General features: G+C 43.8%; 2 protein-coding genes across 5 annotated transcripts; both read left to right on the top strand.

Moving 5' to 3' along the window:
• Positions 1-29,073: 29,073 nt before the first annotated feature.
• Positions 29,074-44,501, top strand: CCDC82 (coiled-coil domain containing 82). Of its 4 annotated transcripts, none has more exons than XM_086475991.1 (8): positions 29,074-29,147; positions 29,767-30,319; positions 30,969-31,182; positions 32,295-32,387; positions 34,799-34,923; positions 35,755-35,925; positions 42,361-42,546; positions 43,111-44,501. In XM_086475991.1, exons 2-8 carry the CDS (start codon positions 29,774-29,776, stop codon positions 43,174-43,176), a joined length of 1,401 nt encoding a protein of 466 aa, XP_086332117.1. In that variant the 5' UTR covers positions 29,074-29,147; positions 29,767-29,773; the 3' UTR covers positions 43,177-44,501. The 4 variants fall into 4 exon arrangements, with proteins under 4 accessions (XP_086332117.1, XP_086332133.1, XP_086332141.1 ...); XM_086475999.1 differs by lacking the exon at positions 29,074-29,147 and adding an exon at positions 29,522-29,567; XM_086476007.1 differs by lacking the exon at positions 32,295-32,387.
• A 7,412-nt stretch (positions 44,502-51,913) lies between these two features.
• On the top strand, positions 51,914-267,903 carry MAML2 (mastermind like transcriptional coactivator 2). Its single transcript, XM_086481747.1, has 5 exons — positions 51,914-52,321; positions 198,421-199,878; positions 257,937-258,140; positions 261,267-261,378; positions 266,924-267,903. Exons 1-5 carry the CDS (start codon positions 51,914-51,916, stop codon positions 267,901-267,903), a joined length of 3,162 nt encoding a protein of 1,053 aa, XP_086337873.1.
• The last annotated feature ends 20,455 nt before the right edge of the window (positions 267,904-288,358 follow it).

Here is a 288,358-nt window from a genome sequence, read left to right as displayed (position 1 = left end):
GTAAGTTTCATACATTGATGCAACATAGGCAAGATTAATATGGCTTTCCTCTTTAATATAAATCTTTTGATTTGTTGCTGAATGGACTGTTCTCAAGTATTGCTATCTAACTGCAAGGGACAATGCTGTTTATCATCTCCCCCTGAAAGCAGCCATCCAGATCTAGATATTACAGTATTTTGAATTTAGAAACCATGAATATAAATGTGCTGCTGCCAAGACTGAGTAGGAATTAAATGAATGTTTATTTTACATCCGAAGTACCTTTTACATTTACGTGCCATCTATGACATCTAGATAAAATTCCCCACTAAAATAGACAGCTAATGCTGAAGATTTCTTCTGAATAAGAAACACGGAAGTTCAAAATCAATGAAATGCAGATCACATTAAATAAAAATATAAGTAATTACACTTAAAAAAAACTAATGGAGCATTTATTCCTTGGAAAATGTTGGGTTTTAAGCTAACACATCTTGGGAGAACCCCCTGACAAAGTCTAATTCTTGTTTTGGAAAAAAATTTAAAATGGAAAATTCTTTACAGTATTTCAATCTATTATTTGAAATTATTGCTTGAAAATGTTTTTACATCATATAAAATATAGTCTATACATTAAAACTGAAACAAAACAATGTGATAGCTTTATCCACATTAAATTTCAACTTTCACCAATTGTCTTTCTAACTTGGAAATGAGAGGACATTTCATAGTTGTTGAATTTCCTATCAGATAAGAAGGTTCCAGTTTTCACAGAAGACTTACTTTTTACCAGATGAATGATTCCTTCCACTAACCATCTCCTGCTGCAGGCACAAGTTCCTACAGTTAGCAAAGTTGAATATTAGAACACACAATATACTTAAACACAGCAGAAGTAAATGAAGATATGTCCTTTGCTGCTGATAGTGCGCCGGGAGCATGAAGAACATTAAGTCTCTTTCCCATGCTACAGAATAGTAGTAGTAGTTTTTGACACAGACTGGTATCAACCTGATGACTAAACATGGCAATGCCTGTTTACAACAGCTCAGGTATTGATGGTGCACACATACCTACTTTAGCTTGAACCAACAAGCTACGCTGTGATGATGCATTCAGATGTACTTTTCTGTGCCTTTTCCTTAATGAGAGAAGATCTATAGGGCTTGTGAATGTCCTAACCAGATTCTGTTAAAGCATACAGCAGGGCACTGAAATTACTAAAATGGAGGAGGAAATCCAGATCCACTGGGCAACAGGACAAAAATAAAAAAGGGATGCAAGGCTTCCTTCCCTCTTGTCCCCTCCTTCCACGGCAATCGCTTTTCTCCAGGCTTAGTATCAATCCAGCAAGCTGGCTGGATTGCAGCAAATGTTGTGGCATCTTTTCAGCTCCTAATAAAAGCCCTTCTATCCCTTCTATGCCTGCTCCTTGCTTTCTTCAGCAATCTTTGCCTCTGCCTGGCTGTACATGTTGAATTACTTTGAAAGCCTGGAATTTCTTCCTCCCTCTGGAGGATTCCACCTGAAACAGGGTCTACTGGTGAGGCTAGGCTGAGAGACAGACCTCCTTCTTGCTGTCCAGCCAGGTCCTTTATCCAGGAGACATCCTTAAGCTCTACCACAGGTTCCCAAATGTCCATCAAGGAAGTATTACCTCTGCAATATGACAAAACAAATAAAAAACTTTATCTTTACTCTAGAAAACCATCTTCACTCTAGATGAAGGGAAACTCTTAAACCAAAGGAAACTAGTTGGATGGCCAAGTCCAGAGAGTTGTGGTCAATGGAGTTAAATCCAGTTGGCGACCTGTCACGAGTGGTCTCCCCCAGGGCTCAGCACTGGGGCCAGTCCTGTTTAACATCTTTATCAATGATTTGGATGAAGGGATGGAGTGCACCCGTAGTAAGTTTGCAGATGACACCAAGCTGTGTGAAAGTGTCGACCTGCTTGAGGGTAGGGAAGCTCTACAGAGGGATCTAGATAGGCTGGATCCACCGGCCAAGGCCAATTCCATGAGTTTCAAAAAGACCAAGTGCCGGGTCCTGCACTTTTGCCACAACAAACCCCCAGCAGCGCTACAGGCCTGGGGAGGAGCAGCTGGAGAGCGGCCAGGCACAGAGGGACCTGGGGGTGTTGATTGACAGCCGGCTGAACATGAGCCAGTAGTGTGCTCAGGTGGCCAAGAAGGCCAATGGCATCCTGGCCTGTATCAGGAACAGTGTTGTCAGCAGGAGCAGGGAGGTGATCATTCCCCTGTACTTGGTACTGGTGAGGCCGCACCTCGAGTACTGTGTCCAGTTTTGGGCCCCTCTCTACAAGAAGGACATTGAGGTGCTGGAGGGGGTACAGAGGCGGGCTACCAAGCTAGTAAAGGATTTGGAGCATGTCTCATATGAGGAGCGGCTGAGGGATCTGGGGCTGTTTAGCCTGGGGAAGAGAAGGCTGAGGGGAGACCTTATTGCTCTCTACAACTACCTGAAAGGAGGCTGTAGCAAGGTTGGTGTTGGTCTCTTCTCCCTAGTAACAAGAGATGGAACAAGGGGAAATGGCCTTAAGCTGTACCAGGGGAGGTTCAGGCTGGATATTAGGAAGAATTTCTTTACTGAAAGGGTTGTCAGGCATTGGAACAGCCTGCCCAGGGAGGTGGTGGAGTCACTATCCCTGGAGGTGTTTAAGAGACAGGTAGATGTTGTACTTAAGGACATGGTTTAGTGGTATTGATAGAGCTAGGACAAAAGTTGGACTCAATGATCTTGAAGATCTCTTCCAACCAAAACTGTTCTGTGATTCTATGAGTCTATGAAACAAACAGCTTTAAATTAGTGAAGGAAGGAAGAACCATTTAAAGGACAAAAGGAAGGATCAAAGTGGATGAATGACTAGCTAAGTATGGAGGAACTCAGGAGCTAAGGAAGTTGTTGTTCATTATTGATGGATGCTCCCAAAACACTAAGAAAAGACTTAATCTTAGTACCTGACTTCTGGGAAGGCTTATGGTGATACTGCTGATGACAACAGTTTATTAAGCTCAGAGAGACAAATAGTAAGTGGTATTTTTTATCTGACCCTTAATCAATATTTCTGGGGAATTACACTGACAAAATGCTTTGTTGCACAGAAGAGGCTCCCTTTTTTGGGAGAAAGGTTAGGAAAATGGAAAAGTAACAACTTGGCTACCTGAGAGAAAAAAAGTGCAATAGTTTACACTGAGGAGGTGTAAAACTGAGTATAGGTTTTGAATTTCTGAGGGAAGAACCTGGTACCTGTTCCCCACCGCACTGTGCAACTAAAGGACAAGGCGTAGGAGAAAAAAGTCAATCAGACTTTTTGATCTGGAGCAGCTCACACCTGTCAGGAATGTGAAGTGTAAAAAAAAGTTCAGAGGACAGATAAAATTTTTGCAGAGCATGAAGAGCAAGACCCAAGGAAAGAGACAAGGAGTTGCATTTGGTGCCTGAAGGAAAGACAGAAGTGCTGAAACTGGACAAGTTGCTTATGACTGATTCAAGAGCAACGTTTAATACTATGCCATTACTGGAGCGGATGTCTCCTGTGTTTCTACTGGAGCGGAGATGTGTAACGGATAGTATATGTTGTGGCACCTTGTTCGTGTGCTTTCTCTGAGGTCCTTGAAACAGAAGCAATGTCTTTTTTTCTCATCAAGCCTCCACCGCAATTTGAGAAGTTCAAATGTTTAGGGGGTCTCATTCACTGAAGACTCAGTTACTTCATCATTGTATATAAGAAGTACAATACCATTCTTTTACCTCCCTTTCAACTGAAGTCCATAGCAATACAGTCCCTTCAAAAAAAAGCAAGATTTGCTTGGAGAGCTTGACCATGCAAGGTGCTAGCCCCTTCTAAAGAAGCACCTACAAACAAGATTAATCTGAAGCACGTAACTAATGCTATTGATTTCAGCGGGGTTATTCACATGCAGGAATTAGAACAAAGCATCTGTGCCAGTGGAAAAAGGTGTATAAAGCACGATTTGCTGTGTATGCGTGCTATTTAATGTGTACCCTTGCTGTTCCAAGATTGCAAGACCTGACTATAACCAGTTGTGGTTATAATACAGGACTCTGCCATGATGCTTGTACTGGTGGGAAAGAGTCTTTTTTTGTTACCCTGATAAAGGCTGTTATTTTAAGGACAAAACAAGTTAATTCTGTTCCCTATGTCACAAGCTGGATATTTAGCTGGAAATAGTATGTCTGGAGGTAAGCAAATGGAGAATCATTACAGGTTCATTTCACAATTTACCTTTGCTGGATCTGAAAAAGAAATGAACATAGGTTAATCCCCTTCTGCTTAGAGGAGAAGCACGCAGAAACACTGCCTAGAGCAAAATTAAGAAACAATTTTCTCACTGTTCCCACTTTATCTCATCTTTCCATTTCCTCCTGAAGCTGCTGCCAATAGTGTTCATTGTGAAATTAATGTCTTGCCAAAACAGTGAGAAAAACTCTTAAACAGTGAGATCTATTAAATTACACAGTACTTTCCACAAGAGAAAGAATGGGAGCCCTATTACTTAATTAGTTTGAAAGAGGCATGGATAGTTCAACAAAGGGAAGTGCAAAGTCTTGCACCTGGGGAGGAACAACCCCAGGCCCAGCATATTCTGGGGGCCATCCAGATGGAAAGCAGCTTGGCAGAAAAGGACCTGGGGGTCCTGGTGGATGTCAAGTTGAACATGAGCAAGCAATGGGCCCTTGCGGCAAAGAAGGGCAACAGTATCCTGTGGTGCATTAGGCAAAGTATTGCAAGCAGGTAGAGGGAGGTGATCCTTCCTCTCTGCTCAGCACTGGTGAGGCCACACCTGGAGTGCTGTGTCCAGTTCTGGGCACCCCAGTTCAAGAGAGACATGGACAGACTGGAGAGAATCCAACCAAGGGCCATGAAGATGATGGAGGAATTGCAGCACTTCTCCTATGAGGAAAGCTTGAGAGCTGGGACTATTTGGCCTGAAGAAGAGAAGGCTGAGGGGGACCTTATCAATGGCTACAGATGCAAAGAGAGCAGACCCAGGCTCTTCTCAGTCATGCCCAGTGCCAGGACCAGAGGCAGCAGGCACAAACTGAAACACAGGGGGTTCCCTCTGAACATCAGGAAACACTTTACTGTGAGGGTGACCGAGCACTGGCACAGATGGCCCAGGGAGGTAGTGGAGTCTCCATACTTGGAGACATTCAAAAGCCATCTGGACATGGTCCTGTACAACTGGCTCTAAATGCCCCTCCTTGAGCAAGAGGGTTGGACTAGACAACCTCCAGAGGCCACTTCCAACCTCAACTCTTCTGTGATTATGTGAAAGCAAGTGCTCAAAATCCTATTATTCTAAATTACAGAACCAAGCCTATATTAATATGCAAAAAAAAGGATGATAAGGCACCAAAACTGCCCTTTCACCATATCTAATATTTGTAATTAAAGCTCTTATTTATACATACCATTCATTGATATCAGTTATCTGTATTACATGAATCAGCTTAGGTGACTTGACTGATTTCAGGGAAGAAGTACAGAGCAGTGATTGTTACTGGCAGTTTTTCTAAAAAGTATCACCAAATAACAGGTAACCAAATGCAAGAACATTTCATAGAACTCATCTGTAATGCTAGAAGTTCCAAAAATAATGGACAATAGGCTTAGTTAAGTTTTCTTAACTAAGAAAAAAATGCCAATGAGTTATTTGCTTGACTGCCTTGTCTGTTCTTCTCATCCCTGAGCAGACTGAATTTCTAAAACAGAGTGGAAAGATACAGATAAAAACATTTGGTGAATTAATGTTGAATATCTTATCACTGTATATTGCAATATTTGAAACATCTTCCATATAGCATTAATAACAGCAAAAGTGATCTCTATAGAACTTGTATATGTTCTTGCTTGAGACGCAAGTATCTTGGTTGATCGGTTACTTTGCTGATTTTTTTCAAGGTTTAGGATTAGTATTTGGAAGGCTGATGGCCCTTGGAAAAGCTGGTAGACAGGTGGACAGTCGAGAGTTAAAAGTGACATTTTAGCTGTGGCAGAAGGTCTTTATTAAAAAGGGCAAGATTTTGCAGCACTTCCAAAAAAAGGTCAGTCTTGGCAACCGTCTAATCTTCCCAAGAAATTTGACACCCCCTGACTAAATCAGTTTAGCAAGTTTTTCATATTTAAAATGTGAAGTGTTCTGAGCAGACTCACTAGTCACATGGAAAGCCCCTTCTCTCAGACAGGAAGAATGGACTATCCAAATTGCTTCCTGTTGTGCAAACATAAAATTATGAATGAGAATTGTACTTTGCAAAAGTTCTTTGCTATTTGATTTAAATACCTCACACTACTTACTGTATATTCACTCTTTTGTTAGAGTACTGGAAGAATGGTGCAACCACAATCTTGCTAAGAATTTCTACTCTGACTATTGACTGAAAATATTTCTGCTGTCCTCACACAATGAGCTCTGTTTGACATCTCCCCTTCTGTCAAAACAAATTATGTCTGACAGCAAACAACACTGGGTTCTCCTGGCCCAATTATATATACTCCTTTATTTCATTTTTAAGTACGCTGTCTTATTATTCTGTCTGAATACAAATCTCCCAGTTGATTTAAAAATACATATAACTCTGGGAAATCTGTCCCAGCATTAATGAGAAATGGCACCATCCACTTATTGGGAGCTCCCTCAGCTTCACTGTTGACACAGATACCTTCGTGAGTGCAAGGGAAAATGAGGAAGGGAGAATGTTTTCTGATGGTGTGTCTTCTCTGCATCAGTTGTCTCAAGATTTTATACAGAAGTAGTTCTCTTTTGGTTAGTGCATATATCAAGCAAGAAATTCATGCTGCAAAGCCACCACCAGCTAACGCAGGCCTGGTTTGATCAACAAAAGAATTATGGTTTTCGTCCCAGATGCTGTAGCTCATGCACATTACTGGCTCAAGTGTCAGCAGCATTTGACCTCAAAGCTGTATCCAGCAAGCCATCTGGATCAAGCTCACAGCCCATTTAACATGAGCTAGAAACATTTATCAGGACAATAAAGCTTTCAAACTAGCAGCCATCTCAGAGTATGAAGCTTGTTATGGAACCAGCATCAGCGCTGGAAGATGCCAGCACATGTTAGCCCCATTCTTCTCGTATCATCTGAAATGAGCTCTCCTTGGGGTGAAAGACATGTCAGACAGCACAAATGAGAGAGTAAAGCAGGTAACTACAATCAATGAACAGAAATATGTCTGTGCCTGATAAGGTTTATTCACTTTTCAAAATGGGGTCTGCCAGCACAGATCAGTCAGGAGACGAGCCAGATGGCAGTATGTCATTGCTCGGGAATAAAAGCCCTTACAGCACGCCCTTGGTTCCACCTTCATTGATACCTGATATGTCCATTACCGAACAGTAAAAATTTGATCTGGGTCAGACCAGAGCACATGATTGAATTTCTGTCATGTTAGAAAAAAATGATATGGAACTTATACCAGCTCCTTGCCACTTGGAAAGGATAGTCAATACCCAGTCCACTATAAGAGGAGAATGACATGAGACTGTTTCTGCTCTGGAATAGCATCCACTGGCACAAAGTCATCCCTTCAGAAGGAAAAGGCATTACATTTGAATTGGCAGGATGAGCTTGCATCCATTCTGTGTTTGCACCATGTGTCTGTGGTGATTTTACCTAATTTAATCTTTTAAAGTGAAGCTGTACACCACAGCTTCAAGTGTCATACCTGTTCAGCACTTTGTAAGAGTCCATATTCATCACCAGAAACTCTAGTTATGAGACAGTGCCTTCAATATGTATATAGGATTTATCTAGTCTAACTTGAGATGTCAATAAAATGGACATCTACATCTAAGCTAGCCATCAGAGCCTCCCGTGATAGTGAAGAGAAAAAAGGGAACATGTGGAGCACAACTTGCCTGGTTTGTTTTTGAAGAAGCCCTTTTCACAGCATGATGACTCTAACCCTAGAAGCCACCATTTGTTTACATTAACCTGAAAGAGAACCTAGGTGACCAGCTGAAATGTAGTCATCTATATGATATGTATGTAGTCAACTGAATCCCGCAAATGCAAATCGGAGTGAAACTACCACTCCCTTTAGTGCAGGTGTCTCTCTCTGTATACTGCCAGGTGGCTGCTACTTCTCCATGGTTGTTGAATTTGGCTATATTTTGTCCTTTAAAGGAAAGTCAACCCTTCTTCCCAGAAGCTTATAATTCACCTTAAAGGATTACCAGAAATATTTTATCACCTGCTCTAGTGTTAAAGCATTTCTTAAAACAATCTTCTAGACAGGAAAAAATGTGAGGGGGAGATCATTCAGGGAACTCTATCAGATGACTAAGTGGACTGTGAAATACTCAAACATATCGTAATTGAGTACTTAATAGAGTATGTATTCTGTTCTGATTGGTGGTGGGGAGTCATTTAAACAATTAGAAAGATTTCAATTTGTCATTACAGCAATCCTAAAATTGCATTTTAAAAATATCATTCCAGGACATTGGGAATTATAATTAGCAAAGAACATGCCATGCACCTAATTTTTTTTAATGGTTCCTTGATTTTTGCTAATGAATAACTGGAAGCACAAATATATTTGAGTTGAGTCCATTTTTTTAATGGACTAGTGATCTGTGGTTCCTCAGTTACCAGATGGCTGAAACCACTTTCAAGGTGGCCAGTGCTCCTGACATTGGATGTTCAGCTGTTTCCAAATACCCAGGCATTTAGAATTACTCAGATGGCTTTTCTAAACATTAAGCCATCACTGTAAGAAACACTTCAAGAATCTTTGTCTGCTTACTTGCTTGCATTTTCACAAGACAGATAGGCTGTGGACCTGCCTGTAAAGACGGACGAAGACAGATGGAAGCTCGCTCTGTCTGTGTGCTGAGTTGGACATACGCAAGCTAAACGCTGCTCAGCAGTTGTACAGCTGTATTAGCACAGCAGTGTCAACACAGCTACACAACTTCTGGAGCAGAACAGATGAGGCACAGCACTGTGCAAACACAGCCAAATAGTTTCTGGATGGTGTTTGGTGTAACCCAGTAAATATGATTTTTTTGCCATTCCTAGTAAAAGACCACATGCTTTTTATTGACCTGACAGCAAAAGGTGTCAGGATTTGTTTGGGCTTGTCCTGGCCTAAGCTGATAATTAACTTGTTTTATTTAACTGGGGTAGGAAATGTCCAGGAGTCAGGTTCGCTTTGGGTTAGCTCTTGTTTGTAGTGATTTTCTGCGTAGACTAAATTACCTGTGATCCTAGAATAAAATATGGTTTGCAAGAATGCAAACACAGGATGGTGCTGGAGGTCCCAGACTGTAAACACAAATCCCAATGGTCAGTCAGTGGTCACTGCAGGCGTGCAATTGTCTAAACCAGTTTAGATACAACAAAGATACCAGAAAAGTGAATAACTGAGAACTAAAGAAAGCCCATGTAATGCAGGCTGTATTAAGAAAATAGACAAACATAAACCCAAACTGACCCTACCACAGAGGAGGAAGAGACCTCCAGCCATCAGACCCCTCCTAAGGAAGAAAACTGAGCACACTGGTGGCTGCTGACATGCCCTTCCAGCCTCTCTGCTGTCAGCCCCAGGACTCCAGGACACCAGAGAAATGGGGGGAATACTTTAAGTTTGCACTTAATAGGATCTGGGGCTTAACTGGACTTCCTTGTAGCTGCCCTGTAACCTGGGAAGAAATATGCTGGCTTTTTGCCCCAAAATATATTCACCATAAGATTCATTTCACTTCATTTTAGATATTTACAGTGTAGACATCTACATTTGATCTAGTCATCCTGGGCTCCCATTATAGTCACTGGACTGAAATAGGTACTTTTAGGGCACGAATTACCCAATCTGTTTTAGATGTCTGCTTTAGGCTGAGAGGAATTGCACCCTAGAATAGTTCATTTCCCACCATTGACTATAAAAGGGCTCAAGGCAACTAATTCACAGAGGGACGGTTACAAGGACATTTACCTGTGAGAATACAATTCCTACCTTCTGTGTTCATGCAGTATCCTTTGTCGTCTTTATTTACAGCTTATCTTAATGAATAATCACTCATTGGATTGAAATCCCTTAGAAAGCATGGCCCCAGGATTTAATTATAAAACAGCATTGTTAGAAATACGGATCACTCGTTTGGAAGGAATTTGCATTGTACCAATAATAGTAACAGCAGAACTAATAAACAAAGGCCATAATTTCAAAGGTATTGCCAGTTTCAGAAGGCATAGATGGGAATGATAGAAAATCAACACTTTTCCAGGAGGTAATTCAGCATCTTTATGAATTAAGTTCTTATAAATTAGGAAGCTCAGCTGCAAGGATCATAACTCAAAAAGCAAAGGCATAGCTACAAGAGCAGAGGGAGAGCTCTGGCAGCCAGTCCCATAGGAAGCAAGGAGGATTTGACTGATTTCACACCTATTTTACACTAACCAGCACATTATTAGGGCATCATAGAGGACAGGACTACCCCCAGCTTGGGGTTTCAGCGCAGGGAGCTCTTTCCTGATCCCCCATGCAGCCGCCTCCACCTCATCGCTGAGCTCAGCCTAAGAAAGGAACCAGCCATGTGAGGCACCGGTTACCACCCTGGTCTCTGGATGAGACAACTCGGCTCTGTGCACATTTATAGCTCCATAAACGACAACAATACTAACAATTTACTAACTTCTGATAAAGACCGGCTTCTCGGGAATTGCTGATACCTCTATTTTTATGGGAAATAAATCTCTCTGGAAGCTTTGCTCCACTGCTTTCTGAGCACATGAAAGTGCTGTTGAAATTCCTAATTGCAAATTAGACTTTTGACAGGGGAAGGCAGAGCAGACGGATTGAAATAGCCTTAAAGTGCTTTTCTCTTCCTGATGGCAGAAGAGTTCATAATCCAGACAAATTAACTGATTGTAACAAACAGCATTAAGCAGCACTGTGCAATGTTGTGTCTGGCAGCTGGTGGCCAGACACTAGAACATACTTAACCAATTAGCACAGTCCCCTGTGCTGGCCAAAATGCACATTAAGAACAACTAAGATGTGATCTGGGACATTTTGTGGTCCACATACAGCAGCTTTACCAGGTGGGCCAGAAAAATGAGATTCTCAGTGGATGAGTTATCTGGGGCTGTAATAAACCTGAATCTGATGGAAGTCAGACTTTGCATATCTTATTGGCTGAACCACTCCAAGTTTAGCTGACCTGTCTTTTTGTGGTTTTATAACACTTCAAGGAGATTTTAGAGGCATTTTGTGATTACTGATGCCTTTCTATACTTCCAAAAAAAATAACAAATATGTCTCAGACCTTTCAGAATATTCTTTTTTTCTCACACCATAATAATTATTCATGGTACTTGTAAGGTACCTTCCTTCAGTTTTCATAACAAGTTCCAAACATTCATGAGTTACAGGCTTAATTTTCAAACTCGGCTTCAGTGACTCAGCAGTCCTAAATAAATACAGTGATTTGTCTGTGTTCTCTGACTACAGCTTTAGGTACTTAAGTCTAGTCACTCCTATCTGAAAACGTAAGCTGTGGAGACTGGAGGGAGAGGTGGGAAGGGATCACAGATCTCATGACACTTAGTCATGTATCTTCCCCAAAAGACTATATTTTATATCTTATGCCTCAATGATGTGAGGGAAACACGGGTTGGGTTTTTTTTCTAATAAACCATGGGAATGCTGTCTTGCTAAACCCTGGCAGCACAGTGTGCTCAATGGAAAATCTGGGGATCTCAGAGCAGCATTTTTTCTCCCTGGTTACCCATGGCTTAGGAAGATGGGCTGTCTTGGTTTCCTACCTGTCCTGAAGGAAAGAACACAGAGTGGCAATGACATTGTTAAAATCAGACTGTATATTCACTGAGCACATTATTTTAATTTCAGTTCCAAGATTAATGAACCTTATTTTTGATGTACAGACTCATGATTCATTCTGAATGTTTTTGCCACCTACATATATCCCTGTACTTACCCATCCAGTGTGATCCCACTATCCAAACACCTCACAGTTATTAATAAATTATATTTCACAACAACTGTAAGGAAGAACTAGTCAAATGCATGTCCTTTGCAGAAAGAAAGGAATCTAGAATACTGAAAACCTATTTTTCCTGATTCTCCATGCCTTTAACCTGGAACACTTTACGTTTCCTGTTAAATCAAAACCATTCTACCTGATTTTAGTTGTGTATATTACAATAAGGTGACTCATGCCCTAGAAATGCCTTTTTCTTGTCTCCATCGACTAGAAAGGGAGCCTGTACAGATCAGCTCAGAAAAAAAGGACCTCTGCAGGGTAGATGCTTGGACTTAAATTGAAAAAATCACCAGTCAGAGTGGGAGAGAGAGAGGCTGTAGCACTGTGCTGCACATGCAGTTGAAGACAGAAGGGAAACAGAAGTGTGAGACATCACAGGTTTTGGGAGAACTCCCAGAAGAATCTCTCCAGAGTATTCTGGCCAATTTACATATCGTACTACCCTGAAATTAAGGAAAAAAAAAAAAAAAAACAAACTCTAGTCACTTCACACATCACTGAAATGAACTCCCTTAGGAGTTTGGCTTGGCTTTTCAGCTGTGTGAAAGAGAAAATAACCTGATCACGCTTTCTAAACAGAATATTAGGTCAAAAACAGAAGCAGAAGGTGATGTTTGCAAGTTCCAAGCTACCAATTTGAATCAGAAGACTGTACTCAATAACTTTGCTAAATATATAATCATTAATGCTATTCAGCCTTTTTGTCATTTTGAGTGTTTATCTACAATGTAAAATATTTCAGGTGTGTTTCTAATTTACATTATGAACTAACTTTAATACAGTAGAAAACAATATGCAATAAATTGCTTTCCAATAACAAAACAAATTTACTGTTCCTTACCAGATGCCTGCCTCTGACTAAATTCAAGAGCATCCAATATAATCACAGAATCATAGAATCATTTAGATTGCAAAATACCTTTAAGATCATCAAGTCCAAGCATTAACCTAGCACTGCCAAGTCCAGCACTAAACCATGTACCTAAGTGCCACGTCTACATGTCTTTTAAATACCTCATGGGATGGTGACTCCACCACTACTCCCTGCGCAGCCTGTTCCAATGTTTGATAACACTTTCAGTGAAGAAATTTTTCCTAATGTCCCATCTAAACCCCCGCTAGTGCAACTTGAGGCCATTTCCCCTCATCCTATCACTTGTTACTTGGGAGAAGAGACCAACCCCCACCTCACTACAACCTCCTTTCAGGTAGTTGCAGAGAGCAATCAGGTCTCCCCTCAGCTTCCTCTTCTCCAGGCTAAAGAACCCCAGTTCCCTCAGCCGCTCCTCATCAGACCTGTTCTCCAGACCCTTCACCAGCTTCGTTGCCCTTCTCTGGACACACTCCAGCACCTCAATGTCTTTCTTGTAGTGAGGGGCCCAAAACTGCACACAGGATTCGAGGTGCAGCCTCACCAGTGCCAAGTACAGGGACATGATCACCTCCCACCTCCTGCTGGCCACTCTATTGCTGATACAGGCCAGGATGCTGTTGGCCTTCTTGGCCACCTGGGCACACTGCCAGCTCATGTTCAGCCGGCTGTCGACCAGCACCCCCAGGTCCTTTTCTGCCGGGCAGCTTTCCAGCCACTCATCCCCAAGCCTGTAACACTGTGTGGGGTTCTTGTGACCCAAGTGCGGGACCTGGCACTTGGCCTTGTTGAACGTCATACAATTGGCCTCAGCCCATCGATCCAGCGTGTCCAGATCCCTCTGCAGAACCTTCCTACCCTCGAGCAGATCAACAACCCCACCTCATTTAGTGTCATCTGCAAACTTACTGAGGGAGCATTCAATCCCTTCATCCAGATCATCGATAAAGATATTAAACAGAACTGGCCCCAATACTGAGCCAAATAATGGGTTAAGTCTGTTTGATTGAGATTCCATTTCACAGAACAGCCATCTAACTGGATTGAGCTAGATTGAAACGGACATTATCTTACATACATAACAAAAACATTTTCTGTTATTACTGAAACTGCTAAGGTCCAAATAACACCTTCAAGTGACCAAGGAGGGACTTCAGCCTACAATGACTCACTTCTCCAACTACTTAGTTGAGGACCTTCATGTTCTTTCCACCTCTAAATCAGGGGGAAGCAGATTCTTCCTGCTCTTTTCCAGACGTCTGCCTCCATAGAATATTCATTACTATTCTGCTTAAAACCATATGTAAATCTCATTGTTATTCCCTGCATATTGTGTTGCCTTATCAATACTTTAACTTTTTTCCTTTCCACCTTCCCTCGAGTTTGGTTAATACTGACATCTCAAGATTTGAGCGTATGAATGCCAAAATTCAGGCTACTGCTTTGCAGAACGGATGATACAACAGTCATGTAGGTGGTGGCCATTTATCCGGAGTGGGCTCAGTGCACAGCAGGGGTTAGGTTTAGACAATACAAAGCCTGTGAATGCCTCAGGAGCTGGTTTCACACAGTGAGTTACCTGCTGTTCTTCTTAGCTCCTTCATATGCAAAGGTCAATACTTCTGTAGAGATTATCCTTTTAAATCAATGTCAGCTGACTTATACTCAGATCAGCTTACACAAAGTCTGATGGTATTTGAAGCTGTGGAAGGAATGTGTGTAAGCAGGGAATCCCATGCTGAAAGTTGGACATTAGTGTACATCTAGGCTCTGTTAAAGCATTTTGCAGCTTCTTTAGTATCTATATACGACATGACAGCAGATTTACAACATGCTGTGACAGCCCCTTCAGCAGGACAGTGCCATTAATCTCCAGACAGACTACTGAGATCAGCATTGATCTCATGTTCAGATCCCCTAATCCAGGATCCTGGGCCCAGCAGGACCCCTCACTGTGTTAGCTTGTTCCAGACGCACAGGACTTGATCTCAGCCTGGACTCTCTTAACTCGTATTTAATCATAGTACTTTTCACAGCTCCTCTGCAAGCACTGTAATGTAGTGACTGAAGATACAGTCAAGCATTTAAGTACGTGATTAACCTAAAGTGCTTGAATGGAATTGTTGACTTCAGCAGGGCTGCTCGTATACATGGAGTTAAAAATGCATTCAAGTGCTTCACAGATCTGTTAATTATCATTAAATATATGCAACAAACAGAAACATAGAGAAGACACAACCACAGAAGTACTGCAGAATACATATCCTGGAGCAGTAATAGAAAATCTTGTTTTTAGGTGCACCGTTAAAGTACATATTTCAACATTAAGCCACGAGGATATTTGATTTTTATAGAAGAACACAACAGACTCAACATGCAAAACAACAATACAGTTAACCTCTTTCCAAGATGTGGCTGTTTCCTACAGGATAATTGAAATTCTGTATTAAACGCATGCCCATAGTAAATTAAACCATATTGAAAACTTTATAAGGAAAAGAGGATTGCTGCCCCCTCACACAATATAGAAATCACATTTTGTATAATAACAAAAAAAAAAAAAAAGGAAAATTATAAAAAAAGTCTGCTGGTTTACAAAGCAGTCTGCTGGTTTGTTAGTTTTGTTTTTTTTTTTTCCCTGGGAAGTATTGGAACAGACTTTTGCTGGGCTCCTCTTCAAGGTTCTAAGGACTAGGGGCCCCCAGCTCTGGGGCCCCCAGCACAAGAAAGACATGGGCCTGCTCCAGTGGGTCCAGAGGAGCACCTGCCCTATGAGGACAGTCTGAGAGAGCTGGGGTTGTTCAGCCTGGAGAAGAGAAGGCTCCGGGGAGACCTTATAGCGGCCTTCCAGTGCTTAAAGGGGGCCTGCAGGAAAGGTGGGGAGGGACTCTTCATCGGGGAGGGTAGTGATAGGATGAGGAGTAACGGTTTCAAACTGAAAGAGAAGAGATTTAGATTAGATATTACGAAGAAATTCTTTACTGTGAGGGTGGTGAGGCACTGGCACAGGTTGCCCAGAGCAGCTGTGGCTGCCCCCTCCCTGGCAGTGCTCAAGGCCAGGCTGGATGGGGCTTGGAGCAACCTGGTCTGGTGGAAGGTGTCCCTGCCCATGGCAGGGGGGTTGGAACTAGATGGTCTTTGAGGTCCCTTCCAACCCAAACCGTTCCGTGGTTCTGTGACACACTGTCTCAGGCCTGCCTTGCCATTTGCGGTGCGCTGGGGCACAGCAGTGCCCCGGCCCCGGTGCAATGAGGCAGGCCGGCTGCCGGCCGGGGCTCCGGGGCTGCGGCGCTCCAGGCCAGAGGGGATGGGGGGCTGCGAGGGCTCCGGGGCTGGGGGGCCTGGGAGGTCCGGGGCGGGGGGACACGAGGGACTGGGAAGTCCGGGGCGGGGGGTCATGAGGGATTGGGAGGTCCGGAGCTGGAGGGACTGGGGGACTGGGAGGTCCGGGGCTGCGGGGGGGGCTGGGGCACTGGGCGGTCCAGGTCTGGGGGTCCGGGGGGCGGCGGGCGGCCGGTCGCCGCGGCGCTGTACAGGCAGCGCGGGGCAACAGCACCCCCTGCAGGCAGCGCGCGGCGCCATCCCGCCCCGCCCCCGCCTCGGCACCGGTTCACAAGTGGTTTTAAACGCGGTGGGTAAAAGTCTGCGGTTGGGCTGGGGCCGCGGCGGAGCAGAGGCGCTGCTCCCGGTGGGCTTTTGATTAACGCCGCGTGGGGCGGCAGCAGCGACTTTCTGTACATTTGCATTACTTATTCTCCTTGAAAATTAAAAAGAACGGGCAAGTTTGGCTTTTGTTTCCTCATCCCTGCACTGACAACTGCAAATCATTTCCAGGATGGATTAAATTATACGGGGGGGGGGGGGGGGGGGAAGGTAGGAAGGGAGGCTAAGAGGGAGATGTGCAATGCAAGAGGCTTTGTGTGATTTGCAATTTAGATGCTGTTGTATTGATTACTGCGCAATCCGGGAGAGGGGGGAAAAAAGGCAGTTGGCAGGTCTCTGGCTCCAAATATTTCCAAAATTATTATACATTTTATTAATCAAGGTCAAAGTAACCTCATTTGACCAGTATTAATGAAAACATAGGGTATGTGTTAACTAAAAATCACTTGAGCAGGGAAAATTGAGATACATTAAAATTCAGTGGAGTTTACAGTGTGTGGGGTTCAGATGCCATCTACTGGGCAAACTTTGTGCTATAAAATGACAAGCACACCTTTACTCCAGGGCTTGCAGTTTCTCCTCTCTTCCTCCCTCAGCAGTTTTCCCACAGTGCTTCAAGTTCAGGAAACCTTTTAAACAAGTTTCTTTCCGGCTTGAGAAGTCAGCAGGATTTGTGCAGTACTTAAGTGCTTTGCTTCTCTGCAGCTGGGACAGAGCTGCCCATGACAGTGTATTAAAGGTTTAATGTAAAAATACATGCACAAAGTTCTCTGTAAACGCTAAAGAGAGAAAGGCATTTTGCAACGTAAGTACAACTCAGAGTGCAAACAGAATTCAGTCAAGGAACACACTCCCAAGGACCTAAAAAAAAAAAAAAAAAAAAAAAAAAAAAAAGTCATCTTGAAATAGGATGTGTTGTACAGTAGAGTCAAATAATTACTAGAAGTCGTGGCACTCAGGAGTAGCAAAAAAAAAAAAAAAAAAAAACAAACCAAACAAAGAGAAGAAGCCTAAAGGAAACACAAATGTATCACAATTTTGGCTCATAGCATGAGCCACGCACTGCAAATGCACTGCGGTCTGTGGGAGCCTTTCTATCCACTTCAGGCTTTGGACAGGAGTCAGACTGATGGCCCTATCTGGCTTTTCTGAGTAAGTGTCTTTCACACTTGATGACTCTGAGTCTGTTTTCCAATTACTTTGTTTCAGCACTGCACCAGAACCAGAAAGGGTCAATCCATTAAATAAAGCAAGAGTCCCTACCTGGGGAGCTTGCTAATTCAAGCAAGCGGATCCCTTCAGGGCAAAGCATAAGCACAACCGGCTTTTTGGATCCTGGGCTAATAAAAACCCAGGTTATTCTGCAAATTCAGCAGTCTTTTGTGAGCTACAGTTCTGGGTTTTGGGCCCATTCTCTGTTTCTTTGATCTGCTACAAAGCAAAGCTACCATACAGTTTAAATTAATTTATCTTATATTGCATCAGATTACGAGTACACATATGGTCATTTTTTCTCTCCTTCCCCTTCTCCATCTCTCTCTCTCTAACTCATACCTAGCAAGGTTGTAAGTTTACAGACAAACAATCAGACGTTTTTATTCGTTTCTTTTCAGTGTTGTTTCATTTTAATAGGACCAGTGGGAATTGTTCCACTTAATGAGAGAAGCTTTGAAACTTTTTGTAAATAAATCTTATTCCAAATTCTGAGGAACAGGCAAAACCTAAAAAATATTACAAACCCCCTTGAATCTGAACAAAAAGGTTAATCAAAATGGCATGGGCTGATGCAAAGTACAAACCATTTTATCTGGGTAGTTTGAATGTGTGATTTCTAATGAATTTTGTAATATGTTGTCAATAACCTATAGTTTCAATCAAAATTATTTTGAAACAAGACAGAGATTTCTCAATTTTGAAAACTTTAATATCTTGGTGATTTTGAAAAATGCTTTGAGCAAGTTCAATCAGATTTTTTTAAGTTTTAAGTTCAGGAGGTAATTTCAACTAACCCGTTTCTATGAAAAGTTTTGGAGAAAAAATATCTCTTTATTGATAAACCCATTTATTAAATAGTTCCCAAAGCACTACACTTCTTTAGTAACTACTGCCTTTTCATCAAATCAGAGTAGAAGAGCAAACCAAAGAAGACAGCAATTTCCTGAGACGATATTTGGATAAATCCAGAAATCCAGCTCTGTCCCAAAATATAATCAGTGTTACATAATCTACAGAAAGGACAACAAAGATAAACCAGCACCTGTCAACTAATGAGGAAGAGTTATCATTACATTATCCCATAGTAACAGTTCTTTCTCCTTTCCTCAAAAATCACTTTTAAAAACCTGCTTTAAATGCCTATTTTAAAAGACTTCTGTTATAAAATGTAACTTCCCATGCTAAAAACTCTCTTCAAGTTATTTCTCTAGAACCACATTCTAACAAGAAAGCAATAAAACTGCATACATTGTGAAAGATAAAAATACTTTATGTTAGCTGTTAGGAAAAGGGCTTGTTCCGGGTCAGCTGTTCTCTGTCTGTTGACACAGCAGAAGCAGCCTAAGAGAAGACCTGCCAGGTGCCTCTGAACCACTGTCAGAGGGGAGGAGGACACAGTCCTAAACTTTGATGATCACGGGAGCTTCTGGCCCCAGACAACGGGCCAGGTGTTTACCAGCAATGGGACCCATCTATTTTGCAACTTTGCTTTTGAGCCAAGCCGTACTGTCCCCCACCCTCAATCGTGCACCCCTAGTCATAGAGAAATGTGCAGGGGAACCAACTGTGTTTTCTTTCCTTATCATTCTCCAGGACATTTCCTCTCTTTCCCCCTCAATGGCTTCTTTTTGCACCCTGGTTTAGGGACCAGAGCCTGCAACCTCTGCTGTGCAATACCCAGAGCATGCTAGAAACCCTGCACCCCACAACAATCTTGCTATGCTGTATCGCTATGAAATATCCGTCATTCCTGCTTCTACCACCACCACCATTGGTCAATGTGATCCTACTGCTCTCCTGGTTTCCTCACCTTGCAAAGACTCCCCAAATTACCACTCGCTTAGTCTGGGGTGGGTTACCATGCCACGATTTCTGCTGTTCAGTTCCATTTGCACTCACACTGGAAGAGAGGCTTCTTTCCACCCCAAAATATGTAGAAAAACCAATAGGAATCTACGCTCAGAATCTCAAAAGCATTAAAGCATATAATTTTTACTGAAATTAATGACAGCAAAATACCTACAGAGGACTCAGGGGCAGATACACAAGGATTTCAGTGGGAAATCAAGTCCCTAAATGTGTCTTTAATGCTGGTTAATGACCTTAACCCCTCATTTTTCAGAAGTTAAAAACAGTGAATGTACAGTTTTTTGAAACACTGTTTAGTTGTTTCAAAATGGATTCCTGGGTTTCACATCTCTGGAATTAATAGCATGTTAAGAAAAAAATTATGTGAGAGTTCATGTGGAACAATGTTTGCAGTATGTTTAATTCATCTCCACAGAAAGAAAAAAAGGAAATTGTTATTCTTCCTACACTACTGATTTACAGATCTTGAGGTGGAAGCATTTGCAATGTGAGCTATTCTGTAATGAAGCATGAGCAGAAAACAATCCTCTCAGCATATCTGAACAGACTCATGACCATCTTTGTTGTTATTACCTAGGTACCAAGTATGTCCATTACATCTGCTCCCAAACTTGGAGCCATAAGACCCGAAATGCCACAAAGTATTTTGTGGGAGATGAGAAACAAAGAAGAGTAACAGGCTTGGAAATCACTAGCTCTGGGGTTATACAGTATCAGGGATGGGAGAGATGGGTGGTCATAGGCAGAACTCATGAACCTACCAAAAAGCTTCTTCCTTCGTTGCCCACTCAGCTGTAAGAAGCAGGAACAAAAGCAGATGCCAGTCCTACCAACGAACACCACCTAAATGAATGCTAACACAATAATCAGGTACAAGATCAACTGCAGATCTAGAGATGGGTGCTATGTGGAATTTTGCTGTTTGCCTAAATATAGCCTTGACTAAAACAGTGCTGTCAATTTTGACTAAGCAAAATAATCTAGGGATCTAAAGCGGGGCAGAAAATATAGCCAGTTTAGAGCGTAAATCACTGCAGCTGCAGGAAATATTATCAGCACTCGTCATTTAATCATGTTCAAGTGGAGTAAGTGGCCACCTATGGCCTGAATGCACATGTGAAGCAAGCTTATTTTCCATGAAATGTTCTTTATAAGCACAGCAGTTTTCTCCTGTATGTATTAAATTTTTAGGAGCTTCTTTCAACTCCTTTTACTTCGTTTAGCTCCCCAGCTAAAATTCTGAGATAACTGCCCATGTTTCCTACTTGTCTGGCACTGTCAGAGGGAGAAGGGAATGATTTAATAACTTAAGGCTACAAAAACGTTGTTTTCAGCCAAAAAACCAATCAAATTCCAAAGTTCTCTGAGATTCGATTCACAGTGTTTACAAAACTGTAGTTCTGTGACCTCTGCTTATCATTGCAATCATAAATAACTGGCTGTGTCCCTCCACTTTTAGTATCCTTTATCCACTCTATCTCTTACTTCATTCTTAAATTGTACGTTCTAAAGAACAGAGACCCTCTTTTCACAATAATCAACTAACGCTGCAGGACTATATGTGAACTGGTAGGTGCTTCTCTAATACAAGTAGTGAATACTCAGGACAGTAACAGCGAGCTGAAACTGAAACACACCTTCTGTGCCTCCCCTGCAAGTAGTTAACATGAAGTCATTGTGGTTTGAGTTATACTAGCACATGGGCAAAACAGAGACCCAGCAATCATACGACTACATTCTAGTGTTCTGTTTTGCCCTGCTCTTCTGTTTACAAACAATATTAAGCACTTTGTAAGTGGGATGCTTGGAATTTAACACATAATTTAACCACCATTTACCAACTTTGAATGTGATGTGCTTAAGTTTAATGGAGCCAAAAATTAATACTGTAAGAAAAGTATCATCTCAAAATATGGTATGCCCTGCTATTGAAGGAGGCACCTTATGTGGTCAAAAATCCATGTCATTGCATGATATCATTATATTCAAATGGAAGAAATTCCTAAGTGTTTACTATGAGCAATCATTGAAATCTTAAGGAAATTTTTCATTTCATGCATTGGTTATATAGCTATTTTTTCAACTTGTGGGACAGAAAGATTTCTCTTCAGACAGAAGAAACTTGTTTAAATCTTTTACAGAGATTTATAAGAAGTAATAATCAGATTTTTTAATAAGTTTTTTTTACTAAGGCAAATTACACCCCAAAAATGGGGGAGGGGATGCAGGAGCCTTTCAACAAATGAAAATTACAGTCAGCACTAGTTTTAAACTCAAGTTACTGGCAAACATCCATATCTAATAAAAGCAACTTTCCCAACACGCTCCACCAAGAACTTTCTTTCCCTCCCACAATATCCTCATGTGCTTAAAAAGTAGCCGTGGCAATTCTTTAAGCATCTTGTGTAGCTAAAATATAAGACACCAGTTAATGAACTATGTACCCTATATCTGAATGGGAAAATATGCCACATATGCTTAGATAACATCAGAAATAGAAAAGTCATGGGAAAGGAACTTAGAAAAACTACATTAGTCTAAGAAATGTAAGATAAAAATCTAGCCCAGACCTCTAAGGGCACAGGTCTTTGAGGCCTTTCACATGACCAAATTATTTCATCATTTGCAGTGTTCAGGGACAATTCAGCCTCTGATTGCTTACTTAGTAAGTGGCATTTGTTTTTCAGGCCTATTCTACCTTCCTGAAAATGCTGGTTTTCTGCACTGAGTACTGTTTGGGAGTGTGGGGAAAGGCGGTAGAGGTTAGGATACTTCTGATCTAGATGATCTACAAGGAAGTAAATTACCTCAGCAGCTGAGATCCTGTACTGGCCTGTACCTGCTGTCGTGTGCTTTTGATAATTTCAAGGTAGAATTTCAAGACAGGAGTGTAACACACTTTCATCTCGGTTTTCCATTTGGCTTACCAGAGCCCACATCCCAACCTCAATATCATGTAGCTGGTCTCGTGTGAACTGAAAGGCTATTTCTGGAGGGAAGGAACAAGCATAGAGTAGAAGGGATGGGAAACTTTAAATACAGAGTTAGGAGAAAAAAAAAAACACTGCTCCATCTGGTCTCTGCAAAGACTGCATCTATACGAAGGACATTGAGTGAACATATTTTGTTAAGAAAATAAGAAGTTATTGTACTTACAAAGAACTTTTGCTTAAGAACGTAAACTTTGATTACTTATCAGGTACCAGTATTTGTGTCTGTCTTGTCTACAATTTGCTTTTGGGTACTTCTGATACGTAATACGTATCATTAATACTATTCTTTTGTCCATATATTCTAAATTATGCTGAAATATTCCCAGATTTTAAAGACTAAAAATATGCCCCCTAAATTCAGCATTGCTGTACAACAGGCCAGTTCTTGAATGGGTCAGCAGATGGGAAAATATTGAACAAGAGCAGGTGTGCAAATTTCACAGTAATGAGAAAAAATTAAGGATTTCAGAGTTGAATACCTGAAGTGAAAAATCCATCTTCTATTTTAATTACTTTAACAATGAAAGAACTCTCCATATGATATTCTTTTTTCATCTAGTCCAAATCTGTAACTGTAGAATTAAAATTACGTTTTAAAGTATTTTATATATAACCAGGCAAACCTGCTTTCTCTTTTTCTCTTACACGTCTTTTCATGCACCTCTTTTTCTCAAGTTGATCTTTCAGGGTATGAGTCTGTGGGGTTGAAGTCAGTTGAACATTTGTTGTTGGCTCCACTGGCAACAGGTTAAGACCCAAAACTCATAATCTGTCTGCAACTGTCCTGATATCTGTATCTCTTCTTTGTGACAAGGACCCTTCAAACAAAGGGTGCTTTACTACTTTTCAAATAGTAAATCTCGGAGAAGATGGGATGAAACAATCCTTTATTCTGACCTTGCTGTTATGCAAATTAATTTAATAGATTTCTAACTTTTACAGCTATAATATGTAAATTGTCACCTCCTTACAAACAGGATTAACCCACCTCCATGTCCTCGATTAAATAAGAAATAAATGGCAGAACAAGAAATCATTTGTAGGGGTGACAGTTTATTTGCGTATACATTGGTATTCTCTTTGTAGTAGATGCAGCTTAGGTTAACCAGTCAGGTACTGTCTTCATTATAGTTTAATTATTTTTTTTTCTGACATAGAACCATAGATTCATTAAGGTTGGAAAAGACCTCTGAGATCATCAAGTCCAACCATCAACCCAATACTACCATGCCCACTAAACCATGTCTACAAGCGCTACATCTACACCGGTTTTGAACACCTCTAGGGATGGTGACACCACCACTACCCTGGGCAGCCTGTTCTAATGTTTGACCACTCTTTCAGCAAAGAAATTTTTCCTAATATCCAATCTAAATAATGCAAGGAAACAAATAAAAGAAGGCTTTTAATAGCTGTTAATCAACTCAGGCCAAAAATGAAGGCTAATCTTACAGCTGAAAGGCTTTGCAAGTATAGAGATTCTGGTATATTACCATGGTAAAAAGTTAGTGTAGATGCAGTTCATACCAGCAGATAAATGCTTTTGCCACTACAGTTTATTCTAAATGTTCCTCATTTCTGCTGTCCCAGGTCAAATATATTAGAGTAGCTAAGCACAGTTTTATGGGTGGAACTCCATCTACTCTTGGCAATTTTAACAGCACAGCTATTCCAGTCACACATCATGACTCACCACATTCTTCCTGGCAAAAGTTTGTACTCCAGCTAGAGAACTGCTGCCAAGCGATTATATGTGCTTTGTGACAACGAGAAAAGAAACCACCCAAAAGCTAAAAGTAAATTCTTAAAGAAGTATCAAAATGAAGGTGAAAAACTCTGAAAGTAGGATAAAATACCACTCATTGCACAAAAATCCTGACCATTACACAGTTCTTGTGGATACTACTAAGTTACCCCTCAAATTGCTCTTGCTCAAAACTTAGCACATCAATATGGTCAAGTTATGGCCAACGCTATCTAAGCCTTAACATCATTCAAACAGGACCCTTCCAGCATTGGGTAGGAATGCCTCGATCTTATACCAACACCAGATAAACATCAAATCCTATTACCTCCTCAGTCTCATACTTCAACAAAGAAGGGTGTAATTTCATAGTCCACATGATTGTGAAAGACCAGGGTATTTCTGAAATATTATGGCAGCAAAAACAGAATAAACTGTGTTTTACTGGTGTGGAACTGGAGCAAAATACACATGATCTTCAAATGGTGATAATGAACCTTAACTATATTCAGCCTTGTACTCTCCTACTATTAGAATGTATATACTTAAGGCACTGAAGATAAAAGATTTTAACTTACACACACAAATGGCAAAGTAAACTACATATTTTATTTATTAGGACTTTTAAATAGCAGGAACAACAAGAACTGACAAAGGCATTGCAGACAACATAAACATGAAAGTCATCTAGTAATTGTCATCCAGTCTACAAGACACAGAAAGAAAACCTTTGTATATGGAACATGATTTCAGAATTTCATGAGACCAGAAAGCTCTCAGGGTTTCAAAAAGAGATTAAATATTAACTCCATTGGTCTCTTTTGTCTGAAATTCACTCCTTCTAAGAAATTCAAGTGTGCACAAAGAGCCAGAATCAGGATTAAGGATCTCATAAACCCCATTTAATTCCTTAAAAAGGCTTCTGCGCAAAAAGGAATTCCAGTCTCTGAGAAAAGTTGTACTATTAACAAAAGTATGCAAAAAAAAAAAAAAACAAAAACCAAACAGACGGTTAGAATTAGTTTGAAAACCCTATGATCTAGAAAACTTTCCAATCTTTGGAAAACGTTTTCTTCTAAATGGAGATGTATATTCTTTAAAATATGCACTGAAATAGAATCTTCAAATATCTTCACCTCAGAAATTATAACTACTAAGGTCAATTTCTCTGTTGCTACCGCCTACAGAGTGATAGCAAAAAAATGACAAGATCATGTCAGAGTTGGTCAGCAGCTAACAGGGCTTCTGGACAGGTTTATCATTGGCAGGGATTCTCCCTAAAATTAGGTAAATGGTCTTCTATTTATGAGGAATAGGAGGCAGAGAAATGCAAGTTAACGAGTCTCCCATAATATTCTCTTTGTGTACCCTGTAGGAGGTTGAGTTCAACAAAGACAGTGAGAAAGAACAAAAGAATGAAAGAAAGGAAGATGACCCTGGATTCAGTTTCTACACTCCGGGCATAGTCTGGCTTGGGGACCTCCCTATGAGTTCTTGGAGCTCTTTCTGGTGATGAAGCCGTTATTATCTGGTTAATTTATGCCTAATACATGACACAAATGGGCTGAGCAGTATGTTAGGTAAAGGGACAGGGAACCCCCACTGACGTAAGCTGATGAACAGTAAAAAGAACAGTCCCTTCTACGAACTGCAACCCTGAAACTCTTTGTGCTGGATGAAAATTTATTTCAAAAGCATTAGAGCTCATTGTCGTGGGTTCCCTTGGCTAAAGCTCTTGTTGTCAAGCTCAGAGGTGTTTTGCCATTCCTGCTGTTGAGCTATTGCTATCTGCCAGAGAGCGAGGGCCACTTTGGTGGCTGTGCCAGTTCCAGACAGGCCTAATCTCCTCGTAAGTCTGGGCACGTTCCTCTTTAAAAAATTTAAAAAAACTTCTTTCTTTCTTTCCTTTTGTTTTTTTTTTTGTTTGTTTGGTTGGGGTTTTTTTACCTTTTTTTCCGCTGGGTTAAATTCCAGCACTATTATTTGGGCATGAGCCAGCCTAATGCTCAGTTTGCCTGGGAGTCAGAGAGGGTTTGCAAATGCTGCACTGCTGCAGGAAACTGTCCCTGGGAAATGTGGGCTCAGAGGTTCCCATCGCTTACCTTAGGGATAGGAGAATACCCCAAGCAGGAAGGGACCGTTTTATGCAAGGGATGTCCATATAATCCTGTACATCACCGAACCCCAGAAGAGCTCAAGCTTCAGAGAAACTGCAATGTGAAGGTGGCAACAGACAGACAACTAACAGATCAGCTGGAAAGCAGCACAGCAAATACTCAGCAATGAACATAGCTGGCAACAGAAGTGTCCAGTGGGGGCTGCCACTTAAAACAAATTCAAGTTTCCAATATATTAGTTCTATTATCGAAAATCATAGGGGACTGGGATACACCAGTAAAATAGAAAACTCAGTACTGAGGAGCTCCTACAGACATCACATGGCATAGTGATTCCACAAGCCCAGAAAAAAGGCTATGGAACACATGAAAATCAACTGCATTTGTTTTTTATGGGCCGGATGAGTTTGCTTGGTGTGTAGGGAACCTTCTAAGGAATTTAGAGAGGAGCTTTGAGGAAAATTGGCCTGTTTGGAAAACTTGTGTCTCTTCATTGGAAGTCTTCTCAAATCTGAGGACACAACATGACCCCACTCTGCAGATCCCCCTGGGACTGCGACTCACCTGAAAAATCATCAGAAAAAGCAAGACAAGATCTTTCAGCATTGTGCATAAGAAAAACTTCTTAGCTGTCCTTCAGAAGCAAGTATTCAGAACTGAAACTCATGTCACTTAAGTACAAAAAATTTCTTCAGTTACATACAATATATTCACTGTAATTACCTTGTTGCTGTCTCCTGTACTACAGTAGCACTACAAGGTTTTCTCCATGCCTTTTATCACTAGGTGGCGACGTTAGAAGCAAGAAACGCGATGAAGAACGGCGACAGAGCAGCACCCCGAAATGTTAACTTCCACCACAGTTTGGAGGACACATTAAATCCTGGACAAACTCCGATTCGTTTATTTATTTGAAAATTCACGCACTGACTTTAAATTTAAAGCAATTAAAAGAAATGTCTGCCCAGGACTATAAATCCTTTAACGCAATATAATCCTTGAATTATAATCATTCTAATACTTGCAATATAAACATTTTGGTGGAAACTCAACCCACCATCTATATAAACACCTGCTCACACCTCTTTGCCATGTGAAATCCATAGCAGTGCTGTGTAAATAAGATGAGAAAGAATTGTCTTTCATTTCCAGGTATTTACTCTCCTTGTGGTTTCGTTACCACCTATTTTTAAGGAAATACATGGAGATGTTTATAAGATCTTGTTAAAACAGTACAAAAAAAATGTCAGCAGGATGAGTTCCAAGGTAGCAGTAGTTTTCTACCACAGATCAAGCAAAGCAGAGTGAATTTAAGACACAAATCTTGTTATTAAAATACATCTGTAAGAGAATTAGTGCTGAACAGAATCCAGCATCTTATTCAACAGATGTTTTAAGCAGAAAAACAACTGCAGCTCATTGTTGCACATGTTAATAGTTTCCTGCATATACCCATCCACAAAATGTCTTGTTCTTTGAGCAGCAAAAGTAGTGCAACTTATTTCCTTATAAATTTATTGCACCTTCCATCTCCCAAACTCCTCGGCTGCAATACTCCCACTTTCCCCTGTGACCAAGACAACATTCAGGCCACCTCCCCATCCCCTAACCTCCATTTTTGGGACTGCCCATATGAGGGCCAGCTCCAGCTGAGACCAGCACAAGTGCTCAGCGATTCAATGCATGCTGCAAAGTTGCTATTACCAAGAAAAAGGGCCCTGTGCTGAGCTGGCAGGTCTCTCCTTGAGCACTGGTACTAGCAGACCTCTCTGTGCCACCCAGCCTTTGATTTTCCACAGGAATATAGCATGAACCGCAGAGAACCAGAGCCCTTGGCGTGCTCCTGCTTCTGGCTGAGAGGCCAAATGAGAAGCTGCAGGCACTGTACCCAACATGTGATTTACAGACATCAAGGGAAGTGTTGTTTTCTCCTAAAAGGCACACGGAGGACGGGTGGGCAGGCAGAGGCTTTCCCAAGCATGGACACCACTGTGATTTCGGCTCCAGCCGGGCCCCAGCCTGGCACCCCCAAAACATCCCCATAATTACAGCTGCCACAACCTGCTTCCACGGCCCCCGTCGTTTGGGGGTTGAAATCAATAAACCCAGCGGGTTTGTTCCCAAGGCTGCAGAGAAGGGTGCTGGCAGCTCCAAAGCAGCAGCTCTGGCGGGGTAAGCCTCAGGCCAGGCCGGTCCTCAGCGACCGGTCACCGGCAGGGGTCACCGGCAGCCCCTTCGGGGAGGTGCCGCACCTCACAGGCCCACACACATTTCCCTCAGGAGTACACGTAGGGCGAGCCAAAACGAGATCACAACTAAACGACCACACTGTAACGCTGCTTGAGACCTGCCGGAGGAGGCGCCGGACGGGAGGAGAGCGCAGCGCGCTGCCCCCCGTGCCGGGGCCAGGACTCGAACCCGTGACCTCACCTCTCCAGCACTGCCCGCCAACCCGCGGAGCACGGCCGACCACGTGACGCACCCGTGGCCTGCCAGCACTTCCGTAAACATCGCGGTCGCTGAGTGACAGGGAGCGGCGGCCAATCGCGGCGCGCGGAGAGCCGGGGGGCGGCAGCCTTTCCTCAATGGCTCCAGCGCTGTGGCGCGGGCTCCTTAACGGTAAAAGTAGCGGCTGGGGCGCGAGCTGCTGAGGGGCGGGGGGGGCTTGGCCCGTCCGGTTCCGGTTCGCTGTGGGGAGCGGGGAGCGGCTCCTCCCGGGCGGCGGCGCCTCCGACGCGGCGGGTCTCGCTGCGGGGCGGGCAGGCGGGGGTGGGGTGGGCCCGGCGGGCGGCCTGCCTGGGCTGGGCCTTCCCCAGCTGAGGGCAGTGGCTCGGGGCGCCGGGCCGCTCCGCGGTGAGGCCTGCGGATGGTGATCCCGAACGAGCGATGCGGCCTGCTCCTCGGGAACAGGGACGGTCGCTGCCCCGGCTGTAGGCTTCTAGCGTTGGAGGGGACGATGGGATCTATAGTTGCCCTTCGGACCTGATTTTTCCGTTCGTGCTGGGTGTGGGCAGTTCTGCTTTACGTTTTTTGAGTAAGGTATGCTCTCTTCAGAAGTTGTTTTGGGTGCTTAGGTTTGTTTGGTGCCGATTTCTGCAGGTGTGTCTCAGTAATGGTACTACTATGTCATGAGTGCATTGTAACAAAATATGGATCCCCTTGTACTTTTTTATTTTTGAATGGCATAATGTAATAAGTGCTTTGTCTTACCGGTTTATATTTTGTTGTGTTGTCACAGCCTTCCAATGGAGATAAAAGCAGTCAGAAGGTACGAAACAAGAAATAAGACAGCAGGAACGGAACTGTCATCATCCAAATCCCGAGTTGACTGGAGACGCACTAAAAGGGAGCTCATACTGCTTGACAGCAATGATGAATCCTCAGGTACCTCTGAGGAGGAAGAGCCTACCACATCAGAAGATGAAGCAGATGAAAAAGATGAAACTGTTGTGAAGAACAGGCTTTCAGATCAGGAAGAGAAAAGCCACGACAGGGAAGTAACAGAAGATGGTGAGGATGAGTGTGTCATGCCTGGGAAGCGTAAAAGGTTGAACACCTGTGTCTTGTATGACAGTGATGAAAGCGAGGACAGTGACATACTTGTTAGAAAAGTTTTTGCTAAACGCCCCTGTATAATGGATGAAGATGGGAGTTCTGAAGAACAGCAACCTGATAAAACCTGCCCTATAGAAAATGTTTCTACTAGTAAGAAACAGAAAGTGTTTGCGAAATTGAAAGAACTTGCAAGACAAAGAGCAACTTGGAGATCTTGCAGCGGTGAAAATTGTGAGGTCTGGATTTTAGCTTTGAAATTCCATTGGAGAGAACACTGGGTGTAGAGGAAGGCAAAGACTAACAGATACAAATCAGTGGGATTTTATTTATTTTGATTGGTTTTTTATTCGTGACAAATCGGTAGTTCTGTCACATTTTAACAGTTGTTACATGAACTAGATAATACTGACTGCTGAAAATCTTTATCTTGAGTTTAATTTTAGTTAGTGAGGGTTTAAGTATTTCCTTTCATTTGCATTTAATTCTTTCAGGCAACCTGATGACTAAGCAGCTTAGAACACAGGTATCTCTTCTCTATGTAGTCAGAAAGGAAAAAGTATCATTCCTTTTCTTCCGTAAAGAGACACGTGAGAGGACTATCAAATGATTTGTATCAAGAAGCAAAATACCTGCTGAAGTAACTTAGAGATCTCATGTTAGTTTAATTCCTACAGATAGACTGACAAGACGTACATGGAGGTGGCTGATTTAAAGCTGGAAGTAATTGTCATGTAGTACAGAATGATGTATTTTTTTTGAAACGTACTATTTCTTGTTAATTGGACAAATGGTGTTATTAGAAGGTCAAAAATCTTATCTGGTATATGTTGTATTTTGCCAGTGCAAACACTGAAAATTCTTGTGTTTGAAATACTTTTTAATTAGGATTCTAACGAAGAAGCAGAAATAGAAGAGGAACCACTCTGTCACTCGCCCCTCACACCAACAGGAAGCAGTGGCACTGACAGTGACAGCATGAAAGATTTTATAGTAGAGGAAGATGATGACAACACAGAGCATGTAAAGAGGAAAACCCAGCCACAGCAGAAGGAGCTAAATACATCAAATAGCAAGTTGCTGTCATACTACGTCCCACACTGTAAGATTAAAATTAGTGACAATTCTATAAGTATTACCTGCTTGTAGTGCTGTAATAAATACTGATGGACTGTAGGTACAAGTACTTTGTAATAGGATATGATAGTTTAAAAACAGATTCCTAAAAGGCTTTTATTTATTGTGGAAGTGCTCTGATTTTGCAGTAAACTCTTGCAGCCTTTCTGTCTCATTAAAGGGAGGGTATAATTTGTCAGGAAGGAAGGGAGACCCTATTGCATAGATTTTTAAGTTGGTCTGATTTAGGATGAAATAGGCTAACTATGATGGAGTCGTTCCTGTAGAGACCTAAAAGCATCATGCTGTCTTGTGATGTATGCTAAGAGCAGCAATGTTAGTTCTGGAGAAATTCTCTTCTGGAGAGTGTTGTAAAAATCTTGCCATGAGTTTGGTTTTTTGGGGGCTTGGGATTTTTTTTTTAAATGTGTTTTTATTCCATGGTGGAGAGACTTGAGAGCACAGGTCTGTAGGAGTTTCTGAATTTGTGGGTCAATTTCAGCCAAACTACAGAGCAAGAAAACTTTGTTGATCTTTTATGAAAACTGGTATCTGGATGGGGCAGAGAGATTTGAAACAGAACTCCGCCTTCTTACGTATTTTGTTGTTCAGAGGTAGGCATGTACCGATGGGATAGTCAGCGCTAGTGTAGGTGGTCATGAGCATTTGTAGTGTTTCTTCCCCAGTAAAGATCTGAGCAGAATTGTGTGTATATGAAAGAATGTTAGAAAAAAGAAGAAACAAACAAACAGAAACCTGTAAGCCTGGCCTTTGCTGGTTTGCGTTATTCCCTGCTATTCATAGAACAGACGATTCTCTTTTAGTTTGTAGCTGTTACTGTGGGCTCTTCTTGTTGGAAGGACGAGAGGCTTTAGGATGCTTCATTAAGGTTATTGGCATGAGAAGCACTATTTAAAGGCAAGGTCTTAAGGGTATGAATGTTGTACGTTGAAATTATTTTTAAACCTGTATTTAAATGACTTTAAAATTCTAAATTTACAATAATGGAAAGAAAGAATTCTTACAGGACTTTTAACATTGCTTAAATTTTTTTTTTTTTTTTTTTTTTTAATTCCGGTTATACTGCTTTCTTCCCAGTATCTTGCTGCGATCATTATGTACACTTCAAAAGAATAGTAAAGGCTTTCCTCATAAATGCGATTGATGACACTTTTCTGAGCTCATTATATGGTAAGTAAATTGCACTAAATAATATAATAGTGCATTCAAAGTTATACAAAGACATTTATTCTAGGGAAAGATGTGTCTCCTGATCAGAGTATAGGACTGTGGGTCCTGAGATCTGTTCTTGGGTTTGCTGCTCTGTGACTCTGGGGGGGAAAAAAACCTAATCTGTCTGAAAAGAATAGAGTAATCTTGGAAAAATGTGTAGACTTAATTGTTTTGAGCCTAGAAGGCATTCTGAGATGTAGGGAAGTGTTTCTGTGTTGATCAGTAGTAACAGTTCCAGGATGAAAGTGAAATCAGTTTCAAAGTAGGTGTCTCAATGAGAACATTGCAAGGTCAGCTGATTTGTCAAAATGTCTCCTGCTTCATAGCTTTTTCTGAGGAATTTGATAGATAACAAGTAATTTTAGTTATGGAGATTACTCCTTATCTGATTTTTTTTTATTATTATTTTAACGTTTGTGCTTTCAGGAAAAAAACAAATAAATTTCAGCTACAGTCAGTACTTCTTGTCCTGTTCTTCCTGAGGAAGTGCTTTTTTGGCATTTGGCTTAGTGGAGCGGAATGGCAGCCTCACCTGTAGTTTCAGAAGCACTGTAAAGATGGGATTAATGAGAGGACTGTCGGCGTCAGGTTGTGGGAGGAGTCAGCAGAGTGCCAAAGGGTGTCTTGGTGTCGTCAGGAGCTCAGAGAGGGTGGAGAAACTGAAGTACACCACAGTCTTCAGGATAAAGGCTCTGTATTCTTGGAGCTAAAAATACCTTTTCATCTACCACTGCTAGTTCTTTCAGGTGTTAGTTTTGCTTTGTTTTGTTTTACCAAGTGAAAACAAGCTTATGAAAAGTAGTGAGTAAACTTTGCCAGATTTACGTTGTAATAGCTTCCTTCTATTTCAAACTGTATCTGCTCTACAAAACTAACAACCTATTGCCAAGGTGCTGGAAGTAGATCGGCTATGCGGGTGACTTGGAGGTTGTATTCTATCTTTCTGAAGAACATATTATAGCGTGAACATAGCCATGAATATATAGCCTTATAATTGTAATTATGGTGGCTATAATGATAATGACAATTAACTGGTTTTATATAGAAAGCTAGGTAGCCAGTGGTCCTTCTTGGTTCTGTTTCTTTGTTAACAGCATTGCTGAAAGACTAGGGAAGGTAGCTGAATCAACTTGTGTGTCTGTGCTCGCTGAAGCACCTGTGAAAGTCCTGTTTAATTCCTGGAGTCCAGGACATATTTGGGAGTGTTGTGGATTTAATGCCAGCCGGCAGCTAAGCACCACTCAGCTGCTTGCTCGCTCCTTCACCACGCCAGTGGGATGGGGAGGAAATTGGGAGAAAAAAGTAAAACTTGTGGGTGGAGATAAGAAGAGTTTAATAATTGAAATAAAATATAATTATAATGAAAAGGAAGACAACAAAAGAGAAGGAAATAAAACCAGAGAAAAACAAATTATGCACAATGCCATTGCTCACTGCCCTCTGACCAATGCCCAGCCAGTCCCTGAGCAGTGATCCAGCCGCCCTGGCCAGCTCTCTCCAGTTTATGTACTGAGCACGACATCCTATGGTTTGGAATATTCTTTTGGCTACTTTGGGTCGGCTGTCCTTGGCAGTGCTCCCTCCCAGCTGCTTGTGCACCTGGCAGAGCATGGGAAACTGAAGAATCCCTGACATAGGGTAAGCACTGCTCAGCAACAACTAAAACATCAGTGTGTTATCAACATTATTCTCATACTAAATCCAAAACAGAGCACTGTACCAGCTATTAGGAAGAAAATTAATTCTATCCCAGGCAAAACTAGTACAGGGAGACAGTTGTGAAATAGTGGAAATTCTACTCATCCTCATACTTGTTGATTTCTTTAGCTTAAGTATTTGAAAGTACTTACGCTGCCTAACTCAGGGCATCTGACTGTGCTGCTGAAGTGTAAAGGCCAGTTTCTATATGTTTTTTGTAAGTGATGAAGAGAGTTGTCAAAATTTCTGCTATGAATCAGCTCAGAGCCGTTTGTTTTCACAGACTGCAACCTTGTCCCTTACGCATTATGGACAGCTTACATAAACTGGACAAAACGCAGGACACTTCCCCTGCCCCCTCTTCCATTCTTTTAAATGGGATCGGATGAATGGGTCTTCATTTGGGATGACAGCTTTTCATTTTAACCTTCATTGTAGAGTTTATTCATGTACCTCTTGTGATACAGACTTCTAAAATAATTAAATATATGTTTATCGAAGATGCATGGATCACTTTTATGGATAACAGTAGCAAATGTAATCAGTAACAATTTATTAAAGTAATTCATAGTTTTTAGTATGCAGAAGCATAATGTCCTTGAAGATTTTATTTGAAGAAACTTGTACAATGTCGGGTGGTCAGCAAATTAGTAATGACTCTCGCTGAACAGATGGAACAAGACAGAAGAAGTATGCGCAAGATATGCTGCTCTCGCTTCATTATTTGGATGACCGCTTCATTCAGCCTCGTCTTGAGAACTTAATCTCTAGAAGTCGCTGGAAAGATCGATACAGGGTATGTAGTGTCTACTTGAAATAATGACGTGAGCTCCAAATCACATTATCACTGATGGGGTTTTTTTAATACTCTAAGTCTCAGTAATTGCTATAATTATATATACTTTTTTAATACAAACTCATTGTTCTTTACCTTATGTAACTTGTTTTGATACTTAACGATCGGAAGTATTTTATGTGTTTATAACCAGCTAAACATTCAGGTAACAGAACAGAATCTGTTCTCAGTTACCTGAATGCTTCTCCTGCATTCAGCAGATGACTTTTTGTGGATTTTTTGTCACTTGCTAAATGTTAAAACAAACTTTCTTCCTCCTCCCACGAAACAACATACGAGTATGTTCCTAATGAACTTTCTACTACTTTAGAAGAAATGAAGTCAATATACAGTAACCTGGTCATTGTATGTGAACTACTAGAATAGTGTTAGTGCAATAGGTGTGGTGATAGTAATGGAGTATGTCCAGCGGAGAGAGACAGTGTATTTATTTGAAGCAGACCAACTGATATAGTTGCACCACCTCCAAAAAAAAAAAAAAAAAAAAAAAATTAAAAAAAAAGAAAAAGAGAGAAAAGTAAGTGCCAGGATGCAGGAGCCATACTTTAGGTCTGAAACTGAAAGAAAGAATTAATGAACTAGAACAGAGTGAAGTGTTGGAAAATGATTGAGAAGGTTTATGTTCACAACTGAATGGTGAAAGATTTCATATTTGAATCTCTTTAGTTTCTCTTGCACTGGTTTTGTGTGACTACGGAGTACTCGGCAGCCTGTTTGAGACATCTTTCAGTCTACGGAGATTCTTAATGTTATTTGAAATCTGTTTTTCAGGAGCGGGTGGATTGTTACCCGGATGTTCGCATAATCTTGAAAAATGGGAGAAATACATCTTGTCAGGCCTGTGAATTGAATCGGCTTTGTAAGTTTAATGTGCTGCTCTCTGGAAAGCTTTACAATAGTAGAACTTTGGAAGCAGATGACTTCATGTCAGATGACAAGCAGGTAACTTCAAACAAGCACCCTATATAATAATTATTATTAAGCTTTGCCTGGTGTTACAGAAAATCAGACAAGGAATAGAAAACCTATCAACACACTATAATGCTAGAGGCAAGAGTTAAGCTACTGTAGTTCCATGCCTAAACCCTATTAATTTTTAAAATGTGAGGACGATTTTGCAGTTTGGCGGAGTATAGTCTTGGATTTAGCTAGGGATTATGAAGGGAGTTCCTATGAAACTTGAAAGGATGAATAGAGGCATTGCACTCTGTGCCCTGCAGCCCCCTGATACCCACCCCCACTCCCCCAATCCTTTCTTATATCACATCATCACAGAATGTTAGGGGTTGGAAGGGACCTCGAAAGTTCATCTAGTCCAACCCCCCCGCCGCCAAAGCAGGACCACCTAGAGTAGATCAAACAGAACGCATCCAGGCAGGTCTTGAATGTCTTCAGAGAAGGAGACTCCACAACCTCTCTGGGTAGCCTGTTCCAGTGCTCTGTCAACCTCACAGCAAAAAAGTTTTTCCTTATGTTAATGTGGAACCTCCTGTGCTCCAGCTTGCACCCGTTGCCCCTTGTCCTGTCATTGGACATCATATGTTGGGAAAGAGGTCATGAAAAGTATCCTCAAATAAATGTAACTTTTATCAAGACAGTAAATCTTGGACTTTTCTATGACCTTTGTTTTTTGCCTCCATCACAAGATCGGTGCGCTGTTTCTTTCTCATTTTTGCCACTTAATATGAGTACCTGATGCAGCACATGTACTTGTGCTGCAGTAAGTGCTAGTAATTATACCCAACCATGAGCTGGACTTAATAATAAAAAAGATGAAGGGCTTTAAGACATATGTTAGGATTTATTGATAGCTCTTGCCCTCAAGTAAAAATTAACATTTGCCTCAATTTTTCCTCTGCTTCAAATCTCTACAGTCTGAATCTCATGCAGAGCAGGAGGGAAACTAGGTACATGGCATCCTACACACCTACTCGGCATGCTTGTCTTCTGTGATGCATGGGGAGGCAGTCTGGCGCTGTGTGTGTCAGAGAGGCTAACAGCACACATGAAGATTTGCATATTAACCAAAGTGCTAATATGAGCTCTCAATCAGTTATTCCTAAAGTAGCTTTTTGTTTTGTCAGAGAACATTTAATAGAAGATTGAAAATCCTAAAGCAGATGTGTGTCTTAAAGAAAGAAAAAAAACTGTTAAAGAAATTACATGACTGAGTGATGTCCTGAACATGCCTGGCATTCCTAGTTTTCACCAAGTACCTGAGAAATACTATGACTTTTTTTTTATCCTATCTCCTTATGCTAGGAGTCTAAGACTTTAAATCAAGAATGACATTTGCCTCAGATTTACATATATGCTAAATACCAGAATGACTTTTCACTGAAATTACATCACTTGAAAGCCCTTTACCTTTGTGTGTGCTGGTAATGCCCTTAAGACGTTCCCAGCAGGAGTCTTGTGTTGATTAGCTTCCAGAAACACTTTAAAAGTAACTTTCTGTATAATTGACAATCATCTCCATTGATCAATTGTTTTCTATTTTGTTGCAATTAAGGCAGGTGCTACATTGGGTCACTAGGTTTGCTAATTCTGTGCCTCTGGCGTTTGGAGCGTCCGGGTGCGCTCGAACAGGTCTTGTTTGCTGTAGGTCAGAACACTAAGTGAAATAGTGCCACTGTCATTCTAATGGTCCAAGTGCAGCCTAGTCAGAATTTACCCCTTCATTCTTCAGATTGTTTCACATCTGCTATTTCCCATGTAGGTGTTCACTCGGGACAAAGTATCTTGACATCCCAGTTGCTTTGACGCTTAAAATTGCTGATCTCCTTTTGAGAAGACTTGTTCCTAACTACTTCAATACATTTTATTAGAGCCTTTTTCTCATTACTGCATTATCAGAACTATGTGTCCAAACTAGAAAACATTTCCATCTAGGTAGTCTTGCATCTTTTTCTCACTCAGTTGTCTCTACTAGGATGTTTTGGATTAAATTGTATTTTTGGAATGAAACACATCTTTCATGTTGTCACATGATGTTGCAGTAGGCAGTCGTTATGGATTACTCGAGCAGTCAATTTTTTTACATTTCACAGCTGAGGCTTTTGAAGACCTGAAGAACCTGAGTGTTCCTAATATTTAGGGATCTTCCTTTCAAATTTACAGCTACCAGTAACTGCTGTGATTAGGTATGCATATGACCTTCTTAAGTAATGTCATTCATGACCTCTTATAATAAACTCAAAGCACGTGATTTGTCAAAGATAAAACATTGCTACAGTTTTGTATGAAGCTGATACTCAAGTTCTGCCTTTCTTCCCTTTCAGGAGGTATAGAAGATATATGCCTTTTCTTTGTGAGTGGAAAAGGAAAAAAAAAAAAGTTCCTCACAGTATTTGATGAAAAAATAGTGTCAGAACAAGTTGTATTTACAATGTATTTTGAAATGCAGTATAATGAGATTTCTTATATAAAAATAAAATTAAGCCCTCATCAGACTGGAAGTACGCCTTACTGCAGCTCAAGCCTATATTGTTTGGATCTTTGCAAATATTCTAACTTGGAGATCTGAGGGGTCTCAGTGTGATTATCATTATGCCATTGTATTGGGCTCTGCGTGTAATGCAGACTCTAGGAAAATCTGTGCCACAGTTTTTCTTAAATAGATTACAGGCCCTTCTGAGCAGCAGTTGTTAGTGCCCTGTTTTGCTAAGTCTGTCTGTGCATGATAGTCAAGAGAGCTAGGCTTTTCCAGCAAGGCTTTTCCCCTTGCTTGTTGCAGGAAGACAGTAAGTTCTTGGCAATCATACTAGCACTGATAGCACAGTCCATTGTACAGTCATTATTCTTCCTTACATACAGGTCTCTAAATGTAGATCACTAATTTTAAAGTGCTCAGTTTTTCATGGGAAGTGTGTGCCTTTCCTAACCAGAAATAAGTGAACTATGACAAAAATTTAATCTTTACTCAACTTCCAACTTAACTGTGGAAATAACAGTAGCAATTCCCTCACTGCTGTCCAAATGTTGTCCTTGATAAAGCATTGGCTATTTTTCACTTTGGAAAAAACTTAAAATACCCTACTAAATATTGGACTAACTTGCTAGTTAATTTTTGTCCTCTTCAGCTTGACAGTAGAAAACGAGAGCTTTTTTTACCCTGTGTACCCCAGCATCTGGTGAGATGTCTGCCATGTGCATGCTCAGTATAGCTCAGGGGCTGTAGAGCAGACCCAGGAGAGAGTGTTACTGAGCACTTTCCAGTAATTTTTCGTAGTAATGCAGCATTCATGTTCTTATGGTGACCTCTAATTTAGACTGCTAAAGGTACTGTTCTCAAGTAGTCTTTGAAGTTCTGCTGGCAATGCATTGATCAACTTGTCCTGCCAATTGAGGAAAAAGAAACCAGGAAAGAAAAGGCACCCAGAGCTACATCAAACTGGCACTTCAAGAGCTTAATTGACTGAAAGAGAAGGCAGTTCAGCACTGGAGGATCAGATTGAATGGAAACATGTAGTTGGACTATTTTCTAAAGTTTTATTTGAAAATACCCGAGAAAAGTGGATGTGGAGAGAACAAAAACAGACCTCCAACTCTCTTCTGCATAAAATTTTCCTTTTCTCTCATCTCTGAAGTATTCTGCTTTGCCAGTAGAAAGAGAAGAGAAACAGCTGTTCCAGTTTTGCTTAGGCTTGCAGTGATTGTTCTGTGGGTAGCTGCCAATCCTCATTCCTCTGTGGTCAGGGAGAATCAAATGGTTTAGAGGTATAGGTGCCCCCATACACACTTCTTTGCTCCTGTGTCACCTGGATTGTAAACTGTTTTCTGCTCCCTGTCTTGGTGTTCTACTTCTATTTATAATAATGCTTAGGGGACGTGGATCCAGCCCCTGCATGTTGTGCTGTTGTCAGGCTATGCTCCTGCATTCCGTACAAAGTGATTTAACACAACTTTGGCTGATATGGCCAGCTTGAGTAGATAAGTTAAGCATTAGGACAGAGTCACTGAGAACTGCGAGAGGAAAAAATTAGAATGAGTACAGTACTAAGATTCTTTCCAAAGCTGCATTCTGAAATAGCATTGTATTTTTAGACAATCTTTCTTGCTTAAAAAACACAATACATAATTACATTACACGATACTTAGCTATTTGCCTCTGGCATTTCTCCAATGAAGAAATACTTTACACCTCGCACATAAATAACCAATGAAACTCATTGCCACAAGATACTTTGGAAGTGAAAAGTGTTAGTGGGTCCCAAAAGGGATTAGACAGGTTCTTGGGGAAGCTGCTTCTACACTATGGGACACGATAGTTGGGATGATACAGTCTTAAATGTTGACTGCTGTATGGTGATGTTACGATCATTCTGGTGTTCGTCCTGCATCTTACACTAACTTCCTAAATATCTCCTGCTAGCTGGTGTCACAGGGGAAGAACTGGGCCATCAGTTTGATGCAAGATGGTATCTCCTGTTTTACATCACCTACAGTTCCAGATGCTGCACCTCACTGCTTGGGATACTTGAAAAGCTCTGAAATCCTCTGTGAAACACCACAGCTCAGTTCTTGATTGTTTCAGTGTTTGAAACGGTACTTCTGGAAATTTGAATGAATCAAGGTTGTGCATTGGTTGGTAGTCTTGCACTTCAGAAGTGCCTCTAGCACGAAACACAAGCCGTAGCTTTTCAGTTTTGGGGAGAGTAGAAAATGGAGCTGTGTATAGGTACGTGTGCATGATCAGTAGAGAACTGCAATATAGGAATGGGAATTTTTTATCTCAAGATGGTTAAAATTTCAGACTGTAGGTCTGTAGGTCAGATCAAAAGCTCTTTTGAGTGAGCGTGTCTTTTTTTACTTCAGTGATGTTATGCCTGCTTATATCAGTTGAGCTGCTGGTTAATATGTTTAAGAAATTAAGTATATTTATATATTTAAGAAAATAAAAAAAGAGATGTGTGTAATTTGAAATAGTAATGCCATTGCAGCTTGCATTACTGATGCAAAGAGCCTTTGACCTTTAGGCATTTACCTGTTTGATACTTGCAAAGGTGTGGCAAGACATCAGTCCAAAACAATGTTGCCCTTGAAGGATATCTTGATGTTTTGGGGGATTTTTTAGTAAAACTAAACCAGTTTCTCCTGTATGTATCATGAGTTGAATTTCTTTACACATGTATTGTTTATGTTGCTTTTGAGTGTAGAAAACCTGCCCTCCAAAAACCAGGCAGATGTAGATTTCTTATCTCGTAGGCTTTATCTCCATGGGTTGGAGTAGTAATTGGTCTACTACTCGTCTACTACTCGTCCGATTAGCCATTGTGGGTGCTGGAACTACTCTTGTAGAAATGGAACAAAACTTACTCTTGTGAAATGCAGAATGTCCTTAAATGTAGATGAACTTTGGCTCTTTCTCCTTCCCCATGCCTCCAATTCCGTATAGTCCTAGTGAAGCTTTAGGATTGCCAAAGACTCTTGTAACCAATATATTACTCAGCATTTTCAGGTAAACGCATTCACTGCTTAACATCTTTGTATAAAATCTGTGTTCAAGACACGTGCAAATACTTGCCTGTATGTAATGTTAGTGCAGACAGATGATGATGAATCTACTCTAATCTGTGCTCTGGTTATGTATTTACATGCATGTTTACCGTTTGTTTCTCTATTAATATTGCTGTAAAGAAGACTATTCAATAAGACAGTTTATTATTAAATGAGACAGTTCTGTCTTTTCTACATGGAAGTTGTAGAAGTAAAACCGGTAGTAGCTGCGAGATGCAGAGGCTTTGATTTCTACAGCATTATGGCCTGGCTATACCTCCAGCTGCAGATTAACATTTGCATTGTATAAAACTTCAGTTTTCAGGTTTTGTTTTTATGAAATCCAGTATCTTTATATATTTATTAAATACATGTTTTTAGACATATGTCTATTTGTATTCATGTGTATTTCTTGAAGAAATATTGAATATTATTCATTTTACAAAATGATAGAACTGGTATTTCATGTCCCAAGGAAGTACTACATATTAAGCAAAAGTAATCAAATAATTTCTCTTCCTCTGCTTTCACAATATGATGGTTGTCTAAAAGTGATTTTCTAACAAAGTTCCACCAGGAGATGGGAAAGATACTACCAATTATAAACATGGTTGTGTTTGCAAGGAAACAGTACTGATAAGCTACCATTGCATAGACTTGCTGGCTGCCCGCTTGCTCAAAAATTGACCTGCTGTGGCTGTGAAAACTATGTGGTTTTGCACTGATTTTATGCATGTAGTGTTATTCTGTTTATTTAATTATTCAAAAGATCTTCCTAGACTGACTGATAAAGTCTTACCAGACTGACTTAGCCGCTCTTTATCTTGTCAGGATAATCACAGTTCTGTTGGAGAGAATGATTTGTTCACTTTGTCCCAGGTTTTGAAGGTCGGCATGGTGTGTGCAAATCGTACAAGAGTTTATCATAATTTGAAGCACTTCAAATACAAGTTGTATGTGGATTGCAGCTCCATTACCGAGTTGGATGGTGTTCAGGATGAACCAGTCAAAGACACAGTCGAACGGCTTTTCAGCCATTTGGAAGACAGTGGGTGGATTCAGAAGGTACGACTGGGTAATTTGATGTATCCTTTTCCAAGTAGATAAAAGTAAGCTGAGATAAAATGTCTCATTTAATTGATCAGTTCTGAATTACTGGGCTTCAATAATATAACTCAGTTTAATCATTCATCCACTTCTGCTGACCCAGTCTCTCAAACAGTGGTATGCTGCTGTGTTCACACAGAGTTTGTGTCAGCTTTTGACGTGAAGCTTTTTGACAGCTGCATGATCTCTGGGCTGTGGTGGGCAGGCTCCTGTTTCATTTGAAAGCAGCAATGCACCAAACTCAAGTTGTAACTTAGAAAGCTTGAAAACACATATGTGAGGCACAGCAAAATATTTTACGGTTCTGTTTACACTGAAGTACTTTGAATTATTCAGAAACACTTTATGAACTATTTTAAGACAACTTGTAGTACGATTGCCTTTAGCAAGCTTTCAGATATCATTGCTTCTGAATTGCTATTGGCATGCTTGTTAATGTATTGAAGAAAAAGAAAAAGCAGTCTTTATGTAACTCGGTTATTAAACATTGATAAAATAATCCAGGTTGTATTTTATTTGCAGAGATATGATGATCTTGAAGACTACATGAATGATGCAGACAGCTTCCAAGAAGAGAAAATGGATTAAGTGGCCATACAGCTCTTTAAAAGACGTCTTGTAAAAATTGGAATGGCCTGCTTTATCTGCATGCACTTTATCTCTGTTTGGTTTTCAAGATTCTTTTTAGGCTGTTATCCTTAAATCCATATGCCTTTAAACTACTATTTGAGAATGTGCTGTACCTTTTTTTCTCATCTGTGTCAGTAATAACTCAAAGTTTTACCAAATCAGTCCTTCCAGTCTTACTGCACAGGTCACTTGAAGTTTCCTTCTGTTCTTAAAAATAATGTCTCAGTATCTGTTTACTTGTGACATAAAACTTCCACCAATTTATATTGAGCTGCATCGTAGGGAAGGTAGGAGATGCTGAGACCTTTTGAAGTAGGTATATCTGGAAAGTTAAGGCTAGAACATACGACTTCCATTTTACCTTCCTTGTTGCTTGTTACATGCAAGCAAGTCCAACCATTTAGAATGAGAGTTACAATAAACAGAACCCAAGTGTAAGGATGTATTTCCCCTCTGAGAAATCAGTGGTACAGTTGCAAGGCAACAGAGGAACTACTCTGCAGTTCTGACTACATTTGCAGCACAGTAGTCATTCCTCTCTTTAGAGAGTAGGTGATGAGTCACGTTATAGGCTTCATAGAGACAGAGTCTGACTTAGCCATCTAAACGAACACTTGGGCCCACAGTGCTGTCTCTGATAAGCAGCTGGGGCAATTCACTGAGATTTAAACATCAAATTACATTGTGCAAACATAATGGCCACAACTTGCAGTAACTAAAAAATTAAGAGAAAGGATTAATGTGGCCCTGCAAGATAAGCAAGAATTCTTCCAGTGTAACTTAACAGAAAGTAGGAGTTACTTAGAATCGTGATGCATGGCTTACCTGAATTGCATGAAGCCCTAATCAGAGTTCTTTGGGGCCAGGGGAGTAGATTTTTGAGGAGTTAGGAGGGGTTAAGTACTATATTGTCCATTCTGAAAAATTGGACATGTGCCAGCAATGTGCACTCACAGCCCAGAAGGCCAACCGTATCCTGGGCCACATCGAAAGAAGTGTGGCCAGCAGGTTGAGGGAGGTGATTCAACCCCTCTGCTCTGCTCTGGTGAGACCTCACCTGGAGTACTGCGTCCAGCTCTGGAGCCCCCAGCATAAGAAAGACATGGAGCTGTTGGAGAGAGTCCAGGGGAGGGCCATGAAGAAGATCAGGAGGCTGGAACACCTCCCCTGTGAGGACAGGCTGAGAGAGTTGGGGTTGTTCAGCTCAGAGAAGAGAAGAGAAGAAGGCTTTGGGGAGACCTTATAGTGGCCTTCCAGCACTCAAAGGGGGCCTGCAGGAAAGGTGGGGAAAGGCATGTAATGTGACAGGACAAGGGGTAATGGTTGGAAGCTGGGAGAGGGCAGGTTCAGACTAGATACAAGGAAGAAGTTCTTCACCCTGAGGGTGCTGAGACACTGGCACAGGTTGCCCAGAGAAGCTGTGGCTGCCCCCTCCCTGGCAGTGCTCAAGGCCAGATCGGATGGGGCTTGGAGCAACCTGGTCTAGTGGAAGGTGTCCCTGCCCATGATGATCTTTAAAGGTCCCTTCCAACCCAAACCGTTCTATGATTCTGTCCCTGTACTTTGTGCTGTGTATAAAATTAATTAGCTGTAGCCTAAGATAAGATGCAGGGTTTTGAATCCAGTCAGGAACTGTTCCTACATCCTGCTGTATGCACATACATTAGCCTTTTGTGGCTGAGCAACATAATGAAAGGGAAAATACTGTAAATGCTTTAGTTTCTCTTAACAAGTTGCTCTCTCTCAGAAGCAAAATTAATGAAACCTAATTTCTGATGGATTTGTCCATACGAAATCCTTGCATTCATTATGTCACTCTACTAGTGACAGGCTGATTGGCTAGGCAACTGCTGCCAGGTGTATTGCTTACTGGTGAACATCTGTTGGCTTTTTTCCTTAGGAACTGTAACTTAGATTTGTCATTCAATGATTTTCCAGTGTTCATTGTAAAAAATGAACTGCTTTTATATTTTAAGGGCTTGAAATTCAGCAATGGATTATATGCTATTAGAGTGAGCTAATATCATCAGTCCTCACTTGTACTACACACAGACAGAAGATTTACAAACCAAGAAGAAAAATCCCAGTAAACAGATCAAGACTTACTCTCAAGTAAACTGATGTTGAAGATACTATTTCCATACCTTAACTGTGAGTTAGATATGTAAGTATTTTGAGACTTGATATATCTTATCTCCCTGGTTACCAAAGCTGAAGGAAATCTATTTTTTTCCATCTTCATCCCTGTTCTTCTGGGAATATTGGTGGGAACACACCCATCAACCTAAAACTACTCAGGAATCTGTCTCAAATATATCCCATTTAGGAAAAGTAATGCCCCTTGATGCCCCACTTCTTTCTGTTAACAAAATCTCTGTTGGCTTCTCTAGAACAGCGAAAGAACATTTATGTTTGGTGTAACATTCTTACAGAGGAATACCATTCGGAAATAAACGAGTTTTGTACCACATAATGGAGCATGCCCTCTCAGAGCCTTCTTGACTGGTCTTAGTATCTGCTACCTTCTGAACTTTTTGCAAACTCTCGAGACTGTATGATTTTTAATTTAGAAATTTTGCCATCAAAATGAATGGTCGATTTCTCATTTTGCCACATTGAAACTGTTTGCTACCAAGTTAACTTATATTTTAAAAAATAAGTTTGGGAAAGTTTGGCTTGCTGATTACTGATAATATTTCAAGAATACATACATTTTGATTGGAAATTAAAATTGGTAAATTGTTCCATTGATTAGTTTTACTCATTTTTTGTTACCTTCCACATCCCAGATCATGTTTATCACCTCCATTCACCTAAAAAGTGTGAGCTATCTACTTCTTTGTTGTTCCTGCAGGAGTTTTTTTCCAGATTTATGTTTTTCATCTCTAACAGGGATACAAAAGTATCCTGTTAGAGTTTCTTGGAAGAAAGTGCTTCCATAGGTTGACTAATCTCGTCTGTGACATCACCAGTTCGACTAAGAAAATGCCTAGAATTGACATCACTGATTTATATTTCAGTAGGAAGCTGGTATTTGATTTAGGGGGCTGACACAATGTTTGTGTGCGTATAGTGTCTCTTAAACTTTGATATTCCTCTCACTGAGATTGGAGGAAGTGATAATACTTTAGTGGCTGTTGTGTTACCTGAAAAGTTACTACAAGACAGCGAATGGCAAGTATCGTTATGTCATGCTTACATTTGTCTTCATTGCAGGAAATGACAAGATTGTTTAGAAGAGCCTTATATGTAAAAATTTAGATCAAATTTTCCAGGACAGGCTGTAAATGCTAGTACTTATACAGCATGAAATACAAAGAGGACTCTTACCCCCCTCAAACTTTCCATATAGAGAAATACTCAGTAAGAGTTTTCTAGCAGAAAAATTTTGTGCAAATATCTGATGATGGGAGAAGTCAGAAATCTGACCAGCCTTTTGTACTTCCTTTTCCACATTACAGCATTTGAGTGGAGTTCGGGGGTGACAGAATATAACATTTGTTCTATTAGGACATTTTTAATTGTCTTCAGTGTTAATTTTTGAAGCAGTAGCTCTAATTAAGATAAAGTACCTGTCTGGATGGAACAATGAAGAGAGCTCAGTATGTGATTAGACTTGGCGCAGGTGATTAATGATCATACTTGGAAATTACTTCAGTTCCTGTAATGTTTCGATAATCTGCTCTAGTTTAAGTTCTGTAACTGGAGACTGTGATAATGATAAAGTTCATGCCAGGTATTTACACAGAGGATCAGGCTTACTAGTGTGATGTCCTTTTGGGGAGAAGGCCCTTTCTGGTCTATATCCATGTCCAGTTCTGGCAGTGAAGTATGAAAAGAAGTGGTTTTTCTCCCCACGTCCCTCCATTTTTTGAAAGAAAGTCGTTTGTGGATCAAACGGGATGGTAAACTTTGCTAATAGTAGATACCTCTTACTGTTATTTTTTCAACAGTGAAGGCTTCTGTTTCCAAAACCCAGCTATTTCTAGCAGTTCAGCAGGCAATTACAGGCAATTCCCATGCTTGACTCCTCTAGTTTACTTTTATTTGGATAAATAAAGACTTGTAGTTTTATCCTTCTTTAAGTCTGTCTGGATAAACAGAGTGGGTGTGTTAGATAAACACATGTAAATACAATACCACTCCAAGAGAAATATCCAGCACACACAAAATAGACGTTACAGTTTTCTGCTTTGAGAAATGAGAAATGCCAATTTCTAATCTCTATTTAGAGGTGAGACAAAAGAATGTAACCAAGTATGATCTACCAGCCAAGGAATAATATGAGAAATATGTGAAATGGTATTGAAAGAACCTGATAATAACCCCCTCAGTGGCTCCGCTTCCCTGAATAGTTTATGTGAATTTCGGTATTTTTCTAGGTAATAAGTGATGCCATGGGGTTGTTTTGGTTTGGGTTTTCTTTTTTTCCCCTGTTGTTTATTAAATAAGGTGTAGACATAGTTTTTTCAGATTGCTCTGGGGGTTATATTCTTAATTAAAAAACTGGTGTGTGTTCGAGATGGCTTATTTTACAGTTTACACAGAGCAGTAATGGCATGCACCTTGTGCCCAAAGTTTGAGGACAAGAAAACTAACTCAGGTGCAGTCAGACTCCACTCCGAAGTTAAACAATTTACCAAGGGAGCCGCATGGTACGTCAGCCTGCCTGGCTGGGAATACCCCAGGAAATACAGGTGTGTGTAACTGCTGTCATTCAAAATGGCTAAGAACCCTTGCTGAAAAGCAAATCATGGAAATGGCTGAAAATTCAAAACTCCAGTTTGCAAAATCCTCCGCAGGATTGGTATTAAGCCTGTGCTGTTCTGATGGAGTTAATAGAACTTTGAAGTAATTTGAGATGCAATTTCTAAACACAGATGAATGTGGTACGCGCCTAGATTTAAGCACGTACTCAAGTTTTTAAGCGACATAGGTTCAGCACAGTCTTTTTGTTCCATTTTTGGATAGTTATTAGCACAATGGGACATCTATGGTGAGAATTCCTGGCTGTGAACCCAGCACAAATAAGTGCTTTGCTCATCTGAAAGGGGCTGCTGATTTAGGGGACTCGAAGACTCAACAGCAGTAGTGAATTCACACAGAAAAAACACTCAAGTGTGACAGCTCATGAGATTACAATATCGTCTAAAAACGTCAGAAAAAAATGTAGACAGAAGCGGGGGGGGAAGAATTAATTATTCAGGACCTGTTATGTTAGTGTTTTATCGTGTGTGTTTGTTAGAAAGCCTATGACACGAATCACAAGCGATGTTGTTATGATATTAAGAACCATTTGCTTTTAAAAAACTGACAACTAGCCAAACCAAGAAGGACAGCGGTATGCAGGAGCGGGTAAATTTCACCAGCGTCTTCTGGACAAAACTTGAAAAGCTGCGGGATGGATTTAGGGTATTTCCTTCTCTGCAACACCAGGGGCAGCATTTGCTGTGTCTTGAGCGGCCGGGCCTTGTAGCGCAGCCCTGCAACCAGCTGTCCCTCGCCCTGAAAGGGACAGACTGACCCACGAAACGCATGAGATGCTGCTTGGTCAAAAGTGAATCTCAAACGTCTGAAGTTAAAATTAAAAAAAAAAAAAAAAAAATCTGTGTTTTGAAAGCATTGTCGGAGTGCTAAAAAATTTTGTGAGAGAGAGAACTCCTGCAGCTACCCTGGTATCTTCCAGAGCAGCGCCACCAATTTTGTATTCCCACAGCAACTTTGAAAACCCCAGCCAAAACTTCCTTTAAAACACCCTTGCTTATTCTCCATGAGATTCATGTGTTACTGTTACATGTGCATCCTGCAACTGACCCTCTTAAACACAGCAGTGACATCTGAGCTATAAAGAATGAATAAAAGCCCTAGCAAGGCCTGAAGCAAAGGTAACCTTGTCTATTATTTTACAAACATTAAAATTTCATTTTATTTTCCAACTGTGCTAGCCCATTGTTCTTAACAGATGCGTGCTACTGTTATGTATCAAATAATAACCCACTCTTCCTCAGCTGTTCAAGGTTAAACAAAAAAAAAATCCCTTTTTCCTGTTAGCAGTAATGCCTTCCTCTGAAGGTAGCACATCCACAACGCGGTTCCCCCAGAGCTGATCCCTCAGCACTGTCTTTGCTGGGGCAAACGTAGGTCTGAAAGTGCTGGAGACTCTGGCTGGTGCTCACACAGACAGGTCCTGTAACCCTACATGGACGTGGCCACATGGAGGAGATTGGGGTCATGAAAGCAGGGGCTTCTGTATTTCCCCTATGTCCAGTGCTGCATATCTTTTATGTATTTTGGGGGAGTTTCCAGGGATGTGTCATTTCATCATTGGTATTCAAAGTATTTATGTGCATGGAAGGGGATAAAACCACCTGAGAGGGTTTATCATTAGTTCTTCCTCATCCTTAGCTTAATGCTTCTGGTATGTTGTGGTGAAATTTGTGTATTTTTCTGACTGGACCCACTGCAGAACTAAGTGGGATGATGCAGCCTTGTATTAGGGGCTGTACGGTCCCAAAAGACCTTAGAGGTTTTCAATCGAGGATGTGTCCCTGCATGCTTGGGGGCCAGTTTTATTCCCAAAGAGGTATTTGGGAACATGGGTAATACAGCCGCGGCAGCACAAGAGCATATTGCTTTAATAAAGCCGACCAGCTCCCAGCTATTTCTGCATCCTCCTTCACAGCTCACCTACAGCACCACGCAGAACCTGACGGCTGCCAGTTGCAGGGGCCAGATCTCGCAGTCGTCCACCCCTGCTCTAAATAGTCGGGTGAGAGAAGCGCCAAGGCTGTGGCTTTCCCGGGGAGGAACCAAAGTGCCGGCGCTACGTGCCTTGCCCCGGACACCCAAGAAGCTCCTGTCAGAGCCCGGAGCCGCCCCCCGTCCCAAGCCTGGCCTCGTGTCGTGCCCTCGCCCGGTGCATGAGAGCGCCCGAGAAGGCACCGCTTGTTTTTGTACCGTCTGTTCCAGAGAAAGCCAGCTGGTAAAGGAGCGCAGCGCCGTGATTTATTTGAGAACTCCCTCGTACTCGCCTGAAGGGCTCGCCGCCGGGGGAGGAGGGGGAACGGGAGGCTGCGCTCCCCGGCGGCTGCTCAGCGCCCGGCCCGGCACCCAGGTACAGAGCGAGGAGGGGAAAGGGGATTTCCTTGGCTTCCTCCCATGCAAATACCTCCCGGGGAGCGGCGGCGGCCCGACTCCCCTCCGCGGCCGCTGGGAGGCTCCGCGCCTCGCCCCGGCCTCCCCGGCGCCGCGTCCCCGGCCGCGCTATCGCTGACACCCGCCCCCCGCCCCCGCAGCGCCCCGCACCGCCGACCCGCTCCGCACCGCTCCGCACCGCACCGCACCGCACCGAGGGGCAACGGGCAGCTCGGGCACCCGGCGGCGGCAGCAGCAGCGCCCGGCGGAGGAGGCAGCGGCGATAGCCCACCGGCAACCGCCCACCCCGGCGGGTCGGGGATGGAATATACAAAAACACAAAGGAAAAGTGGCTGGACTGTTCTGGGTGCAAAATGCTGGAAGTTTGTAAGTGCAACTCTCCGTTTGTAATTACTGTCTGAAGAGGGGCTGGCTTTTTTTTTTTCTTTTTTTTCTTTTTTTTTTTTTTTTTTTTTCCCCGTGCTTTTCTTAAAACTGTACTTGAAACTATTCGATATCTGGGAGTATAAGGGAAAGTATGCGAGAGGAGTTCTTTGCCTGGGTTCATAGCTTGCTGCTTTATTACTAAGGGGGGAAATAAGCACTGAAAGCAATACGGATTTTATCCAGTGGCTGGATTAACTGAAGGCGAAGCGTGGTCTGGAAGTCCACTGACTGACATTGTTCCGGACCGGGGGATCCGTCTCTTATTTTTAGAGGAACTACAATTTAGCGGCAGACAGTTGGACACAGTGATAAGCCGAAGAGTGGCCAGCAAAGAGCGGGCGATAGAAACGAGAAAGCACAAAGACTAAACTAACCCAAGCCGCCGCCTCCTCCTCCTCCTCCTTTCTCCCCGGCTCTTTATTTGCACATTTACTAAAGACTTTAGAGGAAAAAAAAAAACAAAAACAAAAACAAAACAAAAAAAACCCAACCCCAACAAACCCCACTCTGCCAAATCTACAAGATTTTTAGTCCGCCGGGCTGTTTCTCCGTGCCGCTGAGCACGGCAATGCCTTAAATTTCCACTTCAAGGAATAACCCCCCCGCTCCCCCGAAATAAAATAAAATCAATAAACCTGCCAAGTCTCACTCATTCCCGAGGGAGATCGCCTTCGTCCAGGGAGTCATTTTGGAGGCAGCGGCTCGCTTTATTTTATTTTTTTTTTCCGCCCTCCTCTCCTGGCGGAGCACACACCCCACACCCCCCCCTCCTCCCCGCCCCGGGCGCCCTTTCCGCCCCGCGGAGCCCCTCGGCGGGGGCTGCCCGGCTCCGACCCCCGCCCCTCCCGCCCGGCCGATGCTGGCACAACCCTAGCGGCCGCCGGACAGCCGCCCCCCCCCTCCCGGATCTGTCAACCCCCCGCGGGGCCGTCACCGCCCGGGGGCCGGGTGGGGGTGGGCTGGGGGCGCGGGGCTGACCGCCCTCCGCCCCGCCGCCAGCCCGCGGGCTCGGGCTCCCGCCGCTGCCCCCGCCTCTCCGCTTCCCCCCCCCCCCCCCTCCTCCATGCGGCAGTGAGGACCGACCCATCCGGAGGGCCAGGACCGGCAGCCAGCGATGGGCGACACGGCTCCCCCCCAGGCCGCGGGGCTGGGGGCCGGGCTGCTGGGGGGGGGCCCGGCGGCGCCCCGGGTGCACAGCGCCATCGTGGAGCGGCTGCGGGCCCGCATCGCCGTCTGCCGCCAGCACCACCTCAGCTGCGAGGGGCGCTACGAGCGGGGCCGCGCCGAGAGCTCCGACCGCGAGCGGGAGAGCACCTTGCAGCTCCTCCACCTCGTGCAGCAGGGGCAGGGCGCCCGCAAAGCCGGCAAGCACCCCAAGGCGGCCACCGCCGGCGGATCGACCACCTCCACCGCAGCCGCCGCCGCCGCCGCGCCCCCGGACTACCACCAGCACCTCCTCAGCAACGGCGGCATCAACGGGGAGCAGCCGGCGGGGGAGCAGCGCGCCTCGGCCCTCCTGGCGGTGAGTCACAGCGCCCCCTGCCGGCGGGGAGGGGCCGCGACGCGCGGCGATGGGGAGAAGCCGCCCCGCTCCCCTCAGGGCACCCACACTCCCCCAGGCGAGGCGCGAAGGTGGGGTCAGCGCCGAGGGCGAGGCCCGTCCCCGCCGGGCAGCGGTCCCGGTGGGTGTTCGTGGCCGCCCGGCCCCACCTGCCGTGCCTCACGCCCCCCGGGATCGTCCCTGCCGGGTGCTGGGCCCCGCGGTGGCATCGAGGGTGCGAGGAGCAGTGGCAGGCCCGGAGTGGGGGAGCTGAGGGACGTGTCCTTTCTCAAAGGGGTTTTGGGACCGCAACTAGGTTGTGGTCCTAAAAATGCATCGCGTGCCCCCACCATCGCCCCCGCTGAAGCGTTGCCAGCAGGCGTCCCCGAGGAGGGGCACCGGCAGCCAACGCTGTCAGCGCATCCCCGCGCGGGGGTGAAAAGCAGCACCGAAGCATCGCCCATGTTCAGAATTGCCCCCCTGCCCCATCTTATCCCGCTCGCCAGGGCTCCAGGCAGCTCTTTTCACTCGAGGCGGCCGTTCGCTGCCGTGTCCCTCGAACTCGGCCCGCATGTACGCACGCGGCAGGCGGGCAGTGCCGAGGGAGGAGAGCCGGTGCGCGTGGTTCAGCTGCTCCGAGCGCCGCCTTCGCCAGAAATGGTCGGGGTGTGATTATCACCGAGCGCGTTTCACGGAGCAGAGTTACGAGAGTTTTCCAGGCACCGCCGCTTTGTAAAGGATATGTTGACCTTTTTCAACTGGAAATTGCTCTGCACATGTCAAGGAGGCGAAGCCTTGTCTCCTGTTACTTTATTACGAGCGGGCCGTGTATCACGCTTTTGAAGGCGTATGCTGCGCTGCGCTGCCTTCCAACTCTTAATTCTCAGCACACATGCGAAATATTAAGAGGAGTGACTGCGTCCTGATAGGCCCGTGGCTGCTATTCGAACGGCTGAAAAAAGATCTCTCCCTCCGCTCCAGCCATCAAACCTATCTTTCTTAGTGCCTGATGTATGCTAAAACGGGACCTTTGTGGTCGTTTCTCCTTTCTTACCCGGGAGTTCGCTGTGGTGCGTGGATCGACGTTTGGGGCTGCGTTACTCAGCATCACTCGTGAGGGTGATGATGTAAGCGTTAATGCGATAACATTGTGTCCGAGGGGAGTTTAGGTGCTTCGACCTGACTCAGTGTTCCGATTAAATCTCCCCATGATCCTCGTCACAATCAAGAAAGCCATTATCTTATTTTTCCAGTGTGTATTAATTAAATGCTTTGCACTTGTCTTATGGGAAAAAAAAAAAAAAAGGCGGCCTTTGCCTAATAATGTACGTCCCAAAAAAATCCACTTTCTGAAATCAGCGAACAGGCCTGTGTCGGTTTTTTTTTTGTTTTCAGGTATTTTTACTAGTTGTTACTATTGTTATGAAATAGCTGGAGGCAGCTGTTTGAAAGTGCTAAATGAAACAACTCCAAAGAAAATACTGAAATATTTTCGCCTTTTAAATGCAGAGAGGTTGTCCTTGTTTCTGAAATACCGCTAACCATGCACGGACCTCGCTCCGCGTTGCGTGTTGACTTACCCCCCCGATAACTCCGCACGTATGTGTCTTTGACAAGGGAAAGGTCTGACAAATTCCCCCTCGATTTTGCACGCTAGCGTTCGGTAATCCTGCTGACAAGGTACGTGACTTCACTGAGCATGACGTTTGGGGCCCTGAACCCTGTTTTGACACCGAAGAAATGCTGGCTCATGAAGCAGTATTGTTGTAATGGTATCACTGCACATCGCAGATCCTCCCACTCTGTGCTTGACACAGACATTCCTCATTTGCTGCTCTGGTAGGGCTGCCTAATTAAGGAACAGAGAAAGGCATCGGTTCAAAGTCACGTCTCTGTGTCATGGAGGCACATGTTCCCCTTACCAAGAGCTTCTTAGAACATTGTTGCAAATATTAAAAAGGAAAAGCAAACCACACAGTGTCTGAGTGGGATGAATTCAAGTGGCTGAGGGTCAGACACCAGGCAGCATTGTGCTCCTGTTCTTGAAAATTCAGAGAGAAGGGATGGGCCAGGAAATAATGGGGTCTTGCTTTTGCTCCAGTCTTAGCTGGAGGAGGAATTAGCTCTACCAGTTATTCCAAGGGTACTTGAAGAGGGAGGACAAGGCAGACTAAGCCTGTTGTCCTGTGCATTATAAATGGATGGGGAAGAGAACCATCTCTAAGCTGAATTCATCCTCTGTGGGGTGTTTCCCAAAAGGAAATCCAGTGGAAGGCTTATATGCACTATTCCTTTAATTCCAGACATTTTGCTTACAGCAGACAGCAGATCTGAGGTGTGCAGGGTCCTGGAGCAAGGCGCAGCTCTGAGCTTCAGTTGTGGCAGGTACAGCTCTGGCACAGGGAAGCTCAAGACAGGAGCTTTTGTATGAGTCTCACACCGAGGATGTGAGATTGGACATAGCTCTGACTCCACGGGGAGGTTGTAAAGCTCCACCTGCCTTGCTGTAGGTCTGCCAATTAAAAAAAAAAACCTTCTGCACAGATAAGCACAAAGGCAGTCATAACTCTCTTTAGGGAGCTCTGGCTATCAGGACGCCCTTTGCCTGCAAAATGAAGATTATCCCCACACTTCCTCTCCTGAAAAAAGCTGTGCTGTTTCCTTTGCTTTGCAGGTCCCACTGCTCCTGTTACCAGTGCGCCTGCCATGTTTAGTGGAATTGGATGGGTTGTTTACACAGTTGGACTCAAGAGTAAATATTTGACACTTGATAACACTCAAAATGACCTTCACTTGAACGTATCAAAGAGCTTGAAGTGATTATCTGACATTGTGATACTATTATTTGATAATTATCTTTTCCCAGTGGGCAGTTTAAAACTGGCAGAAGAGAGAGTGTTTAGTGGGGTTTGGTTTGGGCTTAATTTGGCAGTGTAACTTTGCCTGTTGAGAAAGCATCTTTGGCAGCAGCATTTTCTAATTGGGGAGTGGAGACCGGATTTTTTAGCTGCACCAATGAATGTGGGTGCACGTGAAGGAGAAATTTCTTCTTCAGGACACAGCTAGGAAAGCTGTTGTACGTTCTGCCTCCCTGCATTTCCCAAGAGCTGACATTTGTTTATTTATATGGTGGTGTTGCTTTTCATGGTGCAGAGTAGAACAGATAAAATATTCTGTCTTTCTTTTATACATACATCTATATGTATGTATATGCCCTCCAGCACTTAGCTGTTTATATTATTCATGTCATATATAAACAGTTAGCTCCAGAGGGCATTCCTCAGTGGCTTAAGCATTGAACTGGTAATACCAAAGATCTTGCACTGCAGTTTCAAATCTCCGTTGGCCGATTCATTCCTTCGTTCTTCTGACATAGGCTGAGCACTGTTCTTTTGCTCTGCATGAGCCAGGAATTCTTGTTTTTCAGGCATTATTGTATTATTCTGGTCAGGTTCTTTCATTGCAGCCATCACACCAGTGGCTCTGAGTGTGTTTAGCGATGTTTGTCATCAGCCACAGGTGACTTGTTCTACTTTCACCCATCTCACAGTTGTGCTGAATTTATCATTACAAGGATTAATTTAAAATATTAATTAAATATGTTATTGTGTTCCGTACTCAAAAGAGTGACTGAGAAAGTGGCCTGCTCCCTAGACGTAGTCTGCAAGCAGGTGAAAAAGAAAAGGAAAACCAGTCCTACATAAATATGATGTAGCCAAGGAAGAGGGGAATGGGTTAATTCTTCCTACTCTCCTAAATTCTCATCAATGGCACTACAAATCTGGAGGAGTCAAGGGGTTTGTCCCAGTTCCCTGAGGATCTCAATGGAAGACAGTGTTGCCTGCCTGATGCCAAGAGCCAAGTTCGGCTTGTAAAACCTCAATTTAGGCAGTTATTTTATGTGGAGATCATTTAATGATCATGGAAGCCCTGACTTTGTTTCCTAATAATATTTTTTATGATCCACACTGTGTTTGCTGAGTCTTGGCCTCCCCTGTGCTAGCATTAAAGATCCTCAAGTAGTTTAAAAGGAAGGACTGTGCTCTGGTATCTTTGGCCTATGTTTACACTTCCCCAATCTACCAAGCTCTTTGCGTTGTTTGCTAGTTGGCTGCCACGGTACCCTGCAGAAATAGCTGCATTTTCTGGTTCTGGACAACTTTTGGAAGGACCCTGAAGCAAGCAGTATAAGGTGACCAGCTATGGGGTGTAGTGACATTACGGTGCGGTAAGTGCAGGTGGATTAAAGCACAAACCATTCTGCAAAGCTGGAGTGGGATCTTTTGACTAACAAAGTTTGGTGCCAAAGCAATGAAATGTTCTGTTTGTGAGGTGAAGGACCACTGTCTGCTCCTTGTGCTCCCGCGGGAGTGAAGCTGGGTTCTGATAAACACAATTTATGTAGACGAGTCAGGTAAAATGAGTAAGTCACATTGCCTTTGTGGGTAGAAAACCTTGACCTGCTGTCATGGGCCCTATGGCCTGCTGGGATCCATTTGATTAGGATGGACCCAAGCACCATTTAAATCCTTGTTCCCCTTGGCTGTGAGAATGTTTTCTGCACTAAAATCAAGACAACTCCCTGGAAGCTGCATAAAAGCTATATTTAATGAAAAGTGCAGCAAGTGAGTTCGTTAAATGTATGCTAGTGTGGGAGCTTTTCAGTCCTAGCTCTCCAATCAAATCACTTGCCTCCTTTGAAGCTTTTTAAGCTTTGAACACATTTAATGAAAGTCTCCACCATTCTGAAACTGTTTAACCGACTGTTTCCACCACCAAAGTTTCTGTAGGTAGTGAGCAGAGGAACCGTTTGTCTGCCTGGACTTGACATGCTCTCCAAGGTCAACCCATGGGCTTCTTAACTTCCCTGACTATTATGGCATGTCCTCTGACAGAGCTCTCGCATCCCCTGCGATACTCAAATTGCATCTCTTGTGTGTAGCACTACAACAAAGGAGAGTGATACACAGCTTCTGTTTTTTAGAAGCTACTTTGCCGAAATTTTGACTTATCTCACTATTATTGCTTTTCCCCTCACAAAGAGCATTGCCTGCAAAAGGTGTATGTGGGGTTTGGTTAGCTTGCAGTGACCATAAAATCCCCAGTCATTTAACTGGTTAAGAAAGGCCGTAACATGCTTCTATTCCTCTCCCTAACTGCTGTCAATGGTCCTTTCTACCAAGATACCATCTTCAGAGGCCAATTGTAGTCTGCCTTTCTTGTCAAGCCTGTTGGCTTATGAAACTGAAACTTCACCCATGGCTCATTACTGGAAAAGAAGGCCTCCTTCCTGGTCGCTTTGACAACTTTGGGAAGGGTAGTATCTCCACTGCTCCATTTATGTCGCACCTCCTAGGAGGAGCTGGAAGCTGGCAAGCTGACAAAGCAGTGGCATAGAGATGCCAGATCTGCCAGCAAGCGTCTCTGTGACCTTGCACATCCCCTGTTGAGCCACTCTTTTCCTTCTGTGATTGAGCTCTTCAGGTGGCACTGTCTCACTTCCTAGCACATGGGACCCTGGTCTCCGCTAAGGGCCCAACTCTACACGGTAATGACCTGACACCATCACTGCTGTGGAGTTCAGGAAGGTGATTAAAGAAACCACTTTAGAGGGCAGACAGCCACCTACATGGCACTTAGAAAAGCTTTAGCCACCTGGCTGCTCTGAAGAGAAGAGGAGAAACAAGGTCTTTGCTCTTTGGCCTGTCTCTGGTGTCCGCATGTCAGCGTTCCTGTATGACTTCCCAGATGGTACTCCCAGCAGCAGTAGGATGAAGCTGATGGGATTCATGACAGGGCTGTCTTTTCCGGAAATCTGAATCGTGTTTGTAAACCTGAAAAGGATCATACCTATGTCAGGCTGCTACAGTTTGAGCAGTGAAAGAGGCGGTGGTCTTGGCTGCAGAAAAGAAGGAGTTGGTGCCAAGTGAGATTTGGATCACTTTTTCAACTTAACAGTATTAACAGAGATATTTTTTGTTGTTTTTCTTTTCTTTTTTTTTTGTAGATGGAATTATAAACTATTTATGCCCCAGATTTCCCATGAAAAGCTTCCTATAGCCACTTGAGAGCAAACTTGTGAATTTGTCATAACTTGTCAGGTTCTTTCAATGTATTATTAGATGCAGGTAATCAATCCATAATTGCACTGAAGTTCCAACAGCAATACCTAAGACAAAATACCTGCAACTCTCAAGTAACAGTTCTTAGGTGAGTGCGGTGTAAACTAAAAACTCAGTGTTTATACTCTGACTCTAGGATCTATTCGACAGATTACTCCTGTTATTTCACTTCCATAAACCTCAGTTTCCTCTATGAAAAGTACTATTTATCACCTTTGTAAAGTGCATTGACATCTGATGGTGAGTTTTATGGCTTAGAAGTCAAATTCATTATTGATGGCGCCTAAGACAGGATATTTGAACGTTTGCTTTGGCAAAGCTGCAGGCAATGTATGTGAGTTGATGGATTCTTCTTATTTGACTTCTGTGTTTTGAGCCTTTGAGGTGCACTCAAATCACCTTTTCAGCCTCTGACCCACAGGTATGAGTACTGGAAATACAAAGCCAGATGAGTCTTTTACATAATCACATGACTCTCAGAGCTGGGTTTTTATGGCACCATTTTGCCAAGATTCACAATAAAAGTGGAAGATGTGGCAGTGCCCCTTCTTTTTAGGACAGAAAAGCATTTCCCAACTTTTCTTCATAATAATAAATGGAAGCTTCAGATTTTCTTGCTTTACTTGCTCTTGATTCTGCATCAGTTTGTACTCAAATTAGTCTCCCAATTAAGTCAGCTGCATCCAAGCATGTCATGTACTTGATACTCCAGCAAACTGGGAGCAAAGTGAGACTGGAACTGAGAGTATATATGCAAGTCATCTGCTCTCTGTCAAGACTGCAGCTGCACCCCAGCACTAGCAGGTGGGAGCCACCTTGTCCTGCATGTGTTGCCTCCCATCTGGTAGTAATGGAGAAAGGCTCATGTTTATGGCTCAGGGTGAGAGAAAGACTCAGAAATATTTCTTAATTGAATAACTTACACAAAATTCCAACACACTTACTGAAAAATTATAATTTATTTTGGTTTTAATTTGAAAATACCTCACACCCATGGCTTCACATACAGGTGTTGGCATTTCCCTGAAGAGTTCCTTTTGTTCAGAAATGGCTCCTGTAGCTATTTTTATCTGTGTCACTCAGTTACAATTCTGATGTGCTTGCAAACCAAGCTGAACCAAGGTGCAGAGGAATTAGTACCAATTAGAAATCAGCATGGAAGTGCTTCTGACACAGCGAGGAAGCAGATCTTGCAAACCCATTTACCTGCTGCCTGAGCCTGAAGGTGGCTGAAAGACCCGATAAGATCTTAGGCTAGCAGATGAAACCCCAAGAAGGTTCATCATGGCTCTTCTGTTTTGAAACAAAACATGCTGTTATGCAGAAGTCATCCCTATGGTACCCTGGCTTTGTTACAGAGCTCTGCAGGCACCTCCCTAGAGTAGGTGTTATACAAACACCCAGTGAGAACCATGCCCTTCCCTGCATACCTTAGGGCCTCAAGAGACAAGATAGACAAAGAATGGAAGGAGGAACAGAAGCACAGAAAGGTCAAGTGTCTTGCCCAAGGTCAAACAGCAGGTCAGTGGCAGAGCTGGGAACGGAGCCCAGATTTCCTGACTCCTAGTCCAGCACTCTATTAATCATCTCTTTGCTTTGTGTTCTGCGGCCTGTTACTGTCCATAGGAAATGTGAGGATGACTTTCCGACAGCTTCAGAGTTACTTCTTAGTTTTGGAAACTATTGATCATCAGCACACTATTGAGATAAAGAGGTCATGTACTGGACATAGGCACTAGAGGATTCAGAACTAAGTGCTCTGGGTATCGATTTCATTCCAGGATGCTGAAAAGCCGTATTTCATAATCCCAAATGTTTCTTCTAAGTCAGATTTTTTAAGTCTTTTTTTCTCTTACATTGTATACAAAGTGGTTTGTTTTTTCAGAGTTACTCATCACAGTTGAACTCCTGCATTAGTGCTTGCCCTATAAATTATTTCTTCCTTGAAAATGACCTACAACAGTTATTTAGTTAGCAGGGCTTTTCTTCTCCGTGGAATTTACCAATGAAACAGTCAGAAAACCAGAGAGACAACAGTCCTGAGACACTTGTGATTCTTACTTGTTTTCATTCCTCACTGTATGATGTATTTAGTTTTCAAAGTCTTTCAGTGGAATTATCTTGACCACAAAGTTAATTATACCTGTGAGATTTTTTTTCTTCCCCAAAATTTTGACTTGAGGCAAAACTCTGGCTACTGTGGTAATGATTTATCGAGAGTCTCTTATAAACAATAGTATAATCACTTTCTTATAGTCATGGCAACAGTGTTTAAGCAATGAGCTTACTGAACACAATGTGCACTGTCTCCACTGAATAGCTATTGCAGTGCTGAAGTGTATGCTGCTCATTTTCAGAGGACTCAGGGACATAAATTATTCAGCAACACAACGCTGCTTCAGAAAGCGTCTTTGAAATTGTTGTATTTCATTCTAGCCAAAGAAGGATGCTTATCGGTGCTGACGGGGCTGTGTTTAATTACTGCACGACAGTGTACTCTTTGGGCCAGGTCCGCTTCCACTGAATTTAAGGGTGTCTGTCTCAAACCATTTGAGAACTGTGCTACCTGTCACCAGGATCATGCTTCCCCTGGTAATATTTGCTGCCGTGTGAAATCCCTAATGTGGAGGACAGAATGGCTCAGGAGGATGTGTGCTGCACATATTCATGGTGTAAGAGGTGTGACTAGGTGCAGAAGGAGAAATTTGTTTTAATGAACAAGAGGTTCACTCCAGCAGGGCTGATCCCTTCCTTGGCCCAGAGGATTACCCGGGTTCCTGTTCAAGGGTTGAGGAGGCACCTTGGAGAGAGGATGGCTTCACAGAAAGCTTCAGAATTGCACCCCAAGACAAGGAGTTGCCTCTGATTTTTCTGTTTATTTTGTTTTTACAGCTCTCTCATTCAAATAACTAGACCTGGAGGAAAGACCTTGTTGGCAACAGTTGTTGTTTTGGGATGAGTCATTCCACCAGATTTCAGAAATGCCACCCCAGTGACAGTTGGCGAAAATGCTGCATGGGCTGTTCAGTTTATGTTTTTCACTTTGGAAAATCAGACCATTTATTTAGGGTTCTGTTGCTTTAGAAACCATCTTCAGACACTCCAAATTCCCTTTCCTTTCCTTTCCTTTCCTTTCCTTTCCTTTCCTTTCCTTTCCTTTCCTTTCCTTTCCTTTCCTTTCCTTTCCTTTCCTTTCCTTTCCTTTCCTTTCCTTTCCTTTCCTTTCCTTTCCTTTCCTTTCCTTTCCTTTCCTTTCCTTTCCTTCCCTTCCCTTCCCTTCCCTTCCCTTCCCTTCCCTTCCCTTCCCTTCCCTTCCCTTCCCTTCCCTTCCCTTCCCTTCCCTTCCCTTCCCTTCCCTTCCCTTCCCTTCCCTTCCCTTCCCTTCCCTTCCCTTCCCTTCCCTTCCCTTCCCTTCCCTTCCCTTCCCTTCCCTTCCCTTCCCTTCCCTTCCCTTCCCTTCCCTTCCCTTCCCTTCCCTTCCCTTCCCTTCCCTTCCCTTCCCTTCCCTTCCCTTCCCTTCCCTTCCCTTCCCTTCCCTTCCCTTCCCTTCCCTTCCCTTCCCTTCCCTTCCCTTCCCTTCCCTTCCCTTCCCTTCCCTTCCCTTCCCTTCCCTTCCCTTCCCTTCCCTTCCCTTCCCTTCCCTTCCCTTCCCTTCCCTTCCCTTCCCTTCCCTTCCCTTCCCTTCCCTTCCCTTCCCTTCCCTTCCCTTCCCTTCCCTTCCCTTCCCTTCCCTTCCCTTCCCTTCCCTTCCCTTCCCTTCCCTTCCCTTCCCTTCCCTTCCCTTCCCTTCCCTTCCCTTCCCTTCCCTTCCCTTCCCTTTTCTCCTCTTTACTTCTCCTTCTGCCCTCCTTTTTTCAGTTCTCCACCTTTCCCTCACTGCTATGGTATCCCAACATCTGACCTTTGGAGTTTCGATTCTAATCTGATTGGCCGCTCCTGGAACTGCCTGTGGGAAATACCATGGACATTGCTGTGGAGCATCAGCCTAATGCAGGATCGAGGTCTCTATTTCTAGCCATTACTCTACTTTATAGTAAATTGTTTTGTTTTCCAAAGAAATGCATTTTTTCTGCTCCTTTAAAAGCTTTTGGTTCGACATCCTTCCAAGCTAGACACACTTGGTCTTCAACATGGGGCTGCTTACCTCTATGGCCCAGTTCCCGGAAACAGTTATGCATGTACTTAATTGTGCACACATGGGTAATCGCACTGAAATCAAGATGTGTAGAATTCAGCAAGTCTAGAAGTATTTGCAGGGTTTGGTCTTCGTTCAACAAACAGGCCTCAGCCTGGCTGAAGTCCACGACATGCTACAAAAAGAAACTGAATTCAAAAGTAAGTAGCGTATTAATTATCAATTGACTTATTTCCTTAAACCAGTTAATTCTGTACTTTTAAAAACTACTTTCCATTTTTCCTGCAAATCCAATTGCCCTTCCTTTCACACTCATTTTTCCTCCTCACTGCTCAACTCCCAGCAGACCTGAGCTGCCAGCCACATGATCCACTTTCATAATGATCTGAGTTCCGACGTTTCTTTTTTCCTACCAACTTGATGTATTACCATAATGGTTCCTAGGACATATTTTGGTCAGCTTTTAGGGAGAGAGAGAATCACAGTGTTTCAGACCTTCATTTCCAAGTGCAGTATTAAATATAATCCTTATAATTATAGCACTGACACTTGGACCACTGTCATTTGGTCTATGTCAATATGTCGTCAAAAGTGCTCTTTCTCAGGAGCTGGAACTGAGTCATGTTGATTGAATTGAAATTTGATGGGCAGCAGCTGCAAACACACTCTGGCCCCATCCCCCGATACCTCCCTGCTTTTTTTTTTTTCACTTTTACCACAAAATCCTTTTGCTTTCTGTCAAAGTGGTGAGTTTACAGAACAGAGATAAAGGCTGATTCCAGGCTAAGTTATCCTGAGCCACCCCTTTGGGTAAGTCTAGACTGTCCTTCGAGGGGTGCCCTGGGGCAACCTGAAGGCACAGTCTCTGTGCCGACGGTGAACCTGAGAGCGCAGCCCCAGGTGCAGCACAAAGGCCATCCTCAGACTGTGCATGGCCATCCTCTGCTGGAGCTCTTAGGATGCCATCAGGGTCGCACTTAGCAGCTAAGGAAGCTGTAGACATGCCTGGGCTGAAGTTTGGCAGCTCCTGTGTGAGCAGGGCTGGGAGCACCACAGTCCTCTCCCCTCTCGTTGCCCTCGTCAATCACCACACAGACCTGGCTATACATCTAAGCAAAGGCATCAGGACCGGAGTAATTCTCAGCAGCAGTTTATACTGCAAGTTTAACACACACTTTTCTAGCCCTAGGGGACTAGGGGGAAAAAAACAGCTTTGAACTGGGAAAAAAAATAATAGTATACAGTAGCTGTATAACATGATCCTGTCATTTTTGGTACTTAAAAAACAAAACAAAACCCCAGCATTCATAACACAAGATATTCATGTTTTGAAAAGTGCCACTTGCCAATACACAGTAACTACTTTTCATAAGGCCCTTTAGTCCATGTATTTACAAACATTTACAGGTGGACCAGAATAGCTCTGCAGAAGTTAATCCAATCCCTTGAGTAAACAGTATGTACTTCTAAAACTTTCTATGTATACCAACCATACGTAAGGCCTTTGACATACATTTGTACTGCACACGATATATCTGAGGGGTCCTGATAGAGCCAGGATGGCTAGTGAGGTCGATAACCCCCTTGCTAGTGTACTGGATGTGTGTTCATTCTGTCAAGCCCATGAAGGGTAACTGCCTAGTGTGTCGAAAGGGCTATTTACTGAAACGGTCCATTATGTGGTTCTTGGAGCCCTCTCCCAGGGTGTAGTGTCTGTGCTTGCGTCTCCTGGGCTGTCATCAAAGCACAGGCTCTTTGACTCAGGTCAGAAGGACTCTTCACCACAGCCTTGTGCTGCCTCTTTTGGTCACAAAAGACACGCTCATCCCCTTCCACTGGTAAAGTCCTTCTCTGCCGTCCCCCTCCTCCACTTCCCAAAGCTATTAGCCATTCCTCCTCCTCCACATTCACCCCTCTCTCACCTGGGCTATTGCCCTCCCTTCTCTCCTTTCATGCTCCTGACATGGCTTCATAATGTTTTTCTAGCCTGGAAGGGCCAGAGAGCCAGGCTAACAGAGAGATGCTGAACACATGGTTTCCACATGTCTTCCCTCATACTGCTTCCTAGCTGTCTGTCTCTCCTTGCTTCAGCTGGAAATCTAATGACCACCAGTGTATTCACTCCTCCTCTCACAAGTTTTACAAAGGATGAGCTAAAAGGTCCTGCATCACTGTCACCAGAAATTCAGAGCAAAAACTTCTGTGAGTTGACAGAGCACTTGTAGGTTCTCTGGCCTCTCACCGCAGGCCATGGGTGCTCACAAACTGGGCATGCAGTTGTGAATGCTCAGCCTCCAGTTCAGAAAAATACTTAAAGAATATGTGTGAAGTTAAACAGAGAATTAAATGCTTTTCAGTTTGAGTGCTGCTTCCTTGGAGTGGGACCCCATAGTGAAGAAGGCATCCTTATTGGCCTGATTCAGGAAATACTTAAGAGTATAACAAAGTTTTAAGAATAGTAGTACACTATCTTGTATTTTTAATGACTCTTAAATAAGGCAGGGTGATGTGGACAAGGCAGAAAATGCGAAGGCTTTCCTGGTCATCTCTTACATTTTGAGTCATGCTGCAGAATCTGAACTCTAAATACGTTTTGATAGTGCTGCTGCCTACATGCCACTGTAATGTTCAGTAATGTAATTGTGTTGCGTGCTTATGTGTGGATTATTTAAAGAAATTACAATTAAATGAAGAGCAATTAAGTCTTAGAAAGGAAATGTTCTTACAAAGTTAGCAGTACTTCTGTGACTGTGCTTGATAGTGAGATGGACCCTCAGACCCTTGGATTCCTCTCCTGCATCCCAATGTCCCAATGATCAATCTGGGAACAGCTAGGAGTCCAAATGTTTTTGACTTATAACATCTAGGCATCTAATCTTCTCTGTATTGAACTGGAACCAATGGGAACTGGACACCTAATTGTATTTTTGGATCTCAGCCTAAAATCTCTGGAGTGCTTTGGAAAATTTATCCCTAGGAGGTTTTTCTTGAGTCAAGAACATAGACTGGAGCCATTGCTCACAAAAAACCCTCAACATGTGACATCAGTGCGTCAGTCAATGAGTCACCACCCATCAGTGCAGGAGGTCAAAGTATTCTTTGTATTTACCTAAGAAGTAGTTACCTATTTACTTTCTGAAATTATGCTTGTAGTACTAACATGACATTTTGGTTTGCTGTACAGCGAAGACACTATTTTTAAATGCCATGTATAAAGACAGGCCTTGTTTCTTTAAAAGTTAGAAATACTAGAGAACAGATGTAAAAGGCTCATTTCCTTCCTTGCTACTATGTGTGGTCTACAAAAAATCCCAAATTGTGCTAGTAAGAGACTGTCCAGTCTCTTTTCTTGCCAATGATGTAAGTGTTGCTCCTTCAGAGAAGGCTGAATTATTATTTTATCATTGCCTTCCTCTGATCTGTCACTGTTTCTGCTTTCCCACCATTTTGGCTTTTCATTCTTTAAATACATTACTAAGATTATATTAAAAAAAAATTAAGGCAATAATTTATTAGAAAGGGATTTACCTGTAAAAGACTCTAGGCATACCACACACAGGCAGATCCCAGCCAGGAAATCCAGTGTTAATGCTACAACTCCATCTCTCAGGCTCAGTGTTTCTCTCGGGTGCTTGGTCCTTACTGGGTGCTGGGATGCCTGGACTTCCCAGCACATGTGGTAACCATTGATCTCAGTGTGGTGTTAGAGGCCAGTGCTAGGAGCTGAGGGCAGAAGCAGAGCTGAAGGGCAAAGAGAGAGAGTGAAATTTTGCTGTCAGTGCCTGAGTGTCTCTCTCTGTACAATCCTATGACATCTAAGCAAAGGAAGCTGGAAATTACCCTGGGAATAGGAAAACGAATTGGTACAGAGCAGGATAATCGTCCTTTCAAGGAGAAGAAAAAGAACTTGGCTCCTGCCAAGTTCTTTTTTTAATTTTTCAAGGAAAAAAACCCACTGATCCAATCTGATCAACTCCATAGCAGCAGTGCAACAGGCACCAAGTGGCCAGATCTCCTGTTTTATCAGCCCTATTACAAAACATTCACAAGTCTAAAACTTGTGCCCTTCCTTCTCTTGGTACACTTTATCTCCTCAGATCAGACTTTCTCCCTCAACACTTAATCCTCCTTTGACCATCACCTTTTCCTGCCTCACAGACCACTCCATACGCTCACTTTGCAGCTCCTGCGGGCACCAACTTACTGCAAGTACTTTGCAGGGGAGTCCAGAGCCATTGCCTCTCACAGGAGCAAATAGCTACCTGTCAGGACATAGCTTCTTCTGAAATAGTCTGTAAGGTTACGAGATCACAGGAGCAATGGGCCTGGAAGCAAAAAAAAAGCTGCCTATAGCAAGACACATTTCAGTCCTGCACGAACAACTGTGCCGGTCAGAGTCTCTCGTAACCCTCTCTTATCTAATCTAATCAGTATCTTTATGGCATTTATTACCTTGTTATCAAAGAATGACAGGAAGGAGATTGGGGCCTTGGTAAAAGCATGAGGCAGAGAGGCAGAAATGAGACAGACTGTTGAGCAAAGGTTAGAAGAGCTGTACAAGCAGGGCATTGCAAACAGCAGACCTTCTTGTCCTTCCCCCATCCCACTGTGTTTGCAGGGGCGAGGACCTGGTTGCACAGACTGTTTGGTGCTGGAGACTGGGAGACCCTGTAGCCCAGAAAAGGGGTCGTTCAAAGGTTTCCTGTGTCTTAGAAGGTTTCTCCAGGAAAACTCAAATGCAAGGCCATGGATGTCAATAATACTTTGGATCATTCGCTCATGAACATTATTGATGAGATCATTTTTCTGATCCTACAGTTTCTGTACCCATGGATTTCATTTGGTTTGCCAAATGGGAATGAGCTACAGCTACTACAGTCAGTGTTTATTTCCAGTTAGTTTTACTTGTGGCACTCCTCAGTAGCCCATGGTTAGAACGCTCCAGTTAATTGACCCTCCTCCTCACTGCCTCCCTCTTTCGTTTATTTGTCTGCTCTTGCATTACAGAAACACTTCCAGCAGTTCCACTTACAGTGGTTGCTGAGGCAAAGGACTGTCTCATTAGGCTCCAGCAGAAACTCGAGTAAATGCCAAGAAAGATGCACACTTCACACAGTAAGTGATTCCCAAACCAAGCAGGGCAGGTCAGCACCCAGAGGTGCTTATGAGGGCCCATTAAGGTCCTCAGGCTCGTTCAAAGAGGGTGCTATACTCCTAGGACACAGCATCAGAAATAAAGAGTGTCCTTACATGAACCAATGTGCAAAGCTTCCTGCCTCTTAGCTGGGTTAGGGATGCGGTGGTGTCAAGTCTTTCTGCAGTAGCCAGGATGGGCTTAGCAGAAGACACAGTCAGTGCCTTCCCCACTCACAACAGGCAGAAGAAGGTCTGCTTATTTATGAAAACTGTCCTGAAAAAGAGAACTCAAAATTAAGCAGGAGTGTTTGGCTCTTATTTAAACAGTTGCAGCTTGCACTGGTGATGCTGCCCACTGTTGTGGATAAAGGCTGTGGACCAGCAGTAACTGGCTCACTGATGTGGTGAGGGGTGCAGACATGCAAACCGGAGCAAGTAGGACCTGGTGCTGTTGTGGCTAATGGCAAGGGACACCTTCGATGTGAAGCAGGGTGATGGTATGAAGGACTTCACATTTGTTTTCCTCGTATGGGCTGAGTGATTCCTTGGCTTGCACAGGAACACTGGGAAGATGGTTGAGAGCTTTTGCCCCATCAGTCTGTGAAGAGAATGAAGACTTGGTGTTGCAGAGTTAAAAGAACTGATCTACCAACAGGGAATGACTTTGCATGTGGAAAGGCACTCAACAAGTGGCTGGGTACAAAGCAGAAAGTGAACATGTAGACCCTTGGCTAGGGCAGGACCCTTCAGTTTTATACCAAATGTCACTATTTTCTTCTGATTAACCCCAGCGAGAGAAAGAAGAGAATCTGTACCAATAGCAACAAGGCTGAAATTTCATCTCTGACTAATAAGCCATTTGATCTTTGCTCTTGTGGTCTCACTGGAATCCAATCTGATCTCTGGCTGAGGCATCCCCTTGGGGCTCACATCCTGATGCACATCTGCACCCATGACCAGTGGCACAAGACAGAGTTATAGGGGGAACATCATATCCATCCTTAGGCTCCCCAGCCTATTGAACTCACCAGCAGCTGAGGCAGACTAATGCAAAGACCCGGATTGCTTTTCTGAGTCTGCAGATTTTGTAGGTTTTGAGACTGCTGTGGCAGTGCATCACACGGTCCCTGGAGTCCCAGGAGGGAGTTGTGTTGTTGTGTCTTGGTACGAGCCACTGGGGTTGTGCTTGTGACCCTGTTCACAGAGAAGATGGTGGTCATGTTGCCACTGAAGAAAAAAGGACCAGGCCCAAGCCTAAAATGAAATGTTATGTTCTTAAGATAAGGAAAAATAAAATTAAAAATAATTTTCATTATTTTAAAAATTAAAAATAATTTTCATAGCAAACTCAGCTTGGAGAGACTGGCTTTGATCGGGTCATCAGTACACAATCATAGGGTAACCTTTTTTTTGTGTGTCCTTGTTCATGTTAACACACAGAGACTTGTATGCTAACCATTGTTTTCACCACCACCACTCATATTTAATTCTAGAGGTCAGGAACCTCTAGAGTTAAATTTACGAGCTATCATAGTGTGGGCTGAAGAACCAGCTTTTTTAGGGTAGTAGCTGAGAGACTCATTTCCTCTGGATGAGCCACAGAAACAAATGTATAACACACACTGACCAGCGGGTTATATTTTGGCACCTGTACTGTGCAGATGTAACCCAGCAGCTGGGGTGAAGCAATCTTAAAATGGCATTGAACATATTGTCAGTAGGACCTCATCACACTGTGGGCATCATGCAACGTACTGGTGATGTCAATGAGAATTAAACTCAATGGTAGTTATAAGGGTATCCAGCTTTGTGTTAGTTGCTGCAAATCCTACCTGAGCCGTATGTGTGTCTATCATGTAAAAAGCTCACCCTCTGCTTAAGCTATTTACTATCTGTACCAAAATGTCTCTAACATAGGTTTAAACAAGTTAATCTGGCTGAGGGCATGGTTTAGACCAGTTCCGCACTAACTTGGGCTGAAATCCGTGTAACTGAGGTGCTGTTAGTGCACCAAAATCCTTCCTGTGGTTCTTCTTTGCACCATTCACCCCAAAGGATGGATAAAGTCTACTATAGGTTGTCCTGGACCAAGGGAAACCGCAGACCCTCTGTATGAGGGACCGTTGCCCGCAGTGCCTCAATCACGTGTGTCAGTGAAGAAAGACTTAACGATGACAGGATTTAGCCATGAAGACATACCCCTGGTCACTGGTCCAGCAGCAGAGGTTCATACCTTCGGGAACGCTGAAAAGCACAGTGCTACCTAAGCTTCCATTTAAACCTGAATACTTGTTGTATTATTTCCATTTTGAACATTTTCCAGAGAAATATTTTTTTCAAATGTTATAAAAATAGCTAAATAATTTTGTAAAGCCTGAAGGACATTCTTTTGCACCAGGATTTGAATTGGAAATGGCTGTTTTGGGGCCAATTTACCTTCAAAATTCTACTTTGTCCACAAGAAGCTAGCCGGAGTATGGCATTTCCAGCCTACAAAGCTTTTTTATTTTAACAAGGGTTTTAAAACTAAACAAGAAAAATCATAGTCCTAAGAAATTATAATATTGCTTATGCCAGGAAAACTATATCCACTCTTGAGTTTACACTGATGAGGTTTAATGGCAGAGAACTGCCCATACTCTTATCTGCACTGCCACATATACCCTCAAATTATCCAAACCCAGGGTAGCTTTCCTTGCACAGAGCGGGTCTTGCCATGTCTACAGGGGAATATAAAGCCTGTGGACATACCTGTCAATCTTTTACAAACTGCAGATCCTCTAAAAGTTCTCCAGTGCATAGGAAGGTTCATTTACAACTAATTTAAGCCTCGTGGCAATTGATTTGCTTTTCTTGCTTAGCTTTCACAGACCCCTCAGAAGTAGTCCTTAGACCCTCATGGGTCTGCAGACCACAGCTTGCAAACCACTGGTTCTTAGATTAAATAAGATATTTTGAGGCCTTCTGGGCCTCATTTTCTATTGCCTTGCAGCTTGTGAGGTCTTATATACCTATGCAAAGTGAGAGTAAAATGCTACCAGATGAGGATGGTGGTTCAGTCCTGATGTTGGCCCTTATTTGGACAGGTGTGAAGGACGCCAATGCAAAGCAGTGGCAGACCAAGACCCAGCGCTGTAGCTTCTCCCCCCACCATGCAGACCATGAGCAGTGCTACTCACAGCACAGAGCTGGGGAACAATCTATTTGCAGAACCATAAGTTTCCTGTTATCCCCTGAAAGCCAGGCACCCCCCCAGCAAAAGTCCACCTCAATAACCATGGCAAGGGTCGGTCCCTAGACACCTTGGAGTGACATGGGGTTCTCTTGGGCTAAGGGACTCTACTCGGCGTTGGACGTTGGACTCTTGCTTTGTCATGCTGTTTGCAGCCCCGGTCCGTCTCAATACACGTACACTTTTTGGCGTTTCAATGTCTTGTACATGCAGCAACAACCTTCTCGTTTAAGCAAAGTACACTGAGAAGTGCTGAGCGTTTTCAGTGTCTTTTCTTTCCTTTGATCTCACCTAAAGCTCCATGCAGAGGGTAACGTGATCTCCGACACTATCTCCTTTCATGCCTGCTAATTAGCGCAGGTCCACGGGCTGGGTGCAATGCTATCCTTCCCTGCGCTAAGAGGGGGAACATAGAAGGGGTTGGAGCGATTGTTTGCTGTGTTGATGACTGTGGTGTTGCTATGGAAAAGCTGGAGACTTCGGGGGAGTTTGTGTTTTGTTGGGCAGGGAGCCAGCCTGCTCTGACTTACTACAACTGTGTGAGTGAGGGAGCCATGCAGAACTTTATCCCTCTGTAGCAATTCCAAGACAGGGAGAAAAAAAAGTACCGGACTGCTTTAACAAGGAGGAGTGCAGTGCACTTTGCTAAGGCTGATTGCATTAAATACAGGAGATGCAAAAAAAATCCTTTGCTATTTTCCACATTAGTATTTTTTTTCTTTTCTTTTTTTTGGCAGAATGTGTCTACTCTCTTCTAAGGACTGAATTCAGAGCAGTGCAAATAATGAGATCTCAAGTAATCCTCCTGGAAGCCAACAGGGCCATTTAATTGGCTGTATCTGTACAGAAAGGAGCATTTAGACTTCTGCTGAGTCCGAGTCTATTAAAGCCTTTGATATGTTCCAGAAACAAAAGTGGAAGCAGACTATACTGTTTTCATTATCTATCCTGAATGAAGTGCAAAAAGTAAATACATAGAGTAAACAGGGAAAAAAATGAGTCAGGGCCCAGGTCCAGCAAAAAAAACTATCTGCATACTGAGCTTCCCGTACTCCGAGTAGTGCCATTATTCCCTGGGGGTGGAATTAATAGCCATGCATGCTTTCTACAAATCACTTTCTATGAGCAGATCTCAAAGCAATTTACGAAAGCAGCCAGTCCCATTACTCCCACGTTAGAGAAGTAATAACTGGGGCCACAGGGCTCATCCAGGAGACTCGACCCTGCCTGAATCCCTGGTTAGCTGCTGCCTTCTCACCGCACTTCCTCTGAGTGTGCAAAAACTGGGTATAGGTTGTCAGTGTTACTCTGAAGTATTAAAACACAGCTGCGTAGTTTTATTTGTTGGAAGCATGACTTTTCCCTACAACCCTGGCTGCCATGCCATGTTCTCATGTTGTATTTCATTGAGATAAAGGCATACACCACTTTCTGAAATGTATTTGAGCAGGCGGGAAATGCCAGGGTTTTGTTTTGGACTCTTCCTGCTTTCAGGGCTTCTGGATGTTTAAAAAAATCAATTTTATATAGGAAAGAACTATTGTGGGGGTAATTTTCTGATTTTCCTTTTTGAATCAGAATTTCCTACCTGACTTTCAGTGTTAGAACAGATACTTCGAGGAATGCTATTTTAATATACACTTCTCAGGGAAAGGTGTTATATATGTTCATCATAATTTGTCATCTGGCAAAGCTCTGACTTCTGTAAGAACAGAAGAAAGCAAAATTACTTTCTATAGGATTTGGTCAGGGAACACACAAGGAAATCTTGGCTCTGCAGCAGTCAGTGACAAACTTCTGGTGCTTGCAGTCCTCCTGTGATCATACTCACGAGGTGAATCCTGCGAAACCTCTGACAATGTGAGACTCCTCCTATGAGCTGCAGCCGACAGCATCACCCGTTTCCTTCCAAAGGTAAAAGACTGCCTGGGTACCATCACAGTCTCTGCTGGCTTGCAGTATTCTGTGGTTGAGATGGAAACTCTAGCTGAGAAGCTGGGGACAGATCGTGCCAACATGGGAGGTGACAGAAACTTCTATTGACTTCACTGTGACTAGATAAGGTCTAAAGATTAGATATCACTGTAGGATCCAGACATGGTTTGTCAGTGAACCGATTGCCTCCTGGCTATATATCTCGTTGCATCTAACAGGATTTATCTTGGGAGCTGATTTTCAGTTACTTGGTGGCTGTCATGTCTCAAGAAGTTTACCACTGCTGCAACAGGAAGTGGACTAACCTTGTGTTCCAAATAGAGCAGGAGAAATCAACTGGTGTAAATAATTTGCCCTGATGGAGCTGTGACAGCTTATACCAGCAGAGGACTTACCCAAGCAGTTGAAGAGTTGTAGCTTTAAAGCTAAGCATCTGCTCAAAAGAGCTACTTTTATCCTGCCTTCTTTTTTTTTTTCCCTCTTTGCAGTTAGTTGTTTGGTGGCACTGCTGGCTCAGTGCAGAAATTTGTGTCCTCCCCACAGAGTTCTAGTAGCCACGTGTTCAGGGACACTCCAAATTAAGGAGATCTGCAGCATCTTTAATCTTTCCTTGCAGCATGCTGTGTTTGGGATGCAGTGTGTCAGAAGGACCAAAAGTGAGGGACACGAGAAACGTATTCACACAGGAAACTGAAACTGCCCTGTCATTCATTCCTGTAGTGCAAATAACCATTTTTGTAACCTCAGCTTCCTGATTCTTGTGTGGCTGGGGCCAGATTTGCCACTGGTGCAAACTGGTGCAGCACTACTGACATCATCTGAGACACACTGGTTTACTCCAGGAAATAATTTGTTCCAAGGCTTTTCAGCAACAAAAACAGGGGACAAAAGATGTAGATGAATCTAAAAGCGGTGAGGTCTTATGAAATGAAGGGATTGTTTTTAGTAGTTGAAAAGCATGAAGTCTGGGCTTCTTACTGACACTTGGACCCAGTTCCACCACTGTCTTCCAAAGGAAAAGCTTCTGCTGAGTGCACAGTGAAAGTACCCACAAAGTTGTTTATCTTTCAGGAGTCATTGTCTTGAAAATGCATGTTCTTTTGTATGCTGCTCCATCCAAGCAACTACTGATGTTTCGTTCTCTAAAGACCTTAACATGTCTCAGCTTTTCCTCTACTATCCAGAGAGGAGCTGGCTGGTATAAACTGCAGCAGCAATTTTCTGGGGTCATGCATGCTGTGGTGTCAGAGAAATTTGGGAAGTCGGCTTCCGGAGCTCCTGTTTTATTTTTCTTCCCCAAGGGAAAAATGGTCTTAATAGCAATTGGGCCAGGCCCAGCTAAGGAAATGTCCAACAGCAGGTCTAACTATGTTAGCTTATACCATTTCCAGGCACCCAGATATAGGTGTCAATGGTGCTTATGTTCTTCTGCAAGCATCAGGGAAGGAAAGCTGGGAGAACTGGGGTGAGGTGGGCAGAAAAAGGAAGGAAACCTCTGCTTGCTCCTTTCTCTGGCCCCAGGGGATTCGCTCTGTTTGCATTGGGCTTGTCTGAGCTTCAGGGCAGCAGGCAGAGAGGCAGTTGGGGTGAAGCTGTAAACACACTTCAAACCTAACTCCATCCTCATCCTGATGCCTTTTTTTGTTAGGCAGCAGCATATAAAGCTTTCCCTGTATACGCTGAAGTCTTCTCCATTTGTCTTGGTGATGTCTTCCCACTGAAGTCTTAGCTTTTACCAGCTAGCAGCATTTCAGGCTAATCAAGTGAGAAAGAAAGGTCATGGCTCAGCAGAGACTAACCATAGCGGTAACCAAGGATGCTGGCAATAGTGTGGACAGGCTGTGGAGATGAGGAGATATCTGTATTCCCCAGCCTTCCCCTAGCAGAGCCTTGCTGCTCAAAATGGCTACTACAAACTTCTGCAAGGGCTGTGAATTCCTACGGTGTTTCTTTACTCCTGTCCCAGCCAGGTAGAGAGTCTGTGGAGGCAGAATAACTCATGCTGCACATCAACACAGCTGCAGGAGCACACCTTCCTTCTCCTGGCCATCTCCGGCAGCTGAGCAAGGGAGGTTTTCTGCCTCCTTGAGATCACCGAAATACCTCTAATGGGGAGGAGATACCAAAGATAAGCTCATGAAGTGAATATCCTGGAAGCTCCTGGATGCCTGGGAACTTCTTCTTTGTGCTATTCCTTAGCACTTTTTTCTTAGAGGTGGACCCAGATGTAAACCGAAGCTCTTTAGATCCTGCCATATTCTTCACTCGAGGCATCACAGAGACTGCTGAATTCATGGAGAGCTACACTGGCCTGCATTTCTTTATGCTGTCTTAAAACAGGCCCTCAGCCCAAAAGAACAACCTGAAATTTAATTGATCCAAACCCATCTAATTGATCCTTAGACATCTAGTGGAAGGTGTCCCTGCCCATGGCAGAGGGTTTGGAGCTAGATGATCTTTAAGGTCCCTTCCAACCCAAGCCATCCTGTCATTCTATGAAAAAGGATTTTGAGCTGTGCTGAAAGCTAAGCATAGTTAGCTCACAGCCACACTCGTTTACCCCAAATGGATGACCTTTTGTTAAGGGCTAGGTGCAGCAGCTGGCTGGGTGGGAAGGGGCAAGGGATGCTTCGTAGGACTGCAGCTGCATGCCGCATGGCGCAGCTGTACATAGCACGTACAGCTATATGCGAGTGGGAGGGGAGAGGGGAAGGAGAAGACATGAGACCACTACGGTGCCCTGGGCTTCCCTGGCAAAATTGCAGAGGACTTAAAAGGAGCAATAGACTAGGTGGAAGCAGCATTAAAAATAATTGCATTATGCTGCTTTGGTTATAACCTGTCCCTTGTTCATAACTCCATCCGTGACTCAAGTGCCCTGCAGTAGTTTGGACATGTGACAGCTAATAAATCCATTTATTGCGAGAGCTGTTTGTTTCAGCTTCAGAACGGAAAGTTCATCTGCAGGTGCAGCAGGGCTGTGCAGAGAAGCAAATGCAGATTTACAGCTGTTGTGGCTTACTCCACTCTCTGTTACAACAAATCATTTTGTTCAGGAAAGAGGCTCTGCTCTTGGCCAACCAAGACGTGGTCAGGAATTTGAAATGCTGCTTTGTTAGTTTAAAAGAAAACATCACCGGAGACGTTAGGGTGGGCATTTTTTAAAGATTTAGTGAAATCTGTCATAAATCAAAGACTGATTGAAACTGAACAGAATGTGCCTTGTTTTCCACCATCATTCACTGTCTTCTTTCTTTGCCATTGTGAGGGTGAATCAAGAGCAGGGTTTTAAAGTGTTCAGTTCCAAAGGCCAGTTATTACTTCCTCCTGTGATCCTGTTTGATTTTCTGAAAATGAGTCAGTCGTTTTCTGCAAGAGTTTGGTGCAGGCTGAGCCTTTTCTCTGAGCTCCACTCTGCAAAACAAAAAAACATATTGCTTCACAGGCAAAGCAAGTCTGCACAATAGAAGACTTCCTTACAACTAGGCTCTGCCAAGTCTGCTCTCAGCCCTGCACGGAGTCATGTTACTCCTCAGCAAGGTCATACAGGCCTAAAATAATCACTGATGTTTATCTTTCCCAGAGGATATTAAGCACCCCCAAACACCAAGGCAAGAAAATCTATTGACAAAAAAAAAAAGGATTAAAAATAGTTTGTACCTCATCTATCAGTAGGAGAAGACCATTACGACTCTGCCTTTTCCCATTACTATTTTGTGATCTCACATGTGAAGTGCTGTATTACGCCAGCAGTGGGGGGAGGAACAGCTTTGCTATTTTTCGTTGATGTTACATTTCTCTATTTACTTAGAAGCAGGCTGTGTACATTTCTCATCATTAAGCTGCACCTTGGCCACATGCTGTTTTTATGCTACTTTTGTCACATAGAGAACCAGAAGATGGCTTAGTTAGGGCAGTGCTGTGGCTACTTTACAGCCTAGATACTTGCCTGAAGGTGCAGTGGCTGGATGCTTCATGGATCTAGATCTTTGCAACACCCTTGAGAAGGAGCAAAGTGCTGTCGGCCTGTTTCCACAGACAGAGAAGGAGGAGGCTTGGGAGGAGCGTGAACTGGCAGCCGTCTCCACGCTCTGCCTGGCGCCGGCGGCCGTCACACCACAGCTCCATCACCTTGCTGCTGCTTCGTGTGCTCCCAAGAGGCCTGGAGCAGTTCCAGCCGAGCAGAAAGGCTGCAGGAGGAATGGGTGAAGAAGAAGGGAAGGGTGAGCAGGCCATGCCCTGAGACAGGCTTCTAGGAAAGAAGCAAGGACTGCTGGATACACAGGATCTAAGCCCACATCACCGAGGCTCCCAAATTGCTGGGATTTTATCCCATTCAAGGGTGCCAAGCACTGCTGTTAATGATTTGCTGTGCAGGAAAGCAAATATCCAAACACTTCGCAGTCCATATTCCCCTGCCTTTCATGCCTGCACCTTTAAACATCCATTTACTTCAGCATTCCCTTTAACACTGTGTATTTGGCACATCCTCTCATGCCTACATCCCCAAATTCACGAGCCCCCTCTGGCTGGCTGGGGAGCGAGAGACATTTCCTTGCCGCGGCGGCGTTCGTGGGAAGATGTGTGCGCAGGGGGATGCAACAAGCTTCACACGCAGGTTCTTTGTGTTTTGACAGACTTTGCTGGAGGATTTCACTCCGGCTTGAGCCAGACGTGGTACTGGCAGATGCTGTGCAAGCTTCCCACGCAGCTCTGGCAGTGCTTCTCCGATACGACCCGCGACCACCACCCCTCCGTGGCTCCCCCCTTCCCTCTCCCCTCCCAGCCCAGGCCAGCATCTATCTTGAGCGGAGAGCGCACTCCCTGCCAGATTGCGTGGTGGTTTTCTGATGTGAACAGATGGGACTAGGGGGGCAGGCTACATCTGTTCGCTGAATTCTTCCACCTTCACAATTGTTTGCAAATGGGTGAGAGCTCAGGGAGGCTGGGAAACTATGGGTTTGGGCTCAAAACGCTGTTTTCCTGTAACATGCCCAAAAGTGAATCTGCATTGCATAATTAAAAGGTTGAGGCTGACGAGGAAAACACCTGCTGGTCCAAACAGCTTACCTTTTCCCCTGCAGAAGCACAGATTCCCTGCAGGACAAGTGCTAATGCTTTCTTCAGTTCAGTTTAAAAAGGCCCAAGTGATGAAACGTCCTGTGGGATGCCATTTCACAGCGTCAGGGTGTCTTTTTTTGAGATTCAGCATTGATTTAATTCCTGTTTCAATTTCTTGTTACGTTTATGTAACTGATTTTCAGAAGAGCTCAGCTCTCATTTCTTTGCAAGTACATAGGCAGATGTAAATAGCTAAAGGAAGCTGAACACTTTGTGGAAAGTGGGCCATGAATTCTTTGCCTTTCTGATTGTTTTCTTACAGCCTTTAAGCAATTGCAGGTTGTTAGCATCCATGTTCGCTTCTCCCACTTATTTCTTGCCAGATTCTCCATACAGCTCTTCAGTTTTCCTCGTAAATCATGCCGTCTTGCCTCCTGGGCACAATCTTCTCTCTTCATCCTGAGCTTGCCAGGGGATGAACAGTCTCCATCCCTCTCACCCTGTCTTCTCTCCAGCATAGCATCATCTTATGGGCCACCCGAAGCCTTCGGGGCTGGAGTTGCACATGCTGAGCCCTAGCAAACCCACTGCATACCAGTGCCAGGCAGGGCAGCCTTGCCAGCTTGCTGTCAGCCGAGGATGCCCTCCCAGCCATGCAACATTGGGGAGATTCAGCCACTTGAAACCATTTTGTATGTCTGTGCTCAGTCCCTTTCTGCTCATCTCCTCCTGGCACAGCAGTGCCGACACTTGGAAGCCAGTTGTCGGTGTGTCGGGCTAACGCACCTTCAGACTAATGCTCTCCGGTCAGTGACGCTGTGCCATGAGTCTGATTTCTCAGGAGGACAGAGGTACCTACCTCTTGTACAAAGGAGTGTGAGCTGAAAGCCTGGATACCTCTGATGCTCTGGGTGTGCCTGTTTATGGCACTCATCTGCTCTTCCTCTGTACTCTCATCTTCTCAGAATCTGCACTTGGACTCCAGCTTGCTGAGTGTATGTGAGCCAAATAATTATTTTCCACAGGCAAGAAGTTGCCATTTTTGTGCTGCCCGAATTAAATTTCAGATTCTTACACTTTCTAACTGCAGGGTTTTTTCTATTTGCAATATTCCTCTGGTTTAATTGTTTCTTGCAGTTTCTCCAATTCTGTTAGGAGTTGGCGATTAGATTCCTGAACTGTTTATTTCTTTCAGATCATTAATAAGTAGTAAAAAAAAAAAAAATCCACCTTAATGCACTGATTCATGCATTGTCTCACAGAGCAGAACTCATTACATTTATATGAGCATTAGCCTTTGGTTAGAAATCTTCAGCCAGTTTTCAAACCACATCACAGTGGCCCTATTCTGGCATACTGAATTATTTCTCCTTTATTTTATCCATTGGTAACAGTATGCATTTTAACAAAAAAGGAAACACTAATTTTAAATCTATGCTGCCTATTATTTGGGTTTCCTTTTCCCTCTAGATGTTTAGCGAAGTATTAGGTCTTGACATCATTTTCATTATTTTACTGTGAAGAGTGGCTAGATATAAAAGATTACAATTACTACAATCAGTCCAGGATCAAAAAGTGGTACTATGCTTGCTTTTCTTTGGTCTTTCACTTCCTTCCCATTTTAAATTTACTGTAAAAAAAAAAAAAAAAAAAAGAAAATTAAGCAGTTTAGTCAGTCCATTACCAAATTCCCTGAGTGCTTTATGAAGCTGCTGAGCAGGGAAGTCGGCAATGTGGTTGAGCCTAGTGTTAGGGGATTCAGAACAACTGCCTTTCATTCAAAGTCTGGCTTGGCATTCTCCTTGAGTATTGTGTCAGCTCCCTCTCTCTGGAAAACAGGAGTATCCGTATTTTGATCTTCCAGGTGACATAGATTCTAGTTTTGGCCCCGTCAGAATAATTACTTACTCTTCACATCTGAGTGAGTTGACCGTTATGTTTGTTCCTAGACCTGAAGGGGACTGAGGTTCTGAGGAAGGCAGGGTTATATTCTCGAGTGAAATGTGTCCACTAACTTCCAAGTGCATCTTTAAAAACTTTCTTCCTCGTATCGACAACTTTTCAACTGAGCTCAGTGCTGTTACGTGTGACCCTACTGGACAGGAGTCATTTTTGGGAAGTGTAGTGAGAAATGTTCTCCTGTGGCCATTCAGTCCTCCCAGATGTGATACAGGTTGCTTATTTCTGTGGAGAACTCCTGCAAACCTTAACAAAAGACTCAGGACATCAAGGAGCAGAGGCTATGATAAAAAATGTCTTTGTCTTTTCATTAGGAAAAAACTACAGGTCAATAATTCACACAGCTATGGCCAAATTCTCAGTGGCTGTAGTCAACTCTTGTTAAAAACTGGCTGGAGACAGTGGTTTTCATGTTGTCCGAAGAGTCCGAGAAGAGACATATGACGCTATAAATGACATTTTAGGCACAGTGCTGTTTTCTTGAGCACAGTTTATATCTGAGCTGGATGCAAACCATGCTTTGTCGGTGGTTCCAGTCTTGGTTTTCCCTGTGGTTAGGGAGTGACTGTGGGGTTTGAATGGTGATGTGGGAAATGGTCATCTCTCCTTGTTCCTTAATGAGGCAGGTGTCAGTCCTATCATAAAACCTTGCAGGAGGTTTGGCTTAAATAAGGAGAGCTTACTGTACATAAATTATTGAGTCCTCCAGTGCCCTCCTCCAAAAGACGTCTCTGACATCTACAGCAGACCTGGTCTCCTTGGATCCCTTGGAACACCTTGGTAGGATTTGATCTATGAACATCCAAAATAAGTCAGAAAAATTGTCCCTTAGAAATGCTTACTCTTTTCCATTGAATAAAAAAAGCATTTAGGGTGAATTGCTCCTGCCTACAGCTCTATAAATAGGTGAAATATGCCCTGCCTCTCAGTGTTTGCCAGAGGGGGAAAAAGATAAATAAGGCCATTTAAGATAGAGCTAAAAGCTTTTGGGGTACTTCTACAATATAAGTTAAACAGGCCCTGAGGCGGCCTGTGAGGTTTGCCCTCTGTACTGACACCAAGCTCACGTATATGGCGTGGACCCAGCCAGAACATGTCCTCCAAAGCCTGTGAGGTCTAACCTGCCTGAGCTTGCCCTGTGTGTCAGCATGCCACCATGCATGGCCAGACAATCTCTGTGCCAGCTGAAGGGACAGGACGTGGTCGTGGGGCACGGCACAGAACACTTCGCGCTGCACTTGAGACTGCATGGAGGCATGACCTGGAGCTCCTGGTCTGAACTGCTGTTGGCCATAAGGAGAGGAGGCCACTGTAGGGAGTGATTTGCCTGGTGCGAGGATATCTATCCACCTTTTCCTTTGGCCACATGGCATGTCTTGTATGCAGGATTTATCCGCATGTCTTGGACTTGGGACTTGAATGCCCTCACATCTCAGTGGCACCTCCAGAAGGGCATTGAAGGCTTCACAAAAAGAGGTCTCCAGTGCAGCTTTTGCTGTAGATGACTGTGCTGGTCAGCAGTGATGGTTTAATAAAAAGGGTTTGATCCCTATCAAATTCAATGCACAGAGCAGAGGTTGAAGAAAGGTGCTTTTTATGCAAAAGAAGAGTTTGTTTAGAGCCTTTTGAACATTCTTGTGTTTTTCCCTTTCTTGCCAGGCTTTTAACGGCAGGAGAAAAGCATCACACTAGCAGTGTTGCCAGCTCTGTGATTTTGTCATGAGCCAGAGTTTGCTATTTTGCTTAAAACCCCAGCTCCTAGAAACAATGGATTATGTGGGAATCTCCCAGCTCTGATTTGAAAAACAAAGAAAATTTCTAGTGCTTTTGGTGTCAGAAAAATGCTTGAAACATGACCCCGATTATATCCTAAGAAATCTAAAACCATATTTGGAATTGATTACGTTTTTATGTGCATGTTTTGAAGCCAATTGTGTGATTTTTCTTTTGGAGGGGGGCATCTGACTCATGATTTTTGAATGCTTGGGGAGTGGTGCTATTACATAGGGGATACTGCTGATATTTCCAAATCTGTTGAATGATTTCTGACACAAAAAGCTTTAGCTCTTCAAAGAAATGTTTTAAATTTTGTAAGAAGTATGGGACAGATCTTGCTTAAAAAATATATGGATCACACTTCGATTTTGTTCCTGCTGAGCAGCAAAGGCATTGAGCAGATCCCATGCCATCCCTAAAGATGAATCGTAATGCTTTTTGGTATGCATAGAGAATACCCTAGTTGACCACAACATAGGCTTCACCAAAAGGTCCAGTCCCATGAGTGCCATTCAGTAAGACCTCAACAGGCTGGAGAGCTGGGCAGAGAGGAACCTCATGAGATTCAACCAGGACAAGTGTAGGGTCCTGCACCTGGCTAGGAATAACCCCATGCACCAGTACAGGCTGGGGATCGACCTGCTGGAGAGCAGCTCTGCAGAGAAGGACCTGGAAGTCCTGGTGGACAAGTTGACCATGAGCCAACAATGTGCCCTTGTGGCCAAGAAGGCCAATGGTGTCCTGGAGTGCATTAAGAAGACCATGGCCAGCAGGTCGAGGGAGGTCATCCTCCCCCTCTACTGTGCCCTGGTGAGGCCACATCTGGAGTACTGTGTCCGGTTCTGGGTCCCGCAGTTCAAGAGGGACAGGGAACTACTGGAGAGAGTCCAGCAGAGGGCTACGAAGATGATGTGGGGACTGGAGCATTTCTCTTCTGAGGAAAGGCGGAGAGACCTGGGTCTGTTTAGCCTGGAGAAGAGAAGACTGAGAGGGGACCTTATCAACACTTATAAATATCTAAAGGGTGGGTGTCAAGAGGATGGGGCCAGGCTCTTCTCGGTGGTGCCCAGTGACAGGACAAGGGGCAACGGGCACAAGCTGGAGCACAGGAAGTTCCACCTCAACATGAGGAAAAACTTCTTTATTCTGAGGGTGACAAAGCACTGGAACAGGCTGCCCAGGGAGGCTGTGGAGTCTCCTTCTCTGGAGATATTCAAGACTCGCCTGGATGCAGTCCTGTGCAACCTGCTGTAGGTGAACCTGCTTTAGCAGGGGGGTTGGACTAGATGATCTGCAGAGGTCCCTTCCAACCTCTACCATTCTGTGATTCTGTGTGATTCTGTGAATGCTCAGTCCCTTTAGGGATGGTGCTGAACTCCTGGGGCTTTCATACTTCCTAAGAAGCCCCCTCTGCACCTTTCAGAATTACGGCATTTCATAAAGACTGTGTAAGTGCTCCTTTTGGGCAGCATAATTCATTGTCATGGTTAGAGAGTAGTGCTGCCTGGGGAAACAGGTGTGGTGTGAATTGCTGCTATAGGATGCAGTGACTCATGTATGTGGCTTAGTTCTAAGTGAGGCTGAGAGCCAAACGTTCCCTATTGGACCCCTGCCTCTAAAAGACTATGGCCAGCCCAAAAGAAGCCCTGAACATACAGTTTGGGTGGGACCTGGACAGGGTTGAGCATGTTGTGATGCCTCAGGTGCAGAAAATAATACCAGCCTTTGAGGGCAACAGTAACTATTCTTTGTTAGGGCGGCATTTTTCAGTTTCTGGGTTTAAACAAAGGCAGATGATAGCAGTGAAGGACATGGCTAATGAACCTGCTCCCTCTAGGAGCCCTGTAACACATACAGTGTCAGCACCTGGTAGATGATGCCATTCACTGTGATGTCAGTGTTTGTCCAGAGCACATGGTAGGTCTGGCACTGCTGCCATCCATGCAAGCACTACTAAACTGTCTTCTGTCTTTTATCTACTGGGAACATATCCTCACTTGAGCAAACCCTCTTCAGAATTACCCATAAGATGGGGGCAAGGGGCATTTTTCTTGCTGAGAGCTCCACAGACCTTGCAGATTTATTTGGTGAGCCGTGCATTTACAAATACCCACCCTGGGTGCTTGCCAGTAATAATGGGAAAAATCACACGTGGGCTATGGCTGTTCCAAAGGCCTAATATTCTTTTCCCCAATGTAATCAAAAGACACTGGCTGAGTCCAGGAGCCAAACTGTGTCCCTGATTACTTAATTTGATGGAGTTATGTATATGGCCCCATAATTAAATGAGGCTGGCAAGACTGGTGCTTGGTAGAAAATTCATTATGCTCTTGGAACGATTATATTTAGGGCGAGTTTGAACTATGTTTTCCACTCTCACCCCCTTCGTGTACTTCTTTTGTTGTTCCTTATAATCTTTGTTGGTTTGGATAAGAATTATCAGAAGTTAATAAGCAGGAGGCACAAATTAGGAGCAAGATTGCTTAATCCATGATTGCAAGATTTAGAATGTTTAAATTTTGCAGTGTTGCTAACAGTTGAGTTGCTGGTAACTTAGCACAGGGCAAAAGCAGATCTGCTGAGATCTGCTAGGAATGAGCACCTGAAGACACTGTGTGATGGATGAGGGTCCCGGTGTGGTGTGAAGCACCCCTTCTGCCTCTGCATAGGGGTCAGAAGAGAGGTGTGAGAGGGGCAAAGGTGGGAAGGGCACCCCCTGCCCTTGATCAGTGCAGGAGGCTTACAGGTCTAGAGGCCAGATGAGTGTCTTCCGTTTAGGCACTTGACCCTGAGGTGGACTTGAGTCCTGACATCACCTTGCAGTGCCAGATTTACACTGACACGGCCGTTGGGGGGGAAACAACCCCTTGAAACATGTCTATTTGTTCCATGGGCTGTAAACAAGTGAGTCCTGGCTGCTTTGAGTGGATTCAGTCATCTTGTACTTTTGCCTTACAGGGATCACGAATACACTTCTTTATCTGTCTGCCTATTGTCAATAGCCATATAGTTACCTAAAATGTTTTCAGATTCATTTATATCTCAATGTTTGGTTAAAATTGGCCAGCAAATATAAGAATTAGGAGTTAAGGCTAGGCAGATGCAAGTATTCACATATAAATACTCATGGAGTAGGACCACATCTGCTTCTTTTCCTTAGAAAACCAAGCCAAAAAAATCCCACCCCAGTAAAAGAGGAGGCCAAAGCAAACTACAGTGCCCTGTGTTAAGGAAAGCTTTGTGGTGGGACTTTCTGGTTCCAGGGTGCATGAGAGTCTCATCCTGACTTCCTCTGCATACTGTAATCCCACAGAGCACCAGCGGTGACTGAGCTCCTTTACCACTCACTGTGGGTACTATCTGTGGCGAATCCTCCCCACCCTCAGGATTTTTTAAATTACATTTTTCTTCCTTAGCATTTGGTATAGTGGACTACAGAAGACGCTTTGGTGTGGTGTCATTTTTGAAACATGCCCAAGACCTCTTAAGCACCACATTCCATCAATGGAGACCACTGATATTATTTTCATTCATTTAATAACCCGAAGTAACATTTTTACCTGACGTATCTTGAATAGTTCATTGGCAAGCAAACTGCTTCTACATTTGTAGTTGATGGCTGATTTTGCTAGTATAGCTTCTTTCATTTCAGTACCTAAGAAGGAAATTGTTTGTGTGTTTAGGAGTGCAGTTAGCCATTTTGCAGGTGTGAATGCAATCAACAGTCCCTTCTATGACTGCTGAATCTGAGCCAGTATTTAAGAAGACAAGCCATTGATAAGGACTTAGCACAGCAAAAGTTAAGGTCTTCGGTTTGCAAATGGGTGTCAGCATGAAAGAATAGACCATGCCTTCACTGATTTCTGCCTAGAGAAGGACAAAAAATATTGAATGGAAATTCTGCAACAATCAGATAAGTAGGTATCCCATCTAAAGCAAAACATCCCTATCCCATCCCCACTCCCAAATTCACTTCTCATTAGCAGAGTTTTAAGCATGTAGTTAAAGAAGTTTTTAAGATTTTGCTGCTTAAAAATGTTTTTTGCTGAATCAGAGACTGGATCCTTTAAGAATACTGTCTTCTGGGTGAGGCATATTCAAAACTGTAAATGAGAAAGCTTTTTCAGTTGCTACTGTTTTTGAAGAGATTCTATTCCTGCTATTTTTTTGCTAATTAACTGACAATTAGCAACTAAGGGGCTTACTGTTTATTATTTTGCCTGCTTTCCCCCTCTGTTAAATAAGCGATCCAAAGTTAAGCCTTATGGATCACACCTCTTTGTTTGCCATTGTTGATGGATCGTTTTCTGCTCACAATGGAAATGATTAAATCATATAAGAAAGGATCGTGCTTGCTGCTTATTCTCTGGCATCATATATGGAAAAATATTGCAGTTGGTTGAATTGTCTAGTTGAAATTAGCCTTTAAAGGAAAACAAAACAAGGGAATTGTGCAAGCGGGTTCATTAGGGCTTTATCAGAACAAGGAGTGAGTGGTGAAGAGAGAGAAAAGATGATGGAGTTCATGTTCCTGCAGATTAATTTATCAGTCTTTATGGGTACATGAAAAGAAAATTATGGCTACCTATAAAGGTCTAATTAGGGCATCTAGTGTAAATTCTCTGCAGCTAATCTGGTACAGTTCATAAAAAGCTAACAATAAAAACATAATGATGTGTTGCATTAAATGGGCAATCTTCAGCAAATGAGGCTAAATTAAAAAAGGTCTATTGGAAAACTAGACTCTTTATAGGCCTTAAATTGAGGATAACTCATTAAATACACAGCGTGTTTTGCTGTTTAGCCCAATAGTGATTAATGTACACTACATGTGCATTCCTGGGAATGTTTCTGGTCTTGGGAGCAAGTCAGAACTTCTGGTAAAACCAGTGCAAATCACACCATGAACACTTGGGGAATAGTTTCATTTTGTCACGCTTTTTCACGATTCTGAACTTCATTATTTAGACCAAGTCCTGCTGGTGAGCATTTCTTGGTGTAAGCTATCCAAACTGGGACAACTTCTGTGACTCAGCCTTCGTATTCAGGCCTGTAGAGTGGACATTTGAGAACTTGGCAAAGGTGTAAGTTAAAAATCTTGTGTAAAATCTCAGTTCTATCTGAAAGGAGTAATTCATAATTACTGTAATTTGAGAATGCAGAGAGTGCACTCTGAAAACTCATCTCTAGAAAGCTTCTAAATGTAAAGGCAGTGTGAACAGAAAGGCAAATGAATTTATTCAAAGTGATGTCAAAAAGATGATTTTCCTCACTCATTGCTTTGACCAGACCATCTTTTTGTCTCGTGATTGAGACAAAACAAGCTACTTATCTCTGCTTTGTGGGCTCTTGGGTCAGTCCCCACCTGCTCTGGTTCTGCTGCCACTAAGCGAATTTTTTAGTGGCCCCCTTAGCTACTAATTGAATTTTTGAGAAAGTCTCTTTGCAGTTTCGGGGAGGGATTTTTCAGATGTACCAAACATCAAGTAAATTTTCTCCCTTTACCTTCAAACCCTCTGTAGAACTGTCATGGGTGGATGCTTAGACAGAGCTGAACAACCATGAAGAAGCTAAAACAGCTTCCCACTTTGCTGGCCACGTTGGTCTCCTGCTTGTCCTGTCTCAGCCAGTCCATGTTCAAAAGGCTCATGCAGCCTCTAAGGCAATGAGAGAGGAACAATTTCTGCAAGGCTGCTGCTCTGTATTCAGCTTTCTTATATGATAACATCACATAAAAAATGATAAAAAATGCATAGAGGCAGGAGTTCATGAGGGTGGGGATGCTCTCAGGGTGTGTGAGAGCTGCGAGTCCCGGGGCATTGCCGAAATGCTCTGCAGAAAGTGGGACTCCAGTGAGCACTTCCTAGAAATGCGGTTCAGCCACCTTTGAGAAAAAACAGCTCCATTCCCATGGACATGAAAAGCTGCAGCGGCCAAGCAGGCCATATAGGTGGGAGTTTCCTCCCCAAACCTTTAACTTCATACACAAATGCAGTGATCAGCTTGCTACATGGTATAAAAATATAGGTGAGTACATTTAGAAAAAAAAAAAGTAGCAGAGTTCTGCGTGCAAATTAACCAGATGTTATCTTTTTTCTATGTAAAAGAAACAGACTTAGCAATTACGTTTACATCCACATCTTAGTAGGCCATTTTAGCAGAGGTCTCTGCTTCCCTGGTGTGACTGCCAACTTAGAGAATTTTTAGGTTGCGGACGATTGGTCTAATTGGTTGTAAAATAAACTGTTTCAAAGACCTGGCAGTCCTTACATCTGCCACTCTTGGCCTAATGTGTTTGTGATGATTTGCTGGTAGAGAAAAATGTTGCTGGATGTGTGTGCATTGGAAAGCTGTAAGTTGTTTTTTCTTTCTTTTGTTTCTGTTTATCTTGGTTTGCAAATATTAAGCAGACATAGTTCTTAGTATGGACAAATGTGCTGCAAAATGCCACTCAGCTGAGGAGATCGTAAGGACTTTTCAGTTATTAAAAGCATATGCAGAGGAATAAACTGCACAGCTAATTTCAGAACGAAGGTTTGCAGCAGATACATAAGCCCTGGTGAGTAGAGGTTTAGATAACAGAAATGCTGATGCACTTGAATACATAGAGCAAAAATCCCAGAGATGAGGAGGGTTGTAGGTGGCATGATCATGAAAATAATAACCTGCATGTCTGAGAGATTGCCTGTGAAATGCCACGTAGCCCAATTGTTCCAGTTGCACTGTTGACAAGCGTGGAGTTTCTTGTGTGTTTGGGTTGGCCTGAAGAGACAGTATATCCATACAGGTCGTGGATCAGCATGAGCTCTGGGTACTTTGGAGAAGAGAGAGAAGAGAGGCTTTTCTCTTCCTCTGTGCATACTCCTGTAAGGGCTGGGCCTCTTTTTTTTTTCTTTCCTTTTTTTTTTAAGGCCAGAGGAAATTGGAGCAATTCTGTGAACCAAACACATCCACCAAAATGAAGCTCTGGAAGAGGGGCAGAGATAAGGGAGGACGAAGAAATATGTGGCTGCATTACCACCCTCCACCTCTGCAATTTCTTTTTAACAGCCTCCCTGTGAGAAGGGAAAGGGATAAACCTCGATAATTAATGTCTGACTCAAACCCAGCACTTCCAGGAGCCCTTACCAGTGTCCAAGAGGATTTAACTTAGGACAAAATTTTAGCCATCAGTTGGGTTGATGTTTAGAGAAGCTTCAGGGGGTAGAGTTATATCCTCTGCTCCCTCTGCTCCCTCTGCAAATCCTGGCCTTAAACCCAGCAGAGTCACACAGCTTCCACGGTGTAATGAGAGCCCAGGCAACGCTTATCCATCCCACTCCCAAGCCCTGAACAGTAGAAGAGGATGCTCAGGCTGTTCCACCACAAGGCACAGCTGGACCACACATCTGGATGGGGAACCTGCCCCATCTGTGTACATGTGGGCACTTGCTCATCAGCAGGCGTTGGGTGTCTCTGGGCAGGGAGTTTGGGTTGTTTGGTTGTTCTGGAAATCAAAATATGCAAGTGACCTCCCCTGTTCAGCTGCGTGTCACAAAGGACATGTTTGGGTTGGCTTAATGGTGCAGCAATATCTATAAATTTCCTTTCTTTTGTCAGTTTGTGTCACAACCTTCATGTTGTTTGAGTGTGTGGGAGGGACCATTGGTGTCTACCAGAGCCATTCGTAAGCATTTTTTTCTCCTCTTATCCCATCAATTATTTACAAAAGTAAAGCAGTTTAAGTATAGCCAAATATCCAAAACCTCTGGCAACATCCAATGGGTAAAGTAAATATTTCTATACCTTATGACATCAAGGGAGTCTCAGATCCTTTGTAGTTGACTAGATAGTGATACTCCCTTTATGTGCTTCCTGCAGTATGCTTGTTCATAAAAGCGTCATCTTCAGGAAAGATTTCCAATAGAGGTTTCAAGGCTTCCTGTGGGGCAAAAATCCTTCTTTTTGCTTATATGACTTTGTGTGCTGCTCTTACACAGTGGAGGAGGGAGATGTACAGGACTCTGCAGAGCTGCCCCTGCAGGATAGCCCTCTCTTCTTTGAGACTGGACCTCCTGCTTGCTCAGGACTGAGCACATCTACTCCGGATAAACCCGGGAAAGACTTGCCTTCTGCTTGGTTTTCAGCCCTTCCAGAAAGGCTTACAAAGCCTTTGTTGGTTACAGAGCTACAGCACCCTCAGGGGAGCTGCACAACCATCATCTCACGGCCTAGAAAAAAGATTATTTTGATGCATTTTTCTAGAAACGTTTTGAGCCCCAGCCAACCACTTAGGGCCAAATGCTGCTCAGAAGCTATACAGACGTAATTGCAATTATGCAAGTGAGTATTTCTTTCAGCAAGCATAAACCTTTTTCTTCTTTACCCATCTTTGGATGCCAGATGTACCAGAGATCTGTAGGGGCTTGGAGGTCAGTTTTGACATGAAAATAATTGGAATCAATAGCAAGCAGATAATAAAACGGTCATCTCCAGGCTGTCTGCAACAGGCATTATCTTAGTCATGATTCAGACCACCTGCTAGGTAGGGGTTGGCTTACTCCAGCTCTTTGTACAGTCTGCAGAGAGAAAGAGTAGGATAGCAGGAGACCAGTTGTGGTTTGTGCCCTATTTAAATGTCCCAATTACTTCTGGTCAGCTTTGAGATTTCTCCACTGAGATCCTTGGACCATCCAAACACCATCTGACCAGATCCTTACCCGGTAGGTTTCCTAGCTCAGACATGATGCCAGAAAGTCCCATGTGAACAGATTATGTATTGATTGAGCCAAGAGCCAGGCAATGTGAATAGCAAACAACATGAGCTTCTTTGTTGACCTTAGGTACCAAAGTGGTAGGGTGCTACATTAGATACGTAGAGTAGGTGGTCTCACTACAGCCCAAAATACTTTAAAAAATTAGTAGCCTTTGTAATGGGAACACCATGTACAAACATCAGAAGCTGCTTGCCTTTCCTAGGGGAACCACTGGAAGCTGTTGGCTGCACTATTCCACTTCCAGAACTGAACAGGATTTGGGCAGCACAGTCCCCACCAGACACTGGTGTTCCCAAAGTCATCCTCCCTTCACACAGTGCTGCCCAACATCCGCCTCTGTATGGTATGCTCCTTTGCTCTCACTTATCGTTTTGCATCATCTTCACCAAAGACCTTTCTTTCAGAGACTGGAATTATTCCAGTAAGACGGGTTTTATTGTCTCACTTGCAGATTTTGTGGACAATTATTCACAGGGAAAATATTTATCTTGTTTTTCCCAATCTCATTTCTACACCTGCCAAATCGCCTCACCCTTTCCAACTCCTTCTAATGCCCATGAAGATCCCATTGTATCATTTCGGTCCATTTCGTCAGCTGAAGAATGTATTGGATTGGGCAGGTCTGGCTTTACTGCCAACTATGACAACTTATTTGAACGTCTGCTAGTATCCCTGGGACAATATAATGTTCTAAGCTTAACCAGAATGGCATCAGACTTCTGGCATGACTCCATCATAGTCAGTGTCATTATTAGCAAAAAGATTTACTCCATAGTGACCAACTTAATTTAGTTTGTGCAGTGAATTCATACATTTGTGATGGCAAGTTCTAATAATACTATTTCTCTGGTAAACCAGCAGCCCCTGAAAGAGAGTGAGAAAGTAGAAATCTCAAGTTTGTTCAAAAATATTTGACCCCATCATGGCTGTAGGGAAAAAATGTTGTGAACATTTAGTCAATGTGTATTATAGCTTCAGAAACCTGGTAGTGAATAAATGTTGGATTCTTTTCATTATTTTCTTTCTTAAATCTTCTGGATTGTTTTTTTTTTAAGCCAGTCTCATCAGTTTGTGGTCGAATTCTTGCATTTTAAACCCTGGGGTTTAACTGTAATATATGTAACAAATTTTATGGCTTATTTTAAAACAGATTTTATAAACTATGGATCGTAAGCCAGCTGCCAGATATTAGGAATATATGGTTACTTCTTGATAAAAACTTGCTGTCACTGAAGAAGATTTATAGTTGCAACAAGATACGGACTGATAGAGGTTTAAGTCCAGCCCATGCAATAACAGAATTTATGTGCAGTTTCCTCCTCTTTAATCAGTGATTAGAGTAGGAATGTGATGCATTTGAACCAGTTCGTGCAAGCTGTGCTTGTGGGAGTTACTTATTGACTACTTCTGACCTTCAACTAAAGACTTCAGCTGATTCCCCTGGGAACTGAATGAGGCTCTATGGTCTAATCTGTCCCCTCAGTTGCGGTGCTACTGTTTCCCACACACCTAAGGATGCTGAGCCTCTTTGGTACCCACTGACTTTGACCTGAGTTGCCCAGCACCTCTGAGAAGTCAGGCTACATGGGGTTTTGGTACATGAAAGCAGCCCAAACTAGGGCATATTTTGACTGGCCTAAGGGTGCAAAGCAGTTTGGGTCATTGCCTGTGACACTCTGGGTGTAGCTGCTGTTCCCAGAGCAGCTGGTAGGCTCGGAGGGAAAGGAGCTGAGCCAATTGGAGTGGACAAAGCCAAGAGAGCTCCAGGGGGAAGGGTCCAGTTTCCAAGCCCTTGTCCTGGGACAGTGGTACAAAAAGGCTGGGGCTGCTGCCCAGGGAGGCTGGTCTGAAGGAGAGACTGAATGGCATAAATTAAACGTGATCCACATTGTAACACATGGGGTGAATTCACAGGAACAAAACCTGTGAAAGGGTAGAAGTGAAACCTTGACTTCTTTATGGAAAAGAGAATTGATGAGTATTTTGAAAACATTAGAAGGTGAGATTACTATCAACCAAAAAGGGGGAAGGTCTGCTGACCGAGCAGCCTGTCCATGATTCCAGCTGTGTATTGTGGTTTGAGCAAAGCAAAGCAGCCAAGGAGAAAGGAAAAGAAAGCTGCAGGAAGGACGTCTCTGGAGGAATGTGCATGAAGAAAGGAGGTAGTTACTTGTCTTCTCAGCTGACTCTCAAACTGTGTTGGAGAGAAGGCAGGGATAGCCATCTTTACTCCATGTTCTTCATTACAGTTTGCTGTTCACCTGTACATCAACCATACACTTTAGAGGCTTCTCAGGCAGCCTGGAAGCCAGACTATCCTTTTACTGCCTTTAGCTTTTTCCCTTCTCTTACACTTACCTTCTACTCCTCTGTATCATGCTACTGGTTCTGCAAGAGAGAAGGACTCTGACTGCATTATTCCCATCTGGGCAAACCTGATGTCTGGCTGTTCCTGTTGTCCCAGGTGAGCAGGAAGGCAGGAGTGGAAGGAAAGAAGGATTTTGATGGCAAGGACAAGAACAAGTGGCAGGGAGGGGAAGAAGAAAACCTGCATCTAGAAGATGAGAAAGGACCAAGAAAGCACAGGCACATGAAGAGAATATTTTGTCTGCAGCACAGTACACGTTTGCTCAAAGTATAATGGAGAGGAAATCTCTGAGCAGTGTTATAAACACATCTCCCAGCCCTGGTTATACACACACACATAAATGGCTCGGGTTTCACTCCTGTGGATTATTATTGTATCAGTGCAACCTTGAACTATATTTATAGTCTTGTAAGCTGCTGAATTGCAGACCTGCTTCTTGGTTTTTTGCGGTGGCAGGCAGCATGGCTGCAGGGGTGATGGCAGCTGAAAGTATCGGTGGAGGAGCTTAAAGTCCAGCCACTCACTCTCTGTGTGGCCATGAGCAGCTCCCTACGTCTCCATGCCTCAGTTTCCCCACTGATAATGGCAGGAAGGGTTGTTATCCCCGAGGCAATCATAAGCGCTTTATTAGAGCTTCTTGTACCTTTGGTGTTGAACAGCTGCTGGTGGCGCTTACAATAGCTGATTATGTGTGGTAGTAACAGCTTCTTGTGAGACCCTTTCTTCAGCCTCCAGCAGCTGCGAGGTAGAGCAGCAGAGGATTTTGGTGTAGATGCTCTATGTACCTGTGTCTTCGTGGAGCCACCACAGCCCCATGTTCATTGGGATTTCTGGAGGGAACACAAGTAGGCTTAAAAGGCTCTACTGGCTACAGAATGACGGATAAGATGCCATATCTGCACACTTTAGGAAAACTAATTTTCTTTCAGAGGCAGACACTAGAGAAGATTAACATTTACCTTTTCTTTTCCAACCACGGGTTATAGTTAGGACAGACAAGAAGGTGCCAAAGAGGGGAGCAAAGGTCTTCAGATCCTTGCTGGAGCTATGGGTGGCCATGAACAGCAGCACACGGTGCCCATGAACAGGTCTGAGGAGGTGGTGCCAGATGCCAGAGCTCTCCCTGGGGTGGGAAGCTGTGCTGATAAGGCTGGCTGAAGAGTTCACTGTTTCTTATTTGTCCGACATACAGTTTTCTCACATTTCGTGTGACATGACCCTGTTGCCATTGTGCCTGGCCCTCTGGACAGAGTCTTGTTTTGCCAGGGTTCATTTGAAGTCTAAGGCCTGAAAGGCCACAAAGTCTCATGGCTGTAACTTCCAACTCCCAGGCTGTCCTTTCTGTAGCCAGCTCCTCATTCTCTCTTCTAGGGCTCCTCCCTCCAAATGTGAAGCCTACAGAAACATGCTCTTCCTATTTCCTATAATAATTTTTACCAGGTTTGTGATGTGCAGTAACGTCCTCTTTGTAACTTCTATGTCTTGACGGCAACAGAACAGTGTTCACACAATTAGATGATTACACACGGTTAAATTCTTTTTTTCTTCATCTTTTTTTTTAGACAAATAGCTAGCTCTTTTTTAATTTTCGTTCCCCTCAAAGCTTCTGTCACATCCCTAACCTTAGGGGCTACTCAGAAGTAGAGAGGGCTTTCCTTTTTCAGCACATTCCTATCCTCCACTGTGTAACTCCACGAGCCAAAACATGATGTGATCCTGGCAGCCCAGTTTTTGTGTTGAAAGCGCGCATTGTGCTAAGGCTCTTTCCCTCTGGAGTCCTCTTTGTGCACTCCACGAAATGATGAAATCGGGGATCGTAACTCAGCAGCTAATTAGAATGATGATAACACCTTACCCTTGGCAACTTGCCAGCTCGCCTGACTGCAGCAGCAGTCTCACTTTGGAGCGTGGTCTCACTTCAGTCTCTAGGTCCCTGAGTCCCGTGATCACTCCAAAGGTATAGGTCTCTCACCATGGCCCATTCTGCCCCACAGTCAGAGCCCCATGGCCTCCCTCCTTCTCTGAGATCCCTGTGGCAGGCTTAACTCACCCCTGGTCTGTGGCACTCTCAGGGATCCTGGACAAAAAGAGAAGTTGTGAAGTTGCATTGCTGTGAGAGGGAGTACTTTAGAAGACACCCAGACTGCACAGCCCTTCCACCATCACTGGAGCTAGTGTAGCTCCTCCTAGGTCACATCTTATATCTGACATCTAGACCTGCACCAAGAGGAAGAAGAAATCAAAGTTGTCTCTTTCAGGAACAGAGAAGAGCTTGGAAAGATGAACACAGTCACTTCAAACCTAGGAGTCCAACAAAATACTTCCCTCCTCCATTACTACTTGTTTTAAAAAAATAATAATCATTAGTGCTTTCTGAGCGAATTCCTGATTGTAATTTTTAGGGGTGGGACAGAAGAGAAGAAAGGCTGAGTCACAATTTCTGAGCACTCCGCTCTTCCATAATGCTTCATCACCAAGGATCTTAAAATGGTTTTGGCATATGAATGAGTTAAATTTCACCACTTCCTACTTAGGCCAGGAAAACCTTTGCTGACTTCATTCACAGATGAAATGGAGAAAACCCTTAGGTCAGAGTTTTCCAACCTGGACACTTTGTGTTAGATACCAAAGCCAGAAATAACATAAAAATGCAGTGGGTTTAAAGTGCATTTATCCATCCTTCTACTGTCACAGTAACAAAGAATCACCTGGATTAATGTTGGATTTAACCAGACTGCTGAATCAGTAGCCTATTTCTAATCTGGTAACACCAGATACCTCCTCTGCCCCTGCCAGAATTGTCTATGAAAGGCTGAAGAGGAGGCAGCTTTGCTATTTTCTGCTGAAGAGAGGAATTCTCACCGTACAAAGTAGTAGCACCCTCCCTTCTTCCCTCTCTCCTCCTTCTGGTTTTCTGTGTCCAGGACCATGGCAAAAGCATTAGAGGTGCTGGAGCCTTCAGCACCTTCTGCTCCAGAGACATGTCCCATCAGGCTTTCACTCTTTCTGCTTCTCAGAGCTCTTGCATTGAAGAAGCTGACCCTGTCCATGGGCATATCTGCACACAAAGGATATGAGAGGTGCCATGAATCTCCAAAACAAAACAATGGCTTGGACACAGTTAGGCCCGTGGGAATCCATGTGAAATCGGCTAAAGTTAGTGAGTTGCCCTGGGACCATGCTGGGGACAAGAGCTATGAGTGGAGGCTCCTGCCTAGAGCGTCTTCACTGAGATGTTAAGGCTGCTCACCTTGGCTGGAGCTCTCCAGAGAGCTGCCCCTATTTATGCACCTTCAGATTCCCTACCTGGACCTTCCTCAGCTGGTCCAGGGGGAAGGTAAGGTATGCCCTCAAAGACCATTTAAATCTGTGCTCAGTAGCTTCAGAGGAGTCACCCTTGGTGTACAGGACCAGACACAAACCTTTGGCTGGGGACAAGACATCCCCAAATGGCTGTGTTCTCTTCTTTCTGAGTCTGTTTTTCAGGCAGTGCTATAACAACAGGATTTTTGTGACAGTGGTGTATTACAAAGCACTACGAGTATCCTCAAGGCTCTGGGCTAAAGTTTATTTTGCCTCTGTATCCTGACTATCTGAGCAAAAAGGCTGGCTTAGCTTGTAAATGTGACTTCACAGAAACATGGCAAAAGACAGAGATACCTTAAGCCAGTAAATGTTTCCAGATGGGGGCATTTCTGGTGAACTTTTTACTTCTGCCTCTAAATGAGGCACTGTTAGCTTTTTACAAAGAATGAAAAGATTTGAGCTTCAGGCTTAAGTGTGGTGGGACTTTTTCTTTTCTTTCTTTCTTTCTTTCTTTCTTTCTTTCTTTCTTTCTTTCTTTCTTTCTTTCTTTCTTTCTTTCTTTCTTTCTTTCTTTCTTTCTTTCTTTCTTTCTTTCTTTCTTTCTTTCTTTCTTTCTTTCTTTCTTTCTTTCTTTCTTTCTTTCTTTCTTTCTTTCTTTCTTTCTTCCTTTCTTTCTTTCTTCCTTTCTTTCTTTCTTTCTTCCTTTCTTTCTTTCTTTCTTTTTCTTTCTTTCTTTCTTCCTTTCTTTCTTCCTTTCTTTCTTCCTTTCTTTTCTTCCTTTCTCTTTCACTTTATTTGCTTTCTTTTTTTTCTCTCTCATTCTCTTTTTCTTTTTTTTCCCCCTTTCTTAGTCTTTCTCAATTTTTCTCTCTCATTTTTGTAAAATAAAGCAGCTAAGAAGAAGGAAACACTGCTATTTTAAAAAATACAGCTTAATATATTCCTAGAAGTCTGTAAACAGAAAAAGAACAGGGAAAAGAGGGAGAGCAAGCAGGTTTTGACAGTAATAGCAGTGAGCCAGTGGAACATCTTGAAAGGAACTGGCCTTGTCTTAGGAAATTAAAAAGACATGTGTGTAGCTGTTAAAAAGCCTGAGAAAAGTGTCTATGGTTCTCAAGCAAGGCAATCCTGCAGGAGGAAGTTTACAAGAGCTAGGAGTAGTAGTATCCGTGACTTTAATCTGGTCTTGGAAATTATTAGTTCTAAGCATGCTGGAAGGAATTAAGACCAAACAAGGGTTTTCAGTTTAGAATCTGAGTCTTTGATGCTTTATGAAAGTAATTTGATTGCATCAAATGGGTCCCAGGGATAGAAACCTTAGTCCATAAATATCACCGATCCACATCATTAAAAAAACCTCAATCTGCACTTTTTTTTCTTCTTCTTTTTGCAGTGCTAATATTCTTTGGACATAAGAGGCCTGCAGCTGAATCAGCAGGGAGATTGATTTCTCTCTCTCCCTTTAAAAGAGGGAAAGAGGGTCCCTTTGGGTCAGGGTTAAGGGCTTGGAAGGGGCCTAATGGGAAAGTTCATCTCACAGCTGCCAGCAGTATATAGTACCAGGCCCATGGATAACAACAGGATGTGGGTTTTGAGCACTGTCAGCTCCTTGATGATATATTTCTTTTTAATTTTCTCCTTTTAAAATAATACACCAGCAAAGAACATTCTTTATTATCATAACAAAATCTCTGCCTCAGTGACTCTGAGACGTTCCTAATTGTTTTCAATCTGTCAGGAGCACTTTCTGTTTGCATTTCTGCAACCACTCAAGAGATTGCTGTAAAGAAAACAAACAAAAAAAAATGGCCTGGGCTGATTCAGGGGCTGGGTAATGGGTTACGGCACTTTCACCTCGCTTACTGCCACTGAGCAGGAACCAAAAGCTGAATTGGTTGGTACTAACTCGAGTATCAGCTTTGCAACGGCCAATTTTGAGCACTGGAAGTCACCAAACAGGCATGGTGACAGTCAGTGAGTTAAAAATAAATGCTGGTGATGGTGAAAGGCACAGGGAAAACACCCCATTCACCCAAGTGTGGAAATGTAAAAGTGAAGGAATGGAGTGCTTGCAGGTCTTTGCACTGTTATCCTATGAATGACAAATAGCAATGCATTTCCCACAGAGAAAAACACATCTGATCTAACTTTTCATACTGTTTCATAAAAAGTGACCTCATTAATGTGAGAGCAGAATGATTTCTGGGAACAGTCTTGTCCTGACTGGTTGCTGTCGAGCCTACAAGAGCAGGCGATGCAGAGCAGCCTTATACCACCACGGCTGCATCCTTATCAGCTCATCATACCAGTCTCACTGAGTGCTGGAGGGAGAGATGGGAGCAGAGGGACTACAGGGAAGGTGGTGCACAGGAGGCCCAGGGCCCCCCATAGATATCTGCTGGCAGAGCTGGGGCACATGGGCCATGGGAGGAGCACCGAGGAATTTTCCCAGCATCGTTCCCTGCGTGTGTGGGTGTTGCCTCCCACCATGGAGCCAGCGTCCGGTTACGACTCTTGGTATTACAGCATGAATGGTGGGCCCCCACCCCAGAGCGAGTCCCTGCTGTACCACAGACTGTAGGAGACAGGTCCTACCTTGAAGAGCTGCAGAACTAAGATGAGAGAAAGTGCTGGCCTGTACACCAAGCAAGCTGGGCACTGAAGGTGGCATTCACATCGCCCACTAGACATGATTATTAGTTATCAAGCCTGTCCCTCTCTGTTAGTGGTATAGTGACAAATGGTCTATCTGTGGACAGTTTGGAACTATTCTTGACCTTGGTGATAAAGTGCAGCGGTCATGATGACTGTGCTCCATAGCCTTAGAGAAACCTGAATCCTGACCAGGTAGACTTTGAAGGCAACCAGAGAAAACAGAGGGGCTGTGGATCAAGTCCATTGAGGTTTATTCAGGATCGCCCAAGAAGATGGAGACAGGACTGGGCACCGAGCTCCTCAATCACAGCTCAGTGCTGTAATCACGCATTTCACCGGGACCATCCTCCCGTGGCTGTCCCTGGCCATCAGGGCTCCAGATGTCTCTCACTGCAGAAGGAGCTGAAGAAGAGTCGGGCTGGTTTTGCGTGCGTAAACAAAAAAGCAGAGCCACAGGAACTGTCTATCAGTATGTTTGGAAGGCACTCATCACCCTAGCATCTGGTGTACCCTGAGCTGCTGTCAGCTACCAGCACTGAGAAGTCCACACAGAAACTCAAGAGCTCTGACCACCCCTGGAGAAAGGTCTGGGTGAGGAGTGGGTCAGTGCAGAGTACCCAGAGCCAAGGGCCTGAGTCAGGCCTTTGTTATGAAGGAAGGGAAGAAGGGCCTGTGAGGGAAAAAGCTTATTCGGCCGGTTTGGAAGTCACGGCTCCTTTTGCTCTGCCACAGACTTCCCACATGTGCTTTAGGCACATCCTTCAGCTCTGTTTGTCTGCCAGTCCCCTGTGTAAAATGGAGGTGCTGCCTTACTCTGTTTCATTAGGGAGCTGTAAAAGGTGGTCTGTTTCTAATTTGCAGGGGCTCTCGTGGCTGCTCATGCAAGAAACTTGCAAAACTGCAGCTTAGAGCAAACCATCTTTGGGACCACTCCTTGGTGTCAGTACTTGGGAGGAAGCCCACATGAGAAAAAACTTGAGATTCCCATTTTCCACTGCTGCACAGAGGTGGCTGGGGCGTCTTTTAGCGGGACACAGTTTCCCACCTGTTTTGTACCAGCATAAGGAGTTCTGCTAAACACAAGGCAGCAGTCAGGTCCATGCTTTCCCACAGGAAGCTCTGGATGCAGAGATAAGCTCCTCCACATTAACACTCAGATAACAGCAAATCTCTAGCAACTAGGAACGTGAAGGATGACAGCCACAGTAGCCATGGGCTATGTGGGGGCTCTGTCACATTTTTTTATGAAGAAGCAAAATTGCTTCCCCTCTCACCTTCCTGGAAAGGGGAAGACAGACCCTTGGCCGGCCTGTATTGTCAGGAACTTTGTTACTACTATACTCCTCCTTGTCCTTCCCATGCTCCTTGACTGCCTTTGCTCTCTGCAGCAGTGTACGGAGATTCACAGGGTGGCTGCAGGCAGCAGGGGAGCAAACAAGCTCTAGAACAAAACAGAAAGTATGTTTTCATGCAAACCTCATTAATAATGGAGAGCGAATGAAGAGAAATGTTAAATATAAATGATATTTCTTGCTGGGAAGAGAGGGAACGTACTGCACCGCTGTAAAGAAGGAACATGAAAGGTGAAGCCTTTCAGAGTTTACATCACTCCCTCATAAAACAAAATTTAGGCTGTTTCACAGTTACTGCAAGATTTAGCCAGGCAGTGGGAGGACAAACATCACTAACAGATAAACAAAGAAATCCTTTCTATATTGAGAATTTTTACTATCTTAGTCTCTTTCTATTTCTGTTCAAAGCCTCCAATTTTCTTTCTTGCTGCTGGCTCTCCAGAGAATTCAAATTCGTGCTGAAATGATAAAGCACTTTCTCAGGTTAAGCAAATGTGGCCCATGTAGCACAGCTCAGCACATGCATGCCTCTTGGAGACATACTGCCAGCAGTGACTGTGGCTTAGCAAGCAATTCATTATTCAGGGCCATCAGGCTACTCTCTGGCCCAGTGTTCCAGTTAAGTGTTTTAAAGATGCAGGTGGTTGTAAGTAGAGAGTATATGTTACTCTGCTCATAGGACTCTGCCATAGTGTGACATAAAGACCTCCTAAGAATGCGGTCCACGCGTTCTTTCTCTTTTATTCTGGTCATTAATTTCAGAAATGCATACGAAATTGATTTCCTTTTCATGACATTGTTTTCGAATGACTCTTCTGTTTTCTTCTGCTTGGTTTTTGGCAATCTCAGGGGCTTGGGAGCTACAAGGAATATAATTCAGAGCTTCTCTGAATGTTTCAGTGCCGAAGTCGTCAGTGCTTGCTCCCTCCCATGTTTTATTGGTTGTGGGTGCACCAAGGAGGCTGCAAAGAGGGGGCGTCAGGGTGGCAAAACTCAATGCAAGAATTAAAGTAATCACCAGAAATGAGGTGCTTTTGAGCTTACAGAAGTAGAATCAAGAGCAGAACTTGGATGCTAAACCTGCTAGTCCTTTGGGGTGTTGTTTTTAAAAACTACAAAGTGCAGAAAGAGAACATGGAAGAGTCAATTGCTTTAATACGCACTGCACTTCTGAACAGCAAAGTTCCCAAATAGTAAAACTACCCCAACAGCTCTCCCTTTGCCTGCGAACAGCGAGCTTACATGCAGGGGAGGGGGAAAAATGCAGCCACATTCCTTTCGCACTCCCACTCGCCTCTGAGGTTCTTCCACTTCCTTCCTACGGCTTTTTTTAGAACTGTAGTGTTTTTCTCACGTCCGGCAACAAAGGATGTTTTGTGCTGCTGCTGAGGTTGTTGGTTTCTTTTTTTTTTTTCTTTTTTTCTTTTCAACTTCAGATGCAACTATCATGTTTGAAAATATTGCTCTTGTCTGTGTGGGAGCACGACTTTTTTGCTGTCTGATACCTTACAAGTGTTATCAATTGCTGGGAATTTTTTTAGTTAGTTAAATTCTCCCACCAGAGTCAACATTTGTATTTTTGTGCTACCCTCTTATTTACTTGTGAAAACCACGGTGCTGCAACCCTAAAGGTAAAACGAAATTCAGGAGATTGCAGAGATTTCTCTGCCCTCCTGCTGAATAAAAAAGGGAATCACTCCAGAATTACCATGGTGCAGCTGAGAGCAGAGCCTGGTGCATAAACTGGTTCATAAAATGCATAGCTCATAAACCCCACAAAACTCTTGTGATGTTTCCAGTAAAACATCCAATGAGGGGACAAGGAGGAGCAGATCAATAACGGAATCACAGTCTCCAGCCCCTAGAGTCAGCTCTCCCATTTTATGATAGTATAACGTTATGAAACCAGAGTGGAGAAATGCACCCAGGATTAAACCTTTGGGGTTTGATATATTCTTGTCCCCAGTTACTATGGCTGGGTCTTTGTCACAGTGATAAATTGACCACATTCACACACATTCACATTACTCACTTTGAGAAGTGAAACTCCAAACATCAGCCATCGCTGTCACGGGGACCTTGGATATTGGATATTCAGGCATTTGGTGTTTCCAATTTATTATAATTTGTAGGCAGCTAGACCAGGGGGGATAGGGGAAACCCCATAGACAGCCTGGAATTATATCATAAATCTCCAAAAGCCCTAACATAATCTTTAAGACTATCTTCAGTTCCTCAGACAGGAGCATGAGTAATACAGTGAGCCTGATTTTGACCTTTTGCTCAGCAGTGCTGCACAGGTATTAGCACACTGTTGGCTTTGACTTCTGCAGGAGTCGGTGCGCAAGTGTCTTGGAAAGGAAGTATTCAACTCTGTGAAAAAAATGTAAGGATTGCTATCTCAATGCCTGCTTCATCTCAATAGTCAGGGTAAGGCAAAGAGAAAATGAGAGGCCCTGAGTCCCCCCTGTCTGGTGTGGGAATCCCTCCTGGTTTGTGCAGATGGGGGTAGAGTGAGGTACCACACATTGTCACACTCGAGACATCCTTTGTACTGCATGTAGCTTAAGAAATATGCATAACCATCTTACTTGCTGGGTGTTTTTTCCAGATTTCAGAGCAACAGCAATACCAGCCCTCCAAAGTAGTCGGCAAAATTCAGGAGCCTGCTGGAGCTTTTACAAAGTGAGCCCTGATTAAGAAAACTATTTGATTGCTACTTTTGTGGAATGCTCGGCTTCCTATCCTTGCTGCCAGGTTTCCCAGAAAGGAAAGAGGAATTCTCCCCCATTATATTGCAAAAGCCTTGCGAGAGCCCTGGAGCCTGCTCTGGTTGGTGTGAGCCCTCGAGTGTGCTCCGGGGAATCACAACACCACGCACACAAATTGGGGGTGCCTGTGCAGACCACGGATGTCCCTGTGACTTCCTGACAGCTCAACTGTGACTCACTCTATTGCCTGCCTTCCCCCCTAGTGCTAGGCTGAGTGGAGGGAGAATCTGGGTGAATTGAGTTGCCCTGTGAGTACCACCCTCGCTCTGAAAGTCTAGCTTGAGGAATTCGTGCTGCAGTGCCATCCATCCCCCCTTTTCCGCTACATTATTCCTCTCCAGCCTTCCAGAAAGCAACACATACCCAGACCCACAAGCATCCCAGCAACCCAGGGCCAAGACGAACACATAGAAGCTGCTTCACGCTAAGAAGCCAGGCAGTGAGCTGGGAAGCCCAAGGCACATTTTCTTGGTTTTATCTGGCTGGTTCCACTACAAGGGCTGTGACTCTGACAGAGTCAAACACCCAGGGCAGTAATATCTTAAACAACCACAGCTGTTTACCAAAAGTGATTCAGTCTTCCATCGGGTTTGGCTAACATGAGCTAGCAAACCTGATTTAACCTTGGCCTTTTCCTTGGTGGAGGTACAGCCACTTGCAGCTGCTTCCAGAAAGGCATCTTAGCTAATGAGCAGCTGGGTGAGAATACCACCAGCTGAAAGGTGGTGTCAGATCGACATCAACAGCAAGACTTGGCCGGCACTACAAAACCTTGCTAGCAGAAGCTGGTTTTGTCTCTGTAGTGGGCCACACCATAACAGCCTGATGAAAAGTCCTGGCCAGCTTTTCTGTGACCTGAACAGATTCAGATTCCCGAGCCATCAGCTGATGGTTTCTAACCCAGCAAGCACCATGGCTTATGCCAACCCCATGCCTCAGAGAGAAGAGGTGGTACCCCATGGCCGTAGCCAGCACACTGCGGTGCAGCAGGGCAGCGAGGTCGGTGCTCATCCAAACAGAGAAACTCAGCGTTGTCAATGTAGCCTGGGAAAACAGCCTGCTAGTCCATAGTCAACTCACTGTGCAAGTCAAGATAAATAAAAAAAAATGGGTCAGCTTGCTAGTGTTTTAACTATAGGACGGAAATACCCTTAACTACTTGCCCAAGTAGCACTTTGAGTAGCAACAGGGAGGGAGAGGCTGTGAAGGTTTTACCTTGCTCCTGCACTGCCCTGGCCATCCCCATCACAGCCTCTGACCACCCCAGGTCACACTGGCAGCCTGGACTCACTGCTACTATTACTTTAATGTTGCTGGCTTACGTTTCTTTCCACCCCATCAGAAAAAAGTGCAGTCTAAACCTCCATCCCTAGAGGCGGCTGTGATCATGTTTCAGTAAAGACGAGCAGGTGTTGCTGTGACGCCGGCTGGGACTTGTGCTGCTTCCCCACTGCTGGGACACTTCCCAGACCAGGAGGGTGATGCCTTCACGGCCCTCAGGTGGAGTCTGGCACAAAGAGATGAAATGTACCTACTTTGCCCCTTCCAGTAAATGCAATTTATGAGCCGGAAGGATCCACCTTCAAGGCCGGCAAGTGAAGCAGGGAAGAGCTCTGGCTAGTCCAGCCAAGGCAGCACCCAGGGCTGTAGCGCTTCATCCCAGCCCTAAAGCTGCAGGAAAAGGGAGGTTGGAGTTCTGTGAGACTTGGCAAATCTGCACAAAACCCCAGAGGAGCTGTGTTTGGGAGAGAAATGAAGCCCCTAGATCTACTCTACAAATCCCAAACAACCTCTGGCTAAATTTCAGCTGAAAACTGGCTCTTTCATGCCTGTGATAACTGCACTTGACAGCCAAACAGAAACCCTTTCATATTTAAAAATAGAAAAAGCAATTAATTATTGGAGTCAATATAAGCCGGGAGCTGGCACAGTAGCAGAGCAGTGTCTGTAGCGATCTGACTGTCACAGAGGCCGTAGTGGCTTTAAAGCTCATGTGCCCGCCAGCCCAGGGGGACCCCCCGGCATCTGGGATGCAAAGCTGCTCAAACACGGGCACAAAGCAGATCTGTGCCCCACGGCGATGGGGTCGGTAGGCAGCAAAAAGTGAAGGCAGCCTCTGAACCCCCACAAAGAGCTTGATGGAGTCAATGCTACTTTGTCAAACCCAGCCTAGCTCAGCATTTGGGCATCCTCAAGCTGAAATGCTTGCGTGCCTCTGGTTTACTCTTCTCCAGTGGCTGTGTGCAGCGAGTGCCAGTGTGTCAGAGGCAAGCATTGGTGGTACAAATGCGAGCTGTGAAGCTACCAGGCAAGCCCTGAGAGCCAGAGCTGCTGACTTCTCTTTCCCATAGCTCGATAGTCTGGTTTGGTGTGGGAAAAAGCATTGCACACCGAAGCCAGGCTCATCTTTTTCTATCTCACTGTTTACCTGCAATAGACTGTGGTGTGAGATGGTGATGGGACTTAGGGACTTCTGGCTAGGTTGCATACAGGGTCTTGGTAGCATTTGACCTTCAGTTGGCTCTGAGTCCTTTGGACATCAGTGAATGCCCCAGAAGGGAGCTTTCCTCATCCTGCAGGAAAAGCCAGCTTTTTTTTCTATAATGCCTCGTTTTTGCCACTTGCTACAAACTGTCCTCTTCGATTAGCAACTCAGTTGGGTAATGAAAGTCAGCTGCCTTAGACACTTCATTTTATGCTGTGAGATACTTGCACATGACTGAGCCTGCTGATCTTTGGTGAGCCTAAACTGAGTGGGGAAATGAAAGGAGAAGCAGGTCCCGAGGTGGAGGAGACTGTGGCTAGGAAACTGGGGTGGTGCTGTGATGTGAGCCGAGGAGAGACCTTTGAAGTGCAGCCTTTGGGCAGCTGCCTGGGCCCAAAGCAAACACTGCACAGGACTTCCACTTTGCTAACGATAATGAAAGCAGTTCCTGGAATGATTTGCTTGTCCTGACAGCAGCACAGTTTGGTTGAAATATGTACAAATTAAAAAGGAAAAAAAAAAAGAATAAAAGAGGAACTTGTCAGAGAGGCCCATTCCTTGGACTGGCTGTTCTCACAGCCTTCTTTCCCTGTCCAAATTGGTAATTCACAGCAAAGCCACAATTCAAGCACACGGTGGCTGCTCTTTTAACATGATCAAAGGAATAATTATACACAGTGGAATTCTCCAAACACAAAAATTGCGTGTGATCCTCCCGGCGTGAGGAACCGGCTGTGTGTCTGCAGAAAGCTCCCATTTGCTCTGCAGACAGGCAGCCTCAGCTTGCAACCAGGGACAGTCCCTGCCTGCTTCCACGGAGCTCTTCCTCAGCTGCCTTCCACCATGCAAACTCGCTCGCTGCTTTTTGGGCCAGACAAGTGGCAGGAGGATGTGGAGATCCTTTGTTTCTCTTGTGCGTTCAGGAGATGAAAGGGAGATTTCCCTAAAAAGTGACCACTGCTTGCTTAGTTTATCCTGGAATGGAAACTTTATTTATAGAAGCAACAGCAGCAACAGGCACCCTGGGCCATAGCAACAGCAAAATGAGCTCCATAGTTCCTGATAGGAAATATTGCAAGGTGCTGCACTTCAGCAGCAGGTTTGGTTCATGGTTTCCCTCTCTGTGCCGGTCTCATTTCTTCTGAGAGCTGTGGAGCAGAAATCCAGCCTTCTCTTCTTTCGCTGTACAGGTTTCTCTTCCTCCCCCTCAGTAGTCAGTGTAGCCCAATGCTTCCAGGGAAGGACATTGCAAAGTTCTGCAGGCTGTAGGTGAGGGGCTGTGTCAGGTTGCAGGGACACATGGTGGTGAGGGCCCTCCTAGGGGTGCAAATCGTTTCTCTGGTGGCGTGAAGTCAACGGGGCAGCACCGGGCCACCTGGGTGTTTGAGCAGTATGGACTGAGTTGAAAGTCACTGAGACTCTTGACTCCAGAGCTTTTCTACCGCATCCCTGGCTGCCATCCAAGCCCAAAGGCTTCACCCTGCAGGATTACTGCTGAGAGATCCAGCTGTTGTACTCTGGTCTACCTGCATCTGCTCTCCCTGGACCACACAAGCTCAGGCCCATAGGACATCCCTGGAGCTGCTCACGTTCGCCCCATTGATAAAGCTCGTGTGAATTCCCTGCCTGCACTTTATCGTATACACGTCCTCTCTCATCCAAACTATTCCTGGCCTGTCTCCTCTCTTTTCATTCAGGCACTTAGGATGAGCATCTGGGGCCAAGATTGCCCATGTAATTGATGCCTCATATAATGATATGGAGTTTTGGATCAAGCAAGGTACCCTCTACACCTTGCTAAATGGAGTTTCACTTTGTCAATGTACATAGTTGGCCTTATCCATTAATTTTATTTCCTGTTCATTCGGTCATTCCTTAATCTAGTCACCAGCTCAGACAAGTAGAGTTAAGCTGCTGTTGACGGCATGGTGGTCCACACTGTATCATCTTCATCAGTTTTTCATATCTATTTCCACATACAACTGTAGATTATCATCTGTTTTTTTGTTAATAGGAGACAGATGGGAATTGGGTGTCAAGTTGTGATTCTGAAACGCAGGATCTTCATAGCCTTTTTTAAAATGTGTGATATTAAAGATAATTTTAAACTAAATTAGTTTCTGGCATTTAACAATTAGTGAGACGAAATAGATACTCAACAGATAGGCCAGAGGGGGGTAAATTTTTAGTCTGAGTAGTCACCTCTGAACCCCAGGCTGACAGAAACACATCTGGGACAAAAGGCCAGAGTCTTGCATGCTCCAAATCTCCTATGTTTGCCCTGGCACTGTACAGCACTCAGTCCTGTGGATTGCATTGCCTTTCTCAATCAGGTGATAGACAGCACAGCAACAGTTGGGAAGAAGAAATGCTGGCAGGGCTGATATATCAGGGCTATATATATGTATAGGATCTTGTGCACTAGACAAATCAGATTTTGTGGAGCTTACTTTGCCTGGATCTATTAGTCAAGCCTTCAAAATAAAAAGCAAGAGGGGTTTCTTGGAGTAGCACATGCACTATTCCAAAACGAGTCACAGGACTTTTAGACATGGGTGAAGAACAACCACACTAGGTCTGAAAGGGGTATGTCATGTGGGAATGTTTCAAAGCTGCATCAGGGGAGATTCAGACTGGACATTAGGAAGCATTTCTTTACTGAGAGGGTGGTCAAACACTGGAAAAGGTTTCCTAGGGAGGTAGTCAACGCCCCAAGCTTGTCCATGTTTAAGAGACATTTGGACAATGCCCTTGATAATATGCTTTAACTTTTGGTCAGCCTTGAAGTGATCAGAGAATTGGACTAAATGATTGTTGTAGGTCTCTTCCAACTGAACTATTCTATTCCATTCTATTCTATTCTATTCTATTCTATTCTATTCTATTCTATTCTATTCTATTCTATTCTATTCTATTCTATTCTATTCTATTCTATTCTATCCTATCCTATCCTATCCTATCCTATCCTATCCTATCCTACCCTATTCTATCTAGGATCCTGTTCTAGTTCTGGCCAGGAGTGGATACTGGAGGAAAAATGTATGAAAACAGGCAAACATGGCATAGTCCTTTTCCCAAGGCAATCATAGGACTAGGAGTTCCTGAGGCACGTGTTTAGTAATTCCAACCAACTTTTCCTCCACAAGTTTGTCTAATTGCTGTTTTAACGTCTGGCCTCTGCAACAGCTGATGGCAATGAGCTCCACTGTTTCATTTGCACTGGATGGAAAAGTGCTTACTTTGGTTTGTGTGAAACCTGCTGCCTGCCAATTGCATTTAATGTCTTTTTTTTGGGAAAAAAAAAAAAAAAAAAGGAGGTGTGGCAGTCTCCAAGTGCACCAGGTTGCAGGTGCCTGATGCAAGGCATACACAACCAGCTCATGCATGACCTTGTGTGGCTCAGCCTCTTGCCCTGACACCATCTGGTGAACTGTGATCTCACCAGCAGCATCCAGCAGGCAGAGGCCCCATGCAAGACCTCTTGCTGCAGTTCAGCAGGTGAATGGCAGCGACTCCGGCTCCCATTCTGGTGCATCCTGTCTCTTACTGTTTCTTCTAGCTTAAAGTCAAGTTGATGCTGGCTGGCATTTTTCATACACATGCATTTGCACACAGTCACCAGCCCCACACCCCTTGGAGGCCCAATAATGTAGAGAGCAGGAAAATGGGATGCTCAAGAAGTGCCTCAGCTTGTGTCAACTGGAACAGAAAGATATTGCAGATCTTAAGTAACTGGTTTTCAGAAGCCATCCAAGTACCTATTGAAATTCACTGCCATTGTTGCATGGGCCACCACAGAAATCTTAATGTGGCCATGTGGGGATGTGCAGCAGAAGCTCTGACAGCAACTGTCTGCTCATTTACTTACAGAAAATAATTTATGCTCCTACGTTTGCTGTCAGCTCCATTTTTTCTTTCTTAGTTTATACCCCTAGAGGAGTTATTTTCTCATCGACTAGTAGAAACTATCCTCCTGATTTAGACCGCAAGGTTAAATATCCAAAGTTATGTAGTACCTTGATGTCTCCCTACTTAAACTGTCCTGCTCCTTTTTGGAAGGATGCACTCTGCCCCCAGGTTTCATACTGTGTCAAAGGGATGCTTGTAAACCATAAGAGAGTTTTTTTGTATTGGTATAGAAATACCATCAGATGGCAAAATACTACTAGTGTGGACACATCAGCAAAGCTGTACCAGTTTTTGAAAACCTCTTTCCATAGGCAAAACAAGTTCTACTAGTAGAAATGCGAGTTTGTCACTGTAACTGGGACGAGGGGAGAAATGGCTCAGGGCAGGATTGGAGCAAGATCTTATCTCCCACGATCTGGAAAAGAGGGTGGATAGTGAGGTGGCCAGTGTTTGCTATTGATAGTAAGCTATTAAGGGTAATAAAAATGAAAGTTGACTGCGAAAACTTGCAGAAGGCACTCACTATAGTCAGGAGTGAGGCAATAAAAGAGCAGACAAGATTAATTTAGATAAATGTAGAGTGTTGTTCATGGGAAAAACTCCTAACTGTAGATGCCAGTTGATAGACTGTGAGTTAGCTGTGTCTGTTCAGGAATGAGATCCTGGAGTTGTAATAGCTCTGTGAAAACAGCAGCTTGTTCCTTGATAGCAGTGCAAAACCAATCAAACATCAGGAGTTATTAGGAAAAAACAGGAAAACCAGAGTGGTACAAATTCACTAATTCTGCCTTTCCTCCTCAGAAACAGTATATCAGAAATATAAAGGTACCAAAGTTACAAAGATAACCCAAGGTGTAGGACAATTTCTAGATGTTTGGGAGTCTCTTGTTAGAAAAGGGAGTAAGTAAGAGGACAGGACAGAGGTGCTGACAACCGTGAATGCTCCCTGGTGAGTCGGCAGGAAACAATTTGGGCTGTTTCTTTCAATACAAGACCTATGGGACATCCAATATGATGAGGTGGTGCCGGGCTCCAGACAGGCAGAGGGAGCAATTGCAGTTAAACTGTGGAACTCATTGCTACATGATGCTGTACATGCTAAAAATTTGCAAGGTAAAAAGCAAATAAACATATCTCAGGAAGAAAAATCCATTGACAGCCATGAAATGCAAACACCCCAGTTCTGTTTCAGGAGATCCCTAAGCTACAAAGGGCTGGCAGTTGGTGGAAAATACAAATGATTTGTTCCTATCCGTTTACCACACTCGCATCCTTTTCCCTGTTTACCTGCTGTCAGCCCAAACTGGAGATGGGACGTTGGGACAGACTGACCTTTGGGCTGACCTGCTGCCCAAATTCTTAAGTTTGGGATAACCCTAATTTACATCAGTTTTCTTCAGCTATACCGTTGGCATCATGAGGTGAAGCTGTATCGTGGTAAAGAATCAAAGTAAAAATGAGGTTCTCCTGCAAGAAAAGTAATCTATACTTCAAAAATAATGACATTAATTTTTTTCTTTAAAAAAGCATACAATAGGAAATTAAAAATACAAAAATAGTCGTTTGAGCACTGGAAAAGCATCATACAACTACACCTAATAATTTTCTGCTCCTGTCTGTCATCAGCCTATTTTACATGCAATCTTAGCTTTCAGTCACTTGCAAGCAGTGGCTCACATTTTGAAAGTTTGCATGATGCAAAAAAAACATGAAAATGTTCTAATGGGACTGGCTCGTTTTTTCAGTTTTCTCATAATGAGGAAGAATTCTTCAACTCCACTTCTCACCAGATAGCTGTCTTCCCCTACCCTGACCACGTCAGTCTGTCAGGATCATCCTCCCTCGGATGGCTTTAGGAAGAGGCACAGGGTTGGCACACGGTGTGAGCGATCTTGCAGGCAGACCCGTGGGGGTGCTACTGGTTCTTTCTAATACAGCTGCTTCTTCTCCAGGCCTCAGCATTCCAGCCTAATGCCTGCACTGGTGGGTTTTCTGGGTGTTACTAAAGTTTGTTAGACAACTCTTAGGCTTCACCTCTGAGTTAGCTGCATTTTGATGCTGGGCAATGTATCGTCAAGTTTAGAAGCAAACACCCAGAGTGTTTCAGAAGAACTACAGAAAGTAGGTGATTAATTATTAAGGAGTAATTAGCAAAGAAAGAGGTTTACTTCAAAGTAGAGATTTAAAATTTCACTGGAAGATGGGTGATCTTCCCTGTAGAAGTTTATAAAGAAATGTAGAGTTGCTGACAGCACCAAACGTGCACGTAAACACTAGCGTGTTGACTGTGGATTTGTGAGACATCTAAGGACAGCAGGAGGGGTCTGCACAGCTGATATCCATCACTTGCACAAAGAGCTGACTACATGGGCGAGATCCGAGATACCACCCAGGGGTCATTGCAACGGCTGGAAATGGAAAGTTGAGAAAGGAGATGCTCTCGGTTTCTCTCCGAGCCGGACCATCTGCCCAGGAGGAGCTGCAGTGAGAAAGGACCAGTGACACTTCCCACACGCATGTGCTTGTCCCAGCTGCAGCTTCACACGCACAGCAGAGCAAGGACGTTGGAGAAACATCTCTGCTCCAGGAGGCTGGATGGCTGCTTGGCCTCCTTGGGGAGGAAGTGGCTTCCATTTAAGGAGCTGGAGAGGTTCTTGGCAGGGGTTGAAGAAAAGCATCCCAAACGCCGGGTCCCGTTGGCAGGAAGGCCGGGGGCAGCTCAAGTTTGCGCTTTGGAAGTGCCTTCTTTTGTCAGCTTGAGATTTTCCAGAATTTCAAAGCGGAAAGAAAGAGAGGGGTACGAGGAAGCTATTAAAGATATGTAAAATAAACTTGAAGTGGGGAGGAAAGAGTGTTTCATTGAGAAACCGTGCACTTTATTTGGGGGAAGGATCGGTGAATGCTTATTATTTTAACAAAGACTTTTTCTGTCGTGAACAATAGAAGCAGATGTTTAAAAGACAGACAGGAAGCGGCTGTGACAAATGAAAAGATTTTTGATTGAATTCATGAGCTGTGTTTCCTGCCAGTAACTCATTCAGCTGTAGGCTAGATCAAAACATAATATTATGGTTTAATCAGCACACTTTTTAGCGCGAAGCCAGAATATACAAGCTTTTGGTGCTACAGGTAAAAAGCCCTTAGTACAGTTGGCTCAGGGGCTTCTTTTTAATTCATTATTCATTCTTTTTCTTTTAAGCAAATACATCGTCTATCAGCAAACACCTGAGAACTCCTAGAGAGCCATGTTTCAGAGTTTGCACAAGCAGGTGTAGAAAGGGTAAAGCACTTTCAGGGCATGGCAGAAGAAATAGGCTGCCTGAAAGTACAATCCGACTTCTGTTGCAGTCTGAGAAAGTTCAGCTTCCTACTGACTGCAGGGAGCATTAGATCAAGATGGTTATCCTTGGGAAAAAAAAAAAAAAACAAAAACCTGGCATAAGGATTTTTTTTTTTTTTCCTCAACACAGTTCTGGAAAAGCAGCGTGTGTGTGTGTGTGCATGCACGCGCGTGCGCACATGTGTTGGGTTTGATGTTTTCTGCTTCTCTTCCTTCCTCCTAATGAATTCTATTTGTTTACAGCCTCAAGGAAAGCTTGTCACTAGAAATTTCCTTTTGAGTTTTCAGCTCGAGATTTCACAACCACAGAGCTGTTGCAACACAGCGATAAACAAGCTGAGGGAGGCAACTCTGGAGAATTGAGGCTTCTCTTTTTCACCATTTAGTTAAGTAAATAGTTACCAAATGTGCAGAGTATAGATAGAGAACTTTATCCTGAGCTGTAATGAGTATTAGCAAAAGTGGATTTTTTTCCTATCCGAAAATTTAGAGTAGGCATAGGAACTGTTTTGAGCTTATCCTTACACCACTCCTTGTCAGAAAGGGTCAGATGCTGGGCTGTACTCCTGGGACACAAGCACTGGGCTGCAGGCTGTATGGGAGCAGGGAAAATGGAAAACAGGGGTTGCAAAAGCTGTCTAAAACTCAGGATCACAGTCCTGGATTTGCACTTCCCAGGGCAAACACAGGACCTGGCTGAAGCCGAGAAACGATACCAGGACGTGCTGCCTGCACAGATACCGGCTGCCCTCCATCCCCCTTGGCCAGGCTTTCAGAGGAGGGATGAGGACATTGAGGCAGCCTCTGCAGGTTTCCTCCTGTGCAGGGGTGCAGTCAGCATGGCTTGGCTGCTGGGTGGGTCTGGGTCCCATCCTGCTCTGAGTGTCTCCAGGTCTTTGTCCTTGGATTAAGCACAATATCCAGAGATCTGCTGTGATAACCAAGCAGGCTTTCTCTGCTGCATTTAGTCCACTGTAAAGTTTCTACAGGTGACCCTTTTGTTATATAAATGTATTGGGGGAAGCCTTGCAGTCATGATTTCCAGGGTGCTCTGGGATAATGTGGATAAAGGCTGCTTTCTGGAGTTTGGAATGAAATTCTAGGGCACAGACTTTCCTTGCTGCAAAAAAATTACACCTTTGGATCAACCAAACTTTTCAGCAATACCTGGAAATTTAGCAAGTGGTTTTGGTGATGGCGGGGCAGGCATATCTTGATATTTTTGAAATAACTGAAGCAGTTTGTTTTTTCACTAGGAAACAAAGGTTTGTTTTGAAATTTGTCTCAGCTTTGTAATAATAAAGAACAGTAAGAAAGAAAAATCCTTCCAAGGAAACAAAAAAGTTTCAATTTAAGTTGAATGAAGATTCTCCTGCTTGACCCAAGTTGAACAGAACTTTTCACTTCTTTGAAGAAGAAAAAAAGGGGGCATCAAAACCAAAAAAGGCTGTCTAAGGAGTAATAATAATAATAATAAATTTACTTATTTCTCTTTATTCAGATATGCAGTATAATTACTGATATGAGGAAACATACATGTGGAGGGCCAGATAACACATTTAAGGACTTACACATTAGACCAGTTGAGCTAAAGAATAAAAACAGGGGAACTCAATGTACCTTCCCTCTCTTTAGTAGTAGAAAACAGAGAAGCCACCTCATCTGTCAAGCACACAACCTGATCCCACATCAGAGCAGCTAAAGAAGGTGCGGTGGGATCTACTGCCAGCCAGCTGTTTGAGGAAACTCAAATCATAGAATCATAGAATGGTTTGGGTTGGAAGGGACTTTTAAAGATCATCTAGTCCAACCCCCCACTGCAGCAAGCAGGGACACATTTAGCTACATCAGGTTGCTCAGAGCTCTGTCCAACCTGGCCTTGAATATTTCCAGGGAATTCCACCTCTTTGGGCAGCCTGTTCTAGTGTCTCACCACCCTCATCGTAAAAAATTTCTCCCTTATATCTAGAGGTTTTAAAATGGTTTGAGTTTTCCAGTCTCCCAACTGAGAGACTAATCCTCTAAACTGATCCTCTCTGTGGTGTAGCTGGGGAGGAGGGTCCCCAGGTCCTTTTGTCCCATAGAGCATCTTTACCACCAGAATTACACCCAGTAAGTGGTGGCTCCTTGGTAAACAGTATAATCATTACATGTCAGCTACTGCTTAGGGTTTAATTGCTTTTGAATTTTAGCAAGCAGCTCCTCATTCATAGCAAATTGGCATTTCGTACATTCAAGATTGTGCTATTAGCTGCACAATAGAGAGGCTGGTTTTCTGTAAATATTGAAATTTGGTAATTATAACCCGACAGTTATTAACACTCCACAGCAGATAAATGCTTCAGCTGCTGAATCTGCTGTGGGCAAACCTCCTTCCAGAAGGAGCGTCTTATCAGTGAGTGGAGGAAGGCTCTAGCTGCCATACTCCATTAACACCACGTTAATGAGCCAAGAGCCCACGCACCACAATGAAAACATACCCTGAAGTGTAGCAGATGGGCTCAGAAGCCGAAGCCACACAATGGGGAAACCTAGGCAATGATAGCTAAATTCAATAGAAAACAAAAGCTGGGCAGCTTGGCCCTCCTTGTACTAAATATCCTAGAGTAACAGGCATTCTTGGATCTTACTGGGTGAAATTGTGGCCATGCAGGACTTCCCATTGATTTCAGGAGGACTCGGGTCTCATCTGGACACAGGCAGTATGTCAAAACCCGTCCAGAAACTGCTGCTGATTGCCTGAGCTCTGCACTGGTGTCTCCAGTGAAATCCTTCAGTGATGCTCACGGAGGACTTGTGATTCAGTCCTTCGGATAACGGCACTGCTAACCACAGCAAGGCTTCATGCACCTTGTTGCTAGAGCTGCATAAAAAGAAATAAACAAAAGCGAGTTGACAAATGTGACTGAGTCAGTGGGGGGGGGGGGAAAGCACTAACACGTTAATTGTGTAAATGTTTAACAACTGTCTATTAGTCATGTGTGAACGACACTTCTGCACATACTAGTAAAAGTGCTACAGGGTCATTCGTCATAGTAATGATGTCATAGCAGAAAAAGCCCTCACACTTACATGAATTTGCTGGGAGGCAATGGCTATTGTACATTGTTTTAAAGAATTAATTCTTTTACAGACTAGTGTGAGTATGTTAACCTTCCCACCAGCGCTACATCACTCTACCTCATTGTTGTTAGTGAGGATGTTATGTACGTGAAGCACAAAATTAAAATTAAGTAGCTTTCAGTTGTATGTGCCAGACAGAGCACACGCGTCCTTGAAGCCCTTTGATGTAGCTGTGTGTCACTACTGTTTTTCCAGTACTGTGGTTTGTAGGCAGCAGTACTAGTATCAATATGAGCATTCTGTATGTCAGCCTGGTCAAATTTCCCCTATTGCTGCTTGTCAGTGCAGAATGATTGTAAATGGAGGAAGATGCTGCCTGTTTTCCAGGGGTTTTGATACAGTCAGGAATTTTTTGGACGAAACTGCTTGCCTACCAGGTTTTGATACGGCAATCATTGGGAAAGGATTTTTGATCAAAAATGCAATTTCCCGTCATCCAGAGGGATGTTATTTGCAACTTACGTCCCTGCCCTGGTCCCTGTGTCAGTGTGCCCAGGGAAGAGGCAACTGAGCCCCTGGAGCTCCTGCTGGACGGTCATCTCTGCACCATGGAGATTCTCGACTCCATGTTTGTCTGCTTGGAAAAAGATCAAGAACCAGGGAGCAGTCATACAAAAAGGCCTTATTAAAAACAAGGTAGGGAAGGGGTAAGGACTCCAATGTACACCTGATCCTCCAAACAGGTCTTCTGCTCAGGGTCGGTCTGGAAAGTGAGGCACTTGGTAAATCAGAACTTGGCCAGAGTTCATGGTGCCAGGGCTGGCAGCCTCAAACACATGCTTCCAGTTTCCAGTCGCCAAGAAGAGAGTTTGGTTAATAATACACATGCCTGTATTAAATATATTAAAATGATAGCTCTGTGAGCTTCCCCATCAGATGTGCCAGACAGCGGCGACTGTAAGGCACCTTCACCATGCTGTTCTGATACTGGATTCTTGTCAGGGCTGTTTTCTGATTAGCCAAAAGTTTCTTTTTCTCCCGCTGCTACAAACAGGGCTTGTCACCTGTTTCTCATCTATTTTCATTATAGAGGAGAAGTAATTGGTACATCTGGGCATTATTGGAGAAATGGCTTGGCTGAAGCCATAATGTGGTAATTATAGACTGAACTGAGCCGTGCCGATGCATTGTAAATACATTTACCTCTGAGCGTGTGATATTGTCATGTGTCCATTCAGATGGCTTTTTTGGAGAAGAGGGAGGAGAGAGAGAGGGACAGCATGGAAAGCTGACCGCGTCTGACCTACCCTGTGCATGTGCGGTAAACCTCGAAAACAACAGTGTGCCCTGCTGTAAAATGGACCAACGGCTCGTTTTTCCAAGTGGCTGGTTTCCCGGGGGATTCAGATATCCCACGTATGACAACTTCCTTCTAGTCTTTTGTAACTGCAAGGAGACACCAAACCAAAATAGCTCGTTTTCACTGTTTTGCTGGTGCTCTCTGCTAAATAGCAACACATGACTGCTGGTACAGCACAGAAGCCAGTAACCTAATGCAAAGCGTGATGGCAGGCTCTGGCAGCAGGCTGTGCTGTCGAAGGAAAGGGGAAGATAGTACAGGCAACCAGAAACCTCAAACGGCTCTGTGTGTGTGTGTGATTTTTGAATGGGGCTCCTAAACACATCTCTGCAAACTCCCAGCCCTCCCTTCCGGTGCAGAAGAAAGTGTTCGAAGCCTCAGTGGTGTTTTACATCATCTCTGCATGGCACATCGCAGAGCCACACAGTGACAGAACGGTTGAGGTCGGAAACGGCCTCTGGAGGTCGTCTGGTCCAATCCCCCTGCTCAAGCAGGGCCACCTAGAGCCAGCTGCCCAGGACCATGTCCAGGTGAATGGACCATGTCCATTGCACCACGCTGGTAGCATCTGCTTTGTGCCATGGGGTATGGGTGCAGTTCTGCATAGCCCAGGTGGATGTTGAAGTTCAGAGGGAGAGGGAGATTGAGGGAGATTGCAAGGACTGGTGTCAGGTGCTGCTGCAGTAACTGAGCCAGCCTCTTACAAAAATGGATGAGTAACAGGACTTGGATCTTTGGCTGTCTCTTGGCATGTCATTGCTATGCTGTAGGGTTAGAGAGATACAGGGTTTCAGAATACAGGGATAAGATAAGCCTTCTGGAGTTGGGCATGTTTCTGGGATCACTCTGGCCTCCAGCCCGCGTCTCTTCCATAGTTTGATGTATTGCATTTCCAGGGGGACACCGTGGTCAGGAAGGGGGTTTTCCCAGGGTGAGGCTTATCCTCCACACCCCATGGTGTGTTGTACCCTGCAATTTCTCCAAAGGCAGGAAACTTACCTGCATATTTTGGGGTAGTGGCAGTTTCTTTTCATACTCTTCCCTGTTTTCATTTTTCACATGAAATTGTCATACCTCTGATCTGTAGTGAGCAACATATAATCAAAAATATTTAAAAAGATGGGTATAATGGTCTTATCCTATGCATATGGAAAAATCCAGAATGAGAATGGGGTTAGATTTAGCCATGACACAGGCGAAAGTGGCATTTGCAGAAGGCAGAAGACAGAGCAGAGCAGGGCGGTATTGGCACTGGAACTTTGCAAGCTCCACACCAGTTGAATATCCAGCTCTATTTCCATAGCCAGAGACTACCATTTCTATTTCTTTCTTTTACCTTTTTCTCCAATCAGGGGAAAATTACGCCCTTTTGAGCTTGACTAAAATGGAGCGATCTGTTCATTTAGCTGCTGAGAAGGGAAATTAACTTCATTCTTATCCATCTACCTTATTAGCACAAATATTGCGTCTGCATTATCCTATCCCACATAAAACCCTGTACAGTAGAGCCTTTTAATTGTCTGGCTAATTGTTTGGCCTCGGAGCTGTCTATTTCCGATTGTCTAATTCTCATTAGAATGCCAGCTGACACCGAGTCCTCCAAAGCTCCCTTTAGCTGCTTTGAAGCACTTCTGGACTAATTTGGTGGTGTTGAAAGCACTTACAGAAAGGCAACCAACAATAAGAAACACAGTGCAAATGTTTCTCTTCTCTAATGCATTCAACATTTTAAATCTTGGCCATAAAGGAGTTTTGATGCTGGTTTAAATGCGTATATCCCTACAGAGTCACATCATTGTTGTTAGTGTTCAGAAGTGTGTAAAATACGTGGCCTGAAAATCTAGGCACAAATGCTTCAGTACTTGATCTGAAATATCTCCTTCTGAAACCAATGGGTTTTTTCACCCTATGAATAAGGAATAAATCAGGATGGCAGGGTGCAGGCCCCCAGCGAAAGAAAGGATTGGTCTGTATTACAGTGCTCTTTGTTAACCCTACGTTAAGCATTTCTGAGGACAGCCTACAAAACCTGAATGAGACAAAATCTTGGGTTCACACTCTAAACTCACTGCCATTTATTATCACCGTGTGGCCCTTTTTTCACTTTGTGATACTTCAGCACCCATGTCAGAATCTGGCTTAGTCCATTGCCATAGTCAGAAAATTTTCCTGTTGTCTGTTCCTTCAGCTGTCTTCTTTGAAGTGCTCTCAGCAATCTAGTGAGTCACTTGAGACTGGCCAAAGCTTGTTCCATGTTGCCATCAAACTGAACAAACACAAGCAGGTACGAAAACTCAGTGGGGCAGGACTCCCTCAGAGTCATGTTCCTACCACCACCACTGCCCTGAGAGAAGATGGGGGGAAAAAAGGGTTCCTGCCAGATTTCGAGTGGCATTTGCTAGCTAAAACCTAGAAAGTGTTTAAAACATGGCCAGCTACTGAACTGGAGGGTAGAAATCTGCTGTGGGTTTATTGCTAGCTTTAGCACTGGATTCTGAACTGGAGGGTAGAACTGGAGGGTAGAAATCTGCTGTGGGTTTACTGCTAGCTTTAGCACTGGATTCCTCAATCGCAGACATGGGAGAAGAGTAGGAAACACATCGGCGCTGCAGTGGTGGAGGGTTTGCTGGCTTCCTGCAGATGGGGGAACCTCTTGCATGACTAGGGAGCCTTGGCTGTTGGGAGACAGTGCCCCAAGGCTGCCTTTTGCTGCACCCTACCAGTTCGTTGGGCAGAACAAAAGGTTTCAAGGAGCCTTAAAGCTTGGGAGGCTGTCCACAGGCTTTCCCAGCTTCTCCTTCCAATGCAGCCTGGTGAGCTGATGGGCAGAGACGAGGGAAGCCCTGGCAGCCTCTCTGCTGCCCTAAAACAGCAGGCAACACACCTATCAGCCAGGGCACCTGGGACACCCTGCAGGCAGGTCACCATCCCTGGCAGCCATGGCAGTGTGTTTTGGAAGCATTGCATTTGACAGCTTTCAAAATGAAATACTGCAAGATTGCTGCTTCATAAAAGTGTGGTCTTTGGGGATTTTCCTCACAATTCTTGGAGAAAAAAGTTTGGAAGGATCACATACGGAGTTCATGAAACTCCTGCATGTTGTCCCAGCCCACCCCAGGACTTGCCTTGTGTTCCTCTTCTGAACATCTCAGCACCGCCTTCCCCAAGATATGTTAACTGCCTACTGCATTGCTATTTACAGCCAAAGTTGTTAATGATATTTCCTGCCAGCAAGGGCAGCTGAGCCCTTATGTCTGGCATATACAACTTCTGTTTATATCTTGTTCAGAAGATGTAGTAGCAAAATTTTATATCAACAGTTTCTTCTTGTGTGAAAGACAAAAGGGGCTGGAGAATAAATCTTCTCCCATCTTGCAACTTGGGGTGCCTGTTCCAAAAACAAGTCCTGGAGACCACAGCCAGAGTGACCATGGTTCAAAGAGCAATACAAGGCTACCGATTCAGCCTGGCATCTCTTCCTCCCATCCTGAGATGGGGCACTTCCCATGTTTTTCAGTACAGTTCCACTGCCCTGGCAGGCTTCATTTCCCAAGCATCCTTTTCCAAAAATACTTGAACTGCTTTTGCCATGGATTTACCTTCCTCATTTTCTTGCTTTCTAGAAAATCACAGTATTCTCCCGACATTTTCTCCTGTCCCATGGAAGAGGAGACCGAATTGCTGGTGTCTCCTTCAGCTGTGAACGCAGATGGAATTTATGGCTTTTTGTGTTGTGTTTATAACTGTTTTAAGCATGGCAAATGTCGTCTACAAAAACTCCTGTTCAGCTGTTTTTTCCCCAGGCGCCGCACTCTTTGCAACTGCTGCGGCACACGAGGCGGGGATCCTCGACTTGGTGTGACTTACTGCTTTTGTAGCTATAGACACTTCTCTGCATTGCTCAGGCATTTACCTGAATGTGACACTTACTTGAATCATACACTTCATGTCACATGCTTTCCATATGGCGGAACCACACATACCACCACTGTCACCTGTCTCACATGGGGTTAGGTTAAAATGGAAGAAAATGCCACGTATTGTTCTACCGTATGTATTTTTCAGGGTTGTGCCTGCATTTAAACTTCTAATTGCCTTTAGGTCTCACAGCCTTGTAAACTTTTTTGGCTTTGTCTTTTGTAGATTTTTTTTTATTGGTTATAACTCAGTTCTCTAGCCTGAATTTTTCAGATGTCCACACGTATCTGATTAATTTTTCCTTTTAGCCTAGGTTCCTAAGGAAACAAATCTCATCCAGTTGTGTTTCTTGTCTGTAATAACTTCTGGGCAAGTTTTCAGCCAGATTTGATAGAAGGTTAAAGGTCCGCAACACATGAGTTCCTGCTGTTTCCATGAAAACTAGTCTGGTTAGAAGAAAGAGGAAGAAATTAAGCTGGCACTGGAGGAAAGGCAGCTGTCACTCAGTTTTCAGTGGCAGCAGGCAACTGCCCAGCCAGCCAGCAGGATCTGGCCACAGCAGTTTGTCCAACCAAACAGGCTGGGAACGTAAGAGGGAGTTGAGCAAACTCCTGTTTGGTAGTGGGATTTTGAGGACACTGGGCACCAACCCTCAAGAAACTGGAGTTTACCAGATACATTGCTCATGGAACAACTTTATTAAATAGGAAGGCTAAACAAACATTTTTCTTCCTCCTGTTTGTGTGTCACTTCTTTTCAAGCCAGTGCTTCTGAAAACAAGAGTCTAATGTTAGCGCAGCTTCCCTAGAAAAGGTTTCCATGACTCTCTGCTCCCAGCAGCTCTTACTGAAATTAATGGGAGCTGCTGGGGCTCAGTGCTTCCAAAAATAAAAACACTTTACCAGTGGTACAGATGCAGATGTCTAAATTTAAGCTGTAGTTTTTGAGCATCTGGGGCCTAAATCCATGTCTGAGCACTTCAAAACAAGTGGCCTGATTTTTTATAGGTACTGAACAGCCTTACTGAAGTCAAGGGACTTATGGACTGTACAGATCAGACTATATTTGGAAGTCAAGGAGTAGATATAGGTAGCTAAAATGTAGGCACACAAACTGGAGCACATGGGCCGTGCATCTGAGAGCAGGGCTTTTCAAAGCATTCACCCTTGGCAGAGGTGATCTTATTAAAGTCACTGAAGTCTGGAGGGAAAGAGTTAAGTCAACACAGAGCACTTCAGAAGGCTCCCGGCTCAGCATGTACATCTGTGTTTAAGAAGGATGCTGGAACAAAAAATACTTTGCAGGTGCAACACGATCAAATTAGCACGGTAGAAGAAACCGTAGGTTCTTAAAATCCTTGGACTGGAGCAGTGGCTCTTGCAGCTTAATGCTACACACATACCGGTGGCTTTTTGTATTTATTTTCCCTGCGTGCCTTGTTGTTTTAAGAAAAAGGAACAAGCAGGGAGCAGTTGGCTGGCAGAGCCTGCGAACTCGGCAGGAGCTGCCAGCAGGCCTTGCTGGGTCTATGCACTGAAAGGAATGGGCTTGTGGAGCTACAACTGCTCTGGGAACCCCTCCTGCCCCGGTCCTGCCCTGGCTTGGTGGGGCTTTGTGCAGAGGCAGGGGCTGACCAGGCAGAGCAGCCTACGGATTCACTCCCTAGGATGGAGACGGGCTGCCTTTAACTCTTTTCTAGCTCTACAGCAGGATTTTGATCCCAGCTTGCATTTTGGGTTTGTTTTCCTTCTTTCAGCATCAGGAAACAAACAAACAAGCAACAACAACAAAAAAAAACGCAACCCCCCCCCCCAAACCAAAATAAATTGAAAAACCCTAAAACCCTCCAAAAAAGAAAGAAACCAAACAAAGAAAAAAATCACTTTCTTCAGGCCCCGATTCAGCACAAATTAAACAAACAGGAGCTTAGATGTTGCTGACAAGGGAGCTGATCTTTAAGTGCTGAAAAGTTCAGTCTGTAGCTACCGTAGCCCAAGCCACGTCCCCAGTAATGCAGAAGTACCATGGTTGAACGAAAAGAGTCAGGATTTGTTTGATCAGAGGCAGATGATTTATTACCTTTCGTTTGACAGCTGCAGGATTAAATGTACTACTGAGTCAGAGGTGGCTGCCTATAAGGAGATTTACCTGTAAATGTGCCCCCTGAGTGAAACAGTCTGGATTTAATAAAGATGCCAGATTTACCACAAGCAAATGAGAGGCTACAGAGGCCCACATGATTAAGTGACAAAATGGAGGTGGAAACTGGGAGGAAATGAGGTGAAACACAAGGGAATGACAGTTCGAAAATATGGACTGAAAAGCAGAAGAGGATAAAACAACTGGGCAGGAGACTTGAGAGGCTCTTAGGTGCAAAAGGGCAGGAGAAACAGTGTTCAGATACCCTTATATAGCACCGGCCTTGAGTCTTTGCCTGTCCTCTACTGGAAAATGTGGCAAAACATTGCCAAAGGTTCCTAGTGCTATTTATGGAAATAAGATAAAATTGAAGCCAGGTTTGGGGTAAGCAAAATCTCCTTATTCCAGAGCTGTAAAACCAAAACCCTGGTTTGGATTAAGGACCCACTGGATCTGCATCTTCTGAGCTGGTGAGAGGGGAGCTGATGGGCAAGCAATCCCATCAGTGCATCGCTTTGCCTTGGAGAGCTGCTGGGAGCTGGCTGTCAGAGGAATGCAATACCGCAGAGCTCTTGTGCTCTATGTATTTGTTTAAACTTGACAAAAACTCAGGTCCTTAATCTGCAACAGTTTATTTGAACAGGCTGGGAAGACAAGGTTATTGTTGTTGTTTGAAAGCGCTGTAATTGAAAAGCTTGTACTAAAAATTTGCGGATGTATGTCCACCTCAGTGTGTGAGGATCTGCATGAGGAGTACCCAATGTCCACACAGGGAAGAGCTGGTGTCAAGGGCAGAGTCCCAAAGACAGGCACCTGGAAAAGCTGTACATGAGCACCCCACACACAAAGTCCACGGGATATGCCCGTCCCCGTGTCCTGCATGTAGGTGTCCATTTACCCTACCTCTTTGCGGGTTGGGAGTGACCTGTTGCTTTGGCTGAGTTCACATGCATGCGTGCTCAGCGGACACATCTTCGGTGCTGCCTTCTAAAATCTGGCCCTAATTTCAGACCAATTTACTGTTCCAATGAAATGAACCTGCAAAACATATGGCGCAAATAGCGTTCGCCTAAGTGGACTGCACGGTTCAGGTTTGATTTGTGACTTCTTTTTACATTCCCGTTCACGTGGGAGTCCGTGATAGATCTTTAAACAGAATAAACTGAAACCCGTCCACAGCTGCCTTTCATCAGGGAGAGGGCTGCAGACAGACTCCAGAGCGGAGCCTCCATCTGGGGCAATGGCTTCAACTACCGTGGAGGATGATGCACGCACACTGCGGGCAGCGGCTGCAACAAAGGAGGCAGGCTCTTGTTCGACCTGCGCCTGTTTGTCTTCGAGGCAGACATTACAGCCACTTACAGAAATTCAGTCTGAGGGGGAAGAAAGAAGGGAGAGAGAGAGAGAGGAGAAAGAAAGAAATCATTAAAAAAACCCCACCATGATAGAGATTTGGTAGTGGATTTCAAATCACATTTAGACATAAATCCTTTGAGTTCACAATTTCCATAGATTACTGGCATCTGTGGACCCCAGATAGACTGTAATCACTAAGATTGTTCTAATCTTCCTATGGGAGGTTTTTCAAAGGAAGTATTGAATTACACCAGTTCTTAGCAGGGCTGGGTTTTAACTTGCAAGAAAGTGCTTTAAGCCCAAATGCATACATTAGTGCCAGGCCTATAATGCTCGTGACTTTCATACATCCTGATGTGTAATTTGTTATCTGGACAATAAAACTTCACAAGAGACACACATGCTCAGCTGCACTCAGTGGTAAATATATTACAAACTGTCAGGCCCATGTTGTCATCTTTGGACCTTCTGTGTAACAGTCTCTTTGTAGAGAGCGCTGCTCGACTCCTGCACCAAGGTTGAGTCATGCCCTAACTGAGTCTTGCCACAGCATGGTGTTTTGTGCCATTGCCCCGTGTGTCTGCCCCTAAACACAGCTCCCATCACACTCTGGAAGTAAGCAGAGTTAAAAATGGTGTGGTTGTAGAGATCTATTTGGTATGGAAAACTTCGTAGAGAGAGAGCAAAGCTGTACAGGGTCCTTACTTGTGACTACAGCGGGAACAATAAACCCAGTGCTGCTCACACCTATATAAATGCGAGGTGGAATTGCTTCTGCTGAACACACTAGAGGGCTATGGGAAGCTGGTGTGAGATGGAAATCCCGATTGCTGTGTCAAATTCATCGCTGGTACACGAAAATGAATGGAATTACACCAGGGATTATACTGTCCCCATATGGGTTTTTATGCCTGGTAACTCCTCAGCTTTAATGGGTATCAAATTTGCGCCTGCTATACTGGGTTGCACAGCTGAATGCTTTTGCTCCAGTGCTAAGGGATTAAATAGACAATTGAGGTTTCTCAGAAAGGATGTACAAAATGTAAATCAAAAAGAGAGTCACTGGAACTGGTTGCAGTGCTGACAGCCCTTACAATGCATGCTGCCTCCGACCGCTCGCAGTGACCGGCTGCAGCAGCGCCCGGGCTGATGCAGAGCAGCATCGGGGCCATACATGGGGAGAATGGGACACAGGACTGAGAGCCCACGAGTCCCTGACAGCCTGCTCCAAGGGATGCCATCTGCAAGCTGGGAAGCTGAATCCAGTCTTCCCATGTGGCCAGGGGAGCTGGTGTGTCCCTGGTGTGGTAAGCTGCCAGAGGGAGGGCTGTGGTCCTAACGACAGAGCTGTGCTCTGCGGGATTGTGCCTCTCAGCTCAGTGACTCTGCCTTATTTAACATGCTGCTAGCCAGCCAGACACCAGCGTGGGGAAGTATTTGCCTTTGCATTGCATTTGGATAGCTCTGAAATTTTGGGGGCCTGTCAGGAAAGTTTGGAGGAGTCTAAGGTAATGCTATGCCTGCCCTGAGCAGAAATACGCTGAAGGGAAGGACCTGACCTTGAGAACAAATTCATGCTGTGCTTTATTACTCTGTGATCAAAATGATCCGATTTACTGGAGGGTAAACATTTTTGTTACCTGCTTGGGAACCCGTCAGCACTTCTTTTATGACAATGCAAGTTTCCAGTTTTGGGTTTACTTAGGGGAAAAAAATAATCTTTTTGGTTTCATTTGGTTTGAGGTTTTTGTTTGTTTTGGAAGAACACTGCTTCCCTGCAAGGGACCACAGAAATTCATTCTCCACAGCTGTGTGAAAGCCAAGCTGTGCAGAGAAAACTTGTTCCAAGCACTTGTTGATGTTCATGCAGACTCCACTTTGTGTGATGGGACAAGCAGTGACCATGACAGAAGACTGTAACGATAACTCCATGCATCAGTGTGATGTTGTCATCACCATAAGGTTGAGTTGGTTGCCTTGTGTTAAGTAGAGGAAAAGAAGATGAGGAGGTTGGGAAAGACAGTGCCAAGCACCACGCTCAGTGTTAGTAGCTGTTTGTTGTCTGCTGTGCTGTGATGGTGTGAAATGAATCCCTGAGCTCCTTTCTGAATAGATCTGTGGGGTGTGGAGGGTGGTTTTGGTCAGCATGGTCTGCAATGATGTCGAGAGGAAGATGATCACACTGTGGTGTGGTTTCCTGAGCCAAGGATGCCTCTGTGCAGTTTTGGCAGCCACACTTACTTTTCAAAGTAAGTGTGAGGTCAACAAGGTGAGAACCCCACTGTGCCCCCATGTTGGGCTCACCAAGGTACCACACAGCTTGGTGTGGGCTTGCTGTTCATCCTTCTGCCCGAGGATCTGAGTATTGGTGTGTGCATGAACAGGGGAAGGCAGCTGTTGCTTGTGTTGTGGACCTCGTGCTCGTCAGTGTGCTGGGAGTTTTTCCCCTCCATCTCCCAAGGGAAGCTTTGCCTTATTTTGTATGCAGAGCTTATCCCAGTTTCAGTGATGGTGAGACATTTCCCAGGGTCCGTTAAACTGCTTTGGATCTGACTGGGCTTTCTGCAATGTTCAACTACTTGTTCACCATACGTGTCGGCTTGCACGTGCGTCCTGGCTTAAGCAGCTTGCCCTGGTGTAACCCTTTCTGTAATGGACATTTGGAATGGTCATCTGTGCTCCCTCCTAGCTGAAGCAGTGCAACTTCTGTCTGTGGGTCAAACCTCTTGGCTGGGAGCTGCCAAAGCGACCTCTTGGGATTGATGGTGGGCACAGGACTTCTTGAAAATCAATCACACGTTTGAGGACACAGTGCACATCCTGGTTGCCTTCTGGTGGGACCAGACTGGAGGGCTGGTGGTGAGCTCCATGCCTTTGATCTCCATGGCTGTGCTATGGAAAAGCAGCATGCTGCATTTCCTGCATGTACTCTTGATGTGTGGCTACTTTGTCCCCATCTTGTTATCAGCATCTCTGAGAGCACTAGAAAAGTGCGTGGGAGCTGACGAGCTCTGGACAGGTGTTTTGTGTGGCTTGAGGACAGATTCAGGGCTCCTTGCGTGTGTAACCAGTCTCAGAGGTTAGAGTCCTTCTCCTTGCTCTGTGGGTCTTCTCTTTTTCACCTCCTGTTTATTTCCTCCTTGCTGTCAGCAGATCAGCAGGATGCATTAGCTGAAGCGTAATTCTGGACTAGAGCTGGCTCCCATCCACTCGGTCTGGAGTGGCCTCACTTTACACAGCCATATATGCATGTCCAAAAATATTCTTCAGCTTTAGCAAAGACCTGTGGAGAAGTAGCATATATACACGCTACAAGAGTAGCGGTAAGACTGACTGAGCTGCCTGAGTTGTCACAGCCTTTGTACAGATCTCAGTCTCTCAGGTTGGACTGCATTCATGACTTAAATGGATGCTTTATCTTGATTTACTGAAGGTTTACTTACAAGTACAATAGGATTATGAAATACGGGCATCTTCAACTAGATTATTCTTCACAGAGGGGTTATTTTCTCTGCCTCTTACCTTTCTGAGTTTAAAACAAATGATTTAGTAGCTCAGAACTATCAGGGGAAGACAGTGCTTCTGATTTTTCTCCGACATATGCTACAGTGAATTAATAATAGTTCTGTGGAAGGCAATGAAATGGTAATAAGCAGGATAAATCTTGGTGAGTAAGAAATATATGAATGCAAGACCCATTTATCTTCCACAGCACTTAGGCAAAACCTTTATACATGGCAGTTTCTACTTGGATCTAGTTCGAAAGATGCTATGGTCAGATTTAGGCCCAAATTGCCATGATTTAAGCCACAACACCTTAGTTGAGGTGTGGAATTCTTCATGTGCATATACACTGTTAGCCTGAATCCAATGTAAAAGACTCATTTCAACCCCCATTAATTACAGGCTAAACTAGGACAAATTACCTTGCTTCAGTCTTCCAGTATGTACAAGGTGAGTTATAATAGCTCAGCTGACCCATGTGGTAGGATACAGCTCCAGATTGTAAACACATCTTTGTAGTATCTAAACTTCTTTACTCAATGGAGACCTAAGTAATGCCATCAGTAGAGCTCTGGGAGCAATTCAGCTGACCAAACATTGCCTTTTCCTGTATGTGAGTAGGGTTGTGTTCATCCATCTCAGCATGTTGCGCATGTTAGAGCCTGGCCAGACTCTGAGCTGTCTGTTCATGATGTGTAGCATGGCACTTGATTTCCATTGAGACCATTTACAGAACAAGGCTCTATGCAGCCTGGATAAGGGTATCAAATGCTCTGAGACAGTGAGGTGCAAAGGACTGTGTCAGGGCACACTCTTACTTTTATTTGATCTGTTTCCAAAGGGCTGCATACTATCACAGAATCACAGAATCACAGAATGTTAGGCGTTGGAAGGAACCTTGAAAGATCATCTAGCACCTCTGGGACCAAAACTGCAAGATGCGTAGCAGCCTTTGTTGATTCATTGGATAGAATAAATCTGAGGCATGTTGGAAGAATGCAGCATTTCATAAGATTACACTCAGATTGATCTTTTCTATCGGTGATTATTTCTGTCACAGAGAGATGACATATGATGACATCTCAACTCCATGTCATAGGGAAAGAACTGCTATGTTCCTTCATTGATAGAGGGAGTACAGAGACCCAGAGACCCAGCACCACAGATAGTAATGACACAACTATGTCTCAAGGTAGTGGGACCTGATTGCCTGTACAAATGTGATTAGTTGCTTGAAGAGCCCATGGTTGATTTCTGTCTCAAACAAACTCAAACATTTCACTGGTACAGCTCACCATTCTCAACAGACAATTTAAATGTGTATTCGGGCCCTACTTGTGAAGCTAGAAGAGTGTCAGGATTTGGATTTGGTCTGTGATGTGGTGGTGGAGGTGGTGAACACCAAAGAACAACCCCAGGGGTATTTAATTTCCTAGTAAAGACATGGGTATACGAGTTGTCCATAGAGTTGCACAAAAAGCACAGGAAATGAACTCAGATCTTGTGCCTTCTAAACCCTTGCCTTAACATCAGTTTAATGTACCTGCCAACCAGGTGAAAAGAGAGCAAAGCATGGCTTGTAGGGAGATGGAGAAAGCCACAGCACTTCCTTGCCTTGGAGAAGAGTGCAGGACAGTGGTGCCCAGGCTGGTGGAGATCTGTGCTGGTCAGTCTGCACGGCACGGCATGGAACGATGCTGGGAGCCAGCTGGGAGCCATGAGAACGTCAGGGGAAGCTAGTATGGAAAATGTGGTGTTTGACCATTTCCATGTATTATTTTTCTGATAGAACATTGTCGTTTTGTTTGATGCTGTACAGCCATGATGGCTACAGACTTTCCCCTAGACCTTAGTGATGAGGGATCTTTCTCTGAGCTTGTAATTTATTTCCCCCACAGATAATTCATAACATTTCCCTGTTTAATGGGGAAATTCAGATAAAATCTGCAAGAGGAGAAAGGCATAGTCCATCACCAAAGAACTGTGCCACTGCCTCCCATTTGGTGACTAACGGTAGCGTTCCTTAAACCTTATCCCTTGGTATCATTTGGATTCCTGACAACTCTGCTGTCTCATGGGATGAGTAAATATCAGTCTGTTCCCAGGAAGATTAACTAGTAAAATGATTGAGGGGAAAAAAAAAAAAACAACACAACTTTTCAGCATGTTGCACTTAGAGTGCCCTCCAGACTTCTCTTAGGCTCTGCAGGCTTTATTTTTGAGGTACTTTAATTTGCCTACATTCATAAAAACCTGGAGTGTCTAAAAAAAGCCATTTTTTTCTCACCAAAGCAGCTAATTTGAGGAGGGATTTAGCACTTTGCATAAAAACCATTGGTCTGCTAGGGAAAGAAATTGGTAAAACCACATTCAATCGTTGTCTGCAACAGCAAAGAATATGTCTTGCTTGATTTAGGTCAAACTCTCTGTAATTGAACAGTAACAAAGTGTGGAGCACCAGACAGGGATGAAAGCAATCCCTGTCCATTGAAACCCCATGAACTTCAGCGAAGCCAGGTTTCCCCTCATCATCCCTGGGAAGAGGCATTTATTTCATTTCAGTGATTATAAACTTGGGCCATTTGTCACAGCTGCTTGTCTAGACTATCTTGCAGTCAGTGGAAAGAGATAAGCATGTTCAGAAAGTGCCTGTCCAGGCCTTTGGGTGGGCTGAATTGCCCTCAGGAGGTGCTTCTCTCCCTATTGACTAAAGGACTGTAGTCCTGGGGCAAGGATGGAGGTTGGATCCCATGCTAGATGTCGGCACAGCCTGCAGGGCTGTTCAGTTATTGGAAAGGGAACTGGTAAGCAGCAAAGGCAGGATGCAAGATGACAAAGCTTAACACAAGCCTCATTGTTGCCACCCTTTCGGTAGCCCTCTGAAGGCTACATGAGTCCCCAAAGCTGATTCCTGCTCCTCCCTGTATCACAGTGAGACCCACATTGTCCACCTCTGCTGAGAGGACACTGGCCTTTCTCTTCCTTCGCAGAAAGAGCTTTGGCAATGCTGGTCCTAGGGCAGGGGGAGGCTGTCACAGGTCTTAAGGACTCTTCCATGCAGCAACCTCTTGGTTACTTGGTCAACTTGATGTTTTCTCGCCAGCTGGGTTTCCACTCATGTGGCCCATCCAAACTCTCTTTTGTGTTTGGAAGTCAGGGTCTCGGGCAGCCGCATCACTTGGCTTTAAAGCCGAGTTGTCTATTGCTGGTACTATGGAAACATGAAGCACTGGCAAAGTGGAGGGCTTCATTTCGCAGACACTTGGCTTTCCTTTTGCATTTGCAGCAAAGACTCAGGATCCAGCCTTTTAAACAGAGTTTTTAAACTGCATTTCACTGAACACAAATTAAAATAGACATCTCAAATACAGTGAAGTGATTTATAGCATCTGGTTCTATAGGCTTCTGAGATCCAGTTTATATAACAGATGCTCTACATACACCAGCTAATCCCTGCCCTTGACACCAGCTGAGGACTGTTTACTTCATTACCCAGACATGTTAATGGCATGCTCCCACTTCCCCAGTCATTTTATCCAAGGAATACAAAGCTTGCTCTTAATATTGAGTTAATCAGCATGACACCCCTCTGAGCAGGTTTGCCCAAATGTAAAATGAGGCAGGGAAAACTGGAAAGACCTAGCCACATTTATCCTGTGCAAACTGGAATTGAACTGGAAATGCCTTGTTGTTAAGAACTGCCTCGTCTAAAGTAACACAACTACACATAAAAATATAGCTTTCCATTTGTTTTTTTGGGGTTGGGTTTTTTTTTTTTTTGATTGATTTTTTAATGATAATGCCACTAGTGATTAGGAGTATTGTTTTTTATCTACTAGGTCAGGTCTTTTGCAGCTGTAGCTAGCAAGGACTTGGTGCACTGGAACACCAAGTTGAGTCATTTGTTCTTAGGTTTCTTCTCAGGATGACACATGTAATTTTGGTTCTGAAATGCATAAACCAGCCTGGGACACAAGGAAGCGCTGGGCTTTGAGGACAAAGGAGAGGAAAAAAAGGATTTGGGCATTCTCATGGGATCTAAGCTTAGTGTCAGGTAGGAAACGATTTGTATGACTTCGGGAAATTGCTCAGTTTGAGAAGGGGATGTTCAGGAGTTAAAACTGTACTTCTTGTTAATTAAGTGGAGTGTGCACATCTGCCTTTGAGAGTGGGTCAGGAACATGGATGCTGCCTTTCCAGCATAGCTGATGATTAAAATCTTACAGTCTAAACCGAAACACGCATTAACCTGGGTGACTCCTCTCTGATCACAGTGAAGGTTTCCAACTCAGTTTGCAAGAAAGCTGTGTGCTCTGTACAACAAATGGAAATCTCTCTCTGCCCAATGTCTTTCCAGTGAGAGTTAGCAAGCACAAGGAAGCTACTCTCCAAACAGCCGTGCTTGTTTGAGCTTGTGCTTTCTTACTGCTGTGGGAGAGTTTGAATGTTGGAAAAACAAAGTGTATCTCCTAAAGCCATGAGAGATACTGTATCTGCTTTGCACTTGTACGTTACTCTGGCAAAACACTTGAGCATATGTTTAGCTTTAGCTGTGGCGTGTGGGTTTTATCAACCTAAATAGAGCTGCTCATCTAGAATAATAGAAGATGGGGTTGCAAAGGACCTCAGGAGGAGGCCCAACTCCAACTTCTCCCATCTTGTCTCAAGGCAAGATCATCAGCTTCTGAATCAGGTACTTGTATAGCCTGTTCCTTCAAACCTCCGACAATGAGATTCCTCATCCTTCAAAGGCAGCCTGTCCTGTGGTGCTTACTGTACTTACAGCCCTTTGGTGGCTTGGGACCAGATTCAAAGAAATTATAATATACTACATTTCAGAGAGTGATTTTATGAATGATTTTACTCAGACAATTATTTCACATGAAAACAAGGTTTTAAGCATTGGTGATTCAAAACCGTTAAGGTATAGAGGTGTTTTTTCTGGGAATCCTGCATTTAACTTTATCAGAAGGTATGGTGAACATCAGAAAAAGTTGCACTGATATCTAAAATGTCCAGGCCTTTATGACAATATAGTCATAAACTTTGTAATGAGGTCTCTCCTTGTCTGGTAATTTTTCACCGTCAGCTTCCTGGACTGTACTCAGAAATTGAGTAAATTTGAGGTAGTTTTAAAAATGAATGTGTTTAGTAAAAGGGGATCTAACAGCTTTCAGTAAGTCTTTGATGCAATGTATACATTCATTTTGCAAGAAAGCTAGTTATGTGGAGAAGGTAGCAAATGCCATTTTAAGGAGAAAGTGGTGTTATTCAAGTGAATTGCTATTCATATTATCCTGCTGCATTACACAGGCACCAAAAAAATAGCAAAAATCACAGGTAAACTTCTTTATGCTGAATTACACTGGGAGTTAATTATTGCTTCAAAAATACAGGAGACTGTGACCCCTCCAGGCACGACATAAGCTGCCACAGATCCATATCTGTCGTCAGGGATCCTTCTTGACACGTGATGGTGGAGGAACAAAGCCAAGTCTCTGCTCTGTCTCCTCCCTTCAGTAGGGCAGTGAGAGCAGGCAGGCCTGAGGAGCAGTGGTGACTTGTGGCTATGCCACCATCAGGCCCTAAAAATGCACAGGCTGTTATCTGATGTGGAGGCAGAGACCCTTGGTTCAGCTGCAGTGACAGGACCTGTGCCACTCACATGAGATTTAGCCCTTCCTGGGCTGGTTTAGGGTTACAGCTACTCCTCTCTTGGGTTGAGCAATGGCACAGCCAGTTGATTTCACTTCAGCTTCCATTCTCTAGCCTGGGTGGCCCAGATTTGGCTTCGACTGCAGACCCACAAGATGCAAATTTAATCCTTGAGTATTCAAGGATACAGTCTTCATTTAAATTAAGAGCTGTGTTCTCTGTCCTTAACACATTGCAGCAAACTTTCTGTTAGGAGGTGGTGGATGCTAGTGCAGAGGGACCTGGAAAGGGCAGTGATAGGGTGGTACCACGATGCTCAATCCATCTCATCCAGGTGTTGTCCTGCTGGTGATAAGCATCCCAGCCCTGGTCCTCATGATTGCAGGAGCAAGTCTGGCACGTGTGGTATGGAGAGGACAGCTGGTTGGGTTGATTGTCCTGATTCAGGCTGTGGTGGTCTGGCACAGGGCTGCACCACAAGGACCTCTGGACAGCACCTCTCACACAGCTTGCATGCCTTATGAAGCCTTTTCCCATTAGTACCTCTCACACAGCTTGCATGCTTTATGAAGTCTTTTCCCATTTCTTGACCACCATTTTCATCCCCACTCTTCTCCCAAATAAACGACCCACCTCTAGTCACTTTTCCCCTCATTGGTTCCGTCCCACAGGGACAGATGGGCTTCACAGGCAGTGGAAGTTGGGAAATGGTACTGGTATAAAGCTGCAAACAGAGGTATAAAACATCACCATTTTTTTGGTGCACAAAGCCAGACTTTGCTCAATTCAGGATTTGTCAAAGCATCTAGAAAATGACTCATTTATTTTCTTTCACTTTTCTAAAGGAGCCACTGTTGGACTACATCCCTGTAGGGAGTGTTGGCCAGATCTTTCACAATGTTGTTTATAGCACATTTTTAGGCTTGTTGCATGCAGTGAACTCTTGTGTCATTTGAGGCAGCAGCAGGTGAAATACTGGAGAGAAAAAGATTAAAACTTCTGGAGGAGCCCTCTGCAGCATTGTTGCTTAGCCATGCATGTGGTACATCTAAAAATAACAGCTAATGGAATGGGAAGCCAAGATGATCTGTTGATTTATAATGGCTTTTTTCCTGGTTTATTGCTTGAGTGCCCTGCCCACTGAAATTTGACATTGCAGCCAGACTGCCATTCGATAATCAACGGACGGTTTTCTCTTCGTTACTGTGTAGCCTTCTGAATTTCTTGGCATGAGCCATTCTTTTCTAATATCATCCAGGCAAATTAGAAAGATGACTTCTAAACTAATCAAAGCATTTTGTTCTTTTCCAGTGATAGTTACAAGAAGATGCATATAGACTAAGAAACAGTTTTAGAGATACACGTTCAAATCTGACCTGGATCCAAGAAATGTACATTGGCTGGATTTATAGTTTGTTTTAGATACAAGTTTGTATCATTGGTTTGCATCAAGAAACACGGAGATAATAAAATGTAGGTGTCCAGACTTTCTTCCATTTCAGTTTCAGAATGAATCCTTGAGTTGTCTTCAGAAAAGCATTTTGTCAGTAGTAAAAGAAAAACATGTGATTCTATTGATCTCTTTGTATAGTTTTTACTTTTAAAGGCACAGTAGATCATACACTGAGAAAGTAATATTTTATATGGTTTGTAGAAAATAAATCTGTTTTATCACTGCAATAAAAAAGGAGCCAGATGTTTAGAGGAACATGTTCCATATGGAAGAGGCTTAAAGTTGTGGAACTTGCTAAAACCATGCAAAGCTGCAATTATGGAGAAAACAGGAAGACAGCTTCCTCCCTGAGCGTACACCACTTCCCAAGGAGGAAGCAAGTCTTTTTTTCTGTGCTCTTTGTTGATTTTGAAGCAGAGAGACAACTATTAAGTCATGACCATAAAAGGCTTATACTGGCAATGACATCAGTGGTAAAACCGCCCTCCTTCCCTCCCCACAACAGCTCTAACTGCACTTTTAAGAGACTTATGCTTCCCCTATAAAAAGGTGGAGGGTGCATTGATTTCTTTGTTTTATGGCCAAAATGCTATTTAATATAGGGATACCAGCACCGTCCCTTTTATGAACATGTTTCCAGCTCTTCAGAAAGCTGGGGTGCCTACTAAATTTCCATGAAACAAACCAAAGTACCTCCTTAATTAGCTAATTTAGTTTCTCTTTACGACCCAAAGCCCCACTGGGCTGAGATGTGGCCTGCCGCATCCCCAAGCAAGCCTTGCTGCCTGCTGATTGAGGTGGAAGTCTGCCGGCTGGCTTTAACCCAGTGACCAGCAAGCACCGAATGTTTATTGCCTAAAGTGTCATTTAACAGGAGGAGGAACAACATGGTACTATGCTATGGAGAGCGTATAATTGCATTTAGTTTTTAATGGGGGCTGAAAGAGGTCTACATGCTACTAGAGGACAGCAGTGGTGATCCCATGGCTTTCCAAGGACCTGTGTGCTCCTCTGCCGAACACTCCTGAGTGAGGCTGGGTGTTGGTTTTGTCAGCACTTGGGATTTAATCCTCAAACCTATAGCATTTTGCTCCCTAGGGTGATTCCATGAGAAACTGAGGCTTTGGATTTCCAAAACGCACTGAACTCATCTTTGTGCTGCGCTGGGTGTTCTAACACAGGCAATGCTGCGTCCTCACCTTACCTGTAAGTCAGCCTCTTGTTAGCATAGTCTCCTGTTCTCTAAGCTGGAGGTGCCATAGGGAGCTGTGAGGAGCAAAGGAAACCTATGAAATCCTGACTCTGTAAACTGGAGTTGAATCTTGCATTTACAAACTATGCCATGAAGGATTTGATTTCTGCCCATCATTGTAGCTGTAAGTTTTGAGCAGAAAAAGGAGGCAAAATATGATCTTTGTGCAAGTGTATCCCACGAGGCCAGTAAAAAAAAAAATCCCAAATTGGTTGTGCTGCAGCTACCTTTGGTTTTTCCACATGTTTTTCTGAGGTTTTGGACTTTGTCCCTTGCCTTGTGAGTGCTTGCAGTTGCCCGTGCATTTCCTCTTCTGCATTCCTGCTGGGCAGTTCTGAGTACTGAGTGTTTGGAAGAGGAAATATCTTCCCACTTTTAACCCATGCAATGGGTATCTTTTTCCTTGTGATACATTTCCCCATCTTGCTGCTAGACACTGCTTGTTCTTGACGCCATGTTTTATTTCTAACCCTGAGCTATATCTGTCTGCTAGATGGGTGTACGTCCTGAGTGCTATAGGGACCACCTTGCAAACTGGTGACCATAATGTGTATGTGAAGTTATAGCAGACATGAGGGAGATGGATGAAAATGATACTGTGATATTCAGACTTGATGCTCAAGCCTGAGAAGGTACAAGTGGCTTTTTGAATCATGCAGTCACGAGGGAAGGTGTGATTTCAGGAGTCACCACCAGCAGCATCTGACATTTCTCTGTCCTCCACCTGGGGCACATGCTGGTCTCTCCTGAGGACACCAATGAACTGAAATCTTTGGGGTCAGTGTAGGAGGACCTGGGCAACGATAAACCAGAAGGTCAAACTATGTGATGCAAGAGTTGTCTTTATAATCACCAGTGCTTGCAGGAAAGGATGGTGTGTTTGTGGCCTGGAAAGGGGCCAGCCTGAATCATCATCAACCTCAGCTCAATTTAACTAAGAGCGTTTTTGTTTCTAGCTCGTTTTATCACACCAGACCAGTTACTTTCATGGGATTTGGAGTAAAAGCTGACACACTGCACTGGAAGTTTTGACAGTTCTTTTAGTACCCTTTAACAGGCTTAAGAGATAGGCCAGCGAGGAACTGGGATGACATCCTCTGGAGCACAGGGCTTCAAAGCAAATGGATTCCCCCCTCCCTCCTCCCCCTCGCCCCTCAAAGTGCAGCGCCTCAATGACTTTGGAGTTACAGATTTTGCAGCTGCAGTGAAAAAAATAAGTGCCGCAAGTTGTAAGGAAGCAAGAAGTATTTGTGAGATCAGAGCCAAGCGATATATGAAACAGTGTAAGCAAAAGATGTAGCAGCTTTAAATTCTTATGCATGCATTTCTAGATTATAAAGCTTTTCAGTGGGGGGATCATTTCAAAAATCCCTACCTTTTTTTTCTTCCTGTGTGGGTTGACTCTCAGTACTGTGCAACAGAAACAAATTCCATGTAGACCTCTTTTTCCTTACCCCAGCATCTCCGCCTTCCCCAAATATTTTTGAAAACATTATTTTCCCCTCTTCTGCATTTTCACTTTTTAAACTTTAATATAGAATCAACCATATTATTTTTATTTTTCATATATTTTTCAGTATCAACAGAAATTAATACCTTACAAAGATTTCTTTTGTAGCCAGTGGTAGAAAGCAAGACAGAAGAATTTTGAGCTCAGGTTGTTTTCTTTTTAATAAATTTCTTCTTATGTGTTTGTTGACTGCACTGGAAATTTGGCCTCATTTGTAAGCTAAAGATTTGCCGTTATAAATGTGTACACCTAGACAGAATGAGTTAAAGTACCGGTCACAATTGTGATTTAAATCAGCAGGTAAATAACTTAGATTTAAATAATCCTTTTAAGTCTTGGCTTGCTTTGTGTAATTTAGATATTTTCCAAAGGAAAACTTGAATTTATTGTTTCATAACAACTAAAATATATTGATTTGAAGCTATAAATGGATTTTACACTAAAATTGGGGTGGTTTCAACAATTTAGAGGATATATCACACATACACATTGAAGCCATAGCGTACTTGACCACATGTCTATTCAAATTTTAATGTTATCTGTTACAGTATGAAATAAAGCCATTTTTATTATTGAGAATTTTCTGTTAATTTGCACCAGATTGCATGAGCACAGAGTTGAAATACAAAAATAAATTATAAGATCATGCTATTAAGTTGCCTGTCATTAACTGAATGTGTTAGATACTTCAAGAATATCACAACTAATCTATTTTTTAAAAACTACTTGATGTATTAAATGATAGGCAAAACATCTTTAGGAATGGGATTGGACAGATTATTTGAGGCCATCTTGTCCTTCAGTTTTGAACTAGTGGGTGAAAACATCTTGTACGTAGTTTTTATTCCTAGACTAGAGAAGGAAACTTCGTCTCCTTTTTTTTTTTTTTTTTTTCAATTCTCAAGTGGTGTCTTAGCATTGAGTGAACTAATTACTGAACTGCACTAAGCTGAAGGAACCGAGAGGAAGAAGTGCTTTCTGCACCTGCAGAACAAGCTGCAGCTGTCAAGAGCTGGTTTATCACTTCAGCAAACTCTTGTTCCAGGTGCTCAGCAAGTGACTTCCACAAAGCCTGTTGTTTTACTTTCTTAAAACTTCGGTAACAGCACACACTGCCTGAATACTGTTTGTGTTTAATTTAAATTATAGAAATAGATCACTTAATTCTCATGTAAAAGATGTGAAGATTTTAAATATAGTGTAAATGGGTTTATTCTTAAAGAAAACACACCGTATTTAAATTGGATTAAAACAGCACTGTCTGAATAAACAGAATGATAAAAAGGCAAAAAAATCCTCAATAATCTACACATTCCCACACAATCTCTTTGGAAAAGAGAATGGAATAATGGTTTTCTTGAAATTATTCTTTAAAATATAGTCCTTTTTTTACTTAAGTCAGTGGAAGAAATGTGATTTACTGAAGAATCTTTTATGTCTTTTACTCAGTTTATTGATATATTATTAAAATTTTAATTCAGTTTTTGAAGAACCCAGAGGTATCTTGGCTATGACATGTAGATAAAATAAAAAAAAAAAATAAAATGCTATTATTTTTAATGGAGGGAATTCAGATGATAGTTTGAAGAACATTGCCCTCACTTACCTGTGCTGAAAATGAACCCTAAATTTGGATTTTTCTTTGAATGTTTTTCTGGTCAGAAGTCATGAACTCGTCTGACCAAGGCAATATCCAGCAGGGCTCACTTTAATGCGCATATCCCTAGAGGTAGCAAGCAAAATGTTCATCTAACCTGGTGCCTGTGTCTGATAGTGACTAGGAGTGGATACTTAGACCAGAGTGCAGAAAATTAGATGATCATTCACCTGGTAAACATTGGCAGTTTTCAGTAGTCACCAAAGTAGCCAAATCAGGTGTGGACACGAGTGAACCAGCCCTCTGTGAACTTGTCTGTTTGCTTTTTGAACGCACTTCTTTTGTCAGTAAGTACCCATTCAACTCTGCACACAATTTAGTTAGCTTCTGAGCCAGGTGGTGTAAATGGTGTAAAATAAATATGATAAACTTCTGCTTTTCACAATGTCATTGAGAGATTTTTGGACGCCACTGAAGAACTTTCATTAATTTCGATAGAGACCGTAACATGCAATCTGAGAATGGCACTTGACCGGGAGGATGGGTACATATCTACTCCAGTAAGCTTTGGTCACCTTGAAATTATTTTATAGGTGATGCCCTGCTCTATGTATGACTGGCAGTTTTCCAGCATTAGTTCTGCCTTCAGAAGCGCTAATTGGCGCATTGAGCACAGAGTGTGCTTTCTAAAGGTCTGAGGGGTGGATTTCCCACTTCTTCATGTATGAAAGAATTATGGCGAAAGAACTCTTACTCCTCTGTGCTGTGAAACACACAGACTACAGAGCAGCTCAAAGCACAACGTTTTGGACTGCAGTCTAAATTTTCTTAAAATCTGAAATTTAACCAGAGCTTTTGGTTTAGTTTTACACTCCATGTGTGGGTCTCTTGCTTTAAGTACTGTCAACACCCAACCCAGTAAGCAAAAGGCAGCAAGGAATTAGGGCTCACCCGCATTTGTAGCACAGTTAATTATTTGTATAACATATAATGACTTCCTGAGATCTACTGGGAAGGCCAAGAGTAGCGGCTACAGCTAGGTTCCCTGTAACTCCAGCTGGGTGGAGGAATGCTTCCTCCTCCCTTGGTTTGCTGGAGAAGAGTTTTGTCCATGCAGTCTGAACTGCTGGATGAGATAAAACTAAATCAAATGTAGCCTCAAAAGTTGGTTTTGATCAGATTTTCTATAGCTCCTAAGGACCCAACCTGCAGTCCTTGCTCTTTACCTCTGATGGGGTACCTGTTTGGGGACAGATTATTGCCCTTGCAGTGGAGCCGCAGGATCAGCAGCAAAGGGGAGAAAGGTGCATGCCTAGGTTTTATCTCAGTGCAATGTTGGGAGGGGCCATGATAGCCATTCAGAGGGCCTTGGAAGCCCTCCTAGAGCTTCAGCTGTGATCTCTGAGACTCCAACCCGCATTAAGCTGAAGTTATCCAACAGCTCTGAAACACCTGGAAGTGATGAGAAGGCAATTAGACAGGCAGGCGAGGAGCACAGTCCTATAAACATTGTTCCAGTGGGAGACCGGGCTGAAGAAGGGTTTTGGATGTCTTTGACTTAAATGCACAAACTAGTTGTTCATGAGAACTAGCAGGAGTAAATGTAAACCAAAAAAAAAAAAAAAAAAGCTAATGTAAGAGTGAAAAGTGAGACCAATTATCCTTGTACCAAAAATCCCTGGTACTTACAGGAAAAGACTCACAGCTTTGTACAAAGGAAGGTCAGTCTCAGAAAAAGGAGTACATTTTGTTAAAGAATCACTGTTCTTTCTGCTGAAAGGTAGAATGTATTTTTCCAAAGGGTCCAATAATTTGCCTTTGCAGTTATATACCAATGAACATCGGGAATAGCTATGGAATGAGGGTTGGTCTTGGCCAGCTCAAGTCTGAAGGCCATTTTTTTCCTTAGCAGCTAAGGAAAATAAGTTTTACAGCCCAGGAACAACTCAACAGTTCCTTCCCTGAAGCATAAAACATTCACAGAAATCAGTGGGGGTCCTGGCGGAGAAGGGAACAGAATTCCTGGTTGAGCCTTTAGCCCCATAGAACGCTCTGGCATGTAACGTGCTGCAGATCTGCACTTGGTAAGCAAGGGCACAGAATGGACTTCATGGTTCACGAACAGATCCTGAACTATGGGTCTGTAGGATGGTCTGTACAGACCAACAGTGTTACACTTGGTCTGGATGTGCATTCCCACACTGCTGTCGCGTAGATAAGTCCGCCATACCTATTGGAGAGTGCTGGCTGGTGGAAGAGCTGAGGGGTGGACTATAGACTCAGAAATTGTTTACTATCCATGACTGCCCATGGAAGAACACCCAAATTTCAGCCACAGCCGTGGGAGCTCACACGCCGACCCCAAAGAGCCTGAAGAGCTGCTCTGCCCGCAGCCTGCATGTGGAGGGGATGGAGTCCAACCCACGTGCTGCTTTTGGCATTGAGCCTGCTTACGGGAAGCAGTGAGAACTAAGTCCACATTTAATATCAGGCAACCATTGCAAGGCAGTCAGTGTCGATTTGGAAAGGAGAAAGACAACTACAGAAAAGACAGACATAGAGCCCTGAGGGGGCTCACTGGGGCTTGCGAAGAGGAATTGCCCCAGCCTTTAGTCAGGTGGAAGGCGTTTCAGGGCAGCAAAAGGTGCCATGAGAATGCCTGCACGGCACACGCCGTAGGATGCGAGGATGTGGCTGGGTTCCAAAAGGAGTTTGCTTTGTGGCTGTCGATACAGTCCCTTGATTCATGACTGGGTTTTGTTTCTCGCTTGACTTGTTGTTTGAAACACATGTGCAAACTGGCCAGAGTTTTGCTTTTCGTACTGTTGAAGGATGATCAGAACACAAAGTGCAGTCTCATGAGTTTTGTCGACCCGATTCCCTTCCAGAAATTTGCTCACATCTGACTTTGTTTCCTCTGCCCACTCTCTGTAGACAACCGAGTTTCGGTGTCATTTGCCTCCTACGCACGCTCATTAACCCATTTCCCTCCACCTCCAATCCTACAATGCTTATTTTATCCAATTAATGCTAGGAAATAAGTGGGGGTTTTATGACAAGGGTGTGAAGTTCCGTCTGACACTTTACATCTTTCCAAAGAACAATGCTTTCTTAATAATTATGTTCAGATGACCATTAAGTTGGTGCTGCCACAGTTTTCCCTTCAGTTTTAATGAATATAATAAACAGGAATGAACCTCTGCTATCTGCAGCTGCTGCCATTGTCCATGAACTGTGCATTGCTTCAGATAAGTTTATTTTAGCTTTAAACCTTTTTCAAACAATGTGCAAGAGAGTGAAAAAAAAAAAAAAAAAGTTGGTGCTTTTTTGTCAGCTCTTGCCTTTCCCAGATGTTTTTGGCATGAGAAATGCTGTAGTACAATTCAAAAGAAGCCTCATTTTCAGAAGTATTTGGGAAGCAGGACCCCAGTAAAATCCCAGGGGTCTGAGAGTGCTCGAAAAATCGTCAGTGCTGGGGTGCAAAGACTTTCCCTGTTTGTATGACCATGCAAATCCCAGCTCTGTCAATGGTAGAGTATCAGTGTAACGGAGTGCAGGTTTTTCAGTCATGTTCAGACAAGGAGAAAAACCTGGCCTGACAGTCTCCTTGTTTGAGGGAAATCTCTTAAGCCTTTTTAAAATGTCAGCCTATCCCAGTAATGCTTTGCACCTAGGACCCTTCAAGCAGGGGTTTCAGAGCATTTTATAATTGTTTCCAGCATTGGGAACAGACCTGGGTGAGACTGAGACAAAGACCCCAAGTGTCATTGTACATGGTCCTTGGTCTGTGTGCCAACATTTACTGACAGAGCATTGCAAAGATGGACAAATATTTATTCTCATCTCATAAGAACTGAGTTCTTACTCTGTATATTTTGACCTTTGAATTTTTTATTCGATATTCAGCCAGAATCAGTGCTGCATATACTACCTTCAGTGATCATATCCGAGTTAAGTTGCTCTTCCCTAAATATTTTGTTTCAGATGCAGGTATCTGCAGGAATTCTGAAAAGTTCTCAACACTGAAAACATTTAGTTTAACAATATTATTATGTACATACAGCTTTTGCAGCATTGTGATTAAGGTTGTGTCAGCAAGTAACATTTAAAAGCCGAGTTTAGGGACTTAAAACTCGCTGAAGAAAACCACTTGGGGCTAAAAGCTGGCTTTTTAAGCGGTTCTGTGGGAGTTAGCCAGTATCTTTGAATTTCTTGGCTTCTCTTGGCTTTGAATCACAATGTGACTGAAACATGAGTTTCTTATTTTCTCTGTTTAAAAACTGATCTGTTGTCTTCCCACCCGTAATATAAGGTAGCCCCAATAGTTAATGTTTGACCTAAAAATAGTTATGTATTTCTTATTCGGGGGCAGAAAATGGGTCAATTGCAGACAGATTAACTAAATAACCAAACCCACATTGTGCACTGTTACTTAGTTGTATTTCTCATGAAGATGGCTGATACATCTCTTTGCTGTGCCAATTTGTAATATCATTTCCACAGGGCTGATTGTGAGCATCCTAAGGTGTTTTGAGGATTTATTAATTCCGTGAAGGGACAGTATACATGCATAGTGTTATTTGTCTTGCGCATGCATGAAAGATAAAAATCCAAATGGTTTCACCTCCAAAAGAAAATGTTAGATGATGACTTGAATGCTATTTGGTTGGTTTTCACAGTTGGTGGTTTGGGTTTTTTTTCCCCACTTTTATGTCTAAAGGGATGAAAACACTGCAAAGCCTCTTTCCTCTTCAGACTTTTCAAGAGTTAAATTAAGGCTTGCAACAGGTCTGGGAGGCAGATTTTCAAATCACCAATTTTTATGAAACGTATGCTGATATTATACCATGAGTAGGTAGCTGTGTTTGCTATAGCACTACATACATTATTGTAGGGCTGTACATACTGTTATCTCAAATTACTGTTGTGGCATTCTCATTTGGAAACCTCACACCTTTTTTTGCTTAGCACTAACATGAGAGCAGGTTCTGATTAGGAATATATGAAGCTACTTATTTTCCCTTCATGGAGCTGGTTGAAATATCTTTGTATTTTGATGAGGTGTTCAGAGGTAGGTTCAGTCCTCTTGTAATTACCATGAAATCTCAGGTTTACTCAAAAATGCTTCAGCATCCTCTGCCAGCATCGGCTGTTCTTTTTCTTACAGCTCCCAGACTCCTCCCCAGCCCCGCTGTATCAGTAAGCCTGGGACCGAATTGTCTCCTCTTCAGGAATCCATCAGCTATGTGCTCAGGGAATTGAGGACACATCCTCCGATAGGATCTTGTGGAAACAGCTCTGCAGCTGGTGATGATTACTTTGAGGACTCCTACTCCTCCTTAGCATGGACCAAGCTTTTATTGACCCAAAGTGGAAGTCTGGCATTGGGAAGAAGTCTCTTGAGGGGAGAGCTTGTCTTTGGGGAACAGGACTTTTGTGAGAACCAGCAGTGACGGGAAGGAGATGTGGAGGCTGGAGGTGGGGATGAGGAAGGCTGCTCCTCCTGAAGAGGAGAGTGCCACAGAAGCTGCTGCAGAAGGTGGTGCTCACAAGGACCTGCAGAAACAGCTCCAGAGGTTTTAGCCAGTAAAGACACCTTGGATGAGGCTTCAGCAGTTGTTAAATCCCAGAGAGAACTCTTCCTGCTACTTTTAGTTTTTTACTTAAATAAAATATATCTTAAAGGTTAACAGCCTTTTAGCTCTAGCACTAAGTTATCAAACCCCAACATACTAGAAATTATACCTGTCCTGCCTTCCTCAACCCCATGATGCTGTTAGCAGACATACCTCCCAGTCCTCTCTTCCCAAGCTGAAGAACACTAGTTTCCTTCCTTTCCATCTTTTCATCCACCTTGTTGCTCTTTCTTTAGATCTGCATGTCTGTTCACTTATCCTCTCTCTCCCGCAGCTCCCTCCACATGTGACATGAGGGGATGGCTTCCTGGGTTAGACACATGTTACCTTTCAAATTTAGTCCATGACCCTGTTTTGGTTGTTCTGCTGGCGGTTTCGCACAATGCCACTTCTTGCATTTGACAGAGGGGTTTAACTCGTTAACATAGTTAGCAGAACATGGCTTAACATTGCTCACTGTTCTGCAAAGCTTCAGGTCACCATAATCATTGCTGCTGTTTCACAAGCCCCAGAAGTACTCACAATTTGACGTGAACAGGTTCCCATGGGAGGCTGGAGATACGCCTGGATTGCAAAGCAGCATATGGTGTTTGTGGAAAGAATGGAACATCAAATACATGGAGGTTGCCACCATGGTTTCTTCATTTTCTGACACCATTGGAGAGGAAGAGCTCCCTCTCAGAGAGTTAGGAAAGACAAAATTGTTGAGTGACCCAGTTGGCTCGTGCCCATCATGTTCAGCCTGGCCACCAAAGCTCTCCCCTCAGCATCAGGGAAGGGTGTGCAGATAGCTCAGATGTAGGTGCAGGGGGCTGAGAGGGACCAGCTGAGATAGCTGATGAAAACTCAACTTCATCATGTGCTGCTTTGGTGAAATGTTTACCCGTGGCTATTTCCTGGGATTTTAAGAGAAGGCGGGCAGCAGTATTTGGTACCCACTAATTAGATGCAGTTTGAACTGTGTTGTGGTAATGTAGTGAAAATCTGGCCCCTGCTGTGACATCTGCAGCCAGACAAATGACACCACTCAGCCTCTGGTCAAAATCTATGTTTTCAATTCAGCAAATAACAACTAAAACACCGTAAGGACTTCAGAAAGACAGAGATGTATGAAAGACTGAATGCTATTATTTCCATAAGATGTTAAACAGGGCTAAAAAATGCGTACAAGATTTTTTCAGAGAGGTGCTTTACGGACAGTAAATATTCTATGTGATTTCTTTATATTATTTTTTGGGAAAAAGGATATTACTATTCTGTTGGGTAGTTCCATGTTTAAAAAGGGAGAAGAGGCTTCCTTATAGAAATTAGCAGATCTGAAGATTTGGGAGTCATTTACTTTGGGGAATGTGAGAACGTCTTCCTAATTAAAAATTAATTAATTAATTAATTAAATCTATGAAATAAAGACATACATACATACATTTTTTTTAAAAGGGCAGCATAAGCCTTGCACGTAATTCACTGAGATGTTTGAGAAATGCAATTGAGGCTCACAAGTTTACTTTTATTTTTTTTCAAGAAGAAATGGTGCCATCTCCAAAAGCACAGCTTAGAGGATCTCAGATTCCTACACCCCCAAAATGGAGGGCAAGTGCCGAAAAGAGTAGAGAGTCCATGAATGTTGCAACAGAATCAGAGGAAGTGTAATGACTTTCCCCACTGCCAAAGCTTAGGAGAGTCCCTCTATGAGAGTTCCTAAACCTGAAAAACAGCTGTAGATGTCAAAAGGGTTGGCTGAGAATGGTAATGTAACAAAATGGATGCCATGCTATGTAGTGAAATCGTACATTCAGTAAATGGGAGATCTATAAATAGTATTTTAAGGCCAGAATAATTATTTAAGGAGAGCTTAGTACCTGGTTATGTGATCCTTCAAGAGCTCCAGCTGCTCAATAGCTTGTTTTGGACCACAGCACAGAACCAGAGGCAATATATTTTACAGATGTGCTTTCACCCTTTCCGAACACATTACTAGAGGTCATTGCAGAATGTTGCCAGTGTACTGCCAGGATGGTGTGTGCTATAGGTTTCTATATGAGGCTCCTGCCACCGCAAGAAGACTCTCAGTCTGTTGGCTCACAGCGCAACTGCTTCCCAGTTTCATCTCTGGAGGTCCATGGTCCTCGGTGTGCTGGCAAGGTGGCAGCTGCCACAGAAATGCCCCTCACCCAGTCCTCTAATAGGCTGACCACTTTTCCTGACATTAATATTACTCACCCCTCTCTCCCACACATAGTATGGCGTGGGGCAGAGCAGTTGTGCTGTTTCGCTGGAGCTACCATGGAGCACGTTCAAGCATTGTTCGGTGCTGAAAGCTGCCTCCAATTAACCCAGCTGCACCTCCTTATTAGGAGCGGAGAATCGGCTGCCATTCAATGTGATGTTAACCATGGCACTCCCGCCTGCTACCAGCCAGAGAATTTGGTGTGTCCTAGCCACATCGGCTCCACAGCCAATTGGACTCCCTTTCAATGAGATTTAACCTCCTTCAGCCTAGATCTGTGATGACATTTAGTTTCCTAAAGGCGTATAGAGCAACTAGGATTAAGAGGTCTTTACCCAAATCCTGTTGACACCAAGGGGATCTAGGTGCCAGCTGGTGAGGAACTTTTGTAGCTGAGGTTGCTGAAGCCAATGGGGCATAGACGCCAGACTAGAAAAGTAAAGGACCTCTTCGGGTGCAGTTGCCTATTTACATTGCAGGTTCCCACATCTTTTTGAAGCCTGACCTTTTGTGCCTGACTGATATCTTTCATGCTGCCTGCCTGACTTAGCAGAAATGGTTGGAGAGCAGCACTGAGTAGGAAAGCTGGGCACTGTCACCCCTTCAGCCATTCAGGCTAAACCCAACCTAGACCATGCACCAGCACCACCAGCTCCCTGCCCATATATTAGTGTAAAGTGAACTCCAGGGTAGCTGAACATCTTGGGCTGAGCAGGGGCTGGCTGTATGGTGTGCACATCAGTGCTGCTCGAGAGCCACAGCCGTTGACTCTGGGCGGTGCAGACAGCTGGCTGTGCTAGATTAGCCCCGCACAAATTATTAGAGTTTATGAGTCAAAGCTGGAAGGTCCTTTTGCAAATGGGACCTCAGCTCCTACTGCACTCAGCACCTTTTGTAATGTCAAACTCAGGCCGCTTGGCTGGGTGTCACAAACAGAGCCTTACTCCCCTTGCACACGTATTAGCTTCCTCCTGGAGCATGGTGAGCAGGGATGCTCCCCGTCACAGCAAGCACCGACAGCTCGCCCGCTGGAAAACTCATCTGAGAGCAAGAGCAAAAAAGCACTGTGGGGGCAACGGCTCTCTGTTTTGCACCTCCACCAGGCATTTGTCTGGTCCCTTGAAAGGAAATAAACCTTAGCAGCAGCTTTCAAACTATGGGCTTCTTACCTAGAAGGGTCCTGCCGTGAGAGTGTGAAGCGCTACTCACACCCATAGCCTGGCTTTATCTTCTGCAATCACCACGCTAAGCCCCTGGAAAGAGGCTGTTGGCCCTGCAGAGGTACTTGGGAGTTCAGTGTTCAGGCAGGGCTCAGCAGCCATCTCTGCAGCAAGAAGCTGGAAAGCACATGAAACCAAGTTACTCAGATTTTCCCATCTGTGCACATGTGCTTAGCTGGTGTTAAATTATCAGTGTAAAGGCCTAGTAGCTTCGTAATGTACACAGAGAAAGATTCCCACAGATTTTTCCTTTCTTTTTTTTTTTTTTTTTTTTTTATTGAAGCCAGCTGAGTAAATTCATAGGAAGTTGTAACAGGACAAGTGAAATGTATACCCACATTCCCTGGGAATCCAAATGCCTTTAACACATACTGTATTTCATGTGAAATTTATTTTAGAAGACACCAATACAACATAGCTTTTTCATCGCTGCGTCTTAAAGCTATCACTTTTGAATGAATTAAGGTGACAAGAAAAAAAAGAAAACGTGAAAATCCCAGAACTTGATACCCTCCTCCCACACTTTAAGAGAAGAGATTAACTTCTCCATTTTTCTGGGTCACTTTCAAATTTATTACTAATTACAGAACAACTTTAAAATGCACCCCAATTTAAACTGCAGTGAGCAAGAAGCATCTGGAATGACTTAATTTACATTGGAGTGGGTACTGTCTTGAACTTATTCTCTATTTTGTCTCAGAAATCATTGCAATCCATTTTCATTTAAATAAAAACTATTTCTATCTGTGGCAAGAAAACACTATGTGGGCACCGCACAGGCAGGGACTGTTCAGGGGGCTGAGGGAGCTGTCTGATAACCTGTGAGGTGGTCAAGCCACTGAAAAGCAATGTCCACACCAATCTCCATAGGCTTAGCAGACCTGCTGTTAGTCCTGGCAGCTGTGTTGGTCTGCGTGGTCGCGCTGGCAAGCAGTCTGGTAGTTGGCAGTGGCTTGCCAGTCCTGGCGTTTGCAAGGCAAAGGTACCATGGCGTCCTTCGCCCAATTTCTGTCCTGGCTTCTCCGCATTTCGTGCTTAGCCTCACAAAAATCTGGGAGCCAGACCTCCAGCTTGTTTGAGTCAAGGGCTGATTTATGCTATCTGAGGGATCTGAAGGTCTCCGCAGTCAGTTCCTCATTTGTAAAATAAACTGAGCCGAGCTTAATGAGATTTTGTGAGATGACATTGGTGAGCCCCGCGTTGGGTGCAGTAACACTTAGCCCATAGCAACGAGGGCTGATGCCTTCTGTGCTGCCTGCAGCCAGGCAGGCGGCCCCTGTGATGCAGAGATGGGGCAGTGGTCACTGATGGAAGAACTGCAAAAAAGAGCATCTCCTTGGGGCTGTCATTGCCTGCTCATACAGTTTGTGATGGGGATAAATGCTGAGAAGGGCACGATCCATCTCCCGTTGAAATCAGTGTGTTGTCCTACAGCAGGATATGAGTCTGGGTTTTCCAGAAACAGATTCTGCATTCATTCTGAAATTAAATGATTTGTTACTCAGCTACATGATAGCTGCATGGTAACTGTAAATACTGCAGGAGCTGCTGCTTCAAAATTTTGCCCATGAGTCAGTGTGCTGCTGCGCTGCAAGGATTTCCTTGCCTGAGTAAGGTCTGCAGGGCTAAGCTCCAGGTGTTTTGTGGGGTGGCACATTTCCAAAAGTGCCCATACAACATAGAGACGTGTCCCACTGTGCAGACAGCTAGACCTGCGCTTGCTGGGCTTCTGACCCCTTCCTCTGTTGAACTGGAGCTGGAATGAACTTTAGCAGAGCTGATTTCAGCCTTTGAGCCCTGGAGCTCCTCAGCAAACACAGCTTTAGTTGGCAGCAAACACAGATCCAACCCCTTCTCCCACACCTTGTCCTTCATTAATACTATTGCTTAATATGAAGCCTGATTTTGAAATCACCCCTGTCTTCCAAATGAGCTCAGTCCCAGCATGCTGGCCATCACATATAGCAAGGTTTCCCTGCTGCCTTCTGAAAGGGAATCAAGACATTTAGATGAAGGGGGGGACAAGGCAATGATATAAAGGCTTTAACTTGTAAAATAACTGTTGCTTTGCAGTAGTTGAGGTTTGGTTTTGGAGGCTAAGAGATCTTGTTTATGATGGCAGTAAGAGTCCAAGTTGCCAGGAGGATCTGCCATACAGATTTGTGCTCTCGTGTTGTATGGCTGTGAGTTTCCTCAAGAGCCAGGGACGTTGGTCCTCCAGCTCTCACAGAGGCTCCCATGCTTCACTCGTTAAGCAGAGCGTGGGGTCTCCCTGCACAGCCGTGCTCATGGCCATGCATGGAATAAGACTTTGCTGTTCATTTTATGACAAATTTTTCTCATTTGGGCAACTTGTAGGGGTTGTTGGCATCTGCTATGTTCCTTGTGTGAGGAAGAGATGAGCATGTGAACCAGAAGCAAGGCCTTCAGTAGTCTGATTTTCCGGCAGTACCACTCATTTCTTCTCTTTGGCTTTACCCCTGTGCTGACTTTTTCCCCAATGGCCATGCTCTCTTCCTCCCACACTCTCTCCTGGTTGTTTTTTCTGCACTATATTCCCTGCTCTGGGGGCCGAGAAGGACTTTCATCTTGGGTGAGGGAGCTTGGCACCAGGCTGTGTCAGAAGAAAATGCAGGAAATGGTGCTTTTCTGCTGGAATTCACTGACTCAGCGAATCTGAGCAGCCTTGCAAAGAGACTTTGATTTCAGCATGGTTCTGCTGGAGTGTGGTGGACTCACTGCCTTCTCCCCTTTCACTCCCCGACTTCGCCGGCATCCCCAATGGAGCCAGCTCTCCCAGGCTGTCTGAGGCCATGAATCCTGGCCAACCCCACAGCCCAGATCCAGTCCCTCTCCTGGAGCATTTTGAAAAATGTAGGCTTTCCTTCCAAATCCCTCGTGAAAGTCCAGTTTCCAAAGAGCAGAATCCTCCCCGAGGCTGCCTAGCTTCTCTCCACACTGTGCAAGATGGGGCCTTTCCACTCTGATGTGTGGGCTCAGTCCAGTTTTCAGAGGCTTCATGCCCTGGAGAGGCATAGGTTTGGCACTGCTTGCACACTGCTCAGCACTGCCAGATCTTACGCAGCCATCGTGACAGCCCTAATTGTGTTGACAGTCTGACGGGGGCTGGACCTCCCCAAAGGGGGACAACTGCAGGTACAGGCAGGGGATGCTGCCTTCTTCCTTCCCTCAAGTCATCCCGTGCTGATTCCTCATCCCCCCTCACAAACGCTGGTCTGGAAGTCTTTTTGCTCTTCTCATGGAAATATCAGTGGCTGCAGCCTTTTGCTGTTGGAAAAAATAAAAGTTTGGGGGCTGGGAGGCATCTCCCCCTCCTGTCCTCTGCAAGGGAGCCCTGACCCTTGGGAGAAGTTCCTTTCCCCTCCTTCTCCCTGAGCAAGGGGAGATGATCAGATGCTTTCAGGCAACAGCAAAAAATGGGCTAAATGACCTCAGACTTGGGGGAGCGGGAGGTATTTTTTTGTGTTTTTTGTTGTTGTTGTTGTTGTTTTTTTTTTAAAGAGGTCACCCATCACCCCAGTGTTTGAGTGTGCATCCCTGGGAGAAAACATCTGGCGTGGCTGTTATCCCGCCAAATAGTGGTACTTGGTCACACACACCTTAGGAACAGCATACAGGGTTTGTTTTTAGAGATTTGCTTTTCATGCAGTACTTTCTTCCCTTTGTCAAATGCGAGGAACTGAGAAGGTCACAGGGCTGATTATATTGGCTATATGCAGGCAGCATTCAGGCTTCCCAGCAGAGCTCTGTCAGTGCAGTTCAGGCCTGGCCATAACTCCCCTGAGCTAAATCTGTCATTTACGCTTAGTTTTCTAACCATGAAAAATATTTACTGCGGCTTGGGTTAAAGTTGCCAGATAAAGCCTTTGTTTTACCCAATAGTCTGGTAGTTAAGAGAGCTTTCTAGGATGAAAACAGAGGTATTCATCCTAATACACTCATGGCATTCAATAAAATAAAACCTCTCCTAATACTGCAGAGGAGCTGAAATCCTCAGGTGCTCCCTGTCTAGCTTAATAATATCATCACTGAGTTTTCTTGGCTTGTCGTCTTCTTGAAGTGAAACATGCCAAAATACAAATGACAAGGGATTTTTAAAGAGTCAGTGATTTGTTCTGCTGGAAAATGGACGAGTGTGGAAGACGAGTTTTGGAAAGCTCACACAGATCGCCAGCCTCCCTCCAAGTTTTAGCTGAGACCTTGTAAAAATGGACTGTCAAGGTTATCAGTGCGTGGACAATAAACAGTTCAGGAATGCAAGGTTTTGTGGGGAAGATACAGATATTTGCTGGGAAGACCTTGGAGGAGGTTAGGTTTGAAAACTTCCAAAGATAAGCAGCCATAGCAATATTTATTATTTACATGTGGCTACCATCCCTCTTTCTTTTACAAGGGAGGAATCACTTTGCAAGAATTTGAAATAAAAGCTCATCTATAGATGGCTCTGATTAGGGACTCACAGAAAATTCTGCACATTTAATGTTGCTACCTAAATCTGGTCTAAATCAAGGAAGTCCAGTGGGTTTGTTTTTCAAAGGGTGTTAATAGTCTCTGGTGAATCTTGCTGAGATGGCAAGTCATTACTGCCTCAGCCATCCACCCCACCACCCTGGGGAGCTTGTCCTGCCCGGGAGCTGAGTCTGCAGAAGGGAGCGTCTTCTCTCACCTCTTGCCCCGAGTGCCACAACCAGGGTGAGCTCAGCCCACGACACCAGACTATGGGGTGAGTGGCGGAGGCACTGACCTACATTCCCATCCATCTGCTGGTAAAGGAAAGGGATGAGGTGCCAGCAAGTCTGTTCTCTTGTACCACCCCAGAAAGATTCACCAGAACCCATCTACCAAAGGCCTCAGTGCCTGAGGTTTACTGTAGAAAAAGAATTACAGAGTTTTTTAGCTTGAAACAATTTTATTTCAACTCTTGTAAACCTACACTTTGTATGTCAAAACCCCTTTAAGAACATATAGAGATTTGGGGGTGTTTTTTCTCCTCTGTCTTTTTCCTTGTGACATGTTTGTTCTGAGATCACCTTCTAGGCATCTTCTATTAAAATATATGTGACAAGCACCAGATCCACTTTCACGCAGCTGTGGAGTATGTTATTTTTCATGCTAATGCACTGTTACAATTCTACTGCGTGCAGTTATCTAGAGATCAAATTCGCCACATGTGCACTGTGTTTTTTGGCTACCAGGTCAAGAGCAACAGGGAGAAGGAAGCGATGCTTGTGTGTTAACTGTTCGTGTTGCCTTCATGGAACATGGGCTTCATTTTCAGGCAGTCAGAGGAACTTTCGCTTTGCCCCACCTGCCCTCTTCGTTTTTTTGTTTTTCTGTCAGCACAGCTGACTGCTTCATCGAGATTTAAGAGCAAATAGACTGTTACTACATGAGACAGAGTCACTGTCTGCCACCAGGAGATGATTTAATGCTATGTGATACACAACCTTACTCTATGCCCCCCTACTGTTTTCCACACAAAAATCATTCTCCAACTTGCTTTGCTGTCAGGTTTCACCTAGGAGAAAATTTGAGTCACTGACTACAGCAATGACAGCAACCAGAAGTAATGATTAAAGACCTCCTTGTCATCATTGTGCCAGATAGTTGTGGGTGAAACAGGCTTACAAAGACACATTCAAATCTTATTTACCCCAAGCCCAGCAGCTGAATTCTGCCTAAGATACACGCAATACATATCAGGTCTGCATGCAGAAATTGCTAAAATAGACCCAAATCTCAAGCTATGCTGTTGAAACAAGGAGGAAATACTGGCTTTGGTGAAATACTAGATATCAGTATGGCCGGAGTCCCACTTCCAAATTTTCCTAGAAATGCAGAGGAAGCTTTTAGGGTTTCAGAAAGGACTCAAAGCAACAACATAACAAGCAATGCAGCCTATCACTCATATATCAGATCCCTCTTACAGCCAATGATTTCTTTCCTGCTGTCTGAGCTAAGACTTGCCACCATGTCTGGTGTCCTTTCTCCATCTTAGCAGGCTATTTAGCTCATCTAATTATGAACCAAAGTTGCACTTCCTTGGGGTAAGAGGTTTGAAGATTTGTATACTGATTTTGGCCTTTGAAGAGGAATCAGTTCAACCCAGCGCCTGGCCTATTGCCTTCTTCAGAGAATAGGGCATCTGCAAACTATCTCCACCTTCTGGAGAGAGATTTATCTTGTACATCTTCCACCACTTTGTTATTTCTTCAGGTATCAGGAGAGACCTTGCCTCTTTCCCTTTCCTCATTTTCTCATGGACTCAGATTGATACATCAAGACAGTGGAAACTATTTCCCAGGCTTTTCTATGACTTCTGGATTGCTGAGTGTATGAGAAGTTGCCTTTTAAGTTTACACTTGATAAAAAGTCATGTCTTGTTCATAAGTTAATTATTTGAGAATGTCACAATAATAAACTTTGGCTTCTTAACCTTTTCCAGAAATGATGCCAAGACCAAATCCTGAGGCTGCTTTCTAGCTACTGATTAGTAGCTAGAAATCTGACCTTTTCTGTCTATGTAGAAAACAGGAGGCGGTTATGCAGCTCTCGATGCTGTTAGAGTCAGCTTGATTACAGCTCCATCTTTCTTTCCAAGTAATATTAGCCCTTGGGTGTCTTAGTCTGTCTCCCTTTTTTCTTTTGAAGAAAGACATGGACCTGAGCTAGACTTTGAAAATCTTCAGAACATCACTACTGCTTGCAATTTGTTAGGCTCCATCTTTGCCTCTGCTCACTTCTTGCCAGTTGTGTGCTCATTGCTGTCATGTCTGACCACCTTTGAGTAGTGTGTTGTGCAAAGGGGACTGTCCCTTGGTCACACACGGTTTGTTCTGCCAGCCTCTTCCAGGAGAAGCGTCAGTGGTTGAGAGCTCAGAAAGGAGTTTAGTTACATGTTTGTTAAATGTGCATGCCAACATGTACGTTAAACATCCTTCCAAGATTAGGTTGAAGAATGGCATCCTGCCTGTGGAGCAGACGGTGATGAAGTCTGTGGTACTTAATAATTGCTGGGAGGGTTTGTAGCACCCTGTGGACTGGACTGGAGTACGTGCTCTCTCCTGCTCAGATGTGCTTGTGTAAGGAGCTGCATCTTGCAGAGGAATAAAGTTGTCAGAAGGACTCAGTTTCACCTTAAGACCCATACTCCACGCAAAGCTGCTCTGCGATGCGGAGCTGGCAGCAGCAACTGCACTGAAGAGCTCTGTTTATCACATTGTTGTGCTCTAATGATTACTCAGCCTCAAAATTATGTGTTCTTCAGGAGTGATGGGGTTTGGGACTGTCAGTCAAAATTTGTTATAATGAGTGATGTTGTTTTCATCCCAGTTTAGCTAATGCCAGTGAGAATGTTCCAAAAATTGTTGTGTTTGTCATGTATGTTTTACAGTTTAAAGATGACCTCTTTATGCTATTATCCCCCTGCCACTGTTGCAGAAATAGTGTCTTCTTTTTAAGGTGTTCCGTCATCTGCTTAGCACCGAGCTGATGACAGCTTCGTATTTGTCTCTGGAGGTTGCCTGGAAATTAACCCCTCCATGTTTAGCTCGCAGTGTGCCTTGTCAAAGCCTCTTCTGGGAGGTGGGGAGGTGGTACAGTGGGGCTTGGTGGGCCTGTGCCAAGGAGGCTGAAAGATCAGGGCTCTCTTGCCCAGTATCAGCTATTCCTGTAGGCCAAGGTTTGCAAAAATCAAGGTGCTGACAGACAAAACTGATGACGTTTACTGAAACATTAAAGCATCTCCCACTTGCAGCTCTGCTGACTCCTGTCCTAGGACTACGGCTTGGTGCTGGCAGGATGGAGCCTCTGGCTCAACCTCTGCAGTTCAGTGACTGTGTAAGACCAGCTTTCATCTGTCCTTCAGGCTGAACACCCGTCCTGTGGTCCTGTCTGCTACCTTTGTGGTGGAGACAGTAGTTTGTGGCTGAGGAAAAGGAAAAGCCGGTGGCAACATCTTGAAACTCCTGATACCATGTGCAGAGAGGCTGTGACTCAAAGCCTCTTGGCTCTGAAATTGCACACAACTGCACCTTGGGGAGCAGCGTGATCTCGCAGAGTGCTGAGCAGCAACCCCTGACATCCATGGAAACTCACAGGGTTAGCATTTATCTGCACTAAAGCAAAAGAGAACAGAGGCTGGTCTCTACGTATCACAAATGTGAGATTACTCACCAATTTTCAGAATGTAATTACTTCTCAGTTAATCCAGTCCCTCAAAAAGGCTCTGGACACTTTTTACAGCCATAATACAGCCATAACTAGTGAAGTCACTTTTGTGATTTCATCAATTTTGCCAACATTGATTTTGGTCCTTAATACGTTTAGATTGTGAGTAAATCCTCAGATGCTCTATAAAATGACAGCAATTTATGTCAGATCTTTGGAGTCCGGATCCAAACCAGTTTTGCGCTATAGATGTGATGAGTCAATCACCATTTTATTCCGTCTATAAGCAAGAAGTCTTTCAAGTGAGTTCTGTGCTGCAGAGGAAGTCAGTGGAGATTTCCCTGTAATGTGAGTAATGAGTCTTGGCTGGGATGAACATTTTGGAGCCACAGTTCTGTAAAAATTCAAATCCCTGAAGGAAGTGCGGTAGCATGGAGACCTGCAAATAAAGGATTACAATAATCCCACCAGGAAGTGATAATGGCATGTATAAATATTTGCCTTAGTTCATTGCAAATTATGTCCTCCTAAAAGATGTTTGTCACTGTCGTTAGCTGTTAGCATCTTCTAAAAGCTTTACCAGCCCTGGTGTAATACACAATGGGAACTCCATCTCTACCAAGCACAGCCAAAGCGTCTGCATGGGATCAGATTGGTTTTTCTTAGTGTTTTTATTCTACTGTTTAAAAACAAACCAAGAGCCTGTGGTATCAATCTGGAGTATTTTCCTGAACATCACAGAGCATGCAAACCATAGAGTGAAATTGTGGCCATCTAGGAGTCTGCATCTAACCAGAAACTGAAATGATACCGGATTCATATGCAAAGGGGAGGATTTTGTTGCCCCACACACTACCACCCCATTTTTTAATGGCCTTGGCTCTGCAGACTCCTGGATGAAGGTGGGGATGGCTTTGAGGAATGGGAACAACCTGTACCAGCAAACAGCCCTTGCAATTTCCCAGTCAGAGTCCTGTCAAGCCAGGCTAACTCACAGCCTTTTAAATCTTGCAAATTCCAAGAGGGATTAAGTCTTCATTGTCAGTCTGGTGAAGCAAGTTGAAACTCAGCTGAAGTTTTTTTTTTAAAAAAAAGAGAGATCCAAGAGTCTTCAACAGAGGCAGCAGACTAGGAGAGAATGGGATTTAGAACAGAAGCACAGCCAGAAATCAATGGAGCTTTTATGGCATCCCTCCTCATTTACCTATAAATCCCATTCTTTTAGCTATTTAGGCCTTATCTTCACACAGAAACTGAATTAGATTTATTTTGTAAACCAATTTAGGAAAACTAGTGCAAAGCCCTGTGTGGATACCCGTATTTTGGTTTAAGAGTGGCTGCAGAGGTTAAGATGGTACCTGAAACAAAACCTCAGTTAAAGTGGTATTGCTTGGGCTTATCTGCATGGAAGATAGAGTGAAATAACTAAAATGTGAATTTAAAGTGTTTGAGGTGAAACCTATTAAACCCCTGGGTGGATGCTTTTATTCAGACATAAAGGAGCCTTTGGTTTGCTTAATTCATTGCTAAAGCAAATTACAGTTACTTTATTTCTGAATGAAACCTTCCATATAAGGATTTAATGTGCTTTAACTAATCTACTTTAAATTCACATCTGTAATTTGGCTTAGTTTCCTATGTATACAAACGTTCGTGTGTAGTCCAGGTCTGATTTGCTGGAGGAGGAAGAGGAAGGCAGAAAAATTTCCTCACTAAATTATGTGATAATTAGTTATAAATTTCTCAGTAAAATGAAATAAAAGTCCTGGGTAGCTCCAAAGCATCAGTCATCTGGGTTTTCACAACCCTATCGCTTCATACCATTTGCAGATCAACCCCTTTGCCTGTGGTTTGCATGGCTATTTTCACATTATTCCCTGCTGGGGATGGGTTCCAAGTATCAGAAAGGCATTTCTGTTGTTGGAAGTATCAAAAAAAGCATTTCTTGTCTCCTCCCACATTCAAGCTGTCCTACCTGAGGGCAGCTTTGCTCTCGAGGTAGCAACTTGTAACCTGTCTCATGCTCCTAAGAGGACTTTATTTCTCCCTCCTCCAGCTCAGGGAGGAGCTGCGTAACATCCCTGCTCAGAGCTGTTCATGATCGCACGAGGCTCTTCTGCTCAGCGGACTTTCGCTTTCACCATGTATCTCAATGACAGGATGTGGTTTGCTGTGTGAATGTAAATGAGAGAGTAGGATCTGGCCCTGTAGGTTTTCAAAGCACTTCTAAAATGCTCCAGAGTCTTTGGCTGCATAGTTTATCTGGCTTTTTTTGCTGCTGTCCTTTGCTAGTGCTGTGGTGACGACTGAATGCTCATCAGAGCATTTCCTATTGCCCAGAAATAAACCTATTAATTTAGGGGAACATTCATTTACCGAAACATCCTCTCCATGACAGTGATTATTGGAGGTATTACAGGAAAAGGTGCAAACAAACAAACCGAGTAACCTTCAGGGTAGACAGTTATGAGTGAGCCTGTCAAAAGGTACTTTGTGTTGAATGCTTTAACAAATATCCACATTTATTCACGTTGTAGTGTCACAGCAGAATTAAGTCACTGAATCAATTACTATAGAAGATGCCACATTCAGAGATGCAAGATTCTGATTCTGTTCTTCTTTACAATTCAGAAGAATGAGAATTAAAACATTAGAAGAAAAAACTGGTCTGAGAGGGGATTCAGGTCAGCAATTGGTATTCTCGTTCTAAGTGAAAGGCATCAAACTTGTTTGGAGACCACAGATGAAAACTGATGCTGATATTCCTGACTTCTTTTCCTTCTTGTGGGCTGGAATTATACACTCGCATTTGTTTCCAAATTACCAACACAGAAATGGGCATAATATTAATATTTCCAAAGTATGCAAAAATAGCTGGGTTTTTGATTTCCTCCCCTCTCTTCTCTGTTTCATTCTCTCCATCTCAGGTTTCCATGCCACTGTCTTCATGATACTCTGAGCTCCTTAAGCAGTGGCAATAGCCCATAGCATAGATAGCTGTCTTCCTTCTTGAGCAATTAATTATTTCAGATTTTTTACATTTTTGGAGATATGTTTTTTTGCAGCTGGTACTGCACCCTTATTGTGTGAAAGAGCAACCAACAAAGTGTTGGTCTTTAGAGGTTCCAGAGAGCTCATCCCATAGACTTGGTCAGTCCCACAACATGTCCGTTATCTGGCATAGACAGGCCTTAGCTTTACCATGGTCACCTGCGTCATCCATATTGACTACTGCTCAGCGACCTTTCTGGGTTTCATATCCATGTCCACTGAGCACCTTCATCTTAGGGGCTGAGCCTGTGGATTGCTGGTCTCTGTAAAAGCTTCAAACATGTCTTTGTTTTTTTTCTTTCTCATTCCTGACTCCCATTTAGATGTGCTGTGCCCACATGACATCTCTGACAACTTGCTGTAGTAGAAAATGCACTCGCTCCTCTAAATTTCTTCCAATAGATATATTGTAAAGGCAGTCTTAACTTGACTTCCAGCGTAGTGTAAATGGGTACAATGGAAGTGTGAGTCGAATCTCTGTAGCGATTTTCACAAGCCTACGGGGGAGATGGATCTGGGCTCTTTGAAAGACTACAATAAAGTTGCCATATAACATTGCAAGATGCTTTCCTAAGAAAGGCTGCTGTTCGGTGAGCACGGCAACATACATGTACACATTAGGAGAAACCATCAAATCAAAGTTTGTGTCCAAGCCTCTGAAATGCAGGTATCATCTCAGGGAAGAGCAGTGATAAAAGGTGTGTATGACCTACAACAAAGCCCACAGCAGGAGCCAACTTATGTCACCGTTTGTCCTGGTCTGTACCACACAGGTAATCGAGACATCTCCTTGCCACTGCCTGTCCATGGCACACCGCTCTCAAGGCGGTTGGGCAGGTGCCATGTTTCACCTCTGGAAAATGGGGGAAACCCTTGTTCTCTGCTCTCCATTTCACTCCTGTGGAGAGGTGGGGCTGAGATACGGGATCTGCAAGTCGGATTTCATCGTCAGAGAGAACATTTCCAGTTCTTGTGGTCCGCCTGGACCCGGGCAGGGGAGAACTCCCATTGAGATCAGGGGAGGGATCAAAGAGCAGGGGTTTGCCCAAAGGGAGCCGTGGGGCAGCCGTGCCGTGGGTGATTTAACACCTGCACATTCCCATAGCTGGCAATCAAAGGCTGCATGGCCCGGAGCTGAGAGCGTCTATCTTTTTTGTTGACAAACTTGTGAGTTCAAATAGAATTGGGGGTTTTGGTTTTTCTCAGGTTTTTCTATAGATAACTTTTCTGTTTGTCTCAGTAACATGGACCACGACCTTTTCAGCCTCTAAATTCAAGTAATACAACGTATATTGGGTAGGATTTGAGGTGGTGTAAGTCAGAATGAACCCATAGAGCCAATGATCAGGCCCATCACACTTTTTGAAAGTCAGATGCTTTCTTATCAGGAAACAAAACGTAAAAGGTCCTGATTTACCATTCTCCTAGCTTTAAGCCAGTACATTTCCAGTGAAACCAGTTATAACTAAAACACTACACTGTCATGAAGTTAGAGTAACGTGAGTATAAACTAGTGTTCTTCCACATTGTCCTGTCTAACTTTAATGATATCTTGAGCATTGTGGTTTGAGCCAAAAAAAGCACTCTTTTCATATGCTCTTTAGTCGATGCAAGTTTTCAACTTCCTAGTCTTTATATTGCAATATTTTAATTACTGTTTACTTTACTTAATTGCTGTTTTCCTTGCTAATTCTAAATATACATCTTTCCTCTCTACTTCAAGGCTTTTGGGATTTTTCCAATCAGTTCAGTATGAAAGAACGTTTACAGTCTTGTATTTAAACTTCTTATGCTTGTAAACTAAAACCTGTGCAGCCCCAAGGCCAAGGCTTTGGCTGTGTGTTGTACATAGCTGATTTTTTTTGATGTATAGGATAGTATTTTAGGAAAAAGTCTTTTGCCAAAGTGAAAATCTTATCAGAAAGTTTGATGTTTACATTTTCTGATTTGGATGAAAAGATAAAAAGTGAAAAATCTGAAGCTGACAAATGGCATTTCTTCATCCTCTATTTCTTCTCTTTCTTTTTTCCTCTTTGTTCTTTTTTTTCCCCATGTTATCTCTATGAAAGGGGTGAGAGAAGAAACCTGTGAAGACCAAAACCCTTTCCATTTCATGTTGAAAAAAAAAAGAGCTTTGTTATTCTGCTGAACATGAGAACATGTGGGAGATAATAGTTTACTTTTGGAATTTTTATATATATATATATATAAAAATATATTTGTAAGGACTGTCATGGAGACGGGACACCCCCAGGCTCCTGAGGCACTTTGGTATCAATTGCAATCTTTCTGTGACATTTTGCAGGATGTCTTTTGTTTGAAGAACTCAAGGCACTTGCCGTAAAGGTGGTGTTTAAAACTGTCTGGTGGGGAAGCACTGAACTCATTGAAGTCCATGAAGTAAGAGAGTGGTAGCATCACTGCGGTGTTTGCATGAGTAGAAATGCAAGTGATCGCGCTATTAGCAAGGATTAGCAAGGAACGTGGTGGGACAGAAGGGCTCTGTGGGTGCCAGGGACACTCAGTCTGCACCTGTATGTGTTTATGGGGTGTTTTGCTTTGGCCTAAGTCCTGTGCCATTGCATGGGCTAAACCATGGGCTTCCATGCTGGGAAGGCAGAGCAGGGCTGAGGGGTCTCCCGACCTGCCTGCTCCCCCCACCGAGCCCCCCGCTGCCTTCCAGGGAAGAGCTCCCCCTTAAGGCACCCACACTGACACTGCCCAGCAGCCTCACTTCTTACAGGTATTGTAGTTGTGCCTAAAATTGCAGCGGCGAGTGATGGACAGCTTTCAGGGGAAACAGAGCTCAGAGTCAATTTTGGCAATATTGTAGTGCTGAGCAGAGCTCTGAAAGATGGGGTCGGAAAACTCTTGATAATAAACTTTCTCACGAGATTTTTGGCAAACTTTGTGTCTTGTCCCAGCTGGAAATGCTATGAGAACATCTTTTCTCGGGGTATTTTGTCACTCCCAATTTCAGACAGCAAGTGGGAAAACATTTATTCTAACATCAGAGACATTTAAAAAATGGTCCAGTAAACTGAATCCTGGAACAAAAGGGAAATTGAGGGGCTTTTGTTCTGTTTAGATTCTTTCACCCAATGCTGTACAGAAAGTCATCTGAAAGTTACAGAAATGAGAGATGAAGAAAGCTGTCCAGACACCCCAACATCTAACTAATCTCATTGCTGGTTCAGAGTTATTTCTTGTACTACACTGTCTTGTGTTTTGTCAGTCTACTTTTGAACAACCCAAGCAATAAGCCTTCCACTTTTTCCCAGAGACACAACAATAAAAGCCAGTAGATCTCAGAGTCAGGAATTTTTTTGTTGATGTCCAGGACATTTGTTTTGTTTTTTCCTTAGCACTTGGCCTCACAAACAAGTTACCCAAGCTGAGTTTAGCTCCAGTGGTACCTGTGTGCCCCCTCCTAGAACACAACAACGGCAGCTTAGCTCTAACCTATTTCAGAGCAGTTTAGGGCAAATGAGCTTTTGGGCTAAAAGTGCACAGGTAAAGAGTTGCCATGGCTCTGCTGACACACACTAATTTGCCAAGTGATGTATGCCTTGTATGTGTCCAAGTTTTTAAATCCATCCCTGATGTTCCCTGGTTTAAAACACTCCTGTAAATAATAACTCTGCTCCCAAGGCTTTTATATTAGCTGGGCACTTTAATTCAGTGCTCAGGCAGGCTATACATAGTTAACTCTTAATCGTTTCTCATGTGTTGGTCCTTCCATCTGCCTCATCTCTTTTGCTGCTGCCTTCTGAATTTCCCACAGTTTCCCCACTCCTCTGGTGCTGGGGACTGCAGTACAGTACTCCACGTGCTCACATCGCAGCCGTTTACGAGCACATCATAAACAGGGGTTTAGTTTTAGGTATGAGCATAGCTTTGAGTGACCCGAACACTGCACTTTCCATACGTCTAATACTGATTCCACTAAAGGCAGCTGTTAATTTCCAGACTAATATATTGTGTATTGTTCTCCTAAAGTTTCCCTCTATCCTTTTAACAACTGCCCTTTTCAGAGAGATATGCATCTAGAGCTCTGTTGTAGTGTCTCAATTATCTACAGATCACATATGATCAATGAAAAGCTCCTCTCTTTGCCGTGCCAGCTCTGCAGGCCTAACCTGGGATCTCACAATGAAACTGGGATCTTTTCTTGGTTACACATCATTCCCAGGAATCCTGTTTCAGCCTGAACTCTATTATCAATACAATTAAGGTGAATTTGAGCTGGCGTAAGTTTTCAAAAGTGCTTACATGACCTTAGAGGCTGGGGCTTATTTTGAAATGTGCCTTGGTACACTTGGGAGCCAAGTGAATTGATTCTCTATTAAATTGTTGCTCCCTTATGATTTAAATGCTTTTGAAAAGGGAAGTTTGGGTTCCTTAGGCATTTCAAGCATTTCTGACAAGATTACTAATGTTACTTAGACGCAAATGTATCAGACCTCAGCTAGCACAGAAGAGCTGGGAAAGTACCAAGATTAATTTTCAAGCTAAAATTTGAGTCTAGAGGTGTAATGCTCAGAAAACTTATGCTGTGAAACCAAGACAATTTGATCCTGAAAGTAGTGAGAATAAACATGAAAGGCTTAAATTCTATCTTAAATATAGTCTAAGTCTAAGTGACTGAGACACACTGTGGTGACTGCTGTAAATCCCCATTCAGGGACACACAGCATAGCTGAAGGAAGCGATGGGACACAGTAACAGACAAGATACTCCATTATATGATAGGACATTTTATTTAAGGCTCTGGCATTTTTACTGGGTACTTGCCTTTGCTACAAATGCAATGGGCTACTTCTCTTTATGGTTCCTAATATGTTTTTATAAATATTTCTGGTAAATATGAACTCTAAAATACGCAAAAAACACATTATAGACTTGAAACAGCAATGTTGCATGCAGCTGTACTGATTTACTCCTATTTGTCTTGGGTTTTGCCTGGGAATACTATTAAATGTCCTGAAATTGAAGTTAAGAGAGTTTTCTGCTCAAAAGTTTTATACAATGTCAACTAAATGGACTCTGTTCCTCAATTGAAATGCAATTGTTAATCATTTGCTGTTTCTCAGTCATGTTCGCTGTGGTCCTTCATTGCTTATATTCTGTCATCGGAGAATGTTGCTCACAAATAGCTACTGAAATGCTGCTGGATGAAAGGTATGTTAACCAGAAGATACATTAGAAACAACCTTTAGCCCAAGTGAGCAAATTAGTCACCCACAAAACACTAGTAATTCCCTTGGAGTTAGAATAGTGTTCATCAGTGCTATGTATAATTGTCTTGGAATGAGATTCACATCTGAACTCAAAGTGCACATTATCCTACACTATTAGAGAAAAGAAACGAATCTGTTAGTGACCCAGTCTTTCCTTGGAGAAACATATGAAGAAACTTCACTTTAAACAGATGTATTTTTTCATTTAGTTTCAAGGTTTTAATTACACTCTCATCTCCATATCAGTTTACACCTATGAAAAGAAAATAGCAGAGGTCCAGAAGAATAAGCACCACCACACTTTCATAGGCAAACAATCAGTTCATTGAACTTATGGTTCAAGATGAGAAATTTATTTTCAGATTTCTCCCTCTGCATGCTTAAACTCACTTCTGATCTTAGGGGGCACTCATTGTGCTGCGGTTAGACAGCTCCTACAGCCGGCGTGACTGCAGGAGCAGAAGCAGCATGGCTGACGGGAGAGGGTCACTGCAGGCTGAGTGAGGGCAGGACGGGGGCTGTTGGCTGTGATGGGGTTGCATTCAGGCGTAAGCCAGGCAGCAGCTTGTCCCCAGATCTTTTGTCTTTATGTATTTTTAATCCATGTGGTTAGATGGCATTGGGATGCCAGCCCCTTGGTTGTGATGCAGAGATCGTTTGATTTTTTCAGTGATGTACATACTTCACGGTGGTTCTCGGTGTGTTTTTGTAATTAGGCATATTTAACTGTGCCTTGTTTTACTGCTGTAGGAAGAATCTCATTTGTCAGCAGTTTTAAGCTTTGCCAAATAAAGGCTTATTGGCAAACTGCATTGAGCACTTTGATAATAACCCAACTTTAGAAAACACACACCCTGCTGTGTTGTATTCAAGCCATGGTGCTGTTGAAATTAAAAGGGGAGACAATGCCTGCTTTCAAAAACTGGAGGTTCTTTGTATTCTAATAAAAGCCTAAATTAATGTTTTAAAAGGTTATTGCTATTTTTTACCAGCTAGCTGGCACTGTGTATAAATCTTATTTAGGCAAGGTCCTACATTATTTCTCTGTTTTTAACACGTCAGCCAGTATCATACTGCCATGGATAATCAGTTCCTGAAATTCATTAGTCCAACCCATTAAATCTCTTTGTTTAGGTTTAATAGCAGGGTATTTCTGTGTATTTGGGAATCTAATATATGATGTACATTCTGACAACACCAGCAGGGACCACAAATATTTCTTACATAACCTAAAGGACATATGTTTGGCTTATGGCAAAAATAACCTCATCATTCCTGTGTTTCAGGTTGAGGTGTCCATGTGAGGTCCTTTTATAAGAGCAAAGTAATAGGAACTATGTATAATTTAATCTAGCTGGCTTTTAATACATTTCCTTCAGCTTTTAAAGAGTGCTCTAGGAAATGGAAAAACACACAGTCAGCTATGAAATTCTATGACACTGATGCAGTCAGGCTATAAAATATTCTTTGCATCTTAATTGCATTTTATATAGCTGTATAACCTTGTGTAATTCTTAACTCTATAAATCCTAGCTTTGCATCCCGCGCTGGCAGCTCGACGAGAGCGGCAGAGGAATGTTTCCCACAGTTCATTGCTCAGTTCGGTTGTGTGGGCAGAGCACAAACGTCAGGACAGTGCAGGGAACTTGCACTGAACTTTGCAAACTGCTTTTTGCAGACAAAGGATTCTTCTCATCCCCGTGGATGAACCTGATCTCACACAATGAGATCCATATCCGAGGTCTCTCCAAAACCAGTCATGATTTGACAGCCAGGGAAATGATGGAGCCTGTTTTATATCGCATGCTTTCCTTAAAGGTTTGGAGGACGATTTGGGGGGACAAGAGAAGGTAGTTTTGTTGGTGTATAACTGTGAGAAGAAAGCAGGGCATGACAGAAGCTAAATACCTATCAGGTGAGAAATCAAGCCAAAGCCAGAGTAATCTTTTAGGCATCACCAACCATGTGAAACATTGACATAATGCCTGCAGTGATGCTGTACCCAGCAACACATGCACTTGCCAGTACTTTCTGCCCTCTGATCACCCTCTTCCAGTGAGAGACGCGTCTCCAGCCAGTGCCATGCTCTCAGCCTTGTGCTTGCTTCTCCACTGTAAAACAGAGGCTGAGAAAAGGAGACCCAAATGCAGAAAAAGGAGACTGTGATTGCAAAGTGAGGAAAACAGTGGGAGGATCATAAAGTGATGATGGATGTGATCTGTTCAACTCTGTAGCTTATTTCTAATAATAGAAGGTTTTTAGAATGGATAGACAGAGACACAACAGGATCCAGTGGCTGAAAACTGAAGCTGGATAAATTTAGATTAGAAATAATGCTCTGTCTACACTGCAGATTGCAGCGTAGTGTTGAGATACATGAACGTTAAATGAGCTAATTCAGAGAGCAAAAGCCATCCAACAGCAGCAGCAGGGAGATCCCAGACTGATTTAGCCCCGTAGAATCAAAGACCCTGCCCAGAGGTCTGTGCTACAGCAGCCCAGCATTTCCCAGCCATCCAGTGAGCACTTCCCTTCACCGAATATCCCAGTGCTTGACCCGTGATCTCCCGTGTAGGCATAGCCCATGTCAGAGTCCTCAAGGGCAAGCATAGCTAATATTGCAACATCTCATCAAGGAATGTTGAAATTAGTGAGTGGCATGCTGTGTCTTGCTTTGCACATAGATGTAGACAGATTTTACACTAAGGTCCCCTTCTGGCTTTAGGAATTCTGCGCAGCTGTGTAAAGTGGATGCCATTGAGGACCAGTTGAGAAGTACTTGGGGAGGTCAAGCTATTTACATAGTTGAAAGTTTCTGCTAAACCAGCTGAAACTCAAAATTTCCATGTCATGGTGAATTTTGATATTTTAACATTTGGCTTTGTTTTATTTCGGAAGACTTTTTTGGTTTCTTGTAGCACTGAAATTCTGTGATCCTTTTTTCTTTGGAAATACATTCCACAAAATATGTTGGTTTTGACAAATCAGCATTACAGCAATGAAAAATCATTTTTGACTGAAAATTTCCAACTCCCCATCACACAGTTTCAGTCAAACCTCACGGGTTAATCTCCATGAAGTTCCACAGGACCACCCTCTGCAGGAGGGACTTTTACAGCCTCTTTTAGAGAACAAAAATAAAAAGGAACTGACTTCGGCCCAAAGGGATTAATTGGTACCCTTATTTCATTAGGTTATTTAAAGCAAAGATCTCATTAAACTTTCATTGGAATAGTGTTAGACAAAGTCTGTAAGCCGCAGCTGTTGGGAAGAAGTGAGAAGTCAGCAAATTACCAGATGATAACAAAAAATAGTATTAAAGTCTGAGAGAGGGAGAGTGGAGGGAGAATAAAAGTGAAGACTGGAGATTTGGGACCTTTCAATTCTCTGTTTTTATGTTTGTTGGATGTGTGGGCACTGGTGTGCCATTGACTCCATGTAGAATCTGTTGAGTTAAAGTGGCTTTCAGAAGCTGAGGAGACCTCACAAGCCCGGAGTGTCAAAGTAAGACGAGGTTGTTCTAGTGGTTCATCGCTGAAGCGGTTTGGCTCTCTCTGGTCTAATTAGCTGCTGTGTAAAGGATGATTTATGTTCTCTTAGTTCACCCTGTTGAAACCGCTCCACATACATCATGCAGCACTGATGGATTAGTCTTGGCACCCCCAAAGTGACCGCGTGCATGTTAGGGTGAGACCAGGACAGCATGGCAGCGCGGGGAAGAGAGCAGCATAAACCTGAACTCCACATGCCTTGTGTCACTTGCAGCCTTTGTGTTTCTGAAGCTGGTTTTTGGTATTTATTTTGTATTACACATCTGGAAATTCCATTAGAAAGCACTTACATTGGTTTAGGCTGAGGAAGGGGTGAATAATGTTTAGCACCTTGTTGGTTTTCGTTAGGTCTGGCCCGCTTTCTGTGCTGTGTGGACCTGTGTAAAGCAATGTTTGGACTGAGGGGGTCAGACTCGATAGAAACAGCCTTCTGGGGTCACTGTTTCCATGAGGTGACAAGTCCATAGTGCAGCTCCTTTGCATTCAAGGGAATGCATAGTCTGCACTGAAGCCATAGGACATGTCAGACGGTGCATTGCCAGCAGTCAGGATGCCTGGGTTGCCATCGCAGTCCTGTGGCCCCTTCCCAGTGTCCTCCTTCCCCTCCTTGTCCTTCTCTGTGGTGATCTGGGCTGAGCTCAGCCTATCTCAGAGGGTCAAGCCCTAGGCCCACCTGCCGAGGGCCCAGGCACACAAGTGCATCCGCGTGTGGGACTGGCTGCTGGTCTTTCCCCTACAACACGCTGTTCTCACAGGGCCTACACAAATGTGACCAGGGACAGTTTGCATTTGTGAGGATTCTGGCAAAAGAAAGGTTCAAAATACTGTTCCGTTTCAACATCATCTGCCAGCAGTGCAGTAAGCAAAGTGAAGTAGCTTATCATCAAACAAACTTTGCTAGAAAAATCAGATTTGAAGCCCTAAGAATTAAAGTTGAATTGATTGCTCTTCTTTTCTGGGACAGGAATGCTAATGGTGCCATACTTTGATGCCACTAAATGGACTTAATGCTCAGCTGCTGCAGCCAAGGAAGGCTCTGCTTCTTTTCCTTCCCCTGCTTGTGCCCCCCACCGCTCCCCTTCTGCTGGCACTGACAATTTTCTGCCCTCACGAGCAAACCTGTTCAGAAAGCTAAATCAGCAGAAAACTAACCCTACAGGAATGAGCAAAGAGCCGTCAGCTGGCTCAGATCTCCAACCCAGCTCATCTGAGGCCAGAAAAATGCCAATGCACAAAGAAGAGTGGGAGAAGAGGAGCAGGACCATTTTCAGTGGCAGCTATCGTTTAAATCAAAATAGTTTCCCTACACAGCCACAACCTAAGACTTGAAAATGCCAAGATGGGTACCCTGCTCTTACTAAGCTTCCTAGGCTGTCTGTCTGTTCCCACCCTAGCAGCTCAGACTCCCTACATGCTCTTCTGCAAGTCCCTTGCCTGCAAGCCCCTGCAGCTGCCGGCACATCAGCAGATCCAGTCTGCAAGAATTCTTGGCTGGGGGAATATTCCTATTTCTACTTAGTTTTTTGTGTACTTATATTGCATTGCAAATGCTGATTGTGTATTTCCCTGGAGATTATAAAGCCTAACAAAGTACACTGAAATCATCGAGCTCTTTCAGTTAGCAGTTCCTGGCCAAAAGAATTTTGTTTTTTTTTTCTGTAAGTGAGTTTAGAATCGGCGCTTGAAATTTGGCAACTACTGAAGACCTGTGTAGTATCACTTAAAAAGGAATAAAGTAGTCGTCAAGAAAAGGCAGGGAAATCTGACCTGTATCAACCAACACCTCTTCTGCAGCCTGTGCTCAGACTCTCGATTAGGTTACCACAACTTCAGTAATTGTGCTTTTTTGATTACCAGTGGTAACTGTCCATGTGCACACTCTCAGTTCCTGACAGATACATGGAAATGTGACTTATCATAACCCACTGTCATTGAAGTATAATTTAGTTTACAATTACTTGAATTATATCCCATTTGCTAGGGACTGTGAGCGCATGTGCACACACACAAACACACTCATACAGAGTTGCCATGACTGAGCTGACACATGCCAACATGTCAAGCTGTGGGAGCTGAATTATGAGTCTGAACTCATGGATATATTCTGCTGGAGGAGAACCAGCATGTCTGTACCAGGTCTAACAAAATTGAAGGAACTGCTCCTGAATCGAATTTTGGTATCTCAGTCAGTTGCTTTTATGAAACAGAAGGGTGAGGATTGCCTTTGTTAGCCTTGTATGTTGCTGCATGAAGTACCACAGATGAAGTGTGATTCCATTCATTTCAGCTACTCCCTGACATATCTGCACCTCTCTCACAGTTGTTAATATCTTGGTTCTTCAGGAACAGACTTGCTTACTCTATTGCCTTTGAAAAACAACCTTTGTCCTTGATGTTAGCTCTGTTTCACCTAGAGTGAAGCAGTGGGATTTGGAAGCCACTAAATGGACTTAATGCGTGTTCCCAGAAATGCATATGCACGGTGAATATGTGTGTATGAGGCTCACACAGCTCACTAGAAAACCTTTCTTCTACCAATCTTCTCACACGATTGATACTTCTCTCTTCTAGGTTTTTACATTATGCAGGGTGGTAGTAAAAGATATTTTTAGTATGTTTGAATAAATAGAGCTTACTTCTATCTTCAGGGCTTGGGTTTTATCTCAGAAGATTTGTACATGGGACTTGAAATAGTCCAGCACGAGAAGTGAAAATGCCTTTGTCCGCAGCTCATTCTTGTTTGCTCCTTTAGTGGTTGCACACCCAGAGCCATCCTCTGGACAAGGCACATGCACAGACCTTCAGTTTACACACAGATGGTGAACTGGCAGTTCTTTAAGGCCAAGTGTGTGCAGCAGGACTGGTGCCCTCTGCGAGGCTGCTCCAGTCCTGGTCCCCTGTGCACCACACTGTGGGGTTGCAGAGGGCTCTGCCTGCCATGGGGAAGACAACCAAAGGGCAGCTCTGACATTTCCCTCTGCTTCTTTTTCCCTTGATGGAGAAAGCAGAGCATTCATGAGTCAGTTCCTCAGTGGTGCCAACCTCAGTCACTCATAAATCATTAATTGGGCATGCAAAATCATGTCATTTGGGGCTGTTAGGGCTGTTGTGTTTTTTAACTCTGTGTTTTTTGCCTCCTAGGTTGTAGGAGCTTTGAGTTCCTTTCTTTCATAGTTCCCAGTTTAAACAGGCAGTAGTTCCACCTTCAGCAGCAGTTTTAACTGGACTGTGTCTTCAAATGTAAGGCAGCTAATTGGGGTATATATATAGGCTGAACTTCAGGATTTCTTCAGCCCCATTATGATCTCCTGGCTATTTTCTGCTCCTAGGCCTGGCTTCTGAAATCTTTGGGTTTATAACCAACTTATAGACATTATAAAAAGGCATTGTGAGCAGAACGTATGTGCTTTCTTGTGTGCTACAGTCAGACAGAATTTCAAATGCACCAAAAAAACCTTACTCACTGTGCTCTTAAATAGTATTAGAATTGCCATTTTGCCATTTTGTTACTATGAATCATTAGACTCCAGCAATGTAATGCCCATTAGATCATCCAGTTCAGCTCCCCATCCCTGTCAGATTGTTCTCTACAAATATTTTCCTCGTACGAGGTCTTGCATTCAATTTACTACGTCGTAGACTTTCCACTGCTTCCCTTGGAAAAGAGTGGATCAAGAATACTAGGAAACATCAAATCACATTGAATATGTCATTCCAGACTGTAAACAAACAAAGCTAAAAATAATTTGAGGACCATGTACAGCGGAAAACTTCCACTTCCAAAAAACCTACGAAACAGCTATTCTAAGGGAGCCCTTGCATATCCTTACACAGTTGTAAGTTTTTCTTTGTCAGAGATTTTTCTTTAAGATATAAGGCGAGAAAGAATATGGTAGCAGCTCAGAATAGCAGTTTCTCTCGGGGAGAGAGAAAATGAAGCAGACTTGTAGTTCTGCTGCTTGTTTACATGTCATCCTCCCTTATTGGCAAATAATTACAAGCAGAATCAAATGATAGATATCTGCTGTGCTGAATTCCACTGCTCTGATTTAGTTACACTAAGCATGGAGGTTTTGAGTCTGATTTTTAAAACTGTCAGGCGCCAAATGGCATGCACATTAGCTTTCAGTTCTGTACCTAATTTGCATTCAGTTATGCAAATTAAACATTTGACTTGAGTAATCACACACAAATCAGCATGTCTGATCATTTGCACACATGCTTATGTACTTCATTTGCTCAAATAAAATATATACTCAAACTAAGTAGACAGCTTAGTCCCTAACCATTTTAGTAACCCGCCTCAGTGTTTCTGAGGCTGATGGTGTTGTTTCTTAATAGGGCAGCTGCAAGCAGTTAATAGTATAGACATCCTTTAATAAAATTTCCCTTGTGTATTTTTGCATGCCTCTAGATTCTGCTAGTGATGGGCATAAGGTTGCCTGAATGCATGGGAAGTTGAATGCATGGAAGTTAGCTGAAGCTGACCTTCAGTTGAGTTGTTGGCTGTTGGTGTGTTAAAAGCAAGTAGGAAAAAAATAACCCTGAGGACTAGTTAAGCATGCTCATAGAACATAGCCTGGTTTGGCCAGCTTAAGCAAAAAGCGCATCTACACATATGCTAGTTAGAAATGTGCAAATTTAGCATTTTCCTGCAGTAAAATAAGCAAAAAATAAAATTAATTCTGTACCTAAATATTCATTCTGTCAGTAACATTCCTCTGTTCCAGGAGGTTGCAATAATATGGATTGTTATCTGATGAAAGAAGATCGGCTTTTGGAAGAAATGTGAAATTATTTAGCATGTGAAGCAGAAAGTGGGGGTTCAAAATATTTCAAATACATTCAGTTCTTCAGGGAAAAGCAGCTGTTGGCACAGGCACAGAAAACTGCCTTGATACACTAATGCTCAACAAATATCTTGTCTATGAAAAATGCATTTGATAAGCAAGGTCTTTTGAAATTAAGATGGTTTTATTATTTCTTTGTGTGCAAAATTGGAATGTAACCAGTTCCTGTAAATTAGATAAAAAAGCAGTTTAGGAATTAATCCTAAAAAAAGATCCAAAGAAAATAATATTATTCTCCTGAGGTTGCCATAGGGCACACTGCAGCTGCCTGCTCAGGTGGAGCAGTACCAAGGCCGCCCACCTGCATGGCAAACTCTGAAGGACTATGAAGGCCGGTTGCCATAGGCAGGCCATTTCTTGTGTTACATTCAAAACCATTCAGGTAAATAAGGAAGGCTCGAACACATTAACTGAAAGGAGCTCTGTACTGAATTACAGAAAGTTCAAGTCCCACCTAAGCTGTAAGGGTGCTGGGATCTCTGCTTCTCTGTATACGCTAGGAGGCTTTGGGGCATATTCATAAGCCTTTGGTACTCAAGGAAATGGGCTCTCAGGAGCATCAGCTGTCATTTTCAGGCACCATCATGAGTTAGTTGTTGCTTTAGATACCCATCTGCATCCCTCTTGGTCAGATACATTAAATCCATGGTAGTCAAGATGGCCTGATTCTGGCCAAAATAATCCATGGTCAGGAGAGCAGTTGCTGAGGTCTATGTGAGGCATCTTTATTCACAAATGGACTCTTGCTCAAAGGTCCAAGATGGTCATGGCAGTGACAGACAGCCCAAGAAACAGTGCTGTCTCCCCAGCATCCATTCACGCCATGCCACACGCCCACATGGAGAGTGTGAGGCTGCAGGGAATATTTAGAAGGCCTCAAATGATAAAAAAACATAGTGTATGAAGCAAACCTGGAGTCACGCAAGCCCTGAGCATTGCTTGACGTCGGACGAGACTGCAAAGCTGCCTGGCAAGAGGCATGCCCCATGACCTCAGACTAAACAGCCCCTTTACAAACAATGCAGGCGAGAGATAAGTTTTGCTTTGTTTTGGCCCCCGCATTAATAGAGATTAAAAATAGAGCCCTCGGCAGCATCAGAGAGCAAAACAACTGCAATATTGTTAGCTTTATCAGGAGAAACAGGGAGCGTGAAGGATGAAAACATGAGGCAAGCAGAAAACATGAGACTGGGACTAGAAAAATGATGTCAAGTCCAAGGACTGGGTCAGGCTGGGCCACTCATCCCCCCCTGGGGTCAATCTACTTGCTCATTTTTAGTGCAGAACAATAATATGTTTTCCTCCATGCTTGATGTTTAAATGAAAGTTTTAACCTGTTGGTATTTAGTGACTGGAGATGACAAACCTGTTCTTAGATCATCCATTCCCTGCTTCCAGTTCAAGATTACACAACTACAACTAAATCATTTGGTGTTCTCAAAACTTAACCACTGAAAGTAAAATCTCAGCCCCTCTGAGATTTCCAGTAACAACATATCCCTCAGTTTCAACAGATTTTACCCAAGGGAAGTAACATTCCAGTTTATTCTGAAAGTCGTGGCTGAGCTGATCTCTAAAAGGTGAAGACTGCAGCACCATGGATTCAGCCTCGAAGCTGTGTAGGGAGATGCTTCTGTCAGACCAATGCTTATGTTTTCTAGCGGTTTATTTCAATGCTATGATGGATAAACTTGGCCTTAGTGAGGAAAGAGGAGTTTGGAAGCTTCCTTTTAAACAGCGTGGAACCGAATCACCCACGTCTGTAGAAACAGATTCCTTCATTAACTTTCATTAGTGTTTGTATATTACACCAGCACCCAATGATTTCTGTCACATGAAAGCTCCATTTTCCTGGCTGTTATATGAACATATATATAACAAATTACATTTGCAGGCCAGAAGACACAAGACCTTAAAATATTTCTTGTATTCCTTCCCAATGTATTTTCTAAATGCTCACCCCCAAACTGAGAGCAGTTTGAGATGAACAGAGATGGTGAAAAAAAGCAATTTTTCATTTCATTTCACACACATGTAAAAATGTTGTGATTTAAATCTCAGAGGAAGCACAAATAAAAAGTCTGGACCGGCTAAGATCAAAGATTTGTCTGGTTCTGTATGTGGTCGCTCTTAGTGGTCATTAGTAGGAAAGCATAATAACCAGATAAGAATACATTAGCCTTCCCCAGGATGCTCTCCCAGCCTCCAACCGTCTCTGGCTAAGCATCAATAAATGGTGTATTTGCATTTAATAGCTTCAATGGATTTTTCTTCAATGAATTTATCCAGTTGCCTTCTGAACCCATTTAAACTTACAACGTGTATGACATCTTGCTAAAAATATCTCCATAGCTGTGCCTCGCATAAGAACCTCCTTGTCTGCTTTTACCTTGCCATGTACTAATTTTACATGATGTCCTCCAACTCTTGCATTGGAAGATTCATCAATCTCTGTTCACCTACTCCATGAAACATGTTTTATACATTTGCATCTTGTTCCTCCCTCAGTTTTTCCTTTCCTGAGCTGAAATACCTTAGTCTATTTAACTGGTTCTTCTATGGAAGCTGGTTTTTCCCTTTGACTGTCCTTTTTGCCCTTCTCTGTATATTTTTCTTTCTACTACGTTCTTTTTGAGACAGGGGGTGGATTTAAACAGTGCCAGCACGATGTGTCTTTGCTTTGCTCTCTATTCCTTTGCCGGCATTCGGCTTGCTGTCTGAGCAGTTGCACTTCTGAGCACTGAGATGGTGTTTATAGCACTGTCTATTCTGACCTTGGGATCTCGTTCCCAAGGAATGAGACTGAGTTTAGGGCCTGCCACTGTAGGCAGAGTAAGGACTGTTTCCTATGTGCTGGATTTTATATTTGTCTATATTGAATTTCATCTGCTCTTCCATCACCTGATTGCTGGTAATCTCCCTTCACTGTGAAAACCGGTAATTTGCTCTTACTATTCGGTTCTGCCTTTTAACCAATGTGAAGAACTTCCCTCTTACCCCACAACAGCTTAGTTTCTTTAAGCATCTCTACCAAGTGATCCTGCTGAGCGCCTTTGGGCACAAGCTTTCCAGTTAAGCTATGTCAACGAATTCCTCTTGTTCACATGCTTGTTATCTCCTTCAAAAAACCTTACTAGAGTTGTGAAGTACAATTTTCCTTTGCAAAAGCTGAGCTAGACTTCTCCAGTATATCCAATTGATTGAGGTGTCACCTAAAGCTATTATTTAGATTTTTATATATATATATACATTTTGCCTGGTATAAGCATTTTCGCAATTTTTAAAAATTGATACCATATTTGCCACCTTCTAGTTTTCTGATGCCAAGATCATTTTCAGTCAAAAGCTGCACACTATAATTAGCAGTTCAGCTGAATCAAGATAAAAGTAGAAAAAATTATTTTTTTGTGTGTTTCCTGGAAAAGAGTTTAGTTTTGTAAGATTCTGAATGACCTAGCATTCAGACCATGCTGCTAATCTCACATTTAGTGATTATCTGCTAGTTTGTCTTTTCCACTATTTGCCAAATATTGTGATAAAGGCACTCAGACAGTCAGAGAGTAGAGAGGCTGACCTGTGCTGAGAGCACTGGAAAACCTGAGATGAAATGATGAACACAAAAAAGGAACAGTAAACCTGAAACAAAGATAAATAAAAACTAGCATAAAATAGAAAACTTGGAAAGAGGCAAAATAAAGCACTCATATTATTTTGAGTCATTCTCAACATTTTTCCATTCAAAGACGTTGCTCTTCTCAGTGAAAACACAACTTTGCCATAAATGTTTCTACCACTGTTAAAACTGAGATTGTAAGAAAGCAACGTGTTCAGCAGTATCTGTTACTCATCGGGGATGTTGTATATTTAAACTGACGTAGGACTGTGCTACAGAGCCTGGAAATGTTAATCATGTGCAAGTTTGTGTTTCCTTGTGAACATAATTGCCTGACCTCTACAGCAGATGCAATTTGCCAAGATATTCTTAACAAAGGCAGTGACCTTAGTTTACTACATCATATGAATGTATTCAAGCTTTGGCACTGGCATATACTGCATTCCCTTTCTTTCCTCTGCAGTTTTGCCTATTGTTTAACTCACTGTATTTACTTGAGGCCCAAAAGAACCGGCACAAACTACCTGCTCCACCACACGTATTGATTAGGCTGATATTGAATTACAGTTCCTTATTTTAAGTTTTGTCACGAGTGCAATCCTGCGGAGCATTGTTTATGAAATAAGGCTGCTACAAGGTCAGAGGACTAGCAGCCCCGTGGGACGGTAAATAGCATTGCAGACCATATACTGTTAATTATTTAACGTGTCTTCAGATGAGTGATTTGAACTGAAGTGTCTCATCTTTCACAGCTAAATAGTGAAGATGACTCAAAAGCTTTTATGGCCTAAATCATCCAGGGTAATTTACCTCTGAAAATTGAGATGGTAAAGAAAGAAAAAGAATCTAGGTTTCTTACAGATTTGAGTTGTCCCTTTACATTCCCTTTTCTTACCAAGCATGATGCACCCAGCTCCTTCTTCTACGTCCTATATTGTCCTCACTAGGCAAAAGACACTAGGTGCCAGATGGGTCAATTTGTAACCATGCCAGCCTCTGCTGAACAAATACAGCTGGGTTCAACCAGTGCCTCCCTTGTCTGCACCCCAGGTTGGGTGTTCTCTTCCCCACTGCTAGGTTTCATGCAACGTGTAAGAAAGAGCTTTGCTTCTCTGAGACTCCTGTCAGTTTGTCAAATCTGACTGCAGTTGGCTCAGTGTTGGCAGTGAAATGCAAAGACCCTAAGCAACCAATGGTGTGGTGCGCTTCATGCTTATTGTCTCTGGAAATCAAACGTCCCCTATGCCAATCATCCAGCCAGGAACATGCTACTTTAATATAACCATCATACTAAAAGTAGATCATAACATGGGTGTGTCCTGCAAAGGTTCACTAATGACAAACTACTTCACATATGAGCTGCCCCTTAAAACTTGAGGACAGAAACAACCTCTCTGGGCCTGTCATCTGTTATTCCTTTGCTTCATTCACTCTTTCTTTCTTCTTTAATTCTCTGGGATCTTGCTGCAGATCTCTTCCTTCAATGTTTTCTGTTCTCCAAGATTCCTCAGACTACAATGTCACTGTTCCCTTCCTTATTCTGTCAGATGGGTCATTCCCTTCTTTTTCCATGTCCTTTAGATTGTTCCTTCTCCTTCTTCGTCCAGCCTTCCCACCACCTTCTCTTTCTTCTCTGCTTTTCTACCCCTGTCATGTTTCCTTCTCATCCTTATCTCCCTGCTTCATTATTTACTCTTTTATTCTCTGTCCCCTGTTCCTCTTTGCTATCTTCTACTTGAGTTGCACCATGCCTACATGAACTCATGCCTTCTAAAAATGCATGTCAACCATATTGGTCAGAAAGAGAAGTGGAGGCAAGCAGGACTGCATGAGTGGGCACCTTATAACTCAACCTCAGGTCTTCCAGGGTAATTTAGACAGCTGCTCAGCTTTGACACTTAATCCCCATTGATTTTGAGTAGGATTTAGGGACCTAAATCCCTCTGAGTCTCTGGTCCCAGGGCAGCAACTTTATCCATCCCACACTGGAGCCCCTCAGCAAGACCCACCAATGCGGTCTCACGAAACTTAAGCTATTAATGACAGAAGTGACCAGTGTATGTTGTCACTTATTACTGTGAGCATATCACCTGCTTCCCAATTAAATTGCAGTTGTGCTGAGTGGCAGGGATATACTTATGCCTGAAACCATGATAAAAAGCTTCTGGGGGAAGAGGCTGAGAGGGGAAAAGAACAGAGCAATATGGAAACCGAGGCAATGTGGTGATGTAGGGCTGCCAGTTTGTGGATTGCCCAATCCTGCCCTTCACCAGGTTCTCAGGAGAATTAAGTCTTTACACACCCCTTCTCCCTTTTGCTCTCTTCAATGCTACAGCAAGGAGAACTGTAGGAAACTGTGCGTAGGAAGGCAGATTTTCCAGTCCCCTTTGTAGGAATGACCCACTTAACAGATGATACAATCAGGGTATTTACTCTTTTTTTTTTTTTTTTTTTTTGCGGCTTCCAGTAAGGGATGTTCAAAAGCAAAATGCCCATTCATTGGGATGCCCAGTGTCCAAATCGGCCAGCACAAAGGAGCTAATCTTGTCCTCAGCAATCCTATTTGTTCAGGTGCAAAGCTAGTGCCTGTGGTAGCTACCAATCTAAATACAGACGCGGGGGCCGAAAAAAAGGAGAAAAAAAAAGAGAGAGAGAAAGAAAGAAAGAAGGCCATTTCAGACAAGCCATAGTAAGCCCAAGCAAGTTTCAAATAAATTAATTGTGGAACAACACAGTGTATGATTTTGGCCTCCTAAAATGGAACATATTCCTTATAAAATGGGCATGCTGTGCAGCTCTCCGACATTTCCAAGTGAAACAATAGGACCACTAGAATGGAAAGTCTGCAGGAACAGCAGACAAGGAAAGGAAGTTTAGGTTGAACAAAGGTTTTGTTCATTTTTACAGCCCCTAGAGGAAGAGCAGTGCTGTACAGAAGCTGTTAATGATGGTCTGGATTGGACGGCTGAAATCAGTGCCAAGATCTAAATGTGTTTTTACTCCAAACTCCTCCCCAGCTGTCCAGATACCCTGCAGAATTTCCAGCTGGTGTGAACCCCACGGGCTTCTTGGACCAGCAAAAAAAAAAGGGTGGGGGGCAATCCTGTCCATGGTTTGCACAGCACCTTCTTGCTTGATAAATGCAGTTCACTTGCATTAAATAGCAAACCATTAAGCTTTGTCTGACAAACTTGCAAGTTGACCTAAACTCTTGGGTTGTAGGAAGGAACTGTGCTGTGCTGAGGGCTTGCTCAGGTAACTATGGCAACTCTGCTTCTCCGTTAGGCTTTGAACGAACTGTTCTTAAGTGAAAACAGCTTCAGCCTACCATCGCTGTTTAATAAATAATCCGCCAGCAGAGCATAATTCAGGTTCGGAGAGGCTGTGCTTTCTTTCAACTAAGAGCTGGAAAATGCAAAAGTAAAATTCAGCAAAGCCGTTTGCAGAATTTCCATGACATGACTTTGTTCCTCCGGCATGTAAACAAATCCCTCACGCACACCCCCGGGGCTCGGCGGAGGGGTACAGGGCTCAGGGACCTGCTCCTCGCTGCTAGTTTCCCAGCAGGTAAATGCAGAATTGGAGCTCACCAACTGCTTTTGCTCATAATCTCCCTGTTGTACTTGAAGTCATTTCTAAGCCGTATGTCATCATTTTAGATCTACATGAGCAAAATGAGATGTTTCTTTGTATTAGGCAGTGAAAGAAAGAAAAGGAGAGAAACCTTTTGAAATTTGTCATTCAGGACTGGCAGGGTGAGATTCAACCTGCATAGTTCTGCAATATGTCAAAGTGCATCGGGGTCAGAAAATAACACTGCACAGTTCCTGAGTGGGAATGATGTTTACAGGCTTTTCTTTTACAAGTTTGGGTTCTGCCAGGGACATTACATGAGAACTTACAATTTGTTCTTTATAACTAAGAGCCGTTTTGAAAAGTAGCCAGGCAGTCTGGGCCAGGTTCTTCTTTTAGGCTCTGATGCAGCAAGGACTGGCCTCAGGGCCTGATACGAGTTTTCTGTCGACTTCAGTCGGAGTTGGTTTAATTGGGCATCTCACAGGCATAAAGGTGGGCCATCTTGGTCCATGGTGGCCTCATTTCTCCTGCCTTTCTCTGCAGTAGGGTAAAGGAGAGGTGGCCAAAGAAGCGTGGCTTTGCCCTGCTGCTCGAGCTTGTCCACGCATTTTGAAGCCTGAGGTGTCTCTGTTCCAGCACGTCTTGTACATGGCTGTATGACCTCTCATTCACAGGGTAGGGTGGGCAGCACAATATATTCAGAAATGTTGTCAGATAAGTAGAAGAAAGCTTCTGGGGCCAGCTGAGCATCTTCCACAGGGAGGGAACAGGTCTTACATAGCAAGATCTAAGGTATCTTTCAGATCTAAGCATTCAAAACCTGCCTCAGCCCAGTCTCCTGAACAGAGAGGAGAGCTCTCATCCTACCTGTGACCTCCCTTCCCTCTATCCATGGGCATGCTCTCTGCAAGGCAAGCAAAGGCATTGAGGGCCACAGTGTGCCCTTTCTTCCTTCCTTGCCCTCTCACTGCATGAATCGCATCCAAGTTTGCCTGCCAATATCCACTGGTCTCTGCCAGCATAAACAGTGGCAGAGGGCCGCAGGGGCTGCAATGCCACTTACGAGGAGAGGAACAATAAGAGATCAGTTTGATCCAGAAAACATATGGAAGTGGCCAAAATGGAGGCATGATCAAAGCAAAGAGAAGACCTACAGAAATGGTACCTGTATGGCCCCTCCAAAATACTACAGAACCATGGTAGGGTCACCTCTGCCTTCCCCAGCAATACAGCCTGGGTGGAGGACAGCAGTTCGTACCCTCTAAACGTGGTCCTACAGGGATGCAGGGTCCAGCTTCATCAAGGAGAGCCACCTGCCTCGGCTTTGTCTGTTGGGCATCCAGACACTGAAGCCATTAGGAACGCCCGGCAGGAATGGGACCTGGTCACCACCCCAGGGCAAGCCAGGGGCAATGCTGGAGGCAATGCCAGGATGAGTAGGATGGCTGAGGAAATGGAAGGAATGTGTTCCCTACTCAAAACCCCAAATTTGGAAGACGTCTTCCACCCTGTCACGTATCTGTTTTCTCAGGACCTGCTGGATACTGAGCTGAAGATTAAGGCTTGCAGGTTCATAGACACTATCTGGTTATTGTCTATGAGTCTGGGATGTGAAGTCATTAAAAATAACTCCTCTCATCACTGCCCAAATAACTCAATAGGGGTGATTGGACTGTAACCCGATTTGGCCTTTTGTCATTCTGAGTGCTGCTATTACAAGGCTGCAGTTTCATGATTTGTAGAGAGCAAATTCCCCTCCAAACAAAGGCCAAACCAAAGCCAGGGCCTCATGCACATTTCTGGGAGAGCAGGGTGCAGTGTCCATGCCCATGTCTTTGCTAAGCTGAGGCTGACCCAAAACCACCGCCTTTCTGGGTGACTCTGTCACTGGGGATGACTGAGCACCTTCCACTAGGTGACTTGCCTGGAGTGAAGAATCATAGAATCATGGAATCATTTTGGTTGGAAAAGACCTTTAAGATCATCAAGTCCAACCATTAACCTAACACTACCAAGCCCACCACTAAATCATGTCCCTAAGCACCACATCTATACATCTTTTGAACACCTCCAGGGATTTATCACTGCCATCTATCAACATTTGGGCAAAGTGTACCTTTGTAGGTGAGGTAAACTTTCCTCTCCTGATTGAAAAAAGAAGAGGGAGGAAAGTGAGGGAGCTTCAGAGCCTAAGAATCCTAATGCTGAGATGTCTTAATTAAAGGTAAACTTTTGCTTTGGGGTGGCTGTGGTTAGAGCAGCAGGCAGAGACCTGACAGCACAGGCTAAAAAGAGAGAGAAAAGGCTCTTTCTTTTTTTTCTGTTTTTTCTTTTTTTTTTTTTTTTTTTTTTTTTTTTTGCCAGGCACTCACTTTGGCCTCAGTCTGAAATGGCGTTGAAACTGCAGACACCTTCGTGTAAATGTTCTTAATAAAGAAAAAAAAAGTCCACTGTGGGACATTTGTAATCCTTCTGATTTAGATGTTTTAATAATGTGTGAGTTTATCTTGGAAGATGGTGGCTGACCTGGAATTAAAAATATAGCTCTGCCAATGTAAGACTAAAAGCCCAGACAGAAGACTTAAATATGATAGTATAATATGTGTCTGTATATATATATACACACACACACATATAGACATATATATGCATGTGCTATATAAACACATCTCTAAATAATTATAAACTCCCTTTAAAAATTATTTCAGCCCAAATTAAAGTATAGACAACATCTGATTGGCTCAGACACTACAGAGTGGTGCCCCATCATATATTCATTTCGTATTCTGGTGTGGTTAATTGGGTATTTCGATTTAATTACCACAGTCAATAGCACTTTCTGTTGAGTGTCTTAAGTGTTCATTTAATTTACTGTAGATTTAATAAGGCAGTGGTTTTATGTTAAAGCTGTTAACCATCTGGATGGGCTGCAAAGCCCATCTCTTCTCTTGGGTAGCTGGGGCCTGCTCCAAGACACACTGATGTCTACAACAGTCTTTCTGTTGACTTCAGGAGCTCTAGACCTGGGCTCCGCAGGGAGCAAGGAGGTAGGCAAATGCCTCTGGCTGTGGGCTTCCTGGCTGGGGTGTGTGAGAGAGGTTTTTTTAAGGTGCTGTTTCTTTTCTGTAGGCAATTTCATAAAGCACTAATGGCAGAAAGAGCAACCCATGACTCGGGGTTTGGTAATTGTGAACTATGAGACTGATCCTTTCGGATTAGGATTTTAAGTGAAATTTCCAAAGGCTTCTCACAGCCTAGGTAAGGAGTCCACAGGCTGGGTCATCCCTAGGAAAAATTAAAATAAACACACTGATTTGACAAGCCTCAATGCAACTGAGCGATCTGTTTTACCCCTGTCACAAGGTCTGGCAGAGCTGTTCATCCTCCCTGCACCTCCTATGAGTCACTAGCTCATGCTGTGGGTCAGAAAATATGCAAGTCTGCAGCTTTTCAGATCACTAATGTACTGAGGAGCAAAAAGAGGCAACCAGCAGATACTAGCATTGCCTCTCTTGATTTCAGGGGCTTTCTTAAATGGGATCATGATTTGTTTGGGCAAAGGATGGTATAGCATAGGGCTGTGATTGTAGGGTCTGGACTTTATGGCCTGGGGACCTGCCTATCCTATCTTCCTGCACAGTTCTATGTGCTAAGCAGGCTTTGGTAAAATGGTAAAATACCACAGTATTGGATGTTTTAGAGATATGCTGGTGTCTAAAGATCCTGGCAGGTACTTGAGGGGGTTTCCAGGAACATCTGGGTCAGGAGTGGCCAAACATGATGTGTACCACACAGATCACATGCCTTGGATGGATGAGAAGAACTGGGGAAAGAAGAGGAGGTTTTAGGCAGAGAATGAGTAGCCAGGTTCCAAGCTCTGCCCTTGGACAAGCAGGAGGAGGGTGTTTTAGGGGATCATCAGTGCAGGCCATGGTGACCCCATTGCTTGGCTCTTCCTCCAGTCAACAACCGGGTTTATACAGCAACCCCCAGTCACACACTACCAGTAATGTGATGTTGCCCAGACCCAGGGCTATAGCTGGCTGGCTGGTAAGTTGCACGTGACATAGGAGCCACAGGTTCTTCGGGGCTGTGGTCTCCCATGCCCCCCAGGCTTGAAGCCAGGCTGTGTTTAAAAACAAGCAGCAGAAACAGCGGCAGGAACAGGACTCCAGCACATGAAAGCGAGTGGAGAGAAATTCTGCTGCTGCAGAAAGTAGGCAAAAGGCAACTGGAGATGAATAGGCTGCCTGACAGTTGGCAGGCACAAAGACTGTCTGCCATAGATGGTAATATAGGCACTGCAACTATTATGGCATCTGAAGTCAAAAAAAGCAATAAAAAGTTTTAACCTCTGCTATCCTGGAAAACAAACAGTGGCTTTAGATGCAGTTGGTGGAGAGAAGCCTTTGCTTGTGAGAGGCAAATGGTTTAGAAAGCTCTGCTGAGCTGTGTTTGGGATTAAGGGCTAGGAGCGCCTGGGTTCATGCTTTATTTGTACTAGTTACACAGCCAGTTTTAAAAATTATATTGCTGCTGTTATTATAACGATATTGCTATCACTACTGTTATTTTCTTAACACATCAAGGGAGCCTGGACAGCCACTTTTTATTTCTTACATGAATGCAAACGGCGTTTAGATTTTTGTGGAGATCAGACACCAGACACATTCCTACATTCTTGTCCGATGTTCAATATTTTTCCATGAGTCAAGGAGAACAAGAATGGGCATATTGTGTAAATGCAAAACTCTGCCTTTTTAAACTGACACGATGAATTTCAGCCCTGCCTCTTTGTCTCTCTCCTCCGAGCAGGGGCTTTTCAGCCTGCCTGCCAGATTTTGTTACTTACTATCCTTGAAAACAGAGGGAGGGAAAAGTCAGCCCTTGTTAATTCATTGTCCCAGTTACCTAGCAGTGCTGTATCCTTAAGGACTGCTGGGGTTTTTTTGCTCTTCTGAGATGGTGAAGAGCTGTTGCTTTCCTGCCAGCTCCATTGTGTCCCCTTAGTAAAAGCCTGCAACACTAGAGGCTCTTTAAAAAGAAGCAAGGAGTCTGTTGCAATAGACATCCAACAAAAGTTCCTGCTGCAATCTGCACTTCCAGTAAACGCTGGTTCATAATCCAGTTTTCAGGCTCCAGGGCTGGTTCTTAACAAAACAGTGATACAGGTCAGTGTAGCTGCATCTGTTTACACAACAGAAAATTTGTCTCACTGTTGCATCGGGCTTCAGTACAGATTCAGAGAGAAGGACATGTTTGCAGACAAGTATCAGCATATATGGGGTCACTGAAATTTGAATTCCACTTGGAGAACGTGGCAAACCACTTTCCCACCTCTGTTTTTGAGGTGCCTGTAAAAGGTGCCTGATTGAGGACGTAAAGACTTAACTCATCCATGCCTGCCAGAGCAGCAACTGCCCTGGAGACTGTTCAGATTTGGTCCATGTCTCAAGCAAAAGACTTCATGGCCTGTCTCTCCAAAGGCTTCTCCTAAGGACAGACCACCATAGACAGAAGTCTATATGCAAACAAAGTAAGACTTTTTTCCTAGAGATCTCTTTGAATTTTTACAGATATTTTAATAGGCTATAAAATCCGTATTCCCACAACATAAATGAGAATAAATGTGTATCTACCAAAGCAAGACTAGTCTAAGTAATATGCAAGCAAAGTTTCACTGAAGTGCTTTGATAACCCTGGGGTTTCGGTTGCTCTTTCTGAGAGTGGAAAGTTGGCGAGTGCCCTCTGAGCACATTTGACCCAAAGCATCCTAGCTAAGGCTTATGAAAGAAAGAGGAGCATATAAAGGGTGAAAGGAACTAATTAGCACCAAAAGGTGCAGTCATTTGTCCACTAGGAACCAGTCTGCTACCTCCACAGTTTCATATATAGCAGTTTGCTGTGCAGCCCTTTGACTGTAATGATTTCTAGTCACTATTAACTGGTGCTGTAAAGGTGAAAGGTTTCACATTAGTTATCAAAATGGAAAATTATTTTTTATCCAGTCTAGTGTTTGCTAAAGTATATTGGGATCCATATTTTGACACCTAAATAGATGTCTGCTTTTCAGAGGCGCTGAATGTGCATTGGTGTCTTTTGGAATTTAGCTGGAAAACAGGGCTCGCTATTAATGTGTTTGACAGTGTCTAAATGCATGTAGAGTATTTTTTGGAAAAATATAGAGAGATAAAGTCCTTGTCATGGAACCTTATAATCAAAGAGAGGAAACAAAGTCCAGCAAAGTCAATTTAAAGACTTGGGTCTCTAAAGAGACCTTAGATTGGGCTTAAGGAAAAACATCATTTAACAACTTGGATTCAACTGATGCAGAATCAGGTTGCTTGGTCAACCTTTTGATTGTTTATGTCACTTAAAAGCTACTGATCTGATGCTTTCCCTGAAGGAATCTGCATAGAAACAAAGACTGACATCTCTCAAGTGCATTGTCATTTATGGCTTTCATCTCCTCCTCCTCCCTCATCATATATATCATTGACTTGGAGACAAGTCAAATTCATACATTTTCTCCATTCATTCTACATTTAAAGATTGCCAGTTACATACCAGATCTGTCTTAGTAGTGAGCAACAAAAAGATGAGAGGCAAGGAACACAAGCTGCTAACTAGATGTAAGGAAAAAAAGTGGAGCTGGAATGGGGCCCAGAGAGGTTGCGGGGTCTTCATCCTTGGATGTGTTCAGCACTTGCCTGGACGATGTCCTGAACAGTCTGATGTAACTTTGAAGGTAGCTCTGCTTTCAGCAGGGCCTGGACCACATGATATCTAGAGGTCCCTTCACAGCTGTGCCTGAAGGTCTTCTAAGGAACTCTCCACTAAGACCCTTGCCACAATACTTTTATTTTCTTTCTGTGAATAGCATGGTACATGGTCAAGTAGCAAACGAACTTTTTCTACTATGTTAGTGGTCTGCAGAGATGGAATTTAAGAGAGCCAGCTATAGAGCTACACGACTGCAGAGGGTTTCCACTGCATGACTCTTGGTGGGGACTTACTCTAGGTACCTGGACTCCCTTTTCCAAGTCAGCAGAGCAGGTGAACAGTTCTGTTTCTGGCCACACCTGGTGCATTGTCGACATGTAGGCTACAACAGTGATGCAGCATTGATACAACAAAGCTCAGCTGTAGTTGAGGGATCCTTAGAGTCCTTGGCTGAGACTTTTTCACTGCATACCCAAAAAAACCCGCTGTTTCTTGTGATGGTTGTGGTACCTGTGTCGAGTTTTGCAGGAGTGTGTCCCCTTGTCACATTATGTTGTGTCAGGAAGGAGATGCTATTCCACTCAGTCATTGCCAAACAGGGAATTTTTCTCGTGTTGAATTTTCAAAGCCAATGATCACAATTGGCTCTAGAAACAGGCTCAAGGCTGCTGTGGAGGAAAATATGACTTTGATAATGGATGTTGTCTTTGAGAGGCCTAGAACTGCTCATTTTTCAGTGCTGTTTCTATCTGCATGAATTCATTCAAGGGAATGGTGCACATAGGAAATATGGTGTATAGGAAGCATCAATTGTAATGAATCCTCTTCTGTTCCATTCACTGAAAACTATCCTAGTGGCCAAAAATACCTGAAAGTTTTGTGATGGCACTTCATGGTTTACCACCACAGGAGATTTAATGCATTAGCTGGCGGGGATGGGCTCCTGTCCAGAACTACCAGGAGCATCTTTGTCAGCTGCTTAGCATCCCACTCTGCCTCATGGGGCTCAGTGATGAGTCTCAGACCAATGATCCCCTTGAAGAAAGCTGTAGTTGGGATAAATGCATTCAGTACAAAGGCTCTTAGGAGACTGGATGGCTGCAGACATGAGCATCCACAGCAGGGGATTGTGCTGACAGTCTTAGTCACTGGCATTGCTGCTCCAAGCCACAAACCACGGTATATGCTCAGCACTAGGGCTTTGCCTCAGAGGGGCAGGACAAAGGAGCTGAAAGGCTGCAGTGAGCAAGCTGCATCACCTCATCACTGGGGAGGTTTGCAAGTCCCGCCTTGGCACTGTCCTCTTGAGCCTCTCCTCAGTCCATCTGAGGGTTGCTGAGGGCACTGCCAGTGAGCCTGTCTCCCACAGACAGGACAAGGCAGGGTTCTCACATTTTCTTTCCCTCTTTCATCCTTTCCCTGTGCCAGATTTGGTCTTCATATATTCTTCCTACCTGTTCAGTGACCAGTGTAACACTGTTCGATGCTACGTTTTAAACGGTGTGATGATGGCAGCTGGTGCAGTATCAACAGACAAATAAACCCTATTGCAATGTCATCTCCTTTTGGCAAAGCAGATCTTTTTGCAAAAGCCAAGCTTTTGCTAGATGCTCTGTGCTATCAAAGATCCTTTTTGCTATTCAGAGAGAAAAGGAAAGCCAGAAAACTTATTTTCGCTTTCTTCAGAGACGTCTCCATGCATTTGACTTGTCTAGTTGTACAAACATCTTTCACTCATCCTCTCCACTCCACTTGTCATTTCTCTCATTCTTTTTAAGCATGAAGTTGTAAGAAAATCTTGTAAAATTTTCAGTACCTGAATGGCTGGGGTTTTTTTTCTTACCCCAGACTGCTCCTGGTCCCCTCTACCCACAACGACCTTTTCCAGCTTCTGGAACATTCCTTCCTGGGTGGTTGCTTGTTTCCAAACCTTTCCATTTACCCTTTCCAGCCATTTTCTCAGGTTTGGATTCTTTCAGCCTTATCATAAAATATCATCAAGACGGCACTCAAAGAAAGATCAAATAATGAAAAATCACCTGAATGGCAACATGTGTAAGTCAAAGACAGCAAGGCTTTAGGGGTTCCTGTAACCTGCTAATGATCTTTCATTGTCTCAGACCAATTTTTACTGTTAATTCTTGTTCTGTCATTCTGTCTGTGTTTTCAGGCTTAAAATGAAACTCGGCAGTATGATTAGTAGTAAACATTTAGATACTGGTCAAATGACTCCCATTTTTACAGTTTTCTTCCAGACTTCTAAAGTGTTGGAAATACAGGAGTTGTGAAACATGGACAATTATGTGTCCTTTCTAAACCCTTGCACCGTCTCATCAATAGCAATGACAAACGTATCAGAGGAAGTTACGTGATCACCTTGATAGGCCTGCAAAACCCACCACTCCTCCCCCTTGCCTCTTTCTCCCCTGCCCACTGACAACCGTAACCAGTCCCCATGAGCCATAGACTGGTTTGAACCTTGATGTTTAATATTTCACATTCCCTTCTAAATATTTTAGTGTCACCTTTCATAAGTCAGCATCTTCCCATTTCCAAGCAAATGCTCAGTCCCTCTTTAGATCTTGCTGAGCTCTGCATCTGTCATGTAGTTCCTCCGACTCTATCCACATTGAAAGAAAAAGTTTATCATTTCATTGGAATTGAATTTACTGCAGTTCAAGTTTGCTAAATACCCTCTTGATCTGCAGTCAATCTGTTAAAATCTTATTATATAAATTTTCATCATTTTCTTTTTTATTTGTCCCTCCCATTGTCCATTCTCTTCATAGGAGTATCTTCAAAGCTCTTGAATCATTCTTGTTGCTTGTCTCCAAAACCCTCAAAATTTTTGCCTGTTCTGCTCATATAGGTCAAACTCTTGGTGGGGTGCACTTGGCCTGTCCTCACACTGCATGTTTAAGCTGAACATTTTGAAAATGGCTATTAAGTAGTGCTTTTGCTTTATGTCCTTTTTAATGGGGTGAATGTGCACAATGGGAAGAAGCAGGGGGAAGGTGCTAACATGCGTCAAACCCAGCCATCAAGCAAGTGAGGCAACCTTGTTAAAGACATCCTCTTACCACAGACCTGGATTTGATCCTAAGTATCACCTCTCCACTGAAGTTTTTGACAGAGGATCAGGACTTCTTCCTCCTAACAAGAAGACATTTTTCCAGTTGTTTATTAAAAGTCTTAGTTGATGCAGTGATGGAAGGCAGTTCTCACTGAAGTAGGCCCTCCTTGTCCTCACTGATAAGATGCTGGAAGCATGACTGGGTAATATGTTGAAGGCATCTTTTTTTCCAATTGACAAGTGATGACTGTATCTTCTGTCAACTGTAACTTACCCTGCAGAAGATCTCAAGACCAAACAGTTGGCGTGAATGTCCTGTGTGACACACTGATTTGCAGAAAGAAAGAAACAGTCTAAATATTTCTTTGTTTTCCAAGGCTGGATAGATGGCTGATGTCTTCCTCCATTGATTGAGCTTTTGATATGGAGTGTTGCAGAGGAGATAGGTGCTTAGGCAGGTAATAAAAGCCCATGTGTGGGCATGGATATGTGCTCTAATGAAGCTACAAACCCTTCACACAGCCAGTTTGGAATTGATGCTGGGCAGAAAACTAGGACCAGACTGCTCTCAGCAGTCTTTCCTTAAGTGAAATCTGCTATGCTATTGATCTCTAAAAGGCAAATCAAATAACAGCAGCCACATTTTTAAGGATTAGGCGCTTCCTGTGCAAGACAGTATGTGTTTTTAATACTTTAAGCTGACTTATGAAACTGGTAAACAATGTGGAGGGTGGTGGTGGATGACCTCTTTTACATGCCTGATCATCCTGTCAACATTTATAATGCATTTGATATTTCCTTCTCATCAGGATAGGATCAGTTAAGCAGTCGCATTTCCCAAAGCTCAGGTTGCATTATGCTTTGTTCCACATTTCATGGTAATAAGTGTTGACATAAATTTCTGTAGATTTCACATAAAGTGATTGTTAATTTATTCATAGTTGAAAAGGATCTTAAAAAAAAAAAAAAAAGAAGAAATAAAAAGAGAACAGAAAAGATTTCTCCAGAAGACAAATACACAGCTTGCAGGATAAGAAATGCAGATCTTTCATGCCTATTTGTTTTGCACACAGTAACGACTGCTACATTCTGATTAGCAATCTTGACCTAGTTAAAATGCTATTGTTTCTCTGTGTTCCTATTCTTCTAAAAGACTGTGGCTAGACATGGTATTTTATAATCCATCAGATGTAAAATCTGCATTAAAAATATAATTATTGTGCTTCAGCAACTTGGACCAAAGCCCTGACGTTATATTTCTAGGCAGTACACTGTGAATAATATGGTTTCATTTTTAGGTTGGTATGTTCAGTTGGCAAGATATGTAATTTTTCCATAAGCAAAGGTAAATTGTGGGATTTCTAACATACTGATTACTATTCCAGCCTTGTTCACAGCTAATGAGAATGAAGTGGATACTTGTCAGCCAAGGAACATCTATTTGTTACTATAAATTCAGTTTTAGTGGCACTTATTACAGTAAACACGGAGAAAAACTTGTGTTACCTCTCAGTCAGTATTGTTATTGACAGTGGTGCTTATGCCTAAGGATCAACCAGAGCTAGGACGCCAGTGCAAGAGGCCCCGTAGAGACAATGAGTCTCTTCCCAAAGATCTTGCAATCAGAAAGACAGGGGTGGGCGGTGGGAAGGTTTGGGATGTGTAGAGCAAAAATCTCATGGCAGCAAACCCTGCTTCTTGTGATCGGAGTGGTCTCAGGAGCTGATCAGCTAAATGGGAGAGGAGTGAGGCAGACTGGAGGTGTGCTGGCTCGAGCTGCCATGATCACCGACAGTGTGGGGCTGAAGGCACCTGCACCTCCTCCTCCTCGCTGCGCAGAGAGAGCGGTTGGTCTCCTTCCTGTGGACACAGAGTGGGCAGCAGGAGGCACCTAGAGCTGAGCCTGTGCAAACCAGGCTGTCGTGGGAAACACCATCTGCTCCTCTTGCACAGTTCTTTGCAACCTGGTAGCACCGCTTTGACCCAGCCATGGTGCTTTGCGGTGCTATGAGGACACACCAGCTCTCGGCGCTGCTCCCCATTGTGCAGTGTGCCCAGGGCCTCCACTCCATCACTCAGTCCTGCATGAAAAATTAATGTTGTTTCCCAGATCAGCATCATCCAGCTGACTGGACTTTCTGAACTCGGAGTGCTAAAATCTCTCTGAAGACACCTGTCATGCTTGCATTCTCAGCTGTATGAGATAGAAGTTGCAAATGAAGACAAAAGATTAAAAATAAATGTCCTCTTGCTGTGCAGAGAAAGTGAAGAACAGAAAAGCTAGGGTGAGGTGCTCAGAAGAAGACCATGCTATTGAGATCTTCAAGAGAGATGTCAGGGTGAACCTGATGCCCTGGTTGTGGGGAAGAGTGGGAACAGCCAGAGCCACCAGATTTCAGGAGATAGGTAGAAAAAGCAGTAATGGGAGCCATTTTGCCTGTTCCTAAAAAGTGTGTCTGTAGTCAGAAATGAGCCGTGAGGGTGCACGTGTGATCATGCCTCTAGGACCTGTGATGGCCCGGGCGGTGGCAGCTCAGGGCAGTGGCCCCTCCTCATCCTTGTGTCAGCCCAGGGGCACCCTGGCTCCACAGCTGGACACAGTGCAAGTCACCACGACTGTCGTGTCTGGCCGAAGGGGTAAGAAAATGAGGAGACGGGCACCTTGTCCTCCTGCATGCCAGGGAGCTGCCTGCAATAGGGAGGCTCTACATTGGTGAACCCCAGCCCCTGCCTGGAGAGGCACCTCCTGGCTCGGCTCAGCTCCAGACACTGCAGGAGATGGCACTGCAGAAGGCTGGCAGCAAACACTGTGAACCACTATTTCAAAAATGAGAGCTGCTGTCATTCAGGATCAGGCCCTAAGTCCCAAGGGTGGCTCACTGGTTCCAGCCCTGGGATGCAAAGGTGCTTTCACAGTATAAATAAGAAGCAGCATTCAGCGTGTGTTCCTCCTTTGGAATAATTTTTTTTTCTTTTTTGGTCACTTTCGTTGTTTGAATATTTCCTGTATTTTTCATTTTACCCCTTCCTCTCCCCAGATACATGAAGGATTTTGTTTACAATGCAGCCATAGATACAGTAAGCACATAGTGTGAGAAAGTCTAGGAAGTTCAAAACGGACCTTTTAAAGTGGATTTGTCTGCTGGTTATTTATCTATATTAAAAGCATAAAATCCAAAGCTGCTTTTTTAACACCAGAAGTATTAGTCCACATGAATCGCTAACGCTGCCGTGCTGCCTGCTTCACAAGCAAGGTGTAATAATAGCTTGGGGTTTAACTTAGCAGCACATTATGAGTTTCGTCCCAGTTGTTCCACCACACAAGCTAAGAAAGCTGCAAACCTTAGTAGGAAAACAAGAGAGATGGGAGAATGAAGGGGGTAGGAGGTGTTTCTTTTACACCTTCAGCTAATTAGGATTAGTGGAGACTTAAAACTATCGCACTGTGATATTTTCTCTGTCATTTGCTTGGAGCATTTTGGTGTTTTGGCCAAGTCTTAAATATCTGGCTGTAAACATTTTGAGATGGCATTCAGATGCGTTACTAACGTCTCTGTACAAGGCCAAGGATGGGTTGCACTAGGAAATGAATTTTTGTGGAGATCTGCAGGCACTGTGGAGATACTTGGGCAAGTTAGAGGGACAGGCTGTGTTTTACTTGTCTGAGAGCTGTGGAACTCAAGGCTGCTGGATGGTTAACCTAGGACTTCTGTCAAGCACTGTGCTCCTACACATTGTTAAATGAAGTAAAAAGGAAATTCTAAAGGAAGTCCAACTGAAGAAGCTGCATGAAGCCCACAAGAAGTTACTTTCGATAAAAGTGAAACCAGAGAGTCCTTATCATTTCCTGCTGCCACAGAAATTCTTTTATTTGCCATATTGGACAGTCCCTGTGGAAAGGAATACAGGTTGGATGCACATGGGTAAAGTCAGAATTGGATCAAGGATGTGACAAAAATGTTGTTAAAGATGGATATTTTGGAGAAAACTGTCTCTAAAATTTCTCATTGACAAACTGTGCTTTTGCACCAAAGAAGTTTTTGTTTCCATTTTCTGAAAAACTTTTGAGCCAGAAAAAAAAAATAAATCAGCAAAATCTTCTAGTTTTAAATTTAGTAAAAAATTGTAACCAAAAGAAAGGTGAAGAGAAGCTTTTGCCAAAAGAGAAACGCTTTAATACCAGATTTTGATGAGCCCTAATTATTAGCTCGGTGGAACTCCTGCTGATTTGGCCTGGTGTCAGGGAGCATTAAGGAAGAAGCTGCCTCTCTTAAATCCCTTTTAAGACTCAGAATAAGTTTTAAATAGAAATTAATTGTCCCTCTGCACAGGACGTGGTGTCACATACCGGGTCGTTTAGACCAAGTCATCTCTAGAGTTTTGCCCTCCGCTGTTAACGTCCCTGAGCAGTTTGGCCAGTAACAGCACTGCTTTATCTTGCAACGTGATTTCCAGAGGCTTCGCCCGTGCAGTTTTAACTTCAGAAAAATCAGTGCATCCAGCACTCCCTTGCTGTAAGTGTGTGAGTGTGTGCTGACTCACCAGAGCCTGCTCAGCAAAAGGTCTTACAATAACACAGGCTGCCAGGAAATGCACGTACTCTTTGATGGTTCATACAGTGCTGCCCACCTACCTGTGGGACGGAGCTGTGCATGGAGGGCTTCCTTCTCTCCCGCTTACTGTCATGTCGTGTCACTCATTTCCCATCACAGAGCCTTTCAGTATTACACAGTTCAAGCAGTTTGAGATGTGTAATCGTGAGCCCTTTTGATCTGAGGAATGTGCCTGTGTGTTATAGGAACTTTTGCTTTACGTTTGCTGACCCAAATCAATCCTGGCTCACAAATTGGAAGAGATGGAGCTTGAAATCTGGCAAGCTCTTTTTTTTACCCTCTGAAGAGTCTGTGCTTTGCTTGGGGAAAAAAGGCTGGAGTACTGACTTTCAATCAGCAGTTGAGAAACATGATTATTAGAAATCTACAAGGATTTGACTGATTGAAACCTCGTCCACTCCCATCTGAAAACAAAACAGTAATAATACTTGGTCAGCAGTGCCCTGTAGAAGGCAGCTTTCAGATGAAATATCAAGACAAAGAGGTTTGTGATGGATGCTGCTCGTCTCATTGAACAAACACAGACCAGTCCCCCATGAACTGCCCTGATGCATAATTGGTAACAGCTCGGTGCAAGGACTGAGAGGGGCCTTCATCGCTGTGGGCTGCTCACATCCTTCCCATGCCCTAGCTCTCCACATCCCAAACTCATGGCAGGATATAATATCAGGACCTTTCCAGCAGCCTCAGTGAAGTCCCCTGGGAGTCCTCTGCACCTTTGCAGCCTCGCTCGCTCTCATTTCTGCTTTGAGGTGGGGACATCTATTGACCAAGGTGTTGTCAGCATTCAGAGGGCAGGGTTTGCAAGGTTTTGGGGAGATGTGACAAGCCAGCACTTGTTACTTCTTCTTTAGAAACACGTAGTGCCCTTTTTGGTGGGCACTTCAGCAGAGCAGATGTCATGAAACCAGGACCTCCAACCCATGTCAAGCGAGGGAACACTTGGTTAAGGGATGTGCCTGAAGATCGTGCGCTCTCCTTGGCTCTTCTGCTGACCTGTGCGTGTCACCAGGCAAACCAATTTACAGCTCACCCGTGTCTGCTAGCAGCTAGTTCAGATGCAGCTACTTCCTACATGCAGCGCAGTGCAACACCTGTGTTTTTAATTGTATCAGAAAGCCTGGTGCAGGTGCTCTGAAAATGTGAAGACATTTTAAACAGCTCCCTCTGCTTCAAAATGTTAAGCAAAAGCAAAATTAACTCAGAAAGGCGTATTAACCACATAAAGCACATACATATGCAGAAGATACATTATTCATTATCTGTTCAGCCTTTCTGTCAGCAGCACATCTGAAAGCAAAACATGCTGCCAAGTCATGTATTCTGATGACCTGGGGACTTTCCCATTTCCCAGGAAGATGAATTTGGGCGCACAAGAAAGATTTCTAATAAACATACTAACAGCAAAGATGATGGTAAAAGGAAGTGCAGCTTACCTTTTTTTTTGCAAAGGAAAGTACAGTGACTCATGTGTCAGAAGGAACACACTAACCAAAGACAGTCTGTGCACTTTGCAAGTGACCACCCAAAACTCCCCCCACCCAGGGAACAGCTAATGACAATTAGTTGCTTTTGAAGGCACGAAGTCTGCAGGCTTGTACAACTAGGCACCAACATGTCTGTCCTTACCAAATGAAAACATGAATCTGTGATTCAAAGGCTATGCTGGAAACTTAACTTGAGATATGAGGTGAGATTTTCGTTGTCAGAGGGAGAAATTACAAGCTTTACTTTTAAAGGCTAAACTCAGTGACCCACTGGTGCAATGGAAAGATAGGTGGATACAGAGGAAATGTGTTTTTGTCAGTTGAGTTCTTCCGAAGCAACTCACTGGTATTCACACCAGAATAAAAGTGTTCACACCTGGAGTTATCTGGGAAAAGCTCTTACTTATAGATAAGCCTAAAGTTGAGGGGAATGAGGGTCACAGCAGAGTATTACGTGCCCATGGACTTGTGTACATGACACGGCATGATAGGAGTAACATGATCAGAAGATCTCATAAATCATCCTTCCTCACTTAACTGGAAGATTAGTGTTCTCAGTGTTCCCTCTGCCCATCATGGCCTCCCAAGGTATCACAGTTTGTACGGGTGCTGTTTTCTCACTGGCACGCACAGGTATTTGTCAGATGGCATTGTCCTGTTGCCTCTGAGGCCAGTGCACTTCTGTGCAGATGCAGAAAGGCACATGTGCCCTGTTTCCCTGCAGAGTTTCCTGACATTGCTCACAGCTGAAACAGCGACAGCGTTATGTGCCGACCGAGCGAGGTCTGCACGTGTGCATGTTCAACGCTTGGTGTGCGCACCGTTCATGTACAGACCTAAAGATATGACAGCTGTGCTTGTTTAAAAGTGATCCATTGTGAACGGTGTCCAAAACAACTCTACTTGAAGGTATCTGCACCTTAATTGAGGGCATATGCACCAAGTCCCAACTTTTCAGCTCGTGGGACTACTTGTTTGTTTTGCATGCGCAGGATGGGAATTTGTGTGTACAACCACGGCAGGTGAGTGTAGATCACGTGGACAGAGTCGTGACCCTCTTTTCCTTCGGTAGGCCCACAGGGCTTCTTAGCAGATGAAAGCATCGGTGTAAATATTCAAGGAAAAGGAAATAGAGTTACAGCTGTCAGAGCAGTGTTGCATGGACTGTGTGTTTTATAGCAGATGTTTCAGGACATAAACAATTAGGGCTTAATGTATTAATATACATCTCTGGAAAATAATCCAGCAGTGCATCATGGCCAGACCCTTGGCTGACATGACCTGACATGGCTCCAGTGGTTTCATTTTCAGTTTTGAACAAGATAACATCTAACATCTTTAATTATACACATCTCTGGCCAGTATAAACCCATGTGAGATAGGGATGTCTGGATCTTGTGTGTGACATAAAAATGTCTCCTAGGACCTTTGGACTCTACGGCAGTCAAAAATGGTCTTTTGGATCATACGCTAAAATCATGAGAGTGAAATCCTGCAGCACTGGATAGGCACAAGGGCAGATTTCATGACTGCATTAGTCTCTGCTATCTAAATGTATTTTAGATCTGTCTGGCACAGTTAGATGGGAGCAAATATGGGTCAGATACGCCCTAGGCTTTGCCAGCTACAGCTCTGGTCATCTCCCTCCACTCACAGACATGGGGGAAATGTAGTCTGTGATCAACAGGAGGCAGCAGTGCTTGAAAAATGCTGGTGGCTACAAGACAGGGTTGGTGATGGCAAGGAGATGTTTCACAACATATTTTCCTACAGTTCTGCATAGTTTCATTGACTGAGAAAGCCCAGAGTAGCTTTTGGTGCTAAGATATGCTTAAATGCCTATTGCCTTTCAAGATCCTTCTAGCAAATACAGATTGTTCCTTCAGTGTCATCTAATGATTATTTTTTTGTCTCTGCTTCTTTCAGCTCCAAGGCTCCTTGAAGAGAAAGTTGGTGGTAAATCTGTCGCCTGTCAACAACAAGAGGCCCAATGGTGTTTCAGAGAGCTCTTTCCTTGACATTAAGAGGATAAGAGTTGGTGATAATATTTCAGTGGGACAAGCTGGACAACATGTTAACAATTGCCAAAGCCAGTCAATGTCAGGAACTATGTCTGTGGGGCAAGGATCACAAAGAAAGGCCAGCAACCTAGCAAACAATACACATGCTAGTGGGAATGGCATGTTTAATATGACTTTGAAAGAGGTAAAGAAAGAACCAGGAGAAACGATGTCCTGCAGCAAACACTTAGATGGCCAGACGTCCCATGAGAACATGTTCCCTAACAGATATGGGGAAGATTCGTGGGAGCAAATGATGGATCTGGACCTTCAGGAACTATTTAATGAACTGACTAACATATCAGTGCCACCAATGAGTGATCTTGAGCTAGAGAATATGATAAATGCCACGATAAAACAAGACGAGCCATTCAACATTGACCTTGGGCAGCAGAGCCAGAGGGGCCCTGTGAGATCTCTGCAGATGGATAAGATGGTCATAAAAAGTGAATATGCACCAGGCATGAATCAGACTCCTGTGGGCTCCCCACAGATGAGGCCTTCTTCTACAGGTCCAGCCTTCACTATGGCCACCACTGCCATGTCCACCTCTTCACCCATCCCTTCGGTGCCTCAGAGTCAAACACAAGTATCGCAAGTTTCTTCTGCATCCGGTCGGCCATTGCCTAACTGGCAGGAGGTGTCTCACGCACAGCAGCTCAAACAGATCGCAGCCAACCGGCAGCAGCATGCCTTGATTCAGCAGCAACAGCAGCAGCAGAACCAGACAGCCAACTGGTCCACTCTATCCCCATCAGGACCTTCCCCTGGACCCTTCGTGCAAGAGAAAATCCCAAGTCCTTCTTTTCGCCAGCAGCAGTTCAGCCCACAAAGCTCAGCAATGCTTGGGGTACCGGTGAATGGAAACCAGTCAAAAGGGATGAACAACTATGTTTATAAACCAACCACTCCCCAGAGCAATCCCATGGACATAATCATGCAACAGAAGCCTCAGGACCTCAACAGAAACTTTATCAACAGCGCTCAGCCACCATTAGAGCAGCATCATGGCAACACAAAGCCTTTGTTTCACTTTAACTCAGAGCAAACAAACCAGCAGATGCCTTCAGTTTTGGGTTCCCAAAACAAGCCTGCCCTTCTGCACTACACGCAGCAGGCACAGAGTTCAGCGCCCGTGCAACAGCCACAGCAACAGCAGCAACAACAGCCACAGCCACAACCTGCTCAACCTCTCCCAAACCAGTCTCTTCAAAGACCACCTAACGTACCCCTAGCAATGCAGCAAAAAATGATGCTTCAGAAAATGCAGCAAAACCAGCAAATCTCAGGTTTGCAGTATCCAGTCTCTCAGCAGCATAGACAGGTAAGACAAATTCCTACTTATTTGTTACAGCATCATTCTGTTCTGAGTAGTAAAATGGTCTTTCCAGCCTGGCCTCATTCCTCCAGGAGACATGTACTGGTCGCAGATAAATACTATCTCAACACATACCTCTGCGGAGCTGGTGGTGGCACGTTTAGCACCTATTCAGGTGTATCATGGATGCATATTTATAAACATTTCAAGACAGACATGTTCACAACACTTTTTTCTTAATGTAATGGAGTGAGTATGTCACTGCTATATATTATGTAGATACTTGTCAGAAAGGTGAGATAGTAGGGCAGATGCAAGCTTGTTTTGGACCCCTATCTAAGTTTTCTAGCTTACAAAAATTTAGACTCTTTTGAATGGCAACATTTTAATGAATTCTTATGTTATCTTAGATAATGTATTTTACAACATTAATTTTTATGCCATCATTTTCTCCAGGGAGGCAGGGTGAGGAAATTCTGGTTTAGGTATCTTTTGACTGACATGACAAAAATACTGTTTGCACATTTGTTATCTGTTTGGCAAAGAAAAACTAAGACTTATCTGTGAGCTTTAGAAACACCCATCACACTTCTGGGAATATTCTGTAGATAAAATACGTGCTCAGATATGAAGGTGGAGGTTGCCACAGATATGTCTGCAATTATATACCACATGGCCAGCTCCCACTGTGTTATCATGTGACAGTGCTCTGACAAAATCAGTTGTTATAGCTGGGCTATGCTATGCCAAGTCACTGTGCACCAGGATCCCAAGTTTCAGACCTGCCAATCGAAGTTCGGATATGCAACCTCACTGTACCCCAGAAACTGGGAACAGATGCAAAGCAAGTGAAATGTATTTGACCTTGGGACATTTAAGCCACTCTGAGTAGTTTGGTGGACTTGGGCTCAACACATTTGAAGATATGGAATGGCAATATGGATGTGGAGATCATTTGTGAATGTGAAAAACAGCTATAAGAAACTACTGAAAAGTGAAAGCCTAAGTCTTCCATAAAGTCCCAGAGAAGCAGCATTGTGAATGAGTCACTCAGAACTGAAGCTTCTTCGCCCAACTCTTTGGGTGAACAGTCTGATGTTTTAAAACAAAAGTAAAGTAAATATAGTAGTATGCATGGACACCTTTCTCCTTTTAACTCTTCCAAATTCCCTGACCAACTAACCATGACTTTCTCCAACAGAAAATCCCTTAGGTGAAACCTATGGGCAGCTTTGGGTAGGGAGACATTGCTTTGTTGGAAGATGCTGGAGAATGAGCGTTGGCAGGGAGCAAGCACAGCTTTGCTGTTTTGCAGGAGGTCTCTGCTGGCTATTCCTCTCTTTCTTGGGCCACTGTGTGCTCTCTTCTTAGGCTCATTTCCCCATTCTCTTAAGAGACTGGCAAGCAGATGAATTTCAACAGTTCCTTCATTCAGCCATGATGAAGCTTCCAGCAATCTGTCAGCACAGGGGAGACAGGCAAGACTTTTGCAAACACTACTATTTTTCTTAAAAAAAAAAAAAAAAAAAAAAAGCAAGGTCACATTCTGGAAAGGAATAAAAAAATAAGAACACTGAAAGCAACCTGCTTGAGGCAATGTTAACTCCTTGGTCTGTGTCCTCTTGGGCTGCTGCTCAGGGAGGCCAGCCAACAAGATGGTACTTGGCAACTTGGCTGTAGTAGTACTTGCAAGATTTTTCATGAGTGTAGCGGGATCTCTCACCTGTGCAGCCACAAGATCTTTTGGCTTAGGAAACTTGCCCTAAATAAACTTTAGATATTACACCAAGGAAGGATTTTTGCCTGTCGTCACAGACTTCTGCAAGTAGATTTCCAAAGTTTCTTGTCATCTGACCATTTTCCACAGTTATGTCTGCAGGATGTGGCTACCTGATCCAAAGCACAACTGAGAAGCCCAGAAGCTTTGTAGAAAGAGATTATGGGGCTTTTGCAGCAAGAATGCTGGTTTTTCTTTGCTCTAGAGAGATAACTGGATTTTTTTAGAGATCCTTAGCTGTTGTTCCAAAGTTTTACTGAAGTTTAGAAAATGAGGTAGGTCTCTCTAGGGCTACGAAGATGATTAGGGGACTGGAGAGGGCTATGAAGATGATGAGGGGACTGGAGCATCTCTCCAATGAGGAAAGGCTGAGAGACCTGAGTCTCTTTAGCCTGGAGAAGACTGAGAGCAGCCCTTATCAATGCTTGTAAATATCTAAAGGGTGGGTGTCAAGAGGATAGGACCAGGCTCTTTTCAGTGGTGCCCAGTGACAGGACAAGGGGCAACGGGCACAAACCAGAGCACAGGAAGTTCCGCCTCAACATGAAGAAAATCTTCGTCATTCTGAGGGTGACAGAGCCCTGGAACAGGCTGCCCAGGGAGGCTGTGGATTCTCCTTTTCTGGAGATACTCAAAACCCTTCTGGACGTGACCCTGTGTGACCTGCTGTAGGTGAACCTGCTTTAGCAGGGGGATTGGACTAGCTAATTTCCAGAGGTCCCTTCCAACCCCTACCATTCTGTGAGTCTGTGATTCAGTATAATATTCTGTAGCTTCTGGAACAATACTCAGAAATACAATTGGTCCCTAAATTGCAGGGTTGTGGAAAGGTTTGAATGTAACTGTTCACCTGGTGGTATTTATGAGTTCTATAGACTCCTTTAGCACCTGCCTGCACAGCTGCAAGAGCCCACCAACCTCTTGGTCAGGGCCTGCTTGGCCCGTAAGTCCAGTCTGAATATTAAATCAGAGTGGAAGCAGACACCACTTCCAATAAAGACAACAAAGGTCAAAGCAACCTCATGGATCAACTCCCGCTGATTTTAGCAATGGGGACATCACCTCATTTAGGCTGCACAGTCTTCTTTCCTGGGGATCATCTGCCACCTCTGAGGATTCCTAAACATCATTAACAATAATGCATGATTAATTACCAGCATTTACTAATTAACTTCATGATTAATATTTATTTTACTCATGCCCTATTTCTTCATGAAGAATCAAGGTTTGATTCTGCTTAGTATCATTCAACTCCTCAAATCATTATAATTGTGGACTGTTAGGGCCATCTCAAAACTGGCTGGAATGCTTTGTAGATGGAAATGTGAGTGCACATTTATAAAGGACTGCTGTGGCATTGCCATCAGATAACACTGACTGGAACACTAAATTCACATTTTTAGCTGAACCAGATCACCCTCTGGATTTTTACTCCCCAAGCTTTAAAATCCCCCAAAAACATTTGAACTTGGCTTTTTCAGCCCAGGCTGGTTAACTGGAAATGTAAGGCTTATAATTTCTCTGCTTGTCACATTCACTTTCTGTCAAATTGGAGAAAACTTGTAGTGGGATTTGCTAATTAGATGTCTTTTGCCTCTAGAGAAAAGTCATAAAAATGATGGAAATCATCTTGGTTTCCTGGAAGGTTGATCTGAATGAGGGATTTGTTTGCTTCTCTGTTTTATTCTCCATTGTTGTGGGAAAGATTCACCTTTCCATTGTCTATCAGGATGCAACATGTACACAGCCATGAAAAAACTCCTAGAGATTCAACGTTTTCTTTGTTTAGGGAATACTTAGAAGCTCCAAATTCTGCACAGGTTTAATCAGATTTGCAATACTTACACAGAACCTGGGTAGAAGTCTGAAGTCTAACTTTTCCATTGTGAAGAAATGTAGTCCAGTCAATGACAGATGCTTCTGAAGTAACTTATGGTTTTGAAACAAAATAACTTGACATTTTTAACTAGTCTTAAGAAATTCCACACATATTTTCAAAGTTTTTGATCAACCGTAAGATTTGTTCAATAAAATCCATTAGTCTTCTGTGAAGAAGTCAAAAAACAATTAAAAAAAAAAGAAGAAAAAGCCTGTATCTACTAAATAAAATATTATTCATCCTTTTCTGGTTTTGACCTAAAGCCAAATTAAACTCAAAGGTTTCAAGCTGACTTTTTCTCCAAATTTTTTTATTCCAATTCATTCACTCAAGGGAGGGAAGAAAAGAAGGCTGAGCTCATGAGAACGGGAACCCTAATGGATCAAGGCCTCTCTATCTGCTACATGTGGGCATATGCCCTATTTAGTCTTGGCTTTGAGGGCAAGGATAACACAAGGGATCATGAGAGCTTCAGCACCCACTTTACATGAACAACCAGTGGTCCTTATTTTTAAGGCTCTGGGAGCGTCGGTGTTGTCTATGTAGTTACAACCCACAACAGTGTTTCCCTGTGCAGAGCTCAGGGACTAGTTAGTCCTTGTTTCTTTATATTTGCTTTGAAGATGGGATCAACTTCTCCTTTTTTCCTTTTCTTTTTTTTTTTTTTTCCTTCAAGAACCCAGGAATGTGGTGTGATTAGTTGCAGTCTGGGCCTTTTTTTTTGCCCTTACTTGCCCTAATTGGGGCATGCCTTAGACCGTTTTCTTCACCAGGTCTTAACAGGCTCCTTTTATCCAACCAGTCTCCCTTCCTACTGAATACTGAGCAGTCCCTTCCCTGGTATCTGCTCCAAGCTTGAGTGTCCCATAGATGCCTCTTGCCCCATGCTCTCCCACAGGAAGGCTTTGTATTTTACAGCATGTGGCCAATGTCCTTTCAGGTGCTCCATAACCCAGGGACACAGCACGGCTGCGTTTGGCTGGAGAAAGGCCACAGTGCAGCCCTGCACCAAGGGATGTGCCACCAGCAAGGCGCTTGCGCTCAGAAGAGCTCTAGGTGCTGAGGTGATCCCCGCCCCTTGCAGGCCCCCTGCATTACGCCAGACCCTCCAATGCCCAGAAAATCAGTGCTTAACTGATATATGTGCATCGCTCTTTAATATCTCCGAGGAAGGTATTTCAACTAACCTGGCAGCTATGCAGAGATGCTGAGACAGATTCTTCTCTCATTTTCTCCAACGTAAACGCAGGGTAATTTTATTTGCTTTCAGAAGAGCATAACTGGACTTACAGCAGCATACTAAGCAGCAGGATATGGCCTTCTAGCTTTTTTTTAAAGCAGGGGCACCATACGGACTTAATAAGAAGTATATGTTAAACTGTCAGATTGTTACAGTGCTATGTGAGGAAGAAGAACCACGAGCAAAAGCTTGAATGATTTTTTTGAAAGTGCGGATATAAAACCTCTTGTTATCGTTCACTGCTGAGCGGTAACTTACACCTCTAATTTAGCCTCTGAAATTTCTCAAAGAAAATGTAGCTTCTTTGGATGATTCATATTAAAATAATATTTTCCTAGACCTTTGTGTTTACAACTAAAGAAGAAAAGAAGAGAACATTTTGGTGAGGCAACATCTCTGTTTTCAAGTGTGAAGGAATTATTTTGCAAATATTTGTGAAATGAAGAGAGAAAACCTAGAGTGGCTTGTGGTAATTGGTACAAACCAGGACTTAAATTTGGCTTAGAGCATAAATAACAACGATTCCAGGCTTTTGGAATCTTCAATAATAGAAACTGTTCCATAGTGTAAGAAAATAACAATGTGACCTTTCTTTCAATGCTCACTATAAAAATAATATTTGGATGACAGCTTTTCTTGATAGCTGCATTTTGGTTGCATTCCTTCGTGCAAGGGCTTCTGAATTAAATATTCTGGATAAAAACTTGACCACGTCCCAGTAACCACCATCAATTGCAGGGTCATAGCTGTCTTACGAAAACAGAGAGAAAAGGTCATAAGTTCCTGTATCGTCATGGTGGACAGTTGTCTTGGTAGTGCCTTATATCATTCATGCTCAGTTTGCTGAATGAAATATATAGACAATCACACTGTGGATCAGTCCCTGAGGACACTGTAATTCAAAGGCTCATTGTCAGTTCCATAAGGTTTCTTGAATCCTTTGCATAAAGTATTTATGCTGGTAGACTGGTAGAATATTAGCCACTTAGGTCAAATGCTTCTGGGTTTGGGGATTTGGGAAGCAGCTGAGATAGTGCTTCTGGGTTTGGACATTTGGAAAGTAGCTGAGATAGTCCCTGTTGTCTCGTTTGGACTGCTTTTTGAAGGTACAGACATGAAGATACCTATAAAAAAACATCATTGCACTTGCCTGGATGAATTCTTTGCTAATGTCAGCACTCTTGGAAGTCTTATTTATTATTTATTAGCATTGTGAAAGTGCCTGGGAGGTCCACTGATAGGGCAACACGTTGTTCTGTGAAGAACTGTATAAATGGGTTAAAAATGGCACCTGTGTCAAAGGGACAGTGTTGATCTGGCTTCTGTAAGAATCAAAGAAAAGATGAGTTTTACAGAAGGAATTTGAAGGACATCAGTTTCTACTCACCTGCATGTCTGGAGATGTTAGTTTGAGGACTGCAGTGATCCAGGAGGCACTTCGTGAGCCAGTGGGTTGTCTTGGCCATGGGGAAAAAAAATGCTGTTGGACTCAGGAGGCACAGTAAGGGTGCTAGCTGCTTCAGTCCTCTGATTTTACTCCACTCCCACCTGGAAGACATGGGCTAGGGTAGGGAAGCAGAGGGACAGCCAAGGTACCTGGTGCGTACATAAGAGAGGATGATGGTGGCTGCAAGAAGAAAAGGGCAAGTGAGTAGATCCACAGTGCTGGTGGCTGAGATTACAGTTTACAGGCCTGAGGTGGTGGGGTAAAGTAGGGATCCATCACCAAAGATGGCACGAGTTTGTGCTTGTTAGATGAACTGGAAAGGAGGTGTAACAGGACAAGACCTGGATAAGGAACTGTGAAGATGCCGTGCTGAGTGGGAGCAAAGGGGCTGGGGATGTTTCAGGTCTAGTTCTCTGCTACTAAGCAAGTTAGTCTGTCTTGACCTGTGATCTCGTCAATAAAACTGAAATATCCGTAAGGGCTTCTTACCTGGTTGAAGTGAGGATTTCTGCTATTGCTATGTGTGCATCTGAGGCCAGAGTCGACCCTGAGTCAACTTCCTGCAGAGATTTTGGAAAGGCAGCCTGGAAAAACAATATAATTCCACAGCCATTTGGAGCTGGCATGGTGAAAACCCCTTTCCTGTAAGTTTTTGCTTGTTTGTAGGCAATTTATGAATACCTCAAGAAGTCAAGGAACAAAAAAAATTTAACAAGCCCTAGCTCCCATTTCTCTTCCTGGAGTCTTCCTATTATTTTAATTCCCTAAAGTCCTCAAGAGCAAGTCCCAGTAATTTGTCTCTCTAGGGGTTCAAAATTAAGGAATATTTTAATGGCAAATATTTATTCCTCCACTCAGCCATTTTTACTGCTGGTGTTTTTATGGTGGAGACCTGCCCCAGGCCACAGATGACTGTCATTAAGACAGCAGCAGACCTAGTAATGTTCCTTTAATATGAGTTTTCACGGGTGAATTTACCATTTGTATGAGATGCTGATCCAGAAAATCAGCCAGATGCTCCAACAGAACTATTCCAGAACCATCTGCCTGCTTCATTTGCTGCATGCCTGTTTCTGGTAATGTACACACACAGTGTAAGAGACAGCTTTTGCCCTGAAGAATTTATAATCTAAATAAGCAAGCCAGCCAAACCTTGAAAAGAAGGGAATGTTACTGTATATTTTATATATTCTTATATATTCTGGGAAAGGGAGAAGGAAGATCTCATTCAAAGCCATTACAATCAATCTACAGGAGTTGTTGGACAAGGACACATTTACTGTGGCAGAGGAATCCTCTGACAGAGTCTGGAGTTGAACCAGACCCAGTGTCAGTCTCAGAGACACTATTCATGTGTCCCAGGACAGTGCCTGAATCTATCAACCTGCATCTGCTCATTTTGACCTGACTGCACCTTGCCCTTTAGTCCGAGAATCTTCTCTATAGACCCAGCATCCACAGCTCTGAGCCTTCATAGCCTGCACAACCCCCAGAGGAGACCTCTGGAGCAGTTATAACAGTCTTTGATGCTTCTTTTTCCCTTTGAGCTTATAGATTGATGGTAAACAGCCCATCGAGGTGCACCCAGCAGCCAACTCTCCAAGGGGCCAATGGGACATTCATGCATGGGTGGACATGCCCTGGCTATGCCTGAGATTCTGCTTGCCACCTTGTGCACGGGGAAGGAGTGGGGTCCTGAGGGCAGCCTCACACCACATTGAACACTGTGTTGGGTTTGTGTTGTCTCTTCAAAAATGGTCCTCACTTCTCTGTCCCCTCTGATGAGGCTCTGTTTTGTCAGGCCCCGGCTAGAAATTGGAGAGGGGCTGAGTGCCTCAGGCAGTTGGTCTGTCTGAAAAGCCAAGCACCTTTCAGAGAGTCTTTTAATAGTGATACTTAGCCTTGACATAACTGTGGAAACATGAGAGGTGAATGATTCTCCAATTTCATAGGAAGAGGTGAGGATTTATGTGAGGTCCACATCACATCGTGAATCAGTAGAAAACACAGGAATCAGGTAAAAGGTGGGATATTTGCCCCTCTCTGTCATACTAGTTACCTGTATTTAATGTTAACCCCCTAAGCTTCCTATGTAACCAGTGAGGAAGGCACAGCTCAGGGTACCTAAGCCAGACACATATGTAGGACATAACCTCACTGTAGAAGACCATCAAGTGTCCATGAGAGCTGTGCTGCTCTGCCTGCAAGACATGCACAGACTGAAACTACAGTGCCTTGAATTGCATGCCAATCTGTCAAAGGAAGGGGAGGACACGCGGCTTTGGACGCTCTTAGGTGAGGTTTCACAGGATGGCAAAGCTGATCTAAAGGCTAGAAGCTTCAGAAAGGGGCAAGGAGTCCTCACTCACCGCAGCACTGTGTCCACTCCTTCCTCTGGCACTTTGAGCTCTTACAAAACTGGCAGAAAACTATCCTTTTTCTCTCTGTGTTGGTTTTCTCCTCTCCTTTTCTCCAGCTTGTGGGGACAGACAAAGCCAACACTGGCACAAGGGAAGTGGCAGGAGCACATAGCTGGAGGCAAGAAACAGAGATGGGATTGCTCCTGCCAGCAGCAGCAAGTTGTTAAATTTAACTCAGGTGGCTGGTGCTGGGAAACGTCAGCTATGAGGTTGGCTGGAGAGGGAGTGGAAGGTGGACAACTGACTGCAAGAGGGAGTCTGGGTGTGGAAGGATAGGAACTGAGGGCAGGAGAGAGTAATGGAGCAGAAAGTTTATTGCAAGGGAAAGAAACAGCCAGGTGGGACTGGATCCAGTGTAGGACAAATGTGATGGAGCGGACAGAGACTGGGAGAGGAGGCAGTGAGGGAGTAAAGTGCAGGAAGGGTGAGGGTCTGAGGGTAGGAAGAAGCCTGGAAGGCAGTAATACAGAGTGCAAATTGTGTTTGGGCAAGGGGGAATGAGGGAGAAGGATTGGGAGCTCAGGAGGAGGAAGCTGAGAGTGAGTCTGGGTGCAGGCAGAGGAAGACAGGGGATCCAAGGTTGGGAAACTGGGAGGAAATGGGGCAGAACAGGAGCTATTGATGCACAGGGGGCAAGCACCTATGGTCTTTGCAAAGGGCAGAATGGAAGGTTGGTAACACTTAAAAAACTGTTTGTGTATCCTGTGACAGAAATAAGTGAAGGGGCATAAGGGGCTTGTTGCTCAGTAGTTCCCAAGGCATCTGCAGGAAGTCTTCAGGACAGGACAGGAAATGCAGCTCTCCAGACCTGCCTCACTCTGAGTCCTTCAAATTGCCAACTGAAAGGACACACTGCATGTTTCAGGCCATGCTATTCATCCTGTCCGTCTCCATCAGGGAGACAGAATAAGCAGCATATTTGTCCCACTGGTAAAAAATGAATACATCCTGTTCTCTGGTTTTCTTCCTTCCGGGGACCCTACAGCTCTTCTTCCATCCCCAGCTGCGAGTGTAGCCATTGAATAACCAACATGTGTAGAATAGAATAGAATAAAATAGAATAGAATAGTTCAGTTGGAAGGGTCCTACAATGATCATCTAGTCCAACCACGTAACCGCTTCAGGGCTGACTAAAAGTTAAAGCATGTTACTAAGGGCATTGACCAAATGCCTCTTAAACACCAACAGGCTTGGGGCATCAAATGCCTCTCTAGGAAGCCTGTTCCAGGGTTTGAAGTTTCTTCCTGCCTTGCAAAAGATGCCCATGAGGAAGAATGATGGAGGTTGAATGGTCCTCTCAGGCCTTCATAAAAAGCTGTGTGATCCACCTTTGTTGAAAAGTTCCCTATGATTGACTGACACCAAAATACTTGAAATGACCAAGGTGGGAAAATGAAGAAAGATAGTATTTCTATGGAGCCAGTTTGTTCTGTAACCTGTAAGAGGGAGACAGACTGAGGGCTTTCCATAGTTCTGTGAAGATGAGTTAGATGTATTCTCTTGGTCTTTCCTTTTTCCAATGCTTTCTATAATTTCCAGTGGTTGCAAGCCGGGCCACAGCCTGGCTTCAAGTGAGTGATGAATGACTAAAGGATTTAGTGCTTTGGTTCTTGTTAGAAAAGCATCCAATTTTATGCATTGCAGAACTAGATTTCTCCGAATGGCTGTAAACTGCAATCCCAGCTAAAGCAGGCTTTGCTGGGGTGACTCCAGTCTTGTCCAGTTTCAGCTAGAATGGAAAAAAAAGGAAAAGAATGGCTTTTTTTTTTCCTACTGGAACTGGTAAAAGACATGGGAAGACATAGGGATTAGCAGAAGTATTGGGAGCTTCACAGCCTGAGCACAAAACAGAATGGGAGGAAGGAGGGTGGGAGTGAGTTCTGGCTATCCATCCTTAATCCAAAGCTGCCTGCTCCTTCCCAGGCTATACTTCAGTGTCACACACTTGCAAATTCACTCCAGGAATGAAAACAGACTAACTTTAAGCTTGTTCCCGAAGCTGCAAATTTGTCCCTGCTGGGTGTTAATTTAACTGCTTCCAGGGCACCAGGATGTCTACTAGTGTTCGCTTTGCTTGCTTTCTTCTTTTTTTTTTTTCACACATCTGGTGTTGTGAAAACTTCCAAGGCACCACACAGAACAGAGATGAACTGACCACTTTTAACCCTTTCTGCAGCACGCCAAGTATGAACCTGCCTGTCTCTCTCCAGCATTTTCTCCCTATAGCAGAGTCCATGGACCTTGTTACGCACAGGATTCACGAACTCTAAAGTGAGTCTTATGAGCATTTCACAGGCTGAGAATTGAGCCTTTTTTCAGCTCCATCATTCTCTGCTTTTCCTGTGAATAAACTTGGCTAAACTGTAATAACTGGACCTCAAAAATTTCCAGCAGGAAGAAACAGGTTTGGGGCAGGGAGAGGTTTTTTCCGAAATATTTCTTTTCCTCTTGCTTTTATCTGGTGTTGCCACTTCCCAGCAGCTTTGCTCACATTATGGCAAGCGATGGCCTTTTCCTGTTGGTTTTTGATTGCTGCGTTTGTTCTGTAATGGCTGCATTAACTGTTTATCTGCTGCATCAACTGAACAAGACCAAATTCAAAACTATCTGGATGTCTCATTTCCAGTCAGAGCTGTTGTACTGTACCCAACTTTCTCCACTTAGTTTGCGTTCTGTCAAACAAGTTGTTTGCACGACCAGCTCACTTGTTTTGATAGCATATTCCTACCAACAGCGTACAGACTGGCTTTTTTTGTCTTTGGCTAGGATTTCAAAAAAAAAAAGCCAGAGGTACTGGAAACCCAAATTCTTCTTCCATTTTGGCCTGTTGTGCAATGCCAGGCCTACAGTGCAAGGAGGGTGCAAGGTCCTTCTCTGGTATCGTCCTCTCAGCCCTATCATTACTTTTAATTCCACAGCCTTCCTTTTGTACTTCCACCCCAGTGACTGTCCCTTCTCAGCCCTGGTTCCTTTTCAGCACCCAGCTCTGGGGAGCTGAAACACCATGGAGAAACATCTCACAGGCACGTGGGCTGCTGAACGCAGCGAGAAAGCAGCAATATCCATCATACTGATGCAGGAGACCCAAACATGCCACAGTCCTTGATTTTGGCATCTTCTTTTCTTCATGTAGGGTTTTCACTGCTGAGTTTTATTTTTAAAAGAAGTAAGTAACTCTCAATCCACAAATTACAGGCCTTTTTGGTAAACATGAAATCTACTTCATGGGCTAAGTACAGCTGTGCTGTCAAAATTTTGTTTCGTATTTGAAGTGCTATCAAGGGTGGTGTTTTTCAGAAGCAGCACTTCTCTGTCAGCCAAACTGGGGCCCTGGGAAGCATTGGAGTTGTTCTTCAGAAGGGTTTTCCATAGCCATATATATACTGCATTAAGAAAGGTCTTCAGATTTTTAATCCTCCTGAAATACTTCCTGGAGCATTGGACTCACCATCTGAAAATACTAATGAAATTTAGTTTGTGGAGATACAATCATTCATCTCCCTATTAAGCCTGAGCTTTTTAATGCTGCAGAGTAGGACTTAAATGTCCATAGCCAAATTATTTGTGCAGAACTAGAGAATGTCAGTGCAAAAACCATATGGCTTTAACATATCCACCCCTGTTTTTCTTCTGACAAGTTTTCCAACCAGTGCACCTAGTAACCACCTTTGAAATTGGCCATAAGTAAATTTAGGCTGAAAATTAGCAGCACATTCCCAGCAACTGAAGAAATTGTTTGGCTTTCCCGAAGAGAGCACTTTTAGCACTGGTGGCTAAAAACCTAACTCCTTTTAAGATAAAATTTAGAATAAATGTTAGATGATATGTGATAGCAAGGCATTCAGTTTGAAAATGGGATCCCTTTCTACTCCTCTGCTTTCATAGCAAAACACGAAATAGTCTTCTGGTTGTCGCCTCATGTGGCCCTTTCTTTGGAGGAACCAAGTGGGGAGCTGTGTAGGCCACTACTAAGCAAAGTTGAGTAGATGGCATGGCTAGGGACACCAGGTACTTACAGACATTTAATTGTAGCATTCATTTAAATATATGGTCTACTGTTGTTATGAGTTCTGAGAATGTTTTTCCCTCTCTTCCTCCCAAAGAATACAAAGCAAATTGAAAGCTAGTCAGTTGGTACAGTAACTGTGTATAAATTTGCACATGAATCATTAATTAAAGTCAAGCTGTGGAAAAAATTAGAAAGGCTAAAAGACCTTTGGACATTTGTGTGAAGATCACTGCACTTGATACCAGGGAATATAGAAGTGTTTGGACTGTTTGCTCAAACAGGCACAAATGAATCATTTTAATCACCTTCATTATAGTCTTTCAAACAGAGGAGACTACTATGCAAAACCAAGCCTGACAAAATAACATACAAAACCCAGAGGCAATTGTGAAGCTGCTAGTTAGATAACTTTGTCTTGATATTTGCATTTGAGCCTACGGATCTGGACAACATAGTACATTACTCTCAGGGCAAGAAGCAAGTGAATGGCTGCTGCTCCGTGTCTTCTCAAAAGATGTTTTCAAGGTGCCTCTTGGTCTCTTGCATCCCCCAGGGTAAATATTTGGGATAGTCTTTATTGTGCTTTTCCCAAACTTTTCTTGTATCTCTGGTCTTTTTGTGGCAACAAAACAATGCAGGAGCTGGAATTATGCTATAAATGTTAGTGAACAAAAAAGATGTAGAATGCCCAGATTTTTGTGTTATTTTAGCCATGCAAATGCTACAAGCAAAATCTAAACCAAATGAAGTTCATGCACAAATATCAGTAGGAACACTGAGATAACAGTGATAGCAGAAGTAATGAAATTATGTAATATATGATAATGGTTTTCTACACACTAATTCATCCATAAACCTGTGAAGTGAGTACCTATTAACTGTTATGTGAAGGTTAAAAATTGAGATGGTGAGATCAACATTTTTTTCTAACAAACATAGCTGGTGGAGTTAAAGCATTAGAAATACATGGGATGCATCTAAATAGATGTCTTGGTACAAAGTGACTGAGTCAAGGAGAGATTAAGTAGATCAGTACTTGGCCTTATATTTAGATGCATAATTACAGCTTTCATTTTAGTCTCCAAAATAAGGATGGATAGAGAATTAGCATAAACTTTGCAGGTTTTATACATTTTTCAAGTTAAAATTTTTTGACCCAACACTCCCCCTTCAAAAATTCAGATAGGCAAAGATTCTTACAAATGTCAATGAGTATTTTCAGGAAACTTCCTTTTAAAGATTTAGAGGTTTCATCAACCAAAGCGGTCAGAATTTAATCAGATTACTATTTAAATATATATAGCTTAAACCAGTTTAAAAATTCAGAGGTTTACATTCCATGCTAAGGGAGGCTGTATGTGTCAATACTCGTGTGTGATCAGAACGAGCTCATCTACACTAGACTAGTATCTTACCACTTCACGAAACGGCAAATAGATGCAAGGTAAGATCTACACTTTCAAAAGTAGATCACAGGAGAAATTGACTTTCTACCAAGGCTTCTGAATTTGCATCTCAACTACTTTATATATGTCTGTTTACACAAAAGGCAAATATATTTTCATGTATGATGATGCAGAGGGCAACTCTGTCCTTACTGAAACGGTAATCAAAATATTGTTTGTAATTGCTATGTTATGTAAAAAACAGTAAAAAACCCCCATTACGTTCAAATGTATTAAGTTTCAAAGCAGCAGTTCTCTCAAAAATTGGGAAAAGCAGGTTTTTGTTCCTCATTCAGACTCAGGTCTCCTTTCTCAGCCATCGGTTCAAAGTGTTACTGAGGAGTGAATGAGAAGGAAATGAAGTCTGCACTCACCTGAAGTACCCTCACCGAGTCTGCTCAAAACAGCAAAGTGATGGTAGGAGTCACTGCAGTGGATATGAGGAGCACATACACACGTATATATATACATACAGGATAATATCACTGTTTGCATGCCAAACACCGCCTGCAGTCTGCGCATCCACCTCAGGCAACATATGGAAGGGAAGAAACAGCTTTTTAGGCAAGGAGAAGGTATGAGAGAGGAGGTATAGAGATCATGAATGACATGGGGAAGATCAACAGGGAAGAATTAATCAGTTTCTCCTAGCAAGAAAGTTGTAGGCATCTGTTGAAATCATCAGGCAGCAAAACAAGCAAGAGGAAGGCATCTTATACCTAACACCAGGGAGGACTTGCTGTAGGCATCTTTACTGCACAGCATTGTGGGTACCAAAACTAAGCATGGATTCAAAGCGGGAGTTGGACAAAGTCAGAAGAAATATTTGCAAAGCGCAGCCAGACAGTGTGATGTAGATGCAAAGCTGCACTCAAAATGCCTAAATGGCAGAAGCTGGAAGGTATATTTGACCCTGTCCCAGAATATAGTGTCTCTGTCCCTGTAGTCCATCTCTGAACATCTCCTCTTGGTTACTCTGAAGGTGACCACTGTAACACACAGTTCTGTTTGGAGCCACAGAAGTAGCGCTGCTTGATCATAGCAGAAGAGGTTATGAATACAAATAATCCTAGAAATGGTGCCTGGTTTGGGGGAATTCATCTTAGTTGTGTCTTCCTCAATGAAGCTGAGGATCACATAACCTACCAGCCCCTCGTTGTGGCAGTATTTTTGGTAGTTGACTGGTCTCCAGTTGACCTGGCTTATTTTGGCCCAGCAGCCCCAGGGCTTGTGAAAGTGGATCAACTGCTTGCTTTTCAGCTGTGAGAGCAGGCACAGTGATGTGATCGTGAGCCATGCCTGTTGGAAAGGGTATTTTTAAAGATAGTAGCTCTAGGAGAGCTTAGCACCCCCCAGAAGTTTCTGCTGGCGTATGTGCTCCTCCTGTTGCTGCCTTCAAGGCAAGTTTAATGATTGCTTTCACAGGGTGGCAGAAACGTCCTGAGGAACATAAGTAATGGAAGGGAAATGGTGATGTTCAGCCATTTCTAACTGATCCAAACTGGAATGGCATTTCATGGGGAAGCCAAAAGCAATAGTATCAAGGTACTAGCCTTGCTCACTTCCAAAAGTTTCTTGCAAAAAAATGAAGTAAATTTGGTTTCTAAGCTAATTATTGCAGGATCCCTTTCAAGCAGAATATGTAACACTAATGCCTGCTTTTTACATTATGTCCAGAAGACTTCTGCTGATTACTAGGGTGACATGTGGAAATAGGGACAATGAAACTTGTTTACTCCTCCTTACTATTGCAAATTCCTAAGCAAAAATTTTGTGTCTGATTCTTATTCAGGCTGAGATCCATTTTATAGCATTATGACCGTTGAAAGGAGCCTTTAATAGAAGAAAAATTTAATCACATATTCAGGCCACTTTCGTGTAACAGGGACTTAGTGTTAATAAGAATCAGGCTTTAGGTGTTCCAAACGCTCTTTAAAAAAGTAGACAACAATGTGCAAAGTAAACTCCAAGTTATTAATTCAAGAGCAGTATGAGCAGCAGCAGCAGTAAAGAAACCCGATACATCCATCAATCAACACTGTGGAACCCTGTTTGTTTGCACTAGTTGGAGAGTGATGAATAGGTCCTCTGTGTAAAACATTCAGCTACAGTGTGAGAGGGTAATAAATTATGTTTGTTAATTTGATATGCCATACATATAATAATCACTAAAAATTGTTAGTGCACTGTAACGGTGACAGAAAGGTGTGGTGCTGTAGGAACCTTAACGCAGTGCTTTTTCATCTCCACAAGTGAAGGTCTCTTTTGGCATTCCCTGTGTTTCAGGGAATATGATATAAAAAGGCCTTGAGGAAGAATTTTACCTACTAATCACTCAGGTTCCCAGTTGCCTCACTGGACTATACTTATCTAAAAATGATGCTTCTTGCTTATGCTTATAATCGCTATTACCTCAGCAGTCAATGGAGAGACAGGGACCTCCAGGGAATGAATGACTCTCTCCCCCAGGAGGTGCCCAAGAGAGGTGGTGTGATGTGTGGTGGAGGCAGGGGGACGATGATGCCATGGCTCACCACACTGCAGAAAGCTGAAGGCCGGTGAGGTGGATGCCCCCATCAGGGTGGTGTACAGAGGGGCCTGAGTTCAGCTGTGGGGCCAGGCTGTGAGTACAGTCCTGGCCTTTAAGCAATCAGCAATGAGCATCGCTAGTTTGGTCTCAAACCATCCTCTTCTGGCACAAGTAGAGAAGAAATTTAGACCTGGGCAGCTGGCACAGACTACGTAACTACCTCAGCCTGGTATTTCCCAGACTGCTTTCAAATTGCAGCTCAGGCTGCGGTCAGTGGGCACAGTCTTTTAAGCCAATGTTAAACTCTTGCAATTTGGTTTATCTTTATCTATGTGAGCCCTTTCCACTTTTGGCTATGAGCTTTGACCAGGACAAAACTTTGTATACACACACACACACTGCCTTCTGTCCTATGGCTACACTGTGGTACGACCCCGTTCATGTTTTCACACCCACTTCTGTTGCAGCCAAGGCTAAGCATATGTGTGTGCAGCCTCAGTCGTGCTCACATAAACTGAAATTGCTTTTCAGAAATCTTTCCTTTCTAGGTAAGTTGGTTGATGATGTCTAGTGTATACTGAAGAAGGGTACAAAGTCTGCAATGACACTAAACAGTGCGGACAAAAGTATGTTTGGGTATTTTTTAAAACACTGTCTCAGAGGAAAAGACAAGCTTGAGAAACTGCTTCACTTTCCGGAAGCTTGCTTTACGGCAGTATTCATTTTTCAAGTCATGGCAGCGAGGAAATGAGTCTAATGCATGAGAATGTTGTCGTGTTATTAAATGGTGGTGTAAAAGCTGTGCTTTCTTTCATGGGAATGAGGTTCTTTGCCAAAAATGAGATGCCTCAGCTCCCCCATGGGATTGCATCCTAGTTTGGGAGGAATGGAGTAAGCCGCTGTGAGCAGTCAGAGCAGATAGCAAGAACTATCGTGCTGTTTGTAAGGACGGAGGAGCAGCTTGGTGCTTGCCGGCCAACGCAGTGAGCATTGCATGGGGTGAGGCTGGCAGATCTGCCTGGTGTCCTTGACCTTGCACCCCAGCAAGTATGCCCCGAGCCGCTGCTTGCTCTTTCCAGCGCTTGGGTATTGCTCATTTACACCTGGGTGCAAATCCAAAGTAATTGCACTGAAACCCACGTACACTTTGCAAGGTGCTGTGACAGGACAGAGTTCGACCTGCACACGCAAGACAGCCCAGCAGAGCAAACTGGCCGGTCCCTACAGGGGAAAATCAGGAAGGCTTCACTGATGGCAGCACTCAGCTTCATCCCCCAGCTGTACAGTAAAAATGAATGTAAAAATAAGACTAGCTTTGTTTGACTTGTTAAACACAAATCATTTCAAACCCCCTGTCAGCAAAAAGTAATTTTTTTCCTAGCTATTTTTATTTTATCGGAAATGGGGAGAACTCATTAACACTGGTGTTTTGAACTGTAGTTTAATAGAAGGCAGACTAATACAGTTCATTAAAATATGCATGTTTGATGTTTGAGGTAATGTTTGCACAAATCCTCGGGGAGAGGATACTGTAGAGCTAAAATGATGTTTTTTCACAGCCAAATGGCATAATCTCATTACCAAAGTTTTGTGATCAAGATGAAAGGTACACTTAGTAATAGCAAGTTTTTTTCTTTTTTAGAAGATAAACATTTTTTTTTCTCTGTAACTGCCCTTATTACTCACAGATAACAGATCCAATGCAGACTGTTACATTTCCTTTTTTTCTCTTTCTGTCTCCTTTACCACCCACTTTGTTTATGATTCACTAGCAGTTTCTATGGACTGGATGTAAGGAATGAGGGAAATTTCTGTTTGCCTGTTTCATGGCAAAAGAACATCCTGAAGAGATGCATTTGCTAACATTTAGCCTGGAGATGCAGATATTGCTCAGGGGAGACAAATTTTTAACATCTGAAATTCCTTTCTGTTACTTTCCTCTAGCTTCTAGCTTTCCAACAGGCTGCTCAGCACACTGCTCTTCAACCTCTTCCAGCTGATGAACCCACATTATTTCAAGGAAATCCACAAACCCAGTACAGCAAATAGAAACCTTGCTTTTCTTAGTTACCTCTTGACCCTCAGAAATAATCTGTGGACTCCCAGGCATCTGATTTTACACTGAGAACTATGGATTTAAGAGATCTGAAGGAGAAAGGGTACATCTGCCAGGAAAGCATAACTCTTCTAAACACTCCTCTGACCACATTGTCTTTGGAGAAGAGAAAAAAAAAATCCTTACCTCACTTGCAGGGTATGGGAAAAATACTTTTTTGCCCTTAGTTCAGTACTGCTGTAACAGCACTTGGGGTGGCCTTTGGGCTGTATTGTTAACTGAAATGAAACTGCAGCATAGTCAGAGCACCAGACTTTAGTGTGATCTGGTGAACATTCATTTTACGTGTTCTGGTGGACATTTCATTGTGTACCTACTGGCAGTTTTGGTTCAGAAAGCAAGTTAGATTGCACTGTGAATTTTTTTCTGCTATTTTATGGCTAGCATGCAATCTGTAATCTAGTAGTCTGTAACTGAGGCCTTTGAATCAGGAATTGACACTGTTCCCGTGTCCTAAATGATTATACGACCCTTTAGGATTGAGTGATGTGTCAATCCTTTCTAATTATACTGTACTGTATCTCTTGCGTTCAAACATGGTCATGAACATAGCTGTTTCTGCTCCTATAGATGTAGATGGCAGAAGGCCAGCTGGAGCTGCACCAGGTCCCATTTGCAGCCCAGTGACCGTGTGTTTGGAGGAAAATTGAAGAGCTTAGGTTCATGGAAGACACAAGAAATAAAGATGCTGGAGCAGGCTAAGATCTAAAATGATGTTTTGAAGGTTCTATCTCTTTTGCAATATGATTTCTCGTTCATCATGCAAATTTATAATTTTCATGCAATTACAAAATAATTTTCATTATGAAGGTGAGTTTGATTAGCTTGTACAGTTGACAGCTAGTAAAGCTGTGTGAAATATTCACGCACAGAAAAACTCTCCTTTTAGTGGGAAATTCCACTTTTTTCTGGAGAAAAGGCGTTATTTCCCTTATCATAAGCAGAGAGGGAGGATGAGAATTTGTCCTTGTTCATCTCATTACTGTCTGTAACCTGAGAACTTTACATAGGTGATCCAAACTTGTTAGTGTCATGACATAAAGCCATGACTCAGGAATGTGCCCAGCTGGATCCTCACTGATGCTGCCACAGTGGCCACGTACAAGAACATTAAATTAGTTGTAGAAATCACAGTCACTCCTTGTCTTGAGGCTCTTGATGCTCCAAGAGTGATATAAATGTGCTACAGGATAAATAAGGACCAGCCCCATGAAATTCAGACATACAGCGGCCTGTTCCCCGGTGCCACAGGGCAATGTCAGCTGCAGGAGTGAGCGTTTACCTCCATCACGTCTCATTCTTGCTGGTCACAGTGCTGGCTGAAGCACTGCGGTGGATACATCTATGCTGACAGACAAGTGTTATTATCAGCTTAGTTTATGTCATTCAGCAGCAGTAAAGCTGCCAGCACAAGGACTCCTGTCAGCATACGGTGCATCTCCACAGGGGGCTATGCCAGCATGTCTGTGGTGATGGAAATGTCCTGGTGTGCACAAGCCTGGGTCTTCTTCTGCTGACCTGAAGGAGCTTTGGAGCATTACCTAGTTGCATCACGCCCTGTGTAAAGTCTTTTACACAACAGAGGGATTTAAAGGTATCTAAACATTCACCCAAGTCAGCCAAAGTATGGCTAGTCTTCCGAAGCCCTCAGTGTGTATGGCTGCAGCCAGATCTCAAGAAGTGCTTAGCAGCTTCTGAAGCCATGCAATGGAGCTGCCAAACACCTGCCTAGGACCTAGTCCAGCTCAGGACTACAGGACTCCTCACTGGAGTGATACAGGTAGCTGGGTCACGGCACTTCCAGCATCTCACCAGCATGATAGAGATGCCCAAATTCAGTGCTTACGAGCCTCACAGGCTTCTCTGTCATGCCTCCCTGGCAGCAGTCCTCCATTTCAGGGAGTGTGGTGGCCTCTGCCACATCTCAGGAGAGTCCATGCCTGGCAAAGCTTCTTGCATAGATTTGTGATCCCTCAAGAGCTGTATGCATTGTGGGCCAGAGGGTCTGGGGCAGAAACCAAGCCATGGAGAAACTCTGCTGTTGGGGACGCACCACATTATGTGCCCGCTATATGCTTGTCTGCTCCAGCAGCCTGGTCAGAGTCCGCACCATGGGCTAGGTTGGTGCTGTGAGCCATCTCTGTAGCCTAGGTCGGTGCTCTGAGCCCTCTCCATGGCCAAGGTCAGTGCTGTCAGCCATCTCTGTGGCCTGGGTTGCTGCTATGAGCCAACTCCCTCCATGTGACTCAGGTGCATGACCAATACACCAGATGAGTCCTGCATGACTCAGCTGTATAAAGCTGCCGAATGATGGAAGGAGCAAGACATGAGAGCTATTGCATGTCGAAAGGTTGCAAAAACGAGAACTCAGCCAGTACATTTTTTTTATGAAGATGCTTACGCAAGATGGAGGTCAGGTTTTCTAGAGCTCTTCACTTGACAGCTGTCTCTCAGATGCATGTAACTTGATTTTGGCAGTCAGCATGCACCTGCCATATCCACCTCTTCCAAATACATTGGTGCCAAAAGTCAAAAATGGGGTATTTTGAAAGCTGATGCAGAGCTGCTGGTGGCTGTCATCTCAGGTTTGATGTTGAGTAGCTACAGTTTAAAAGAGTGGATGAGTGATTGGTTCATGTAACCGAGAACTGCTACAGAGGCGTTAGCTACAGACTACTTGCTGCTGCCTAAGCACTCAGAAGGCCCTTCAGAGAGGGATTTGGGCTATTGGCTGATTCCTTCAGCTAGAAAAGTTAAGTGATCCCAGCTGATGGGAACCTTGAAGCTGAAACATAATTCGATTCCAGCCTTTGGCAGCAGGTCTCTATCAAAACCCGATACAGTCACCCCTGGAAGGAGGAATGACTGTATCCTTTCTAGTTAGATCTATCGGAAGTGTAGGAAGTAGAAAGTAGGTAAAATAAAGGAGAAGGAGAATAAAATTAATATCTGTCTTGTCTAAATTTCCATTTGCCTTCCAACTTCTAAGGTTTTTGGAGAAAAGCACCTAAAATATGTAGTGCTATTGCAATACTCATTTTGAGGCCAAAGTGTTGCTGGTTATGGACAGAAAGGAAGCGAATGAAAAAGGTACCTTCTTACTCAACTGATCAGTCCCTGGTGTGCATTATGAGTCATATCTGCTTATTTCACTAACAGAAAGAAGTTTTTACTGTTTTTTTCCCCTTCCTATTAGCAATACATAGCACTAACAGCTAAGGGAGGACTGACTGGATCATACTCTGGCTCTCAGATCACCAACAGAAGAATTAACTACATTTTTATTGCTGTGATGATGCACAGGCTAGAAGAACACTTTCGGGCCTCAGGTAGTGTTCACACTCCTTGCAGCTAGAAGACATGAATGAGGGATTTTGCAATGGAAAGAAAACGTGAGCCCAGCCCTCTGAGTGTCCACACTCACAGCAGATGCTATGCAAAAGCTTGGCTTTTTATAAAAACTCCACAGAGAGATCAACAGACCTCTTGAAAAGGGTGGGAGAAGTCCTGCCCTTAGCAAACACTAAGCCAGTCCATGTCCTTTTTGAGGACAGAGATGTGGTCTTGGGGGAGCGGAAACAAAACTGAAAAGGAAGGCAGTGAGGCACAGCAGGAGAGCATATGGAAACTGGGGAGTTTTACTGACCCAAGACCAGCTGTCTGTTCACCATACCAGGCATCACTAGCTGGGATGTGGTGTGGGAGGATGCCCTCTTCTTCCTCCCCAAGAAAATCTCCATAGCTGGACTTGGGCCATGGAAATGATTACGTGGATGATAAAGTAACCGGTTGGTTGATTTGTCAGCTGAGGAGGTTCCTGCCAAGAAAGTCCTGTTCACTCTCCTATGTGTGCCGTGACTCTGCATTAACAGCCTAAAGGCCAAATACTCCAGTCTGTTTCCAGTGTTGGAAAACAAGATTTAACCAAACGGGCTGGCTAAACTGGGGTTATGGTCACTGTTGAATCTGTCTCTTAGGTTTGTTGCTAACCAAAACAGATTCCATTTAACCAGGGAAAAAAGTCGGACTAATAGGTGCCAATTTTGCATGAACTTTATGCCTATACTCATTTTCCTACCTCTATCATTTCAGCTTTCTGCAAATTTCTTGTATGTGAATGGATACTGGTGCCAGCAGTCTTTTTTCCCTCCAGTTTCTACAGAGTTGTTATATGCATGCTATGTACACTAAGGTACACTCACTAGGAAGTGCTCCCAACAGAGGTTGCTCCCAAGCATGCTGCCAGCACATAGCAGAGGTGAAGCCACCAGGCTGCAATAAAAAGTTTTGCCCTTGAGGCAAAAAGAGGGATGGAGACAAAAGGCATTTATCATTTCCTGTCACTATTATTGTCTCGTGGTTCCTCCTCAGCTAATGCCAGACCTCTGGCAGTGGAGCGAGGAGGGATGGGAGGACTCATGCTGTGCATCCATTGAATTAACAGTTTGGGGGAAAAGGCTTCCAGTAGCTCCTTGAAGATTCAGTTAGAAGTGAACCTCAGGCAAATCTCCTATTCTTTACGTAGGTCCCTTTGAAGAGTAGGATTTGCCTTTTGAATTATTTCATTTAGTTTAACAGAAAGGTTTTAATTCTTTCAATTAAATGCACTGAAATCTGCAGTGTTATCCTACGGACCCACTGGAGTCAACGGGAACCCTTCCAGTGACTTCAATGACTTTAATTCTATATAATAATTTTTCTAGTTGTATTTATTTAATTTATTTATTTGTATTAAAGATTTCTGGCATTGGGAAAAAACATCTCTTGCTTTCTGAATTTAAATCTAATGCTAACTATACCTTTTAAAAGTCATGTTTCAGTGAAGGACTTAATTCTGTCATCAAACCAAATGAAACATCCATGAAGTCTGAGCTCTCCTAATGTTTATCAAATGTAGAGGCAACTTTAATATGTAGCAGAAATAAAGGAAAAATCCCTTCCTATCAGAACTAGAATTTAAAATTTCCCTTTGTACTTTTTCTGTATTTCAATGTTAAGTATTTAATTTAGACTAGAGACCTGCCCCCAAAACTACTAAACCAAAACCCTCAGCAACAACAAAAAATTAAAATATCAATGTCTCCACAAAACACTGATGATTTGAAAACAATATGCTTGACCCTTTCAAAATGTGCATCCTCACTCCTACGCCAATAACACTTTTATTTTTGTAGCAGCCTAAAATGTAGCAAAACACTCATCTCTCCCATTGACATCACTGAATCATGGATCAGTGCACATTGGCTGCAAGCTTGTGATATAATATCTTCATGCTAATATCTATGCACTGATTTTACTCCTAAGAATAATTGAACTATGATCAGAACTTTTTGGTTCACAACACAACTAGAAGTAGTTATTGCAGGTTATTTCACACTTCTATTGTAAAAGCAGATAAAGGCAAGCCAGATCACGTATCAATGCGCTCAATGATAAAGTAAATGTCAGTCTGTGCACTAAGAATTGTACATGTTCTTTGACTCATTTGTAAAGTGTCATATGTCATCATGGTATTTTCTATGTATATAATAACCAGAACTACTCGTGCATATATTGCTTTAGTGGAAAGTGCCGCAAAAGCATTTTTCTTACCTATCCCAAAAGAGTTGCTGTTACTTTTTACCTATACAAAGCTACAAGACAAGTCAGAGCAGTTTCAAAGATTGCTCTTCACCAGCTTTAAGTTATTATTTGCTCTTCAGCCAAATTTCAAGGTTGATATCTTTTCAGTTCTGTAATAGCCCTTTTACATCTTCAGCCTGACCTCTCAGCTGGTATTTAGTAACTGCAGGAGTCCAGGATCTCTGCTGGGAGTCTGCAATGTAAAATAAAATCACTTCATTAAAACCAATATTGAGGTGGCATGAAGTTGAAGGGACAGTAATAGCTTAAATAGCACCAAGTTGATCCCTTGCTACTGTCTGCCCGTGGCCTGACCAGATGCCTTTGTAGGGCACTTCCCTGCTATTGCTGTGCCCTCTCTGGCATCTGTGTGCGTCCCAAGCTACAGGAAAAAGCGTGAATGACTTGGTTTTGCTTACCCTCATTTTGCACTCCTGCTTTTAGTACCAGAAGTAGTCCCAGGCACTCTGAAGCTCTCAGTGTTTTGCATTTTTTGGTATAAACTTTTGTTCTTTCATTCTTTTGCTGTTATGAGGGAGCAGGGTCTTCCTGCCAGCCGTGTATGCATAATCAAAACTATGTCGGGCTTTGAAGGCTGAGCCTGAGACAAAGCATTCCCAGTAAGATCTGTTTCATATATATCATCTCTTAAGTAACCTTTAAATGCTGCATTAATTGTGAGGCATTAGTACGGGGAGGAATATCTTTTCACTTAATCATTCATGACCAAGACATTTCTTGTAAACTTGATTCACTCTCTCATCTCCAGACTTTTTATTCTTCTATCTGTCTCGCTCCTCATTTGAAGTAGCAATCTGCTACTTATCCTGAAAACAGTTCTTTCCAGGCCAAAGAAAATGGTATGAAGCTGCTTTTTCCTTCTCCCAGGCCTGTGGCCAGGACAACCGACTCCAGAAACTCACTACTGAGTGTTGGACACGGAGTCCAAACAGGGATAGATGCTGTTCAAGCCCATGACTTGGTTCAGAACTCGGGAGATGATGTCTTTCCCTGGTTGCAAATGTCTTGCTACTTAAGAAAAAGAGCTGGTCTCCCCTTTTACTGTCAAAACAGAAGACAAATCTGGTAAATTATTTTCCATAAAGTTTGTTTTATTACTTATCTTGCTGGCTGGGTGATGATTCCTATGAAGCTCACGACTTTTATTCTTTTCAGTTGCTTTTTGGGGTGATAAGACCCCTTTGAGTCTGTAGGTCTCCTTCATCACCCTCAAGCTAGAAATCCAAGGAAGAATAGAAAGAATTAAAATTCTGTACAAAGGTCAGAGAAAGCTTAAAGCCTGCAACTTGAAACCACTGGCACGGAGCTGCAGCACTTCATATTTCTGCTGGGAAGGGATCCTGCTTGTGGAATCAGAATAAAAGAAGTTCTTGTGAGTCTTACGAGTGAATGCAGTGACACATATATGCAAAATTATATATGTGTGTGTGTATAAATGCGTGCGTATTTGTGTTATATATGTATATGTACATGTATATAAAGATGGAAATCTTTAGGGGCAGTTTTCATTTGAAATCCTTGCTTACTCCTGGGTGATTAGAAAGGATAATAATAACAATAAAAAAAACCCTCAAATGGGGATTAAATCCTCAAGAGAAGAAGTGCTCCATTTATTGGGGCCTTGCTTATCTCACACAGAGTAAGGGGATTATGCGATTGCTTTTGTGTTCTGAACGATTGTGGCGAGACGGTTTCTGACATTATAGACTTGCCTACTGAAATAGAAACATTACTGTTAGATGGATTTGCAGCTGGCTGCAGAAATGCGTTTGTCTGAACAGAAATGTCCCTTGTAACTTACTGAAACACGTGCTCTGAGTGTGGAAGTCAGGCCTTTTGGGGAAGACATACACTGCCTTTTGTTAGGCTCCCGAAGCGCCATAGCCTCTGGAGACACGGGGGCTGGCGTGCTGCGGAGAAGGGACCTGAGTTTGTAAGGCCTTTTGAATTGAAAATGCAAACCAAACACTTGCAGACTGGAGGCTGGGTGTATAAGAAAAGCTGGCTTTTGGGACACATTGCTAACTGATGTAATGGCACCAAGTGAGGAGTTTGATTTGTAGGAGCGCAATGGAGTTATGTGGTCAACTGGCGTGGGCTGTTGCCAAGAGTAGGGCTTGGAAATCTGTGCTGGAGCTCCATCTCTGAGGACACACAGAGTACAGGCTCCTTTGTGATAACCATCATTAGCTTCAAATACTGCTTGGGAGACTTTGGGCTGCAGGGCTCCCTGCAGGCTTCTCAGCCTTGTTCTGCTAATTCAGACTGACCTGTGTGCTGTCCTCTAGGACATCTGCATTTTCTGACCACTAACGCACTCCTTGGAAGTGTTCAGTCCTGCTTTGCTTTGGTGTCGTGATCACAAAGGGGCTTTGAGTGTTAGACACAACTTTTATAGGAGCAGGAGGGAGCCTTTGCACCCTTTTCCAGCCAAGGACAGAAGTTCCCCTACCCCTGTGTCACCTGCCTTTCCTTGGGGCACTTTGTTCCCTGTTTTGGTAGCTCAGCAACACCCACGTGACAGCAGAGGTGCTCCCATCCAGTGTGGCTGGGCAACAACAGAACTGAAAACCCCAGACTGGGGCTTTTTAAGTTCTCCGTGTGGAGTGGGCACTGTTGGCTTCAGAGGAGCAGCACAAGGCCATTGCAGAGCACATGGGAAGAATCCTCCCTTTCTACATCTGAAACACTGCACCGGCACAAAGCCAAGCCAGACCTTTGGGCTGCGCTTCATTATCCCTCCCTCCATACCTCAGCATGTCCTTTCCAAATGTTTCATCAAAATAAAGTGTGATCCCAGGGCCTCTCAGCTCACTTGTGTGCCCACGGCTGGCTGTCCCCAGGAAAGGGACAGACTGGGAGGGATGTGTCCCTGGATGCAGCTCCATGGGGGATGATTGAGCCCATCTATCCGGTCCACAGATGGAGCACACTCACGGGTCAGAACATCATTTGAGGCAAGATAGCCCAAAGCCACATGAGTGTTGGAAAGGGACAGCAAAGGGTTAAGGTGTTTGAGCCATCGAAGCCACATCAGAGCTACTCTCCTTTCCTGTTTTCATTCATCTCTGGCCACTTCCACCAACACACCCAATCCCACCCCTCCCCATAACCTGATCACTTTGTTCGGGGAAGACATTAACTTTCTGCAGTGTTGCTTTTAGTGTGTTGGTTTTTTTTTTTTTTTTTTTTTTCTTTAAGATTATGTCATTTTAAAATCATTTGACTTCTAAAAATGACAATAAACTTTACACTTTCCTGCTGTAAAACAGGCCAGTGCTGTCACTAGTCTGCTCGTTCTGGGGGATTTATAGCCCCGTGTCTGATGTGATGCAATCCTTTCAAATGAAAAATCATCACGACTGAGCCTGTAGCACAAAGAGACGATTTAAGAGGAACGGGAATAATTAAGGCTGCCCCTTACAAGCCCAGCACAAAGGCATTTCTCAGAGCAGCCTGTACTCTTAGTGAATACGCAGAAGGGGATCTTAGTTGTCCGAGACTGAAATCCCCCATGGTCTCCACCACATCTGCAAGTGAAGGCAAACCTGCGCTTGGGGGGAAAAAAAAGAGACTGTAATTCTCGGGGGATCCTTCCTTCCCGAGCCCTCCAGACCTCGCCAAGCCTGTCCTGGGGAGGGGGAGACACTGAGTGTGTGCTGGTTGCCGCACACACACGCACCCGCACGGCTCTGCATCACTCTGCTTTCAGTTATTCCCTCAGTGAGGAACCGAGAGCGTCCTGCGGCCCCCCATATTTACATAAATAGCAGATAGGACTTCAGTTCGGCCGTGCCTGTCATCCCTTGCTCGGCAGCTGCTGTCTCACATGAGCCCCTGGCTTGAGTTTGGCATCCCTTGGATTTGGAGACTCCTGCTACCACATCTCCTGCATGAGCTGGTCAGCCTGGTGCCAGTCCAGGGCAGGAGTTTTCTCCGTGTCCCACAAAAGCCCAGACCAAGAGCAGTTTAAAAATCTGTGATTATTTCCTGGGGTCTTGGGGACTGCAGCCTTCTGTGTTAAACCTCCCTGCGGTCTCTCTTCCCGAAGGTCCCTGCTGCAGCCTGCCTTTCCCTGGGGGGACGCAGGCGCCAGGTCACCACCTCCTGCTGTGTTGCTGGGGGATCCAAAAAGGTCCTGTGGTGCACTAATCTTCCCCTCTGACTTTTTGCTAAGGCATCGAACTGCCTTTGGGGGGGGAAACTGCCCAGCAAACATGTGTCCTCCTGTCCATTTGCTATGTGCTTGAAATCAGAAATTTGAGAGCAATTAAAATTCAAACAAGGCATTTAAGGAAGAGAAAAAGGCATGTTATAACTGAAATAATAATTTAGGTTATGTTTTAAAAGTCCCCACCAAGATAGTTTCCTCAGAAATTCAGGGGATTTTAGACAGCCACTTTAAATGAACTACCGTAGATGCTCTGAAACTGGCACATGTTGCATTAGCAGCTCTTACTGTTGAGCTGCTCTCACTTTGGGAATGGAAATCATGTCCAAGATGTTAAAGGAAATGACCACTCCAGTTAAATGACAGGGTGGTAATTTCAAAAACACACAACTTTAGTTTATCTGCCCCTCTTCGACTAAAAATTATGACCAGTGATTGCAACAGGAACAGACGCTGGCTGAAAGCTTTTATTAAATCCCACTAATGATCTAGAAACATGACTGAAAAGAGTACCAGCAATCATATTATAGAGATTCAGTTTTTCTTTACACAGGATTTTGAACTAAATGATTTTTTTTTTTTCATCTTCAGTTTCTGGCTTGGCTTTGTCTGCTTTTCCAAGAGGGTGGCTTCAGATTATAAAAGCCTTAGGTCAACTTGCGGCTGAAAGCACTCTAAAAGATCACGGTCTTTGCAGCAATGTGCACACAAGTGGTGCAATTTAATTACGATAATAAATGTAACAAATATGAGAAGTGTGCCAGTGCTAATCACATTTCATATGAGCAGGCTTTTTTAGCCTCAGTGCAGAAAAAAATGTATCATTGATGCATCTCCTCTTGTTTACTATAATTTCTGTGATTGCTGTTTTATGTACTTCTTAAATCCAATTATCGATGCAACTTACTGGTATTCTCAGTAGACTGCATTTGGAGAGACCATCTTGTCAAAAGTTGGACCTGAGAAAGTGGCTCATTTGCCCTACATACTAACTCTCATTTTCTGTTCGTAGAGTATCAATGCAAATTCCTGGTATTCAGATAATTGCATTGCTTTATTTTATCTGGAGGCATGTTTTTAAACTTTGGACTGTTCATGAAGAATTCTCTGTTAGCATTTCACGGTCGAGTTGTGATATTTAATTGTATGTGGTCACACCAGCCCAGTAACATCACTTCTATTTGTTCATTTGATAGCCGTAACAGCTAAGTTTGAAAAGAAAAGATCTGTATTCCTCCAGTATATTGGTTTTCTAATGTACTGGTTTTCACTGGTCAGTGAAGCAATGCCAACTGGAGATAGAATAGAGCTGGACTTAGCCAGCAGGGTGTGCCAAGAAGAGGTGGTGTCCTAAATTTTTCCTTCAGCTTATCCCATCTTTATGTGCTTCACATTTTTCCTAAATACTTCCTCCCACTATCCTCCTCCAAATCTTCACTCTTTGACTTTCTGTCCCCTCTCCCTCCCTGTTTCTTTCATGACCTACAAAGGAACTGGGCTCTGAGGAGCATCTGGAGGTGGATCCGCAGATGTGCAGAGCTGACAGTGCTGCTGTGGCTGCGCTAGTCAAAGCTTGATCCAAATCCTTGCCTGCCTAAACTTATCAAACCACTGGGAAAAAGTTCTTGGTTGTCACTCAGTCACGCTCACATTGTCCTCAAAGGTGAAATGAAAAGGCAATACGCAGCTACACAGGGGAACACGAGGGAGTGTTCACCTACTGCATATGCTCATGCAGTTATCTGGCTGAGGGCTGAGGGCTGCAACGGCTGCAGCTATACAGCTGTTGCTTAAGAAAGGATGGTCTTGTACTCAGCCTCATTGCCCTTGTTATTGTTGCTTCCATTTGGCTTCGTTAAGTAATAGATTATACTCCATTTTAGAGTCCCTGTTGTAATAATGCTCATGATCTTCACTCTTTTGATTGCTTTTTTTGAGCTGACCTCCAGTAAAGCCATAATTGTCTGAACGTTGAGAGAAACACATTAGCTCAAGCTGCAAAATGAACGTGTAATGGTGTAGATTCATTTTGGTTGGCACTTTCCTTCAGCACGTTTCCTGCACAGATAGAATGTAAATTTGGTTGTTCTAGAAGAAAGCGGTCGCAGGCGCTGTCTTGGGCACATGGTGAGCTTAGGTAGATGTTAGGAGGAGATGCCATCTGCTGGAAAGTTTGGACATTGTCAGAAGGAGAAGCAGAGTTGAAAGCAGCTGTGAGCAAATGATACAGAAGATTAAATTAATGCTCTACGTCCATGAGTAGCCACTAGCTAGGGGTGAATCCCGCCTCCCACTTTCTCCAGAGCTTGGAGCGCTGAAGCTGCGGCTCTCCTCCCAGTGTGATGGCTGTCCGGCCCTTGTTGGCGGAGCGGCTGCTGAATCACAGCCACTAGCGCTGTTTGCAGTTGCATGAGGCTGGGAAGGAGCATGTAGAGGGGAAGAGAGGAAGAGGACAAATAGAAAGATTTAGGGCAATCAGTGGAGCGGGTATAAAGGAGAATACAAGGTTAAAAATCTAGAAATGTAAGTGGGAAGAAAAATGACCCTATGGAAGCCTTGGAAGGGAAAGCTTTTAATAGTGGGAATAGCAATAACAATAATTGTCATCAATGGGGACTGATAAATGTGTATCCCTAATCCAGCAAAATGTTGAACTTCACTGAGTAATGCTACTAACACCTTAGTTAAGCACTTATGCAAATGCTTGAATGATAAAGATAAAATTAAGCCAAAAGCAGGAAACAGCATGTCAGGAATAAAACTGTTAATTGTTTTTTGATTTAATCCTCTGATTCTCATTACTGCTTCACTCTACAGCCCACTGTGTTTTCACTGTAACTTTCAAAATTCAAGGTGGTTGTAGAGAAGTAGGTAGAGCTTAGTGCTTTCTTCATTTCCCCCCAGTGTGTGATTGCACTAAATGTGTTTTTAATATTGCTTCTTACCACTTTGATTTTTTTATTTTGTTGTTGTTGTTGTTCACATCAGAAAACCACAAGGCAGGCATTAGATATGATTTATCAGGAAATATCTGGGGCTATGCCAGCTGATTAAAAAAGAAAAAGAAAACAAGCACTACACACATGGGAGCCCATCTGAATACGATTCACTGAGCAGCAGTTGTGAGAGAAGTTCTCTGTGCACTGGAGTTGGATGAACTGACAGTAGCAAAGATGACTGTGTCAGTTTGTCATGGAAAAAGAGAAATGATACCTCACAGCACATATTGATAGGAATTAAAAATAACAGGCTCAAGCATTCTTCTTTAGAGTCAGAGTTCGAATATATACAGATGTATATTGCTATGGGGTTCCACTTTCATAGGCTACCTGAGATCCGGTTCAGAGCCTTACAGGGGTATTTGAAAATGCATGGGTTCAACGTGATTCTGCTCCTGGCGGAGTGGGTGGGAATAGGCATGTGCCAGTAGATGCTCCTGCTGACTCTAAAGCCAGTATCAAGCCTTTGGGAACCACGAACCATGGGTCTTGCTTTAGCAGCAGGAGGCCTTGGCGTCATCCTTAGGTGGATCTTGAAGCTAAGTAGAAAGAAGATGGCCAGGGTAAAGACAGAGTGGAAGAGGGAACACAAACAAAGAAAGAGCAGAAATGTAGGTGCCTCATATATCTATTTTGTGTTGTCAGCTTAATTCAACTGGGAAGCTCCATGTCTTCCTTGCACTAGCATCAATAGCTCATAGTAATGGGTTGAAAAAATGTGAATCTTCAAAGCTCTTCAAAGATCATGTCTCAGAGACCTGGAGGAGTTAGTACATAATGACAATGAAAAATAATAGGCAGTCACATACATAGTTGGGTAGATGGGTGTGTAGATGGCTAACCAGCCAACAAGCTGGCCAGGGATTTAAGCAAGTGACTTGGGATGACCTGTGTTTCGTTTGTTTGAAAGTTAAAATCTTTTGTCCCTCACCTGGATCCTGAAACTGGCCACTGAAGGATTTGCAGTTTGCTGGGGCTCTGACGCTGGTGTCCATGAGGGGTCACTCCATGAAGCACCTCACCCTCCAGCATGGGCTCACTTACTCTTCTGATCAGTGTGAGCAGATGGACCTGCTCCTTCAGAGGGAATCCATGCTACTGCGAACATCATTGCCCACCTCTCTCAAAAACAAGGAGGCAGCATTTGGGTGATTTCTCCCAACAACGTGAAGATGGGAGAATAACACCATTTATGCCATCCCTGCCACCAATGAGTTTTATGTGGGCTCCAGATAGCAGCACCATGGGAAGCTTAGGGGTTGTTCCAGTTATGAGACAAGAAGTGGATTGCTGGGCAGCGGAGGGAGGGCAAACTTGTGTCTTTTGATATTTAACTTCTTCTGAAATTCAATGTTCTCCAAGCTTCCTGAGTTTACTTCTTATATCTGAAAAATTTTCTTTGTGTTTGTCCCAAGACTCTAACACCATAGAAGACAGTAATACCAGAGGACTTCTTTGTCAGAATGCAAGAATACACCCAATGTAATTAAATTAAACTAGTACAATACTAATAAAAACCCCAATAATAATAGTAGCCAGAGGAGGAAGGGAGATTGTAAATCCTATTGTTTGAAGAATTCTACATGCACTCAGAGCCCATGAGCAACTGTTGCTGTTCTCAGTGCTGCCATGCTTCTTTTCCCTCCTAGTGAAAAATCAGGTATGCTGGCCTTCTACAGAATGTGCCAAATGACATCTGAGTCAGTCCTAGTGCTCTCAAATCCTGTCTGGGATGCCAGGGGAGTAGTTAAGCAGCTGCCTTCTTATTGTCATAAAACTTAATAGCTTTTTGCAAATATGCACAAGCAAATGTTTTGTTTACTTTTAATGTGTTTGAACACACACTCTGCCAAAAACCTAAGTACCTCCAACAAAGTTTGGTATTCTTTCCCATCTTCACTTGGTTGCTTATCGATTTGGGAGGAGAAGGAATTGACAGGATTTAGGATGAAACAAAAAGTAGCCACAATCTCGTTGTTGAACTTGAAAATTTTTAAGAAATAATGAAGAGTGAACATTTGGAAGTAAAAAAAAACCCAGTGGTTTTGTGGAGTTGGAACAAAAAAGGGGGAAGGGTACTGAAATACCTTCATTCACTGTTTGAAACAATTGCTCCAAGCAGGAAACTTGGCACTTGAAGCTTTTATTAAATCAATTTGGAGGGATCTGTTTTCAACAAATGAGATAAATGTCAAGATGAAGTTTTTAGGCTCTCACAGTACATCACATTTTCCTTCCCCGAGAAAGCAGAACAAAAATGTGCACAAATAAAATTACTTACATATGTAAAAATCACATTCAGTTTAAATAATCTTTTCTTCCTGCCTGGATGTATCGACAGTGTATCAAAGCTTAATGTAATCTTTTAAGAGTATGATTATTTGAGAAGGTTTTCATCCCCTCCTTATTGTTAACCTACATCGAAGCAAACATGTAAACACATATTTATCTGGATAGCATCTTTATTTTGGTCACTGTGGTTCTTAGTGCTTCCTATGTGTATATGGAAAGGGACATTCAGGCAAATCAGTAATAATTCTTTACAACTTTTTTTTTGCTCTCATCCATTTAGCAGCTCCTCTCTTTCTTTTTGCTCAGTCTCTCATCTCCCATTACGTGCTTTTCAGACTGTTCTAGCTCCTGGAAATGTCTGTTTTTCTGCTGCCTACTCTTTGATACCATAACCTAATGCTGCCAGTGCATTCGTTGTGGTGGACAGGAGGGAGGACCTGGCATGGAGACAAGGGCATGCTGCTCTCATCTGCAGCTTTCAAGCTTCCATTGCCAGTTACTCCAGAGGCTTTCTAACAATTGAGTCCTTTGCATTTTAGTGGAAATATGGCAACAATCTTAGCTGCTTATATTCCGTTTTCTTGGCAAAAAGGACAGAGAAGGTGCAGTTTGAGAAAATGCTAGAACACTTTTGGGTCTTGTAAGGTCAGAAACTGTGGGATAATGCTGATCTCTTCATCCTGACTGTGTTCCCTGAAGAGTCCAGTTTGACTCCTAAGCAGCCACAGAAAAGAAGGAAGTTTTATTTCCAGTTTCTTGTTAGAGTACTACCCGATTCTGCCTTTGCAATGCAGGGCAGGGAGGGTACAAACAACTTAAAGAGCTGGGAGGGTGCTGAGGGAATCTTTCAATGCCAAAGCACTGAGGGTTTTAATCCTTACTCAAGTTAGGGAAAGCTATTGTCAATAGTCTCTTGATATTTAAGCTCTCCAAAGCACTGAGTCATTGGGCCTACTCATCTGAGTCATTACAAAAGGGAGGGAGTGCTGCTGTTGCACAGAGGACTTTAGCAAAGACCAGTTTTTAGGGAATAGCCCACTGGACAAATCCTCTCCCATCTAAATGTGAAGAATGTTCAAGACCCAACAGAGTAGAGCAAGAGAGAGTCAGGGAGGATGTCAGGTGGGACGTGGAAAGCAGTTATGAACATAACAGGTCAGCTGACTTCTGTCTTCTTCAGAGGACATTCAGCCAGTTTTCCATCCCTGCTTCATATGATTCATGCTTCACTCTCCCAGAGTTAGTGATGGGAATCTCAAAAGATTAGAAAAGGGATGAAAAGAAAGTTTGCTCCTTGCCAGGTCAAAACATCTGCTAGGGACAACAACTCCAGGAAAAGCCATGGAAGAGGAAAAGTATAGTTCTGATGGCTCATGTTGCGGGTTACAGGGTTTGGCAGAGCCATTTAGCAAATCTTTCTGAATGAGCTGTCTGGCAACCAGTAGAAAGGCCCAATGGTCACACAGACTTCTATGCTGGGCATGTCTGGCACAAGTGTTTGTCAGGTTGACCTTGGCCTCAGGTGAAACAATGCTGTTTGGTCTTGTGATGGCACTGAAATATGGAACTCTGTCTTCTGCAGAAAAGCTTGGGGAGGTCTTAGAAAGCAAATCAGGAAGTTTCCCCCTGTATTACTGTCACTTAATCTTTCTTTGAAAGATTATTTCTCCAGGAAGCAGAAATTTGGCTTCCCAATCTTTCCATATCTCCTACAAAACTGTACTCTCTTTTTTCACCTTTTCCTCTTAATGTAATGATGTTCCAGCCTGACATATCTGGGGAGAAAAAAAGCTCAGATCTTTACATTTTTAGAGCTCATGAAGTGACCCTGCTTCAGTCTCCAGTCCATATCTTCCCTGCAGAGATACCAGCTGTATACTTGGTTTGGTCCCCAGAAGATTCGGGAGAGGTCATGATGACAGGAATTTCTCAATGATCCTTATATATGTCTCTCTCACTTCTCAAAACATGTCTGTGATAGTAAGGAACCTTAAGGTAATAATCCAAATCTTAAGGTAATAATCCAAATGTGGTAGCTTTATTTCTCCCCAAGATATGAATATTGGGATTGTGTCCATTGTGTCAGCACCTCTCTTGTTGCTTTCCAAGGTAGGAGATGAGGACAGAGGTTATTAAACGTGTCACTCCAATGCTGTGAAAGCTATGGTCATTTGTCATCAAAGGGCAATGGAGATTTTTCAGGTACAGGCATCCCCAAGTAGCCAGAAAGCCAACATAACTGGATTTGTACTTTCCACTGCTTTGTAGGCACAGGAACCATTTCACGTCCAGGGTCCTGCAAGGAGGATCTTGGCCAGAGACAGTAGTCCCTGCAGGACCATTCTAGCTGACATAGGTTAGAACAGACTTCAGGATGCTTTAGCTCACGTGTAGAACTGTTTTGGCATCTCGAAATGCCAGAATGTAGGACATTGGGATCCTTGGGTTTTATCCTGGGTTTTGGAAGTGGTCTGCTGGTTGATTACAGAAAGTACAGCCAAGAATGTAATTTGGGAGTGCCATCATGGGTGGATTTTGGGTCTGCTTTAGCAGATATACCTGTTTTCTGCTCCCCATCTTGCTTAAAAGGAAATTCCAATTCCTTTCAGTTCTGTTATGTAAATAAGCAGACATGGAAACTCTTATCTAACTAATTTCAGACTATCAATGGGCTAAGAGAGGAAGTCAGATCAAGTTAGGAAAGAAACTGTGGGGATAAATGGTCAGGTTCTTAAGGAGTTTTACTATTGGGACTAAGGCTAGGATCTTTGATGTGCAACAGACACATAGATTTAGAAAAACGAGTAACAGAGTAATAAAGTTTGTTTATAACACAAATTATTCACTGTAAAACCAAAAGCCAACCACAAAAAGAGGAGAAAAGGTTTCTGAAAACTGAATGACTATATGAAATAGTGAATGTCTATAAATACAGAGTAACAGATATGGTTAAAAGAAACAATCCTGCATATATGTACAAAATCATGAGCTCTGACTTAGCTGCCACTGCTCAGGAGAGATATATTGAGTTATTAGTTCTCTGAAAATATCAGGATCAACAGTTATCAGAAAGGCAAATAGCAGATGCAAAGTATTAGAAGGGAAAGCAGACAATAAAACGTCATTGCTCCAATGTTTCAACCCATACTTCACCTGCATTTTGACTGCTGCATTGTAGTTCCATTCTGCCTAGAAGAGTGTCAGAGAAAGGCAGCAAAGATGATTAAGAAGTATGAATGGCCTCCAGTTGGAAACAGATTAAATAGTCCAGTACCCTTCAGCTTCGACAGGAGAAATGGGGGAGGGCCTGACAGAAGGCTGTGGTCAATGGAGTTAAATCCAGTTGGCGGCTGGTCATGAGCAGTGTCCCTCAGGGCTCAGCACTGGGGCCACTCCTGTTTAACATCTTTATCAATGATTTGGACAAGGGGATGGAGTGTGGAGTGTATCCGTAGTAAGTTTGCAGATGACACCAAGGTGGGTGGAAGTGTCGATCTGCTTGAGGGTAGGGAAGCTCTACAGAGGGATCTAGACAGGCTGGATCCCCAGGTCAAAGCCAGTTCCATGAGTTTCAGTAAGGCCAAGTGCCGGGTCCTGCACTTCAGCCACAACAACCCTCAGCAGCGCTACAGGCCTGGGGAGGAGCGGCTGGAGAGCGGCCAGGCAGAGAGGGACCTGGGGGTGTTGATTGACAGCCGGCTGAACATGAGCCAGCAGTGTGCTCAGGTGGCCAAGAAGGCCAGTGTCATCCTGGCCTGGATCAGGAACAGTGTTGTCAGCAGGAGCAGGGAGGTGATCATTCCCCTGTGCTTGGTACTGGTGAGGCTGCACCTCGAGTACTGTGTGCAGTTTTGGGCCTCTCTCTACAAGAAGGACATTGAGGTGCTGGAGAGGGTACAGAGGCGGGCTACCAAGCTGGTAAAGGATTTGGAGCATGTCTCGGATTAGGAACAGCTGAGGGATCTGGGGCTGTTTAGCCTGGAGAAGAGGAGGCTGAGGAGAGACCTTACACTCTCTACAACTACCTGAAAGGAGGTTGTAGCAAGGCAGGGGTTGGTCTGGTCTCCCTAGTAATGAGTGACAGAACAAGGGAAAATGGCCTTAAGCTGCACCAGGGGAGGTTCAGGCTGGATATTAGGAAGAATTTCTTTACTGAAAGGGTTGTCAGGCATTGGAACAGCCTGCCCAGGGAGGTGGTGGAGTCACTATCCATGGAGGTGTTTAAGAGACAGGTAGATGTTGTACTTAGGGACATGGTTTAGTGGTGTTGATAGAGCTAGGACAAAGGTTGGACTCGATGATCTTGAAGGTCTCTCCCAACCGATATTGTTCTATGATTCTATGGCTCTAAGCATAGACACAAAACTGGGAGGAGTGGCTGACACACCAGAAGGATGTGCTGCCATTCAGCGAGACCTGGACAGGCTGCAGAGCTGGGTGGGGAGAAATGTAATGAAATACAACAAGGGCAAGTGTAGAGTCTTGCATCTGGGAACGAACAACACCATGGACCAGTACAGGTTGGGGACTGAGCTGTTAGAGAGTAGCGTAGGGGCAAGGGACCTGGGGGTCCTGGTGAACAGCAGGATGACCATGAGCCAGCCATGTGCCCTCGTGGCCAAGAAGGCCAATGGCATCCTGGGGTGGATTAGAAGAGGGGTGGTCAGGAGGTCGAGAGAGGTTCTCCTCCCCTCTCCTCTGGCCTGGTGAGACCCCATCTGGAACAGTGTGTCCAGTTCTGGGCCCCTCAGTTCCAGAAGGACAGGGAACTGCTTGAGAGAGTCCAGCGCAGAGCCACAAAGGTGATGAAGGGGGTGGAACATCTCCCTTATGGTGGAAGGCTGAGGGAGCTGAGTCTGTTTAGCTTGGAGGAGACTGAGGGGTGACCTCATTAATGTTTATAAATATGGAAAAGAGGATGGAGCTGGGCTCTTCTCAGTGATGGCCAATGATAGGACAAGGGGCAACGGGTGCAAGCTGGAGCACAGGAGGTTCCACGTTAACATAAGGAAAAACATAATGGTGACAGAGCACTGGAACAGGCTGCCCAGAGAGGTTGTGGAGTCTCCTTCTCTGGAGACATTCAAAACCCACCTGGACGCGTTCCTGTGTGATCTACTCCAGGTGGTCCTGCTCTGGCAGGGGGGTTGGACTAGACGATCTTTCGTGGTGCCTTCCAACCCCTAACATTCTGTGATTCTGTGAAGCATGAATGACATGGAAAAGGTATATGAGGGGAAAAGTCACTCTCTTTGCACTCTGTTCCCTGTACTCCAGGAATTTATTATCAGTTGCTGTTGGAAACAGGATACTGGGGTAACTGGAGCTGTTCACTAGTTCTTATGCTTTTTTATTTAGAATAGAATAGAATAGAATAGAATAGAATAGAATAGAATAGAATAGAATAGAATAGAATAGAATAGAATAGAATCTGGGACAGGAGAAAGATGTTTTACAACCAATTATAACTCATATGGGAAACTTACATTGGATCCTCCTGTATTGTGGATGTATCACTGATTTTTGCACAGTATTAAGGGCAGAAGAGAATGTCAAGCCAGGGTTTCTGCTGAGGCATCAGCTACGATGAAGAGAAGCAAGCCAAAGATTATCTTGTGGGCAGAAATTTCCCAGAATACATTGGCAACTGGGCAGCATTAGTGCTTTGGCTTGGTTCCTAAGCACAGTGGCTCTCTGTTCCAGCACAGGAACAAACCTAGGCAGTGTTTTGTAAGACAGGTCAAATTCCTCAGAATGGACTTGATTCAAAAGTATCTGATAGTCCATAACTGCGCCTTAAGTCTAAGGGCTGCAGTAGCTCTACTAGGCAGTAGTAGAGAGAATCACATGGTGATGCTTAGTGAAGGCATTTTAGCTTTATAAAGTTGTCAGCTACCCATCAGCAATTGAGAGAAATGCAGAAATAACAGCAGTGTTGTTGTAAGTACTCATACACATTATCTGTCATCGTCACTGGTAACACTCAAGCAGTGAACATACCCTTTGTTAAGGAGCATCATGAATAATTATTTTGTCACACTGATACTACTAATAAAAACTAACAAATTTTGTATGATTACTAGTGCTGTCAAACTGTGTTCTCAGCTGAGTATTTCAGGTATCTTGTCTATAGTTGTTATTTTGTTTATATTATAATCAATTATAAGTTGTCATGATTTTCACAAGGGACCTCAGTTCAGATGAGGAACCCACTTCCGTACCACAGTATCACAACTTTGCGAGGATTCGCCTTGCTGGGGCATCACAATTGTCGTGTACAAGATGGGAAGCGGTAGGATGAGACAGGGTCTGCACTGCAAGACTTTCATCGATGGTGATTTTGGCTTTGGGGTAGATCTGTTTCCTCACAGCACGAGAAAGCTATAGAAGTGGCTCTGATGCTGGTGGAAATGGTTTCCTAAGCAGGGAGTTTCACCTCTAGGTGAGGTGTAGACACCTTAGGGTTAATTTGTGGCATTGCTTGAGCCTGGCAGCAGAGAAACTGGGAGTGTCTGAAAGCTAATCTACATACTGGAAGTGGTGTGCTGGAAACACTAGCTCTACCCAAACTAATTTTCCTTGTTTCTGAGCTTGCTCACAGGTACAACAGCATCTCTCCAAGGCAAATATTGTGCAGCTCTCTGATAGTATCTCCAGAAATCACATGGATGTGCTTTGTTAAAAAATGGGAAGGAACTAAAGGTCCTTGCCAGCACACTTTAGAACTGACTATGTCTTAATTTATCCACGGCAGAGTGTCTTATTCAGTAGGTGAGAATTTAGCTATGAGTATACTGAGTGGCAGCCAGCTTGGAGCACAAGTCTAATTTACTGTAACTCTTGCTACATTCTGTCTGATCATTATCGTGCTGAACAAAATGTTTTTAAAGTGCTTTTATAGGGTTGAGTGACTTATTCAATAATTTATACCATTTTGGAGGGATTAGAGGATGAATTTAAGTCATCAAATAATGTCATTATGGCTCAATGACTACATTCTTTATCAGGAAAAAAAAATCAGTTGTAATTATGCTCAAGAAGACAGAGACCCTTTATTCAGCAGTTCCCTCAAGAACAATGATATCAAAGATGCTGATAGGTCTCTCAGCTATAAAGAAGGCTGTCCTTCTTTGTTAGGAAGGAATAGATCAGCTGCTGTCTGCTAATCTATATAACCATTGTGCCATTTATACCACGTATTTTCAGTATGCCATGCCTTTAAATGTCTGCTCCTTGCAGGCTGGGGATCCTTCTGCATGCAAAGCTGTGCAAACGCTTCGGGAGCCCATGGCCCCACTTAAGTTGGTGGGAGTTTTGCCCCTAATTTCAGCAGAGAATTTCTCTCTGCCAGAGCTCACACAGCAAAGAAAATGCAAAGATCTTGTGGTGACTCTCTGGAGACCTTTACTTCCACCAGATTGTAAGGTGTCAGCCTGGCCCTTAGGAGTTTTTTAATGGTTTTTTCCCTTTCAATTTTTTTTATTTATCTAAACTCTGCCCTATGACTCATAGCTGCTTGGGGACTGCTGGTATTTCAAGGTGGATGTGCTTTCCACTGGTGGACTGAGTACTGCAAGATTTCACTGGACCCAGCTTATGTCTAAAGCTGGCAGACTAGCAGTGTCACCCAAAGCTTTCATTTTCTCCTTAAAGATATCCAGTGAAATCATAAAATCCTGCTCACTTGACCTCTGAGCTGGCTTTTCAGACCAGCTTTTAGCAGCTTAGGAAGACTTATCTCAGAGAGGAAAATCAGGTCATGCAGTGTGTATGGACAAAGACTAGATAAGTCTGATTTGAGCAAGGGAGGAAGATAGATTAGATCATCCCTTATCCTTGCAAAATGACTGTGTCAAGATGGGCATTAGTGGGAGTAATTCCCCCAGAAGAGTTCAAGACCTGCAGGCCAGAATCAAAATACCTCTCCATGAGGGTTTGGATTTGGAGTTCTTTGCGCATCGCTCTCCATCTCCCTCACTTACTAACAGCACCAGCCACAAGCAGGCAGGCCACAAAACAAAAGTTCATTAAAGACAGGAGTAATGAACAACACATTCAGGTTAATGTCTAAAGGCATGTAAATTACTGCTAAGGTCCACACATGAACCATATTTTAATGCAAGCAAACACCTCCACGACTTTTGGTGTAAGATGAGTTTTCTGAAGTACACTTCTCGTTCAAAATGCCACCTGGCTGCTCCATGACGGTGTCTCTGTCCTTCCAGATCAAGTGTACCCTGCTCCAACAGCCAGTGAAACCTGGAAATCTCTATATTGTGCACAAAACCCCACTTCCCTCCCCTCCAGCCATGCTTCCACAGCCTGAGCTCTGTAGCAGGTTGTGTCCCCACATTTCCAAAATTTGATGCCAGCACCAGAGTTTCTGCAGGCTAAACAAAGCTATTAATGACACATTTGTTGTCCTACTAACAGGTTAATGGTTTCAAAAGCAGAAGGAATGGAAAATTGCACATTGATGACTCAAAATATTAATACCATTCGGCCCTCCTGTCTGGTAATGGTGTTAGCTGAACCAGGCGTTGTAGGAATCAAAGGCAGAAAAAGTTGATATTGTGGCCCAGGTTCACCAAGACACTTCCTCTCTCCCGAAGTCCAACTGGTTTTCAACCAGACCATCCCAAACAGAATAAACTTCAGTTCATCCTCATGTCTGGGAAAAAGGACTTTACAGTAAATATGGGAAATGTTGTTATGGGAACACACTGAAAATACCCGGAACTGTGAAAAACAGTATTTTAAGTGTAATTATGAAGAGTTCTTTGGATTGCAGTGATACCCCACTGATACCAAGATGAGGAAATTAAGAAACTTAAACATCTTGTTGGGTCGTGGTCTTGATAGCTAACTTGGATACACATGGAAGCAGGGTAACAAAGTGTCATTTAGCTTTTTTTTTTAAGGCAGAACCAGCCTTTTTCTAATAAGTGACATTACATTATATTATCTTTTTCTACCAAGGCTAGAATGAAGGAATAGCATAACAAAGAAGTTTTGCAAGTAACGATAACACATGCAAGGGTAATGCCTCTTCTCTACATTTCATTTGCTTTTCTTCTTTATGTGATGAGAAGGTGTGCAGTACTTTCGTGCATCCTTTGGCCTGCTTCCCCTCAAGCGTATCACAGCCGATAAGAACTTGTCTTTATGACAGAGCCTGGTCCAATGCCCAGTGGGATCTTTACTATGCCTTTGCATTTGGCTTCTAAATCTGTTACTACAGACTTGGTGCCCGTGCAATTTCTTATTCAGATTTCTTACCATCAGATGAGAATTGTCTCATTTCAACATACAGTCTCATGTACAAGTTAGCCCCCCGTGCTCCTCCACTCAGCAGAAGAACAGAGACACTCCAGACTCACCCCGTCTGTTTCAGAGGCCAGATCTGACCAGCAGCCCTCTGGAGGCAATGAGCTGCCTTCACTCCATGAATGATAGGGAGAGCCTGGGTGACTGGTTTAGATATCTAACTTTCTAATGACAAGAAATGAATCCGTTTCTGGCTCCTAGATGGGACAATACAGTAGCTCCTGTCCATTGCATGTCTAAGAAGGCAGGGACTGGTGGGTCTGGCTGTTAAGATGGCTGTCTGAATCACTCAACACTCTCTTGACTTTAGATGCCATAGTAGTTGCGACACCTAATTATCCATGTACAGTAGGTGGTCCAAATAGGAATGCACAGCCGAGCAGCAGATGTAGGTTGCTGCTGTCAGATTAGATTGCGGTTAGATAAAGCTTAATTAACACTTTATTTTCGTTAGATTCAACTCTGATTAGTCACACAAAAATTATTACAGAGTACCATAGCAGAAATCAAGAGGCAGAGCCAACTTTCTTATTAAAATCAAGGAAGCGTTTTTACAGAGCAAGGCCTTGCTAGTAAGAGGTTGTTCCCCGAGTTTGACACCTCTTCGGTCTGGAGAGCAAGATGGACTTGGAAAGAGCTCTTTACTACGCCAAGCAACTACTTTGTAAACCTGCCCTTTCTAGTCCTACACATCCCAAGCTGTCCAAATTTACATAATCATCCATATTTCAATACACATTTGAGGTAGTTTATGCCATTGGCTAAAACTCACATTATTTCTCAACATATCGCTTCTATATTTGTAATAACAAGAAGGACACAGTATTTTAGAGATGTTTTATCAAGACACCTAGTAACTTTAGTACAATTTATCAAGAGTTTTTGTGTCAAACCCCACAAATGTCACCTCAGAACTCCTTGCTACCCAGTATCAAACCTTTATTATGTTATTCTGAATATTCTGAACCCACAGTTCAACATATCACAAGATTTTTGCCTTTCCCTGGCTAACAAATGCAGGTGAATTCTTTTGTGACAGAGTCTCCTCTTGTTGTTTGAATCCGCACACTCTCCAGCCTGGTAGGCTTCTCCTGCCTGTAGTATCTAAAAAACTTGCCAGAAACTTTTACGTGGCACAGAGGGAAGGTCACTTACAGAAGCAGCCTGCAAAGCAGCTTTTGGGTAAAAACCGTTTCTGTGCAAGACAGTACAAACCAGTGAGCCAAGTAAATCCCATTTAAACCTTATTTTGAAGTTAAGGGAGGCATATGCTGTCTATTGCCCAGGAGTGAATCCAACTTTCGCTTTTTAGGACAGGGAAAAGGATGTCACAGATCAAGGTATTTTTTACAGTAGAGCAAATATGCAGGTTTAGAATATCTAAAATCTAAAATAATCCAAGCTTGCAATTTATAAACACTTCTCTCTTGTCCTATATTGTTGGTCAACTGTCAGGACTGCGAAGGGCTGACCTCTACAGGCCCAGCCAAATCAAACCAAGCCAACTCCTTTTTTTATCCCTCTGCTGTCTAACCAAGTATTTACAGAATGTAGTACAACACCATGTAGTTCATTTAGTTCAGCTGGTTTCTCCTTTTACTTTCTCTCCTCATAAGCACAGTTAAGTGGTCAGCTGGGTGTTTCTACTTCAGTGTTTTGTCTGAGCTGTCTGGTCCAGCACATCTCAACAGGCATTGCTGATGCCTATGAAAGGCTCCTTATTGTACTTTTATCTCCTCAGCTCTGCCACCAGGCAGCAAGAAGGATATACTCTGTCCCCTAAAAACCTGATACCAATAAATTGAGTCCTTTCTTAGTTTATGTGTTTATTAAATTGTGTGGCTGTGACCATCTTCATTCTCAAGTCTGCTTGCTGTCTTGTTCACGGATTGTTCAAGCTCTCCAAATTGTTGGAAAAAAGCTGAGCAATGTAATGTTGACGAAGAATCTCTATATTAATTGCTTCTGAAGATAATACTACTTATATGTTTTCAGTATGTGATGTGAGACTGAGGAGGAAAGGGCTGCTGTAGGGAACACAATTGCATTGGGGAGGGCGCTGAAATTATTCCTCCCCACAGGCAGTAGAGGCTGAGTGCCAGCTGAAGCCAGGACATACATTCAAGAAAGCAAAGTTCACAGTGAAGTTTCCTTCATCTGCATTTTTGCTGACACATGAAATAAGGACCCAAGGACCTCTCCAGACAGAATAGCAGGAACATAGAAAACTGAAGCAAAACATTTAGCTATGACCATATTTAGCAGCAGAAAAGAGAACCTGTTGCTGCCAGGATGTGCTCACCAGCACTCACGGTAGCTTAGTTATGAAGTCATGTTAGACAAAAGGATGAGAGAAAAGAGAGGGGTCAGCTCACTCATCAAGCTGCTGACCAAGTCCCACCTCCATGCGAAGATGGGGGCAGAACTTGAATCTCCCTGATTCAATCTCCTCTCTTCAAAGGCCTTGGCAGAAGACAATGCTGTGCCTCCCACAGCAAAGCCCAGGGCTTGTCTGGCAGGGGACACACCATGAGTGTAACAGGCTAACCAGAGACCCCCTGGTCCTTCCACTGTGGGGTACTGACCTTTGCTGTTTCCCAAATGTGGGAAACACCACAGCATAACTTAAGGATGATTTGTAGACATAGGCAGTTGCATTTGTGCTTTCCCCTGCTCAGAGAAAGAAAACAGGACAGTGAAACCCTGTCCACCTGTTCTTTTTCATACATGAGTAGGTCTATTTAAGAACAGGGATGCAAAACAGGTTTTCACTGCTCTTGCACAAGAATAATGCAGAATGAGCAGAAGTTCAAGAAGGTTTTTGTTGGCACCAACCTCCCCATTCTCCGGAGCCACACGTTATCTGATAGCTGGAATACGGCAGGCCCTGGACAGCCTGTTATTCTTTCCCACGCTGCAAGATTTGGGCAGTAAATAGCTTAAATAAATGCCAGAAGTGTAATTCTTTTTTACTTCATCTGATTTAAGGAAGCTTTTCCTCAGATAATTGCTCCCAGGCATGTTGTCCAAGGCAGGACTAGTCCCTAGTGGATCGAGCTATTCTGACCTCTGTAGCTCACTCCATTTCAGCTTTCTAAAGGTTGGAGATAAAGAACAGCAGAAACAGCTCACTACATCCAAGTACAGTTGCACCTTTCTCTGAGCTCAGTGAGATGCCAGGATCTACTTGAAGGGCCTGTGCCATTATACAGTGGCAGTGGCCTTCTGTGACCTTTGATTAACCTTTTCTTTTCTGATAAAAAAAGTAAACATCATGCAGCATTACCATGTCCAGGAATGCTACCAGAGAGGCAGTGAGGCAGCAGATAAACTCCCATGGTGGGGATCCTGCCCAGGCAAAAAGCTAAACTCTGAAAGGCTGAAAGCAGAAGTGGGTGACCTCTGTCTAACTCTGTTACCCCTGAGAGAAGAATCATAGAACCATAGAATCACAGAATAGTTTGGGTTAGAAGGGACTTTTAAAGGTCATCTAGCTCAAACACCCGTGCAATGAGCAGGGACATCTTCAACAAAATCGGGTTGCTCAGAGCCCCATCCAACCTGACCTTGAATGTTTCCAGGGATGGAGCTTCTCTACCACCTCTCTGGGCAGCCTGTGCCAGTGTTTCACCACCCTCATTGTAAAAAATTTCTTCCTTGTATCCAGTGTGAATCTACTCTCCTTTAGTTTAAAACCATTACCCCTTGTCGTATTGCAACAGGCCTTACAGAGAGTCTGTCCCCGTCTCTCTTACAGGCCCCCTTTAAGAACTGAAAGGCCACAATAAGATCTTCCTGGGACCTTCTGTTCTCCAGGCTGAACAACCCCAACTCTCTCAGCCTGTCCTCATTGGAGAGGTGCTCCAGCCCTCTGAACAATGTTGTGGCCCGCCTCTGGACCCACTCCAACAGGTCCATGTCTTTCCTGTGCTGAGGACTTCAGAGATGGACACAGCACTGCAGGTGGGGTCTCATCAGGGCAGAGTAGAGGGGTAGAATCACCTCCCTCAACCTGCTGGCCACACTTCTTTTGATGCAGCCCAGAATACAGTTGGCTTTCTGGGCTGCGAGCACCCACTGCTGGCTCATGTCCAGCTTTTCAGCCGCCAGCACCCCTAGTCCCTTATCCCCAGGGCTGCTCTCAATCCCTTCATCCCCCAGCCTGTACTGATACCAGGGATTGCCTCTGCCCAGGTGCAGGACCTTGCACTTGGCCTTGTTGAACCTCAAGCAGGTCACATGTACCCACTTCTCCAGCTTGTCCAGGTCCCTCTGGATGGCATCCTGTCCCTCAGGCACATCAACTGCACCACTCAGCTTGGTGTTGTCTGCAAACTTGCTGAGGGTGCACTCGATCCCACTGTCTGTGTCATTGATGAAGATATTAAACAGCAGTGGTCCCAGCACGGACCCCTGAGGGACGCCACTTGTCACCAATCTCCATCTGAACATTGAGCCATTGACCCCTACCCTCTGGATTCAACCATCCAACCAATTCCTCACCCATCAAACAGTCCATCCACCAAATCCATATCTCTCCAATTTAGAGAGAAGGATTTTGAGGGGGATCATGTCAAAGGCCTTACAGAAGTCCAGATAGACAACATCCATAGCTCTTCCCTTGTCCATTGATGTAGTCGCTCCATCATAGAAGGCCAGTAGGATGGTCAGGCAGGACTTGCCCTTGGTGAAGCCATGCTGGCTGTCCCAAATCACCTTGCTGTCCTCCATCTCCCTTAGCACAGCTTCTAGGAGGATCTGTTCCATGATCTTCCCAGGCACAGCGGTGAGGCTGACAGGTTGGTAGTTCCCAGGGTCCTCCTTTCTACCCTTTTTAAAAATGGGTCCAAAGTTTCCCTTTTTCCAGTTGCCCAGGACTTCACCTGACTGCCATGACTTTTCAACTGTCATGGAGAGTGGCTTGGCAACTACATCAGCCAGTTCCCTCAGGACTCTGGGATGCATCTTGTCAGGTCCCATAGACTTATGTATGTTCAAGTTCCTAAGGTGGTCACGAACCTGATCTTACAGTGGGAGGGACTTTGCTCCCCCAGTCCCCATCTTGCAGCCCATCCACTCGAGAGAGGTGTGGGGAGAGAGGTCAGCAGTGAAGACTGAGGCGAAAAGTTGTTGAGTCCCTCAGCTTTCTCCTTGTCCGTTGTTACCAGCTTGCCAGTCTTTCTCATCACGGGGGTATGCTTTCTTTAACCACTCTTTTCTGGTTGACATAGAAGCCATTCTTATTACTCTTTGCATCCCTTGCCAAGTTCAGCTCCAGCTGCACCTTGGCCTTCCTGATCCCATCCCTACACAGCCAGGCAGTGTCCCTGTACTCTTCCCAGGACGCCTGTCCCTGCTTCCACTGCCTGTGCATTTCCTTCTTGCCCTTTGGTTTGCCCAGCAGGTCTCAACTCAGCCATGCCAGTCTCTTGCCTTGCTTTCCAGTTTTCTTACACCTGGGGATCAAGAGCTCTTATGCTCTATGGGAAGCGTCCTTAAAGATCTGCCAGCTCTGTTCTGCTCCCTTGTTCCCGAGGGCAGTTTCCCAGGGGGTCCTATTGACTAATTCCTTGAACAGCTGGAATTTTTCTTTCCTAAAATTCAAGGTCCTGACTTTACCCTTTGCCTGACCTGGAGAAGAAGTATTCAGAGCTGCTGGGATACCCGAGAAAACCACATTGCTTCCTACATCTTGAGTTCATAGTGAAAAATGAAGCAAATTCCAGCAGTGCTCTTTAGGAAACCTGATGTTTTCACATTTTAATGAAACTGCTATCGGCACAAACAGGTGAAGGATAGGTAGATTTTTCAAACCCTTAGGCTGCTGCAGCCACTGGCACTATTTTGTCACACTCATCAAGACAGCAAAGAACAACCCCAACAAGAGGGCATGGCAGGAGCCTAAGGTTTACGCCAGTTCCTGAAAATTACACCCATCAAATTAAGTTGTTTTATAACAAGGACAGTGATTGTTATAAAGGATGGAGAAGGCCCTTCAGCAAGAAGAGGGAAGACCACAGTTGGGATTGTGCGCTAGGGATTAATTTAAAATGTAGATGGGCAGTCATATCTGCTCCATTGAACCCTAGCTGTGCACTCGCACCAGTGCTGTGGGCTGTCACAGTGGGGAAATGATTTGTTGTGCCCCCCACCCCTTCTGTGCCCAGTGACACTTGGCCCCCAGCCCCAGATGCTGATTTTGGTTAGCATCAGTCATTTTCCTGGGATGGGTAACTTGGAGCAAAGAGATCCAGTCCCACCGTGTGTCCTACCCGAGGCTTTAATCAGCGCATGGAGATGCAGGTCAGAGCCATTCTTCACACATTGCTTTTCAGTATTCGGCACTGGTTTTCATCAGAGTTCAGAGCTGTTGGTTTAGAAAGCGGATCCCAGGAGGCTCCGGTTTAAGGATGCTCATGTTCTTGCTGTGTATTCTCAGCAGGAGGGCTTTGATCTTAATATGTGTCTCTGACAGTCATGTCACCCATGTTGTGCCCATTTGTATTCAAGTGTTTGGTCTCAGTGATGTGGTTTTTCTGTTGTTGTTGTTGTTATTTGGTTTTAATTACTTTTTCTTTGTTCATTAAATATTTTGTTCAGGTTGCCCGCTCCCTCATACTATCCCACAAAAAAACTGTCATTTTATAGTGTTTGCTTTGCTTTGTTTTATTGCTTGAGGAAAATTTTCACATTATGTCATGATCCTTTTCTTTTTTGGTGGTTATTATTTAGAAGTGACACAAATGTGTTTAAACTACAACCAATTAATAAGGAGGATGAATCCTATATGACTAGGGATATGGAAGGTGCAAAGAAAACCTAGATAAATGCCAGTGGGAAAAGCTGAGGAAACTAGAGAATACCCTGGAAATCAAGAGAATAAAAAAATTACAGTAATTTGCTATAGAATTTTGCATTAGTGTTTATGATCAAGAAGAAAAGGCATAGCCTGTTTTATTCTATTTCCATTAGAGCTGTTAGAAAATAATAGTTTTGCAAATACAGCACCAGCATTGACCTGATCTTACAGTGACAACACTGGGCAGGTTCAGGGCTGGAAGAGGCTGCATTCACACAGCATCCTCCTGAGCTAAATGTCCCTTGGCTCAATGTCCCTCAGCATGGTTTATCTTTGAGAACCAGTAGTGGATTTGAGAATAAACACTCCACACTTAGCTAGTTCTCTTGGCACTGCTCCATGTGAGCTTAGCTGCCCCAGTCTCCACAAGCTCAGGGACCTCTGGACCACACTCCTCTGTATGATGCCCATACGCCCTTGGGTTAGTGGGACTGTCAGTCGCTGAAAGGGGACGAAACATGAGGATGAGGCATGAGGATGACATGCCAAAAAAGGCACGTTATATGTAAGCCTGTTACATGTAAGACTTCAGTGTCGTTTTTAGCACTACTCTGTAAACTGGACATTTACATATACGCATGTATGTATGAGAGTCCTGCCTATTACTGAATTCACCCAATGTTTCCTCTTACAAGACCCTGGTTTTGATTGCTTACAGTTTTTCTAAGTGGGCTGAAATTTCCGTGCTCTGTATCAACCTCAGGTTAGATAATTTTGGGGAAAGATAAACATATGGCAAAGAGACAAGAACATTTAGACGAATATACATGTATACATATAAGCAGATAATATATGCCCACGCTACAGATACAGACAGATAATCACAAGTGTTTAATTCAATCAGTTTAGGAAATTTTCACTGCCTTGGCTGGAAGTTACCACTCCTTAGCAGAGGCACAGAGCCTGTGAGCATGCACGTACCTTGTCCTGAAGTACTAGACAAAACAGGTTCACTCACACCAGCTCTTGTTCTGGCTAGAGGAGTGGCAGTTTCTTAAACCTCTCTGATTTGCTTCCTGCACGGGGCTTGGCTTGTTGCAATGTGGATATTGCATATTACAGCCATTGCAAATGAAAATGCTGAAGTGGAACAAATCATTATGTGTCTGATCTTGTCAAAAACCTGATAGGAGTCTTCATTGTTCATGCTTATTGGCATACTTATTTCAATATACGTTAGAGCACATGAGGCATTTAAAACCAAAACTCCATACAGACCTCAGGATAGTCTTTGCCCAGGTACATTAGTGCAGGGTCTTTGCTAGTGTCTTTCGTCCAGAAGGTGTACACTGAGGTCACTCCACGCCAAGAGTGCCACTGTGCCCCTGCGGCTGGATGAAGACCTGGGAGGAAATTCTAACCCAGCTGAAGTCACCTGGAGTTTTGCCATCAACTGCAATGGAGCCAGTATTCCTATTCTGATGCAGACGTTTCACAATAACCTCCTCTGTTGAACTTTCAACACGTGCATGTCATTTTCATTACAAATAAACAAAATCTTTCTAAAATGGAGACCTTCATATGTACGTTGTGCCAGAAGATGACATTAAAAGTTCATCACAGTGCACGTGGTAAAATACTAATAATCCATCCTTGAAGTCTGGGAAAATTTCTGATGTGAACAAATACCCTTTAGGTCGTTTTGCCTGAGTATACAGCAATCAGATGTACAGCTGAGGGTTTATTATTTTTGCAGAAAGCACAAGCATTCCAAATTCGCTGTGCTCAGAAACAGAGACAAGACGTTTGTCTGTGCGCTTGGCTTTGGGAAAAGACATCTCTGTGTGTCCAGCCATGGGCCCTGGTATAGCGCAGACAGGAAATCTGCCAGACTGCCTCGGCGGGAGGCTGCCTCCAACACGTGCAGCAAGGAACAAGAAATGTCTTAATGATTAATCACTGTCAACCTTTGTTCTCGTTAAAGACTTGATTGTCGGACAAGGCTCGTAATGAGGCACTGTTCCTGGGTCTGTTGCTATGTGATTGTGCAAGTGCTGAATCTGGGCCTTGGGCCCTGCAAGATGCAGCTCCCATTTTGCCCAAGTTTAAGGAGTTGAGGTGGGAACGTTGTTATGAGAGTGCCTGCTAGTGGCTATAGGGCTGTGCAGCTTCCTGGCAAGGGAAAATCATTTCACACGGATCTCAGGACTGAGCAGCTTCCTTGTTGGTGCTGAAAAGGCAAAGTGCTATAAAAGGTTTCTATTAAGGACTGCACAACTAACTGCCTGTCAAAGTCTCTTGCTTGTGGTTTCTCACCAATAGTGGGGATTGGCTCTTTTGATGATTTTGATCACCCGTTTTTACCTAGGAGATTGTGCATAGTGTCCTTTTTTACTATTTTTACATATACAATTTTGCAACACTGAGTAGCAGGAGAATTACCTATTTCTGAAAATACTTCTGCGGGCCACCTAGATTTCAGTGCAACCAAAAAAATGGCCTTTTAAAAAGCCTGGCCTCTCTGTCTCTCCCAGCAAGAGCTGCAGCAGTTCGGTGTGCTGAAATACTGAACCTCTGCATGTTCAGTATCTGCTGCATCACTTGGTATCCAAACCTATCACTCCAAAAGGTAACTCACACCCCTGAGGCTGCAGAAATCAGGTGTGTTCTTCCTACTGTCGTGATCATTTCCAGCTTCCTAGTATCTGAAGGGATTCATTCGCATTTCCTCTTCGAGCTCCATCGCTCAGTTTGTTGGAGGAGTGACACAGCATTTGCTTCTTTTTGCTGGTTGGATGAAGGCACAAGTATTTCTGGCAGACAGCCTGGGCTTGTGAAATTGCAAATACTAGTGTCCGTGATTCCTTATGTATGTGCCTTGGAAACATGGTTGGCCCTGAAATTTTTGTCCTGAGAGCTCAGATGTTCACAGGAGAAAAACACAGAAGCTGGTCCCCTGTGGCTGAGCCAATTTCTTATAAACACTCCACAAAGTTACTGAATTATTTTGCAGTCTTCACCCAGCTGTATCTCTGGGTATTAGACACAGCAAAGCCAGGTCTTGGGATCTTGCAATATTCAGGTTTTTCAAATGCTGTTTATACATATGAAAGCAATCTTGCTGGAATGCATAAAACTACTGTCTGGCAGGGTATTAGGAGAAATTCAACTTACAGCAATAGCTTCTGCATGATTAACTTGAGAGGCTTTTAGGTCACTCTATACAACACCCTTAGAAACTGATCCACTAGTGCTTGGCAGATAACCGGGTGTTCACACTCACTCTTCCAGGCATCTTACTCAACTGTGACTAGAAGCATCTAAAATTAGGAGTGTAAGGAAACGTACCTATCCTCTAGCCTGGGCTCCTAACTTGGTTGCCTAAATTAGGCATCTAGAGCCTAATTTACAGCCCTGTCCCTCTGTATAGTGAAGGGAGAGCTCCAGCAGGCAGTTTAGAGGGAATCTGATCTAAGTTTTTTAGTTAGAGACCTAAACTTATAAGGAGATGCTTTTATGCTGTATGTTCCAGATCTGAAAAAAAGGTTGAATGAGTCTGAGGTGCTCAGGAAGATGCTGTTTTCCACCTGCATTGGGTTGAACAAGCAATAAGGCAAGGGAGAACGAGGCCGGCTGTGTTTCTGCCTAGTCTGTGTTACTTCCAGCCCTGATACATAGATCAACTCCTCAGCTATTGCAGATGAGCGTAACCTCAGGAACTACTTGGAGTTCTCACAGTGTACACTGGCACAGAAAGCAGCCCTCTGTGCTCCAGTCAAGAGTGTTATTCCTAAAAATAAGAAAACCCTTTAGCTTTTTCACTGTAGCTAAAAGAGGTCTTACTCAACAGGTACTCTGCCATGGTCCTGCTGTAGTTGTGTTTTCTTGTCTGAGGCAAGGACACAAGCAGGCAGCACTTGGAGCTCAGATGTCCATGGAAACCCCAGCGTTTAGCAGAAGGGGGTGTTTCTGCTTGCATTAGATGTAGCAGAAAAGAGGTGGCTCAGAAAGGGGCTGACGGGTGCAAAGACCAGCTGTTCAATGGAGTACCCTGTGCTTGGCTTCCTGAAGTTACATGGCTGAGATATAGGCTCTTCTCAGTAAGTCTGGTATTGCCCCATGCTTGGCCCTGGGGGTGAGAACCTCAGGTTCTGGCTGTGGAAAGCAGCATGGCAGCTGAGGTGGTGGAGGTTCACACCGGGGGGCACAGGGGGTTTGGGCTTTGCCATCAGCCTTGTACCACCCAGAAAGAGAAGAGAAGAGAAGAGAAGAGAAGAGAAGAGAAGAGAAGAGAAGAGAAGAGAAGAGAAGAGAAGAGAAGAGAAGAGAAGAGAAGAGAAGAGAAGAGAAGAGAAGAGAAGAGAAGAGAAGAGAAGAGAAGAAAAGAAAAGAAAAGAAAAGAAAAGAAAAGAAAAGAAAAGAAAAGAAAAGAAAAGAAAAGAAAAGAAAAGAAAAGAAAAGAAAAGAAAAGAAAAGAAAAGAAAAGAAAAGAAAAGAAAGAAAAGAATTTCAGAAAGTCCATGTGTGTGTTAGAAGCCAAACCACCCTTCATTTGTATGAACACAAGTCAGCTGCAGCAGGGATAGTGAAAGGCAAACTCAGTCTTAAATGTTTTGATTTACTGCTAATTTAAACATTTGAGCATGATGTTCTTTTTGATGCTTATGAACAAAACCCCAGTTGTCCTACCACCTCTGAGGAGTTTTCACAGACTCTGCCTCTCTTTCTGCTTCTCACAGGTTTTTTATCTCGCTGTAACATTAGAAAACGGGGTGCAACCTGCTTTGCATCTAGAGCATCACAGTGCTGGAGTTTTGGCACCAGCAGAGCAGATGGGGGGTTGTGGTGCTTGGTGAACACTAGCTTAGCCCTCGACTGCTGCCCCTGCCCCAGCTGGCACTGGGCACGGCCCTGCAAGGCTGCAGCTCCTCTGCAGGGCTGGAGGGATGTGGCATGCATGAGTGGTGCCAGCAAGTGGAGCAGGAGTTGGGGGCGAACCCAGATGGATACTTGTACCTGTCGGAGGTGTGATGCTTCCAGCCCATCCCTGACACTCAGCTGGCTGCAGGGATGTGCTCCCGGTCATGTCACCTCCTTGGAGATAAAGTGGAAAGAAGGTTACTTTCCCCTTATAGGGAAACAACATGGTGTCACCATGCAGGCAAGCACATGGGGCTCCCCGGCTGCAGGGATGCTGGGCTGCCCCTGCAGCCTGCTGAGGGGACACGCATATCCTACTCTGGGCTTTTTTTGGTCAGGCGTTTCTAAAGTTAAAGTGCCTAAAACTGCAGGCATGGGAACCCAGGAATGAAGTTCAAAAGGCCACTGGCAGCTTTAGATGTGGGGAGTCATAGTAAAGCTGCTGCAATAAAGCCAGGCTTAGAGCAGGATGAAACACTTCAATGAAAGCAGGGTAGCTCCAACCCAAATCTGCTCTTCCTCGGCAGGGATGTCGGAAGGTGTGCTTTGTCCAAGTGCAGGGGCAGAGCCCCGTGTCCCTGGCAGCTGTGTAGCTCTTCTGCCTTCTGATTTGCCGTGATGCAAGGAAGGGGTGAGAGTAAGGCTCGATAGCAGTGGTTCACAAAGGGTCAAACTGCTGCACAGCTAATCCCCTGATTTATTAGGAAACTGTTCTTCCTTCTCCCATCGCATCGTTGCTGATGGAAGATCAGCAGGCAGGAGAAGTAACACATCGTAGATTCATAGGCTCACACTGACATTTCATGAACAGCAGAGAAAGGACCAAATACAAAAAAAAACCCCAAACTGGCTCCAGGTTGATGATTTATACTGTTTTCTCAGGGCCTGTTTGCCAAGCAGCTGGTGTTTCGTGCCAATTGCTATTACAGAAGAGCTTTCTTTGATAGATATCATGAATGGACACTACACAGTTTATCTTAAAACAAAATCCTTCCCACAGCTTATATGGGCTGGCAGGGGATGAGGGAGGGAAAAAGTTGGGCTTTGTTGGGGTTTTTTTTATGCAAGACTATGAAAACACATTTGGGGGAGCCTGCATTATCTGTGTAAAAACACAACAGATGACTTCTATTAATGGAAGTAACATGTGGCTGGGTTCAAGCTAGAGTTGTCATTTGAATGTAGAAGTCAAAGCCAATTTATTGTAACATATTTTTCTTTTCAAAATATTTTAAGAAAGACAAAAAAGTTTGCGCAACCACTTGGCAAGCAGGTCTGTTGAGAGGAGGTATTTTCTGTCTAGTATCTAACATAAGGGCTGAAAAATGTGGCAGTGCCGAGCAATGCTGGATTCCTCCTGGAACTGAAAGAAAGTGTGCGGGATATAATTGTGTAAGAGCCCAATAAATTTTGAAGGGTGGGTTTGTAACACTGCCTTGGGGGCTGCAGGTGGCTCCAGAAGAAAGTCATGGGTTTTATTTCAGTAACAGTCATCAAATACTTTATCTAGCTAGCTACGCATTCACATGGCCCCATCTAAAAGCCAACAATTTATTTTAAAATAGAAATGCCCATAACAATCGCTGCATTTCTTCCATGCCAGATGGTAGAGAGATAAGTTGGATTAGTTTGTAGCGTGTGTTATTGGGAGGTGGCGGGGGGTGTATGCAAAAGCTAAGGCGCAGAAATGAGCTTTCCTGGGGTTTGCAAAGCAAAGCAATGAGCATCAGTGCTCTGTGGTCTTCAGGGTATGGGTAGGCTACGCCTGGCCAGTCCTTGTTTCACTGTTGGTCAGTCCGTATTTCCCTGGATGCCATGGGAGGCAATGGCCATGGAGCAGAGCTTTACCCAGGCAGTAGACCAGACCCTGGCACTACACCTCAGTAGTGAGAGAACCGCTTCGTAACAGGGAGCATCAGACTCCAGCTGTGGACACGGGGCAAAAATGCTGCTGCATATGAGGTTATACAGAATTATGTGGTTGGGTTCCCATGGTGAATTGCAGCAAAGTGTATTCAGAGAACTGATGTTTCTCATGACTGTTGTGACCTCTCCAGTGTACCCTATATCCTATTTTCTTTGTAGCTGGGTAGCTAAGCAATACCTGACTATCAAGGGATCCAGCCTAGTCTGAGTATTTTTGTGTGTGGACTGAGAAAGCTATTTCCTACATTTGGTAAAGGCCCAAGTACCAAACACTGATGGAGTGAGTAGACAGAAAACATATTGCTGCCAAGGGAAACCATGGCTAAAAGAAAACAAGCAGCGTATTGTCATCCCATGTTCATTCTCATCCTGTATGTGCATGGTCTGAGTCCCCAAGTACCTTCCCCATTGCCTTCTGAGATTACTTTTTGCTATCCCTTCCTCACGAAGCTGCACACAAGGAAGAGGAAGCAGACCTAGATCCGTCACAAAGACTGGGGAGACCCTAAAGTGCTCTTCAAAGTCCTGCCCAGTTGCACATTTGTTTTACCAAGGAAGGTGATAAACTCTAAGCGTATTTAATCTTGCCGCTAATAGGGGCAAATCAGCATTCTCTCAAGAGATTGCTCTTGTCAGGGAGGTGACGGGACGAAGGAAAGCGGCACCACTCACCCCACCACGAAGTAACGACTTACCGCTTCTGCGTTTTCTAAGAATAGATGCCACTTCTAGCAATGAGCCTGTAACTTCTTGCTTCTGCTTGCCAGATGGTGGGAACCAGCAGACGCTGAGTTTGTTCCCTTGTGGTCAAACAAACTGCCATACGTCCTGATGCAAGTTTCCTGAAAGATCCCCAGGACAGCTCCCTTACTTCTGTTAACGTTTCCCAAGCTCCTGGTACAACATTGAGGTTTTCCACTGGAACCGCCTGGCACATTTTCATAGTCTTCCATGAGCAATAAAGTTACTCAATCCCCTTCTTATTTTTGTCAAAGCCTTTGTATCAGTCACTTGTTCTGAGAGTTTGTGGGCTGTACTTAAGCTAATTGCATAAAAAGAATTATTTCCTTTTCTTGATGCTTGTTATTATTTTCATCCTTCACGAGCCTTTTCTTCTGTTTCAGGATCAACACTCTGTGGTAGGCCAGGGAGCTGGCCCCACTCCAAGCTCCAGTTCTTGCTCAAATCCAAACACTGGAAGTGGTTACATGAACTCATCCCAGCAATCAATGTTGAATCAGCAACTGATGGAAAAGAAACAGGCTCTGCAACGGCAAATGATGGAGCAAAAACAACTCCTTCTACAGCAGCAGATGTTGGCAGAAGCTGTAAGTTTTCTAATTCCTTATTTTGCATGGAAAAGATTATCATAGAAACAATACAAAAGAAAGCTAAGACAGGGGGAAGAAAGCCCCCAAAACTTCAAGGTCATTTTGGCAATGCCTAGACCTTCTAGAGTGTGCCTCATATTTTTCAGCACTTTGCTAAGCCCTTTTGAAACCTTCTTCAGTTTATATGAAACAAATCAAGTATCTGAGCTACTGTGGTTTCACTATGAGAACAGTCTAAGCATATGCTTAATTTGAGGCATATGTATATTGTCAGTGGTTTTCTTTGCAAGATAAGCTGAGGTGCACTGCTGTGCTACTTTGACCACAGAGGAAAGTTGGCTTCCAGGTTCTGCAACCTAGGCAGTGCCTGTGTGTAAACAAGGATCAGGTACATCAATCAGCTACGCTCTCTACAAACACCTGTAGCCAGGTGGGGGTCGGTCTCTTCTCCCAAGTTACAAACAATAGGACAAGAGCAAATGGCCACGAGTTGCACCAGGGGAAGTTTAGACTGGACATTAGGGAAAATTTCTTCACAGAAAGGGTTGTCAAACATTGGAACAGGCTGCCCAGGGAAGTGGTGGAGTCACCATCCCTGGAGGTAATTAAAAGATGTGTGGATGTGGCACTTAGGGACACGGTTTAGTGATGGACTTGGCAGCACTAGGTTAACGGTTGGACTCGATGATCTTAAAGGTCTTTTCCAACCTAAACAATTCTATCATTCTGTGATTCTATGATTTTAGCACAAGTTTGTGTGCTTGGTTGGGATTATATATGAGTCCTCCTTTCTCTGTTTTATTTTGCATTTCCAGATATTTGTAGCCAGTTCTTCTCTCTCTCTTAGTATCTAAGAGACCAGTTGGGGGTTTCTGGTCATTTTATGAGGCATGGGGGATATTTTGGCAGCAATAAGTATTAGAACCCACTAATTCAGTTCCACTAAACTGGCATTGCCATTGATACTGCATGAACTGAGTCAGCTGAAGGTGCTTCATGGCCCATCACCCATGGCCAGTGCAACAGGTGGGGAGGCCCAGCTGCCCAGAGCAGTTATACACGCCCTCTGCATCCTTGTATTCACAGAGAGCAGATCCATTCATGCCAGCCTGACACTTTGAATCCAAAACTTTAATTTCGTTATAAAGCTATAGACTCAGAAATACTGACACAGAATGCCATTCAGTAATTAAAGAACAACACAGAAGTGGAAAAACAGTCATGTTTTTGTGGGAATATTTTCAAAACAAAAATGGTTCCATTTTTTATAGAGAATATCTTTTTGTTTACAGATTTATTTCCATTCCAAAAATACAATTAGAAAGCTTGAGTTTGAAATTAAGGATTTAATTTATCCTATAAGGGAAATATTTGTTGACTTTTTAATTTATGCAGAAGAAAACTGAAGTTTCAAGCCAGCTCTATGTGCTGCAGTTTTCTGTCAGAATTTTTAGTGGAACAAAAAGTTAATTGCTCAAATTGCTCTTCTTAAAAGTAAATAAAATAGAAATTAAAATCACTCTACAGAATGTGCTTTTTCAATAAATTTGTCTTTGCTTTTCTGTCATGTACATAGAAATACACACAAAGCCTGCCTACAGTTTTTACATGTATCGCAGGGATTTCCTGGGAGATAACTTGTCTTTCTTCTTCAGGGTTCAGGTCAAGTGGTATGTTAAAATGAGCCTTACAAACCTTAATCAGACCCCTCCCTCCCAGAATGCATTATTAAGAAGAAAAAAACCCAGATTTTTCAGTAGGAGGTCCATTTGCAGGCACTTTCCAGGCAGAAGATCTCGAAATTACTCTGATGGACTTCCATCATCAGCCAGGGCCTGGCTTTTTCACACTGATGAGCTGGTTTGCCATTCTGGCAGCCAAGCACGAAACCCAGGCAGGTTGGTGAGCAGAGGTGAAGCCTACCCAGCAGCTGCCCAGTAAGCATGACTCTGGGAGGCACATGTGCACCAGCAATGACTTACTAGCGTCTAAGGTGGTCAAACCCACATTTTCTTGCCATGGGGCCACATATCCCAAGCAGTCATTGCTCATGGGTGGTAGCACTCTGGAGGCATCAAATCACACTGATGCTGATGAGAGATTTGGCATTGGCTCTGGTGCCTGCGCTTTCCAGATCTTTATGAACACAGGGCAGGCAGTCAGTTTTCAGTTCAAGGATTTGGATTTCTATCTTCCCTTCACCAGAGATGTGTACCTGCAGACCCAAAATAAAAAAAATCTCCCCTGTTATTCAGCTTTTTCTGCAATCTTTCCCTGCTGTCCTTTCCCAATGCTTGCATTCCCAGTGTAAGAGGAAAGACAGCACCACGTACATGTGCAGGGAAGCACAGGACAATGGTGACTGTCATGAAAACCAACCAGCCCAGCATTGGCCTTGCTAAACCCTGGCCGTGTGTCCTGCTAGCATCCCTGGTGAGGAGAGACATGGGGGAGGACAAAACAAGGGTTTTGTTGATTTTTGTGGGAGCTCCACTGGTGTAGGAGGAAGGGGAGAGTGAGGGATGGGCATGGCTGTGGATGGAGCTGACAAGCTGAAATCCTCTTTGCCAGCTGTGCACGCTGAGAGGGCTGTGTGGGTGAAATGGGCTGATGACCACTGACGCAGGTGCCACCCTTGCAGGTCTGGACCCTCATTGCTCCCCAGCTGCATCCCAGCTGTGTGTTTGAGTTGGACCTGGGTGTTCTCTCTGTTTCTGTGCTTTCTCTGAAAGCAAACCCAAGTGCACAGCCAGGGAGGGAGCCATGAGGAACCATAAGGCCCCTCTGTCTGATAAACATGGTGAGTAAGATGCACTTGCAGACATTGGAAGATGCTTTGTACTGCAGTGCAGACGTGGCCAATGTTCTCAGAGGCTGAGAAACTCTCAGTGATTTTAAGGAAAGTTAGGCCAGACTCAAACACAATACAACCTGCAGAAAAGTTTCCATACAGACTTCAGTGGGCAATGGCACAGGTTCACAGTTGCCTCTCCTGTGGACCAGAGTGAAAGGAAGGAACACTTCAGCTTTGTACATACTGAGAAAAGAAAGAGGTAAGCAAAACACAGAGCCAGGAAAGCATAAAGAAAAGCAAATTAATATATTTCTCCTCTAATCCTCTAGGAGAAAATAACTCCACAAGATCAGCTGAACAGACACTTGACACGACCACCACCAGATTATAAAGACCAGAGAAGGAATGTGGTCAACATGCAACAAGCAAACCAGTATCCTGGTAAGTGCCCCTGGGCTAAATGAAACCATTTCCTTCCTTCCAGCTGGAAGACCATCCAGAAAAGCCATGCATGCACTGGTGACGGGGGCCTGATTTTCTGGGTACCCACTTATACCACCACAGAGGCGGTGGGTGGTGGCTGCTGCTCTCCTGTGCTATTTACCTTACAGTCCCCCACCACTGAGAATTGCTGATGTATCATCTGGAGAACCAGCTGGAGGTTCATCCAGGCTGATGCTGCATCTCTCATAGATGTGGAAGGAGGGGCTGGTACTCCTCCCATTAGCAGTGCCTGAGGCAGATGTGCACCCCTATACTTGATACAGAGGTGTTCTCTTGACTGTGCAACCTCACTCCATTCAGATACTTGCCTATGTATATGGTGATCTTGCTTCAGAGACTAAGATGACAACCATCCCTCCCTTTGAATGGCAGCTCATGTACTGCGTGAAGAACCTCATACTGATTTTTAAGTACTTCACATGACACCATCACAGGCAACCGAGCTACCATCTGAACAACGGGTCTGTGTAATATGCCACAGTCACAGCCTCAGTGCTGCTCTACAAGCAGCATTTCAACAGATCAGTCAAACAGTAGCATAAAAGCCCCTGCTTTCTGCCAGAACTGCTCAGGGCAGAAAATGTCTAATGCTTCAAGACTAGTCCTGTGTTTCAGCTCTTGTGCCCTCACCTCCTTGGAGAGTCTGGTATTGGCAGCACAGGGGTGCCTGTTTGGCTTTTCATGCTGTTCACCTCGCTGGTTAGCTGGAGGCTGCTCTAACAGCAAAGGCAGAGTGAGGAAAAGGTGCTGGGGAGAGAAAGGAGGTGGGGGAAATGCAGCAGATAGGATCAAAGGATGTTCTTTATACTGCAAAGTGTCTGTGCATTTAAGTATAAAAAAGATCCTTTGCCTTCTAGTATATCTTTATACACAACACACTGAGGAAAAAATTATGGTTTAGTTTGTTTGTTTTTCCGTAACTGTTGGCTCTGCGGATTCAGCCAGGGATCTGAGTCTTTCCTTCCTATCTGTCCTTCGTAGAAAAACTTTTCCAGCTTCTATTATGATTTTAACGAGTTCCCAAGTGCAGCTCATTCACATGCTACCCCTCTGCCCAGCCTGCTGGCCATGGCTCCAACAGCCCAGCTACCTGTTGGAAGGGCCAGGCTGGGCTGCTCAGGCAGTGTTCGTGCGCTCGTTTGCTTTGTTTACAAGTTCTAGCAGCAAGCTTGGTGCAGTCTGGAAATGGATGCTTTCTGATGGGCCTGAGTGTTTATCATCTTCAGTAAATTTGCACAAGCATCACTGATGCCAGCAGAATAACCCGTGGTGAGGGCAATGCCACAGGGCAGAGAGAGGCCTGCTTGCTGGCCTGGTACCTCCTACACTCGTAAACAAATGTTTTGGCAACCCTAGCAGTTTGCTGGGGAATCCTGTGATTTGGTGTGTTGCTTAAAGGCTCGTTCCTGGAATTAAATGATTAACTGAGATTCTTGGCTTTTACTTAAAAAAAATCCATTTCTAGCCCAAGAGACAAAATGGAAATAACTGCAGCCACATCTGTGAAAACCTCCAAAACAAGTAGATTGCCATTGTTATGTGGCTTTTCTTCTTGTTCTTAATCTGATGGACAATCTGCCAGTCTTGTGGTATTTGGAGTCCCATCTCCTGGATTTGAAACATGTGGGATTGGCAGCACTTGTCCATTCAAATCTCAAGTCCCTGCTGAGTGAGCCCAGGGAGGAGAGCAGCTTTTCAGGCAAGTCTGGGAGAAAGGGCTGTGCTGGGAGCTTGCAGCAAAGCTACCAGATGGAGCTTTAGGAAACTCTTGCATAAGGGAGTAACAGCAGGGAATCTGTTCCCTTTTTCTGGGAATAGCTTTGCTCAGGTCAGGGAATAAGAGACAAAAAGTTAAATATAATAACATAGGGGCTTGGAGACACATGGTTAAGCATTTCATTCCTCTGTGCTTTTCCCCATAGTGCTATGTCACAGCAAGAAATCCCCAAGACAAGAGCAGGTGAATCGGGCAGTGAAGGCATTTCTCCAAATCGCTGTAGCCTGGGGTGCCCGGCTGCTGCACACAGTGCTGCCGGGGAAGACATTTCTTCCCATCTGGAAGAAATCAGAATGGAAAATATTTGTGTTAAAAATAAAAAGGATAAAAATAGCAATACAAAGAAAGAGGAAGCTTCGTCTTTTGCACAACAAGTACAACCCATATCCCAACCACATGTGCTCTTTAAAGAGCGTGGCATTTGCAGGAACAGTGCGATGGTAGTCCTGGGGGCTGCTCAACAGCTGTCAGGGTCACCCAGCAGCAAGTGAAGTGACTCCACAAAGTTGTAGTACAGCTGGAGGAAGAGAACCAGCTCTCCCCAGATGGCTGTTCCAGGTCTTTTGAAATGCCCCCTATTTCTGTGCCATTCCTCATTTTTAGTACCAGCCTAACGGAGCAAAGCATCAGGGCCCCCATCTCTTACCACCTCTGTGAAAAGATGTTACAGCACTTCCAAAAAGCAGTGAGCAATGCACAACCCACTAGCAAAGCCAAAGATGAGGTTGCCTGCTGAGCACTGAGTTTCTTCTCTTCATTTCCAAAGCTAAATTCAGTTAGGGGGCTCCTTGGGAGGACATGGAGGACAATCTGATTGTCCCTGTGGGGGTAAAAGCAGGTGGACTCCTCATAGCATCTCCTGTCCCAGGGACTGTGTGGCTCAAGGGCTGAATTTAGGTGCTTAAGTTAGGACAACATAATTGTTAGGACAATTAGATTCTCTACAGTCAAGTGTCTCCTGCTTAGAGACAGTTTGTGGAAAAGCCTACCTTCCAGGAGCTTCTTGATATAAGTATCTATGTCTATATTGATTTGGAACAAGCAACTCTGCTTGTGGAGTCATGCTCAGTGTTAATAATGATTTAGGAAGAGATTATTTTAAAGCACTTAAGGAAAAAAGGAATCCTTTGCATCCACTACTAAATAGAAATAGCCTATGTATAAAAATAATGCAGAAAAGGCAGAAATATATATTTTTTTCTTCAGTTCCAGTCTGAGGGAACTGAACATCATTATGGTGAAATTTCAACAGGAACAGCATATTAAACAGCTGTTCCTAAACATAGACTTTTTAAATATGTATGCGCATGATTTGTCTTCAAGAGTTTTGAAAGAGCTGGCTGAGAGGTTCTCCAAATTCTTATGTCACTTTTTATTTAGTCTTGAAACTCCAAGGAAGATTGCTAATGCCATGACAAAAATTAAAAGAGTAAGTAGGTAATTGCAGCCCAAGTGACCTAATGCAGAACTCAGCAAAAATACTGGGGAGCTGATATAGCCTGAATAATAAAGAATTTAAGAAGGGAATATAATTAATGACAGGCAACATGGGCTGATGTAAAAGAACCTTTTCAAACTAGCATGGTATTTTTTTCCATGAAACCACAACTTTGTCTGATAAAGGTAATAGTTGTTGAAGTAAACGTCCTTACAAGCAACTGACTTAGTACTGCCTATTTTGGTTAAGAAACCAGAGTGATACAAAGTTAACGTAGCACATAAGGAAATGGCTGATAGCTCTCCAGATACTGCTGTAAACAGTCTGTGTGATTGCAACTGAAGGGACAAACACAGCCTGAGATGATGCTGAACAAGAAAAAAAGAGCTTACTTTACATCCATGTTGGAGATGTGCAAGAGCTATTACTGTGACCAGCTGTGATGTACAGCCTTGAAATCAAATGCTGAAAACTGTTAAGTTTTGAAAATTGCTTAGAAGGACCAAAGCACTGAAAAGTGTGCCACGGACTGAGACCAAAGTATTTGGAGAACACTGCAGGCATGAGCACAGTCTTGAAGCACCTGTGTGGTAAGAAGGAATTGTTGATGGACGAACTAATAAAATTAATCATACAGACTGATATATAATAAGATTTGATGACAAAGTCAAAGTTAGCCAAATTCAGTCTGGTTTTAGCGTATGTATGAAAGATCAAACCAAGGTAGTGTCCACATCCAACAATTGCTACTAGTTGCTACCTATGAAATAGCCAAGCTCCAGGGCTGTATGTTCCTCCCATTCCTCCTCTGGGAGAGGCTCAGATAATTCCCGAAATGTGGTGGTACCTTGGTAGCAAGCCCATTCAACAGCTTTCCTCACACTTTGGGAGGCATCTAAAGTGGTGCTAGAATTTAGCTTGTACTGTGTCATGTGGCAAAGATTTCCTCAGCTTACCCACACATTGTGTGAAGAAACTTCGCCTTTCATTTGCTTTGAATCTGACCTCTTCTAGCTGCCCTTTTTGTAGGGCTTGTACTGAAAGTAACAGTAGCAAAGGGAATTAAGCTGTGGAGCAGCTGATTATGTGCAAAGGGGGGTTCTCCACAGTGCCATCTACACTGGCTGCGTTTAGAAAATGTTTGGTCTTCTTCAATCAGTCTCTCACAGATTAATTCAGAGCCTAGCACTGCATAAGCAATCAGCCTACATTGTGTAAATGACTTATTATGGCCTCAAAATAGAGACTATATAGCCGCAAATCTGCCACAGAGGTAAGCTTGTGTCGAGGTTTGGAGGCTGAAGAGAAAAGAAATCTCCTTGTGTGATTCGTTGGCAGATGTCAGGTACAGGAAAGTCCTCCACTGGGCAGAATTAGCCATGAATGGTAGATTCATGACAACTCATAACTTCTAGTTTTCTGATGCACTAAACGTTCATGTGCAGCAAATGCCTGCACGTCAGGTATCATGTGTGGCTCCCTCATGGGCCATACATGGGCAAGTCAGCTTCTGCAGGGGCAAACGGCCATAGCCCAGCTGGGAAGAGAGCTTAGAAGGGGCACACGGGTGGCACTCATCAGGCACAGCACTGACCCATGTCCTTGTGCCTGCTCAGCCACCATGCGGGAGGACAAGCAGGTCACACACTGGGCTGAGCACCTGGCTGACAGGCAGGCTCTGAGTGCTGCAAACGTGTGAGATGCAGTCTTGGCTCCTGCTGTTGTCTGGGACGGGCATTTCCAGAAGGGATAGACACCACTGCTGTTGGTGTCTGAGAAAGGTGGAAAAGGGGCCTGATGATGGTCCCTATCACTCTCTGTTGTCTCTAGAGTGAGACAGGATGAGCCATGCTCTGTAAGGAAGACAAGCTCTTGATCTCTGCCTCTGCTCACTTAGATCAGCCTTCTCCTGTCCAAGGTGTGTAGTGCTTCTGTAAAAAAAGGCAGAAAAGTCTTCTCTCCTGCCCAGTGGTTCTCTCTGTCCTTCCTTGCTTCAATATTTCTCTTACAATGAGCGCTGGTTTTGGTTTATCTGATGTCCTCTGAAGGGATGGAAAGACCACCAAGGACTTCATATAGACCAAACCACCCTTTGGATGATAAGCATCTTTGAGGCCTTGAGCAAGTTCATGAAAATCCTCTTAAGAGCAAAGTATCTTCTTCAAGAAATTCTGCTGCTAGAAGACTGGATTTTTAACCTGTTGGTATTTGAATGACACCATGCGCTGATGCACTCATGTTTAACACTTTTGTTGTCTCCTTTCCAGGTGGTTCACCAGCTGTGAGTATGAGCTCCAACATGCCCTTATCCAACCCAATTTCAACTCATAGCATCATACCCCAGAGCTCCAGCCTCATGTCCACACCCTCTGGGACCCGAATGCCTTCTGTTCCTGCCGCTCGGAGTATGGGCTGCTATGGAAGCCTCCCTTGCAACCAAACAAGCACGTACAATGTGACTTCAGGAATGAACCAAATGCAGCCACACAGAAACCAAAATCAAGTCCTGCCCAGTCAGAATAACCCCATGATGTCTCGACAGCAAACCATGACACAGGGAAACAACGTAGCACCTTTTGGGACAGGGTCGGTAGTCAACTCGCAGCAAGTAAGGCCAAGCTTGAACCACGGAGCCACAGGTATCTCCCCGCAAAGGCCAGCCAACGTGATGATCACAGCTACTGCCACTGCCCAGAACTGGGCCCCGCAAGAAGCTGCGGTGAAGCAGCAGGACGGACTGAAACCCACAGGGGTCCGCTTCCCCACTGGCACTCCATATCCTAACCAGTCTTTGCAACGCAATGTAGGCAACCAGCATTTTCCTCAGCGTGCATTGGCACCTCCTAATCAGTTAACAGCAGGAGTCCAAATGAGGCCTCCTCTAAATCAAATGCACCAGACTCTAAATGGACAATCTGCTGGCTCGCTACGAGGTCTCAGCATAAGACCTAACCAGCTGAGAGGACAGACTGTGCCTACCTTGAATCAGCCAGGAACAAGTATGACACCTCCGTCATCTCTGCCATCAACTGGTTTCACATCTACCAACCAAAACTCTCGGGCTTACCAAGGAAGTGACCATGGTAATGACATAGCATTTGACTTTCTGAACCAGCAAGGTGACAGTATAGGACCTGCGCTCAACAGTGACTCAGACTTTATAGATTCTTTACTGAAAACAGAACCTGGTAACGATGACTGGATGAAAGACATCAACCTTGATGAAATTTTGGGGAACCACTCATAAGTGACAGTACCAAGGGTGAACCAGATGAAGAGGCATTAAGGACATGAGCTTTCTCTTTAGATGCCAACAACCTGCTTTATTAATTTACACTCCAGTAACTGGGCTGTCCTTTAAAATACCATGTAGGGTGACTGCCCAGTTTGAAGAGTTGCTCTAGGAACAAAACTGAAGTCTCCAGCGATGAAATGATAACCTAAGTGGTATTCATGCCTGCCACAAAGGAGTGAGAATGCATGAAGGGTCTGTTCCCCACACTGGTGCCCAGCACATTGCAAACCCGTCAGTTCTTCTCACAGAGGCTGCATGGAAAAACATATTTAACTTCTCGCACACACAAGCACCAGACAGTGGTATGGGTTGTGGAACATGTACAAGCAAGTACAAGCCCAAGTGGTCCAGAGCTCTTCAGTCATCGTGTTCACAGCCCTTAACTTCCTCGGGATTACTCAGCCCTGACAGCATCAGGCTCTGTGTAAATCTCATTGTGTTACACAAACTGTTTACTTTTACACAGTACAAACTCACATTTGCTTTCCCAATGATTTTGGTTTAAACCCTGTATGTTTTGTAGCACACAAAAGGGTAAGTGGTCTTGTCCAAGGGAAGAAGGAAACAGATCATCCAGTGTGTTACTGAGTGCGCTCTAGTGTTCACTTTCTCCATTTCATCAGTGCTTGCAGCAAGTATCAGAGGACACTACTGTCCTGCCAACAGCACAATCATTTTGGGCATTGAGGGAAACACGAGATGAACTACACCAAAGCTCAAGATCCTCACTTTGCCACCTTGCCCTACCCCAGGGACTCCAGTGACTTAATGGACAACTTAAGTGGATAGGGTGCTCACGATTTAACCGTCACTGACTACTTTCCCAGTCCAGCTTAGAGGAGGGCAAATGCATGAAGTGGCTCAGCTAAGCCACTATTCTCATATTCATCTTAACCCATGGTGAGTGTCAGGTAGTTCAGCCCGGTCCTCTTCTGTCAAACAGGTTTATCCCATCAGAAATGCCAGCATCTGTGTCTGGGGAGAGGCTACCATTTTGATTGCATAGCATTTTGGCTCCATCCTGCTTTCCCTTTGCCATATAGGCAGAGTTGAAAGAGGTCCAGTGGTGGCCTCCAGGCAGAGTATAAGACACTCTGCCCCTGAAACTAGCATGCAGATCAGTTATAACCACCTGGGTTACTCACAGTAGGAAGCTCCACTCAGCCACATCTGAGCTTGTAAAAGAAACAGTTTGGGGGACTATTTCTGTATGCTGAGCTCAATCATCTGTTCTGGGTTTGGGGATGGCCCCGCTAACATGGCCCTGAGCAATTTCAGTGCATCACCTGGGACAAGGATCATTCCCATAGACAGTCTACAGACACCTTGCCTTGGAGGCTAACAGAGCAGAGCAGTAAGGGTAGAAGTTGTTCCACATCGCTTGACCTCGGTGCCAGGGGATAGTCTCGACAACGTTAAATTTTCTCCTATAGACTTGGTCAGTAAGGGCATCAGAAGGAGGTGCTATATCACTGTAAAGCAGCTCCACAGTGAGTCAGACAGGAGGACTCACAGGTGGGAACGGATCTTGCAATTCAAATGAAAATGCTGTTCTTTAAAATGATGTGGTGTGACATGTTTCACAGCCTCCTCTGAATTAGCTAAAACTAGATGTGGCAAAGAAATATAATGCCTACATTCACATGCCTCGGCACCAAGAGGCATTGCTCTGTCCCATGCAAGTGCTTTATTCATCGTTGTTAGTGGCAGTGGGACAAGTAGACTACTTGACAATAGCCTCTGCACTTATCTGACCTATTTCTCATAAGAGGTTTTAATAAGGCTTTTCCAGTCATTTCACCCTGTCATTTCATGTGGGCACAATTTTTCATGATGTTTCAAGAAGCATCATGACACAAACGAGCACCAGCACCTCCAGGAAAGGTATAATGTGGGCATTTAGCTTGATATGCCAGTTGAGGTGAGCTGGGAATGATGCTGTTCATTCCCAGACATGTTTTCCATAAGAGTGACGAGAAAGCATGCTGAAGAGTTCCTTCTGCTGCCCCAGCTAGCAATCATTGCATACCCCTGCACTGTGTAACATGGTGGCTCAGCTGCCCAGAAAACTCCCTCTTCTCACCAGTTTTGGCTGGGGTGTGTGCAGTCCCTTTGATATGCCAGTACAAATTTTTCCAAGTCTTTAAAGAGCTTTTTGGCCCAGGTCACTGGTGCCCCACCTAACTATGGAGGGATACAGATGTCATCTATCAAATGGGTCCCCTATAAATTGTGTAAAAACTAGACTGAAATAGTAGCTACATGAGTTTAAAGTGGAGGGAAGATCAGCTCATCTGTTTCACACACAGGCACACACCCTGTCCATGAGCAGGTCAGCAGTGGTGGCCGAAGCTCTGGTAGGAATAGACGACTGCGATGCCACTAAGGCTGAGGCTGAGTTAGTGTCATCATGAGCCATGAGCACTGAAGTCTGGTAACTTCAGCTACCCCCACATGCCATTGAAAAAGCCACCACTGGTTTCTGTATTAAGACCGGATCGTTTTCCAAATCCTCAAACAATGTAAAAAAATTGTTCACCTAAGGAGCTGGTCCCAAGATGTCAGGATATCATCCGGTGGTGGATTCAACGCTGAGCTTCATCGTGTTGGCCTCAGCCTGGAGTGGAGAAGACACGGGGCTGCAAATGTTGTCCCTGGGATCAAAATTTCATCCATCTTAAGTAAATTCAACAAAGGTAGAGGCCATTTGCAGTCTTGTAAAGATTTGCCTGATGCATTTGAAATGTGAGCCTGTGAAAGCCTCTTGCAACCAAAACTTGAATCCCGTAACATTTCTACAGAACACTTGTATCTGAACGGAGCTAGTGTCTTTTTTCTCTTTCTTTGCAATGGCTAAGTGCACTACCCTTATAGTCTATTTTTCGTCATTGACCGGGCACTCTTCACAGTATTGGGTTGTAAATATAAAGAATTATTTGTTTTGTAAACTTTTGTAAAAAACCCCCCACAAAAAGTAATAATATTTTGGTAGGATAATAAAAATCATATTATTTGGGTTATATTTATACATATGTGAAATAAATATACTATCAAAAAGTTGTATTTTATACAAAAAGTCAATGGTTACCTTTTGTATTCTATATACAAAGTTTTGTATGATACGATTGTTTATTTTTATCTGCAAACTTCGATTTTGGGGGAGGGCAGAATGGGATTGTGGTTAAATAGCTGGGTCTGACCCCGAGCTCGCTGAAACCAATGGAGTCTTTCCATTGCCTTCACAGGGCTTTGAATCAAGCCTTTAAATCACCTTCAGATACGTTTGACATCTGAAGCTCTCTGGAAACCTCAACATGAAAACATTCCAGGTTTCAAATTTTTTCCCTGAAAAAGGCTTTTATTATTATTGTTATTATTGTTATTATTATTGTAACTCTTGGGAGGCAGGTGGGACCTATGTAACTGTCATGTCCTTGTTGCATGTATGTCTGCTTTATACTTTCCCCATATTATAAACCAGTGTTTCTCTATACAGACTAAAAGGAAAAGTTGCTGTACAGAAATGTTTGTGTTTATGCATTTTTACATGTGGCTGTATATACCTCCTAGTACTATGCAGTGACACTTATTTGACTCCATTTATTTTTCACCTAAACATGAATAGTATGTTTTTCAGTAGCTATCAAAACTCTGCCAAGTAAATCAATCAAAATTATCCCAAATGTCTCTTTTCTTAATATGAATTTTATAATGAATGTCTGTTTAGTCAACTGCTTGTTTGTCTGAGTAAATTAAAATTACAGCAATATTTTAAGCAGAGGTGAGAAAAATGTGCATCTGACAGCTTCTGGGAGCTCAGTCTGCCTCTTTGCAAGAGAGCCGCGATGTTTTCCTGCGGACTGAAGACATGGTTTCATCACCAGCCAGGGTTAACAAATATCACATGGTATTTTAGCTCCCGGTGAATGGGTTGGTGTTGCAGCACAGCAATTCTCTCTGGGATCCTGCTGAAGTTAAAGCAGAGAACTGGGTACCCCAAGAGCTAGGTACCATGAGAGGGCTAGCCAGGTCCCCAAGCCCATGCCCTGCCCTGGATCATGCCCTAGAGGTATCTGCCCCTCTCTCCCCACTAGCAGAGACCCCTAATGAGATGCCAGAAATCAGGCAGTGGGCTTCTCCTCCTTCCCTCCCTGCCTGCCTCGCATGACACCTCATTTTAGCCTAAAGAAATTCCAGCATGTACCAGATCACGTTGGGTTGCAGACTGTTTCACACAAGTATTCGTCCTCACCAGGCTATTTTTAGCAGGCCAGCCCTGAGGAAGTGATGTCCCGTTCCTTAAGAGGCTCTCCTCATTAGCCAGGCTCCATCTCCAAGTGGGTGGCTTTTCCCGCCCAATGAACTGAGTGGCAATGGGTGGCAGAGGGGACGCTTCGAAGGGACAAATGTCAGCACAGCACTGCCAGTGCTTGAAGGCTGCGCCGTGCTATTTTCAGATGTAGCAAGAGCTCCCCACACCTTAACTGCTTCACTGCCGTTGGTGATGCTCAAGGACAACCATGAAGCACATCCGCCCTTTAGTCCCCCTCTGCTCGCCTTCCCCCACAGAGCAAGCGGTGAGACACCCTCCTTGGCTGCCCCCCATGACCCCAGCTCTGCTGCCTGCTGCCCTCTCGATTTTTGCCAGTGCCGCTCAGTCCCTGTATTATATCTGACTCTCACCCACAAATGGCTCCTGTGTCCTTCCCTGGCATCCGGGGGCTGCACAGGGAGGGACAGGGGAGGGATGATGGCACCTTCCCTGTGCCCCACCACCCTGGCTGTGCCCACGCTCCCTGTCCTGGCTGGAGATGCTGAAGCGAGGAGGTGCCCAGGAGGTACGTGGCTCTCTCCTCACTTCAGCATCTTCAGCACCGGTCAACTGTTCTCCCCTTGCACTTGGGGGTGGAAAATAGGGCACAGTCCCACTCACGTGAGAGTACGTCTGAAATAGGTCAAGGAGCTCATGCCCTAAAGGTGCCTCTTCGTCTATCGCAGCTGTAAAGGCAGAGGACAAGGCAGGGGGGATGGGGGAGCCTCAGGCAGGGCTGCTGCCTGGCAGAAGAAGCTATGACTGTATCAGTGAGCTGAAAAACTGCCAGGGAGTCCTCCCAGCCTTGCAGCATGGTGGTTTGTGCCACCAGCATGTAAGGGTCCCTGGTAGTGCTTGGATGCAATGACCGCCCTCCCAAACAGTTCCCATGACCAAGAGCCATTCCCGCTTTGGATGCAGGATAAGAGGGTATAATAGTATGGACAGGAGTCACCCTGCGCCACATGGCCTCTGTGCCAGAAGATGTCCCCAGACCTGTCTCCTGTGCCCAGGGAGATGTAGCCAGCAAGACCACTTGGAGGGGGGTGGGAGACAGGGGTGGCAGTGAATATATTCCCCACCCAGCCAGACGCAGCACAGCAGGAACTGCATCAGATCCGGGCAAGGGCTGACCTTTCCCACTGCATCGGAAATCACTTGGCGGAAGGACGGGCGGCACAGTCAAGAGCACTGCTCCCTCCCACAGCAGCATGATGGTCCAGCAGCTGCAGGAACCAGGGCTGGCATGGAGAGGATCCTGCTACAATAAAAGCTTAGGCCATGGTAAGAGCTCACATCACCCTAGTTTTTAAATTAGACATTCTCAGTCATGCAGACCACTTTGACAGAGCGCCTTTAATATGGTTCTAAATCATATCCCAAGTATCTGTTTAAATAAAATATAAAATGTATTCCATTTTTTGCTTCTGGTTGTTACAAACTACTTCAGCCACAAGTTACTGTCATACTGGAGGACTCACAGGATGAAATCCCTATCCATACGCTACAGAAAAGGTGATAAAAGCTGCCTGGTTAGGACTTAAAACCCTATGTTTAGGAAAAAAAAAGAAACCCAACCCCAAACTAACATTTGCCAATCTTGCATTTTCATTATAAGGAACTCCTATAAAACAGCTGAGGCTTAAATGATTCGTTTTTTCTGTAACAGTTAAGCCTCTTCTGTGCTGAAGAGCAAGCACCCAGCAAGTGACTGCAGTTGCTGGTGAACATGTGCTGATGTTTGTGTTGCTGCTGCCCGGGTATCAAGGCCAGATGAGCTGCTTAGCCATCCTCAGGACGTGCAATGGCAGAGCCAGTGCGCTCTCCCAGAGCAGCACAGTTAAAGCCCTGCTGGCTGCGCTGGCGTGTGCCTCGTGTGCAGCTCACTCTCTCCAGACATGCCGTGCACTCCTGTTCACGGCTTGAGACAACAAAGAAGGGACATGGTTTTTTGGCAGGCTGCCTGTGATGTTTTCACTCTGGCTGACTGATCTGCCTTGTTCTACAGGACACAGTGTTTTATCCTTCATGCCCAGGAACATCAGGAAAATCCTGGGGTGCTGTTAAGTGTTTGGGTGAAATGCTGAGTATAGGCGCATCCATGCAGCTCATGCTCAAACTAACAGATCTAATGGCAAAATCTATCCCTCAATATCAATTTGACACAAAAGGAAAGTTCCTGGTCATTGTGAAGGTCAATGAACATCACGTAAGGGCAGTTTGCCCTGGACATCGTTATGTTGGAGTGACATGGTGAAAATAAAGCCAGGGAATATACTCAAATTGCCTTTTGTGCTGATATAGTCTCTGAGTACAACAGGAAAGTTCAACTCTACAGGCCTAAACAATTTTTAAAAAATGAAATTAGTGCTGGAAGAGCACTAGCTCCAGGGTACCAGCTGACTGAGAAATCTTTATTAGAAATTATTGTGGTATTATTTGAGGATTTGATTTGGAAAGCTCCTTCTCACAGAAGTAGCCCATAGGGTTAAGTTCCACAAACCGATCATACATGTCAGTCAGGATAATAAATTAGTGTAATTCATATATGAATGTAATTTCCATCAATCAAAGATACCTAACTTTCTCTAGGAAAGGCATATGTGGGGACTCAGCACATTCAATTATTTTGAAGGGATTCAATAAATTTTCCAAAAGTGTAGTTTTAAAAAAGATAAATGTGTCAGAATGCATGTGCCATATTATTTGATTCATCAAGGCCTTTAAGGTACACATGGGGGAATGTCTAAGAATATATGCATTGGTCAAAGTATCTTTTTGTGAATCTGAACATCAATTCCGCCAATGACAGTTTATTCCTTTCTTGCGTTCCTTTTTCTCTTAAGGATCCTGCTTTTTTTCCAAGTCCTCCAGCAAGACTTCTAGCTGGTGTAACATTACTCCTCATAGTAACTCTGTGAGTAACTGAACTCTACGCCAAATTAAAACTGGCATAAAGAAACCTGTTGCACTCTTTCCCGTGGTTTCCTTAGTGTGAACACGTTAGCCTTGGTCTGTTGGGTAACCAGGCTCACAGGACGTCTACAGCAGAGGCAGGAACTCCATGTGTGTTCCCAAAAGACTGATCAAAGCTGCAGGGCTACGTGGTGTCCCTATTCACATCAGCAGCAAGTTAACTGCATTAGCACAGCTAAAATCAGGATTTCATGCATAACACTCCCTCAAAGCCAATTTTCCCTTCATTTAAGAAACAAATCCACAAATTAAAGGAATTTCCCCATATTTACATTGCGTCTTTATATTATAATGTGCCACAACGGTCTTGATTAATTGTGTGGATCTTACTATAATAAAGCCATCGCACGCTAATCTTATTCATTAACTTTCCCTCCAACCCCAAAGACTGTTTTACAATGTAATCTGCTAGCTTCTTACATACAAATACCAACAGACCATCTGTTTATACTGGGGAGTTTAAAACCTTCTTGTAGAAAATGTCTGGAGCGCTTTAGAGGGTTACAAAGAGAAGCTTTCAAATGCTGACAAGATAGTGCCTTTTAAAGAAGCGAATCATTAAAAAATGGGAAAAAACCATCCTGGAGAACATTTCATTACTTTCTCAACATCGAACATAGTCTTTCTGCAAGTGACTCAAGTTCACAAAACAGCACAAAACCTCAGAAATTTCCTTTTGTTACATCAGTTTTTAAAGCCTCAGCAGTGGCCTATTTTGGTTTTCTTCTTCATTTTTCTTTTTTTAAGAAAAATGATATAGTGTCCTTTTTATACACTTTGCTGTGCCTCCAAAGCCTCCTGCTATTAGACTGGTTTTAGCTTTCACTAAGCAAGAGCATGCAATAAAGAAAAATCTCCCAATGGCGACCAACACCACGACTGTGTAGCTGTGCATTTGGATGGCAGATTAGCTCCAGAAATGCTACGTTATATTAAACTATCCAAGCTTTCATCAGAGAATGCTTACACCAGGCTTTTACAGCCTTTGAAAAAAGGCAAGATTTTCGAAAAGGAGACCAAAGTCTGTCTCCCATGCCCACGCTGATCGAAAGGGTGATGTCTGGCCCTTAGATTTCAGCCCCACGGTTTCTTGCAGAATAGGGGCACTTCGGTGACACGATGTACTCTGGGCAGAAACAATCAATGCAAATGATCAGAATTCTAGAAAATATATAGAAAAGAACTGCGGCTGTTTAGCCCAAAGACAAGGAGGTTTGAGTGAAGACAGGATAAAGAGTCTTTGAACAGAAAAATCATTGATGCCAAGGGAAAAGATTATGTATCTCCATATTGATTCAAACAAGCCAAGAAACGATGGGTTCAGGATAGATGGCAGGTGGAAGTTTTTAATAGGAAGGATAACACGAGGATGGACTGTCTGAGGAGGGTATGGGGTCTGAAAGTCCTCAAGACCTGGTTAGGCACCTGTCAGGAACGATACATTTATCTGCCTTCAGGCAGTTAAATATACTAAATGTCTCCATGGGTCCTCACAGGAAGACAGAAAAACTATGAAAAGCAAGCAAAAAGTTTTCATGTTCAGGAAGAAAAGGAAAATAATCAGTAAATACAGTTTGCGGGGCTTAAGTCAATGCGTACCAATTCACATGCACATCACCCACCCCCATCCTGTAATGCAGCTACTTGAATCACTCTCCGCTCCCACACCATAAAAAACACGACAGGAGGCCTGAGAGAGTTGGGTTTGTCCCAACTGTCTTGCCTGCCCCTTCAGTCTTTTTCCTGGGGGGTAAAGTTAAGGAAATCTTCCATTTGTGTCTCTTTCCTGAAGAAAAGGGGTTTTATTCTATGCTTGTCCTTTTGTGTTAAAGTTACCAAGGCAAGCTGGCTAATCACTGGAATGATCAGAAGGTCTCAGAGATACCTGAATCCAGCCTGGAGCATGTCTAAGTTGATGTCTTTGTTCACTTCACAAAACCAAACAGGAGTAGCTTGTGTGAGGATTAGATATCTGCAATTCAATCCAGATGATCGCTTTATTATGGAAAACCATCCCTCTCCATACCACCCAGAAAGACAGCCACCATGGGATGAAGTATCGTGGGCTCCTGTTCCGCCCCAGTTGAAGCTGCAGGCTTTAAAGACAGAGTTAAAAGAAGACATACAGCTGCTACAGGAGACGGGCTTAACAGCGTGTGAACGCCATGTGCTTGTAAGGATATTTAAAGGATTAGGGGAGAATTAAATGTTTGTCTGTCTTTGTTGTTCAGCATAGCTTCAAAGCTGGAAGACAATACTGAAGAAGATATTTCCCCTTTTAAATACCGGAAGGGTACTCCTAAAACAATAGCTGAAAAATGCAGGCATGACCTAACAGATTTATACACAAAGATGCTGGATGATTCTTATCAGATGGATGAAGAACATGCTATTCTGCAGTATAAAATGGGAATATAAAGTTCACAGTTTAAAATACCAGTGAACAATCTCGGCATGGACAAAAAAATCCAGCTCAAAATTCCTCTCTGGGAAACAGAAGGCAAGCATCCTGGCTGGTGGTTTCAATTTATCCCGCTATGCTGGTCTGTGGGTTAACTGGCCAGTAGCAGAGCGATGCTTCCCATGGCCTCTCCTAGGAGCAGTTCTCTTGGGCAGCCAGGGGTGGTCACCAGTTTGGCTGCTGCTGTTAAATCCGCCTTCTACCTAGGATGAGAGCCCTTATGTACCCACACAGGGAACTTTCTCTACAACCTTCAGGAAAAAGTAAATCTGACAGAAACGCTTTTGGTGAGATTCTCAGGTCAGCGGGTGCTTTCTGGGGCGAAGGCTTAGTTAAGGATTCAAGTCAATTCAGTGCCTTAGCTTGCCGGTGGAGGAATGGAGAGTCCAAGGAAGAGACATCTTTCTTAGAGAGGTTATGACCTTAAATCAGATTTTTACTGAACTGAGAAACTTGCAGCTCCAGGAATAGGGCTAAAGTGGTCTTAAGACACCTTGGCACGTTCCTGATCTCGAACTACTCTGCATAGCTCAGATGACTTCGGGGACACTGGCTAAGTTGTGGCACACACCCCACAGCAACCACCCTCTGGAGACCAGAGCTCTGCCTGGGGCAGCCACTCTGCTCTGCGCTGTGGCTGCGCTCTTGCTCCGGGCCTTTCTGTCTCCAGCATCATCTTCTCGAAATACCGGGTCCAGTGCTTTTAAAGCATCTTTAGAAGGCAGACCAATGGCTGTTTTCTGCATGAAGGAACCTCTTCCAGCTCCATTTGGGGCTTTTATGGATTTTTCTTCACTGCTCTTCTTCTTTTATTCATTATAGAAAGGGCAAAGCAAAGATGAAAACTTTGCTCATTATATCTTTCCCCTCTCCTGCTCCAACCTATCTGTCTGAAAGATGTTATCACTGAAACAGTTAATTTGGACTAGTAGCAATTGATATCATTCTTACAGAATGAAAGGAAAATTCTTTATAACAGCAAACACTCATTCTGAGCAAACCCAGCCCTGATTTCCTAAGCTGCCTATCACCTAACACAGCTGCATTACTTGTGACTTCACAGGCCCCACAGTGAACAAAATAACTTTGTTCATCTTCACTGTCGCCATAGTATAAATTCGAAACGCGTTTGGTTTTGTGTTAGGTTTGATCAGAGTGGGAATGTGCTCTATAGAATATTATCCAAGCATTTTTACAACGGACACTGAGCTAACAGATATTCAGGTTATTGAGCAACATATTCATACAGCCAAAGGCTTTAAATCTTGTCCATGAAGAAACGTTTGAGCAGAACAAGGACATTTCTCTCCTTTCCTTCTTTTCCTTTCTAAAAGTGAATTAATAACTCCTACCGGGGATGCCGGTCCATCCTACATTAACATTACCTAACCCTTGCCTTTACAAGGGATTCTCATGATCCTTCTCTGGGAAGGGATCATACCTCCATTTTTTGGAAGCAGGAATTTGTACTCAGCACAGGGAATGCCCTTGGGGTAAAGAAGTATCTTTGCCCTGGGAAATTCCACTGTGCTTTGGTTGAGACGTTTAATGTTAGACCTCTGTTATTTCACTTCTCAGTTTCCTTAGGCTGCAAAGCATGTTGGCAACGCTCCAGCATGACGGAAGCATCCGAGGGAGCTGTGAGGCACACGCTGATGGTTCAAGCCAGGGCTCATTCTGAATTCCTGCTGGCTTCAGGCACTGCCAACCCCACAAGCACCTCTGTTCCCTGCAGTTGCTTTTGTAGCAGAGTTGTCCAAAGCAAACGTGTCCCAGCCAAAGCGTCAGCCTCCAACCTGTCTCTGCTCACAAACCACCCGAGCTCGTCTATCAGCATGCTGAGGATGGGCTGAATCTGTTGGCAGAGCAGCAGCAGATATTGCCTGGAGACACTGCGGAGCTGCCAGAGCAGCTGCAGCTGGGAGACGGTGGAGGACTGTGCTTCACGTCACAGTCCTGTCACACAACCCTGGGGCCCCCGTGATGGACGGAGGGGTGCCAACAACAGGCAGGGAAAAAAAAAAAAAAAAAGAAAGGTTGCCTTCAGCTTCTTTCTTCTCCCTCCACAGTAGGGCCAACAGATCCAGCACTAAAACTTACTTCTCGTCCTTCCCCTTCCTTGTCAGGGGCAGGAATTCCCCAGCTGAGAAATGAGGGCCATCTTCTTCCACCCATAAACTCCCCAACAGTAGCGTACATCCCTCTCAGTCTCTTAGACAAATTGCAGCAAACTGAGGCCCTTGCCTTTCAAGGGCAGGAAAGAGGATACTGGATTGTACTCCTCCTCCTCATCTTTTGAGACAAACACATGAGACATTGATCCTTTTCAAACACCCCAGACCCAAAACACAGAGATGTGCACAGAGGAATGTGGGTAACAGGACCATCACAGTCTCTGAGTTACAGTACTGAAGGTTCAGGGATCACTGACTGCAGATGATAGTAAAGTGACTTATTACGCTCATATAAGATAATTAATGCTTAGCTTTAGCCTTCACAAATTGCAGGAGTTTATGTATCAGCACTGCATCAGAGTCTTGCTATGTGGGGTAGAAGCAGTTGAAAACCAAATGCTGGAATATGGCCAGAAATGGCATATTTGGAGTTGCTCGTGAAACCTGAATTCAGCCACACTTACGTGCAGGCAATAAACTGATTTTGAATTACACGGTCCCATCGCACTTTTTGTCCTGAACCTTCCCTGCATCCAGCACACAGAGGGATTGTCTGAATGGGATCCACTCAGGTTATATCATAGAATCATAAAATCATAGAACAGTTTGAGTTGGAATGGATCTTTAAAGATCATCTAGTCCAACTCCCCGGCAGTGAGCAGAGACATCTTTAGCTACATCAGGTTGCTCAGAGCCCTGTCCAACCTGACCTTGAATGTTTCCAGGGATGGAGCTTCTCTACCACCTCTCTGGGCAGCCTGTGCCAGTGTTTCACCACCCTCATCGTAAAAAATTTCTTCCTTATATTCAGTGTGAATCTGCCCTCTTTCAGTTTGAAACCATTACTCCTTGTCTTATCACAACAGGCCCTGATAAAAAATTTGTCCCCATCTCTCTTATAAGCCCTGTTTAAGTACTGTAAAGCTGCAATAAGGTCTCCCTGGTGCCTTCTCTCCTCCAGGCTGAACAACCCCAACTCTCTCAGCCTGTCATCATTGGAGAGGTGCTCCAGCCCTCTGAACAATTTTGTGGCCCGCCTCTGGACCCCCTCCAACAGGTCCATGTCTTTCCTGTGCCGAGGCATCTAGAGGGACTCCAAATTCCCATATGGTGAAATTTAAACCAGGCATTTCCTAACTTTTGGTACACATGGCATTGCAGCCTAAATATTTCTTTCTTGCATTCATTTGTTGAATGACAAATAGATTTGACTGCAAAACAAGTGCCAGGATAGGCACAAGATAGCTGCTACTTCCATGATATAGAACTAGCTTCAAGAGAAGGGAAGTGGTGTTCATGTCTACGAGAACAGTAACAGTAACTGAATCTTTCAGCTCACGCCAAAATATTAGAGTTTGAGACTGCCTGTAGGACACAAGTGCAGTTGTGCACTTCCCTGACCAGCCACGCTCTACCACCTTCCTGGGAGAAGCACGCACTCCCCTTTCCAGCTGGCTGGTGCTCCTAGAAGCATTGACGAGCATCCCCATACTGGGTGTGTAATGGCCTCGGAGGCAATGAGAAACAACTCCCTGGGTAGGTCCCCATTGCAAATAAAAAGTGGCCAGAGAGGTGCTGGCCATGAGGCCAGGTGGAGCAAATTCATTTCTGCTCACACTAGAACCAGCTCCTTCTGGAGCAGTCTGGCCACATCCATGCTGTATTGAGCCTTGTTCTCCTCTGGCCCCAGTACGGCACTAAGATGTCATTTTTATTTCGGAGGCTATTTCAAACCAGCACATTGGCTACAAAGGGAGACCCACCAGGCAGCTATTTTCATGGCAGGAAAGGACGAGTATGCTTTGCACATCTGGAGGTGCAGCAGGAGAGCACTGGTCTGTCTGAGAAGGCACAGCTTGCTGTCACTGTGCCAGAGGCTGTGTAGGGTGCAGGGAGCCCAACCTGGCGCAGTCCCGTCCCACACCACCTTTTGAGAGCTATCGCTGGGGCAAGCTCCATCTCAAAGATAGTTCACCCAGAGGCAAATCATAGAACCATTAAGGTTGGAAAAGACCTCCAAGATCAAGTCCATCAACCCAACACCCCCATGCCCACTAAACCATGTCCCGATGTGCCACATTTACACGTTTTTTAACCATCTCCAGGAGTGGTGACTCAACCACTTCCATGGGCAGCCTGTTCCAATGTTTGACCGCTCTTTCAGTGAAGAAATTTTCCCTAATGTCCAATCTAAACCTCCCCTGGTGCAACTTGAGGCCATTTCCTCTCATCCTATTGCTTGTTACTTGGGAGAAGAGCCTGACCCCCACCTCGCTACAACTTCCTTTCAGGCAGTTGCAGAGAGCGATCAGGTCTCCTCCAGGCTAAAGAACCCCAGTTCCCTCAGCCGCTCCTCATCAGACCTGTTCTCCAGACCCTTCACCAGCTTCGTTGCCCTTCTCTGGACACGCTCCAGCACCTCAATGTCTTTCTTGTAGTGAGGGGCCCAAAACTGAACACAGGATTCGAGGTGCAATCTGAAAAGGCAATGTGGGCGTCTGAAACTCAGCAGATTGAAGCAGTCTCCCCAGTCCAGATGGTAAGTTAACAATTAAGTAATGTGATTAATCAAGGCTCCAGCACTTCAATTTGTTCCCTGTGCCTCTTATTTGGCATTACTGACAACTCTGTGATCTGCCATCTCCAAATTATACTATCACTGGAAATGGCAGTAAGCTCCCCCCTCATTGTATCCAAGGGCTTAATGTGTCTTCAGTAGCTTCCCGAATGTTTTCCACAGCTCACCCACTGCAGATAGGTTACTTACATAGAGCAGGTAATCAAACGCCTCTCAGATACTTCATTTTTATTGCACTCACTGTTAAACCTGCAACTCCCCAGCCTTTCCAGCGCTACAGCTGAACACTCTATTCCTTCTAAAATAAAGTCAGACAACTGTATGAGCCTTCCACATGGAAACTTGAGCCATCAAGGTAAATAAAAGGGAAACCAAAGGGAATTATTTCTTACTTATATTCTAGATGTCTCCTTCTCATTTTTTAATATCACCTCCAGATCTTGCCATCATAATTTTGTTGTATTTTATTAAAACACTACCACAAATGCACACATTCATTAATAGGAAAAGAAGCATAAATTAGATAAAATCAAGTATTCTTAAACATTTCCCTAATTGTAGCTGTCAAATACACCAGCTGTAGATTAAGATCTCACTTTGAGAAGTCTGTGTGCACATACATACACAATATAAAGACAGTACTATCTCAGACAATGCAGACTTAAAATTACTTGTATTTAAAATGACTGTTTGCTTGAAAATTGTTGTATAAATCAGGACTATAAAATAAAGATTTGAGATCCAAGAGGTACAGAGACTCACCCTGCACACGAACACCTACCCACATCTTAATGGGTCTGCTCAGTGCAAGTGCTGAGACCTCGAAAACCACGCTCCTAATGGCTGACAATATTCAAAGCCAATTCAGAGGTGCTTTAACAAACCCCAGAACTTTCATATTTAACTCCTGTGAGTAATTCTTACTTATGTTTGCCAGATTGGAGACCATTACACAGATGGCAAGGAGCTGCTGAAGTGTTGCAGCCCCAACCTGCAGACAGCCAGACAGTTGCTGTGATGTATTTAGTCCTTCAGGAGGAAAGTATACTACTTTATTTGAAGTGACGCTAAAAATTGATCTTCTAAAACTACAACATGTTTTGCAGCATGTAATGGAAGTCCTGCTCCTAGAGCCTGAGGAATGCAGCACAGAGGAGGTGAGGCAGCTGCACACCCTCCAGAACAGGGTGCCTGCACCTTCAGACTGCACAGTCTGCCACAGCACTGAAGTACTGACCTTGTCAGCCCTGGACGGCACTGGTGTCATTGCTCAGCCATAAGCACACACATGCTACAGTACCTTGCAATAAATCAGTATCTGCAGAGGCCATTGAAAAATAAAAGCATGAGGCAACTCAAAGTCGGGTGAAATGCCTGACTGCAGGCAGTGCTCTGTACACATGGAGCACGCACTGGGATGGATCCTGACGTACTCAGTAGCCTGTCTGATATTAAATGCCTCACTGCTCTGCCAGCAGCCACGAGCTGGTGGTGGGAATAAGCACAAGAAAGCAATACACAGGGAGAGCAGCAAGCAGAATAAATCTTCTACTCATCAGAACTGCTCTGTAAACAGGTAGCAAGGTATAGCATGCAGGATTAGGTCGAGGTTGAGTCCAGAGCTCCACATCTGTAACACCCTACACCAACATGTGCATGATTGCATAAAAAAAAACCAATCAAGTGACAAAAAGAGGAGTGTCAGAGGCCAAACTGATCATTAGCTTTTGCCTCTATCATCGGACACATCGGGGGTGCAAGGGAAAAGCACTGTCAGAGTGCCATCACAGCCAGCAAAGAACCAGATTATGGGTGAGCTAGGGTGACCACTCTGATCAGGTTAACCTCAAATACAGTAATCTCGGAGACATGGTGACAATTTAAGTGTAGCTGTAAGTCCCTCTCTTGGTTTTGACTAGTTTCCAGCTTCAACGGCACAGGCATCGTGCATCAGCAAGACCGAATCCATGCATGTGCCCCATGACCATCTTGCAACAGATGTTCTTTCAACCACAAGCAGCTCTAGCTCCAAATCACAGCCACAGCACGTTGTTCTTCATCAGCCTCTCTGCGTGTGCCAAAGCTCTCGCTGTTTCTGACCTCATACTTTATCAGCTGATGGAGCTTCACAAAAGGAACACATGCCACCTCCAGTGTGATTTGATGATCATACATCACAGTGGGATCTCACCACTGACAATCTGCCCTTCCCAAGGCGCTGAGAATCTTTTATTGGCTGCCCACTGCCCTTAAGCTGTACATCAAGGAGAAAAGAAAACGTAATAAATCTGAGAACCATTTTAGTGAATCAAAGGGAGCGACGAGGGTGTCTCTGGTTGTGTGGTTTTCAGAACAATTATGGGACTGAGTCATGCTGCAAATTTGTTGGACTCGCTGATGTGGACTACTAGAGAGGAAGGCACAGTGTGTGAAGCTGCCACTGCCATGAATTATTTAATGTGCTGGCGAGCAGGGCACAGGAATGTATCAGTATAGCGGGCAAAATATGGGAGCTCCAGCAAGGAGAGCTAGTTTTAGGATGGATACAATTTCAATGTTGGGGCTGGCATGAAGGGGACAAGGCAACCATTTTCAGAAGGGATTAGGGCTCTTACCCCCTTGTTATTTATAGGGCCTTTCAAATAACCATGTTGGGTTGTGTGATGGGGAAGAGGGGGAGGGATGGGAATGTCTGACGAACTGTACCATGTAAGGGCAGGTTACGAGAAAGACTGCAGCAGAGGAGCATGCTTTCTTAGAGAGAATCATTTGAGCACACGGTCCTGCTTCATGGTCCACTCTTTGACCACTGTAGAAGCATGATTCCTCCTCTCCTCTGGCACCCGATGCTCCAGGTATGTTATGGTCACAGATCACAACCAAACATCCCCACAATACCCCTATGAGCAGGTTGTGCCAGGATGCCTGGGATGTGTGAGTGTCCCTAGCTTTGGGAAGCATTGTGCTCACACTGTGAGACACGACAGGCCTGTGTTTGGCTGTGCAGCAGCAAAGCTTGGGAGTTCCAGGGATGAGAACACCTGGATTTGTAACATCTGGCACATTCATCTATCGTATACCAGAGGTATAGACTACACGTATGCACAGTTAGAAAGCCCCTTACAGACACGTAGTTTAAATACAATGGACATAAATACCATCTCTCTTTCACACTGAAGGATTGAGGCAAAAGTTTTACTTCACCTCACTTAATCATGTTTTACATGATACATAAAATTATCCTTTTTGTGCTGTATTCACCACAGCTTTGACAGCCTTTAAATACCCAAGAAAGCCAGGCGACGTATTTTACACTTCTTATGTGCTATAAACAAAAGTTACAACCACGTATTATTTAGAAAGTATTGGAGGATGTCTGCTTGTCCTTTACTTGGAAATAATCTTTGACACCTTTGATTCAGGAAAGTTCCTTGTCAGTCTCTCTTTCAGGATATCATTTACCTCAGCTGTGTCAGCCCCATGGCATTAAAGATGAACACAGATAATTTTATTACTTATCCACGATGTTAATTTTCTTTTACTGTTTCCTGTGTTCAAACCACAAACGGCTGAACATTCCCTCATAAAAAAACCAAATGATGATACTTGTAAGATAATGGTGAGGGATGTGGCAAGCAAAAGTAGGTTAATAGACTGAAAAACGCTTATTTTGCATCAGTTATAAAACAGCCTTGTGAATTGTCCTTAATTGGTTTTGGTTATGTCAGGGCCTTTATTTAATTCTCCATCACTTGTAAGAGCCCTGAGGTAACTTACTTCACAGAGAGAAAATTCTGACTGACTTTGAAAATGTGGTATTGTTGAGCAGAAAGACTCACTGAGCAGACTGCTAGTTTCTTTCAGCAGCAGGAGAGATCCAGGAGGTGATTAGCTTTGTTCTCATTTACAAAGCACCAGTGGGAATTTCTAAAGGGTTTCACAGGCCCTGGGGATAAGGCCAAAGAACAAAACAGGGCAGTGAAAAGCAAATAGAGCACTTCATCAATAAACTACTTAGAGATGCCACATCAATAGCAAATTAGGAAGAAAGGAAGGCTTTCTAATACTTTCACATAGCAAAGGAGGTTTATATATTGTTTTTATTCCTACTTGACTTTTTTTAAACAATCGCACCTCTATCAAACTAAGCTTAGCAGAGGGAATAGAGGTAATACCAACCTCCCACAAGGATATTTGATAAGATTTGAAAGAGAGACATGCACTGCTCTGTGCTAGTTCCACAGCGCTGACCTCTCCCAAGGGTTACAACCGTCAGGAACTCCATCCTCGGAAAGGCTGGGAAAAGAGGGCACCAGCGGGAAAAGGCTACCAGGAACTGCGTGAATGCTCACCAAAGATGCAAAGTTCCCGCTGCTACAGCACCCCCTGTCCGCTTGCCTCTGAAGAGGACACTGTCTGCTCGCCCAGACGTAGGTGGGGATGCAAAACTAAAGAGAAGAGGGAGGGGAGAGAGTATCTCATTAGTATCTTATTTTACATGAATAAATGGTACTTCTTAAAGGTTTTATGCCCCCAACTAGAGGAAACAAAATAATCAACATTTAAAAAAAAATTTACAGCTGGAACAAAACCAGCACAGGTCTATCAATCTTTTCATTGTAATACTGTCAAAGCATTTTGTTTGGTTTTTAACGCTGCAATAAAACACTAGCAATTAGCTTACTTTTTTAAAACAAAAATGTCACTTCTAAGCAGAAAACAGACTTTTCATTTTAGAAAAGCCTCCACAAATTCAATTTTCTAGACTGAAAAAAAAACCCACCACTAGACAAACTCATTTGCTAATATATAAAATTTCAGTTCAGAAAATTAAGTAAAAAATACAGGAAAAAAACCCCTCTGCTTTCACAAAGCTGTGTTTTCAAGTTTAAACCAGCTTCAAAACCATCTCACATCAACCTTGTTCAACAGCAGCCGATGGACACTAAAGGAAAAGTGATAGAGGCAATTTCAGAGCCTCATCATGCAGACTCAGACAGGGCTATTGCAACCCTGCTTCAGCATCCTGCTCATGTTCGCGGGCTTCTGCATGATTTAAACTGCTCTGGAGTTACGCTCTGATGACAGGAACAAAACGGGAAACAACAGAAAGAGATAAATCAACTAATTTACTCCTTGGAGCACAAAGAGGGATGATGTTTCAGTAACCATTTTACAGCCACAGAGTATTGAGATGTTCAGAAGACACAAGGTTTATTGCTGTTTTGAGGTAGTGTTTCAAATAGGGAGCTCCATTTGGACTGATGCTCCTGACATCAGATGCTCTCTTCACCAATCAACAGGCCTTACTGGAAACCCACCTGCCTACTAACGTGTCCCCAGCGATTCAGTTTCTTTGCCTTGAGGGATTTTTGGCGAAACAGCTGTGCATTTGGAAGATGCTGTCATGCTGGGTATGGGAGGCTTAAGATGCAATGCCCCAGTCTTCATAAACAGTGCCAAGAGCTTTTCCGTTGCTCACCGAATTGCTCTAAGGAACTGAACGTACCATGGCTCTTCGTGCAGAACATTTGATGCCAAGTTGTGACCGGCACAAATCGTCACGTACGCACACGAGCTGCCAGCCAGGTAACTTCTCTCCCTGTGAGCACACGGAGCATCCGTGCCAGCACCCTGCAGACTTGCATGATTTTTGGCCTGCCACATTCCACAGCTCCTGGCCCATCCAGTTCAAGGATGAACACAAAGGGGATTCTTGAGCAGATATGGGCAATGAAAATTTTCAGGAGCACAATCGCTTTTTATTACGGGTACACAACCAGGCACAAGAGGGGGGTCTCAGCAGAGCCTCTAGCAGGCTAGCCTACACAAATAAGGAGATGACTTCAAGGGGGATCCTTGGGAGAGACCATTTTCTTGCTCTTCGGAATGACCGCCGTGACCCT

Source organism: Leptosomus discolor, chromosome 1 (genome assembly GCF_034619465.1).
Source record: "Leptosomus discolor isolate bLepDis1 chromosome 1, bLepDis1.hap2, whole genome shotgun sequence".
NCBI lineage: Eukaryota > Metazoa > Chordata > Aves > Leptosomiformes > Leptosomidae > Leptosomus > Leptosomus discolor.
Note: the sequence above shows the minus strand (reverse complement) of the source record. Positions and strands in the feature narration are given on the sequence as shown.

Excerpts from the sequence above, each read along its gene's own strand:
- MAML2 (XM_086481747.1), top strand. The coding sequence starts at position 51,914 with ATGGGCGACACGGCTCCCCCCCAGGCCGCGGGGCTGGGGGCCGGGCTG. Across the intron at positions 52,322-198,420 it reads GCGCCTCGGCCCTCCTGGCG|CTCCAAGGCTCCTTGAAGAG; the intron begins GTGAGTCACAGC and ends TGCTTCTTTCAG. Across the intron at positions 258,141-261,266 it reads AGCAGATGTTGGCAGAAGCT|GAGAAAATAACTCCACAAGA; the intron begins GTAAGTTTTCTA and ends CTAATCCTCTAG.
- CCDC82 (XM_086475991.1), top strand. The coding sequence starts at position 29,774 with ATGGAGATAAAAGCAGTCAGAAGGTACGAAACAAGAAATAAGACAGCA. Across the intron at positions 30,320-30,968 it reads GCAGCGGTGAAAATTGTGAG|GATTCTAACGAAGAAGCAGA; the intron begins GTCTGGATTTTA and ends CTTTTTAATTAG. Across the intron at positions 42,547-43,110 it reads ACAGTGGGTGGATTCAGAAG|AGATATGATGATCTTGAAGA; the intron begins GTACGACTGGGT and ends TTTTATTTGCAG.